This window comes from Nelusetta ayraudi, unplaced genomic scaffold (assembly GCF_046127955.1).
Source record: "Nelusetta ayraudi isolate G7.1 ecotype Tasmania unplaced genomic scaffold, CSIRO-AGI_Nayr_v1 ptg000090l, whole genome shotgun sequence".
Taxonomy (NCBI): domain Eukaryota; kingdom Metazoa; phylum Chordata; class Actinopteri; order Tetraodontiformes; family Monacanthidae; genus Nelusetta; species Nelusetta ayraudi.
In genome coordinates, this window is record NW_027466140.1 from 4,590,243 (window position 1) to 4,865,682 (window position 275,440).

The 275,440-nt window shown below is 46.2% G+C and overlaps 13 protein-coding genes and 1 non-coding gene across 28 annotated transcripts; 8 read left to right on the top strand and 6 right to left on the bottom strand.

The window, feature by feature from the left end:
• Window positions 1-753: 753 nt before the first annotated feature.
• tmem255a (transmembrane protein 255A) lies at window positions 754-10,491 on the top strand. 4 transcript variants are annotated; one of them, XM_076046634.1, is made up of 10 exons: window positions 754-1,198; window positions 3,915-4,057; window positions 5,118-5,180; window positions 6,316-6,405; window positions 7,383-7,448; window positions 7,524-7,612; window positions 7,818-7,889; window positions 8,168-8,330; window positions 8,416-8,556; window positions 9,129-10,491. In XM_076046634.1, exons 1-10 carry the CDS (start codon window positions 1,135-1,137, stop codon window positions 9,270-9,272), a joined length of 1,035 nt encoding a protein of 344 aa, XP_075902749.1. In that variant the 5' UTR covers window positions 754-1,134; the 3' UTR covers window positions 9,273-10,491. The 4 variants fall into 4 exon arrangements, with proteins under 4 accessions (XP_075902749.1, XP_075902751.1, XP_075902752.1 ...); XM_076046636.1 differs by lacking the exon at window positions 7,818-7,889 and having other exon boundaries at window positions 8,162-8,330; XM_076046637.1 differs by lacking the exon at window positions 7,818-7,889.
• Window positions 10,492-10,787: 296 nt separating this feature from the next.
• Window positions 10,788-15,704, bottom strand: zbtb33 (zinc finger and BTB domain containing 33). 2 transcript variants are annotated; one of them, XM_076046505.1, is made up of 2 exons: window positions 15,247-15,704; window positions 10,788-14,329 (listed from the first exon to the last, which is right to left on the bottom strand). In XM_076046505.1, exon 2 carries the CDS (start codon window positions 14,325-14,327, stop codon window positions 12,447-12,449), a length of 1,881 nt encoding a protein of 626 aa, XP_075902620.1. In that variant the 5' UTR covers window positions 14,328-14,329; window positions 15,247-15,704; the 3' UTR covers window positions 10,788-12,446. The 2 variants fall into 2 exon arrangements, with proteins under 2 accessions (XP_075902620.1, XP_075902621.1); XM_076046506.1 differs by lacking the exon at window positions 15,247-15,704 and adding an exon at window positions 14,899-15,237.
• A 746-nt stretch (window positions 15,705-16,450) lies between these two features.
• On the top strand, window positions 16,451-19,672 carry nkap (NFKB activating protein). The gene is made up of 8 exons (XM_076046788.1): window positions 16,451-17,174; window positions 17,526-17,606; window positions 17,715-17,779; window positions 17,874-17,963; window positions 18,246-18,288; window positions 18,383-18,589; window positions 18,885-19,034; window positions 19,196-19,672. The coding sequence occupies exons 1-8, from the start codon at window positions 16,762-16,764 to the stop codon at window positions 19,368-19,370; spliced, it is 1,224 nt and encodes a 407-aa protein (XP_075902903.1). The 5' UTR covers window positions 16,451-16,761; the 3' UTR covers window positions 19,371-19,672.
• Window positions 19,673-20,127: 455 nt separating this feature from the next.
• ndufa1 (NADH:ubiquinone oxidoreductase subunit A1) lies at window positions 20,128-20,742 on the bottom strand. The gene is made up of 3 exons (XM_076046792.1): window positions 20,608-20,742; window positions 20,401-20,490; window positions 20,128-20,274 (listed from the first exon to the last, which is right to left on the bottom strand). The coding sequence occupies exons 1-3, from the start codon at window positions 20,707-20,709 to the stop codon at window positions 20,254-20,256; spliced, it is 213 nt and encodes a 70-aa protein (XP_075902907.1). The 5' UTR covers window positions 20,710-20,742; the 3' UTR covers window positions 20,128-20,253.
• Window positions 20,722-25,435, top strand: upf3b (UPF3B regulator of nonsense mediated mRNA decay). 2 transcript variants are annotated; one of them, XM_076046784.1, is made up of 10 exons: window positions 20,722-20,861; window positions 22,136-22,242; window positions 22,342-22,448; window positions 22,559-22,657; window positions 22,832-22,942; window positions 23,054-23,097; window positions 23,191-23,379; window positions 23,472-23,629; window positions 23,718-24,033; window positions 24,457-25,435. In XM_076046784.1, the coding sequence occupies exons 1-10, from the start codon at window positions 20,799-20,801 to the stop codon at window positions 24,595-24,597; spliced, it is 1,335 nt and encodes a 444-aa protein (XP_075902899.1). In that variant the 5' UTR covers window positions 20,722-20,798; the 3' UTR covers window positions 24,598-25,435. The 2 variants fall into 2 exon arrangements, with proteins under 2 accessions (XP_075902899.1, XP_075902898.1); XM_076046783.1 differs by lacking the exon at window positions 20,722-20,861 and adding an exon at window positions 21,603-21,856.
• Window positions 25,436-25,933: 498 nt separating this feature from the next.
• Window positions 25,934-27,892, top strand: rpl39 (ribosomal protein L39). The gene is made up of 3 exons (XM_076046526.1): window positions 25,934-26,041; window positions 26,356-26,459; window positions 27,676-27,892. Exons 1-3 carry the CDS (start codon window positions 26,039-26,041, stop codon window positions 27,722-27,724), a joined length of 156 nt encoding a protein of 51 aa, XP_075902641.1. The 5' UTR covers window positions 25,934-26,038; the 3' UTR covers window positions 27,725-27,892.
• A 308-nt stretch (window positions 27,893-28,200) lies between these two features.
• sowahd (sosondowah ankyrin repeat domain family d) lies at window positions 28,201-30,210 on the bottom strand. Its single transcript, XM_076046522.1, has one exon. It carries the CDS (start codon window positions 29,755-29,757, stop codon window positions 28,723-28,725), a length of 1,035 nt encoding a protein of 344 aa, XP_075902637.1. The 5' UTR covers window positions 29,758-30,210; the 3' UTR covers window positions 28,201-28,722.
• A 530-nt stretch (window positions 30,211-30,740) lies between these two features.
• Window positions 30,741-33,792, bottom strand: pttg1 (PTTG1 regulator of sister chromatid separation, securin). Of its 2 annotated transcripts, none has more exons than XM_076046524.1 (6): window positions 33,634-33,792; window positions 32,836-32,931; window positions 32,602-32,741; window positions 32,244-32,325; window positions 31,821-31,982; window positions 30,741-31,128 (listed from the first exon to the last, which is right to left on the bottom strand). In XM_076046524.1, the coding sequence occupies exons 2-6, from the start codon at window positions 32,924-32,926 to the stop codon at window positions 31,052-31,054; spliced, it is 552 nt and encodes a 183-aa protein (XP_075902639.1). In that variant the 5' UTR covers window positions 32,927-32,931; window positions 33,634-33,792; the 3' UTR covers window positions 30,741-31,051. The 2 variants fall into 2 exon arrangements, with proteins under 2 accessions (XP_075902639.1, XP_075902638.1); XM_076046523.1 differs by having other exon boundaries at window positions 32,602-32,744.
• Window positions 33,793-34,304: 512 nt separating this feature from the next.
• septin6 (septin 6) lies at window positions 34,305-49,254 on the top strand. Of its 5 annotated transcripts, none has more exons than XM_076046521.1 (11): window positions 34,305-34,377; window positions 36,313-36,427; window positions 37,274-37,469; window positions 38,323-38,509; window positions 39,755-39,916; window positions 41,001-41,097; window positions 42,216-42,384; window positions 42,487-42,619; window positions 42,715-42,905; window positions 43,641-43,693; window positions 45,890-46,794. In XM_076046521.1, the coding sequence occupies exons 1-10, from the start codon at window positions 34,348-34,350 to the stop codon at window positions 43,642-43,644; spliced, it is 1,284 nt and encodes a 427-aa protein (XP_075902636.1). In that variant the 5' UTR covers window positions 34,305-34,347; the 3' UTR covers window positions 43,645-43,693; window positions 45,890-46,794. The 5 variants fall into 5 exon arrangements, with proteins under 5 accessions (XP_075902636.1, XP_075902635.1, XP_075902634.1 ...); XM_076046520.1 differs by lacking the exon at window positions 43,641-43,693 and adding an exon at window positions 44,356-44,402; XM_076046519.1 differs by lacking the exons at window positions 43,641-43,693; window positions 45,890-46,794 and adding an exon at window positions 47,931-49,254.
• A 449-nt stretch (window positions 49,255-49,703) lies between these two features.
• nkrf (NFKB repressing factor) lies at window positions 49,704-53,883 on the top strand. Of its 2 annotated transcripts, none has more exons than XM_076046516.1 (3): window positions 49,704-49,843; window positions 50,512-50,641; window positions 50,913-53,883. In XM_076046516.1, the coding sequence occupies exons 2-3, from the start codon at window positions 50,551-50,553 to the stop codon at window positions 53,180-53,182; spliced, it is 2,361 nt and encodes a 786-aa protein (XP_075902631.1). In that variant the 5' UTR covers window positions 49,704-49,843; window positions 50,512-50,550; the 3' UTR covers window positions 53,183-53,883. The 2 variants fall into 2 exon arrangements, with proteins under 2 accessions (XP_075902631.1, XP_075902630.1); XM_076046515.1 differs by having other exon boundaries at window positions 49,796-50,167.
• Window positions 53,884-54,186: 303 nt separating this feature from the next.
• On the bottom strand, window positions 54,187-57,521 carry ube2a (ubiquitin-conjugating enzyme E2A (RAD6 homolog)). The gene is made up of 6 exons (XM_076046525.1): window positions 57,296-57,521; window positions 56,026-56,106; window positions 55,906-55,931; window positions 55,613-55,702; window positions 55,435-55,523; window positions 54,187-55,203 (listed from the first exon to the last, which is right to left on the bottom strand). Exons 1-6 carry the CDS (start codon window positions 57,337-57,339, stop codon window positions 55,075-55,077), a joined length of 459 nt encoding a protein of 152 aa, XP_075902640.1. The 5' UTR covers window positions 57,340-57,521; the 3' UTR covers window positions 54,187-55,074.
• Window positions 57,522-58,154: 633 nt separating this feature from the next.
• On the top strand, window positions 58,155-58,226 carry trnae-uuc (transfer RNA glutamic acid (anticodon UUC)). Its single transcript has one exon. It is a non-coding gene; the product is annotated as a tRNA-Glu (tRNA).
• An 873-nt stretch (window positions 58,227-59,099) lies between these two features.
• elf1 (E74-like ETS transcription factor 1) lies at window positions 59,100-101,760 on the top strand. 4 transcript variants are annotated; one of them, XM_076046781.1, is made up of 10 exons: window positions 69,229-69,601; window positions 89,125-89,474; window positions 91,343-91,493; window positions 94,031-94,205; window positions 94,900-95,004; window positions 95,116-95,277; window positions 95,503-95,586; window positions 96,156-96,348; window positions 96,984-97,334; window positions 98,521-101,760. In XM_076046781.1, the coding sequence occupies exons 3-10, from the start codon at window positions 91,443-91,445 to the stop codon at window positions 99,344-99,346; spliced, it is 1,947 nt and encodes a 648-aa protein (XP_075902896.1). In that variant the 5' UTR covers window positions 69,229-69,601; window positions 89,125-89,474; window positions 91,343-91,442; the 3' UTR covers window positions 99,347-101,760. The 4 variants fall into 4 exon arrangements, with proteins under 4 accessions (XP_075902895.1, XP_075902896.1, XP_075902894.1 ...); XM_076046780.1 differs by lacking the exons at window positions 69,229-69,601; window positions 91,343-91,493 and adding an exon at window positions 59,100-59,251; XM_076046779.1 differs by lacking the exon at window positions 91,343-91,493 and having other exon boundaries at window positions 69,234-69,601.
• Window positions 101,761-106,037: 4,277 nt separating this feature from the next.
• tnmd (tenomodulin) lies at window positions 106,038-158,747 on the bottom strand. Its single transcript, XM_076046790.1, has 7 exons — window positions 158,585-158,747; window positions 155,255-155,389; window positions 126,664-126,804; window positions 122,781-122,888; window positions 116,393-116,552; window positions 115,117-115,211; window positions 106,038-107,185 (listed from the first exon to the last, which is right to left on the bottom strand). Exons 1-7 carry the CDS (start codon window positions 158,630-158,632, stop codon window positions 106,976-106,978), a joined length of 897 nt encoding a protein of 298 aa, XP_075902905.1. The 5' UTR covers window positions 158,633-158,747; the 3' UTR covers window positions 106,038-106,975.
• Between the last annotated feature and the right edge of the window lie 116,693 nt (window positions 158,748-275,440).

The window sequence follows — 275,440 nt, forward strand, 5'->3', positions numbered from 1 at the left end:
TTTGAGGTGATGATAGATAGATAGATAGACAGATAGATAGATAGATAGATAGATAGATAGATAGATAGATAGATAGATAGAAAATAACCTTCTGGTAATGAAACCGTAATTTAACGCGATAACAGTTTTTTTTTTAACATTAACATAAGACTTTCCGCCTTCAAATGACACATTACTTAACATTCTGCTCCGTTCTTCCAGAGACCCTGAATGCGATGTGCCGCCTCTGTCAGATGGTGGCGCTCGAAGCTCGACTTGACCATTTCACCAATTTCGCTCGAACGGATCGCAGGACGACCTGTGCCCGAGCATTTCGAATCTTACAACACCTCGGACGTTGAGTGAGACAGCTCAACGACGAATGGAGGAGGCCTGCGCCGTGATTCACAACAGACTTTTATTTTTCACAGACTATGAGTCACTCCGCAAAAAGCCATAGATCCTGTCTGTGTGCTGAAAGTTAATGGGTATAATTGAAGGCGTGCCCTCTTCAATGTACTTGCATTTCTTGTATTTCACCCGGTATTAAACACTGATTATATTTGCGGGGTGGGGGGGGCTTCTGTCACACCGCATGACACTCAAACGTAACAACCGTTCTTCTTGTGAGGTGGCGGCGAAACGTCGTCATACGGTCACGGCCAGGCGCACGTAACGTCACGTTACGGCTGCGGGAGCGCTTGTTTTCAGGGGGTAGGTGTGTGACATGCGCACACGCAGCCAACAGCACCAGCTTCGCCAACACCACCGACACCAACACCGCCACATCCAACATCCAACAGCAACCACCAACTGTGGTGGTGGTGGCGGAGAGCCGCCGAGCGACACCGACGTGCGGCTCTCGACGAAGCCCGGCAGACGTGCGAGCCGCGGCGGGGATGTGAGCGTCGGGGCGCCGCGGGGAATCTCTGGACCCAGGACGGGAGAAATGCTTCAGCGGGCCACCAGCGCACCGTCGGCGTTAGCTCACGACAGTCGCCACCAGCCCGTGGCCGCTCATCTAGACACGTCGCCTTCTGGACTTCACGTGATTTAGTTCCTCAATCCTCCTCAACCGAAGAAGAAGAAGAAGAAGAAGAAGAAGAAGAAGAAGAAGAGGAGCCGAGGATTGCAGTTGGTCAGACACCACAAGCCATGCCTCCCGGCCAGCAGAGCCTCCAGTCCAGCGGGCTGACGCTCTCTGAGACCAGCAGCATGGGTAGGTGTGTGTGTGTGTGTGTGTGTGTGTGTGTGTGTGTGTGTGTGTGTGTGCGTGCGTGCAAGGTCAACGGCGTGTCTGCTGCATGCACGACTGCTGCTTCTGCTCGACGTTTCTCTATTCAATCTTTAACGAGGATGCAGTCGCTCAGTCAGGAGCTCGTCCACTGGATGTTATTTTGGACGCGGGCGTTATTTTCAATCGGGCCGGTCGACCCGCTGTCCCGTCGAGCAGCCCGTGTTTTTCCTCCTCCTCCTCCTCCTCCTCCTCCTCCTCTTCCTCCTCCTCCGCTCAGGCCCGCAGCGCTGCTCCACTGCAGGTGAGGCCGCGTTGGATAACCACATCTTCCTCCCTGGGTGATTTTATTGATTATTTATTTATTTCTTATCCGCTTTGGAAGGAGGTTGGACACTTGGGTAGATTTTTCAGGTTATCTGTACTTTACTTGAGTATATCTGTACTGTCCTTTAAGTTGCAAAATCATGCTCGGTAATTATTTTGTATTTAAAAGTCTTGAAAAGATACACATTCTGTTCAAAGTAATTCACTTATTATCATTTACTGTAGTTGGTTGAAGTGGAGCCATTTGAACTCTGCTGTTGTGCAGTTAGATGTTAAGGTGGGTCATACGAATGTTTTTCCGTCCAGAGAAAAATAAACATATAGGAAATAACATTGGTTATTGTTATTAAACACACTGACATGTTATGCAACAACAAATGTCTTGTTACATCAGCTGAAAACAAAAATAATTTCTACATTTTACAGAAGTACATTTCAGAATCTGTACTTTCTTATTTCTTTGTGAAATACCAGAGTTTTTTTTTTTTTAATCCAAATATTCATACTTTTACTCAAGGACAGAATGTGAATACTTGTGACACCTCTGCCAGCAGGCAGTCGGGATGCTTTTGTAGGAAAAAAGTCTGTGTGCTTTTCTTTCTTTTTTTTCTCAGACTGAGCGCAGCCCCCGAATAGCTCCCCATCAGTAGACCAATTAGCTGCCGATTGTTTACAATTGTACTTTGATCATCAGCATCTGTGTGCAAGCAAGAAGGCAATGAAATCTGTCTGCCTTCCTCCCACATCCCAAGGAAAATGCACATTAGGCCAATTTGCAGCTCTTCAGTTGTCTCTCTGGGTGTAACACTGTCTTTGCCCCGAGACAGCTGGGATTGGACTCCAGCGCCACCGGGGCCCTACACTGCAGGACAGGAGGTGTCACTCAGGGATGAGTGATGGATTCTTGCATCTCAGTTTGCTTTCGGAAATCTTGTTCCAAAATGTTTTCCTTAGAGAAAGTGCACAGTGAGCACTTTTTTTTATTACTGATTGATTGATGACATGACAACGTGAGAAATGACTACAGTGGTTTATTCTGGTTTGAGGCAACGTTCCTCTGAGAATAATCTTTCGTGATACAGGACACTGTGAAACGGGATAACGTCGACCTGTCGTATTGGATGCTCGTGGAGAAGAAAGAGGAAGAAGAACTTTTAAGAAATACATTTTTCATTATTCGCCGTGATGCAAAGCAGCCTGAAAGAAAGTCATCATTAAAGTGGAGTCTAGAACAGGTGTGAGAAAACTAAGGCCCGGGGGCCATCTGCAGCCCTTTGAGCTTTTTAATCCGGCCCGCTGAACTTGAAGAAATTATATTAATAGTAATTAAGTTATAGAATAGCTGTATTTCATCAGTTATTTCAGTGTTATAAGAGTCATTTTAATAAATAAAAACCGTGAGTGTTGTTCGTTCTCAATTGACTTTAAAGTACATTTTTCTACATATACCATGATATGTTTTCTTCTCCTTTCTCCTGTTCTGGCTCCTCTGTTGATCGTTAGAACCCCTTTGTGGCCCACCAGTCAAAAAGTTTGCCCACCCCTGGTCTAGAAGCAGAGTTTTTTTGTGTGTGTGGTAAATGCAGAATTGAATTTCATTGGCAAGGTTTGGCCGTCTTATTGGACGTGAGTGTCTGCGGCTATGGCGTTTCCACTGGGTGATGTAATTGACTCAGACGATCTATAGTTTTTATATTTGACCTTTTTTTCTTCTGCAGCTCGCCTGAGCTGTTTGGACATCAATAGAACGGCGCCGACAAGGGAGAGAGCCCTCACATGTGTCAGAGGCAATTCCACAGCCTCATCAACAGATAGCAGTGACAAAAAATGTCACATTCAGTGGCGCTGTGTTCAGTTTTGGCCTTCATTGAAGAGAGAGCCGTTGCAAATTATTGTCACTAAACTGCCCTAGCTATGAAACGCAGAGGTGTAGATTGTAGGTTGAAGTGGAATTAAAAAAAATAAATAAATAAAAAAGTAAATTTCCACAACCATATGGTGCCATATTGTGTAAAATCACTTTATCCAGACAATTGTCCAGAAATGAGGAAAGTCCACATTTGGCACTCGCTTGATTTTTCAGAAAGCGCAATTTAAAACAGGCCGGCCTAAAAAAATTAGATAGATAGATAGGTAGATAGACTGAGATCGCCTTCATTTAATCCCCCTCCAAATGTGGACGTACAACAAAAAATCTTTTTTAGCCGGTCGCTGAAAGCAAGAGATGTTGGAAGAGGTTGCAACTGAGTGTCTGTCTTGAAGAGTCAATAGATAAATTGAAAGTTTTTTTTTTTCCCCATTTCGTTAAATTCTCTTCAACTAATAATAGGTGTAAACAATTCCGCTAACGTGTCCAAAACGTGTCCCCTCTCAGGCTCCTTCAAGAAGAGGAAGAGGAAATCCATCATCGTGACGGGGATGCTGCTGGTCGTGTCCGTGCTCATCCTCGTCTTCGGCCTGGCGGCGACGACCCGGACGCAGAACATCACGGTCGGCGGCTACTACCCCGGGGTCATCGTGAGTGCACGTCTGGTCACAGTTTCCACAGTCACGACACGGAATCTGAGGTTTTGAGCGAAGCCAGTGTTTTTTCCGGCCAGCTTTTCTTTTTCTTTTTCCCGTTTCCAGATACTGAGGGAAATAATTGCTGGAGTTCTCTGGTGGGTGTATTTTCCCTGCCATTCATTATTCAGCATCAATGTCATTAGAGGCTGAGTGGGGCGGATTTTCGCCCCGTAAGTGTGTTTTCTTTGCAGTACTGAGCTTTTAGTATTCCTCAGCTGCCACCGGCGTTTCCATCAACACAGATTTGTCACATTAATTATGGAATTCAGAGAGATCTGCAGGAAGGAATGGACACGGGACAAGGAGAAACTGGTGTCTCACAAATCCTTCTGAGTTGAGTCAGTGCATCCAGTGCGAACTAATGTGTACACTTTTCATTTATCCTGGGATCCAGCGCAGCAGCGATGACTAATTTTCTGCCAGATCACCAGAAGACGCATTTATATATTATGTTATATTATGTAATTTATACATAGGTATTTATCACTGATTTAACAACCTCCTAGAAAAACACTTGCTAGGTGTGGAATCAGTGGCATTTGGGACGTCACAACAGCTGGATTCCCAGGACTCTTTAATGGAAAACTGTGTATTTAGCTCTCTGTTTACAACGTCCCTCGCTGAAAATTCCAAATGTGGCCAAAAACACCTGGACAGGAGCCCCTTTGTGACATCACTGAGGGTCAATGTCTGGATCTTTGTGTCTAAGCAGACACTTTCTGAAGTAAAAGTGGACGTTTTCGAGCAGAGACACAGACTATTGTAGGAAATTGTCAGTAAAGTAACTGTGTTACGCAATTGGATCTGTAAGTACTGAAGAAGTCGTGACAAGAATACAATAGAATAAATTAGATGAACTTTATTGATCCCAAATTGCGACACTACATGTTTCAAACCCTCCTCTCCAAAAGCACTCTGGAAACACTTAACAGTGGGTTGACCTCCACTGCACTGTGTATGTGAGCTCCTTAATGTAAACGCCCTAACAACTATTTTCTGTGTCTCCCTTCAGCTGGGCTTTGGCTCCTTTCTGGGAATTATCGGCGCTCATTTAATAGAGAACAAGAGGCAGATGGTAAGAGAATTTATATTACCTCTGTGCGCTGCGATCGCTCCGGCGCCGTGCCGAGGCCTCGGCCAAGGCCTCGCCGCCTCCACACTCACGGGAAACTACGCACCCGTCAGACTGCGTCTGAGTCCCATTGACCGTTGAAAAGGCTCGATTGAGTTGTTAACTCGGTGACAGTGGACGCAGCAGACCCAGCGCAGCCCGAGTTCTTTTTCTTTTTTCTGTTTTTTTTTTTTTTTTTCTTACTCAAACATGTCTGAGGAAGCATCCTGAGGCAATGAGGGGAGATGCGGCCAGAAATAGAAAGAGGGTGTAAGCGGAGGAGGACAGATGTCCAATGTGGAATCTGGGGAAGGAAACTGTAGATGATTGGAGCAGGTGGGAGGGACTGTCACAGTCAGAATGAGGAATGAGTTTCCCCCTGCCATACTGTTTCCTTTCCTGCTGTAAAATCTCAGCCAGTGTGTCTGCAAAACTAAATCAACATGCAATATTACGACAGAGAATATCTCCATGAGGCTTATTTACGACTCTGGGCATCCTGACGTCTGTGTTTTTGGCTTTGCGTCATTTATTATTTGTTGTTGTTCACTTAATCAGCAGAGAATGAATCGGACTTCTGTAACTGCCGACTCATTTCTCACCCCCAAAGTGAAGCCTTTGTGGTTCTGTGGTCTTTCAACAGATTTATAGCAGATGACCTCAGCGCTCCACGTGATACAATGAACCTGTTGCACTTGCCTCCCTCCTCCTGCGGGCTGCTGGCGCTCCCTCGGGTCGCGATGACGCGTAGCTACATTCACGCTGCCAACTTTCACTGAGGACTTAAACAAGGCAGAGTTTGGCTGGGTGGGGGGAGTGCGGGTGGCAGGGGTGGCAGGGTAGGACAGGAAGGTGGTGTTGCTTGTAAAGAGCCGGGCTCCGTGCCAGCCACTAACACCGCTGGATCCGGGCCGGAACGTCTCTCCCTGTCATGTTAGCGGCGTGGTGGTGGGGGGGGTGCCAGCCCTCATTAAAAGACAGGCGGGACGAATAAAGGTGAATAAAACTCACACGCAGGTGTCTAGACGGATGACGCCAGGCAGACAGAATCCATCGCCGTCTCGCCTGCACACCAGGTGACGTTGTTTTCCCTCCCCAGCTGGTGGCGTCCATCGTCTTCATCAGTTTCGGAGTGGTCGCCGCCTTCTGCTGCGCCATCGTCGACGGGGTCTTCGCCTCCCGACACATCGTGAGTAACCCCCCCGCCCCCCACCCCCTGGGACTTCCTGCCTCATTTAACCCAGCTGATCCAATTGGGAGTATTAGACAACACTCACATCATCAGTCAAGGCGGCCCCTCATCAAAGTTTGATCCTCTCGGTTATCTCCTCTTATCTGACGCATATTAAAATGTTCACACTCCAACCCCCCCCCCCCCCCCCCCCCCCCCTCAGCGGCCTCCAGCAGCCCCCCCCCCCGGCCAGATAACCGTCATTTGTGGCAGAGGGAGATGGCCCTCCATTATGCAAAGTACATAAAACAATAAATAACCGCTAATGGACTCTTAAAACAATTATGCTGGAATAAATTACAGTCGGGTGAAAATGGAGCTGAGCACTATCAGGCGCTTCTTTTTCCCCTTTGCCCTTGTCTGATGCTGTCAGCAAAATGGAAAAGATCAAATCCATATATTGCACTTTTAAAGTGGCATAAATAAATGAGGAAGCATCCAATTAAATGCTGATGTGTATCTGCAGACGCTGGCCGTCGTCGCTGCCGCCGGTGACTTTGAAAACGTCTGCTTTTCAAAGTAAAGTCAAGCACAAATGTGTTTTCGTTATAAAAACACGTTTTACAAAACACAGTCAGGTGTCCTGATGTGTGTGGTCAAAGGTCAAAGGTCGGTTACCATTGCAATTGTCACATGCCTCATGAATCGGGGGGGGGGAATATTTTCAATCAAGAATCGAATTGAATCGAAATAATCGATTTATAATCGAGTCGTGACCCCAAGAATCGAGATTGAATCGAATAGTGGGACACCCAAAGATTCACAGCCCTAGTGTATATATGTGTGTGTGTGTATATATGTATATATATATATATATACACATATATATGTACACTGCACTTCACGTTTATCTGATTTTTAGAACTCCGTCCTTCAGGCGTCTCCGTCTTCACTTTGCACTCTGTGCACCTAAATGTGTGTTTGATGCTCCGCAGGACCTCCGACCCCTCTACGCCGGTCGCTGTGATTATCACTCCAGCGAGACGGCGGCTGACCGCGATGTAAGACGCACTCCTCTTCACTTCACTCTCGAGCTCTCCGAGGCCACGCTGTGAACTTCCTGTTCCAATCCTCAGGTCCCCTGCCAGACGTCGTCGCGCGCCTCCTGCAACCTGCGTGTGAAGAGCAACACCTGCTACTGCTGCGAGCTCTACAACTGCGGCAAGTGAGTGCGCCGGCCCGGCCGACTGAACCCGGCCCGATTCTCTCTCAGTGTGCTGCTTTTAACTGTGCCGGTTTCGGTGTGAACTACTGTGCCATTTCTGTGGGAAATCTCTCCTTCTTCTCTTTCTTGCTTTTCGTTTTTGCTCTGCAACTGCACCGACTGTGACACAACGGGAATATTTATTTTCGTTTGACCTTTGTTTCAGAGAACATCCTCTTATTGGACTTCAGAATAAAGATGTTTTGAAAAAGTTTAGGAAATCATCCATGATTTGGAAGTAGGTCCCTTTTTTTTCTAGAATATTGGCCGTTGATTGATTATCACCTCATCGTGTTTTTTTGTTTGTTCCTTATTTTCCTGTCGACACTGGGCTGTGTTTCAGGGCGCCGTGTCCTCGTCACTTCTTTGTCTGTCTCTTGCATGTCTTCTGTTGTGTCCCGAGTGCAAACGACCGAAGCCTGCCGCAAAAAAAACAAAACAAAAATAAATAAATAAAACTTTATTGTCAACTTCAGAGACTTATATGTCAGTCGTTTCCACTTTCCACTGGTCCAGCCGCGTGGAGGTGTTTGGAGGCTACCACGAGTACACTGATGTGAAGGGCTGCCAGGATGTGGTGCACCTCCATCACCTGTTGTGGTCGGCGACCATCCTCAACATTGTGGCACTCTTCCTGGGCATCATCACCGCTGCCGTGCTGGGGAGCTTCAAAGATATGGTGGGTCGACCTGAGGAAACCCCACTGAAAGCTATACACCTGTCTGAAATCATGCCACGATTGATGTTCTCCATGTTCTCGTCAGACTCCTGCTGTGGCCTCAGAGAGTTCGTCTGAGCCCGAGGCCCTCGGCGCCCCGGTGACCACGGAGCTTCCACCACCCACCACTTCTTTGCAGCATCACACTGCCCCCTGCCTGCCACCCTACACTGCCTACGACCTGCAGGTAGATGAGCGTCCTCAAAGCCGCCTCGTGTCTGTGGGGAAGGAACTTGGCCGCAGGTCATTGATTATCGGCAGCCAATGAGTCCCTGGAAGTTTTCTTTTGAGATTGATTTAGGTCCAGAGAAGGAAATGAACATTCAGTTAAATCGCAAAGGTTTAGCAGAGGTGCCAAGAGTATTCTGTATACCTTCTGTACTTACTGTAAGTAAAAGTAGAGATACTTGTGTAAAATAATACTCTGTTAAAAGTAAAATTCAGCTACCTAAGTACAGGTTCTGAAATGCACTTCAGTAAAAAGTAAAAAATAAAAAATTACAATGATTGATTGCATGTTTCCACTTTTAATAACAATAACTAATGTTATTTTCTACATGTTGATTTTTCTACATTAACGAGGAGTCGCTTCTCACCTCTGGAGTCGAGAGATGCCATACTTCTGCTTTAGATTATTTTTTAAGTAAATGCAATGACAAAATAATGCCCTTAAGGCCAATATATTAATGAGTATATTACATAGTAATTCCAGTTTGAACCCTACTACGATGTAACTCTCAATACTTTCCCCTCCCGCAGAACTCCTACATGTTCCCCGACTCCTCAGGCCTGTCGGACGACTCCCAGTCTGGAGCCAGTCACCTGTGGCCCACCATGGTGCCGCCCCGCTACTCCCCTCCTCACAGCCACCCCGACGACAAGCCCCCGCCCTACAGCCCGTGAGCCGGGGGTGGGGGTGGTTGAGCTGACAGCGCCCTCGCGGTGCTGCGTCACAGCCGTCACAGGAGGACTTTGAGGAAGAGGAGAGCCGGGGCGAGGAGGAAGAGGAGGAGCGGGGGAGGGGGAGAGGGAGGGGGAGGGGCCACCGTCGGAGCATGCACAGTCGGCCCGAAAACGGGAGAGAGCGAGCGTGTTTATCTTTCTGGGCACCCTTCACACTCGTGTCTGCACCTCGTGTGACGGTGTGAGTGTGTGCGAGTGTGTGTGAGTGTATACACATGAAGCGAGAGCGTAACTCGGCTCATAACCACGACTGTTTACTGATGGATCTGCTGCCTTAATGCAAACAGACTGGACACCCCAGCCGGAGCTCTTCCACCCTGTACTTTTCTTTTACCCCCCCCTTTCACCCCTAACCTAACCTGACCTGACCTGACCTGACCGGAGTGTGCGGCCCCGAACACTCCAGGCTCACTCCCTCCCATCCCGAGTGTTGCTGCATGTGAGAACAGAGCGCCCTCACCATCTGCACTGCGAGGGTCGCGGCACGGCTGCCACAAAGACTTCACCTCAACAACATGTAAAAGAAAGTTAGAAGCAAAGCTTCTGTGTCTTACACGAATGTGAACCAGCTATTAAAACAATGCACGCTCTGCCTGTAGTACTTTAACTATCCAAGCGAATGGCGCTTGGATAGTGTCACTGTCAAAGTACTACAGGCAGAGCGAGAGAGTGACGCCGCTCAGCAGCTAAGCCCGAGCTATGTGAGGGGGGGTTGCCCGGTCTATTTATCCACTCTGCAGTTTCAGCTCTATTTTCATAGATGCGCGGTCAACTTTGCAGAGCAGCGATCTAACTGAGCCCTATTTATTGTATTTTGACACAAAGCAGGATCATGCCGCCCGTCTGTCCGTTTGTCTGTACGAATGTAGTAACACACGGGGCGCACTGTGGTGTCTTAGCTAGGAGAACACTGAAACAAACACCAGGTGGGACCAGTCAGTGCTGGCTTCGCTGACCAGGGATGAGGGGGATCCCAGTAAAGTCACAAGAGAATAAAAAACAATCTGTCACCGAAGTCGACGGTGTGAACACGGCCCATGATGCACTCTGAAGATAGACTCTGGAAACCTGCTTGGAATACACACGACACACTTTCTGGGGGGGGGTGACTGTCAGACTCCCCCCGTTTGTCTCTTCATTAAAGGTGTTTTGTGTACTTGAGTGACGAGCACTCCTTCTCATTCAGCAGTCCACCACTGGAGGATTTACTTCTGATTCTGTCATCGCGTTATTTCTCTTTCAATGTCGGTCATCAGTATATTCTAGCAAACCCTTTGTCGGCCCAGCTCATTTGAAACATGCTGCAACTGGTGCAAACACTTGTTGGAAATGTACTAGTAGAAAACCTTTACGCCACTATCACAATCCTGTCTTCACTCTTGAAGAATCAGTATGCAAGGCGGGGCAATAAAAAAAAGAAAAGTAACTGAATGGAAGACCGGCAGTGCAGGACAATTAGGATGGAAATGTAAGAATAATTTATTCATCATCTGGCAGCCAGCAGTGCTACCTGTAAGAAACAAAACCAAACAGTTTATTCTGTACAATCCCAACAGGCTACGGTGACAAGTTTGTTTTTGTCTAATCTGGAATACAGCTAATCAATACATCACACACAAATGTTAATCTCTAGCCTGAATGGTTGAATTCCATGACACGATGTGGAACAGCTTCCGTGTTAGAATCTGGTTTATGTCGGACAGACAGAAAACATAAAACAATAAGTGCTGAGTCGAGTAAAATTTTCCTCTGTCATTCACGTCTCATTTCTACGCAAAATCTCTTGCCTATGCCGTGTAGCCAGCAGATTGACATTAGGATAAAAATATATAAAAACAAACAAACATGGATAATACATTAAAAAAAAATTAACATACACGTATTTTAATGGACAAAAGAAATAGTAATAATAATAAAAAATAACAATACTAAACCAGCCATTGACCCCAGGCAAGTACTAAGTTTTATCTTCCCTGCAAATTGAACCCACAGGTTGGATCACCAGCATTACAGGGGGGGGGGGAAATAATTTAACATTCTTTTAAACAAACTGACAACAAATTCAAAAGGAAAAAAAAACTAGGAATGACCATTTTGGAAATCTTAACTTTCAAAGATTCCATTAAAACACTGAAGAACAATCTATCTGAGCACAATCAACATCTTAATACAGGACTCCATTCTGATTACACACATCATCATGACCACAAGTCATTCCATCTCCATCTGTGGGCAGCTTTTTTTGACTTGAGTGGCAAGGTTGGCTTCGTTAATAGAACATGTTGTCAAGGGAGTAAGTGCTGAAGATTCACGATCAACGCTAATAGTTCTCCCACACAGTTTAAAATTCACTTCATTAAGTTTCAGCTCTGCAAGTCCGCTTGTTGTGACGTCGCTAACGACACGGATACACAACCAGGGAACCGTCCGACCGACTGAGTCGGGAGTTTTTTGTCCCCGTTCAAAGACGTGGAAGGGACAGCAAAGAATCAATTTCAGCAATTGTCATTTCTGGAAGGCAGTAGACGGGCTGAATGTATCATTTGGTGGAGCTCTTTAGTTTCTAGGATTATCAATCCTGCAAGTGCGCTCCAATAGATCTGGAATTATGTTCAAATAGTTAAAATCCAAATTACTTTCTTCATGGGTTTTCCGGGTCTCTGCAACTGTTGTTTTCATGATTGCCTTCAATGCCAACAGAAACAACGGCTTAACGTAAGGAGTGTGCAATTGAGACTCATTCAATGTCTGACTTTTCACCCACTGTCCCTTCCACTGAAATTGTGAAAACGGCAGACATGATTAACAAATACAGCATTTTATCACCGGTTTGGTGCAACTGCAAGCTGCTCTGCCGGCAACTGGAGGGGGGGACTTTGAATACCTACAACAGTTCTGATATCATTAAAGCACTTTTTTCCTTGGATCTGCACCCCCCCCGACCCCCCCACCCCTCTTCAACCCTCCTCCCAAAAAAAACAAACTGTTGTTAAACTAAAAGTCTAACAAGAAACTGTTATCAAAGGTTACATGAGAATACCGTCGACGGTGGTAAACGACGAGAGCAGAGCCGGAACACCTGGAAGGCACGTGTAATGGAGATGTGACCGTCGCTCAGTACGTCTCTGGTATCACAAAGTCAAACTCTGTGGCTGCCTTTGGTGGATTGTGCATCATAGACCTGGGCAGGGGAGGGGGAGGATGAGGAGGATGAGGAGGGTGAGGAGGGTGAGGAGGGTGAGGAGGCGCGGCGCCGGGCGGCATGTGAGCACCGGGCTCGATGAACATGTCGTCCCAGTTCAGCATCCTGCCCTGGGTGGTCGAGTGCACATTCTCCCCGGCGGGCGCTATGTGGCGCACGCTGCCGTCCTCCGCGATGATGGGCACGCCCTGCCCCTCGCTAGTCCACGAGTAGGGCTTCATCTGCACCGACTTGCACGGCAGCAGGCGGTACAGGTTGTTGTTGGTTTCGTCCTTCTCCTTCCTGCCGCTGGGGTCCTGGTTGTGCGCCTGCTTGCAGTGGGTGGACAGCACCTGGTAGTTGAGGAAGGTCTCCTCGCACAGCAGGCACTGGTAGCGCCGCTCGCCCGTGTGCGTGATCTCGTGCTTAGTTCTGTACTCGGCCAGGGCGAAGACCTTGCTGCAGTAGCGGCACGGGTACTTCTTCTCCCACGAGTGCGTGTTGAAGTGGCGGCGGAGGCTCGTCAGGCACACGTAGGGCCGCTTGCACACCACGCACACGTAGAAGGTCTTCCCGTCCATGATGAGCTCGTAGTGGTCCTCCAGCTCCGTCTTGGTCTTCTTCCTGCTCGGGCTCGACTTGGGTGACACGGACGCCTTGTCCAGGGACTTGAGCGGGGTCGCCATCAGCGAGCGCTTCCCTTTGCTGACCTTGGAGCCCCCCTCGCCCGGGTCCTCCTTCAGCGGGACGATGTCATAGGTGTTCTCGCCGATGTTGGCGTACACTTTGCAGCCCGACGAGATGGAGTCGATCTCGGAGGCCGCGTTCAGAGTCACCGTCTTTTTTTCCAATATAGCAGGATTTGGAAGGGCGGGCTGATCCGCCGGCCCTTTGGAAACATCCATCAACATTATTTTGAAGTCGCCCTGCTGAGACGACGTTGACACTTGCTTCTTCTGGACTCCCATCACGTCGCTGTTTTCAAAGGGGTGAGAGGCACTGGCGGGTGAACCGGCTGCCGCTGGGAGAGTTTTCTCCGAGGGGGGTCTGGTGGGGGAAGCGAAGCTGCTGGAGATGCTGTCTGGGCTGTGCAGAGGGCTGTTGTTGGACACAGTGGAGTCTGGACAGGCCGACACCGGCGGCTTTACGGGTTTAACAACCGCTGGTTCCGCCCCTTCGTTGGTCTTTGATGCTGCATTTGTGGAATCTGCGGAATCCAAATCAATGACCTCCTGAGTGCTCGCCTTTTGCCTGGTGGCGGTCTGAGCATCCATTTCAGAGACAAACTCAACGTCGCCGTCAGAGTCCTCATCGTTGCCTCCAGATTGGCTCGTCTGGTTGAACTCTTCGGCGGATATAGAAAACGACTCGGTGATGATCGGCATGATTTCTGTGCACGAGTCATTTTTGCTCTCCGAATCTTTCGACAGACCAGGGAGGCCTTTCACTTGCGAAAGCGCCTGCTTCAGATTCGCAATGAACTTGACCCCGAGGACCTGTCCGGCGTTGATGAGCTCTTCAAGCAGGTCGGAGCGGACACGGTGAAGCTTGGCAGTGTAAATATAATTGAGGATCTCCTCAAAGATTTCCGCCCTCGTAAAGTTCAACTCGATCACCTGTCCGGCCGCAGTGAAAAGCTGGTGGAAGTACGTACTGGAGGCAGACAGGATTGTCTTGTGAGCTCTGAATTTCTTGTCCTGGATGATGATGGTGACGTCGCAGAATATTCCATGGCTTCGCTGGTCATTCATTGACTTGAGAACAGCGGCTGAATACTGAGTGTCGGTCGCAGATATCAGCTTTAGACTCGGCATGACTGTTGACAAGGGGGAAAAAAATAAAAATAAATAAAAAATAGAAATTCAAGTAAAAGCAACAACTAATTGATAAGTTTGTCATACAATGTTTCTTAATACTGCCACAAAACTAAAACAAAAATTCAACAAACATATACATCAGCTGTGCTGTAGCCATATACCAGGATAGGCAATGGGCTTGGCAGATAGCTGTCAAGAGGACGCAAAATACCGTGTATAAACATATCACACTGACACACACACACACACTCTCGAACTCAGCTTAGTTTCTGAAACACTAAGAATTTTTTTGGGGGGGAAACAAGTTTTAACTATGGATTATATTAGCTATAAGGTAAAGGGACGTCTTTGGGAACAAACCCCGAAACGCTTCGAAAAGATATGGACAATATTTGCGTTCATTACATCTTGAATACAATGTCTGGTTTGTTAACAACTCAAAGACTTGTTTTACTAAAGCATCGAGAAGTAAGCAAAATTCAAAATGGAGAGCAGGAACAACGTGAAGAATGTGAACACCACATTAGCCAGCTAGCAAAAAAAAATTTGAAAAAAAATGTGACCCTACCTGTCTAGAAACGTCAAATCGCGCTGTTACCGCTGGGAATTGTAATAATGCATCCGCATGCACAAGTGCTAAATGAAGCAACTACACCAAGCGTCGTAACAAACAGTTTATTGTGTACAATCACTTTGCGATGTTAGGACATTTTTGGATGCTGTAGTAAAAAACAGCTAACAAAAGGTGCTGTCAACGCAACTGCCCTGCTCATCTTCAATTAAAAAAAGCGCACAGTGCGGCCTACTGTGTGGCAGCCTGTTAGCATGCTACTTTCGATCATGTCGCTACAAGTACAGGAAGCATATGTAAGATTCGTGCCGGATGAATTAATCAAAGGTCGAAAGAACCATTTACCTGCAGCTCTTGGGGTGAACCGAGACCGAGCGGAAGGGGGGGTCACCACCAAGCAGTATACAAGTGCCGCTAGCTGGATACAAACAATGGCTAACAGCTAGAGCAGCTTCCCCCTGCCAGCTGTGTTCGCTCGGCGCTCCTCTAACCTCTCAATCAAACAGCCACCAGGCGTCGCCGTCGTGTGACATTTTTGCAACTGTAAACACGCGTCTCCACTGGCAAAGACGCAGGTGAACTTCACGTTAAGTTTTTATTTGTTCCAGCTTATATTTGTTCGGCGTTTCGTTCGCCACGTGGACAAGAGCCAAATAAAGTTCCATTCCATCACTTTAAGCCTTCAAAATAAAGGTGTGTAATGATGCCAACATCGTTTCATACTCGCAGTCGCCGACAGTTGACGTTTGACACGGGTTCGAGCACTTAGTATGCTTTGGTCGAAAATCAGCAGTTGCTTCCCGTTTCACTATTAACACCTAATCAACACCTTCTGGTTGACAGAAGTTGTTGACTTGACAGATCAAGTCCCCTCTTCTAGTGTTCCGCATGTTTTACGTCGTAAACTTTAGAAAGATGACTTTCTCCCCAAGGATCAAACACGGCGCAGTCGTGCTCAAGTCAGTATAAAAAAAGAAATGAATAAATACAAAAATAATAATAAAAAAAAAAAAACAATTCCACGGCCGATGTCTGTACAAATTCTCTGTACACCAGAGACAACTATGTTATTGCCAGTGGTCTATTGCTACAAAGACATGCTTGTCATCTCAAGTAGTCCGTTAAAACTAATACACGTCGTGCTGCTGCTGCTGTAGTAGCAGTACTAGTACTACTACTACTAGTAGTAGTAGGACCTGCTACTACTACTACTAGTAGTAGTAGTAGTCCCTGTGCACTGATGACAACGAGACAGGGGCTGCCTCTCACTGTAGACAACTTCACGTTGTGTGCATGCATGATGCATGGCGTGTGCCACCAACCCGCCCGTTTCACTAGATTTGGGTGATCCGTCAATGTGGGTAGATGAACTTCCGGTGCGCCGCGGATTCTGGTGGTGACCCATCGGAAGCGCCAAAACCTGTATTCTATCGTTTGACCATGAGGGACTGTTAAAAGGTGGTTGCAAAAAAACTAAAACTTTCTTGCTGTCAATACGGACAGGAGCACTTAATCCACACCTTTACAAACTGGTTATTCGTTGTTCATAAATGGGTATATTTATACTTAAGAATGTAGAATGAGTTTGTTTTTGGAAGATCTAAAGGACCTTCCGTATCCAAAGTTTGATATGACTCTGTCTAATGGAAACAGTTTTTACAACGCCAATTCCTCGCAACAAAATCAGCGCTGACAAGCGGAACCAATGTTTCCTGGGTGTTTCCATCGGAGTGCATATGTGAGAGAACGCGTTTCCTGTTTTCGGACGCAATGATCGCGTACTAAAAAAAAAAAAAAAACTTGAAACGAGCATCACCGCGCCACTTGTTTCTCAATTACTTGGAATAAATCCAATCAGAAATGCCATCGTCTGATCGTTCGAGTTCTGGTGGCGACAGAGGTTCCCACAGTCCTCGTTTTCGGAGACCGCGTACTCGTTCCCGTAGCCGCAACCGTAGAGACAGCCGCGACCGTAGCCTGTCCCCGGACAGTTTTGGGCCACAACTTCCCAAACCACGAAACAGGGAGAGGGAACGCGAAGACCGAGAGCGTCGTTTCAGAGAGGCGAGAAACATTCGACGTTTTCGCATTGGAAGTCCCAACCAGAGCCGCTCCAGGTCCAGGTCTCGGTCCAGGTCCAGGGAGCGTCACAACAATCACTGGCCCGAGCAAAGGGACGGGGCTGGGAAGCACGGCGGCTTCAAAGACGATTACTACTACGAACAACAAAGGGACGATGCGCAAAGACAGAGACAAGAGGCCTTTATCGCCAGGTAATATTTAAAACAGAAATATGAACATGAGACCAAAACAGTAGGCTGTGGTTTTTCCAACTTATATCAATTTCTAGCTCGCATTTAATTGTTACCCCCAGTGCCTGCCCCGTCACCCTTCACTCCTCCGCAAAAAAAACAACAACAATATATCTAACATATTTAGCACCGTTCCACGTGTTTTGTTTTGTTTTGTTTTGTTTTGGTCGGGGCGGGGGGATATTGTATTGTTATTGTATTGGTAATTGTGAGGTGTGTGTCTAACACCTTAGAGTGCTATCACATGGTGGACTGATCTTCAGAACTGTAAATCCTCCTTTTGAGGCTTAATCATTTGTCTTTCTGTTCCAGGCGACTGCAAGAGAGGGAGAGGATTGGAGAGATGGGCTGTCCTGAAGTATGGGGATATTCACCTCGCGTGAAAGAACCAGAGTAAGTCTAGAATCTCAGCAACATCATCTTGTGACACTGACCTGCTCTGAACCTGTTGAAATTAAGTTTGTGTATACACATTAATGCTTTTTTTTGTGTGTCCCCCAGCTCAGATGAATTTACACCGGTGGAAGGAGATGAGAAAAACAATACTTCAGAATCAAGTTCAGAAGGTATTGTTTGTCGCTGTTGGACATAAATAAAATCAAACCACAGAAATGCTGCTATAAGTCGGACATCAACAATTATTATGTTTTTCATTTACAGAAGAGAAGAAGAAGAAAAAGAAGAAGAAATCCAAGAAAAGAAAAAACAAGAAGCACTCCGAGGACAGTGATTTGGAATCAGATTCAGATGGTGAGACAAAAACTTCAGCGGTTTTGGAAACGTAACTTCCCAGTGTGTTAGGATCATCTCGTGGTCACCCTCTTTGCACATGTATCACTTTGTAATGTCTTTCTTGTTGCCACAGTGATTTTAGAGTAAAAACCCAAAACAGCTTCCCATTCTCAAACCTATTTCTCTGAAATAAATATTTATTATTTAATCTCGTGATAATTTTTTTTTTTTTGCATTGTTTTGCTATAAACATTTTTGAAAAATGTCAAATTATCTTTTTTTCACTGTTTCAATTTTCAGAAGAAGAAATAAAGAAGAAGAAAAAGAAAAAGAAGAGTAAGAAGTAAGTAACTGTTCTGTGCTTGTTTGCAACAATAATAAACTAATTTGGTCAGAAAAGGAAGTTGTCATTAGTCACTCTTCACATGTCCTACCAGGTCTAAAAAGTCCAAGAAGAAGAAGGCAAAGGCAAAGAAGAGTCGCAAGGAGTCGAGTAGCTCCAGCAGTGAGGAGTCGGCAGAGGAAGAGGAGGAGGAGGAGGATCCCAGTGAGGTGATGTGGGTGGAGAAGACTTGCATAGACGAACACCTGGTTGGACCTGAGGCCCCACTCACACACGCATCCCAGGATGACCGACCTTTGGAGTAAGTCTTCATTAGCAGCTTCTGAAGTGTGAATATTTAGACATTTAGACTGACTTTTGGAGCAAATGTCAAAGTTAAGTCATGATGGTCACATCTGGAAAGGTGTCATTTGGTGTTTTGAATATAAACAAATGATGGATGATTAATTTAAAAGTTGTCAGCTGTTGAGTTTATGTTGTCCTGTACTGTAGTGCCGTTGTACTTTTTTTTAACATGTTATATATTTTTTTAAGTGTTTATCCTTTAGGTACTATTATTTAAATAATTAAATCAAAAAATGCTTTATCTCCCTCAGTTTTGGTCATGCACTGCTGCCGGGTGAAGGTGCTGCCATGGCAGAGTTTGTCAGAGCTGGCAAACGTATCCCAAGAAGAGGAGAAATTGGCCTTACCAGTGATGAGATTGCAGACTTTGAGAAATCTGGCTATGTGATGAGTGGTAGCAGGTACGTGTTATGTGACATTTAAAACTAATAAGACTGGAACTAGATCTTTGTTACATTAAATACCTTCCCTTTAAAATAATTAACCCATATATTTCTTCCCAAAAATATTTTTGCAAGAAGCCGTGACTAAAACTGGCTAATTTTTCTGATTCGCCATGCAGACATCGCCGTATGGAGGCTGTGCGTCTGAGAAAGGAAAACCAGATCTACAGTGCTGATGAAAAGAGAGCTCTTGCATCCTTCAACCAGGAGGAAAGAAGGAAGAGGGAGAGCAAGATCCTGTCCAGCTTCAGGGAGATGGTGTACAGGAAGACCAAAGGCAAGGATGAGAAGTGAACATCAGATCTTCAGTTCATATTCAGTTACTATTAAGAGGACACTTCTTTATTTCCTCTTGATGGGCCAGTGAAAGTAATGTCTTGTTTAAATTGGCCTAATCAGTGCTAATTGACTGGGTATCCACCCAACCCTCCCACACACACCTTGTAAAATGTCTGTAAACCAGTGTGTAGGCACTGTATTGTATTATATTTTACATCGTACTCAATGGAATTCATTTGTTTTTGTTAATTTTCAGTCTTGGCCTGTACATACTTAAAACAAAAAAATAAAAAATAAAACTTTAGAATGGTAAATCAGTGATAATTTGACTTGTCATGTTCTTGGGAGTTGAGGAATCTAAATTGGCCGTAGGTGTAAGTGTGAATGATTGTTTGTCTTTCTGTGTGGTGCTGCAACAAACTTAGCCATTGTATAACCCTGTCTTGGCCCAAAGACACCTGAGAGAGATTCCAGCAGGAGAAGCACAGCTATAAAATGAATATGGATCTTTATCTGTGCAAAAGTATATCTAACATAATCACTTTGAGTTTTAGAGACTTACATTAGGCTTTTTCATTTTTCCATTTATCAGAATGAAGTGATAAGGGCTGTAACAAAACATCTTATTGTCCTATAGTTTATATGGAACCTGACTGCTGTGTAACTATGCCTGATACACAACAGACAGGTATGCAGCAAAATTTGAGGAGAACATGCATATCTTGTCTGTTGCAAATTAATCTATTACATTAAGGAGTTTGGAACACAGATGTATAGCATACAACAGTTTAATTACATTGACAGAGGTAAGACTGAATAATCAAACTGCCGGATGTTCAATATAAACATTTAATTTACAACCAAGAATTTCTTAATCAGGTGTCTCGTATCCTTGCCATCAGTGGATGTTCTCCAGACCCTGTAACGTAAGAGAACCACACGATTGATATGACATGGATTGATTTACAAAGTGTAATTTTCACCCTACTGGAAACGGCTGCTTGCAGGTCCTGCTCAACCTGCAGAGGAACAGACAAGCGCTAACCTTGGAATCATGATACTGCCCTGTTCCTGACAGCCGCTTGTCTCTCTCCATGAGATACCACTGCCACGGAACTCGGGCGATTCTCTTTTCCTGTACGAGAGGGTGGGGAAAAAGAAATGAATGAATTTACACAAGAGATGTGCCGAACGAAGGCGCTGACATGTTGAAGGTTGCTCAGGTTAGCATTAGCGTTCGAGCCCTCCTCACCTTTCCCCCGTTTGTAAATCTGTGGATGCCTGCGGTGGCGACGCCGGGAATGATCAGACACGCGGTCATGATGGCGAAGCCAGGTAGAATTTCATACCACATGGTTTCGGCCTCGAACTGCCGGGCGACAAAGAGCAACTTTTAATGGCAACCAGGTTTCCAACAGTTTATTTTGCTAACAGGCTAACAAAATGTCGACTCTCCCGACGACCGAGCTGCCAGAAGCGGAAACGGAAGACAAGCCACCAGTCGAGGTAGTGTCTGTTTTTGACCACAGCGCCCCCTAGTGTAGCTCTTTTACCACTTCCTCGTCCTCCTCCTAAATGTGTTCGTACCATCCATGGTTCGTACACAGAAATTAATGTTTGTGTGGCTAATCTATGTATGTTATACGTTTGTTTAAAGCAGTGGCTCTCAAGCTTTCTCTGTCACGCCCCACCTTGGAGGAAGAAAATTTTTCATTGGGGCTAGAAGCCCCAAATTTGACGTGGCTGTGTCTTGAGGGATCCCAATGAACCTGCAAGTGGTTGACTTTTGACCGAATAGACTTGCACGGCATTAGGGCAGTGGTTCTCAAACTTTCTCTGTCACGCCCCACCTTGAAGGAAGAACCCCCCCCGCCCCCCACAAAAAAAAAAAAAAAAGCCAAAATGGTTCAAATTCACTGAAACAACAAATTTGCAAACAATGTTTTACCTTTGACACACCACTTTTTGTGAAACACTGGTTTAAAGTGACTGATTAACAAGAAGTACTATTCCAGTCGTCAAATAACTATTTATTCAGATAGCAGACACATAGTTTTAACCATCCTTTATTTCAACTCCAAAACGGGCTGTCTGTAATGCTGAAATGCGTAGATTAAAGGAAGTTAAAACGTTTTCTGTAGTGCGGGTACAAAAAAAAAAATAAAACAAAGCAATGGAAAATGAACTGCCATTACAAAAAAGTCAAACTGGTGACAGGTTGACGGTAATAGCGCCGCCCTCTGTCACAACGCTGAACAACAGGTCTTAGTTAGAGGAAGTTGATTAGCTTTCGCTTAGCTACCGCAACCGGGGGCTAAGTTGCTAATAAAAGTACTCAAGGCTTGGGGATGAGATGAAATTCAACTTCGGCCCAAAGTAGAATTTCAAGCATGAAGGAAGACAAAGAAAACACTCGACCGAAGGAGAGAAGAGTGGAGATTAAATGTGAAGATGCAGAAAAGTTGGAGAAGCCCAAGGAGAAGAAGGAGGCCTTGACAAAGGTAAACGCTGCTAGCAGTCAGTGATAGTTAGCCGGTGATGCGTTCAGCCGTCGTTTAAGCAATCGTCCGTTTCGGTAATTGATTTTTAAACCAGCCGTTTTTGTTCCAACAAGGTTTACAAGTCGGTTCATATAGTGGGACAAGGCCAGAACCACTCAGAGCGAAACGAGCCTATACGTAAACATTAGCCAGTTGCCTTTCTCCATGTCGTGTATTTCTAGGAACACATTTCAACGTCATAATACACATGTTGTTGTTTGTTTGTTTGTTTGGTTTTAGATCGTGATAAGACGGCTACCACCAAGTCTGACCAAAGAAGAGCTGGAAGAGCAGCTACAGCCTCTGCCAGATGTTGACTACCTGGAGTTTTTCTCTAACGACACTAGGTGCGTCAATATTGAGGGTTTTGACATATTGTAAAATAAAAAGCAAATCTCATCTCTCGTTAACATGTTTAACCTATCATTATTACTCTCGTCCTTTAGCCTCTTCCCTCACCTTTTTGCAAGGGCTTATATAAACTTCAAAAACCAAGAGGACATCGTTCTCTTCAGAGATCGATTTGATGGATATGTTTTCATTGACAACAGAGGTAAAGAAAGACAGAAAAGAAAATGTCAGACTTTAACACTTTATTCAATAAAAAAAAATTGCAGAGATACATTAAGGCATTGTCCCTTCCAATGTTATGTCTGACGACAGGACAAGAATATCCTGCTGTTGTGGAGTTTGCCCCGTTTCAAAAGACTTCCAAGAAAAGAACGAAGAAAAAAGATGCAAAATGTGGGACGATTGTGGAAGGTAATTTTTATAGGATGGGTTTTATATTCCTTTGACATAATGATGCCTTATCCTAATTGCTCCTAATTGTCAAATATGTAACACTTCAACTAATATTCAAAATAAAGGCTGATATGAAGCAGCCAGAAACAACCATGTATCTCATTTTTGTATGTTTCTTTTGTTTTTGTTTAGATCCAGAATACAAAAGGTTCCTTGAAATTTACAATGGGGATGAGGAGAAGCTGGCATCAACCCCTGAGACTTTACTGGAGGAACTTGAAGCAAGATCCAAGGAACTTGTTGGTTGGTGATGCACCTAATTTAATTAGCAAGGATTATTTAGACATCCCCGTTTCAAATTAGATTTCAAGGTTTTAAAGCTGCTTAATCATTCAGTTTTCTCTCTGTCCAAAGCGAAAAAAACCACTCCACTGCTGGACTTCCTGAAGAATAAACAGGTAAGTAAGTACAAATGTGTGCTACTTCATTTAGCAGGTGTCTTGTTCCAAGCCTAGCCTCATCTTCTTTATTTATTTTATTTTCCCTTTCAGAGAATCAGGGAGGAAAAGAAGGAAGAGAGGAGGAGGAGGGAGCTGGAACGCAAACGACTGCGAGATGAGGAGCGGCGTAAATGGAGAGAGGAAGAAAGGAGGAAGCGCAAAGACGCAGAGAAGATGAAGAGACTGGAGAAACCGCTGGAGAAAGACAAGGACCATGTTAAAGAGGAACCAAAAATCAAGGTTCGTGCTGCAACAGTGTAACTCACTCACAACGTCCTACGCCCCTCACCTTTTACTTATTGTCACATTGATTGTTGTTTCTATTCATGCAGCTCCTGAAAAAGCCAGACAGATGTGACGAGGGTGATTCGGAGAAACCCAAGGAGAGGGTGAAGAAACCAGAGAGGCCAAATAAAGAGGAGAGAGCCATGGGGAGTGGCGATCATCGGAAGCGGCAGCACATCGATAACAAGGAGGATCGCGGACGGAAGTTAGTCACTCAAGTTATTTTTCTTCAAAAACAAATTGTGAATTGGTTGAAATGAAATACTTTAATGGGGATTGTGCCCCGCACTCAGAACTGATGAGCACGGGCGCAAGGAGTTCCGGGAGCGCGACGTTGACCATGACCGAGAGCGGGAGAGGGAGCGGCGCCAGCGGGAGAAGGAGCGCCTCAGGCGGCAGGATGAAGACCGGCGCAAGAGGAGAGAGCGGCAGGATGGAGAGAACATGTTCAAGAAGCAGGAGGGGGAGGCCAAAGAGGAGAAGGAGCGTTCCTCGGAGAAGAAGAAGAGTGAGAGCGCTGGGGACTCATCTCACTCTGAGAGGCCGGCGAAGCCCTCCAGGGACAACAAGAGGGACGACGCTGGGAAACGAGAGCGGCTGCGAAATAAGGTGATGGAATCTTCACACACAGACACTCGCACTAATTAGTTTTTGTTCCATCCCACACCAGAGTGAAGTAGCATCACATAACACCTCCAGTAAACAGCATATTTAGCCCTCTGTTTACTGCCAATGTTGGATTTTATCTAAACACGGTTGGCTTATTGGACTTTCCACATGTTTGGAAAAGGAGAAAAACGAGACCAGGGGGTACAGTCACCATAAACTTGAGGTATCTAAGCCCTTTGTGACATCACAGAAGGCTAAATTCCAAAGCTGCGTGTTTTAGCTCTTACAAAGGCAGTAAAGAATGGGAAGATCCTGTTCTGGGAAGGTCTATATACCATATAGCAGCACATCAAATTTTAATGAAAAATCTTTTCTTTTTATTACCATCAGCCTCCAAGTAACACTGCTTTTCTTCCACATCAGGACCGGCCTGCTATTCAGCTGTACCAGCCAGGAGCCCGCAGCCGCAACCGGCCTACAGGAGGAGGAGGAGGGGATTCCAACTCCACCTCCAAAAAGCCAGAAACGGAGAGTGAGAAAGTGGCCGAGAAAGGAGACGACTGAGCAAATTCGTGACGTGATGTTTCAAGTTGGCCAAAGTGAGAGGAGTCGGCGCTGCGTGGCTTTCGCAGCGAGCCGCAGTTGAATCAAAGGGCTGCATCTGGCTCTCCCGGTCTCAGCGGTAGAAGGTTTTTGGAGTTTCTTGTGCCTGCAACCCTCTTTAGTGTCCTTTGTTTGAGAAGTTAGCAGTAACTGCGGAATGACTCGTGCCACATTCAGTGAAGCCAAAGTTTTGTTGGACCACGTGAACTCAAAGTGACCTTATTTCAGTATTTTCACTCAGTAATGTTGGAAACAGCAAATATTGGTTTTACACATATCAGCACTGGAGAGGTAGAAAATAAAGGATGCTCTTAATGTGTCAGCATTTCCAATATCTTGAAAAGGATTTCCAGTCTTTCACTATATTTTAAAGCACTGAAGCTACATTACATTACTTACTCTGCCTTCTGGGGTGGGACAACCCAAATCAGTGTCCAATCAGCTTGGCCTATTTCACAGCTTTCTAGCCTCTTAGTGCGGGCCTCCACACTAGTTGTAGTCAATTAGACACAACTAGTGCTGTAATAGCCTGGCTTGTTGTTGTTGTTGTTGTTGTTGTGTGTATCATTTATGTTATGTTAATTCACACAGCATATGGGAAGAAACAGCCATGTACGTAGGCTGCCATTTGACAGCCTTGTCTGCATGCAGCCTTCAGTCGGAGTGATGAACTTGTGGCCTTTGTCTTTTTCTACTCAGAAACTGTGTGATTGTGATCGTGTGATGCATGGGAAAACATTACTGCCGGTAATGCGAACATGCTCAAACACATTTGACTGGAAATAAAAATCGCTCTTTTTTGTCAAAGAACATGTGTTTTGTTTGTTTCTTGATTTCATAATAGTCATCTGGCTGGCAGTGCAGAGCTCAGTGAAAAACACAGTTTCCAAGCTTTACACGATTTGATTGATAAACAAGCTAATGAATGCACACCTCTGATGAAATGCTGCCAATAAGATTAATAGAGATTAAGTAACGTGTCAACATTTGGGTCCTTTCAGGGTAGTTCACATACACAGCAAATATAAAACGTTCTGAAGTCTAATGACATTACTGTTTAAAGTGTGTGTGTTTTAATATTCCTTAATAACTTGCAAGATAGCAGAATCGCTGAAATTGAAGTTAAGTTATTCATAACTTAACTAACTAACTATATACATATATATATATATATATATATATATATATATATATATATATATATATATATATATATATATATATATATATATATATATATATGAATTAGCAATGGACAACAATAATAGTACAGAAATTGATGTAATTCAAAATGAGTCCATTTGGTGTCGCTGTTCATGCCAGGCTTTTGCAATAAAGCAACGACGTTACTTCCTTCTCTCTCTTCGACCACCGCCATAGTCAGGGAAGGACTGTGGGGAAAATGGTAAATACAAAATCTTTAAACATCCACGTTTGTTGCGTCTCAAATACATTTTAGACTCACCATATAGTGACTATATAAGTTAATAAATGCTCACACTCGTGTATGTTATGTTAAGAAAAGCGATATTTGCTAGTAAATAAGCTAAACTAATGCTAGCCGGTAGCTTGTCTGTGGCGCTACGCATGTCAGCTTCTCGGTTCGTTGGTGTTTGCTGCCGGTCATGTATCGTATACTGTGGAATGGAGTTTTTTTCTTGGTGAAAGTTTTGCGAATTATTTACATAAGTGTTGAAATACTGTTTGTGCCGTTTCTAGTCGTCCTACAAGACGTTCAGGATCAAGCGCTTTCTTGCTAAGAAGCAGAAGCAGAACAGGCCGATTCCCCAGTGGATCAGAATGAAGACTGGAAACAAGATCAGGTGAGTTCACCGCACTAATAGAGGTTGTTTTGTGTTTACCTCACACTACTGGGAATGCAGCTTGCTGTGCTCTCAGCATATTGCTCTCTCGTTGATTTTTGCCTTTGCTTAGTTGCAGTACGTAAGCTTTTAAGGAACATGCACCTAAATTTGTCTTTAATGTTAAACATTTTTCATTGTCCGAAGTAGCCACCAAGCATTGAATCTGACCTTTCAAAGAATGAACATTAGCAAATTAATCTTCCTTTAGACATGTTTAAATGTTCATTCAAGGATCATGCTGAAACTCACGATTTGTTTTTTTCTGCATGTATCAAAGATTTTTATTAGCTGCACGTGTTTGAACTTTAAATCCTTTTTAAGGTTATTGAGACTGATGACTGCACTGTACAGTCCTGCTGTTGTCAAATGCTGAGTTGAGTCAGTCAAATTGGCGGTAGATGCTGGACGCGCGTCATTCAAAGCAGGTCTGCAATTGCAGCACTTTATGGCAGTTGAGTGCTGTCATTAACCCTGCTGAGAGTATGTTTTTGCTGCAGAGCTCAGACTCCTCACTGCTACTGGTGATGACGAAGCTCGACAGCCAAACATTGCAATGTTAAAGCAGATTGTGTGGTTAGTCCAGAGAGTCTAATAGGCAGAGGGTTTTTTGTTGTTGCAGCGACAATGTGGTGTCAGTAGACATGACGTACATCTTTTTGTGTGTGTGTGAAGATAAAACTTCATTAAGACTGGGGATTTATGAAGAAACAAGAAGGCAGAACCAATTTGTTTCCCCAGCTCCTGGAATTGAACTAGCAACATTAAACATCACTTTTGTAACTGCTTTAATCAATATCAATTTAATATATATCACTATATCAATTTTTTTTTACTTTTTTTTTTTACACTTGTTTAATAGTATTGATGGAACCAAATAACAGAAACTTTGTTGTAGCTACAGGATGGATAACCCGTCATGTTCATTATGGCCAAAGGAATTAGAGAATGGAGATGATGTGGAAACCCTCATGCTATTTTTCAGGGTGTCCCAAAGACAAATGTGTCCTTGTTTAAAACATTTAACTAATCGTTGCAAGAAGAATACACTGGGATTAAATTATGAAATGACTTGAAATTTTAACTACTTTTTAATATATTCTGAATGAAATGACAAAAAAAATTGAAATAAGTTGTTTTCAATATGTCCAACACATTCTATGCAATTCATTTTCAGGTACAACTCCAAGAGGAGACACTGGAGGAGGACAAAGCTCGGCCTGTAAACATGAGGGTCGCCGAAGACCCGCTTCCCTCCCCTTCAACATCTGCCGGGACCTCCAGCTGCGGGGCCTGGGCATGGGAAGGGAGCCGTGTTATCTGGAGCAGTTGTTTTGTACAGACACTCTCGTTATGCTCGTGTTTGACAATAAAAGATCTGTGATCAAACATAATATGACTCGCGTTTAGTGTTGTCAGGGTCAGTTTCTAAGTAATGTGTATGTTCAGCCTTTTCCAGAGGCTGTTCTTGGGGGGGGGGGGGGGTGATTTTCTTTCCCCCCCTGAGGAAATCCAAACATCTTGTGGTAAAGAGTGACGCTGACACGGCTCTGCAAGAGACAAACCAAAGAGTTTTTGATCTCTTCACATTCCGGAATACCTGGATCTTAGGACTGAAAGCACGTTCTGGTAGTTTGACAAGAATTTGATCTTGGTCTTAACTGTGTGTTTCTAAAGCAACATTGAAAGTCAAGCAGCCTCATTTTAAGACTGACAAAACACAGGTGTTTACCCAGCGTTTAATAATGGAACACACTCAAACGCAGCAACTCTTGACATTTGAACCGTCAAAGGAAACAACAGCATGAAGCGTTTGGGAGAAAAGGGCACCACTTTGCATTTTGTGTGCTGGCTTCACCCAAATAAACAACCTCACACTTAGCAGCAGCATTGAGTCTTGACGGAGAAAAGACTCATTGGTATAATAACCATAGCCCCTAAATTTTATTATTGGTGCTGCAGTGACTATCAGTCACTCTCCATTTGTAGCATGAGTTTGAATATGACAACTCATTCTGAGTTGCTCAAGTTAAAAATACAAAGTAGGGTGGACTATTTTTAAGTTTCTGTTGACGCCCAAACTCGGAAGATCATGGCTACTCCAACAACAAACACTGATTATATATGTGCTCCTTTATAATGAGTTGGCAAGGATGGTGTTAGTGAAAAAGGACGAATTGGACGGGTAGAATAACCATATTTTAAAGTTCACAACAAGAAAAACTCAGTTTCTGCTCCCAGGGAAGGAAAAAGTCGGCAGCAGCTTCCTCAAAGAGCCAAACGTCCAGTTGCTGGTCCTCTGAGGCCGGTCAAAGGAGTTCACTTGGGGGCTGTGTCCGTGATCAGGCTCATCACCTAAGCCCAGGTCCATCGAGGAACCAGAGCTGCCGCAACCACCACCACCACCACCACCCCTGCTGTTGTTGCTGTTACTGTTCAGCGCAGATCCTCCGCGGTGCTCCTCGTCCCACATCCCCAGCAGCTCCTTCATCTCCTGCGGCGCGTCCTCCGCCAGGTACTGCCACGCTCTCCTCCCGCTGTAGTCCATGGCGTCCACGTTGGCCCCGAACGCTCCCACCAGCATCTTGACCACCGCGTAGCGCCGGTGCATGCTGGCGACGTGCAGCGGGGTCAAGCCGCCGCTGCCCCGCACGTCCACGTCGGCGGGGACCCCCGCCCTCTCGGCGTAGCTCAAAAGTTTGAGCATGCTCTCGTCCTCGCCCCTCTTGGCCAGCCAGTGCCACACCGAGTAGCCGGTGATGAAATCCCGCTTGCTCAACAGATGAGGCTCGGCGGAGAGGAAGCCCAGCAGGCTCTCGTAGTTGCCCTCCGCGGCGGCCAGCATCCAGGCGTGCTCCATCGGATTCAAAGCCCAGTCCGAGACGCCCTGCTCGGAGGAGACGCTGATGCTGAAGGAGGACTGTGTGGACAGCACGCTGCTGAATCCGCTGTGTGACGGCTGGCTCAGAAGAAGCTCCTTCAGGTTTTTCCTGCGCATGGCGGGCGTGAGCGACGCTCTCTCCGTGTCCTCCCTCCGCAGTCCGCCCGGTGCTGGAGCCTCGGTGTCCTTACGCTGCCCACGCCGGAACGAGCTGGGCATGACCCGCATGCCATACTTGGAGAGTCGCTCGACAACGGAGCCCTGTCTGACGAGCCCGCCACGGCGGCGGTGGCGGTGGTGGTGGGAGTCGGCCTGGCGCACAGCTGGTGCGCATCCACTGGCGTCACGTTCAACATCTTCCGCCCCGCTCTCATACATGCCGCTTGACTGACTGCGTTACTGTACTACACCCGGAGATACCGCTGTCAGATTGCAAACTGACCGACCTGCTGGAGCCATGCCGCCTGTCATCGGAGGGGAAAGGTTTTAGAAACCGGTAACAAAAAAATAAGATTGAATTTATGTATACAATATTAATAGGAACTTGGAAGTGTCGTGAAACACAGTTCCCTGTTTGTGCGCACACTGCAATCATTGCAACCCCCCCCCCCCGAAGCAGCTTAAATAACAATGAATGTTTGCTTTACCTCGTCGCCTCCCACACCTGTTTTCGTCATCACCTGTTCCGCTCCGCGTGTGCAAAATCGACCAGCGCAGCACTGCGAGCTACTTTCTTCACGTTCTGACAACCATGGAGGTCGAGAAACTGCCTTGTGTGTCGTGGGACAAGCAAGAGGAAGTGAGCCAAAGTTCATTCTAATCGCAGTCAAAACCAATGGCGTGGATTCTGGACATGTGACTCATGGCTGTCCCGAGGAGGAAGTGAGATGCCTCCCTGCTTTTGCAGCCTGTCATCAGTGTTCATTAACCCATGGAGAGAATCATTGTACAAAGAGTTTAAATAAAGGTATGCTCCTGTGTGGCACTGTCTGGAGTCAACTGTCTTTTAAATTAACAGGAGTTGTAAATATTACAAATGAGTAAAAAATAAGTATATAAAGACTTTATTTCCTTTGTGCAGAAACTACTTGACTTGAAGACATCAGGATTGAGAAAACTACGTGATGAAGGTAAACCGGTCCACTGGCACACAGGCTCATATTTACATAAAAGTACAACTACATAAAAGTTGCTTTGATGTAACCGTTTTAATTTAAAAACCACACCTGGGCATTTAGAGAATGTGCATCATCATCAGTGATGTCTTCATATTTCCTGTACACTGACAAATAATGGTAAGTTTTGTTTTTCAATACAATTCTAACTATACCCAAGTTTAAGAAAACCAAAACCGATGTGTGTTTTGGTGTCATATTCCTTTAATCTCAATACAAAACGGCAAAAGCATGCATGACCAGCAACAACAGTGTAAAAATGTACAACTTTTAAATGAAGAAACGGTAACAAACAGCATGAACCAATATTGAGTCCGTTTATGGAGGAAGTTCAAACCGTCAAATCATTGAGCATTTTGAGGAAAGCCTCAAGCTTCACAACAATTGCAAAGCCACACATGAACAGCAACAACAGCCTAAAAGAGTAAAATTAAAACTTTTGAATGACAAAAAAAAACAAAAAACAAAAAACTGACATACACGGCGCAAATTAACATTCAGTCAGTTTCGGGAGGAAGTTCAACAGTCAGCTCATCGAGGGTCTTCAGGAAAGCCTCCAGCTCAGAACAGTGACCTGCAGGAGGTCAAACAGCAGAGTTAACAGTACGGTAATGACGCCCGACACTGGTGCATTCTAAACCTGACACTTAGTGGTTGAAGTGGCCAGACAAATCACTGCTTATCCCATTTTATAAAAGAACAAAATGGTCCATTACTCATAAGGTCCATTACTCATAATTGCCGTTTTAAGAAGCATTTTGGTCCTCGCGTCATGTCAAGTCATTTCACAACGACTGACAGGAGATGCCAAATTTTGGCAGGCGTTCACTGCAACAACTGCACGCCATCACTGAGCAGCCACTGCTCTATTCCACCTCTGTAAGAGCTTCATTATTTCAAGCACCATGTTTGCCACTGCTTTAACAGCCCCCCCCCCCCTTTGCTCATTTCTGCTGGAAGTTTTTGATATATAGCCAAATTGTCTTGCCATTTAGAATACATTTATAAATATCTTGTTTACTTCTTCCACTCAGTGTTCATGACTCTTTACATCATGTGATCTGTAAATGCAATGTTCAAATACAAGTACTTTCACTGCAATTTTGTGAAAAAGGTCTTTTTCAAATTCCTTGCAATATCAAATAACATAAGTGTGAACTTTATTTATTTATTTTATTTTTAAAGCAGCAGCACAAATGTTTCATTCATGATTGCAATAGAAACGTGCCCGTTTGACCTGTGACGTCAAAGAACTTCATGTGTTACCTGAAGGTTGTGGAATCGTCACAGGTGACAGGTTCGGGAGCAGCTCAATGTTTTCCATCTCATCCTCAAACAAGCATCGATTTTCTGTGACAGGGGCCAGGCCCGGTAGGGCAAAGCTGCTGACATGAATCCAATCTTCAGGTAGGCTGTACCTTTCAAACTCTGAAAAATGGCCCAGAACATTGCGTGAAGGACAAAACAGAACCATGAAAAATAATTCCCATTAATTGTGATTGCAATGCTGCTGTTGGTTTACAAGCCCGAGGTGCCAGCTCTTGATAAAAACAAAAGTCCTGAAGGCAAAAAATATTTAACAAGTGAAGCTCAGCTAAAGCTACATTGTGATTTAAAATAAATACGTCTGTTTTGAGTGCGCCATTACCTGAATGTTTGATCTGTGAACAGGGCTGATGTTCTGCTTACCTAGAGGGTCATAAGGAATAAACTTCTCGATCTCTGGGTATTCCTCAACTTTGGTCGGAAGTGCAGGTTTGACTTTGTTTTCCTACAGGAAATAATAACATGTTTTTGATGAATAATGACTGTGTCAAGAAATCCACCTCGTGGTAACAGTTTGTGTGTTTCGATCCATTTTGCTTGAACGTGCATCCATTTATTTGCCAATTATGATGCAGTACCAAAGTTTGCTGGCGACATGACTACAATGTAAACACCTACAGAAAATGAGGTTAATCTTAATATGTCTCCTGAGCGTATGGGATAAAAAAAAAAAAACAGTTGACAAAATAAACTTAAAATATATACTGAGATTTGTTCCAACCTGTGGCTTATGTAGTTTCCTCTCTTGAGGATGAACTGCAGGGGTCAACACATGGTTGCTGACTGTTCCAAAAACCTTACGACCATGTGCAAGAGGAGTGCCAAAGTTTTTAGGAACCATGGGTGATTTTAGAAGTTTCTCTGCTGGAGATAACGCAGACGGTTAATACAAATTTCTCCAAGTGTTTCTTCTATACAGTAATATGTATTAAAAATAAATAAATAATGGTTTCACCATTTGGGGCTGACTGAAGACGCTGTCTCATTTTCACAGAAGGTGGATGAAGGCCCGCATTTTCTTGCTCAGCGAAGATCATGTGAGACATGATGGCTGGAGACACAATGTGGCATTATTAGAATTGTAAAACAGTTGGTAGATTTGTAATATTCAGATAGCGCATGCATCTAAGACTCATCAACATACAATCACTGTAGGTGGAATTTAGATTATTTTTTATTTTTTACATCCAGCACATGTAAAGCAATCACGGTGTTCAAACCAGAAAGGTTGAACATCCGTCTCACAGAACTTCAATCCAAAGTCTTTACTCGGCTTCTATTAGGTCATGATTTGAAAGCACAGAGCCAAAACTGACAGTTGAAGTCGACCTTCAAATCTAAAGCAGTTTCCCCCAAATTTCTTTTTATATAACCTGAAATAAAGAGTCACCCACATAATTATTACATAAACATAGCAAACTCCAAAACTTTATTTTGTCACAGAGACGTCTTGTATTTTCCAACTTCTACCTGAATGTGAAAACAAACCGTCACGCCAATAAGAACGTCAGCTGACGCCGAGCTAACATGCATTTATCAAATGTCTAGAGTAGCCGAGCTAAATATTACCCGCATACGTGTCCTACGAACACAGCTAATCCCAAAGTTTTATGTCGTTCCAGGCTCATCTTTACGAGTGCCATTTCCACCGCAACGACTTACTGTAAAAACTATCTAGTTAGCTTGCTAGCTAAACTTGACGGTAGCAGCTTCGATGTGCCACGTCTTAGTCTGGGGGAGCTAAAACACTTACTGGTTAAAATAGGAAATCTGAGCAATCCAACAGCAAATTCAACAGTCAGTCGGTCAATCGCTCTCTGGTGATCAGTAACACCTCTTTGGATCAGCCAAGTTGTGTGGTCTCGAGCCCGATCGTCGCGGCTTCTTTTTTAAATTCACTGCCTTCCTCTGATTGGTCGCCTGGTCGCTTAGGGTTTTGTATGGGCGTTACCATTTAATTTGGGGGCCAAATTTAAGGGCATATTAGCAACAAAAATGCAGACGTACTCTTGACACGTACTTATAAGAAAACACATTAAACTCGATGTAAATGTGCTCACCGGTGTCAATCAATGACAAAAGGGCGCTTTTCTTTCTTTCTTTCTTTTTTTTTTTTTAAAATTACCTCCTTGTAGCTTGAAAATCAGCTCGTAACGACCATTGACGATACCATAAGGAAATCGGTCGTAGGGGTGAAACATGTAGTGTTAATTCATTAGCAAGTCTTTATTAAAGGTATCAATAAAAAAAAACACTAGTCTCGTCACGTAATTTTAACATTTAAATGTCAATACTATCCGGAGAAACAGGCAACAGGCTCCTTACAAAAAAAAAAAAGACTTTAGCATCTTGTGTGCTTTACCATTTGAATGGTACATTCCTACTAGGCCATCTGCCCACTGGCTCTTTCCTTTGCTTTGACAGAGAGGTTGTCAGAGGTTCTGGCCGGACGGCAGCACACTCAAACATGGCTTCGACAGAGATCGCAAGGCAAGCGGTGAGTGGCTCGTTCGGCTTAATAGAATCTTTAGAACTAAAAAAAAAAAAAAAAAACCCACAAAAACAACAAAAAACCTCTACAAATGTTAGTTGCTTCCTTGACGTTTTGTAAAAATATTAGCAACCCGGAAAGCGGATGCTATTTTTTTTTCTCCTATAGGGTTGTGTTTGAACGTCGACAATAGTTTCCTTTCCCCCCCCCAACCCCTTAGACACGGTATCAAAAATTAATGTAATTCCAAACAATGTAGACAATCGCGACGTCGATTTGTTACATGCAAATCTAAATTTGCATTCATAAAAGAAAAAAGAAAAGAAAAGAAAAATCAACGCACCGACATCAATGAAAGGCCCCGCTGGTATTTACTCTGCCGTAGATTTCCGTCCAAAAAAATTAAAATAAGCTAGCTTCGACTCGTTCAGATTTCCTGCTTTCATAACGCCCTGATGGGGTGCGTTATTGCGTTTTGTCAACCTGCGAGGTGTTCTGCCACACCGGTGCCTCGTTATAAAGCTGATAACAGGACATAAAGCCGTCGGTAGGCCATTCATTCTCAACGCCCCCCCCCCCCCTTTTTTTTAAGCACGACTACTATACGGATTTCCGTTATATTGATCGCCGTAGCGCCACAAGTCCCGTTAACTTTGAGTCTGGCGTTGTGGCCTTAATTTAGCCATTTATAACACGGGCAAATCCGATTTCGACCGGTTTGCAGGCTTTCAAGTCTGTAATTTGAAAAGGCGAGTCTAAAGAGAGCCCGTCTCTCTCTCTCTCTCTCTCTCTCTCTCTCTCTCTCTCTCTCCCCCCCCCCCCTGGTCTGGTGGGAAGAGGAAGCCACTACACCCTCTTCTAGAGAGACGGCTCAGAATAGCAAGGTTTTTTTGAAGTTTGAGTCCCTTTTGCGGCCAAATGAATGTAAAACGCCCCAGTGTTTAACTTGGCTTGTGATGGCTCTGGAAAAGCAGGAAACCCTCGCTGGAATGTTGCACTTGTGGCCGAAGAGGACAGGCTGTTTGTTCACCCACACCATCCACATTTTTGACAAACACGCCATCATCAGCTGTTTAAACCCCAATTCCAACCATTCAGAAAATCCTCATCCCGCTATAGCTCCCTTTGGCCCGACCAGTTATTTTTTTTTAATGTAAATGTTTTTCCTGTCAGAACTGAGCCACGCCGCATTGGAAAGCACCATTGTGTTATATTAAGCCACATAATGACCGGCTGGCTGGTGTGGAGTTCTTGGACTGCTGTATAATCTAGATTCTTTGCTTTCTTGCACCTCGTAATGGAGGCTGAAGCTGCAGGAGCGAGGCGCTCGACGGCGGACGGACGCTCGCCCACATGCGCGCGCGTGTAGCAGCGACTGTACATCTGTGCAACAAAGATGAGCTGTTTAAAACAAGTGGAGCAGAAGAGTAAATAGATGTGAAATCCACTCAATAAAATCAGATGGCAAAGTCTCAGGGCTCATCAGCCTCAAGAGAAACACAATGTGGGTCTGTTGCTCGTTGTTTTGTTTGCGTAATCATCTGCTTCCAGATCACATTGTTCGCCGACAACGTTGCTTACAATTCTCCAGTTGTATTACCTTCAACAATGGCAGTTTGCCATATATGTGCATTGTGGGTTTTTTCTGACTTTGTCTGTGGGAAGAAAGTCGCTGCGTATGAAACAGGAAATGAGCTACGGTGCACCTGAAAGTCTTGTACAAGCAAAAATGAAAGACAGCCTTACAGAGCTTCAGGCTCATTTGACAGTGATATTTGTCTTGAGGTGTGTGATTATTAAGAAAAATGTTTAAATACTATGAAAGCAACATCAGCATTTATGCATCCACATAAGCCTTTATTACAAAAAGAACAACTAACTGATAGCCAAGTGCCACATATTTTCCTTCTTTTTATGTTGAATTCTCTCTTTTATTTTTAGGGTGAGGGTGCTCGTTCTGTTCCCCTGGCTGGCCATGTCGGCTTTGACAGCATGCCTGACCAACTGGTCAACAAGTCTGTCAACCATGGATTCTGCTTTAACATCCTCTGTGTTGGTGAGTGTCTGATTATTGAATTCTTTCCCTCCCAAAAGTGAAATACATTTCTGTTTTGGTTAGCTAAACACAGCAATAAATGCTTAACAATGTGCTTCTTGTTTCAATGTGGACATTGTAATAGGTTGAGAATGAATAATTCATAGTGCTGCAGAAAAACAACAGGATTTGGTGTTTGCTTGAAATTGTATCTTGTGACCAATTACAGCATTTCGGAGTCGTACAAGTATCACTTTAGGCAAAAGCATATGATCCCAGATCTCTGTGATTTGATTATGGTCTTGTTTTGCAACGAGGCTCAATCAAATTTGAAGATGAATGTCTTGGCTGTGCTAAAAGATCTGACGCTACCACTGTAGCGTCAGGGATTTGTGTTGCGATAGCAGGATGTTTGATCGCAAGTTCTGCAGTTTGAGCCCGCTCCATAGTGAAATAACGTCGCTCGCGCACAAAAGCCAAGTCCAGACCACGAATTCTTGAGCTACATTTGCATCCTGTGGAGGACATTAGAAATATGATGACACCCTACATAAATGAGCAAACATGCGGGGAGTGTAGGTCAGGCAGCGATGAATAAAAATAGATTTGGTTACACAGGGAGCTTTGTATCTGAGTCATCTGACAGCCTCCTACAGTGAATTGATGTCAGAATAAATTAGGAGCAGTGCAGTTAATATGTCTGTCTTCCAATCTGCACCTAAGAAATAAAGAAAAACATTTTTTAATTCCTTGCATGGGAAGATAAAACCGTTTGCTTCTTGTCCAACAAAAGTTTTGCGAGCGAATAAAAGCAACTGCCGCGTTCCATATAGACTAATTATCTTGGTGCATTCCCTGTGTTTTCAGGTGAGACGGGTCTTGGTAAATCCACCCTGATGGACACGTTGTTTAACACCAAGTTCGAGGGTGAACCCACGCAGCACAGCCAGCCTGGAGTCACACTCAAGTCCAACACCTACGAACTGCAGGAGAGTAACGTGCGCCTCAAGCTGACTGTCGTCAACACCGTCGGCTTTGGAGACCAGATCAACAAGGAAGACAGGTGAGGCCGATAAAACAAACTGGAGAAGGCTGCGATCCAAATGAACATTTTCTTCCACCCAAAAAAAAATCCCGTTGAGCTTGGCCTTGGCCAATATGAGGGCATAAACTGATTTACACCGCCTGGGATTTGTGGCGCTAATTTGTCATTCGCCCGATAATCCGGAGTGTGAAGCTCAGAACGCAGAACCTGCTTTTTAAAAAGCAGAAGATTAGAACAGATACATCAAAGCAGCTGAGTGGAGTCTCGTATTCACGCCATTCTTTGCTGCGGTAGACTGCAACCAGGAAGGGTTTGACGTCACAAAACTGTCCTGTAGTAAAGCTGCCGCGTCCAATGAAAACCGTCTCAGTATCAAATTGGCAATTATAAAGGGAATTGCGCAGACTGTGAAAAGTGTCATGTGAGCTGCCACTGGCACAGCAAGTACACAAACTGTCTCTCTTTGTGCTTTGAGTGTGCTGGGAAGGGTGCATGCCTCCGCAACTTCCTGCAGTCCTCAATGCGGGGGGTCCGACCGCTTTGTGCAGTGGGTGTCCTTGTACTCCTGAATGAGTTCACTGATAGAACAGTGATAAAAGACACATCTGATACTGTATTTTACTCAGTGGTCCAACATCAGCTTGGAAGGATGGGCCTCTGAAGTTCACTCTGTCTGAAATGGCACAATTTGACCTTTCATGCACGTACAGTGTATCACATATCCTGAGACGCATCTGTGAGGAGCTTGGGAATTGTGATGGTCCGCCTCGGCAGAATGGATCGTTATGTTTTCTATTAGAATACTAAAAATAAATGCTTACCAATTACCTCTATGCTGCCCCCCCGCCCCCCTGCCCCCCACCCCTCGCAGCTACAAGTCCATTGTGGAGTTTATCGACGCCCAGTTTGAGGCATACCTACAGGAGGAGCTGAAGATCAAGCGCACCCTGCACAGCTACCATGACACCCGCATCCACGCTTGCCTGTACTTCATCGCTCCCACGGGACACTCGCTCAAATCCCTGGACCTCGTGACCATGAAAAAGCTCGACAGCAAGGTGAGTGGCGAGTTTTATAATTGATTGGTTCTCGTAGGCTGCTTATATATTACGTCTTATTTGTATTGTTGATGTATAAGTACTCAGTATTAAGTGACGATGAGTGTGAAAAAACGACCGTTACATAACGGACACAATAGCCTGGCTGTACAAGCTGTGCTGTTCCCATTGAATATGATTTTTTTCCCCCCATGGTGGCGTCTAAGTGGCCTTTGGTGTGGTCACTGTGTTGGTGTAAGTCAGCTGTAAAATGCGTTGGCCTCAGTGTTTTCCTGAGAGCTCCTCTGCATTTGCTTACACGCACGGACCTCCTCAGGCCTTTTGTGCTAAGACGTTGCTCCGTGTTTGCTGCGCAGCTGAGCCGAGCGTTGAGCTCTCACGACGACACGATCCAGAATAGAGCCTCGCGGCAAAACTAATTCTCACCAGACTTACCGGGGTGCTGGAACGCATTTTTGTTCACATGACCCTGGGCATGACTCTCTATTAGCTCTGGGGGCCTCGAGTCGGAGGAAAAATAATTCCGGACTGTTTAGATGACGAGGCGAAGACAAAGTGGTTGTGGAGCAGCAAAGGTCTCAGTTTTCCTCGGCCAGTTGTAGATGCATGTAACAGATTGCCCCCGCCTGTGTGCTTCGTCCAGGCAGGTCCTTTCCTGTTTGGTTAATATGGATCTCATGAACACTGATGAATTCCTTTGAATGTTAGTCTTCACACCATATTTGGAGAGCTTTCAAGTGATTGTGAGCGAGCGAAACGGAGGCCTGCTGCCCCCGCTGCCACATTGACTATTTATACCTCCGCACTTAAGAATGTGTAATTGTCTGGAAAACACAAAGGAAAGATTTGCGGAGTGAGAGGGGCTGGGGCTTAATGAATGAGTGTGTTGGCTTTATGGAATTCAGCTTCTATAAACCTGCTTCTTCATGCGCGGTTGAGACGATGACTAGAGAGCGTTATGTACTAGCGTTATGTACTAGCCGCATGTACTAGCCGCATGTACTAGCCGCATGTACTAGCCGCATGTACTAGCGTTATGAACTAGCTGCATGTACTAGCTGTATGTACTAGCCGCATGTACTAGCCGCATGTACTAGCGTTATGTACTAGCGTTATGTACTAGCGTTATGTACTAGCGTTATGAACTAGCTGCATGTACTAGCTGTATGTATTAGCTGCATGTATTAGCGTTATGCACGCAGCGTCACTGCTTTTACATTGAAACCTCTCATTCCTCCACTGCAGGTAAACATTATTCCAATCATCGCCAAGTCGGATGCCATCTCCAAGAGCGAGCTGGCCAAGTTCAAGCTCAAGATCACCAGCGAGCTGGTCAGCAACGGAGTTCAGATCTACCAGTTCCCCACCGATGACGAGTCCGTCGCTGAGATCAACTCCACCATGAACGTAAGTGGCTCCATTAGCCAAACTCAGCCCTGGATTTTGTTTCACTTAAAGCTGCCATAGTATACATATTTCATGCACATCGGTCTAAAAAGGTCACCTAATTGTGTCCACAAATCTTAACGCCTGCAGAAGACAGCATATTGAATGTCCTGTTTACTGTCTGCTGCGAAAACATGAGTTGAACTTCCTGCTATAACCGGCGCAAACGGAACGGATATAATGTGGCTGCGCGGCAGTCGCACAGGCTGCAACACACTTGGCAGCAGGTGTGTGCAGGGACGTGGACAATTCTATCCGCTGAGCTGTCATGGGGAGCCCCCAGAGGACAAACCAAACCAAGTTTCAGTCCTAGACGCCAGAAATTGCTCAGTGCGCCCCTGCGTGTGGGAGACATATTGGTTCCCAGAAGTACAGAATGTTTTAGCACTTCTTTCAACATGGTGCAATCAAAAATGTAAAGGATGGACTTTCTGCCATTTCTCTGGGGCTGAAGCATTGGGAAAAACAAAATTGCTCGACGTTCTCTGTTCTCTCCACATCATGAGCAGCATGTGATGTTGGATCAGGACAGACCTCGTCTCTGTCTGCTCTGGCTGCCAGGAAGCGGGCCCCCATGTAGGGGAGGGGTGTTTCAGAGGTTCACAATCAGCCCCGCTCACTCGGCAGGAAGCCCGCAGAGTGAGAAGGGCCCACGTTCACAGACGGATGGGCCAGGACTCACTTAACCGTTTAAGTGGTCTGCTGCTGCTGCAGAAATGCCACGGCGTCGTTCAAGCAGTTGCTTCCCTGCTATTGTTTCCCTGTTCCTCAACTCTTAAAACGGCCATTAACCCATTAGCAGCTCTGTCTTATGACAATGATTTCTCACCAGCCAATTTCCTTGCCTTTCTCGTATTCACAAAAAAAAAAAAAAAAAATCTTGCTCTGTAATGTGTCTATGTAACATTTCCTTGTTGAGCATGTCGCAGATGTCCTGTGGAAGAATTGTTTCCAGGAATCTGTGGCTCAGCTCAAAGTCATAAAGTCTGTGATCTATTTGCTACCGAGATTTTCTGAGGGAGACTTTTCCACGTCTTTTCCACAGAGCCATTTGCCATTTGCTGTGGTGGGGAGCACGGAGGAAGTTAAGATCGGGAACAAGATGGTGAGGGCCCGGCAGTACCCCTGGGGGACAGTGCAGGGTAAGCCTGGGTCACATCCTGCGCAGGAAATGAGAGCGCGCTCCCTCTCGTCAGAGCCGCCGCAGCAGCTGCCCCCCCGTTCCCTCTCGACTCGACACGCCTGCTGTAGATTAGCTGATACCTAGTTGCATAACCGCATCGAGGTGCAGCGCCCCGGTCGGCATCTCAACGTATGGTTGGAAAAGGTCACGTGACCGAAGTCTACACTCCAGTGTGTAAATCAAGAGATGGATGTCACATTGTCGACGCTAATATTTTTGCCCTGCAGTCTCATAGCTGTTGCATCATCTGAAAATCAATACCTGGTTTACCGCCAAAAAAAAGTGGGAAGCTTCCCACTGTCCTGACAGGATGGAACACTTCTCTTCTTCTTCTTTTTTTTTTATTTTTTTTTTTTTTTTTTGCCAGAGGACACTGTTGTTGGTTCTGTTTGGCAGATAACATCTCACATGACGGCACATGCTCTCTGCCAGACTAAGCAACACAATCAATAAACCAGCCACATGACATGACTGTAGCTGCGTTTCCATGACCCCTAGAATTGCGCAAAACTTAAATATCGCAATAAAAACCTGGCAATGGAAACACCTAAACTTGGAAAAACCTCTAAAATGTCGCCAAAATGTTTTTTAGGCCCTCATGAGGTGGTTTTTCAGAAGTATCGATAAGTGGAAGTCTAAGGTGTAATGGAAAGACTTTTTTTCCCCGCATTTACACATCACTGGACATGACGTACGGCAGTCACGTGAGCAGTTCACTTCAAGTGAAAACGGAGCCTTATGTTTGGACGGAGGAGGAGACGGAATTCTTTTCGCAAGTAATCAAAGAGAAAAATATAACGACCGTTCTCGACAGCAAACAAACGTAAACGAACAAAAGCAAACGTCATTCTTGTGTTGTGTTGTTGAGAAATATAGCTTTTGTTTTGGAAAAAAAAACTCGTGGAAACACTGCTAGTAATGCAGACTGCCGGTGCAAACTTGCACTGTGGGATGAACTCAAATCAAATACAATTAAATAATCTCAAATCTCAATTTTTTTAAGTAATGTTTAATCTCGATTCCTGCTCTTTTCCCCCGGCTTGCTTCGCTCCCTCTGCGTCACCCTGCGTCTCGCAGTGGAAAACGAGAATCACTGTGATTTCGTCAAGCTGCGGGAGATGCTCATCCGGGTGAACATGGAGGACCTGCGAGAGCAGACTCACACGCGCCACTACGAGCTCTACCGCCGCTGTAAACTGGAGGAGATGGGTTTCAAGGACACGGACCCCGACAGCAAGCCCTTCAGGTAGCGCGCGATCCAGTCGGCTGCGTGTGGATGTTGTGCGTGTGAACGAGTGGATTATGGAGACAGAGAACCGTAACGGCGGTCGTACCCTTTTCCTTCCAGTCTCCAAGAGACCTACGAAGCCAAGAGGAACGAGTTCATGGGGGAACTGCAGAAGAAAGAAGAAGAGATGAGGCAAATGTTTGTTCAGAGAGTCAAGGAGAAGGAGGCTGAACTCAAGGAGGCAGAGAAAGAGGTACCGGCCCCGCCCAGCCGCCACTGTCCTTGCGCCGGCAAGTCCCCGATCGCTCCCGACGCGACGTAATTCTGTCTTTCTTCTCGCCCCCGTAGCTGCATGAGAAATTTGACCGCTTGAAGAAGCTTCACCAGGATGAGAAAAAGAAGCTGGAGGAGAAGAGGAAGTCGCTCGACGACGAGCTCAACATGTTTAAACAGAAAAGGACTGCCGCAGAGCTCTTGCAGAACCAAGCACAGCAAGCAGGGGGCTCCACCACGCTCAAGAGGGACAAGGAGAGGAAAAAGTAAGTATTGTTCTCTTCCTACTGTGCCTCCCAACCATCTGTTTTACATCAAGGCTCAGAAGATCACTGGTTGTGTCTGGAGCAGAAAAAGTGTTGATTCAGCGACTCTGGCACGGACGGAGGAGCAAGGCAGCGTTTTACATTTCGCACAGTCTTCAACCTCCTCCAGGGAAGCAGAATTGATTTAAACTCTGCCCAATTCCATTAGATTTGCTTCAGGAAGATTGAGAATTTTTAATCTGTTTGGCTAATATCCTATACTGAGTATCTCTAACCCTCCCCGCTGTTCTGTTCACTGTCAAGCTGAAGTGGCAGAGGGGAGGAGTTTTGACCACAAGGGGTCATGTATCACCAAAATGGTATGCGGGGAAGAGACTCAAACATTGGCCCTTTTTACAATGAGCCTCTTTACAGCCAGCTGCAGACAACATGGTTAGAAAAATAACCCCAGAGATTAAAACTAGATTGATTTTTTGTGTAAATAACCTCTCTGCAGCACTAATCACCGCGTGGTGCCATCGACGCCGGCTTCCTAACCTGAAAGAACCTTTGTGAATTCCCCCCCCCCCGTCAGTTTAACCGTTCAGTCCTTTTTCATCCCACTGGTTTCTATCAGATATTTCCATCAGCAGGGCTTTCTGTTTCAGAACGCGAGGCAGCGTTTGCCATGTTTACTGTGTATCGCCATGTTGCTCCGACCATGTTGGTTAATCAAGTCTTGGTGTTGTGTTGAAGCTGATGTGACAACGTGCCTGTTAGAAAAGGAAGAAGACACTTGCACTGAGAAGGTTTCTGTCGCTTCATTTTTTTTTTTCCTTCTTTCAGCTAAATTTCCTTCACAGCCACTTCTCGTCGTCGAGTCGCGCCCAGGAATTCATTATTCCAGAAGGGGGCGACCTCGCCACCGTAGCGTTGTCTCTGGGTCACTGATTAAAACACACTTTAAAGGCCCAGTGGGTAGCATTTAAAGAATTCTGTTTGCCGAAAATGGAATAGAAGATACATTTGTATGTTAGTTAGATGATGCACTAAATGTAGAATAATAAATAAGGTGAGTTTTGAGTTGACAATTATAAGCGTTTACATTTAAGAGCAGGTCCATCATTTATCCACAGTAGCCCAGAATGTATATGAGCTCAGGGTTTCAAGAGATATGCATTTACCCTGATGCTACATGTACAAGAGATTGAGATTGAAGGAAAATCGGAAATGGCATGGAATGTCAGTCTGCTTTCTTGCCTGTAGATGGCACTAAACCTTGCTCACTGGGCCTTTAAGGGTTGTACGCTGCAAGTGTAAACAAGAGTAACAATGGAGTCTTCCTTTACTGAACTTTAACCGAGTTTTCTTCAGTTCCCAGAGGCCGTAGTCATGGTGTACTGCTTGTTGTGTAGATGTGACTCTGTTCCCTGAGTGCATTGGTCACCTGTATTGCATCCATGTTTTCCAGTTAACTCCTCCCACACTCGCTGCATGCTGCATGGGGCACCTTGTCTGGTAAGATTCCCCTCTGGCGCGACACCGCTAGCGCAAAAAGGAGAAAGGCTGAAAGGTCAACTGGACAATCCTTCATGAATTTCTGTTGAGGACATAAGTTAAAGGTTGAGAAACATGAGGAAATGCAATGCAGCCTCAAGGGGGCTCAAGCCAGAGTGCTCCATGTCGGGCAAAAAAGAAAAACACATTCTGCACTGTAGAATGTACAGCTGTTTTTATTTTTCTACTTAATTTTGTTTTTATGTCATTAAGTCCTGATTATTTTTTTTTGCCCCCCGAGCTTTTGCACCATGGCGTACATAATCAATGGCTGCAGGCAAGTAAGCCATGCACCACAATAATGAAAATACATAAATAAGACTATGAATTGCATGAATCATGATACTCTTCAGATCCATGCATGACTGTTTGTGGTAAACACAGCAACAATTTATCCTTCGGCTAAACCAGCAGTTATTTTTGGAGAGAACGCCTCCACATTAATTTATTGCTCTCCCCTCTCCATCACTCCGCAACAGTCGTTTTTATTGTGGCTCTGCTTTTCACTTGGCCAGCAGCAGCAGCGGCACAAAGAGCCTTTTAAGCCCGATGTGGAACAAACATGCAAAGTCAGAGCAGCGAAACAAGCCTCGGGGGCCGTCTCTGTTCAGAGGGATGGCGCATTATGTTGATCCCGCGAACATATGACGACCCGCTCGGTCGACACAAAGGCCCTGTCCACACAGAGAGCAGCGTTATTGAGGCTCAACCTCTGCGGAGGGTTCGAGCAAAAGCCAAGACATCTGTCTCGCAATCTGTGTCCTCGTCCTCGTCCTCGTCCTGCTCCTCCTCCTCCCCCTCAAGCAGCTCAGATGCCATTAAATCGATGAAAACAAGCTGCTTGCTTAAAGGTCCCATTATTCTATGTATTCTGCCACGTGTTTGAACCTCAGTGTCAGGGATGGAGAAGGCTTATTGGTTTTTAGCTCTCGTTCAGCTGCAAAAGAATAAAGGAACGTATCGCTAGAATCATTGCAAACGTGCATAATATGGGACCTTTAATCATACAGACGCTGCATCTTTTTTCATGTCTTGTCTCATGGGGTCACGTGATATGGGTAACAAGATGTAATCTGATTACTTTTTCAAACGATGTTTTTAATCGATATTGTTATTATCATTTGTTTACAAAAAAACCCCTACAAAAATATTAATTGACCATCTGTTTTATTAGGTAGATGAGATTAATCTTGCGCCATGCGTCACTTGACCCCACTGTTTTTTTTTTACATCAACCTGAATGGGACTTCCTGTGACGGGTGAATGACTGTGCTGGCACTCCTAATTTCTGTTCATTCATGGCTTTTCTTTTTTTTTTTTTTTCCCTTAAAGAGCATGACCGTCCGCCGCTTCACCACTTATGTCGCTGTGCGAAAGTGCCTGTATGTCATGATGACCTTTGACCTCACAACAAAAAGCAATAACAACCCCCTCTCTCTCGTTTCCAGCTTAGGGTTCCCGTAGAAAAAGTGCTCCCTTGTGGTCGTCCTGCTGTGAATGAGTTTCCGTCCCATCATTCTTTGCAGCATCCTCCCCCGTCCCTCCCAAACCTCACCCCATAATCCAACCCTCCACTCGCTACCTGTGCTCTCTGGAAGATGCTGGGCATTTTTTTTTATCATTTTTTTTTTCATCAGTTTGACATCACTTTGTGTATTTGCTGAATGATGCCCGTCTTCTGATTGGATTTGCACAGGCAATCATTCAGCGGCTCTTTGTGTATTTTTTCTTCAAGCATTCCATGTTTGTTTTTTATTCAGTAACTCTCTGCATGATTTGAGTGAGCTCTGTTTTTAATATTAACATACATGACCGCTGTTTATGATGGGTATGTGTGGAGGCAGCGGTGAAACATGCATCAAGACGGTGGAATCTGCTTCAATATGTTGACCACCAAATAGAGCAGTTCGGCTCCTGGTTATTGGGCCAAATAATTAATGCGGTTTTTGCCGACACAAACCCTTTGCAGATGCTTTTCACCGAAGCCTGATGCATGAGTAGTTTAGAGCCCTAATCTCTCTGCCGCTTCTCCCATACCCGTTCATTGTCATGTGTTAATGCGCATACTAGTTTTAGCTTTTTCACATTTGCACTTTTTTTTTTTTATACACAAACGTGATCTTTGTTTTTATAAGAATATAATAATGTTGTCAGTGCAATTGTAACTTTCTTTTTCCTTTTTTGCAATTTTCTGAGATATGAAGGCACATTTTTTTTTAAAGTCACTCGTCTTGATGTCCACTGTCCTGCCAGAGGACAGATGTTGTTTGTATCAGTGTTGTGCAGAAAAAAAATGCGCAATTTATAAAAAAAAAAAAAAAAAAAAAGGAAATAAAGGCAAGTTTTTCCACCACGTTCCAAGCATGGCCATAATCTTTGTCTATTGCAGGAATTACTTTAACCTCACGTGGAAGTCTATAAATTGTCCCTGCGTTTTCTCATAAAGAGGGCAGTCCGTCCGTCTGACTGTCATCTAGCGGCCCGTGTGAGCTCTCTTGGGTTAGTGTCCCATATTCAGATCTTAATTTTAATTCTGGCCTCCTGCAGAGTAGCCTTGCAAGACCCCAAAATCATGATCTCAATGTGGGTGTTGTCACTAGCAAAAAGTGAAAGGTATCCTTGGATTTCCAGAACTGCCTAAAGCAAAAGAAGGATGGACTTTTGTAATTTCTGGGATGTTCAATGTCATTGGACACAAAACATTTGTATCTAAAGAGAATATCTGACAGGAACCAGACGTGAGAAATATATTTGTTCTTTCATTGGAGAATTTTAGCTTGACTTAACCACTTTGACATCCTGGGTTGCTATCTATCCTCCCTGCATATAAATGTACATTATATGACTCGGGTCAAAATGCATTGACGGCAATTTCCTCTTTAACGCTCCGCTCATTGGTCTGTGTGGTGTCACTTTCCTTTGCAGTAATCCCTGGCTTTGCACCGAGTAGCTGCTAAGTCTTGCAGCTTTGCTCCGTCCTCTGTGGGTGCTCAGTACCTCAAACATGACTCCAGAGCTTTTTCTTTGGACCCTTTAGCCTGCGGTGTATCTAATTATTGCCTGCTTTGCTATAATATTATTGTCTCTATATCTTTGTGTCATTGTTACTCTAATCTTATTGTTTGACATGTTAAATTATTGCTGTATTACGACTACTTTTTGAACTTACTAACACCTTTTCCTCACTGAAACAGACTACACAAACACTTGGAGATTTAATTTGTGATCACATTCACAGAACAGTGGTATAGAATTGTAACTCTTAGTTTATTGTTTTAAACCACCAGATGGCACCATTTATTCTGGTAGTTTCACTCCTAATATTAGTGATTTGTTTGAGCCAACAGCTTTTACAGGGTTTTTTCTGATGCCACTCAGCCGTTAAGCAGCTTTCATACCTGAACTCAGGTTCAGGTTCCCGTATGCATCTCTTCCTTTTTTCTTTAACTTCCAGCTTTCTCTCTCTTTTTCTCTCTTTTTTCCCTTCAGCTTCTTTTAATCTGTCTCGAACCACCTGAAGAGGACATTGCAGCTTCAGCAAGAACTAAGCACCCTTTCACCTCTCCTGGTTTCTCTCGCAGTACCAACCTGTTTTGTTTTGTTTTTTTAAGAATTCTCCTCATTGCTTCTCCTTGTGTTGAACATGGCCTTTTGTGGACTCGCATGGTATTTCTGACTAATGAAGCTCTGAACCCAGTCACGTTGGAAAGGGCACAGTTTAGGTCTGTTGCGTCTTCGTGTAAATGAAAAGACTCTTGGCATTGTTTGACGTTTTTGGTTGGAATTCATGCGTTCACAGGAGGCTGGATTTGGGTAAAATCATAATTAGATCAATACTTGATTTACATTAGAAGTGTCAAAGACCTGCACTATGCACTCATTTATTTCATTATGATTTAAAATACAAAGTGGGAAAGAAATGAAACATTACAGAAACAACAAAAGCTTGCTGGTTTAAAATAACAAGAAAAAGTTATTAAGGACAGAAGCACTTAATGCACTGTGAGAAGTACAGTATAATGGGCAGTCCTGTTACTTTTTATATATATTTGTATCAGTCTAGTTCATCTGAGGATGAGAATCTGAATCTGCTGCTTCCAGTTTGTGCGTCAGTACAAGACGGCAAAATGAGATCAGTTAAAACTCCAACCACAATCATGTTAAAGCCAAAGCAATATTTTTTCTACTTGGCATTTCTTTTTGATGGTGCCCATGTTTACATGTCACTGTTAAGTACCATGGAGGTCAAGTTCAACGGCCTTTTAGTATTACACATTGTGCTTTAACGCTCACCAGCCTATTCTGTATTCTGCATGCATCCTTTTTAAAAAAAAAAAAACAACAACAAAATCATCCTTTGACCTTTGTGACCTGCTCGTTTTGCTCCCGCATTGCCTCTTATTGGGGTTTACTAACTTCAAAGGCTGTTTCCCTTCAAGTGGTGCATATTATTCATGTATATTTTGCTCTGCCCTTTGCGTTCGGCTCTTTTTGTTTGCCAAATATTAGTATCAAATTGAGTTGAACTGAATACAAATATTAAAAAAAAAAAAAAAAAAATACCCGTGCATTTATATAATTTATATGCATATATTTTGTGTATTAAAGTGGAGAAATGTTAATGAACTGATGTTTGGATGTGACCCTCAGTGCAAAGTGACATTTTGGTGTCAGAAAATGCCATACATTTTTCTAGTGTCAGTATTCACCCCTCGCTATGAAGACCTCTCTCCATGCCACAAATAATTCAGTATCTTACTTTAGTTTGATTCCATTGATGTACATTTTCAATAAAAAAAATATGATAAAACAAGTCTTTGTCTCTGTTTCTGCTCAAAGCACATACAGTACATTGCATATCCCAATAGACTCCAATTTTGAGGGCAGGCTATGACATCTTGCCATCCCACTGTCGCTGCCCCTCTGTGCACATGTGTGTCTCAGGGTTTTAGCCAGGCCCAGGCACAGACTGGCCAGAGCTGGAACCCTGGTTATACTTGATAATAAAGTCAAGACTTAACCCTAGCTCTTATATTTTTTTATTTTATTTTTATTTTTTGTCTTTCTTGATTTACTGGACTCAATCTGTGCCTTTAATCTCTCTGTGCTAAAATTACTCGATATTCCACAGTTTGAATCTAGGGATTGAACTTCAGGCAACATTTTCATTTGAACGATTTTTATTTTTAATGTATTAAAAAAATGAAAATTAAACCTTTTGAAATGGTAATTAGTGCAAACTTTGGCAAATTAAATCTGAAAATGCTACTTTTTTCCCTCCAACAAACGCATTAAACTGGAACCTGAACTCGTCACTGCTGCAAAGGATTATGGGTCAATGCGGAGTCGGAGACGCCATGATTTTATTTTAGCCGGAGCAGAAAATGGACGCTTCCTGCTAGGTACTTACACTTGTCGTTGGGATTGAGAAGTCTTCGCACTGCATGTCCCGTTATCGGCGACGTCCACACGGGCCACGGCATTAATATAACGTCGTGTTTTTTTTAATCTGATAAACTACATTTGACAGATAAAACTATTTGCCGAGGCAAGTGGAGTGAAACTGGATGCATTAGCCGGCTAATGCTAGCGAGCGCCAACGGTGTTTTTGGCTAGCTAGCTCCCAGAGGCTAGCGAGATAATAACAGGCGACCTTTCACTATACGTTCTATCTGATCCATACTCAAAACGACAAATATATAACGGAACAAAGACTACGCCTCAAGGTGAGAATATGATCCAGCTAACGTAGGAAGATTTACGTGTCACATTTTATCTTTAGTTCCATAAATGTTTGCTGGGAGAGGTGAACTCTCGTCACCATGCGTCACTCAGCCAAGGCCTTGGCTTTTAGACAACACGCACATTTATTTGAATGCTATACATTTCCCGTGTCGTATTAAAGTATTTTGGATAGTACTTTTTGACGCTATTCTGCGTTCTGTCTACAACACGCCGCAGGTTGCTCGTGCTAGTTTCCCGTTGGCCATGTTGAACCGATGAAGCCGACATTGAGTTTTCCCTTCAATGTGATGCGATGTGATGTCTAACTTGCACCTTTGGATCCTAGAACAGGCATGGCCTGGGTTTGAGCTGGACGCTGCTGGTGATGGCAGAAGGGACTCGCTCCGGCGAAATGCCCTCCTTTGAGCCAAGTCACAGTTTTGAAGCACAAAAGAGACGCATTTCTTCGGATGGCAGTGAGTTGAGAAATACAAACGCACCGCTCAATTCGTTTTCTAGCTTTTGTGAATGCTTGCGGGTGGGGGTGGTGGTGGTGGTATTGAACATATTGACACAGAGAATTCAAACTATGTGTTGCTCTGATCCAGTTTATTGGACTTTAGACTAAAGTTATGCTCTTACTTGAGTTCAGCCATTGTAAGCATTTATTTATTTGATATAACTGCTTTTTCTAAAAGTCTGACATTTTCTATTGTCTTTCCATTCTGCCTGTGTTTGTCGTTGCAGACGACGAGCCAATGAGGAAGATGCCCGTGTCAAAATTCAGTCCCAGACCCCGTTTTGAGCCTGTGCAGTTTGTCAGCGGTGGCTGCAGCGGAGGGAGCGGCGCCGATGAGAAGGAGAATGATAAGGACCGCCGGAGGAGTGAGTCCTTTAGCTCTAGACAGTGGAACTCTGACCACTTCTCCTACAACAGCGCTGGCAGAGCGCAGGGATCGTCCCACTCTCTGAAGCCTGCGTTTGACAGAGTGCCCTCATACGACTCCTGGGGTTCCCATAGAGACAGAGATGGAGAGGGATTTCCCAGTAGCACGAGCGGTTTGGGCTACGGAGGAGCTGGGCCCACATCAAATTACATGACTAAGACAGAGCAGGACTACAAAGTCAAGTATGAGGCCCACGGCTCTCGCAATCAAGATTCGTATTCTCAGCCCCACAGATACAATGGATACACAGGGAGCAGTAGATCGGGGGGGCGGGATTCTGGACGACAGGGATTTGGTTACGGTCATCAGGACCGGCCGTCCTCCAGCAGGCCCTTCTCCAGGGTCTACAGCAGCCCGGGGAAGAGCAGTCCCACCACTTCTCTGGCAGGTTCTGCATCGCAGCCTCAGCCAGTGTCTCAGGCAACACTGGACGAGAAGCAAAGACTAGTTATCAGTGTAGCATCCGCGTTGGCCGTCGCCTTCAGGGACCCCTTGTACATGACTGGCAGCGAATCGCCAAACTACAACTTCATGCTGAGCCGTAGCATTCAGGCCTGCAAGACCAACCCCGAGTACATCTACGTCAACCTGAAGGACATTCCGCCGGCCGACCTGCCCAAGAACCGCAAGATTCCCTCAGACGGCTACGCGTGCGAGCTGAGGTGTCAGGGCGTGTACCTGGCGACCGGATACTCGGGCAGTAAAAATGGAGCGAGGGACCGGGCCTCGGAGCAAGCTGTGAAGCTCTTCCTCAAACCGGTCGAGGTCCGCGTGGTGCAGCGCAAATACAGACACTCGTTAGTCAGCGACATAGTGGTATGCCAGATGCACAGCCCGACGCCGGCCTTCTTGCCGCCACTGCGCAACCCGGAGGACAAGCCCACCCCCAGCTCCAAGGGCCAGTACGAGCCCGACAAGCGGAAGCACTGGACGGAGTTTGTGGTGATGGACAACGCTCACGACGCCATCTGCATACTCAACAACTCCGCGGCCTTCAATCGCATGAAGATCGACTACAAGTTCGAGCTGCTTCCCAACAGCAGCGCCTGGCTGTGCAGCGTCTTCCTGCAGAACAAGCTGGTGGCGCAGGGCACAGGCACCAAGAAGAGCTCCAAGCACGCGGCGGCCGAAGAAGCCGTGAGGAAGCTTCGCATGAACCAGGCGCAACGGCAGCAGGAAGAGCAGCAGCAGCAGCAGCAGCAGCAGCAGCAACAGCAGCAGCAGTCCTACAGCTCCAGAGGAAACAATCAGCCAAACTGTGGCGGGCGATTTGGCCAAGTGAGAGAAGAGACCAGGAAGAAGCATCTGAGCGAGCTCGTTATCCTGGAAAACTCCGACAACGCCATCTGCATCATTAACGACACTGCGCAGTTCAACAAAGTGACAGCTGATTACAAGTTCATGGTTCTCCCTGACCACCGGTGGAGGTGCGAGGTTTACTTGGAAGGGCAGTACGTGGCCTCGGGCATCGGCCCCAAGAAAGTGGTGAAGCACATCGCGGCCGAGGAAGCTCTGGCCACTCTGAAGCAGACGCAGGCGGTGGTCAAGTCCAACCTGAGAAAGGAGGGTCACGCCGACGCCATATCGCGCTCCCAGATCCTGGCCCGCTCCGGGGAGGAGGCGGTGAAGCAGGAGATCAAGGAGGACAACATCGGGAATCAGCTCCTCCGCAAGATGGGCTGGAAAGGAGGCGGCCTGGGTAGAGATGGCGAGGGCATCTCCGAGCCAATCAGAGTCAAGGAGCAGTTCTCCAGGGAGGGGCTCGGCATGGACGCAGACAAGTCTGCAAACCAGCTCAGCAAGCGCGACATCGAGGACATCATACGCAACTACGCCGGCTCGGAGCGGCAGGACGACCTCCGCTTCGCCACGGACCTCACGAACGATGAGCGCAAGCAGATCCACCAAGTGGCTCAGAAATACGGCCTGCGCAGCAAATCGTACGGACAGGGGCGGCAAAGGTTCCTCGTCGTCAGCCGCAAAGTGCACAAAGAGCAGCTGATTGGCCAGCTTTTACAGGAAGGGCAAGTGGGACGATATGAGCTGGTGAAACCTCAGGTTTCTCATTAGTGTGCATGCAAAAAAAAAAGAAAGATAAAAAAAAAAATCACATTCATACAGAGCTTGTGGTTGTCCTTAAGTGGTCAAAAGTTAAACAGGCATTATTGAATCCATTGGATATGACCTGTTGTTTCTGCATTCCTTTCTCATGACAATGTAATTAACAAGTAATTTAATTTGTCTCATCATGTTTTCTTCTTGTTTGTTTTCACCATCTCTCCGGCTTTTTTTTTTTGTTCAAGTTCTGTAAGGTATGACATCCTCAAGACACTCCAGTTAATTCATAATATAAAATGGCTTCAGTCAATGGTGGTCAATTGACTTGTTTCATGGTCTTTTTCAAGACTTCAGGAATTTGGCAGAAAACCGTTTTTTCACTGTGTATATGAACATCGCGGACAGTTGACTGGCAACAATCGGAAAGGTATTCAAAGAAACACAAAGCAGTTTTTCTACCTTAAAATGACCTTAAAATTACTTAGGTTGATATCTCTTGGCACGCTGTAAGAAACTAGGAAGCTCACTTATGTCCAGGTGTTTGCAATGACAGATGCACCAAGACGGGAAGACATCACGGTGTAGGCAACAATGGGAGGAGGGGAGATGAGAGGAAGCTGACATTTAGTCCCATTTTTGGCCAGATGGGGCTCCCCCAGTCACGTGAAATTGTGAAAAGATTTTAAAAGTCATTTTAAGGTAAGAAAAACAACCAGTGTTACTTGTACATCAGACAAAGGTTAAAATTACCCGTCTCACTGTTGTTAGAAATCTATTCAGCAATAAGTGTTGGTCTTATACAAATAACAGCCAAGTTCATTTTACTGATACAAAACTGCGCCCAAAGTGACAAAATATTGCAGCTGTAATTTTTGTTTGATGTCAGTTGTGTTATTGTGAGTACAGTTAACTTGTCTGCTTGTTTTCACAGCTGTAACAACTTAATAAATTAAACCTGATAATCATCAACAAGGCTGAATGCAATGGCTGTTTTGCTTAGAGGCAATGCAGACAGATGATGTATATGTATTTTATTTACAAGAAAATGTACATTTTGTTACGTGGGTTACCAGTGCAAAGTTTTATAATCAGAAAACAGACACCATCCTGTTTTGAACAGTACAATCAGCCTCTTACAACAACTGATCTGCAAGATTGTAAAATAGCATTGGAACGTTGTCACAGCCTTTGAATGAAATACTTGGAAAAAAAAAAAAGGAAACCAAACAAACTTGTCTGCTGAAGAGGGACATAAATATTCACTGATTCTAAAAGAAAAGAAATATCATGGCTTCTAAAGCACATTAGTGAGGGGGTGGGGATCAGCAGGGCATCTGTTGAGTTTGCAACTTAAGAGTGTCCATGCCAGATGAGTTGTCTTCAACTCTCTGAGAAGCAGAAAACTAAACCAAAAGGAGAGAGGCCACTAAAACACGAGGGAAAGACACCCATGGACAACTTTTTGCTTCTTTGAAGTGATATGTGTCTGTATCTTAACACCTGGCACATGTAACTGCCACCAAATCCTCCAAACCAGTTTACGTCATAAATATGTGGGTAGAGAAGTGACAACTAATATACTTGCTATTGCGATTTGTTTTTTTGTTTTAAAAAAGAAAGAAAGAAAGAAAATAAAAGGTCGGGCCCAGGAGCAAGTAACCCAGATATAACAAGGTACATTAACTTTTAGCAAACACGCTATTGCCCAACAACAGCATTCAGGTTGTGTGAATGCCACAAACACAACAGCATACAAACTTAGCAACAGTTAAGGGACAAATATACTGAGTTAAAGAATTTTAAGATGTGTCATTTTTTTGTGTGAGATCAGCCGTTTTCTTGATCGTGGTAGGTGATTCGGACACTGTTCATAGTCGGAATAACAACAACAACAACAACAGGGGTCAACAGTCGCGCCAGCTCTGTTCCACAATGGCAGACACCCTCTTCTCGTACTCCCGCTTGTTTTCCTGGTACAGCTGGGCTGCTTGGCTGTTGGCTGGACTGTTGGGGTTTGGCTCATCCAGTAAAGACTGAGAGAACAAGAATGAATGGAGGTAGGTCACGTTCAGAAAATTCACAACTATTGATTAAGTACAAACAAACTGTAACAACTGTCAGTATTTGCATTTTTTTTGTTTTTTTTTTTGCTGCCAGCAACTTGATCTCTAGATTAATGAGAGAACACGATAAACTTGTAGGGAAATGATTGCAATACGTTTTCCATCCAGTGGGTGCTATCACACCTTGCACTTGGTTATTACCTGTATTGAAGTTAGAATTGAAGAGACATCATAGGTTGGACTCCAACGATTCTGAAGAATATCTAAGCATATGCTGCCATCTGCATACACTGCAAACAAGAATCCATCATATAGAGCTGTCAGTGGGTGGCCAACAATACTTTGCATCTCGTTTAGAGCAGCTTTGGTGAAGACCTACCATTTGGATGAAACATTTTGGAGACAAATCGCACCGTCGGAGGTTTATTTGGATATTCTTCTGTGAATTCAATAGTAAGTTTGAAGGTTCCTAAAGGCAAAAACATAAATAAAAAATAAAATAATCATGTTAGAAAATGTTATGTTAGTCTCGACAAAGGAAAAGTGTAAACATGCACAACTAATGTTATAATCAATGTGAAAGTATTTAAATCCCTCTGTCAATCGATTTTAGGGAGCACAATTAAATAATAAATCATGCGTTTTCAAAGTTGGAAATAAAAAGTGACTCACCATCTTCAAAAGGCGTTCCCTCTGGGCTGAAAGGCAAAATCACGCAGAAATTAAATAACACAAAAAAACGCTCCAAACATCTCAACATCTGCCCTCGTCGTGCTGAAAGACGTCACTCACCCAAAAATAACGGCGTTCCAAACCATGATATTGTTTTCTGATGGTGCTCCGCTAACTCCAGCTGGAGGATCCTCCTGCAGTCTGAAACATGCATCAACCAGCGTGTTGTAATGTGCCAAGCCAAGGTAAAGAGCATCAAAAATAGTTTGAACGCAAGAACCTATGTTTTCTCCTTCATAATCACTGCTTATGTTTTTGCCAAAAGTATGAAAACTTCCCTTCCAATTAAGTCGATGATTCTGGTTGTTTTAGGGGCCAAACCACTGTTAAAATGTAAAATTACACCTCAAAAGTTTGAATGCACGACACGACATATCAGTGTTATGTCACCATTAGTCACTTGAACAACAACTGACTGTCAAGCAACAGCCCTGGCCAGGAATTTCAGTATCCGTTTACTTAGTAAAACAGCCTGTACATTTGCTTTTAGTTTTCGCTTTTTTTTTTAATTTTAATTTTTTTTTATTTTTATTTTTTTATTTTTTAAACAACCCATAAGCTGTTGGTAGTTTTAGCAGGTAAATGTGACACAGTATGAGCCTCTCCCCTGAACCCCCAGGTAAAAGGAACCGCTGGATACTTTATATAGGTCAAACTGTTGGGAGTATAACTGAAGATGCCCTATTTCACTTCCTAAACGGACCTCAGCTTATGATATAACTGAAGATGACTAATTAGACCATAGAGGACAATAGTGCCAATAATCACTGTGTACTAAGACAACAGCCGGTCCGACAAGTTTTACCTGGACGTTAAAAAGCCACTTCAACAAAGGTTTGAACTGTACGCCGGCCGTTTACACTCGAAGCCCTCTCGAGTGGGTTAAACACAGGGCCGAGAACGTGGCTTGGAAAAATGGTAGATGACAAATTACTTTCAATCGCAAAAGACTCCGGCCACAGCTCCCCCAGAAATCGGCACGATGTACGAAAGCGACATTTAGTTTTTACAACAAGATACAACTCCACAAATGTGATCGGAGACTGCCCTGCTAATACCGAAGCCTGAGCTGCTAACTGTAAGTTAGCAAGTATCGTCCATCGTCAACTCATTTACAGTCATCAGTTGGCAAACACAGAAAACCGAAACTATGCCCCACCGAATATAAGAACACAACCGGGATTCTGGAATGTTTAAGTTGTAGTTTTCATAGTTCCCAGTTGGATACCTTAATGTATTACAAAGCCGCTCCGGCTAATAGCGACGAGCTAACCAGATCTCGCTAATGCTAGCTGGAGCTCGTTATGTTTGTGTATTTTATTTGGCTTACCGTTTAAAATCTCTCATTAAACGCCGTCTTGCTGGAGTAGACATCTTGTTTAAACTAAAAACCTAAATTCTTATCATAAACAAAACTCGACCCAAGTGTGGAGCGGAGTTTATTGAGTCGATGTATGAATTTAACTCTTAGCTGCCTAGCCAACGATTGCTAGTTTATCAAATATTTGGCTACCTTAGCTAGTCTAAGGGCGCTACCACTGAGACCACTAAAGGGACATCAACACACACCCGGATACAAGTAGTGCCACATACAACGTCACTTAAACCCTCCGGAGGTTGTGTAGTTTTCACACGTGCAGTTCTAGGTATTGATCTCGTCAGATGCCATTGGCCTTCTTAAATTGACCATTTAAACGTCTTAACACTGCCGCGTTCCCCCCTTTCGTGTTCTTGTAAGATTCCAGCGAAAATTACGTCATATGTTTAGCAACCATATTTTTGTTTTGGCGAAACTCGATGGGTTCCGATCATAAAATATGCAATTGATATTCTTGACATTACTTTTTGGAGTTAGTATCACTTATACATTTTACACATTTTAAAAAATCACCTTAGGTACTGCCTAATAACAAAAAGGTACACTTCTCGCCTTGAAAAGTGACAATGACACGAAACAACCACTCGATGGCGACATTGTCCGATAGTTTATTTGCCCCCCCCAGTGTAGTAAAAATCATGCCGAAATGCAATGCCTGACAGACTGTGGCAACTGCCTGAAAACAAATTTCCGAAACGAACAGTCAGTACATCTCTGTCATCCACTGTCGCCATATACATAATATAACATACGAAGTTATAGCAGGGTGTGTTGATTGAAATGGACTTGATGTGAGCTTCTGTTGCACCAGTCCCATATGGTCTAGCGGTTAGGATTCCTGGTTTTCACCCAGGCGGCCCGGGTTCGACTCCCGGTATGGGAACTAACTTTTGTTCCGTTATTATTACAGCTTATGATTCGCCTAAGAAGTTAAACCTTCATACTTTTTTTTTTTTTTTATCTCGATTAATTATCAATTTAACCACAAGCGTTCGTTCGCCTGACAACCACCCTCTCCAGTGCGCTGCGTTCACAAGAATCATTATTTCCCCAGATAACACTGTTGACCCCGCCCGCCGTCCCGGAATTCACGTATGCTCTTCACGAACTGTCATCCCACCACCGTGGCTCGTGTATTCCCGGAAGATGTCCATTCTTTTGCAATAGTCTGCCCGACCACTATCGTGACAGCAGAATCGCACTCCAGCCGGATTCCCCACCTGTGAACGAGGGAGCCTATCTCACCTTTTAAAAGCACCCAGAAACATGTAAGCTACATCTATCTGCAAGCTAACCTCCAAGTCTATCCTGAGTGATAGTCTCACCACTACTTACATCGATAAACACTAACGCATTCCTTCCTTGCTGACATAATATTCAGTAGAAAACGGGGTAAACACAACGTCTCCCCCCCCTTTCCCATTGACGTATTTAACTGAAGCAAAACTTCCCATAGTTGCTTCACGCTGTTTCTCAATAATTATTATATATTTTCATTTCTTTTACAGAAACTTGTCCCGACTGCTTTGGCTGCTGCCCCGTTTTGCCAGCCAAGCCAGCCAGCCAGCCAGCCTGAAACGGAGCTTTGGTGCTCGGCCAATATTTTCCCAGGAAAATGTGACTACTAGGAATTCCCCCGCATCTGCCCCAGCCCGAGAGAACGGCAGCCTTGTGTCAGGACGCGGCGGAACGCAAGCGGGAGGTTAAAAGTGACGGCTGGCTTGTGCGATCGCGATGGTGTTGATGGTGGCGGCAGCGGCGGCGGCGGCGATGAGGAGGATGATGTAGCCGGAGAACACCGTTTTTAATAATGAGCCTCTAACGTCGCCACGCTTCCTTGTTGGACACGCCGCGATCGCCTGAGTTGAACCCGAGAAATATGCTCCGCCGATGACAACTGCAACAAGAGTAAGTCCTTTCTATCTATCTATCACCCACAAGGTTTAATAGCTGCAATTGCTGTCTCAGTTTATTCCCCCCCTTATTTTTTTTATATATATATAATTTTTTTTTATAACTTTGTAAATTAATAGTGGATTCTAGTGAAACGATACTGGTTTTGTTGTAACATGTTTACTGTTTTTTTTTTTTTTGGTTTCTCCCACCATGCCATGAGAATGACTGCCCTCATATGACGTTATTAATAGCTTTGCATCTGCTTTCCCTGCTTCTCCATAGATGACTGTGATTCCTCTTTGTGTCCCCGAGGCAGCATGTGATTGCACTGATTTGTGTGTCTCTGCGTGTACTACAGCAGAGTAATTGTTAGTCCACATCAGACAGCGGCTGTAAATATTCCTGGTTAGTTTTTTTAAGTTGTATTCCACCGCACTGAGATTAGTTTCTCGTACTCTTTATGTATTGTTATTATTAGTCCTGATATTTTAGCAACTTCACCCTCTACATCTTTGCTTCTGGGTGCAGTCATTGCATAAGATGAGAAAAAATAATTTGGCCATAAAAAGTTTTGATTGTCCTGGTGTTTGAAAAATCGATTCCAGTCGCTGTAATTTCACAGACAACCCCAGCTGCTCTGTTTCAAATTAAGGGAACAAACAATTGTGTAAAGCGCGAGGAACCGTTAATATTCCTCCTCCGCATGCGCAGCAGTTGATCGGAACCCGTTCTCTGGTGAGCGTAGCCTAAATGTTTGCCAGATGTTTACATTTTTTGGGCTAAGACACTTGTGTTACGAGGCAAACAAACACCCTCCCATTGGGCGGCTGCATTTCTTTCCCGTCAGTGGGGAGATGCGGAGGGAAGGGGAGAGTTACAAGCTTTTTAACTTGTCAGTACCACTAAAGACGGGGCCAGCTGCACCAGCCCACCCTGACCCCTCCCCCCAGCAGTCCTCCCACGATGGGAACGCTGGCCCACGTTTTTTTTTCTTCTTCTTCTTCTTCTTCTTTGCAGATAATTGGAAACTTCAATCCACTGAAAGCAATTATCCCGAACAAGACTTTCCAAATATACTCTGGTGTCTGGAGTCGTCTTGTTTGTTTCGAGCATGTGCCCTCGTGCTCGAGGTCTGTCTCAAAGCACTCAGCCTTTTTGGCTCCCATTGCTGTAATGCAGTGCAGGCTTTGAGTGATATGGTTAGTCGTGTGGGTGTATGTGTGTGCACACAGAAGATAGAAGAAGAATGCACAGTTCAGGCCCAAAGCGGTGCCTGCTCGCTTTATTATCCTCCGACAGGGATGCCACTGTCAGCAGTCTGACCAGCTGAGGAGTGGGATGATTACTAAAGACAACAATGGCGAGCTGTCCTGTACTGCGCCCCCCTTAAAGGGACGGCGAGCTCCTCGGATATCAGGCGCTGCCTTCTCCTCCTTGCCCAAGACATGCCCGCCTGTCTTAATGGGCTGCTTGGTATCGATTTGGCATCGCAAAAAGAAGATCTGAGCTTTTATCCGATTTAGAAAGCAGCACTCCGGTTTCACAAGAAGCTTTCAGGGTGGCCTTGTGAGAGACAGGGATCCAGCGGCCCTCTTTCTCTGTGTACTTCTCTGACGATCTCCTTCGTGCTTTTTATACTCGCTTAAAAATAGAGATTGCTTCTCACCTTCCTACCTGTCTAAATCCGCTCGGTGCCTCAGAAATAACCACAAGATGGCAATGTTCATGTGCTTTGAAAAAAACAAAAACAAAACTCCACATAGCTGAAACCCCAACTGACTTGCCGAATTGCAGGAACCAACACGCGAAAACAGAAATAAAACTGCTTAGCTTCCTCTTTTTGTAATCTGAAAAGTACCCACACACTGGCCTGTTGTGTGCCGAGGGCCGTCAGAGGAACTGCACTATTCAAAGTTCCGTAATCGCGAGCTGCCGCTTCGCCGTCAGCTTTTGATGTCGAAGTTTCACATGAAACGGGGTAGAGCTCAGCAGAGTATCACCTGGCCTGACACCGTGGACTCCTTGGCAGAGCCACTCGTCTGCTACTGGACGTGACGTCAGGAGGAAATTAGAGACGGGGGGGAAATTCCACCTGTAACCTCATTCTGCTCCCTCGCTGCCGCGCGCTCGCAGAGCATGTGACTCGGTCTGCCGAGTCGTCGCGCCTTCGTGTTTTCTCCCTGAACCTGTGTTGTGCGATGATGTAATGCGGGATCGCTGATGGGCTATTTTTAGTTTGTATAGGACGGCGAGTGGACTTTGCGCCGAGTCTCCTCTCGAGCCGCGATCTTGAGTGAGTTAGGGTTGGATTTAAAAACTACGCAAACATGTGAAATGCGCCTTTGAGGTTTGTCCGATACCAAGCGAGGGCTATTTAAAGACATAAATGAAGGGATGAGCCCCCAAGAAAGTTTCAGTTTAGTTTTGTTTTTGTTTTTTGTTTTTTTTCAAATTTTGGAGGAAATTCCATGTTGTGATCTCATCACATCCACTCTTCCAGTAAAGACTGGGAGCAGATGGTGACCTCTGTATTGATTCTTGTGGGGTGCGGTGGAAAAAGTGATCCTTCTCGGGCCCGATTGGAATTAGGGGAAAGTTACGCCATGTGGCACCTGCTCTACGAGTCCGCCTGGCTATTGTGAAGTCAGTTTTTAATGACCTACCTGCCCGCCCATTCAGGCGGTACAAAGTTCCTGGATTGTATCATGGCATGACACTGGTGGCTGTGACGAAATGGGAACACCAACTCGACTCTCTTGTACAGGAAGAGCTGTTGTAGAATGCAGCTGTGAGTCACCGCTGCGTTGCCCTCTGTGTCAACGGACCGCTGACGTCGTGCGATTTATGGGACCACGTTACTCCGACTTCATGTGGAGTCGTGCCATCAGTGTGCATACAGTAACATCAAGGATGGATTTCTGGTTGTGGTGCGCCGTAGTTTGATCAGACAGCGTAGAGTATGAAGCATCCTTCCGTGCAGCTTCAGCCGATATTGATGTTGCGCCCTGCCATCAGTTATTCCACAGAACGTTTAAGTTAACGTTTAGTTGTCTCAGAAATGTTGCCATCACTGGTCAGTCATACACTGGATTCCACATTATCAATTCCCATTCAGCTGTTGACAAACTCAACTAAGAAACTTTCCATCATTAGTTGCGGTGCTGATTTCTTCTTCAGTATTAGATTGTTGGCGGGAGTTGGGGTTATTTCCCAGGCGGACAGGCCACATGCTTGTTGAATCACTTTACCTGCACGCCGCCAATCAATTCCATATTTGTGGTCATGAGTGACAGAGCAATGTGCTCTCGTGGCCTCGTGCCATTTGTATTAATAATGAGCTCGAGATAAACTGGTTCTGAAACTACTGGCGCACAGAGCAAGTCGCGCTCTTAGCACTAATTTGCTGGTGCAACGCAGATGGACCTGTCAACACCTCAGTGGTTTTGTGTGTTAAAGTGCCGTCGTGTGAAACAGCGGCTTTGCGTCGACTGACAGGATTGTGATATGCTGCGTGTTCGAACTGCGTGTGAGCGGAGATGCAGACGAGCTGCACTGAATTTGATATTAAAGGTCCCGCATTGCGTCGGTAAACTCCCCAGAAATAATAAAAGTCTGCCCTCTTTCTTTCCCCTCTTTCCTTCCTCCTGTTAATATCTGGTGTCCCGACTGATGTGCAGGTCCTACACAGGCATCTTTCGCTTATCAACATCCAAATGAGTCCCTTTAATGTCCTCATGACTGCGATTTGGCATGATTAGCGAGTGGTCATAACTTTTCCAGCTCATTTCACAGAAAGAGGGGACGCATGCTAAAGTCTGAATTGGGAATCTTGAATGGGCCAGCTGATGTTTCAGCTGTTAAGTACAACTGATTGCACAGAGCTAAAGTGCATATCAATTAATGTGTGGTACAACACACCGGACGGCAGTGTGTGGCCTGAAAGTTCCAACAGAAAGTTTGTTTCCCAGATGAGAAGTTTCCATCCAGTCTCCCCCCCCCTCGCTTCAGTTCTCAACTCATGAATATGTGGTTTATTTGTGCTCCTCTCAGCACCATTTATGTGTGTGTTTTTTTAAGAGGAAGCTTTGAAATAAGGGCAGACACTGTTCCTTCCCTCTTCTATTTTTGTTAAGTCAAAAGTAAATTTTTTGTTCACAGCCTCGTTAATGCTTCTCTCATTTTTCACTTCCTTTTCATTTTCATTCTCCTTGTGTCATGAAAATCCCATTCAGGCACATTCGCAGAGCAGCTATATGGACTGACGTGCACTCTTTAGTGCATTTCTAAAGAGTAGTGGTCATTCTATTTTTCTATCTCGCTCAAAGCAGCTATTTCCTGTATTGTCTGCTGAGCAGTGAAAAACCACATGGTGGGGCACCAGTTGCGCATCTTCAGCGTGTGGGTGTGTATTTGTGTGTGTGTGTGTGTGTGTGTGTGTGTGTGTGTGCACGCACTGCTCCTGTCAATTTCCATCGAGTGTGCGAGTGGCACCCCGTGGAGGAAGAAGAGGAGGAGGAGGCCCGGGGTGGCCCACCTGGTCAATAGTCCCCGGTCAATAATCCATCGCCTAGTGACCACGTGGCTCGTGTTGCATATCATTGTGAGTGCAGCTGAATAAACCCGCCACCGCAGCGGTTATTAGCCACCAAACAACCGTGTGGTCCGAGCATCAAGCGGCTGCCAGAGGTGCCTGTGTAGGTACAAAATCTGTCCGGGGTCTTACGGCAACTCTGTTAGGACAAACTGCATCACGGTCGAATAGATTGATAGATAGGTAGATAGATAGGTAGGTAGGTAGGTAGGTAGATAGATAGATAGATAGATAGGTAGGTAGATATAATATGATTATATAATGAATGAACGTTCATTAGTTTGTTTGTTCGACTGTGACGTAGTTTGTCCTCATAGAGTTGCCATATGTGATGTTGTCCGCAGTTGCTGCACCCCCCGGACAGATCTGGTAGCCTTACAGATAGCGCTTAGCCAGTGACAGTTTGCTACGTCATTGAAATCGTGGACCCCGGACAGATTTTGTACCTACACCGGCGAATCACTCGCATCAATTCAGACTCAGTCACCGCAGTGACTCAGCCGTCCCGCTTCCGCGCTGGCGACGTTTCACCGTCCGAGAATGAATGTTAGGCTGCGGCTAACTGGACAAATTGTATGATTAGAACAACAAAGACCAGGCAGGAAAAAAAAACATTGTGACTTCGACCGTGTAAAGACGGCGTCAACTGGTGCGTGAACATCGCTTTGACCTTTGACACCAGACGTAATATTTCCCAAATCTGCTTGACATGATTTTACACACTTATTTACCCGTCGAAAATTGGGGCCTTTTTTCGGTAACACATCGATCACATGATAAACTGAGACGTTGGTTTCCGTGAATCTTCAGTTTATCACAGTAGGATTTCTTTTATTGCCAGGTGACGGGTCCTATTCTTGGAAAGTGGCAATGACAATAAATGTGCGTCATCGACTCCTGCAGCTGCTGCTTATCTAAACTCTTTGACATGTGGAAACAGAACAAAAGCTTTCAGTGCTGTTCTACATCATCCTTTTAATGTGGGAGAGGTCACCCAGCTTGATAAAACTGCACTGAGGCGAATCTCGTGACTCGTGGCACCTTCGTCTTCCAGCTCTTCTTCTTCTGTGAGGCTCTCTGCCTCTTGATTTTGTGCTTTCCACCTCTTTATCTTTAAAAGGCAGCTAATTGCTCATATAGCGTGTTGTGAAATTTGGAAGCCGCCTGAAGTTGTCGTCTCGATTGGCGAGATTGTATGTAGGTTAAACTTAAGCTGGAGCAGGATTGTTTGCAGCCTGCGGTTTCTTCTTCTTGCTCTTCTTTGTCTTCTTTTTGTGGTTTTTCAGGGCAGCTTGCAGCAGCTCGTGTCCTGTTTTTTGTCACTGAAACCCTAAATGCAAGAATGTTAACACTCCCCTCAACACTGAGGTCGAGCTTAAAATTATTTAAAGGCCTTGAAAACGGTTGTGCAAGGTTTCGTGCCTGACGTCTCAGTGAACATTGCGCATCATCAACTTGCTCTTCTTCAAAACTTCAGCCCAAACCAGAGGCCAAATTTCATTCAGTGAGTTCACTATTCTCACTTTTCATTCTTCTCACTATTTCTCCATCCCTCTCTGTGGGGTCAATTATGCCGCCGTGCTGTTCTCTCCTGTTTACCTCCCTCTCGTCCGTTCACTCGGCTGGCCTTTTTGACTTTGCCGAGTTGAAAGCCTGCCGTTTCTTTCTTCGGGTTGGCCACGCCGCCACGCGGTGACCTCCGAGCCGCACAAATGATTCCCCGCGTCCTCCACAAGACTCTCGTATCTGACCCCGTCAAGGATTGTTTGCAAATGCTTTGTGCGCTTCGGCAGCATAACACTCCCTCTTTCCAAGCGTCGGCGCTCGGTCGAGTACTCTGTCTCATGCAACACTTTGTCATGCGTTCGCCAGTAAGCGGTGATCGTCGTCATAAAGTTTATATCAAGGGAACGAGGCCAGCCAGTTAAGAAAGAGATAACATCTTTAACACATTTGACGCCTGCTTTCTTGCTCTCTGCTCTGCAGGGTCACATGATTCAGCAGTGATCATCCCACACAGCGTATGTTTTTTTATTTATTTTTTTTTCACACGCCACCAAACAACTGCAGGCATCAGTGCAATAGCACGATGCATAGTCTGAGAGCTAAATCGAATTGTTTCACAGTAACACGCTGTGAATCACCAGCGATTTAAACATCCTCACTTTTATTGCCTCTCCCCAGAGCAGTGCAGGGTTTGTGTTCAGTATTACTGAGGGTGGATGGAATGATGGAGCATTATGAGCAAAAAGTGTTTTCGGAAGAATAAAATGCTCAGAAATCCCTTATGATGAGATTATTCTCATGCCACTCGTAAGACTTTATTGTCCAAGTCTGCATTCAGGGCCATAAATGTGCTTTTACTAGCTTTGCAAGCATAGACTGGAGTGTGTAACCGTTGCAAGTACAATAGGTTTCCTGCTGATTTTCCATCCAGTTGGATGGTAGGAACAACCAAGATGTACCGACAGTACAACACATTTGAGAAATGTCAGTCTTTGAACTCTCATGGAAACAATGTCACCTCAAACGCTTTCCGTTAATCGGCTCATCAGAACTCGGTGTTCCAACGAGACAAAGTGAAAGTTTGCGGTGTCTTAGAGCTTCTCCACTCAAAAGCGAGATGTTTACCTGCTTACAGATCCGCTCCAAGGTTCCGCAAGGTTCCGCAAGGTTCAGGCTCCATCGCCGCGTTCACCTCGGAGGCTCGTTGACTGGATCATTTGTGTAACGGCCCACGGTGGGTAACAAAGCTTAATAAGCGGTGCTGTGCCTTTAAAGTGGCTTTTAACGACGGGGGCAATAAATACCAAAAAGAAGGGAGCGCATGCTGTCACTCCCACACGGCGTCTCCAATGGAGACAAACGTGTTCTCACAAGTGTCCGTATCTGCCCAGCGTGTAGCGGATGGGCTCTGCCCCGAGCCCATCCGACCTCGCGTTGGAACAATACGGCCGCCACCTTGCGTGTGGACCTGCTTCACACATGTGAATTGAAATGCTAATCATGAGTGAGTTGTTTATCTCCGTGGGCTTCGTCTAAAGTGAAAACATGCATGTGTAATTTCTATTCCATTTCATGCCAGTCGCTGCTCGTCACTGGTCCCCACACTGGGCCTTGAAATATTTGAAAAATGCCCCATTGACAGTCAAAGCGTGTGTGACTCTGAAACATCCCCACTTACACAAGTTTTACTTGCATCGTTGCTTATGTATTAGGAATAAACTTCAAGCAGAAATATTCAGCCTAGGGTGGCGGATGGTGGAGCAAATGCAACAGCATATATTCCAACTGATGCATCTGCAAAATGTGAATTCATTCTGTTGACTCATGCAGTTTTCCTGCAGGATTATGCCACTCTTTGGTGTTTTTATTTATTTCTTAATCGTAAATTACATTTTTTTTATTTTTATCCGCTCACATGGTTTTTATGGATCTTTTGGTTGGTATCATGAGAAACAAGCGGTTTTCCTTGAGCTCTGGGGGCTGGGGACAGTGTTTGTGGCGCGGTTGATAAATGGAGCTTGTTTGGTGTAACTCTCTCCCACAGTCAGGCTATCAATTTGCTGCAAAGCAAACAGCAGCTTTCTTCCATGAGCCCTGACTGCTGTAAACAGAGGCCAGGGAGAATTAATGCGAGGATGAGAGCGCTCGGGGGACGGAGGGTGCACGAGCTCAGGATCTGGGACCAAATAAACTCACAGCTGTAGTTAAAATAGAGTTCAAGACCTTCAGTTATACATACATCAACCCAAACATATGTGTGATTTATCATTATACTATATACCCCCCACCCCCCTCCTCCCTTGACAACAGTCACCATGTTATCCACACAGCTTGGTATGAAATCATGCTGCCTTTTAAGTGAAAAAGCTAAATATGTACAAACTGAAGTGTGATGCGTGCTTGACGCCGACCTCAGGTTTCCTGTTTGCCGGTGTGTCATTTGTGATGCAGATTCGTATCAGCCAAGTTTGAAGAGACTCAACAGTTCACGGTAAATCCCGCCAAGTATCGAAGATGCTGAGATAAATCTCCATGACGGCGTCGAAAAGTGTGAGCTGAAAGCTTTCAAGCATTTTGCCAGTATTTTTTCTGTTATTGAGATTTACATACTTTTTGAATAAGAGGCCAATACGCTCTCTCTGAAACTCTCCACCACCGCCTGTTGTTACTGCTTTGATCTTGTTTTTAACTCGGTACATGTTTCAATCTTGATAAGGGCGTTGAAGGTACCTCCTCTTTGTGCCATTGCGCCATTTATCCATGTATGTAAAAAAACAAAACAACAAAACTGAACGACTCTCTCTTGAAGATGCAAGACAGAACGTACATTAGGTGTGCATATTATCAAGGGAGCAGAAGCCAAAAGAAACTGCAGTTAAGGATTTCACTGCAAAGTATTTTCGACTGCGAGTCACAAGTTAACGTGATGTTGAAACCGCGTGTCGGCAACAGGAGTTTGACAAGAGGGGTGGGGGGGGGGGGGGGCGAGAGATAGACAACCATTTTTCGGGGCCTGTTGCGGTGAAGCGCTCGCTTGCATCTCGCCGCAATCCACTCTGCAGTTTCCTTTGTTTGTAGGTTGTTTGATTCTGCTGCAGAAAGACCCCCAACCCTCCTAGCCCCACCTCCCGGTGGTTATCTGCCTCGCTGGCGTGGCTTAAAGCCCCAGTGTCTAAGAATGGGTTGTGTCAAATAAAAGTGTAATAAGAGAGAATGTCAACGTCCCTGTTTTCTGGTGCTCCGTCACAATGTTCTGGCGACTCTCCTTCAGGATGTCGAGTCTCTTGTGTGTTTTTTTTAATCACAAATTTAAATTTGCACTTGAGAGTACGTTAAAAAAAACAAAAAAAACAAAAAAAACGTTTTGCACTTATGCAGCATTTTTTAAAATCAGTTTTTCTTGAACGTTGAAGGTTGAGGCCAGTTTGTGTGGCAGAGGTGAAATCGAAACATGCAGTTGCACGCTGGCCTTTTAAAATCCCATAAACGCCCCACGGGCGCTCCTAATTGGGCGGGATCGATACGAACTTTATCTCCGAGGTGCCGTTCTCGCTTTTAGTGGCCCTGCCTGGAACCACACTGCATGGGTCAAAGTCTACGCAAGGTGCAAACCTGCCTGACTGTTTACCGCCGTCTCCTCCTGCACAGGAGAAACCCGTCTGTCGTCTTTGCTGCTGCTGCCTGCTGCTCCGAGGCGTGGCTCACTGGTCGGACCTCTTCTCGCTCTCCCTTCCTCCCCTCCCCCCGGCCGATGCCGTCCAACCCCCTGACACATGAGAAGCTCACCTGAAGGCATTTGCATACGCGGCGGCCGATACCGGCCCCTGATTGGCCAGGTACGAACGGGCCGGCCTCAGGGCTCCCCCACCAATGGCGACAGCGGCTGCGTGACTCACAGGGAGAGGACAAGTTGCTCCACGATACTTCTCCTTTTTTCTGCTCCAAACAGCAGCCATTGCATTGTCTTTTCTTTTTTTTTTTTAAACCCTCCTCCTCCTCTTCCACCTCCCTCTCCTCCTGCTCCGCCTCTCTAGTTTTGTTTTATCGCTGTGAGAAAGAGGTGTGGGTCCTGACTGGTGGTCCACACCTTTTCGGACAGCTTTGTCCCCTCTCTGAATGCAGTGTGGATTATACCCCGTTTCATCTCCTCTCCCCCTCCGCCCCGCCGCCCGTCTATTTTTCTCTTGATTTTCTTTTCCCCCGCCAGACGGCCGCTCGTTCGGTTACAATCATGGACGTTGTCAACCGAGTCCTGGGCGTTTAAGGTTAGTGATGAATTCTTCTCCTCCTCTTTGTACACGGCGGTTTCTCCTCGGCGGAGCAGTTGACAGGGAGGTTTTTTGTTTTCTACGTACGCCGAAGTGTTTCGTTTCTTTCTGCACGGTGTTTGTTTGGTGGCTTAGCCGCCACCGCCAGCGCACAGGCGGCGACTTTTAGCGCCGACGGCGAGCGCCTTCGCCTCTGAAGTCACTCCTGCCAGAGCGCTTATTAAGGTTTTTGCTGAAGAAACGAGTCACGCGGGTTCAGGTGTCAGTCAAGCAACATGTTTTTTCTTTCGGTCCCCATGTGTCTCGGCCAAGCCTACTTCTTCAATAAACACTTTCGCAGAAACAAAAGGTAAAGTGTCCACGTTAACATTTTTCCACTTTTTTTTTTTTTTTTAATGCGGCGGCGCGTCAAATCGATTTCAACTAAAAAAGTCACATTTTCTTTGATTTGTTACCACTCCGAGGATTTGAAAGAAAGTTGCGTTTGTCAGTTGCCCTCAATGCCCACTTGTTGCTCCTGCTTTTATTTTATCAGTTGCCTTATATGGTGAGTTGAAGCGAGGGCGGGAGCAGTATTTTGCAAGCCCCTGGGCCAAGCCCTCTGATCGTTCTCACTGTTAAGTAATGAGTTATTACACGTCATAATTGTTCCTGAGCCACAACTGCCTTCAGAATGCAGTGAGGTGGTATTTGAAAAGCTAAATGCAGCTCTTTTTGTTTCCTATCAACGATTGCTGTGCAATCCTGCAGTTGACTCTTATTACCGAAGCTGAATGTTTGTCATTCTTTAATGTCAAACTCTGCATGTACAGCTCTGCAAGGTCTTCCTTTGACTTTTAGATGTTTTTACTTTGTCATTTTTCCCTCGTGAGGTTGTTGGAGCCGAACTTTCCAGAGCTTCAAAATGGCCTTAACTGGTGAGGCCGCTCCGCTCAATGCTGATGCCGATGATCTCTCTCTGTAGCGTTGCAGCGACACAAGCGAACTTCCTGTTTCACCAGAAATCTACTTTCTGCTCTCGTCCACCACAAAAAGACATTTTGTGTGCGTTGCTGAAGAAGCGCCGTCTCGGCTCGGGCCGCACGCTGATTTCACACCCACTCCTGTCATCTTGCGTTTTCGCCATTGCGCCTGTGTGGACTCCCGCCAGTCCCGAACCAGCTTGAACAGTTCACATAATTGGCGCTGACTTTAGTGGTGCGATGTAAAGAACGCGGACCTCGGTTGATCTTCTCATGTAATGTCTGAGCTGAACTGAAATTGGACGCAATTGGGAGCAGATGCGCCAGGTGACAGTTGGCTCGGTTACTGTTAACAGGCGTCAATCAGATGGTGGAGCAAAGTTTTCTCTCTTTTTTTCATTCATGCATTTATAATCGTCACTTGCTGCAGCATCTAAACATGACCCAGTGAGTAAATAGTCGGATGAGCCAGGAGTTTGCATCATTTTCTTTCCCACCTTTCCCTAATTTGGGTTGTAAATGAGGCCCCTGGCATCTCAGAGGATGGCCCCTGCAGCGTAGCTGGCATTTACTAAAGCCTTGCGTGTCTTTCTCGGGGGGGGGACACACGACGCGGCCAAAGGGGTTGGACAGCAGTCTCGGGTTTGGCCGTTCCCGCAATACAAATTCAACAAGTCTTGGCGCGTAATTATATCGTTAGGCTTCAGTAAAGTGACGAGTTCACGCAAGGGAGGAGGGGAGAGGGGAGGAGAGGAGAGGAGAGGAGAGCAGTCAGGGTCGGGGTGGAGTTCATCATTAGAGCCCCAGCGTGCCCAGATATGCAAAAATGAAGGGGTTTAATGTTACAGGTACAAACTTTGAATAGAATGAACTCGGTAAACTTTTTTTTTTAATGATGTGAATGAGGTAAACTGTTATGCGACCGGGCACAAGCCATTTTCCATCACAGCAAAACTAAATTGTGCAGTTGCTTTTCTTCATACTTGCACACGATACAGTAGATTTACAAAACATTGCACTCTGCTGTGAAATCATGTTTTTAATGTGTTTTTTTTTAATTCAATGAAAGCTTTGATCATATTTGTCAACACTTAAAACTGTGTAACTCTTTGTGGCTTGAAATGGACCAGAAAATACTTGTTAACCGTACATCAACAATAAGCATATATATTTGTGTGAAGAACGGGTCGGCTTGTGACCAGTCAGACATATTTTGCCAACAGGTATCTGGTGGACCTGCTCTGGATTTTGCAATTTTTAACCATCTTGCGACACGACAGGCGAAGGCACTAGCATTTGCGAGATGTCTTTTTTCACCATTAGGTGGCGCTCAACCTGACACGTGGACCTTTACATTTGTCACATTCTGTTGGGAAAGAAACGTTACGAGGCCTTTGTCGGTTTCTCAGCGAGGTTAACTCATGCAGGGCCTCCTTAAATGTCAGCTTGTTCATCTCTTGACTACCACCTCTGCAAAACTCTCACCCAGTGTCTCGTCTGCGGAGGGAGGACGAAAGTGACGTCGTACGTTTTTCAAGGACTTGAGGGTTTACACCGTGCCCGTGGTTCTTCCGTAGTTACTTTGCTCCACTTGCTCTTTATGGGATGAGCGACGGCCTGACCGTTGAAGACGCGGCTTGTGACAGGAAGTGTGAACCCCTGTGACCAGATGGATAAAAAAAATGGGTGGGGTGGGTTAATGTGTAACCCACTAGCGGTTTGCTGTAAGCGGGCCATTGGGCAAGGCACGCGCTGTCCCCATGCCGGTGTGGGACTGCCTCAGCAGGTCGGTGAGCCTACCAACTACCCCCACAAGCCCCCCTAGAGCCCCCCCCCTCTCCCCATGTGTATCTGTCCCGGCGCGTCGAAGTTAGCCGCCGCGCCGAATTGGGTAAAAATCTGTTGAGCAACTGACTCCTCCATGTTGCAACCGTCTCATACTTTGGAGCGTGCCAGGACTGGCACGCCCGCCGTCGCGAGGAGAACATGTCCTACCAAAGAGCATCCACAGCGTGATACCCGCGTTTTGAAATCCAACTTGTCCCGCCTGTTGTGTGTGTGCGTTGCGCTCCCAGACCTGCTCGACACCCTTCCACCTCGTTATGTCATCAGGGGTCCTCGTGTTACTTCGCTGACGGGAATGAATGAGAGACAAGCGTGCACGATTCAGGGACAGAGAGATGGTACGTGTGTGTGTGTGTGTGTGTGTGTGTGTGTGTGTGTGTGTGTGTGTGTACGTGTGTGTGTGTGGGTAGGTGTGTGTCTGTGAAGGAGGAACAGACAGAGAGAGAGAGGGAGAGAGAAGCCTGGGGAAAGAGATGATATGTGGAATATCGTGTCACACCTCTTGATAACGCTGCCGGTTGGGCAACATAGCGCACACTCGGGTCAGAGCGAAGATCGGACGGCAAATGGACGGCGAAGCCGGCACGCCGACGGGTCAGCACTGCAACTTGGCGACACATCTGCAGGTCGTGTATTTAGTTCTGTACGTAGAGTGTAGATGGAAGGAAAATCTAAGCTGTGCAATGTTTGTTTTTGTCCTAAAAGACAAACAAGTCAATTAGGATCGTCAAACCGCATCAATTCACTTCTTATCTCTCTCTCTCTCTCTCTCTCCCTCTATCTATCTATCTATCTATCTATCTATCTATCTATCTACTCACTTTAACCGCTCTAAATCCTAAACCAAATGCGTCTGTGTGGTGCACAGACGAGGCGACGGAAAAGTAGAAAAACATAGTGAAACTTCTGCCGACCCAGAAACCAGCTGCAAGTTGGTTGCGTCTGCTAATTTGGCTCTTAGACTGTGACTTACCTCAGTCGTGCGTTGGTAGGAGAAACCAGGTTTAAACTTTGTTTTTGGGAAAACAACATAAATGTATCTTGATAAAAGTCATCCGTCATGCTGTGTGTGTGTGTGTGTGTGTGTGTGTGTGTGTGCGCGCGCATGTATGCATGTGGCATGTGTGCGTGTGTGTGGCTGTATGCACGCTGCTGAGGAAGTTTTATTTCGTGCACATTAAATCAGGTTGAATCTGGTGCAGGAAATAAAGATGCGCGGTGCTTTTGTTCACCGCGTGGTAATTTAGTCAGTCCGGTCGACGTGATCCGGACTCCCCGACAGCCGCCGGCTCCGAGCGGCGTGAACGACGCCTTCCTTTCCGAGTCATTTTCTCCTTCCTGTTGCGTCGGTTGCGCCCTGCGTGAGGTAAAGCTCAAAAATGGAGCTCCAGCCGAGAGACACACGCGAATACAATAACGACATCCGTCCTCAAATAATTTGTAGCTGTAGCCGCGTCCCGCCGCCTCCCTAGAAGCTCCCTAATTTAAACATCACGCTGGCTTTAATGCGCCGGGCACGGAGCAGCGTTCCGACCCGGGATCAGTGGGAGATTGATTTGCCTCATGCTCTCTCCCAGACTCCGCCGCCGTGGTGTCAGCGTCTGGAAAACTGGCTGTGCTCTGCCCCCCCCGAAACATTTGCAGTCTCGTGATCATCGACTGTGGAATGAAAGAAAAAAAAAAAAAAAAAAGTTGGTTTCTCCATTTTGCTCTGCACTGGGACCCCTGAAATTTGCCCTTCTTTTGCTAAATGCTTTGCTAGCAATCAATGTCGCCTTGGCCTCCCTCTATCACTTCCCCTCTGTGCGCTCATGAAATGATCAATGAGCAGAAATGAAAGGACTGTGGCGGACGCTCAGGCATTGAATGGAGCCCAGAGTCTGGAATGGCCCCATTTATAAAGCGTGACAGTGGCCTTTTTTTTTGGGAGAGTGGGGGGGGGAGATCTATCATGATGTGTGGCTGCTGAATGAGGAAAAAACACCCGGACTGACTGGGCGACTGAGTGATAAATGGTCAGAAACAACCCTGAATTCAACGTTACCACTTCAGCATCAGTTCATATTCAATTCATCATTCATTCAGAACCAGGCCGCTGTCAGTCTGTTAAACATTCACCGGCCGCTTTACCAGGCAAACTGCTGGCCATCAATTGGGCAATCGTGTGGCAGCAGCTCAATGCATTCAGGTCGTGGAAAAGGGCGTGTTGTTCAAGTTCAACCTGAGTATCGGGACAGAGAGGAAAGGCGGTTGGAGAAAATATCCGGTGAGCTGCAGTTGTGTGGAGGAAAATGCCTCGTTGATGTCAGGGGTCAGAGGTCAGACTGGTTAGAGGCCATACAATAACCACTGGTTACAACCAAAGGATGCTATCACATCCACCCTTGAGGCAGTGTATTTATATGCGTGTACATATACACACTTACCAGCCACTTTCTGTTGCACCCAGTACTGTAGTAAATAAAAAAAAAACTACGGTATTCCCAACACCACGTGTACACAGTAACAGGTGATCGTGCAATTACAATTTTTTTTTTATTGCATTTATGACCGCAGTGTGTGTGTTGCCTGTGTATTTATTGTTGCAGTTTGAATTCCTCTTAGTGTATTAGTGTATTTAGTGTTTAGTTCATTTTAGTGTGATGCACTGACTGTCTGGCACTTTTTTAATGTGTTTGTGCATGTCACAATGACAGTAAAAGTCTATTCTATTCTGCTAATAAGGTGTACCTACTGAGGGTGGGTGTATATTTTCCCCCTCAAAGCAAAGAATCAGAAGCAGCCATCGTCTCGATCCGGTTCGTCGTCGCAACAGCTCTACCTCAAATTGCTTCAGTGATGAGAATAAAACTGCCGTGGGTGGTGCTCAGCCGTCCAGCCACCAGCGGAAATCTAAAACAAGTTTGTTTAGCCTAGCGTACCGGCAGCTGTCTGCAGGTCTGAGGAAGAGGAAGCGAAATCCTCCTAACAGCACCTCTAAGATGGCTAAATGACACGCTGTGCCTCCGCTGTTTGTTCCCTGTTGCCGAGAGCGTCTGACATCACGTTGCTCAGACCCTGAGAGCGACGGCGTACGTGCGGCCGCAGTTTAGCGCCGGCGCTAAGCGGGCTGTAGTTCTGATTGAGCCACAAGCGATTTTACAAGCTTTTGAAAGTGCAGGGTTTGTTTCTTCTCTCCTATTTACCTTGACAGAAGTGTTTACAGTAGAGGCGGAGGCAGGTATTTAAAAAAAAAACAACAACAACAACAAAAAAAACCCTTTCAGCGTGTCTGTTTATGCACGTCATGGCCGGCCGTCGACGTGACGCGTCCTTGCAAACGGTGCAAAGCGAGCTGAGGGAGCCCTCCCCCCACCTCCCACTACCTCCTCCACCACCTCCTCCACCCCCGACCACTGTACTGCCGAGCTCGCCTCTTTACAAGCCCTCTCCCTCAGCTTGTTCCTTAGCAACAGCCACTCCTTGTTTACCTTTGCGTTTTTTGCATTGTGCATTTCCCGCCTGTGCAATATAGCCGCGGACCCTCGAGAGGGTGGGGCACTGATTGCCAGGCCTCTTTATTCAAAGTAGCCGCACCGAAGCAAGCGGCTGCAGCCGGAGCCGGCCGGCGGCACTACCTTCCAGGTAGTAATAGAATCAGAGGCGCTTTAATTAAATAGGCCTCCTTTTTACACTTCCAGAATCTGATTAATACACAACTGACTAACGTGTTGTTATGTAACAGTTTTTTTCTTCTGTCTTGTAGCAAAGCTGCCCTTTTAGCCGGGCAGGTTCATTGTCCCCGCCCCCTGCACCCGTGCTTCACCCTGCTCACTGCCTGACCGTCATAAACGGGTGCATTTCATAAAACCTTCTCAAATATTGACCAAGCTGCGTCGACCGTCTCCCTCGCTTCTCGTGCAAACTCAAACACATACAAAGTAATGCGGGGAAATTAAAGTTTGACTGATTAAATAATTGATTGAAGTGGCACCACCCCCACCCATGTAGCGTGACATGTGACACTGTCATCCTTTATCCGTAACTTTATGACTTCACTCACGGCACAAACTCATGAACTGTCCCTTTCTTGGCGACCTGTGTAAGCGCGCAGATGACATCATAAAAAGCAGTGACTCAGCACTTCAGGCACCCGGACGGCCAGGAATGGGAGATACACGCACACGCACACGCACACGCACACGCACACGCACACATACAGACAACACACACGCTTACTGTCTCGGAGATTAGATAGAAAACATTGGCCCCGGCGATGCCTAATTCCACACTGATCCAGTATCCAATTGTGTGAAATCAGATAAGCTCTTGAAGGGGGCTAAGCCGCCTGAGTGTGAGTGGTCCTATCTGAGAGGATTTGCGGGAGGGGATCAGATGAGAAGAGCTGATTTAGTTGTTATTAGCTGTTAAACCGAAGCTTGATCCGCAGGAATCCCTCCGCCGAGGCGGCAGACGCGCGCTTCTTTGACCTTATTGCCAATGATGGATGTAAATGAGGCGGCGGTATGCACGGCGCGGGTCGGAGACAAAGCTGTCCTATTAGCGGACGAGAGCGGCCTTGATGAGGAAGTGCAAAACTCCAATTTTGGCGCGAAGGTAAACAAACAAGATAGAAGTCTGTTTATTGAGCAGGCAGACACGAGATGGACCCGAGGAGAACCTCACCTGTCTCCTGCCGCCCTGGCTGAGGGCCGCGTTCAACTGAAGTGAGAGAGGTTTGAGTTTCCTCCTGCCTTTCATCCCCTACTATTAGTGTGAGAGCATTTATAAGTTTCCACGGGTTGGATTGGATTTGTCTCCCTTCTCGCTGGCACAGCCTGTGAGATGCCTCACCACAATAGGTGACAAAAGTATTCACATTGTGTCCTTGTGTGTGGATACTTAAAATCCATCTTATGAAAAAATATTCTGGTAAAAGTACAGATTCAACTCCTTTACGTAAGTGAAAATAAAAAAGCACATGTTCTGAAATGTACTTAAGTTAAAAAGTATAAAAGTGATAAATGTTGATAGTTTGGCAAAAATGAAAAAGTTGTGACGGAATAATCTGGACGGAACTGACCAGAGTGACGCCAAAGTCGAGGTTCTCTAAAATAATCTCCCTCTAAAATGTGTGAAATCCACTTTTATCTGTAAAAGTTCAAATAGCTCTAATTCACGTAAGAAAACAAGTGACTTTTAACAGAATTTGTATCTCTTAAGCACTTTTGAACACAGAACAAGCGCGTTTTTCCAATGCAAGTTGTAGAGAGTAAAGATAATTGTGTATAAATGTAGGAACTAAAGGTAAAAAGTTGTCAGAAAAAGAAATACTCAAGTACAAATACCTGCAAAATCTATTTATCTACGGTAACAAAGTATTTGTACTTTGTTACTTCCCACCTCTGCTCGCGACTGATGGACACGGCGGTGCGCTTGTGTCCAGACCTGTTTGGAATGCAGCCTCCTGCGTCGGTGGCCTGATTCCAACCCTGACTCAGTCTGGAAGCCCCGACATTTCTCAAAAAAAGCGGGAGGAAAAAAAAAAAAAAAAATCTATCTGTGTGCTGAACCTGGTCGGTGCCGCCACGGGGCCTCGGCGTTTGGAAAAAGTGCCCTGGCCTCAATCGGAATTCTTTCCTGAGAAAATGAGCTGTGGTGGGAGGTTACGGCGGTCGGATGGGTGTGCTGAGAGAAAGGGAAAAGAAAATGGAATCAGGAGTGAGTTTGTTCGCCGTGTTTACATTCAACCCGGTGGTTTTTATCCAGATATGATATCTTGTCTTTCTGCAGCCGCTAAACCTCGTGCGGTGAGTCAGGGTGCAATTAGGCTCCGACGGCCTGTTTCACAAGCTGAACTTGAACGTGGCACAATGTGTCTTTTTTTTTTTTCTCACATTTTTTTTTTATTTAGAGAGGACAGGCATTAGAATGAAGCGATGTTTTTTTTTTTTTTTTTTTTTTATCTTTTAACAAAAGTGAACAAAAAAAATACTCTGCTTATCCACTCCAGCATTGTTGGTGGGTCAGAGAGCAACCAATGCCTTGGAAGAGCTTTTCCCCCCAGCGGCTATCAAGACACCAAACAGATATTCATCAGTTCGTCTGACCTGTAAATCTGAAATTCCTTAAAAAAATAACGTGGAAAACTGCATAAGGTGGATTGGCGTTAAATATATCTCTTAATATCTTATGAAGTTCTGTCCGGGAGGACTCTACCGCTGGACACACTCAGAAAGTTCTGCCAGAACGAGGCGCCATTTCAACCAGGATTCACCTTAGTTTTTAGTTTTATTTTCCGTTCTCTAAAACTTCACTTTGCCGTGATGGGGATGTGACTCCCTTGCACCTCCGTGCCAGCCGTGTCCTCTGCGGTGAGAGTGGGGGGGGGGGGCTTTTACGCTCTCGTCAGGTGTCAGGTGGCTTCTGCGCGGCGTCCGAATCCACCGCTCTCGTTCACGGACCGAACACCTCGCGTATTCCGACGAGGGAGACGGAAGGAGGCGACGGAGACGCATGCACGGACCTGCGTGTTGTTTAATCTCGGGGATTTGGCGGAATCGTCCAGATTGTAGAGTTAAACGCACTGTACAAGCAGGCAGGTTCTGGCTCCTCCTGCAATCCGCGGGCTGAACTCTTGTCGCTGTTTTTTTTTTTCTTCGTTTCACGGACTCGCTCGGACTCGACGTACTCGGATTCGGAGGAGTCGCAAAACGTGACAAAATGTCGCTGCGAACTGCAGACCGTGGCCCGCACGCACTGCGTCATTTTCACCAACCTGTCACAGTTTAACTCGATGAGGTACACTGTATTGGCTGGTGATCCTCGGAAATACCACAGTACGTGATAGTAGATCCTAGATCAGGCATGGGCAAACTGCGGCCCAGGGGCCTTATGCGGACTGCTAAGGTTTTCAATCTGGCCTGCCGAACTCTGCCGGCCCCTCTGTCAAATCTTTAGAACCCATTGTGGCCCACCAGTTAAAAGGTTTGCCCACATCTGACCTAGATTGTTTTAGGACTGTTATAAGCCACTGACACACTTTCATTGTACACTGAGTTATAATGAAAGTTTTTTTTTATTCTAGTTTGTGTTGTGTTGTTGTTGTTGTTGTTGTTGTTGTCAAAAACATTAACTTGAGTTAATGCACAACGCTCATCGCACTGTGTATGATTGTGCACGTGCAAAATAGCCTGATCCTGGTGTTTTGGATCTTTTTTCAGAGAGCTGTGAGCTTTTGTCGTTGCTTTGTGTTGACAACGTATCTTTAAAAACCATCAAAATGACTGAGTTCATTTTCATATAATGCACTCAGTCAATACCTCAGCGTGGTACCTGTTAAGACGGCAGGCCTGAGTTCTCTCTTCCCTCTTGTTTTCGAGATATTCCGGATGGTTTCAACAGCACCGATGTTTCTGACGGGGGATTATTTTTTCCCGCCGCTGTTCTGTCGATGGCAAATGTTGAGGTCACCAAAAAGAAATTCTCCTTGTGTCACGCCAGTGACGCAACCCTAAGCCAGGGCCGAGTCCCTTCAGGAAACGGGAGAGCGATGAGCAGGAGGAACGGCGAGCTGGCTGCAACGTTTTTGGGGGGTTTGTAATTGTGATGTCTCTTCCAGAAACCTTTGCTGCAACTTCCTGTCCTGCTTTCACAACCGCGGCTCTTCCCACCCGAGGCATGCGGCCCGGTTGCTTCACAGCGCCAGCGCAGGGCCCTCGGGGGGCTATTTGTCGCAAACGGCTTGGGGTCGGTATGAGCACATCTCCCATCTTGTTTATTTGCGTTTATATATATATATATATATATATAAAAAAGGAAGAGGCTGTTTTATTCTTAGAGCAGGCATGAGCAAATTATGGCCCGGGGGCCATTTGGGGCCTGTTAAGCTTTTTAATCCGGCCTGCCAAACTGGAAGAAATGATCTTAATAGTAAGTAAGTTATAAAATAGCATTAGTATTTTAAGAGACATTTCAATAAAGAGCTAATACGGTGGGGCTTCAAAGACACATATTTAATGTTCATTTTCAATTGGCATTAAAGACGCTTTCTACATATCCCATCATATATATTTTTCCTCCTATGAGTCGGGTCACCAAAACACTCCATCCATCTGCTGCTGCTCCGGGCCCCTCGGTCACATTTTAGAACCCAGTGTGGCCCGCCAGTGAAAAAGTTTGCCCACCCCTGTCTTAGAGGCTCAGACAAAGTTCACTTTTTTTTTTTTTTTTTTTGCGGTACCGAAATACGTGTCACTTCCTGACCTAAATGAGGGCTGTTTGGCAGCGAGTCTCTTCTCAGAAGCGTCAAAACCATTAGATGAGGGATGTGCTTGTTGTGTGCGTGCGTGCGTGCGTGCGTGTGTGTGTGTGTGCATACTTGTGTGTACGAGTGTGCACGTGTGTGATTGGATGGTTGATAATGTCGTGTGTGTGTGTGTGTGTTTGCACGCCTTGTGTCAGCAGAGTGGGCGAGAGACGTCTGCAGATGCCAGGTGCGGCTGCGAGCGAACTCGGCCGCCATCCTTTAATTCGCCGGCCGCCGTCGTTAAACAAAACGAGCGGAGCCGGCTTTAAAATGTGTCAGCTCATATTTTAGCCAAAGTGCTTCTCCTCCTTCTTCTTCTTTTTTTTTTTGTCTTTGAAAAACACTTTGAATTTACACCCCTGAAAAAAAAAAAAGCCAAGAAAGACATTTGTGGACTTGTCATGATGCAGCGAAGTCAATTTTTTTTTTTTTTTAACTTCGCTGCAAAAGAAAATCTGCTGCAAAGTTTTCTTCTTCGTGTGATAGCTTGGCCCTGGCACAAAAATGGCTGCGTCCGCCGCCCCGTGTCTATGAAAGTCGCTGCTGCGCGCAGTCTGAAAAGGAAGATGGGGGAGTTTAGAACTTTCCGCTCTTGCACAGAGGAAGAGAATTTCTTCTGAATGTGGTCTAACAGACAGGAAGCAGCAGAAAGCCGCGGCCTGGTGACGCTGTTCCTGTCAGCGCGACATTCGCAGGTCAGTTTGTGGGTGTTTTTTTTTTCTTTCTTTCTTTCTTTCTTTCTTTTTTTTTTTACGTCTAAACAAGCGGGTCTTTTTTCCTAAACACACTTCGCTGGTATTTGGGGCTGACAGTGCTTCTCATGCGTGCCCTAAAAAAAAAAAAGAAAAAAAAAAGAAGACGAAGAAAGAAACCAGAAAGTCCAGTTGAGCGCTGTTCTTTGATAAAGGGCATGCTAAGGGAGACGATGCGTGGGGCAGAAAACATTCTTGCGCTCGTTTCTTTTTTTGTTGTTGTTGGTCTTCTTCCCAAAGACAAACTGACCGAAAAAGAAGAGGAATCTTTTTTTTCCTCTGGGTCTCTGGAGACGTTTCTTCTACTGGGGTCATTAGTCAGCCCTGGCTATCTTTCCAGAATTCTCCGGCCTCCCTTCTTTCAGCGTGGCTCTAATCTTTCACACCAACGGCACATTGGACTTCTTGGCACCTTAGTTGGCACCGCAAAACAAAACAGAAAAAAAAGCAAAGCAGTTGTGACAGGAAGCCCCCCCCCCTCCGCCGCCGCGAGTCCGGTGTGGAAAAGTACAAGGTTTGCAGGAGATGAGATAAAATTCCATCCTTCTACATCCTCCTTATAGGCCTGGTGTTGTGTTGCCCTGGCACAGCACATCCAACTGGCTCCAACCCTGAGCTGAGACACGGCAGGTGCCCACAGGGGGAAAACGTCCCCGTGCGTGCATGTGCGTGCACGTGCGCATTTCCGATGCCTCTTGTTGTGCAGCTGCATGCTACCAGGCTATGCCTGAGCCTGCCTGCCTGCCTGCCTGCCTGCCTGCCTGCCTCGCTGCTGATTCTTTTCCATGTTAGCGCTCAGCACGGTCCCAATCGCACACCTCCGCTAAACGCAAATTCGCGGCGCTTCACTGCGCTGTAGCACGTGGTGCACCGACGCCGACAGGGAAGTCGTCAGTCCCAAATTGTGCATTGCTACTTTCGGCACTTACAGGAAGTGACAACTTGTTTTTTTTTTTTTTGTCTTTTTGGTTTCTAGTGAAGAGGTACTAAAGTTAGCTAGCACGCCGCTTCCACAGCCACGGACAGTAACTGACGGCGGCTGTCTGAAAAACTGTACAGCAGGGGTGTCAAAGTCAAATCCACAGTGGGGGCCAACATTGATATTTACTGATCCTCTACACACAACAATGAACCTTTTCATATGGACCCAAACAAGTTTTGCTTCAGCCTGAACGTGGAACAAGCAAAGCTTAATACTGCATAATAAATAACTTTGGCCTGCGGGCCAGAGTTTGACACCTGCAATCTAGATATTGGAGATAAAACTATGTCATAGAGCTTATTTATTTTTGCAGAAATTATGGGAAACTCACACCTGTAGAATGCAGCGACATTAACAGCCACCTGTTTTGACTGTTTTCTCCCGTTGGCGCCGTCTCAACGGTGAGTAAATTGTTTTTTGAGGTGTGTGAGGCGTCCGTCACTCTGCACTTGAGCGTTTTTGGGACTCATTTAAGTCACTCAATTGCCGCTTCAAGTATGAATGCTCTGTTTGTTTTTAAGCACCTAAAACGTTAACCCTTTGTAGTCACTTGACTGCTTTGTAATGTCAAATGTCAATCAAAGTGAGTGTCATTATTGGCCCATCAGAAGATTTTCTTTTTCTTTTGGAAGATTTCCCCCCCCCCTTTTTAAGTTGCCTAATATGGTTTCTTTGGCCATAATAAAAAATAAAAGAATCCCCCCAAAATATGAATATATTAAAATATATGAGGTTTAAGGTACTTTCATTCAGACATTCATCATTATTTGGAACTTATGACACATTTAATACAGATTTTCAATCTTTTCGTGTCGCCAAGAACAAAAACAAACAAACAATTGTATTTGTATTCTATTATTGTAATATTGTAGTAATGATAAACGAGTTCGACATGGAGAGTTAAGTGTTGAGTGCAGATGATGATGAACTGGCTGACTGTGTTGTGCAGCTCTTTGAAGTCGAAAACCCGGCATTGTGTGCTGCGCTGTGGTGAGGCGATGAGTAAAATGGGGGAATGCCCACAAAATACTGAACACACAACAGTTTAAGTGGCACTGGTGCTGACACAGTGCTGTAGTAAACTCCACCGTAAGCATACATTTATGTTTTGGCTTGGAGATGATGCAACTTCTTGATCGCTGACTTTTTCTTTCCAGCCGTCTGCTCCAGGGCAGGGGGGAAAGATTAGCAGACGACCCCCTTTCCCGCTGAGCCCAGCCGTGTTTGCGCGCTAGCCACCGTAACGCCCGCGTTGCGCTTGGCAACGGCGGAAGGCTTTTCCACGCAGCGCACGTCGTCTGCGGCATCTCCACTAAAACACGCCTGGAGGGGAACTGCTGCTCAGAAGTGATGACCGCGATCCCCTGATGCTCGTACGGGCCTATCGCAGGGCTCCAGGAATGGGCCCGAGCCTCATATCACTGAGTCATTTCCTGCACAGGAACCCGGCGGATCCTGCAAAAACAAGCGCGTCTTCTGCTGACAACAATTCAATAATCCAGCAGGCGAGCATGTTTTTCCTGCCGTGTTGCACTTCAGCCGCGTGCCGCCGAGGCAGAGCTGGGACTTGTTTTTAAGGTTTGAGGTACGGAGACCTGATAGACGGCGAGAATCACTGCTCCTGTCAGGGCAGGAAGCGCTTTTAGACCGTTTAGCGAGTAGCCGAGAGTCCTTAGTCTGCGTCGGTGTGTGTGTGTGTGTGTGTGTGTGTGTGTGTGTGTGTGTGTGTGTGTGTGTGTAAAAAAAAAGATTGAAAATACCAGGAATGCCACGCGCCCCTCTAACACCTGCGCTTCTCGCAATCACACCCCTTCGCAGATGAAAGTCGTATGTCACCTGCTGTAATGGACATATTTGTAACCTGAGCCCAAAACGGCTGATAAACCAAGTTGCAACCTCCCCCCACCCCGCCCCTTTTTTCCCTTGCATCTCCCAATGTTTGCGCTCGCCACATGCAGCGGTGAGTCATTGCGTAGTCATTCAATTGGCTTAAATTACCTCCTTTCATGGTCAACAATGAGCTCAGCTGAAGGGACCAAAGCGGGGGAAGTGGGGCCTTCTGGGAATGCTCCATTTGTTCATGAATCCCGGCTCTAATTGGCTGTTATTGCGACTGGCAGTCACCATGCTGTAGGGGTGGAGCAGCCCGGCGTTTGGCTCCGTATACAGACGGTTGTAACGGGCCGACGGGGGGAAGAGAAGCGAGGAGACGGAATCACATCAGCGCCGCTCGCAGATGGAGCCCACTGCTGAGCCATCTGGTCGGCCTTCTAAATACCTTTTCGGACTCCTCCTCGTGACTCATCGTCCGTAATTAGCGGGCAGAAGTCGATTTGCCGCGACTTTGATTAGGGAGCGCTCGCTAAAGTTGCGACCTCGCCGCCGCGCTGCCGCGAACGTGACGGAAATTGGCAGCAACCGCTCGGTGGGATTCGGTGACAAATTTGCTGAGACGTGAGGCGATGAACCAAGGAGGCCGAGTTTTTCACCTTCTCAGCCAAAATGAAAAAAAAAAAGGGAAAGAAAAGCTAATTGTTTTCATCCAGGCCCTCGCAGCAGCTGGATCGTATGAAACCCTTGTATTTGTGAAACATTCCAGCTGGTAGGCATTCAGGCTCTCGCCGCGGAAAAGTCGTAGTTGTTTTGACGGTTTCTCCTAGCCGTTGTTGTTGTCGGTTCCCCTCAAGCGTCAGACCACAAGCTCTGCATCAGCCGTCGGTCAGCCTCTGTTAGGACGGCGCACTTCTTCCTGGAAGCTGTGAGGGTTTTCACTGTGCAGGGGATAGCAGACACTCCAGGCCCTCGGTGAGTCTGGGCAGACATCAGTTAAAAGCCCTAAAACACTTGAGAGGTTGAAAATCTTTGAGCACAAACTGGAGGAATTATTGAGCGGGGAGAACTCTGGCTCCTCCAAAGCGGCTCTGTGTGCGTTTCAAACCTACAAGAACTTTTGGTTCGCCCTCCTCCGCCTGGAAAACTCCAGCAGGCAGCTGTTTTTTTTTTTTTTTTTTGTTGAAGTGGCCTCTGAAAACTGGGTGTATACTGGGGGTTGAGGGGGTGGATGACATCCAGAGTTTGCACCTCGCTGAGGAGCCTCGAGCAGCTTCGGAGTCCAAGAGGTTGGCGGCTGGCGGGGAGCGAAAAGCAGAGCCGACATTTAAGAACTAGAAAGAACATTGCATCCACTTACTGGCCTTTGTTTATCAAGAACATTTATCAGAATGAGGAACAATCTTCTTTGGACGCATCCATGAAAAGTAGAGAGGCGCACTAAAATCAATCGGGCTTCACCAGGGGTCAGCTGGTTTTAGTTTGGTTTCTTTCAGTCATGTTTCTTTTATGTCAATGAAATCAAATAGCTCTGCAAATTGAAATCATCGAGAAAACCATAAAAAATGAATAACATGTTAAAAAAGGCAAAAGCAAAAACAAACAAAACAGAATGAATCTAAACTTGTGCGAAAAAGAGGGAGATGTAAAACTCTCACCCTCTTACATTTGTCGACTTCCATACTTTTTATTTCTTTAATTTATTTAACCTATTTAACAAAAAACATGTTTTATATCCTATATGGATATGTATGTTCATACATATACACACAAACACACATCATACCTCTACACACTCTTGATATCAAGACTCACCGTGTCTTGTGAACGTTGTACTTTTGCACTGTGATTTGACCTGATTAATGCTTGGACATTGCTTTGGTCCCTCAATCCGACACACAGTGTCGTCTCATCACAAGCGTCTCACTACACAAGGCTCGTGTGCATTGAAATCTCCTCATTGGACGACGTCGTCTGATGTGTTCGGCTGTAGAGCAGGGCTGTAGAGCAGGGCTGATTCCTGCACGTCATTTATTTCAATCATTTAAACACAACCCTGGTTTTTCCTGGCCGGGGATGGGTGGGCTCAGTAATGTGATGGGGGGGGTAGGGGGCTCAGTAATGTGGCGGGGTTGGGGAGGGCGGCGGTTCAGTAATGTGGCGGGGAATCCGAGGAGGGCGGCCGTGCAGCACATGCTCTGCTGGATTCAAACCCGAGACCGCCGCGGCCAGGCCACACTAAAAGGCCGAGGAGGCCACACCCAGAGCGAGTCATCAGCAGTCTATTTGCTCTGTGGGCTATTATCCCAGAAAACTCCCTCCTCCTCCTCCTCCTCCTCCTCCTCCTGGTCCTGGTCCTTCCTCCCTCCTCATGACGTACTGAGTGCGGTCACAAGCCTGCCCCTGTGCTGGGACAAGGCAGCTGTTGTCATGTGCTGCCTGGCTAATATGCACGCTGCGTCTGACCAGCGGCTCCGGCTCGCCTCGCTCTCGGCCCTGCTCCACCGCCAGCGCTACGCCAAGTGGGGCCGCCCACAGTGATGCTGCTGTGACAGCAGGGAGGCGGGAAATAAGAAAAACCATGACACAGTGTTGATAACGCAGGCACGACGCATTAACACGCTCAGAAAAAAAAAAAAATCAATTTCCTAGTTAAAGCCCTGATGCGTGTCAGGACCCTTTGAAATCAGTTTCATTTCTTTTTTTTCCACTAATTTCCATTTTTTTTTAACCTTTTGTGCTAATTTAACACTTTGAACATGTTCCACTCATCGACCAAAGTTTTTGTTTGTGACCTCATTTGTCACATGGACTTTAGACCACAAGCTGTGTTAGCGCATTGCTACACATTTCAATATTAAGTTGACAGACTTTGCAACACATGATATCACCTGATGGATGGAAGTCACTTGGAAACAACATGATTCTTAAGCAATGAGGTCCTTTCACCCCCCCCCCCCACCCCCCCTTTTTAATTCTTCTCTGGTGTCACCCGGGAAAACTGGACTTCATATTAAACAACAGAGTCATCTGATCTTCTCGCTGAATTCCCCCATTCGCAGTCCCTTGATGGAGCCAGTCAAAGAGGCCTGACTGATGTAGATTTGCATCCGATGTTGCCTCTTTACGACCGCATTCCGTCCCGACGGGCGCCTTGCCACCGACCGTCCCGTAAAACCGACACCCTGACGACGGCGAAAAGCAGGAACGCGAAGCCTCGCGCGACTCGGGATGATGTGGAATTCTCTGCAGCGGTCTGGAGCGTCAAACCCTCCTGACAAGGTGCGACTGGCTCGGGCCGGGGCCATTGGCTGTGAAGACGTGGGCGTGTGCGTTCCGTGCCTTTGCATGCGGGGAATCATCCCAGCAGGCAGACACACGTTGGCCCGCTCTTCCCTCGGCTGCCAAGCAGAACAACATCTCCCTGCCGCTGTTTGTCACACTGGAGGGCCGAGCGGCAGACGGAAGATGGCGGCGGCGGCGGCGACGGCGGCGACAACAACAACTCCATTACCCAACACCCGACCCTCCCCAAAGTCTCACCGGGAACTAGTCTCCCCGCCCCCAGGCGAGAAAGACACCAGAGCTAAATTTAAAACCGGATCCTCCCTCCTCCGCCACTGCTGCCGCCGCCACCCCCTTCCCCCGTTTGGCGCCGCCCCTCCCACCCAGCTTCCAAAACACAACCGGTGCCTGGTATGCAACTTTCTTCAGGCATTTCAAAGCAAATAGGCTCCACCCTGCCTGCAGCAGTGGAAAGAAAAGAAGGAAAGAAAAAGAGCGGGGCTGCGTGTGTTTGCACTGTAGGAGTGGTCGTGGTGGTCCAGGCTCAATGCTGCTGCTATCTCTTACAACTGCTGCCAGCCAAAGAAGAAGAGGAGGAGGAGTGGGAGGAGGGGGAGGAGGGGGAGGAGGAGGGGATGGGTGGGTGGTGTTTGTAGCCCTGGGGAATCCGTTTATTCTTCAAGCTGACTCCGGCCCCTCCCGTCCCCTCAGCTCTCCAAACCTGCCTCTGGGTATCAGGTTGTGGGGACACACCTCGACATACCCCCCTCCCCGCACCCCTGACCCCTCACCCCCACCCCACCCCCCACCCCCGTACCACTCCGCCATTGGCTCACGTGATCCCAAATACCAGCCCTCCGGCCGTGTGATCTCAGCTGGCTGACACGCCGAGAGACCGTCTTGGTTTTTGGTCGCAGTCGCTGGAGATTCTCCTGGATCCTCCCCAAATGTTTCTGGTGCTTAATTCACAGCGGCAACACGGTGGCGCGAATAAGTGGTTTTCCAGAATAATTGCCAAAATAGTCGACGGTTCTCCGCTCTTTGATGTGGCCTGTTTTTCATTTGAAGCTTCTTGATGGTGCATAAGACAAACAAAACCACACTGGCTGTGCTTTATATTAAAGTGTGGCTTTTTTTTTTCGTTTGCTTCTTGAGGAGTCCGTGCAGCGAAAGCAAGAGTCTCATAGCCGCCGAGTTAAAATTAAATTGGCGAATTAAAGCGTGTTTATTTTCACTTGAGGCTTTTTGACGCAGCCGTAAAGGAAACTGGGCTGCTGCTGTCTCGGCTTCTCGTCAGAGCTCGACGCAAGTTCAGAGAACTAGAGACGGAACAGGACAGAAGAGAGTAGGAAAGAGAAATAATCATAAAATCTGTGTGAAGCAAATAAAATTCACACTCCTCAAGTTCAATCCAGCTGTGTCATTTCAAGCCGTTTGGCATATCAACTCTTCTTCTTCTTAGTCTGTTAGTTGCTGCTTTCAGTGCCTCTGTAACACCTTTATGTGGGCAACAGCTCAAACACGGCAACGTCCAGGACGCGCCTCCTGACCCGAATCCTCTTCGTGTCTCCCTGCAGGTGTAGATGCTCCAGGCGCAGCGGGACTCGGCCTCCGCGTCACACAGGGGGCGAGGCTGCTCCCACCTGGGCTAAGTGCGCCTCCGGAACCCGTCGCCGCGACCTCCCTGTCGGGCCGCTGAGCATCCGGATCACAGGATCGGAGGGAGTCCCAGCCGGCGGGGGGGAGGAAAACAGCTCGTCGGCTTGTGTGCGAGCGGAGAGACGCAGCCGGAGGGGCGGACAGACGCAGCCAGGAATCTTCGGAGGCCGCTCCCTGACCTCTGAACTCTGCTGCGATGACGACCGCCGTGCAGCCCAGCGAGCTGGTGTTCGAGTACGCCAGCAACGGGATGGATGAAATCAACCAGGTCAGCTTTTGCAGTCTTGTCTATCGCGTCCGCGTCTGAATAAACCCTGAAGGTCCCATCTTATACACGTCCGTCCCGGTGAGCAACCTCCAAGAGTGTCAAACAACTTACGCCAGCCAGGCCTTAAGTGTATACGGTGTGGATAGACGACAAAGTTGAACTTCTGCTTGGAGTTACTTACTTACTCACTGTCTCTGCCATCTTTGCGTCGTATCCACAGAGGTCTTTTGTGCTAAAGATATGCAGAGGCGCAAAAACGGCCGGAAACGCAGCACCCGATGAGTCAGGTCTGGTAACCCTGCTGCATTTTACGAACTAGATTGTCAGATATTGTCACGTTGGTGCAAACGTCAATCACCAGACGTTTAATTTCCAATGAAAGTTTGCTTTCAAATAACTAAAGCTCATTGGCTTTCTCATGCTCAGAAAGTGACAGTTGCAGTATAAGGCCGCCCGGCTCCAGGTGAATGTGATTTAATGGCAGATGGGGCAAGATGGCTCTTTTGATAGTGAAGGTGGCCGACCCTTGGCCACAACAAAAACAACATTTTTAGCCCTGTGTTTACAGCCTCCCAGAAAAATATTTCTAACTTTTTACTTTTTGCTTTGTTGAATGGTTGGATTTAGAGAAGAGGTTGCAGGGGCGATAGCAGTAAAGTCTCATCAGAAAAAGTTGACGCCAGGAACTGCTGTTTAGTACATGCTTTCTGAAATGTAGGAACAAAAGGGGATGGGCTTCACTGGCTGGTTGTAAAACACTAGTAAAGGCAACACTGTGTAATATGGGACCTTCAAGCCTCAAGATCACTCCAGTTGAAAGACTTTCAGACCGGAGGGATGCCAACCTTGCGTCAACTCTTTGAAAAAAACAAAACACACGTTTTAGCAGGGGGCTGTAAAAGCGAACATCGACCCGGGCAGGTCTGGCTGATGCAGTCTCGAGCCTGTGATCTCTGACTCACGTCGAGGAGGAAGGGAGGAAGGAAGGGCAGGAGGGGAAGGATGAAACGGACAGTAGGAGGAGGAGGTGGAGGTCTGGGAAGAGCAGGGGGGGTTGCGCTGCCGCTGGAGGAGAGAGACGGAAAGATTGAGAAAGCTCTCAGCGAGGTTAGGGTGCGTGGGAGGGAGGGGGCGGGGCCTGGCCTCCAATCTGTTTATGGCGCTGTGGCTAGCGAGCGTGCACGCTCTGCGCAACCTCAGCCTGGAGAGTCCTCTTGCTGCCTGGTCAGGTGTGGCTGCAGCAGCCCCACCCCCCACTGAAGGCACACACACACACACACACACGCACGCACGCACGCACACACACACACACACACCTGAGTGTCCTGTGGAGCAGGCTCCCATTGTCAGCAGGGCTGGATGTGTGTTTACGTGCGTTGGTATCTGTGTGTTTGTTGTCACTGGAGCCTTGAATAGCACCGCTCTGGCCCAACCTGACGGACCAGTTCTAGAGGACCCGCTTGCTTGCTCGCTCGCTCGCTCGGGATCGAATAATTCCATTCAAAGGTCTCTCATTGTTCCAGCGCTACAGTTTTTGTTTCTTGCTGCACCCACTCAGCCTGTTATGCAAGCGGTACACCCCATATTTACCGAGTCTTTCGAAAAAATACCCCTAAAAGGAGCAACGCGAGTCTCTTCCGAGCGGCCCCGGCTGTTTTGGTTTTCGCGCCGCCTGATTCAACGATTTATTCTACCCACAATAAAAAAAAAAAAGCTGTTCAGGCAGACAGTGATATCATAGAATAGGCTGTGTAATGATTAGCCACGCTGTATTGGTTCTAAGTCAATAAGTAGCTCTGTTACTTGTAAAAAAATAAATAATACAGAACATAATCCAGGCTCTTTAATCATGTTCTGATCCCGCACAGAATGCGTCTTCAGGGATATAAAAGACACTACAGAAAACTACAGAACACAGGGGACTTCTGACTTCAATGTAATGACTCATGCAACGCGAGAGCCATCATTATGAGGATATTGCAGGTGCGAGGACGGTTGGACTGCACTGTGGGCCAACAGGTAATGCAGCAGAGGTTTTTTTTTAAAGAAAGGAGTGTGAGGGGAGACCAGGGGACGAGAGGACGTGGGGGAGGTTTAAGCACAGCTTCCACAGATGCTGTTGCATTCAAAGGCAGAATGGGGAACTCGGATATGCAAATCGAGCCAGATTCTTATCGCTGCCTGGTTACCGGGCTAGAAAACGTGGCGCAAAGTGAGCTAAAAAAGAGGAAGGTGCAGTGAAAAAAAACTCTGAACGCTCTCTTTTCCTCTCGCACGACTGCGCCGTGGTTTGGTGTGTCCAAATAGTCAAATCGCCTTTTTTTTTGTTTTGTTTTGTTCTGTTTTGTTTTTCACGACAAAAAGCAAAAACAAATGGAAGGTGTCTCTTGGGGGAGGGGGTAAAAAGAATGAAATAAATAGAAAAGAAAATCAGCCTCCACTTAACATCAAAACAATGGCAGAGACAAACAGCCGAGGCGTCTGACTGCTCCATCAGCAAACTGTGGGATCCAGACTCCCGACGTTTGATGGGAGGTGCTCAGCCGTTGCAGGCGCTCAGCAGACCGATAGACAAAATGCCTTTTGTCTACACACACACACACACACACACACACACACACACGCTTAACTCTCTCGCTCAAGGACAGCAAACATCACTTTCAAGCCCGGGCCGAGGGAGGGAGGAGTGGTAGCCTCGCTCGTCTCGTTATCCGATAGCGTGTCTCCCAGAGACTCCGATAATTGAGAAACATTCGGCGTATGTGACACGTTATTAGCATCGGTAGTCAAAGCACGACTCTGGGGTTTTTTTTTTGCCCCGGGATGCCTGGAGGTTGTTTCTCGCTCAGATGACATCAGCTCGCTGTTGTTGATCTACACAAGGCATCTTGCGCAGTAATCACGCCCCAGACTTTCGCAGACACTGACAGCACGTTGAGGGAATGTCAAACAATTCACGGATATCTATTGTTTTGTGTTTGTTTTTGGGGGATTTTTCCCCCCTTTTTCTTTTTCTTTTTTTTTGGGGGGGGAAGGCCTTAATCATCCAGTGACGTTTTCCGAGTAATGAGCCGCTCTGTTGGTTTCCTGGTTAAAGTGTAGCTGGGGAGGGGTTGGTATCCATGGACTCCTATCACCAGCCAATCCCACCCCCACAGCTCTAAGCCCAGACACCTGGTTTGCCCCCAGAGGTCTCGAGCAACAATGGACACTTGTGCAGAGAGACAGATAAGCCTTTATCCTCGTCCCTCCTCCTGCTCCACCTTTCCTCCATCCTGCTGCCCCTCTCCTCTTAATCAGGTAAAAGCAGCGAGGGCTCCTCGGCATTTTCAGTCAAATATTTTACTCCCGGACAGCTAATTCATCTCTGTCAAACCTCTTCAAGGCTGCCACATGACGGTGTTTGCAGCACTGTTAACATTTGCCTCCGTTTTTAGTTCTGCTAAATCGTCATTCCAGCCGAACGTGAATTCATCTCGCCCGCGTTTCTCTAGCAACCACACAGAGAGGCGATAGTAAACGTGTTGTTGTTGTTGTTCAGTTTTCAACATGCGTTGTGTTTTGAAGCCGCTGGCACAGCTAAATGACCCGAATGCGCGTTTCAAGTGTAGTCTGCTGCCATCTGCTGGTGGTCAGTCCACTCAGAAGTGGGACGCACCAAAACAATTGAAGTGACAATTTTAATATTCGTAAAAATAAGGCATTGTTAAAAAACAAAGCAAAAAAACATTAATAATTAATACAGAAATAAATAAATAAGTAAGATTAACGCTAATAAATGAGGATCACAACAGGAAAACAAAGCAGTGTTCAAGGGCCGTGTTGACTGGCTTATTCAAAAGCACTGACTCATCCCCGTGTTATTGCTGCCCGCCATGCACCGACCACTCGGCGAGCTCTTGACTGAATCTCTCATTTGCGCTGCTCTCGGGTGCGTTGGAGTACTCCTCTGTTTGTTCTTAACATTTCGGCCCTCCGACTCCGGTAATTCCCCGCCGTTCCCTCGCCGCTTTCCTGCGTCGGGCCTGAAATGGGGCCTTCAATCCCCAGTGCAGCGTGGAGGGGAAACATGAAGGAGGAGGAAGGTGGTGGTGGCGGCGGGGAGTACGTGCTCGCCTGGCAACCCATGATTGATCCATTAACATTCATTTGGGCTTATACAATTCCTTGAGCACAAGATTAACTCCTCACAGGGGAAGTAGGCCAAGCAGCTGGTTCCTGCCTCGTACCGCCGGCTCCCGGCGGACGGCCGCGTCCCCACAGAAGCCGGCTCCCCCTTCATGCTACGCGCCTCTACATTAGCTGCAAACGAGCGCGGATCCACAACATTTTACACGGACATAAAAATAAGAGAGCGTATCCCGATGTAACATTAATATGATGTCGGCTGCGCGCCCGCATACTTGCGATGCAGTATGCAGTGAAGGAATTAATGGTATTTTTATTGCCTATACACACTGGTACGTGCAGAGACTGCCAGCTCCCCTCTTCCATCTTCCATCTTCATCATCTCACAGTGTTTTTTCTCTCTTTTTTTTGTCTGTGTCTGCTTCCAGCTGGATGACCCGTCCGTCTTCCCGGCGGTGATTGTGGAGCAGGTGCCGGCGGCCGACCTGCTCCACGTGTACTCAGGCCTGGAGTCCGACGAGGTGACCAACGGCATCCTTGTGGACTCGACCATGCATGTCGTGGAGGAGCCGTCCATGTTGGTCGGTGGGGTCGACATCACAGGTGCTGACGATGTGTCTTTGGCTCTGGATTTTCATCCCTAAATACCTTTAACACAACATGAGCAATGCGATCTTGAGATACTCGTGCGCTTTAAAGATCCCATTTTCTGCAACAGTTTGTGTGTCTACGGCATGTGCGTGAATTCCTAGAAATCACTTTACTTGCCTGCTCCAATTTTTTAAATAAAACTCAAACGCTAAGACATGTAGCATCAGGCCTTTGTGACGTCTCCCTGGTTAGTGAGATGTCCATATGGCGGATCTGCTTTTTGATCCTTTATAATTTCCATGTATTAGCAAGATTAGCTGATATCCAACATATTGCAGGAGGCTTTAAACAGAGGGCTATACATTCTGCGTTCTGGAGATCAAAGACGGTTTTCATTGAATAATTCTGCGGCTCCATTGAAAGACAGAGATCTGAGAAGGTGCATTATACCGGACCTTTTAACTCGGGATATTGGCAGCCACCGATTCTGCAAGTTGTCACACTCGAAAAGATGAGGGAGTCTGTAATGTTCATCACAGGTACACTTCAACTGTGAGAGACAGAATGTAACGGAACACAGTTGAAGTGTGCCTGTGACAAACATTTTCTAAGTGGGTTTTAAGTGGGACAACTGGAGCAGCGTCCGCACGATGCAGTGAACCATTCCCTGCATGGCTGCTGACTGGATTTGCTCTCTGTTGGACAGAAACAACCGTCTCCGGCGCCGAGGACACCATGGAGACCAGCGAGGCTGCGGCCGCCCTCCTCAACATGGAGTCGCCCAATAACATCCTGGACGAGAAGCGCATGAGTATGTCGCATACGGCCGAGGCGGACAACTCAGTTGCTGCCAGCGTACATGTATATTTTGAGAGTGAAAAGCGACTCGTGTTTTTCCCGTCTCTCTTCCCGCCCGGTCAAGTTCCCACCTACGGCACTCTGCTGGAGGCCGACTTGACGTACGCGCCTCTGAGGCCCGACCAGATGGACAACGGCGGCCTTGACATGTCCATGGAGGAGGACACCTCATCCATGGACGAGATCGCCCAAAAGTGTCCCTTGAAACCACAGAAGAAAACCAAAGGTGTCGCGCTCACACACACACACAGACACACACACACACACACACACACACACACACACACCTGAGAATACACACTCGCAACGCTCTTGACGACAATGAGCGGCGCTAAATCCAGCGCTCGGTGTTGTGGCTAATTGGGCGACTTTCACTTGGAACTCTCACCCTCCCTGCCCCCCAACCCACTCCACCCCTCTCTAACACACTTCCCCTTCATTTTAATCACAGTGCGGAAGCCGCGGGTGGCGCGTCCCTGCTCCCCAATCACCACGCCGAACCTGCCGCTGAGGAAGAAGAGCAAGGAGGGCAAAGGTAAGCCCCGCTAACTAGTCCGCACTCTCTTGTTAATGAGCTGGTAAAACTCGAAGGTCTCCTCCCGTTGGAGTGCGCACACAGCGCGCACTCCTCAAACTCCACCTGCAGCCGGGGTTTGAAGGACGTTGTGTTTTTTTTTATTGAGTGTACCGCACCCGCCGCCGCCTTTCACCGTGAAACGCGCAAGTGATTGCAGGGCCGGAGGGCACGTGAGTGTGCGAACCACGAATGAGAAGCCGGGGTCGCTCGGAACAGCCGGTCTGGGCTGCGCGCACATGCATCACCCTGTCACGGCGTCGGGGGTTCAAGTGGCTGCCGGGAGCCGTTGCTGTTTTTAACCACCTCTCTGGCCGAAAACGCCGCGCAAATGAGAGTAATCTGCTGGCGGCCCCGCTATAATTAATTCCCTTCCGAGGCGCCGCGGTGACACGCAAGTGACATAACAATGGCTATGACAAAGGAGCACTTCCTGCAGCAGCCACAGAGGTGCACGCGCCCAAATTAATTCTAAGACGTCAATAGCGGCTGATTTATTTTTGTTTTCGCCCCCGCCCCCCACTCCGCAGGCAACACCATCTACCTGTGGGAATTCCTGCTGGCGCTGCTGCAGGATAAGAACACCTGTCCCAAATACATCAAGTGGACGCAGCGGGAGAAGGGCATCTTCAAGCTGGTGGACTCCAAGGCCGTGTCGAAGCTGTGGGGCAAACACAAGAACAAGCCCGACATGAACTACGAGACCATGGGCCGAGCTCTCAGGTAAACACAGTGCGGAAATGAGTCCGCTTTCATACTGGACCCATCGTCCATACTTTTCGTCTGGGACTCAAGGGGATCGTGGTGAATTATCAAAAAACAAAACAAAATGGAAAACCTTCAGCCCTCTGTTTGCACCCTCAAATTAAAACTCTCAGTTCTCTTTGTTGGACCTTCCACATGTTTGGAAGGTGACATTTCCTAGGTCTATGGAAGCCAGTCTCAGAGGGTGAAACAGGTGTTCGCTAACCTGCAAGAGGCATCAGGGCCATTTGTGACATCACTAGAGGCTGATTCCAAAAGACATTCTGTGAAAAGTGGAAGCAGACGAAACAAGCTGGTCCTGAGGTGGCCTTAGAGGGTGGTACCAACCACTGGCATCTCCACTAGCCCAGGAGAGGCATCATTGCCCTTTGTGACATCACTAAAAAAAAAAAAAAAATCGACTTTTCTCATTTTCAATGACAGATGTGAACGTTTTGCATATTATGTGAGCTTCAATCGTCTCAAAGTCAACACTAGCGCTACCGCATATTCACAAGCACAAAACATTGTCGTTTACTGGATATATTGAACTAATGCTCTCCTGTGTTGTTATAATGCCTGTGATGTAAAAAGCCTGTCTTCCTCCTGCACAGGTACTACTACCAAAGAGGCATCCTGGCCAAAGTGGAGGGCCAGCGGCTCGTCTATCAGTTCAAGGAGATGCCGTCCGACCTGGTGGTGATTGAGGACGAGGACGCGTCCGCCGACGCCAACGGCGCCTACGGCAACCAAAGATCCAGCAACGGCCGCTCGGTGGTGCGCGGGGGCTCCAAAGGCCACGGCAGGGCTCACGGTCACCAGCAGGGCTCGGTGAAACAGATGAAGAAGGAGCCCGAGGACGAGTGCTTCTACCAGGAAGTCAACGGCGAGCATCTCCTGCACTCGGCCAACATGCTGCAGGCTAGCCAAGCATCGATCGTCCACGACCCGGCGCAGGCTATGAGGTAGGCGTCCTTCAAAAATCTTCTGCTCGGAGAGTTTTTTCCATTCAAGATGTGAGGGATGGTTGTGGAGCGTTCATCATCTTTGAAGCTGTCTGCTAAATTAAAAATACATCCAGCTGCCAGCTGGCATCGCAAAATGGCTAAAAATGGAACTAAAAGTCTTGGTTGGCCGCAGCGTGATAATGTTATCGTCTGGAGTTTGATGGACAAGAGGTTCCTTCAATCACCTCTAAAGTTTTGCCCCGTCTTTCCAAAGACTTTCCAAGTTCTTTGCCCAACGCACATGTGAGATATATTATACATCCAGAGATGCTGGGAAGCGTTTCGTCGGGTGTGCGGCGTCGTTTACAGCGCCTTGATTGATGAAGCCTATTTGTTACGTTTGGGCGGTTTTATCTGCCGGGCTTATTTATGACGAGGGAAGACATTAGAGTCTTAATTCTCCCCCTCACTGTCACAAAGAAAGCAGAATCTGGTCTTGAGGTTAAATGGTTTCAAGGAACCTCAGCATGCCAGGTGAGTCGTCGAGCGGGACGGCCTCCATTCTGAATTGGCGAGTTGCTTTGTGGAGGCAATTTTATTTCTTTAGCACGACTCAGAGAGGCGTAAAGCTTATTTCTTCACACTGTTATGTCTCAACTAAGCCCAGGCAACCTTTAATCCATGAGCGAGTTTTGCAGAGTTCAGCCTTTTATTCAGAAAAAAAAACAAAAAACCCTGTTATTTCCAAAAGTCCAGATAAACTGACGAAACCTTTGATGTGGAGGAGCTGAACTCGCTCGCGTCTCTCGATGCTGACCCAACTCTTTGCTCCTCTTTTTTTTTATTATTGTCTCCCTTGCTTGTATAATTAATTTTTATCAGCCCTCTTATAAATATATATATATATAAAATATATATATATATATTTTTCCCCCTCATGCGGCTGCCATCTGCAGTTAAGACTTAAGCAGAACAAGCGCTCGGCGGCGCAGCTGACAACACTGTTTGTTGTATTTAATAAGGGATTTGGTGCCGCCGCTGTTTAGGCTCACAGCTGCACAGTCTCAATGGGGCTCCATTAAAAAATAATCCCTCTCTATATTTGCCGAGGTACAAACTGCATGTTGAATCACGACGGCTCCAGTCTGAGGAGAGCGACGCTCACTCCTCTGCTCTCCTGCGCTCTTTCTGTGCCTCCTCCCAGGGCGATGGCTGCCTCCGCGTCCATCCCCATGGTCCTGGCGTCCCCCGGCTCGCTGCAGACGCTCCCCCTCACCACCGTGCTGGCCAACGGGGACAGCCACTGTTCCCCGCCGCGGGTCATCCTCCACGCCGTGCCCTCGGCCGCGGGGGGCGGGAAGGACGTTCTCACCATCCAGGCGGCCTCGCTGGCCGGGGGAGGGGCCTGCGGGGTCGGCCTGCAGGACGGCCTCCCCCAGCAGCTGCTGGTCACCAGCCTGGGCTCCTCGGCCACCTCCTGCACCTCCTCCTCGGCGGTCATCAGCTCGGCCGCGTCCCATCTGAACGGCCTGCCGCGGCTGGTCACCATCAACTCCACCTGCGGCCAAGCCATGGTGGCGCAGCAGCCCGGCACCGTCATCGCCACCGTGCTCAAGGCGTCGGGTGACCCGGCCGGGCTGCAGGTGAAGGAGGAGCTGCTGGACCCCAACTACTTCCAGTCGGTGTGCAACGGCGACCCGTCGCTGGCGGCGGCGGTGGTGTGCGCCTTCGAGGCGGAGGACGAGGACGAGGACGAGCTGGAGTGCGGCGAGCGGGACGAGCTGCGGTACAGGACGATGATGGGCGACCCCGGCCAGAACCACGAGGCCCCGGGCGCAGCGCTGCTCAACGGACACTGCTCGCAGCGCGGCAGCCCCAGCGAGGGCCTCACCCCCGTGGAGGAGCTGGAGGTGCGCGGGGAGATGTCCCTCCAGCCCGAGCCGGGCATCAAGGCCCTGCAGGAGCTGCCGCTGTCCGTCCAGCTGCCCGTTAACTTTATCCAGATAAAGACAGAGCCGGCGGAGGCCTAGGCACCGCGGCCACCCAGCGACAGCAACCGTTAAATCCACCCTGAACCTTCTCGTCCTGGTCTGGTCTGATCAAAAACAAGGGAATCTTTCAGTGGAATTGGTCAGTTTGGTCAGCCTCAGGATTTTTATTTTTTATTTTTTTTAAAGAACAACAACAACAACAACAACAACAACAACAACAACAACGTGCCTAACTTTTAATCAAGGGAGTGTTTTATTTTTTAGTCAATTTCACCCAGATTCAGGAACAACCCACGGTTTTCGCAGAGAGGAGGGAGGGAGCCCTGACGGCTGGAAGATGAAGACGACGCTCTTCCTCTCGAGGAGAACAGCCATTAAAGGAGTAGAAAAAGCAAAGCGACCCACCCTGCCCTGCCTACCCGGCCTTACCAGATGTGCCAGTTAGTCATTTTTCTTATCTTCTGCTGCGTCTTGCTGGATCGCATTCTGAGAGGCGGCGACGGCAAAAAAGCGAAAGTGACTGAACGCCACGCCGAGCAGGAGGGATCAGACTTTGATCAGAAGACGCAGACTGCCACGTGCTTTGAACGGCAGACGCCTTTCTGTTGCCGCAGACGTGGGACGGCTGCTGTGACACGGTGTCCAGGTGCAAAAAAAACAAAACAAAAACGACGAAAAAAACAAAAACAAACCCACCCGAGACACATATCTCCGACTCTGATTGAAGAGTGCCTTACAGGATGTTCGACCCCAAAGACTTTTTCTTTGAAATGTCTGGCAGCAAGATGAAAAACAGACTAAAAGGGCCTTCTCAGTCTTTGAGACATTTTAGAGCTCATTACTCAATTATTTTCGTATAAACAACAACAACAACAAAAAAAAAGGAAGTTCTGCGTTCGCTCTCTCTGCACCTGTGGCCTTAAAATATTCAGTGACTTTGAAAAATGGGTATATTTCTTTAGAGTTGGCCAAGGACGGTTCGACACCAAAAACTCTGCGAGTAGCTACATGAAAAGAAAGGTATAAATATATATAAAAATATATAAAACGTGGCACAAAAGGAGTGAAAAGACTAAAAGTGAGATTTTATCGTCGGGGGGGGGAGGGTTTGGAAATATAAATATCCATGCAACTATAAACTCACACACACACGCTCACGAGACGAGAACATAACGACTTTATTTATTTTGTGGATTCTAAATTCTGTATAAAGCAAAAGCATATATTTACGTGTGTGTGTGGCGTAGAAACATGAGGGACGGATATGCAAAATGAGATTCAAAGAGCTGGGAAAAAAATGTTTTTTTTTTTTTTTTTTTTTTTTAAAGGACCCTCATTTTTTTTTTTTACATGTATAGCATTCCATATTATCAGCTTGAGTATTCTTAGAGTTTCTTTCTCAAGTGCTGAGTGCAGCATTATTATTCTCCTCCCACTGTTATTTGCTCCCACTGTACATACCCCCCCCCCTTCTTTTTTTTTGAGCGTCTGGTTTGAACATATACCAAATGTGCTTCTTGCAGACTAAACCTCCCCCCCTCCCCTTCCTCTTCCTCTTTCTCCTCTTCCTCCTCCCCAACACCCCCGTTTCTCAGAATCATCAATCCCTGTGTCTTAAAGTCTGTCTTCCTGTGCCGCCCCTCCCCCCCCACACTCCTTCCAATATTCCTTATTCCTCTCACCTCATCTCCTCTCCATTCACCTCCTTCCTCTTGTCTCATTCCATCTCCTCTCCCCTCCCATTTCCTCATCTTCCACCTCCTCCTCCTCTTCCTCCCACACTCCAGTCAGCTGAGTCTGGTCCTTTCTTTATTTTCTGCCCTGCTTCATTACGGACCTTTCATGCCAGCTGTGCGATTGGCCCCTTTGGTCCCGCCGTGGTGATGCGTGTGTGCGCGTACCTGTGTGTGTGTGTGTGTGTGTGGATGAAGCCATATTGATCTGTAGTGGTCTCACGGCCAAATTGGTTGTGTTTTCCACCTGGACTGTGGCTGCGGAGCGAGGACATTCAGACAGGTCGACCTGGACCGGAGTTCAATCGCTGCTTGTACAATCCCAACGTTGTGTCTGCGGAGACGCCCTGAATGTATGTGTGCCTGTCAAGTACACGCGTATGCAAATTTCTTCTTCGACAATCTTTAATTACACTGGGTCGCGTTTGCATCCGAATTTGCCAGTCTTTGTGAGCGGGGATTTAGTGTTTTTTTTTTTGTCCTTATTATCGTTGTATATATTCACACGTCTTCTCCCTGAAGCGCTGTTGTTTTTTTTTTTTGTTATGTTTTTTTCCCTCCCCTGTGAGATGTTGAGGCATGTTCGCTGCTTATGTTTTTGTTGCTCCTCTTTGTCATGGTTGGTTGTCATTTTGCCGCCTCCATCCTGAATATACAATAGATTTTTAAGAAGAAAAAAAAGTCAATCTACTAATTAAAAATGCAATCTCTTCCATGGAATGTCCTCTCTAATGTTTTTTTTGTTCCTTCCTCAAAGAGCTTTCGAAGAGGCGCAAATAAAATATAAGAATGTGCGCTTAAAATTAGACTTTGAAACAAATGGCCCGCAAGCAGTTGCATCAATTTTCTACCTTACAAAGTAGTTTTACGGCTGGACGCTCGGCCGCATTGGCATGTCGAAGAAAGAGAGACGGTGGCTGTGGGGAGAAACTGGACTGCAGCCATTAGCGGGCCGTAGACTGATTGGACTTAAGAGCACGACTTCTCCAGTTGCTGTGGGTGGATGAATACATTAGCGCGTGACATGGCCACTGCTGCAGACAGCCGAGTCTGTCGCCACAGCTTGCAGAGTGAAAGGTGTGTGTGTGTGTGTGTGTGTGTGTGTGTGTGTGTGTGTGTGTGTGTGTGTGTGTGTGTGTGTGTGTGTGTGTGTGTGTGCGTGCGTGTGTGGTGCATTGGCTTGGATTGACTGTGCATGAATGTTGAGGGTCGGGGTGGAAGTGCTGCTGCTGCTGCTGCTGCTGCTGCTGCTGAGGAAGCTGTCTGGCAGCAGGACTCGCCTGCTGTGCCGAGCTCTGTCTACACCCACATGCACAGCTGTGCACCACACAATCCAATCTTGCCATAGGGGTTAACACACACACAAACACACACACACACACACACACACACACACACACAGTGAGAGACACAGACTCTGAGCCGCAAACAAAAATCATCTCATGGGGGGTTTTTGTGCATGGTAGAATAGTTTAAAAAGGGAGTGTGGGATTCCTGGGAGTCGGGATCAAGACGCCCTCCGTCACACGCAGACAGACACTTTTACCTTCCTCCTCACTGGGGCTCATTGATTGCCTGCCAGACGGTAAACACAGAATGATATACTAGATTAGCAAAGTGATGGAAGGCTACGGGGCAGAACGTGATGCCTTTGCCGCTTCCTCGGACCCACAAGATGGAGCGGGTGCCCGGTCCTGGGAGAAGAGCGGAGGAAGAGGAGGAGGAGAACGGGGGAGAAGAGGAGGGCTATTTCTGTGTTGCCTGCGGCCACTGACACAGCGCAAGTGTTTACTGCTGTGCCATGCTTCCTCTCACAGTGGGAGCAAGTTGAAGGATGACGACTGACATGATGGTGCCGGTAGCAGCAGCAGCAGCAGCAGCAGCAGCAGCAGCAGCACGGGGAGAGCTTATTTAACCGTCAGGTCAGCGGACTGATTTCTCGCAGAGAGGAGAAAAAAATTAATAAAATAAAGGCTGGCGGTGGGATGTGGGGAGCGCCTGATGAGTGCTGCGTGCTGTCGCTGTTAGCAAGCTGCTCAACTCTGACAGGCCGCACGCCGGTTTAGATTCAAGGATGGTGGTAAAAGGAATCTTTTCTTTAAAATAAATAAATAAATAATAATATTAAAAAATCTACAAATGATCAAAGCATTCGGTAGAAGAAGAAGAAGAAGAAAAAGAAGAAGAAACCGTTGGGGAGCCGATGTTGTGTCAGTACATCCCTCCGACCACAAGATGGCACTGGTAATACACGTGTCCTCAGCGGACCTCTCGCCTCAGTCTGACTTGCCAGTCTGCCTCAGGGTTACTATTCCAAACGCAGACACTCGTTGCGTTCGCTCTCCATTCACCCACCCGGAATAACAACAAGTCCAGGATCAAAATGAGTCAATGATTTCTGAAATACCAACAGCAACAAATGAAATACTAATAAGATGCCCGGAGTAAAGTTTTTCGGCGTTTTTGATCAGTAACAAAAGGAATGAAGTCAGACGTGAAGCGCTGCTGATAGCGACCGGAACCTCCGGGTTCGTTCAGACTGCTGATCTCCTCTCTTCCCGTGTCTTAAGGTTTCATATTAATGGCCCCCCAACAGTCCATAAATGCATGGCAACAACAGTGCAAAGATTTGATTCACTGCTGGCGTGAAGACGTTCAAGCTTGATATAGCCGTTGGGTTGTTCAAGGGTAATTGATATTTACGTGGCTCTGTATTTCAGCTCATCACGTCTGTTCTGACATGTCCAAGCAAAGGCATATGATTAAAGATGAGTCAGCTAATGTTCTTTCTGACAATATGCATACGCAGACACGAGAAATGTCAGTACTTTCTTGCTTCCACTCACTTCACCTTTTCAAAATCAATGCGTTCTGAAACATGCTATTCTTGAAAGCCGCCCTTTATGATGTCACAAAAAGTATGGGTACCCCGCCCAGGGTTAGAGAGCTCGCGCCCAGCCAGATGTTTTTGCCCCATGTGGAATACAGTACATACAAATAGGGCTTAATGTGCTCTTTCCTTGAGATCTTCAGGGTTTTTTATTTTATTTTTGGATAATTAATTTGGATCTGCACTGAAGACTGGGATGAAAAACAAATAATCAGAAAGTCGGTATAAAATGGGACCTTTAAATGCAATTCTAAGATATCCACTTTAATAAGTTGCACAGGCTATCTTCATCATCAGTCATTGCATACTTGAAAGGGAAACCAACAACCCTGACAGCTTCAAGAGCTGCTGATTACATTCAGGCGGTTTCCACAAGGATGCATTCAAAGACCCCTCTGTAGATCTCAATGCCAAGACACAGGAGGGAGGGCCGTTATAGCACATCGCCACTGGGCCACACACTCACAAGCACTGTTAGAAATGCAGAGTCACCTCATCATCATCCTCACCTGGGTCTCTGTGGAGATCCCTCGTCTTTCTTCTTCTTTCTTTTTTGTAATCGTGAGACATTAAAGTGCATCAAAGCTTGACTTCCGTGCTCAATATTGGCCTTCAGTCCCAGCAGGCGAGGGGGACAGCCTCCAGGAGGCGGCTGTTTATATCTGTATCAGTCCTCTTCAGTGTGGGTGAGCCAACCCATTCACGACAACTCTCAGGGCTTCCATGGCAATTTGCTCTCGCCATTTCACAAAAGAGTCCTCGGAGTCCTCAGAGACCCCGCTAGATAGACAACTAACAGAATCGAGGAGAGAGGAGAAAAAAAACAGAAACAACACCACTGACACTATTTCCCCGACACCGACGACCGGCACCGACTGGCAACCAGCGGCACCCGAACGCATCGTTTCGAAAGAAGACTGGAACGTTTGATGTTGTGGAGGAAATGGCAGGAAATGAACTGCATAAAAGCCTTTGTTTTACGAACTTTTATCCCCCCCCCCTCTACCTCCCACCAAACAGAAACGCCTCGCAGGCTCTTCGGCACACTTGTCAGTTTAGTTGAAGTATGTTTGCAATTATTGCATCTGTTAACTCGCGCCACTATTTTTCACCCGGCGTGCCGCTCGGGGCTATTGACATTATTGATTTGAAAATAACAATATGGCTGCAATTCGAGCTCCGTTTTTTTTTTTTTTTTTTTTTTTTTACGAGCACATCCATAAAACATTTACATAAAGTGATACGTTTTGTTGTCTTTTTCCTCCCCTCTCCGCGAAATCCATTCTGCCGCAAAATATTATTGACATATTTGACATTATCGCCGCGTTGAGCGGGCGGCAGCGCCGCTAAGCAGGCGAGACGAAGCCTCATCGCGCCTCAGTCTCAGGTTGTAATCCAGAAAACCACAAAAGCGTCCTTGTCTACTCCTTTTTTTTTTCTTCTCCCCTTGTCACGGTGCTTTTAATTTGACACTAAACGCTGGTGCTAATGAGCGGTGGGACCGCCGGAGAAATGAGAAGGAGGCCCGTGTTTTTTTCCCGCGGCCCGAATGAATCACAGCTCAGCCCACGCCGCGTCGTCTTCTCCCACCGTGTTACATTCTGCTGCCTTTTTTTTTCTTTTTTTTTTTGTTACAGTAAAGTCATATTTTTTCATGTGAGGGGACGACTGACATCACTCACATGGTGGGATTTTAATTGGGGGAGGGAGGAGACATGAAGACGTAGACAGAGACGTAGACTTGAAAGGCGAAACACGACGGCGCGAGGACTCCTCGTTTTTTTTTTTTTCTTTCTCTCTTTGTTGAACTTTTTTGAACGTCTCGCGCAGCTCCGGCACTCTCGGGCATTCGCTCACTTTGTTATTCGCGCGGCGGAACATCAATTACCAATTCCTACCTGGCTCGCTTATCCGCCGGTTTGCCGACGAGTTATTTCTGCTCGACAGATTGAGACGCGCCGGCGAAAGATTTTGAATGAGGGAGCCGTTTGAAAGTGGCGCCGCTATTTTTAAAGCGCTCCGCAACAACAGCGGGGTGGTGTTGGGGAGAAAAAAAACAGTGAGGTATAACGCGGCAATAAACACTTCAAGAGGAGATGTTTGTATCTTTTGTATATATCTTTATATAGTGATGGCAAAAAAAAAAAAAAAAAAAAAAAAGTGAAGTGGGAAGTTTGGAAACAGTGTTCCTCCACGTCCAACGCTGAAATACAGGAGGTGCACGAGGCCCCACGGCCAAAATAGTCATCAATCTGTCACTGTGCTATACGCATATAATTAGTAAATATAAATCACTCCATGTCTCCCGAGGGACCCCTCGGGAAGCACAGCGTTTAATAAATCACGGCGTGGTTACAGAGCAGGTTTGTGTCTGCAGTTTAAACAATGGTGAGGAAAACGAGGCGAGACACAATTCAGATCAACAACATGATTGCTACACACTTCTCTGTACACTTTCATGCAATTCTAACATTATACAGTAAACATTTTCACCTACAGAACTTACATGCACCTCTTGAGAGGGGTACGTCACTCAAAATCAAAATCAAAAAAAAAAAAAAATACAATTAAAATGGAAATGTTACCTATTTGCTACTCACCGCTCTGCCGACGGAGGCTCTGTTGGACGCCGCCTAATCCAGGTGACCATTCTGGAGTTTCACAGCACGTTCTGACTGCATGCAAACTCACAAGCCACACTCTTTGGGTGGCTGTCACGTGGGTCGGAAGATGTCGCCAGAGCCTCCGCAGACACAAAGGGTGAGTGGCCAATAAAGCTTTAGATATGAGCAAACTGTCCCTTTTGACAGAGCACTATGAAGGGAACAATAATGAAGTTGGGCAGCTCAGACCACCAAATCCTTTTAAAGAAAGAATCCCAATGCTTCGGGAGCCATTTAAACTCGCCAAATCTCAGCGGGCACAACTCACAGATTGATTAGCAATTATCCGGGGCCGACCGCAGAGGCTGTCTGGAATATATACTTATATGTACTGTAAATGCCAAAAGGGCTCATTTGCAGCTCCACTGACAAGTGCGGCTGCTCAGATCCGGCCCAGCATGCGGGCGATCCACCAGTTGCATGGCATGATGACCTGACAGATGACCCGCCCGCCTTGGTAGTAGTACGGCCACGGGTTGTAGCCGCCCAGGGGCTCGTGGTAGCGGCGGCAGTGGCGCTTTCCGCTGCGACAGGCCTGGCAGCAGTAGCCCCGCTCGTCCAGACGGCTGTCCAGCTCGATGCCGACGTCTCTCTGCAGAGGAGACAGAGAGCGGGCCAGTCATGCCGAGCCGTCCAGAGGGGTGAAGGAAGGGAACGGTAAGAAGGAAAGAAGGAAGAGGAGGATAGCGTGGATTTAAGAGCTGGCTTTGTATTGTACTGAATTTTATTTTTTAAAAGGTTATGATATACACTTATTCCCTGCTTGATTTGCTTTTTGCTTGTCAGCAAAATATACTATATCTATCTATCTATCTATCTATCTATCTATCTATCTTCCTGCCCTCCACCTCCCAACCCCTTTTCCTCCCTCTGCAGGGCTCCTGTGTAATCAGAGCTCACCTGCTACACCTGGTCCTAAACTTCTGGAGCTTGATTAGCTGAGTAGCTCCACAGGTGTGTGTTTGCCCCTTTCCTTCCAGCTACACCCGCACACAGGAAACCTGACTTGGCCACCTCACCACCTGGATTACATGTAGCTGTTTTGCAGTCAAGATAGGAAGCCGCACGCGAGGTGGAACAAGGATCCGCTGTCAAGAGGTGAGAGCTGTTTTCTTTGTTCTTGTGTTTGTGGTTGAGGCAATTGTGTTGCGATCCACTTGGATTCAGGGCCAGTTGTTGTTAGACTTCTGTGTTGTGAAAGTTGCAGCTTGCTGATTTGTCTCAGTTTGGAAACATTTATGCTGCGCGCCACCAGAGTGTAAGATGGACTGACCCGAACCCAAACCACGGAGAGCCAACATAAATGCGTCTCCAGATATTTTGAAAACATGACGGTCGTGTCCGTCTAATTTGTTTCCAAACACCAATTTTTTTTTTTGTTGTTGTTGTTGTCAGAATATCCGCTGTGGCCTCCTCGATAGGAGATAAGTTCACGCTAGCGAATATACAGCAAGTTCACACGCTGCCCGAACTTGCTGCTCTGCGCCCTTGTGTGACACTGCATGAGCAGCACAGAGACGAGTTGCAGAGGGAAGAGACGGATGAGGTGAATTTCTGATTGTGTAGGCCAGCGGGAAATATATGTAAAAACCAACCAAGAGTGAAAAGATCAACAAGCGATGGCGGAGGAAAATGCGGAGCAGTGCTGTGCGCCTGTCAGCGTGACAAAGAGATCTAGTGGGGTTGGGGGGGGGGTGGACGGGCTTGATTTAGGCTTTGGGAGAATAAAACATGATATAATACCCTTGACCTTTCTATTATGCGGGAGACAGCGCCGGCTCCGCTTGGCTCCGCGCGCCGCTTCGTCATCGCATCCAGCACTCGCGAGTCCGCCTTCCGCCGACCGCTATTTCCAATCAAAGAGACTCCGACGTCGGTAGTTACCAGCGTAATTACACTCTTTCTTTCATCCCTAACCTCTCAACTCCCCCGGCCGAGGCGAGCGGCCAAAATGGCAGCCCCTCCTCCCGCGGAGCATTCAAATTAAAGCTCGCCGTGTCTTGGCGCCCTCCCCCTGACCTTGACTCTGAGTGCGCAGCACATTCCTAAAGCAATTAGCGGAGTAATGATCGCCTAACAAGGATTCTTTCATTCGCTCTCGCCTGCTGCCTCTGAATTTATAGACGGGCCAAATGAAACCCAAACGAAAGGTAAATTGTCTAGAATTAATGGCCCTTGGATTTTTCCATTGTGGCGGTTTGGTTCATGCCCTCAAAGACGCTGAGGGGTGAAGGGGTGGGGCGGTGGAGGCGGCTGAGTGCCATCCCTTTGATCAAGAGCAACTCCAAATGTGGGTTCGGGTGGGGGTTTGGGGGGAGGAGCGAGAGGAGGGCCACTTAAACCGGCCAGCGGAGCCAGTAACTGTCCTCCGAACGCATCTGACCACATTTCAATCTCCCTCTAATAAATGATTCCCCCGCAGACACTCCAGCGCCGCCGTCGGCTCAAATTGCTGCCGATCGGCAGCTGATGACGTTTGGGGAGAAAACTGGCAAAATTCTTCAAATGCGCCCCAGAGTGGCTCACTCTGCCGCCACACACACGCGCAAAAAACAAAAAACACACCCACTGCTGGATGTGTGGGAATAGTTTAATTCTTCATGTCGCCGGCTGCATTAGAAATAGGGCTGCAGTCCCCCCCCCTCCCCATTGACCAATAGTTGACTTGCAGCTAAGCCCCTCCTTTGAACTGTCATCGTCCAATCATACGTCAGCGAACCTTAACTTAACGAGGAAGGTCAGTCGCTCCAGTTCTTCCGGTTAGCTTAGCTAGCGGAGTTTGTTACCGCTAACACTGAGGCAAGATGAAGTTTGTTCTTCTTGAAGTTCTTCTCTTCTCTTCTTCGGAAAGCAAAAAAAAAATAAGGGGTCCATCCAATTTTGTGCTGGTCCATGATGACGCCACCAACGCATACATATATATTTGACATCAGCCTTACATCATGTACTGGCTTAACGTAGGGACTCCTGGTGTCAGACATCAAACACGCCCTGATGTTACTCATGCACCTCCGACTGAGCGGTGTGATAATGTTCCATCAGACCGGTTTCAACACCACAGTGACATCTCGGACCCGTGATACTGGAGAGTCCAAGTCACCAGCACACTGAGTGAAAAATACAGCTGGGGCGTCGAGTGAAGCTGTGCTGGGTATTTGATTTATTGGAATTATAAACTTAACAAGACAATCGCTGTGTTAAGTATATATGGTTTAACAGAGCCGTGTAAGTTGTCTAATTCAGAACAGCACAGAACCTGAGGAGGTTTGTGTTTGGCTTTGTGGACTGGAAACTATGAATTGTTCAGGTTTAGGTTGCTGATTGTCCTTCTAGTGGCCATGAGGAGAACTGGTGATCAACCCTGCCTTCGCCCCCAGTCAGTTGGGACTCACTCCAGCAAAGTGTGCAGGAGAAGAGGTGACTTTTGACCGTGGTCGTATCAGGACAGGCTGGTTAGACGTGTGGCAGCTGGACTGAGGAGCGGAGATGTTTGTCAGTATCGGCGCGGGACCGATTTGTGCTTTTACCTACTCGGTGCCTGACTGGTGCATAAACCTAAAGCATTTCTCTCAGCACAAGCGACGGACATGTTTTTCATTCCTGCGTTTTTTCTCCTTTGTTCTGTCGCAGTCCCTTTTTAAACTGTGATTTGTGGCGGTTTTCAGGTCTGCGTCAACAGAGGAAGCTTGTAATTTTCAGTCCGTTTTAGTCCAGCACTCCAACTCGTACTTGAGTTTGGAAAATACGAAAGAAAAGCCTGTGCCCTCTTCGAACCTCTGAATAAGTGCACTATAAACATGACTTATCGGGGAGTGCGCCTGATGCAAGGCGTGATAAAGCGAGTGAAGTTACACACTGGTGAGGCGGTCTTAAAAAACACAGCGCGCGGCTGCGGTGGATGATATCTGGCGCGGCCAGGCTTGATTTATTGATATGACAAGCCCAGGTAGGCTTTTTAATGATTTATTGTTCCACGCGAGTCTCAGGTCATCAGCTTCCAGGCGACAATCTGTTTGGGAAACAACACGAAGGCTGTCAGTGGGCCGGAGATAGTATTATCTGCCGCGCGCAGCCCCAAACTGGGACACGGCGGGGGGGAAAAAAAAAAATGAAGCAAACGTTTTATTCAAATGACGCGCCGTTCCTTTTCCCTCTTTTCTCCAAGTCCAAGCAAGCAGCCCGTGGGCAAACAAGCATGGCAGCTTCAACACGCTTGATCAGAGAGATCATTGAACACAGTGGTTCTCAACTGGTAGAGTTTTTTTTTCCTTATCAGGAAGTCGCGACCCATATTTATTCAATTCAATTCAATTTATCCAATTCACCTCACATGCGTGTTTTTGGACTGGGTGGGAGGAAGCTGGAGAACCCAGAGAGAACCCCACGCAGACGCAGGGAGAACACGCAAACTCCACACAGAAAGGCCCAAGACCAGGAAGTGAACTCGCGACCGCTTCGCCACCCGCGCCGCATTGGTTAGCAAACTGCCCCAATTAAAACAGCTCTGCGGCCCAAAAGTGGGTCGCGACCCACCAGTTGAGAAACACCGCTTTGAGAAACGACAACACAACAGCGAGAAGGGAGGCGACGTATTAATCACCCCCGGCTGCTGGTGAGTTGCCGCCGTGATAAGAACGGTTCACCTTGGGAAATCCGAGGCAGTCGCTCAAAAACGAGCCGCATTAATGAAGGGTAAAAAGCCATTACCCCTGCGCTGCGTCTGATTTCATCACACGCTCACACACACACACACACACACACATAAACACACACGCTGGTTATGAATGAGTCGGCCGTCTAGAAAAGCCCGTGTCAGTCACTCAGGAAAGATGCGATGAATCAAAGCTCCGCCCTTCCACAACTCCAAAACGCTCGTCAGCATCATTTCCACGCGCGGACGCATCATTAAATCGCGCCGCATTTATTCAAGGATGCGAAACGGCAGAGATGGCGTTTGTCGCGTGGACAGTTGCAACGTGATTAAAAAAAAAACAAAAAAAAAAAACCCGACCAGGTCAGGCGGAACGACGACGAGGCTTGCGAACGAAATTGAGCGAGGAGACATTGGCACATTCCGCTGAACTCTCCGTTGGGTTCAGGAGATTTGGCTTCTCCTCCAAAAGGAGTCGCTACAAGAAGAGGTGACCGTGGTGATTGGGTGTATTGTTTATTTATTTTAGTTTTTCAAAATAAAACCAAAGCCAAAAAAATGAAAGAAAACCACTTGTTTTTTCTGTTTAGTTTTTCCAATTCACGACATTATTTTTTTAATGCGTGAGAGAGATAGCAACAGGTGCTCATATCCTCCGGTCTCAGCGTCGCCCTCTTACCTTATCTCACATAGACATAGAAAACTTGTGGGTCACACGCCTTGCCTCAAATCAAAGTATCCAAATAGGACAATTGGCTGTTATCTGTTCTGTTTTTTTTTTTTTTTTTTATTTCATATGAGCGCAAAATTGTGAATCAGAAAAACAATTGATCTGTTTTTTTCATTTTGGTTATCGTAACAGATATTTAAAAAAAAAAAGCAAGTTGTTATTTCCTTTTTTCGCCTTTGGTTTTTATCTCAAAATGAATGATATGCAGATTTGAGTTTCTCCTTCGTCCGGCGACCTCACAGCTTGATCCTGAAATGATCAGCGGCCGCTTTTCAGAGGCTCAATCAAAAAAAATAAAGTATCGACGCACAATCGGAAGGTGGCGACGTTAGACAGAGTGGAGGAGGAGGAGGAAGAGGAGGAGGAGGAGGAGGAGGAGGAGGAACGACGACGACAACCCAACACATGGTGGATGTCTTTACCAGCGTGCACCCACTAGTTCAGAGCGCTGGAGACCCTCGGCTGCTCTCCAGGGGTCAAGGGCGGCGGCCGCACCTCTTCATCCTTGTCAGATGGTAGTTATTCAGTTTGAAATTCCCAGGGCCACCTCTGATGCGGGCGGCACTCCAGCATGGCAGCCCGCAGTCAAAGGTCAGCTTCATATATCTGCCAGCCTCTGTCACAAGGACTCGCGCAATTATTCTAGCAAGCTCACCGACGAGGGCTGAGCGGCGAGAGGTTCCGGCGAGTGAAATGCATGTTTTTTTCATGTGTCTGACACAGTGTGTGTCTGTGTGTGTGTGTGTGTGTAGAGCGAGAGAGAGACACGGATGAAAGGTCTAGGTAGAAAGAGAAGTAGCATCAGCAGCAGCAGACTGCCTGCGTGTGCGTGTGTGTATGTGCGTGCGTGTGGTTTGCTGCCTGCACGCGCATTTACATGACTTGGGATTGAAAAAGAAGAAGGTTGGGCAAACACATTTGGCATCCAACTGGAATGAGCCGGAGAGTTCAGACTCCCAATTACAGACTGCTGCCCGGCCTCAGCTCGGCCACAAAGGCCTTTGTTATCGCCGGACCCACAAACAGCGCCTGGATGTGCGCGTCAGAATGGATTGCAGCCGTATGCATAACTCGGCTGATAAAGGTTTCAAAAGGGGGAGCCGAGTTTTTCATCCCCCCCCCCCGGTATGTTTTAATTGCATTGCGGGCGCATCTCCTGCCGCAGACGATGAGGGAGAGACGGCGCAGGAGAAGCTGGGGGAAATTGAAGAGATGAGCAGGAGGTGTTTCTGGGACAGGCTTGATAAATGTCAAGCTAACAGGGTGCCTCGTCTACCCACCCCACACACACACACACACACACACTGCGCCTCTCCCCGCCGTCTCCCACAAAAGGAAGAGATGCAGCGCGCCTCATTATCCTCGGATTTAGCTTTAGCCGCTATTCCCCTGTATTGGTGCCACCGGTGTGCACGTGTGGTTGGTGTGCAACTTTGCGCCTGCCGCGAGTCTTTCCTGCAGATCTTCATTGTGTGTCCTCCATTTCATTAGCACTTGCTGATTATTCCTGATATAAATGTTTTGGTCGTTATGATCAAAGGGAATCGTGTTTGCTAGCTAGCTGGAGTTTTCTTCATCGTTTTGTCATTAAATGTTGCCATTTCAGCAGCTGAAACTAGCTTGACCTCGTTAGAAAATGGTAAAACTTTTTAGTCTCTCATAGCAAGAATTTGATAAATCAACCAGACGCTGTTTCCAGATACCACCAGATTAAGCTAGTGTGAGCTCAGCGTACACCGCTGAGGTGTAGGTCTGTATAGCCGACAGTCCTAAATCACATCAACATCCTCGTGGAGTTGCATGTTTTCTCCCCATTGCTGTCAGAACAAACTAGCGAGTCAACGCTCGCCAGCTAGACATGGATTCAAGAATTGTTTTTATCAGAATAATAAAAGTTGAGAGGCTAATTTTAGCATGTCAGATGAAGCATATGGCTCAGATGTGGCCATGCTGCCGTATTCTTATGGAATACGTCCAACCCTTGGTTGCTCCTGAAGGGCATCGTGTGTAAAATGTTACAGTTCTGTATGTGAAATATTACTCCCGGTGCTTTCAGTCCCTTTTCTTTCTCTTCTCAGGCCATGGCACTTTTACAGTGGAACACTCTCACAAAGCTGGATGGAAGCGCTTTGGTGCACTCTGCCAATCCCACAATTCTGTTGCATGGAAACCCCTATTATAGATCAGAAGTTGGATTTTCTGAGTTCACGGCCAACTGCTCCATCAGTGATGTTCCCCCTGTGAAGATGGAATTTTCTCATTGGAACGCCGCCGCCTGACTTCTCGAGTCAATATGACGGCCCAGTTTATCAACGCCGCCTATAAACAGCTGCCGTTTATTAGCTCCTCTTTGCTTTATTAAAAACACACACACACACACACACACATACACATTTTTGAGTCCACGTGCCAATCACTCACACTGCGGCTCAGGTCACGTGTGTCAGTATGCAGGCTTCGAGGCAAACGACGCTAACTGTGCTCCTGTCTTCTTCTTCCAAATTATATCTAAAAAAAAAAACAATTCACCCCGGATCTGGTGTCACTCCCGGCTCCAAACCTCGACTTCCGAGGGAACTTGCACGCAAATGCATCGTTATTTCTTCCTCTGAGTCCAGAAGAATAAAACAAAGGCATTGTGTTTAACTGTTTGCGAGCAGCGGAGCACCAAAATCACGCTGTGCGGCCTTTTCCCTTTATCTTATGTGCTTTGATAATTACAGCTTTTAATAAGTCTAACTTATCTGCACAGCATCGAGTGACCTTGAGAGCGCTCCTCCTCCTCCTCCTCCTCTTCCTGCAGCGCTCTCCTCTGCCACGGCAAAAATAAAAAAAAAAGAAGCGGGGGGAGCAGCGTCGGGCCTCTGTGACACACACAGCAGTTTCTGCCTTTGAAGGGCTGGATATTCCTCTCAATTAACTGAGCCACATTAAGGGAGTCTTCAATGGACTGTCCTTACTTAAACAGATATATAGAGCAATCGCCGTGCCCTCGGGTGCACGGAGTCAGTTTTAACATCAATTAGCGGCCGATTTATATGCAGAGAGAGAGATGGAGAGATGGAGAAATGGAGAGAGAGAGTGGAGGCTGACGGACGTGGCCACCGTCTCGGGTGGACGTGGCGCCCGCGGGGCCACTCACATAGTCGTTGACTGGGAGGTGATCGTGGACGTCACGGGCGACGCGTTGGGCGCCGACCTCGGCGTCGGGGGCGTCGTCATTCTCCATCTCTGCATCTGCAGGAGAAAAAAAAATTCTATTGTTTGTTTGTTTTTTTCCCGAGTGACCCCTCGGTCACACTCAATTTACCACCGACTGTTGGCATTTTAGCAGCTAAAACTAGCTTGACCTCGTTGGGAAATGGTGAAAAGCAAGTGAACCTTTTTGCTTTCCTTAAGAAAAAGGACTTCAAGTAGAACAAACTACATTTCGCCTCTTTGTTAGCAGTGACGAACTCCACTAGCTAAGCTAACTGGAGAACCAGAGCAACTGACTGTCTTCGTTTGCTGAAGGTTGGCTGACATATGATTGGACAATGACCGTTTTAGAGGAGGAGCTTAGCCTCATTACACGGCAAAGCGAAACACCGGATTACTGAAGCTGTCCTGAGTGTTTTGTGTTGCTCCCTTGTGTTGCGTATTCCGCTCAAAACACTTGATATTGATGGATTAATGCAAAGCGGTTAAACCAGCAGTGGGTTACAACCGATTGATCTGTGTGATGTGACCTTTCACTGCGGACCGAGACGGGTAGCGTGGCAAGTGGGGAGAGCGATGGACTGGTCCCCACTTGTTGCACACGACTGATTGAATGGAATGCGACAGAAGTGAACAGCACGATGGTGGAAACGCGTGAGAATTGAATCAGAATTGAAGCGCGAACTTTTCCAGAGGTGCAGTTGATGAGGAGCCGACCGGGGAAGGATTTGAGCGGAACACCAATCTCATGTGTGTGTGATGGTGAGATTCTCTCGGGCCTGAGCAGAGAAGAAGGAGATGAGCCACTGTGACGGGGAATCTCCCGGCAGCCCACAGTTGATGAAGGAGCTCTGATTCGGCTTTGAAACCACAAGTTGTTTTTTTTTTTTCTTCCTGCTACAGTTCTGATCTGTGCCACTTCAGCCATGTTGAGTAAATCCCCCCCAACCTAACCCCCCCCCCCCAAAAAAAAATCCCAACACACTCTGGACCATCAGAATGGAACAGCTCCGAGTGAATCTTGCATCGCTATCAGTCATCATCATCTGCTTTGGGACATGCAGACCAACACACAGGCTGAGAGCTCAGATGGTCTGGGACCTGAGTGGAATGGCCTCCAGTGAGAGTGTTAATGGTTCCCACTTAGAGACAGACCCCCAATGCCCCCCCCCCCCCCCCTCAATCCCCCCCACACCCCCCACCCCCAACCTCTCCCTCACCGGCCGGATGGGAGGGGTGAATCCAGTGGATGGGCAGCTCCTGGCAAATCTCCCAGATCTTGGAGTCAAAGAGGAAGGCCGAGTTAATGATGGGCTCCTCGGCAGGAACCCACACTTGGGAGTCGTCCACCTTCGTGTCGGCCGCCTCGGCCTCGTCCACCTGCCAAGAAGACGCACAAACACACACACACTTAGAACGCACCGCACGGCGGTAGCTGCGGACCGTCCTCAGCCGCGGCCTCATCAATCGCCGCCGCGTCCGCCGAGACGGAGGGCAGCGACTCCCAGCGACTCCCCCACCCCCTCCCGCTATCATGCCTCATCCCCCCCACCCCACCCCCCCACCGCCTCCCTCCTCTCTCCCGACAACCGCCTCCTCCTCTCCGTCCCCCCTCCAGCCTGAGGCGTTCTCTGCCTATTACGCATCATTGAAATTCACAGACAGTGATGATTTGACTTTTAAATGACTTTAGAAGTGGTCTTCATTACTCCAAGTGTGGCTGCAATATCGCTTAACGTGACAGACACAATAAAGCCTCGCCGCCCCCTCCCCCTCCCCAGGCCTCCCCTTCCATCAACCCCCTCACCACCCCCACCCCCACCGCCACCGCCACCGCCGCTGCCACAACAACAACACTTTGCTTGGCACCCTGCATTATCAGAGGGCTTAATTTGTTGATACTGTAGTTCATGAGCTGTAAAGTAAACTATTATTGCTTAATGATAGGGATTACATGTCAGTGTTGTCTAATGGAGACATATGAGGGGTGGAGGGAGGATTTGATAATGCACCCCCCCTCCCGCCTCCACCCCCCAACCAACTGTAGACATATTTATTTTATGCCTGTACATGCAAATACACACACACGTACACACACACACGTACACACAGAGGCCCTTCTTCTTCCCGTTCCCCTGTTAATTAGCGAGCTCCAACAGAAAAACAGTTGACTTGACAAATGTTTTTACAAGGTGATTTTCTCCCAGTATAAAGCTTAATTGCGCATTAGTTAAGCTTGACGTAGAATCCCGCGGCTGTAGCGGGAGCAAGAGCCATTTATATTGGGCCACGGCCCCCTCCCCCCTCAACCTCCAACCCACCCACCACCATCCGTGCCTGCCTCGCGTCCTATCTCCCCCACCTCACCTCCCCATCACTCTCGGGGGAATGAGGCCTTGGCCACACAGAAACAAAAACAACTTGTCGTCTGTTATGAAAAATAAAGGTTTTCCGCCATTGTATAAAGAAATGCATTTGTCCCAATAAAACCACCGGGATTGCTGCAGTACAACCTGTGCAATACTGTAATCTGCCCTTGTTGCTTTTGTGGTGGGGTAAGAATATGTGGTTTGCGGGAGAGGCGGAACTATGGTGTTGTCCCAGAAAATATTGGGTTGGAAACCTGGAAATGTCACAGTGGCGCTTCGAGATGTGATCATGCTGGGAATAGTTTTTTTTATTTTTTTTTTATCAGAGCGTATTTGGGCTAAAACGAAACGTCCGTACAAGTGTAGAAACTCAGAAACTCCTCATTGCCCGTTCTCCATTCTCTTCTCCGCTGCTGTTTTCCTGCATTCCTGGGGGACGTCGTTCGACACAGCACCCCCCACGGGTCGGGAGACCAATGGCGACTCTGACTTTGTTGCAGTACGGCTTCGGGGACGGTGGCGGCGCTCCGCCGTCACTGAGCTCGGGCGCTGCTCAAAGGTTCCTGCGGCTGCAGAAATTAAAAGTCAAAGTGGAGGAGGAACACAAACAGCGCTCTCTAATTGGACCTCTTAACCGCCGAAGCCCAGCGAGTCTTTCCCGGGAAAGTAAATGGAGGTCACGACAGGGGGCTCACAACACGACTCTGACTTCGCAGCTGAGAAACATCTCCGGCCCCTTGCAGCAGGAGGCCCGGGCGGTTTTAGTGGCAGTTTGTGGTGGTGTGTGGGTCAAAGGTCAACATTTTAACATGGGGCGCTGGGTGGGTTTTTCTAAGTGCCAGTTAACAAGCACAAAGACAACAATTACACAAGTGCGCCTCCGAAAAGACTTTGACTCCCAACAGATAACAGACTGCGTGAACTCAAGCGACTCCTCTCAAGTCGCGGTGCAGCCGCAGTCGATTCCCTCCATCTAAACAACGCCCAACCTAATTATCCACCAGTTAATGAATGAAGCCTCTCCTGCCCGTCGTGTCCCCGGGGGAGTGGAAACACTGTGACACATCCTGTAAACTCTTGCCTCAGATCAACACATATCTTCCCCTCGGGGGGGGGGGTGTCGGGGAGGAGTCGACACACTGCAGATAGCGCAGGCGAGGAGGTGGGAGTGTTAAAGTACATTGGACTGGGTTACGACTTTTCCTTGGCAACTATAACTCCAGCGACTTTGCTAAACCGCCCGTCTGGACCGCCGGTGTCGACTCTGGCGGATTTGCTCGGGTGCGCAAAAGTAAACAGCCGCAATTTTTAGCCTTGTGGACGGGGACTCGGTGGCGGCCGGGGGATTCAGTTCAGCCTTGGTGAACTTTGACATGCAAATTTGCACCAGTGACAAATGGCCATGATGGTGCTGACCCCTCGGGAGCTGCCTGGGAATCTGAAAAATCAATCTATCTATCCATCCATCTGTCTTTCTATCTGTCCTTCTATCCGTCTGTCTTTCTATCTGTCCATCTATCCGTCTGTCCATCTGTCTATCAGGTCAAATGTGCGGTGGGTATATTTTCATATGCGTTCAAGTGTGTGCATGTGTGCGTGCGTTGATAATGATTAAACAGTTGTACTTGGTTTTTCTATTGTGAAGAACTTTGTGTCGCACTTAAACGTCTGATAGGTGCTATACGACAAAAGTTTGACTTGACTTGAAATTTTTTTTACCCGCCTGCGCTGGCCAGCAGTGTTGGCCTGACGGCTGTTGTGCAAAATGCTCCTCGCTGGCTCGCGTGTTTGTCGCCACCTCATCGAGCTCATTATATTCCAAACAAGAGCGGGCGCTTTACAGCAGCCCACAGACGCACCCTGCTGCGCCGCATCGTCCGGATGTCTCCTCTTGACGCCCCCTTTATTCATTAAGCCGCTATCTTAACGCAGACAGACATGAAACCAAATAAAAGCGTCTCGCGCGGACACGGGACTTCAGTATCGTCATACATGCTGCTGCTGCTGCTCCTCGGGACGCACTTTTTATTTTTTTTTTTTTCCCCCCCTTTCTCCGTTTGCGGTTAATGTCTGAGTGGGAGGTTTTGGGTTGCTGGGTGAGCTTCGGTCATCCATATTAAGTAGCTGTTTATTGGAGCGAGCGGCCTCGGCTGACAGTGTTAAAGGGCTGAGAGGGAAGCGGCTGCTTGTGTCTGTGTCAGTTCTGGGGGAACCGCAATGAAGCGGCGGGATTACTCCTCAGACGTTTCATGGAGGAGGCAAATTGAAAAGGGAGGAGAAAAAAATCCTGGCAGACAATTCATGTTTGTCACCTGGTTCTCCCTTGCAGGGGGCTGCATTTCCTTATCAGCCCCTCGCAGTTTTTCCCTGCAATTTCTTTCCCCCCCCCCACCCTCCCGCCATTGTTTCTCCACTCGGCACTGAAGCCCGCCGCTGCTCCTCTGAGCCCTTTTTGCTACAAGCCCGAGGCCGGCGGAGTGAGGAGCCATTAGTGTCTGGCTTTAACCCCCGAGGCTTCGAGCCACAGGGGGGCGCAAGTCGTGCTGGTCTCCTTCTCTGGCGCCACGTAGGTATGTTTGCGCCGAGGATGGATGCCTAATCTCAGAAAATACCTTGTCGAGGTCGGGTGAAGTTCACCGCTTATTACTTGAGAATAGCCCCTCCCCCTCCCCGATATCTGCTGTTTCCATGTGATGTCCAGTGCTTTTTGGTGCTGGAATGAAACTAAGCGTTGAATGAAGGCCATGTATCAATAGCTGCGTTTTTATTACCCCCTAGAATTGCACAAAACCCAAGTATCACAATAAAAAACTGGTTGTGGAAATGACTAAACTTTGGAAAAACCTCTCAAATGTGGCTAAAAGGTCTCATGAGGTGATTTTTCAGACGTATCGATACAGCGGCGGATCGTAAAAGCGTCATGGAAACACTTTTGTTCGCATTTACGCGTCACCAGACGTGACGTACGGGGTCACGTGACCAGTTCACTTCAAGCGAAAATGGCGTGTTGTGTTTGGATGGAAGAGGAGACGGAATGTTTTTTTTTACAAGTTATGGAAGAGAAAAATGTAACAACCGTTCTTCACGGCAAACAAACGGGAACGAACCAAAGCGAACGTAATTCTCGGGAAAATCTCGCGGGGCTCACGCGCTTCACACAATTCAATGGAAACGCCCGCAAATCGCAGTTGTACCGATGATGTCTCTTCATACAGACCTCATACGAAACACCACACAGTTCAGGTTATTGCTCCCAGCCATACAGTGAGAAGAGCAAGGCCAAGAGCTGCTGAGTGGCCCCCGTGTTGGAGGAAGCACACCGAGTTCTTATTTTACTTTTAAGTATTGATTTCAAAATGAACAACGGTTTCCTCTGCTGCCTCGTGCCCCAGCTGATTGATGGACGTAGTGGAAGCACTGGGTGTTTTCAGCAGCCGGTTCTCTGGAGCCGTTAGCCGGTGCTAACCCACACACTGGCCTGAATCCTGCTCCACGCTCGACCACAGGTCTAGTATTAGTGGTGAGGGGGCGACATTGGCTGCCTGTCGCTGCCCTCGTGGCGAAACAGTGTGCAGTTTTTTCCCCCCAAAATACTTGACAAGGCAGGTCTGGAGTGAAATGAAATAGTACAGTTTGATGTTTTTTTTTAGTTTTTTTTTTTGAGTTTTCAGCGGTGGATTGCTTTTTTTTTTTTTTTTTAATGTGAAAATTCTGTTTTCTGACCGAACTGCCGTTACTGCAGTAACCAAGGTGTAGCTTCTTCTACGATGTCTTCCTCAGTGCATTTTAAGAGCGCCCGGTAGCCGTTGCATCCTCGTGTCGTCACGACGACGGCGACCACAGAAAAAAAAAAGGAAGCTGATTGATTAAGCCGCGGAGCGATCGATTGAAAACGCTCCCGCTCGGAGGCTTGCAGAATGGATGAGCGCCACCTCGGCCGATCGCTCGGGTATTCGCGGCGCCCTGGTGCAATCCCAGGCTTTTCTGATGAAAACGGCCGTCCGCCGCGAAGACACCGGAACGCTGTTGCAACATGTGTGTCATAATTAGCGTGGCCAAAATGCCCCCCCCCTCGCCACTTTACTGGCAATGGATGATTTACTTTTGGGGCTGTGAATTAAGCCAATTAGGCTTCAGGGGTGAAAAAAAAAGAGTGAAATGACATGGGCATATGGTGCTTTCTGGCCAATTAGTATGTGTAAACGTGGATCAGACATTTTAAAGATGAGAGGAGGGCAGAACAAAACAATGTTTGCTGGTTATTTTTTGGGGGGGAGCAACAGCTTTTTTTTTTTTTTTTTTTTTTGCCATTAAAGTTGAAACCGTCTGCGGCAGATAATTGGCTTCTCTTTTTTTTCTCTTCTTTTTTTCCTTTTTTGGAAACGTGAACCGACGGGCGGTGAGTGTCAGATATTTGCCAGCCACTGCTCTTCCTCTCCAGCTACAATGTGAAATGTAAATGAGCGCATGCAAGCAGAAGAGACGTTCGGAGGGGAGGGAGCGGAGAGATTTTCTCTTTGAACATGCGGCCCCGCTCGGTGAATCGCACTGTGACACTGAGAAATTGGGAATTTTGATTGATTGAATCTCCTCCGCTGCTCCCTCCTCCACTTTTTTTTTTTCTCCCCCTAGCTGAAGTTCATATACAAACTTAAAAAAAAAGAAGGAGAAAAAAGAAGGAGCGGCTACAAACCCGGAGACGGAGCCTGGTGAAATTTTTTTTTTCCCCAAAGAACTCAATCTCTTTAAAAATGCTTTTTTAATGGCTTACCTCTCGCTAAGACCTCCCTAGCACCCCGTTCTCCTTTAGGCTATTTGGATAGTGCCTTTGGAGGAGATGATTAAAAATTAATATTGGCTCAAGATTGACAGCAAACACCATTTGATGTGAGCCACAAAGAGCGGCTGCGGGTTTTTTGCGGGCAACTCTCCCGACGGTTTCACAGACACGCGTACCATACGCGCACGCACACACACATGCGCACGCACCCAGACACACACAGACATATACACACACACACACACACACACACACATCACAAACCCCAGTTAATTCTTCACTGAGCCGGCGTGATAAGATGGACAGGCTGAGGATCTGTGTTGTGCCGGCCTACAATATGCATGACTCTGCCTCTGTAGGCTGGTCTGACGAGCCGACAGCCATAAAGGCGGGAGGGGGGGGAAGAGGGAGGAGAGCTGTGAGGATGGGAGGGTTGGGGGGAGCAGGGGGGGCGCGTACCGGCAGCTCGGCGTCCTCGGCTTCCACCTCTGCCACAGCGGGCAGCTTCTTGGTTTGGGCCCGGATGTAGCACCTCTGATGTTCAGCAAAGCGGATGGCAGTGATTCCCTTTGAAAGAAGAGGAGAGGGAGAGAGAGAGAGAGAGAGAGAGAGGAAAACACTTATATCACTCATTTAAGTTGCCTGTGATGTGGATTTCTCCCAAGCACTGAGGCGATCGTCTTTCTTTTTTTTTTTTTTTTTTAAGGCCTCGCTTTCCGCTGATGAATCAAAGCTTTTTAAAAGTTGAAGGCACCTAATGAGTGAAGAAGAGGTGCGGTTTTGATCTCCACTCCTTCTTTTACGTGCGCTTATATCATTCATTACTGGCCGGCTGGCGCCCAAACACGAGCTGCTCGCTTTCAAGATGCGAAAGGAAGTGGAATTAGAAAAAAAAAAAAGGTAGAAGAAGAAAGAAGAAACTGATGGGTTGCGTCGATCGCTGTATCGGGTCTTGGCAGGATACGGCGGCAACAGACAGAGAATAAAAAACCCCCCCTGAGTGACACGGCTGTTGAGAATGAAGTGTTTTCTATAGAGGCTGCCCCCGCCCCCATTGAATTAGACAGTCATAGGTCCCTGTCACTCTCTTAATCTGTGCAGTGGAGTGCGGAGTCGCTCTCTTCAGCTCCTCTGATGATCCTCCAGCGCGTGGACTCCATTCAACTCTGACACGCGGAGCCTCAATGGGCAGGCAAGATCTGTTAATTTCCCGTCCGCCTCTCGCCGCCGCGCTGTGCCGTAATCTGAAACATTCAGCCGGAATAAAGTCTGAAAGGACGTTCTGCCAGATCAGATTGTATCCAATTTATTTCCCGCGGGGGCGGAGGTGGGGGAGGGGGTGGGGGACGGGGACCTGCTCATTCAGCATTAGAACGGGCGTCAGGATTTACATCTGCCTGCTTTCTTTCTTTTTTTTTTTCTCTCTCTTTAAAAGCCCGTGGGCTGCACTAGCGGGATTCAATCTAGATTTAATTACGACGACGCACCGAGCGCTGTGACATCTCCTTCTGAATGGGCTAACCTGGCCACGTGAGCGACGGCGCCCCCGCACGTTTCAGGCAGCAAGCGCCGTCGCTCCGAGGGAACCGCGCACGCTAGCAGCGCCTAGCAGCAGCACGAGCGGAACGAGCGGCCGTGATACAAAGTGACGGCTGTCATAATCTTGCCGCGCGCACTCGTCGTCTGAGCCGGCCCGGATGGGGACTGGGGCAATAATTGTCTCGGGCACAAAGGCATAGTATTTACATCGCTGCTTTATTGTGATGAGTCTCGGTTTAATTTGGCTCCTCTGAATGGTGGAGCCGAGGCGGCGGTGGCGGCGGCGGCACAGCGGAGCACACAGGGCAGCGGCGTGATGAGACACACTGATTGCCGTGGTTGGTCAATCAGAAAATGGAGAAAGCCACATTAACATATGGATGAGGAATCTTAAAAGTGATGTCGCTTTAATTAACAACGCTTAGGTATTCACGACGCGCAGGATGCTCATCTGCAGGCGTGCCACTCTGCTACTTGTTTTGTAGGAGGAGCTCGAGTGTTGTCAACATTTCAAACTCCCACAAAGCATTGTTTTTTTTAATTTTCTTTGACTGTATGTAAAAGATACCATAGAGACATCCAGCACATATTATAATTTGTGTTTGTGTTCTGGTTCTGTTCAGGCCCTCTGGTTTCTTGCCACAGGCCACACAAACATGCACATTAGCCTAATCGGCTAATCCACTAATAGGCGATTCTAAATTGGGTGTTGCTGGTTGTTTGCTTGTGTTTGGTTGTGATGAGCCGCGACCAGGATGTCACCCAGCTTTCACCCAAAGACAACTGGGTTGGAACCCAGCGCGACCCTGCTAGCTTGCAGGGTGCAGCTAGGGGGCTAATGCTGGTGTGTGCATGCATTGAAGGTGAGCGGAAGTGATAGAAAAGTCATGGAAAGCAATGTCTATGAATGTCTACAAGTGTCCGAGTGTGTCAAAGGAAAACACGGCATTCATATTGATGTACTTCAAGCCAATAGTGAGCTAAAGTGTGCTTGATAACCGAGTTGGCCAACACGGGTGAATGGGAATGAGTTGCTTGGGACCAGGATATAGACGCCACTGGATGTACTGATCTGGTCAGCTGACTGTGGATAAGGAGCTAATGCTAGTATGTGTATGCATTCCATTAAAGAGTTGAAACCACACATGCGGGCCTGGATGCTCGACTTCCTGCCCGTGCATGCGACAGGTGGAAACGCCAGTCAGGGTTGGGCTCTGCAGGTATTAACTTTAGATGGCGGGCGTGTTACGCACCGGACATCCGCACAAACTCACATTTAGCGGTAATTGGCATCCAGCCAGTTTGGCCGCTCTGCCGTCTTCTGTCTGGTTTTGTGGAAATATTTCATTGGCGCTGGGAAATGGACACGGCTGGTGGCCACATCTGAAGGAAGGAGAGGTCAATTTGATTTTGAATTCTTGCTCAGACGAGCGCGTCCGAAAAAGTATGAGACCTTTAAGTCGCTTGCTGGACGAGACGTTGGTCTGTGTGGCCTGAACTGTACGGCAGAGACGCACACGGAGACTTGGTGCCGGAGAATGAAATTCTAAAATTTGCGGCCAACAGTCACTGACCTGGACAAGATTTGATCCGCTTGTTTAAACTCTTCATCTATTTTATCTGGACACAAACAAGGTGTCTGCATGATAATTACTGGACTTACTTCTGTCATTAGTTGGAATGGCAAATGTGGACATTTAAAATGTCTGTTCATGTGTTTGAGCCTTAATAACTGGCTGGCCATTTACAGAATTACTATTTCAGAGCGCATCTGAGCCGGAATTTAGTTTCAGCTCTCTTGTCAGAGCCATTAATTATGAATTCATTTAATTCCAGGAACTACTCTGGTCATTCTCTCCCAAGACGTTCTTTCTCCGGCTTTTCCCACTACCCCTCCCCCCTCCCCCCACTCTATGGTAAAAACCTGTGTAATATCAGCTTGAAACAATAGAGAATTGATTTTGCCTCAGCTCGGCGGCCCTGCTGGCAAAAAAAAAAAAATCCCCTCATTTTCCATTCCTTACACAGCCCTGAGGCTTGATGGGGGCTGTTCTGGAGGTGGCTTTGGTAATAACATGCAATATCCTCCCTTTCCTCCTTCCCTCCCTTCCTTCTTTCTTTCTCTTTCTGTCTTTTTTTTGTATTAGCAAAATCTATTCTGCCATCGGTGCACAAGCTACCACTTAGTGGAACCTGTTCTACCTTTTGTGCGCTTTCCTCTGCCTTCACCTCCCCTTCACAATGAGGCTGGGATTACTCTGATCACTTGCTTGTTTCTTAGTCTTGCTGTGGAGCGCCGAATCAAACAAATCTCCTCGGGGGATGTACTTCGCTAAAAGGAAGTCGAACATGCGTGCGTGTGCGTGTGCGTGTGCGCGTGCGTGCGTGTGTGTGTGTGTGTGTGAGAAAGGGAGGGAAGAAAGAGAGAGGGAGAGATTGATTGCAGAGGTTCCGCTGCCGTGCTTGGTTTTCATCACGGCTATTTTCGATTCACAAAGGCCGTCGGAGAAACAATGAACACTCGATGCGCACTTTATGACCGGGCCGAGGCGTGCGCTTTGACTCTCAGCGTCTGACGGGCCGCAGGGTTTGAAGGCAGGCGGCCAAGCTTGCGAGTACACACCTGAGCGCCGGTCGTGATCGGCGCAGACTGTGTGTAAATCACAGGACCTCCAGGATGGAGTACGACCAGCCTTCACCCTACAGCTGCACAATCTGCAGCAACAGTCGTCCGAGTGTGAGGGTGAGTGCGAGTGCGACGCCTCCTCCTCAGAGGCAGCGCACGGCCGGTCGTGGCGCTCACATTTTTGAAGTCGTGCACCTCCAGAACCTCGTTGCTGCCGTTCCCCATCCTGAAGATCTCGATGCGGCGACCCGGGTCGATCTCCATCACACTGTCCGTCTCCACGCCGTCCACCACCGCTTTGTACTGATGGTCGTACACCTGCAGCCAACATGATGGAGCACATTGTTGTCATCACTCAATGAGTTTATGGTTGATGGACCAATAGAGGGTCGGAGAGAGAGAGAGAGATTGAGGGAGAGAGAGGGGGGGAGAAAAAAAACACAGTCAGCAGCTTTCTTCACCAGAGTCGGGAGTATTTGTCAGGATGAGAAACAATCCAGCTGCCTCGACTTGGAGTCGTTTCTCTGCTCCTGTGGCGTCTCTCTGCTTTTGCGCGGGTTGCTCCGAGTCAATGTACAAAAAAAATAAAATCTGCAGGCCTTTAACTAATTAACATCGGCAAACACTGCCGGGACACCGCAAAAAACAACAACTAATGACTGCATGTGTCACTTTATTAAAAAAAAAAGGAAAATAAGAGGAGCAACCAGAAGACGGGTGGCGCTGACTAACACCGCGAGTCAACGGGGAGGAAAACGACGGTGCAGCCGAATATCTTATCAACCGGTTGGTGTGCTGTCAGCTGAGCGTGTTGATTGGACGGGAGGTTTTCTTTCTTTCTTTCTTTCTTTCAGCCAAATCTATTCCACCGTCGGTGCACAAGCTACCACTTAATGGAACCTGTTCTACCTTTTGTGCACTTTCCTCTGTCTTCACCTCCCCTTCGCAAGGATTACTGTGACCACCCCCCAAAACGACAACTAATGGCTGCACGTGTCACTTTATTAAAATAGCAGAGCAAACACAGGACAGGTGGCGCCGACAAAAATGCCGCGCCTCAACGGGAGGAAAACGAGGCTGCAGCCGAGTATCGCATCGAACGCGTGTCATCCAAGCGCGTTGATTGGACGGGTGGTTTTCCCACGGCTGCTGATACGGCGTGTAAGCGTGGAGGGACTTTGCGGTTTGGTCGTCAGGTAGTCCGACGACGCTCCCAAGAACTGACAATTATCCCGGAATTCCAGGAGCTGCGTCCGTCTCGGAGGTGCGCGTTTAGATCACAGCGGAGCCACGAGCTAGCGCGGGGGAGCGCTTATCGTGCGACGGCAGCCTTTTGATAAAGTGACATCCTGGTCGCGCACATCCCTTTCATTTGCGGTTGCTGAGCTATCCGTGGTGCTGAAACACTCTGCTTTCTTTGAATCGCTCACCACCCCCCCCCCGCCCCTCCTTTCCCATTGGCCGCTCATCCCGCGGTGGCAGATAGGGGGAGCTCATCACTGCTGTTCTGGCTCTGCGTCAAGACCACCGGGCTCGTGTTATTGTGGGCGGAGGGGTGAGGGGGGGGGTCTTTTGTAATTAACACAGCGGAACCCACTGCGAGACGCCGGCTTGTTTACTCTGCTGTGTCTGATCTCGGCGAGAGGCGGCCACCAGCTGCAGCGCGTGACAGCCGAAAAGTTGAGGCGGACGCAACTTCTGCTGCAGTTTGCCGCCGCTGTGACAGCCGCCGCAGCCGCGCCGCGGGTGGTCTTAATGATGATTAATGGGGAACTCTGTGTTTTCAGGCCAGCGCCGCACTCCATCTGAACCCAGTGATATTATAAAAAGTAAAGGTCAGCGCGGTGCAGCTGCACAGCTTTAATGTACGTTAACAAATGATGCATGGAACAAGTAATAACCTCCTCTGTCTTATTAATGCCCACTAGTGGTAATGATCAGTAGCATCGATCTGATGACCGACCTGCCTTATGCGCCCTCAAGCCTCCCAGTGATGATACTCCAGCTTCAGTTGCTTAATCATCACGTGTGCAACGGATTCTAAAGTATTTTCAGTATAAAAACAGAACAATAATTCCTTCATTCATTCATTCTTAGTAATTGCTTTGTATCATATTGCTCAGTATAACCAGCCTCTTATTTTTTCTGCTTGCTTTAACTGCTTGGTGACGCAAATGGCTAATAAGCCAATCACATTGCAGCAACCTGGCGCACTCAGCCAGAGTATAAAGTGAGCGTCAGAAGGACGAAGAGACGGGAGTGAAGTGACTTTGAACCTGGCAGCGCGTTTCGTATCTAGGGTGTCCTCAAATAAGCCAAAGAAGAAGACGAGGTATCCAGGCTTGTGTTGCGCAGACCACTGTAGTTCACTGGCAAGCTCAGGAGGGAAAGAGAGAGTTGAAAGACACCGCAATCTGAAATGCAACCACTTGATGCTGCCGTTTCTTCTCAAAATCTCCAAATATTACTCACTTAACCTTTAAAAAGAGAAAATGTCCAGGGACCAAAATGCTGTGTTGATGTCAGGTCGCAGTGGACAGGCTGCTCGGGGGCGCAGAGAGGGCGAGAATGCAACAGCTTTTCATTCCAGAGGTTTGTCTCCTTTGTTGGTGCCTCTCACGACGGAGGTCCCCGGTGACACGTCTCCATTCATACATTTTGTATGTGGAGCGGACGGCTGCTTATTCACACACACACACACACCCTGAAAACACAATTTTATTTTTACGCGAGCTTGTGTGTGTGTGCGCGTGTGTGTGCGAGTGTGTAGCCACCTGTCAAATCCAATCCAGGTATTCATTATTTATGTCCAGCAGATATTTGTTGTTTTTGTCATGTTTTTTTTTTTTTAAGGAAGGGGAAGAGGGAGGATTTTCCTCTGTGATGTTGATGCATGGTAATTGAAGGCAGCTAGTAAAAAAAAAAATAAACTCAATAACCCGAACAACGCAGCGGTTCATCTTCGAGGCTGCGCAGTCAAATGATTGAATTACTCGTGGGTGTGGCTTCGCACTGCGCAGAAAAGTTTCTGGCTCGTGTGTTTTTACTCACAGATGTTGGCGCTCTGATTTTTAATTTGAGGGGAGTTTGAGAGCTGGGAATAAAAACTCTTATGGAGGTTTTAATCATGAGCAGAAAAAAAGCAAAACTCGCTGGCTAACTGCTAACAACTCCGAGGACCCTGTAAAGCAGGGGTGTCAAACTCAAATACACAGTGGGACAAAATGTAAAACTTGAACAAAGTAGTGAGCCAACACTAATATTTATTGAAAAAATCCTCTGAAAAAAAAAAACTGCGGTAGTGATTTTGTATTGCCTCGTGGGCCAAATATAATTACACGGTGAGCTGAATTTTGCCCGCGAACCAGAGTTTGAAACCGATTCAGCTTTGGCTCATTTTGCTATGGCAAAATACAAAGTAGATTTTTTTTTTTTTTTTTTTTTTTGTTTCCAAATGTCTGCAAATGGCCAGTATTCTGACAATGAGTCTCCTCCCCACAGAGAGGAGCAGCCTGAACCCATGAACTCCTCCATGGAGGAGAAATCAGCTCCAGCTGAGTCCAGTCAGGGCTGGTGAGAGCATCAGGATGGCAGCAGAGACGACCTGGTTCACCCCGCCTGAGTGACAGCTCTCCCTACGCACTGTGACGCTGCACCGGCTGCAGCACTGACGCCGCGTCCACACCTGTGAGTGTTTGTTTGTTTGTTTTTTAAACCGTGGCTTTTTCCCTCTGTTTTCATGTTTTTGCCTTTTTTCTTTTTTCTTCACGCGCAAACAGATTTTTATGTCAGTGAAACTGAGTTTTTTTGTTTTTACAAGTTTATACAGGAAACAAGAGGTTTTCTTTCAGAGGGGGTTTGTCTTTGTTTTGTTTGACAACGCTGTTTGTGTGCCGCGTTGCTTTCCGTCCGAGCATCTTTTTTTATCCTGCAGTCAGAGTGGCGTGATGCTGGAGTCGGTCCCAGCTGTATTACAACCTGGATGAGTCTCCAGTTCATCACAGGAGCAACACACACACACACAAAAAAATACAATAATTTTCAACGAGGACAAACTCCAACTCTGAGCTGTGAGTTTCAGCTTTCTGCACGGCGTTGTCTCTTGAGTCAATGAACACTGTTTGTTCACTCTGAGTGAGACACGAGCGTACAAATGCCACATTAATGGAGCCCCAATACTACGAGTCACCATGGCAACTGTCAACAGGTAGTCCCGGAACTAAAAAAAAAAAAAAAAAAAAATCTGTGAACGCATTCTCCTTGAGCACATCTTACTGCTGCAATAGCGAAAGGAAGAGAGCGAGAGATGCGGAGAAAGTTGCTGATCGAGCAAATGCACAAGATTAAATGTTGGTTGTTTAATATTTAATCAGGCGACTAAGGATTTGCTGAACAAAACCTGCTGCCGACCAGGTTAGATTCACAGTCTATCACCCAGCAAATGACTTGAGGTTACCTCTCTGGGTGAAACGGGTCAGTGTTACCCCTGAACCATCAGGTTTTCAATCTTTTCAGAAACCACATAAAAATAACAAGACAAACAAAGGCAAAGAATCTGGCCCCGGATAATCGTGGTTTTTGCATGTTAGTTCTACCTTTGGGCCCCACTGTCTAATTCAGCTAAACAATTACTAAAACATGAACCAAAACCTTAAATTACCTCACCGATTCACGAATAAATCACGGGGCATTGAGGCAGGATGGCTGGATAACGGACAATTGTGAACGAAATTATATTTCCCCAGAAAACAAGTTGCAGTTTCTTCAAAGCGCCGCAGTGATGTTGTTTGACTGAGGCTTCGGACCCCACAGACTCTAACTCGCGCTGACATGAAATATTAAACGAGCTCCTGTGTCGCGGCGGATTGATTGATCGGCGAGTGTGGTGTTCACTGGCCGACACCCACTGAGAGAGAGAGAGAGAGGGGGAGAGAGGGAGAGAGAGCGAGGGAGAGAGAAGAAAGAAGTTTGCATTCTGCTTGTTTGTTAAAAAAAAAGACAGTTCTCCCTCTCTATGTAAACTGCATGCACACATATATTTATATGTATACGTATATGAGTGTATATAGATATACTTATATATGTATATACTGCATACGTATACATATATATGTGTATATTTACATATATACTGTATGTATATGCTGTTTGAGCTGAACGTAGTTTAGTGGATAAGCTGGATTTCATTCAGACCAAGTTACTGAAATAAAGTGTTGAATGTTTTGTACAGTTAAACCTTATTTCCCCCCCCCCAGTGTTGCCTCTAGCGGCGTTGTTTACCACAACCGCCTGCTGTTCCGTTTGACGCGCAGGAGCCGCTTTTAAAAACGTCCCGTCGTTTTGAAAACAAAAAATAAATAAATAAATAAATAAATAAATGAGCAGAAATGAAAAGAAGAGAGAACGAGGGAGATTCACGCCCAGCTGCAAAGACGCAATTAATATTTATACGCGGCTTGTGTTATGATGAGAGATATATTGCCGAGTTCATCTTCATCCAATCAGAAGCTCGGCCAATGAGACGCATGATTAATGAACGCACTCGGACGGGAGTCCGTCAGGATTTATTTCCCTCATCAGAAGCATCTGAACCTCCTCAAAGGCTCCGCGGTGAAATTAGCTCCGGCTCGCTCGCTTGCTCGCTCACTCTCTCTCTCTCTCCCCCTCGCTCGCTCGACCCTCTCCTTGCCCCTCCCCCCCACCCCCCAGCCGCTCTTCGTTGTGTTCATTGTCTGCTTGCTTACTTCCGGCACGTTTAAACACACCGAGCCACAAATGGTGATGACTTCTCCCCCTTTCTTTTTTCCTTCCCCTCACCGTGCGAGCGGCAGAACAGAGCAATAATGAGCAAATAGGATATAACTCTTAATAGAAGATCACTGTTAGAACGGCGCCGGCCAATAAATCTCCATTAACTCGGGTCACAGCAGCCTCGGCGCCGGCGAGAAGGAGAACTCGGGAATCGTAAGGAGAAGGCAAATTAAGACAGACTGGAAGTTTAAGTGTCAAACGGGCAGTTATGGATAAAATTGGGGCCCATTAAGCGGTCTGAAAGTCTGCGTGGCAAATTAAAGTTCTATTTGAGCGTTTCTTTTCATATTAGCATAAAGGTGGAACGTAGGGGGAATGGATTCTGGAGCCTTATTGATTTATACTAAAATAGTGAATTACGCTTTCATCAGGCTATCACTGTTGATAAAAAAAAAAAAAAACCCTAGCGGCAAGATTCCCCCCCCCCCCCCCCCCCCCCCCCGCTGCCGGAACTGATAATAATGTCTTGCAACACTTTGACTTCACCTTGTTCTGGAAGCAGGCGGCGGTTGCAGAGGCAGCAGCTGTGCTCCGTAATTGGCATTCTAAAAAAAAAAAAACCCCAGCAAGGCAGCCGTGCAGTCTGCCTCTTTATACTTACAGATGATTCAGTGCGGAGGGGGTGCGACGTGGATGATTTGTGCCGCGCGACGGGTCGGATTTTAAAACGCGACACAATAATTCCCCCCCGCCGCAGCGGTGGCCATCGTTCTAATTTGCTTTCTCTCCCCCTCCGTCCCTCCCCGCGCGCTCATTCACATAATTTCTGCCTTCGCGCCGACGTCTGGGTGCGTTTTGGGAAGGAGATTTAAAGGAGGACGACTCGTTTCCCATAATTTACTGATCTTGCGCCGATTTCTTCACGGCGATTCGCAAACACGTCTTGCCTCGCCGTGGCAGTTAATTAGTGTCCCGTATGCCTGGAAAGAAGCGCATGAAAGGCCCGGCAGACGCTCTGCCGTATCTCACACTCTCGCTTCATGGCAACTTTAGGTCACGAGGGCTCCAAATGCATTTCACAAACCATCCGTCTATTTGTGTGTCTAGCTCAGGCATGGGCAAACTACAGCACGGTGGTTAAGCTTTTTAATCCGGCCCGCCAAACTTGAAGAAAAGATATTAATAGGAAGTAAGTCATAAAATAGCTGTTTTTCATCCATTTTCCCCCCAGTGTTTTAAGAGTCATTTCAATAAAGAGCAAACTACCGTGGGGCTTCAAAAACACTTTTGTTCATTCTTAATTGACTTTAGAAAACACCCCATCCATCTGCTCCTGCCCCTGCCCCCCTGGTCAAATTTTAGATCTCATTGTGGCCCCACCAGTCAAGAAGTTTACCCAGCAGTGAGGAACGCCGCCCTGCGGGGCCGAGATAAAGTCGCGTCCATCGATTGCAGCTCATCAGTTCATTCCGCAAAACCTGTCTCCGTCCAAATATTCACACATCGACCCTGTTTTCAAACTAATATTTGAAAGCGGAGCCGCCGTGCCTGAAAAGACCTGAAGCGAGAGCAAAACAACTGCTGGCAAAGTTGCTTGCAGCAGACGGTGCCGCTGTCCTCGTTATCCAAGTCATTTGGCTTTTTTTCCCCTCTGCCACGCCTCTGACTTTCAGCCCAGCGTTGAAGCCGCTGTCTCCGTCCTCTCTGCTGTCCTCCACTATCATTTCAGTCCTTGTTGTTGTCTTGCCTGCTCGTCAAGCTGCCGCCTCCTCACCTCTACTCGCCCTCCACGCAGTCCCGGCTCTGACCTCCTCCATTACCTTTCTTCCCCCTCCCGATAAAAACCCCCAAAAAATAAAAAATAAATCAGCACGCATGATTCCCCCTATTTCCCTGCCAAACCCCTGCAATAAATCCTTTGCCTTGTAGGCAATTTCCCTGTGTCTGGGTGCAGGGTCGCACTCACCGACCGGCAACAAAAAGGTTACTCGGCGACCTTGCGGCGCACCGAGCTGCCTCGCTTTCATTCTTCTTCCTTTTCTTTCCTTAAGGGGAGAAAAAAAAAGACGCAAACCTTCCGTGCGACCGATATCCCCTCCACAACAACAGCTGTTTTTTTCGAACATGACAAGGCGCCTCGTGACTGCGCAAGGTGAAGAAAGAATGAAGAATCTCCTGGCGAGGAAACCATTCAAACTCTGATGATGGCAGCGCCGACGACGACAATGCCTTGTTTATTTCCTCCGTGCAGGGCCTTCTGCCTGGAGTGCTTCTTGACAATCTCCACGCAAATGGCCGGGAAGAAGAAGAGGAAGACGAAGCGGACGTAGAAGAATAGGAAAGAAGAAGAAGTGGAAGAAGAAAAGGAAGAAGAGAAGAGGGGAGAAGGAGAGCATAGAAGAAGAAGAAGAAGAAGAAGAAAAGGCTAGAAGAAGATAGAAGAGGATAGGAGAGGATGGAAGAAGAAGAAAAGGCTTGAAGAAGAAGAAGAATAGCGGGGAAAAAAACAAGCCCTCAGAGCAGACAGTGAAGGGAGAGACGCGAAGCGGCAGACACGGCCGACCCTGCAGGCTGTTTGCAGGAGCTGCGCTGCGGCACCCAGAGGCATTAAGCAAAGGTCACGTACACGCTGTTACAGGTGAGTGGGTCGGAGTCGGCGCTGTGTGGGAAGAGGTGGCGTGCATGTGCAAATGCGCGTCTGCGGTGGAGAAGGTGGAGGAGGAGGATGGGAGGCGGGGGGGGGTTGCGCGCCCTGGGAATGAGAGCGATGAGTTGATGGCAATATGTCCTCATGCTTGTCCTTGAGGGTTAGAAGATAGAGGCTCCGCTCAGGCGGAACCGGATGCCTGTCACTCACGGCGGGGTCGGCGTTGGCGGTGGGGACGGGTGGGCGGGTGGGGTGCTGAACTGTGTGCCGGCGCCCCCTGGGAGCCCTAGGCAGACGGTGATGGATGGAGACGGGCAGGAGGCTCAGACGGACGCGGTGGCAAACGGCAGGTCCACTCACTTTTCTTTCTTTTTTTTTTTTGTCGGTGAAACAAAGAGAGGCCGGCGGTGGGCTCGAAAAGGTGTCGCTTATATAGATGAGAAGATTATGGAATCTCACCTCAAATGCACCCCAACGGCCGAAACGACACCAATTTCCATCACATCGCTTCTGATTTTGAGATGAATTTCGTGGAAAAGACGTGGGAAAGCAAAATGAACATAAAAACCAGTACAGAACATAACACTGTAAAACAGAGCGGGTCAGACGGTAAGTTTTTTTTTCTTTTGTTTTTACATCTTTTGTTTTATCGCACAATCGTCTGTGTGTTCTGTAATTGCAGCGGGTTTTAATCACTGCTCTGGTAACAACAAGCAGTCCGACATCAGGCCACAACCGCCGGTGACGGCCTGGCAGAGACCCGGAGGTTGTTGAAAGTGTGATGCAGCCAGTTGTGGATGTTTTCCGGGACGTCACTGGGACAGTTCGAGACTCTTTCACAGCAGCGAGCGCCACATCTGAATAGACGGCGCCGCAGCTTCCCTAACTAGCCCGACTGATCGGCCAGACTCGACCATATGCTGTTTTCAAGATTGTGTGTCTTTTTTTTTTTGATATAGTTTGCATTTGTCACAGGCGCTTGGCGCTGAGAGACTCAGATAATGAGCTTGCCAGCCCTCCCTATTGATGCTGCTGTTGTGGGACGGATGTGACGGTGTCTGGGCAGTGTGGCTGTGGGCTTTGCTTGCTGATGGTGTGAAAGTTTTTGGGAAAACCAACATTGGTATGAAATCCTTTTGTCGCATCAAGGTTTTTCGTGCAGTTTATTAGTCCGCTGACAGTCTATAGGATGTCGGTGATGTGAGGACCAATGGCAGCGAGCTCTGGTGTGCTGTAGTTGAAGGAAACGCGACTTTTTCCATCAGAAAACCCCAAAAAGACCCAAAAACTTGCATTCTGTAGTTTGGCCTGCAGGAACCGCCAAAGTTGGTTGCGAAAAGACTAAAAGTGACGGGCTGTCAAAATGGAGAGGAGCCCTAAATTCACACCTTGACAAACTTCAAATTCAAAACAAATTCAGCAGAAGTAGGTCCTAATGTCTGCTTTGTCCAATTTGTTCTAATTTGGGGGTAAAGATCAAAAATCCAGAGTCAGTCCAGTCCCAAACCAAGACAAGGCAGAGTAAAAATGCCTCCGAGTCTGAGACGAGACCGAGACACTAAAAAGTGGTGTTGAAACCAAGACCAACCTTGAGTGCTACAACACTGCCATAAACCCAAGAGGACTGTAAAACTAATGTCTGTTTGCATTTGCAAACGTACTGTAAGTGATGTCAAGCCCATCTTTATATGCAAGCCAATGAACTCCACAAAGAGGACTTCATAATTTCCCCTCCAGAAAAAAAGACCAGAAATAACCTAGCACACTTCTCTCCTGCGAGCACTCTTTTTGGAGTCGATAAATTAGAAAGTTAAAGTTTTTCTAAAAATAAATAATTAACCAACACACACCACAGTGTGAGCTCCTCACACAGGATTATGAAGAAACTTGAGGAAAAAGTGAATAATTAACACAATAAAAAGCCAGCATGACACCTTTTGGCCATGAATGTGGTTCGGGGTTTAAACTCTCGAGTCGCTCGTGTCAGAATCCTGTCGCCTGAACATGGCCAACATGTCTTGGCAAACTCTAATCAGCTAAAACTAATTAATTGTGTGAAAACGTAATTTCCTGAAGGCAAAGTTGCCCAAAATGCTCATATTTTTTTATTTTTATTTTTTTTAGAAATTCAAAAGTTCTAAGTCCCGACACACTATTCGGAATTTATTTGCATAGACTTGAGAGTCTCCTCATGAGGAAAATGTTAAAAGGGAGAAAAAAAATTGTGCTCTTATTACTTGAGGATACACTCATTGCGTCATCATCATCCGTTGATCTTCTCATGCAATTAATATTTAATAGAATTCAGATTTTTCAATATCTGGGTCAAATCACGCAGTCTTCACAGGAGTGAAGTGTGTGAGATTCAATGCTGTCTTTCGTTAAGGAAACCTAATGAAACCAAGGCAAAACCAGTTGCGACTGGCTGCCACAAACACTCATTCACAATCAAGCCTATTTCATGACAACAGATCCACTTCAAAATTGTCCCACGTTGGCTCCTTTAACAGCCGTTTCCTGCCTCTCCTTTTAAAAGATAATTTTGTCGTGACAGTAAAAGGGAATAATTGTCGCGCGTCCTGGCAAATTGTGACGAGCCGTTGTTGTGCTTTAATTGAACCGAGGAATTGTTGATGTTATTAGCAACATCTGTTCGTTTCTCACTTTGCCAAGTCAAGCCATCTGTTTGTAAACGGGACTCAGATTCTGTTTGACAACACGAATCATGAGTTCATTTGTATATGCCTTCCGATGGCGACTTTAATCCTCAAATCTTGTGCCGCCGCGCTGCTGAGCTGTCCCCAAAATAAAGTGATAAATCTCGGCGCGTGTGCAATATTTACGGCTCGGATTTAGTCTTTTTTTTTTGATTTTGATAGTTGCCATGTGTACCCGAAGAGCTGTCAGTCATTTTTTTGGGTGGGCGCTTGTTTTCAATATGTGTTCACTTGCTTGTGGGCCCATCAATTTGTTCACATTTCAATTACAAATTTTTATTTATTTATTTATTTTTGGGCCGTCAACTGTCTGAGAGTGACAGCGTTTAAGATGCTAGAAGCGCTCCGAGCAGACGCCTAACAAAACTTTTCACCAGCAGTGGATTGGCGAGTTTGTTTTATTTTCATTTTCTATTTTGAGGAGCTTGTTGAGATGCAGTGACAGCAAAACTACCGAGTGGACACAGAGTGCTGAGGCACACAGCGAGCCTCGAGACCGAAGCGACCAACGGACGCATCGCTCGCACGTTTGGTTGCACGGAGTCGGAGGGTGAAAAATCGAAATGCAGCCATCTGGAGCCTGCAGATGAACGTACGTCATGTTTGTCAAGTGTGGAGTCACATCCTAAACGGAAGTGAAAAGGTTTGGAGGCTGCGACGAGAGAGAGAAGAGTGTGAATTTTGTCGCGCGGCACCGGCAGCCGCCTCGGCCAAACGCCGGATCGAAGGGCGTCTTGCGTTTCCCAGCGAAAATGAAGCTGCTACACGAGTGCCAATCAATTTCCAAACTGCAAATCGAGTTTGGACAACACTGAAATCAGGTTTTCCTCACAGGTGCTAATAAAACGATCCGTTCCAAATTCAACAAACACGGCGCAGTTGAAAAAGCAGCAGTTATTACTTTGGATCTGGCTGCCTGGAGACACTCGTCCCCAGCCTGAGCTCATCAGCCGCCTGCGCCACGACTTGCATTAAGATTGTCTTCAGACAGTCTGCAACACACTTTATTTTTCAAAACTCTGGTCTTTCCACGCGGGCGGCCACTTATCTAATATCTACTAACGTCTCCCAGGTACTCTGGATGCACTCGGGCTGCTGATACCGCCGTTATTAGAATTTCTTGTAAAAATGGAAGCTCTGCCACGATTCTTCACTGAAAAACCGCTACTGCGGCGATGGTAACCTTTTTCAAAAAATACCAAAAAGCTCTGGCTTGGCCCTGCGATGAACTGACGACTTGTCCAGGGTGTCACCCTGCCTTCGCCTTAAGACAGCTGGGATAGGCTCCAGCAGACCCCCGTGACCCTGAATAGGAATAAGCGGGTACAGAAGATGAATGAACCAAAAAGTAATATAATTCATCTTCCCTTCATTTCCCTTTGAATATGGACAATTAAAATTCTGCTTCTGTGGGCGTATGTGCACATGCACTGTCAGACACTATGCTCATTTGTTGATGGGTTCTCTCTCTCTGTTTACATCCATTTACAATTATCTTTTCCCACATTTTGTGTTGAGTTGTTGCACCACCAGGGATGCAAAGGAGAAGCATAGAAATTAGCTTCACGCTTGCACCATTTAGCATTTTGCGTAGACGTTAAACACGTCCATTTCTGTTTGAACATCGAGACAATATGTGATGTAATTCCACCCCCCCTGCGCTTTGTTGATTTAGCTGCCATTAGTTTTGCACATTGGTGCCGTGGAGTTTGCGAGCTGTAAAAAACTGAACAGAATTAACAACACGCCAAACAATGTCAACACGGAACATGTGTTTAAGCTGAGAACTTAGATCCTACTGGAAAGCAATTTGGTCACATACGTCCGACAACGTGTTAATGTGACGGCTGTAGCTAACTGAAGCTAATCTTGTTAATGTCAATGCTAATTTTGATGAACTGTCACCAGAATGGACAAAATGTTTATTTCATAGCAATATATGTCCACTAGAGGGCGATGTGGTACATAATGGTGGTGTTGCCACCAAGCTACAAATTCCATATATTTTATTTTAATGTTGTCATACATACCTTAAAAAAAAAAAAAAAAAAAAAAAAAAAAATCAAAGTGACTGCTGTGATATTCTCAGTATGTGCGTTGTCTCCAGTCAGGGTTCCTTTTTTTTTTTTTTTTTTTTTTTTTTTTTTTACATTTGCAGCAGTGCTACGAGGCCTCCAAGTTGCATAACACTGAGCAGCTCCAATGATTTACAAGACGCCGAACAATGTAAACACGGCAAATGTGCTACGGCTCTTAATGTCAAATTTAATTTTTAATTAGGCTTTTTACGTTAAATTATGCATGAGTCAGCAAATTAGAAAAGCGTTGAGTATCCCGACGACCACTGTGAGCGTAAGCGCCCGCTCGCTGAGAGCCGGGGATGAATGAAGGACGCTTGCCGCTGTCAGTTTGCGCGCGGGCTGCTGTTTAGCGACGGGCGCTTGAATACAGGCGGCTGGTTCTGGGCGCTCGCCAGCACGGAAAATTCAATTTAGAAAATACTCGTCGGTCACTAATGTGTCATCAAGCGAGTTGGTACATGTTAAAATGAGCCCACTGGCGGTGCTTGACATCCGTCTCAGTGAGGACCAGCTGACAGCGGGCCCAATACAACACGGTGCCACGCGTTGCCAACTGTGGAAATGATGCTGTTGGCTCGCCGTCCCTGTTTTATCACAGCAACACGTCCGCCACCTAATGATTTTCCTATTGTAACGCCAACGGCAATCCTACATTTACCCTTTGTTGATGTATTAAAAACATCTAAAATCTAACACTGCGATACAGTGGTTTTCAAAGTGGAGGCCTCGGGCCCCCTGGAGGGCCGCCAGGAGGCACTAGGAGGACGTAGAAAATTTAATTTAAAAATATAGTTATTATCTAATTATTGTTTCGTCATTATTAAATATATCATAAGGTTAGATGATAAGTAATCTTATTTTAAACAAATGTAACAATTATTGAATAGCAAATAAAAGTAAGAAAAAAACATTTGAAAAGTTGACGTTTCTTTCCATATTTTGTAGCATTCAGTTGGTTTGCGAAGGGGGTCCTCGGCCAGAGGCTGATGCTGTTTGGGGGACCATGACGTGGAGACGTTTGGGAACCCCTGTCCTAATACATCTATATTAAACTGTCTTCGTGTTTAGTTAAGAAAACTGCATTTGCTCCTGGTTTACTGTATGTCCTTAAAAACCAATTGTGGGACCGTGTGCGTCTTGATCTATTGAAAGCTGCCACCCCAACGTGTAGGCATTTGTTGTGCTGAGGATGATGAACAGCTGTTCACACCAGCCAAAACCACCGCTATGATTTAACCCGCTTTAATTCCAGGATATTTCCGGTTCCTTCCGTGAACACCAGACAAGCGAGTGCGATAAAGCGTGGCTAAAGACGACCAGCGGCGTGGCAATTTCTCAGAGGGTGTCGTGCATCTTGGTAGCGGGAAAAGAAACGACGCTGTTCTCGCCCACAATTCAGGTGCAGAACAGGTGTTTTGAAATGTAACTCAGTGAAACAAGCCCAACACTAAGATATGCAGTCACACCAGGTGTTCCAGGAGGGAGAAAAATAATAATCTAGGTTTCCTCCAAAATACAAACTCCAAGCACGTCTCTGGACTTTTGTCTGGAAGCTGTATTCATGTGTGCACTAAGTGTATAATGACAGAACACTATCAGACTCCAGCGCTAAATATACACATTTGTAAGGCACCGAAACATTTTTGCATTGTAATTAGCTCCAGACTTCCCTGTGGTTTTGTTATGCGCCGAGGTAAATAGCTGCATGCAGGCAATTATTTACAAGGGCTCAATTTTGCATCCTTTTATATCCTCGGGAAGTTCAATTAATGGCTTCAACAAACTGCACTGCATCTCTCGAGCACTCGAAGGCTTCCTGCTTACACGACCGACGTGAAAAAGCAAGACAATTTGTTTTGATCTCGCTAAAAACATGCGCATGCCCGCGCTTGAACTCTGACATTTGCGTGGTACGTTAATGTGCATTTGGAAGCCTTACAGAAATCAAAATCCGACTACGCGGCGCATGAATCATTAGATGGAGGGCTGAGGCTCGGCTGGCACCGGGTTAAAGTTCTTTTGGGAATTCACCCAAGCAATTACTTTAAGCGTCAATTTGATGTTAAAATGTTTTACGGCTGCCAATGCCAAAGGCTGTAGTTAAGGAAAATGCTAAGGTCATTAGCCTTTCAACGATAAAGCTACAACGTGTCAAGATGCAATAGCGTAATGGAGCTATCTTCGTAAAGCACATTAACACTGTTAAAACAAACAGCTACTGGCGGGCGCCGCCCCTCCGTGCTGCCAGGATTGCTGCTGCTGCTGCTGCTGCTGCTTGATCCTGTTCGCGTCTCCTTTTGCTATCAAAGCAGAACCTTTTGGAGGCGAGTAAGTGCGATGCCACTCACATATTTCATCTGAGAACTGATTAATCACATATATATGTGGGGGGGGGAGGAAACCCAACCTAAAAATACCAGTGCGGTCAAGCTGGAATTTTACCGGAACAAAATAAAATGAATCTCCTGGTCTCCGACGTGCCGGAGATGATCCACGGTAGCAGGAAAGGTGTAAAGTTACCTGCTGTCAGACTGCCTGTGTAATGCACCCCGGCGCTGGGAAAGAAAAGTGCATTCACCAAAAAGTGAATTATGACATTTCATCACAAAAAAAAATACTCCTAAAGTGCATTTAACATGATAAATAGCTGATTGGCCAACGGCGTTGAGAGTATCCGAGGTCGGACTTTGCCTTTAATGTGCAGCTCACCGGAAAACAATATCGCTGCAAGTTTATCGACAACCTCCTTAAAAAGCCGTCTTTAAGAGCCGAGGCCCGTGAAAACTGCTCCAACCTCAGATGGTAATGGGCTTCAATCATTTACCTCTAACTGGATTGGTGTCGGATGGATGGATGGACGTGAAAATCCATTTATTCGTCCACAAACTCAACCCGGTTTCTTATGGGAAAAACAGTGTTTTTTTTTTTTTGTGCATGCGTTCTCGGTAGAAATAAAGTAGCGTTAATAAAAGTTCTTCTTCCTTCCAGCAAAGATGGAGGAAAGAGATTCCATCTAAAACAAACACCTCCGAACGCAGGTAGTTCTTTTTCGAAAGAACTTTTTCTGTTTTTTACGGTCAGAAATAATCGAGCGTGGAGATATCCTCGGGTTTTTGCTTCTGGACCTTGTTTGTGCACTTTTTTTTTTTTTTTTTTTCCCCCACACTCTTGGCAAGGATCCCGTGCGGCCACTGCAACGCTCCCTCGTCTCATTACCATCGCTGGAATTTTAAAATTCATAGCAGGGCCTGGAAGTCCTGAACGCGGCCCACCTTCTTGTTCCGTCGGCCCACTCCTACCTGAAAGCGGTGTAATGACCTACTTTCCTAGGCCGCTCGCCACGTCCGTCCACCTCGCTGCTGCTGCTGCTGCTGCTGCTCCTGTTCATCCGCCGGAGCCCCTTTTCCAGCTCGCTAGCACATGTGACTAATCACATCAGTCATTTTAAACAACTGGAGCTCTGCGTGGCTATAAATCAGCTTGGTGCATGCCGCCGTGGCCGCAACGGAACCGTGTTCAGGAGGGCAAGCGGAGCCTTAAAGGCGGCTCTGCAACTCTTTGTTCCACGCAGACGGCCGTGCATCCCCCCCCCGCCCTCTCCCCCTTCCCCACGGCTGGCCGTGCACGCCCGCTGGGCTGTTTGCTGCCGTGTTCTCGGCAGAAGTCAAAGGAGAAACAACAAAGGGTTACAGCGCAGCAGCCGAGGGAGCGGGATTTTTCTCCTGGTGAAAACTTAGACTTGTTCTTGTTAAGGATCCTTTTCTTTTCGTAGCTACAACTTGCAGAAAAAAACTGAAAGACAAAAGAAAATCCATAACAGCTACAGGTAGTGCACGATGAAAGCTACCCCCCCCCCCCCCCGAGTTGTGTGTTCAAACAAATGTGACTTCAAGTCAAAGCCACAGAAAATATAACACAGCTAACATGCATTTAACCGCCGTTTGATCAGCAGTTTTTTTTTATTTTATTTTATTTCATTTTTTTTCTTTGCTTCTTTCTATAATTTCACCAGCAACACCAGTTTCACTTCCTGCTCTTTGCTCCTTTTTTCTATCTACACCTGTCAAAAAGACATGAGTGAGCTTTGGGACCCCGCTAGACCTTTAAAGATGGTGTTAAATTGCTATTTTTTTTTTTTTTAAATGGGGGGTGGGGGAGACTTGACAAATGATGTGACCGTTTCCCAAACTTCATAAGCCGACGGGAGATCAACGCGTCTCGCACAGTAGAAAGCGAGGAAAAAAGGCAGCGTGATGTTGTTGACGGACGCGGCCGCTTCCCATATCAAGGCTTTGTATTTCCTGGTCCACAGAACCTTTGCCAGGTGAGCGCTGGGAAGTGGTTCCAGGCTCAATGACTCAGGGAGGATGTGAAGATGTTTAGAAAAAAAAAAAACGGGGGATCAATACCAACGGGAGCAAAGTCCCGGCAAGCCACGGGGGAAATTACCAACTGGTAGATGCAAAAAGATTGCAGCATGTTCACCGGGACGTGAAGCGCTTTGAACGCTTTTTCTTTTCCCTTTCCAGGCCAACGAACGTGTCTCAAAAAGATAATGTGACGCCTCTGTTGAATCTGAGATGATAATTGGCCACAATACCCGACAGTCGTCATTGCCCCCCCCCCCCCCCCCCCCCCGACCCGACTGCACACCGACTGGGATACAGAACAATCGGCCCGGAAACAGTCCGCTTGCTGGTTGTTTGAGTGAACGCCTCTGAAAATGACCGTCGCCTGTAATAACGGGCCGCTTTGCAGTCTATGAAAAATTCATTAAAGATTCCCCACAGGGACGCCAGTAGAGCGGTTTGTGCGTCTCGAAAATCGGAAAACGGCGTCCTGCGGAACGGAAAAAAAAGAAAAAGGGGAGCGGCGGCCGTGGGAGCTGCCAGGCTGTCAGTCACTCGGCGTTTGACCTCCGGAACGGACGGCTCTCCTTGTCGCTCCGCCGGGTTCTCAGCCGTTCCACTTTTTCCTAAATCAGCACGAGCCCACTTGAGGCTCCAGTGGCTAAGTGGCATTTAAGAAACAGCTTGTGAGAGTTATAAGAGGCCGCAATCTCCGTCATTAAGACATAAGGCAGTTATTTGAGCAGAAGAATGACGTTAATGGCTGTAAAAGTGGTGCAAAAAAAAAAAAGTCCAAGGTACACTTTGCCACAAAGTCTTTTTGGAGTTTGGTTGGGTTCTTGTGGGTCTATGGAGAGGTAGAACATCTTGTGGATTTCAAGGTTTGGAATATTTACTCTGGGTTGGATTAAACTTGCCAACAGATGACAAAGGAGAGACAACCTGTTTTTCTTTTATCGCCGGTGCCAAATTACGCTGAACGAATGAAACCGCCGTGGCCCATAAAAGCCCGTCTGCCTCTCGCAGAAACAGCCGAGACGCGGCGGAGTTGGGAAGACTAAAGTATGGATGGCAAAGAAAACAAAACGAGCGTGCGCCCTCTCCTCGTATTCACCGGAGGATGGTTTCATTTGCATGGATGGATATTTTATTGTATTTATGAGAGGGCAGTTAGAGCCACAAGGAGGAGAAACACTGCGAGGAGGAGGAGGAGGGGATGCTGGGAGTAGAATATCAGCCGTCGGACTAAACTGCTCACAGTCACCTGTTGACTGTGACATGGCGAGTCATCACATGGTGAGTGATGCACAACGTCCCTCTTCGTCTTACGTATCCTTCTTAGAATGTTTTCAACATATGTACCTGAGCACTACCATTAACTCAGCACCATCTGTGCTCAGGGGTGTTAGCCTGGCTAGCTATCTAGCTAGTTTTTTTTTTTTTTGACACTTCTGGCCCTTTTTCTTCTTTTTATTGTCTTGTACTGCCCAATCCAAAGCTTTCCCCTAACCTGCACTACAAAGCTCTGAATCCGAACCGTAATGTAACCCCACCTCATACTGATTAATGAGAACATTGTGAAGCAAAGGCCTGCTTCAGATGTCCTGAATGTAGGCTTGAAAACGCACAATGTTCCTCACATTGTCATTAATGTGAGAACACACACACACACACACACACACACACACACACACTCAAGCAGAATCCACTGGGACAGAATTTGCCCACTTTGCACAGAGCTGCTAGATTACACACAAACTCACACTTGCTCAAACGGTGTTTACAAGATGCCTCTGCTCAAGACACAAGGAAGTCCTGGGAACGCCGCGCTATCAGACTGGAACCGTGGGCATCAACGATGATGATGATGTTGCTGATGAGACGCTCCCGGTCCGTCTCGCTGCCGCCTGTGTGGGTTGTATGTCAGCGCTGCTCTGCTCTTCTTCTTCTTTTTAATAACACTAAAAAATAATTTAAAGACCCAGTGGGGAAACACTAAACATCCTCTCAGTCGTTTGGCTCAGTGATTTGTCAGCTTAACATTGTTTAACGTTATTAAAACAAATCCGGAGCACTGTCGTAATTTACCATAAAACCCGTGTTGCTTTGCTTATTAAAGTCACACACTGATGAAAGCAGCGCTGATGAAGCACTTGCAGGCCAGTGTGATGATTCATCTTGTTTATGCAGTGGGGTTCAGAGAAAACTCAATACAGAACCTAAACCCTGCTTTTTGTTATGCTTTCTTCACCTACCAACCCCCCCCCCCACCTCCCCACAAAAAAAAACAAAAACAAAAAAAAAACAACCCTGTTTCTTACCCCTGTGCAGTTGAAATGTTTGAAAATGCATGTGCTGGAATCCCAGAAATGCCTTTGACTGTCTCAGTTTGAATTCACACACTATCCCCAGCTGGTGCACTGAGCTTAATATTCCAGAGAGGAAGACAAGAGAGGAGAGGGAGAAATCCAGTGCGTGGAAACAGTGGATTTAAGCCTTGGCTGCGGCAAATATTTTATCAGCCTGTGCAGAAAGCTGACATCTGTGAATGTTCAAACTGCTGGGTACAAAAAAAAACCCCCAAAAAAACAATTTCAGGGAAAGAATGCCATCGGTGTGACCTCCCCACTGTCTCCAAGTTCTACATGAAGCTCGGGCCCTCCAGCTGCCCAGAAGCAAATAGAGCAAGTGAAATCCCAGCAACGGCAACGACATCAGACCTGTTTAATTGCTTTGCACGGGTCAAGACAAATAAAGCAACGTTTTGAATGTTTGCTCATCGTCGCCGTGCTCCCACTGTAGCACATCCACCCACTGCCAAACCGGCTGCTCAAAGCCACATGAGGTGTTTTTGCAAAGCACAACTGTCACCTTCAGCTGCGAGCCTCCATTACAAATATGTAACGGGAAAAAAAAAAGTGTCACGCATGGACCAATTTATTGATTGTTGTCTTCAGTCGAACGCTAACACGGCAACCGTCACGCTAACTTGGCGGGCTGCGTGCACTCGGAGCCGCAGTCGTGATGGATGGCACTCAAAATCTGCATCCCTGCAGGAATAAATTTTCATGTTAATACGCGGCGTATGGCAGAATTGTCGTTAATTAAAAGCCGCGGCACTTTACCCAATCTATTTGTTTGTTGCTGCCAGACGACTAATGAGCTCCGCATTATCTCAGCCGGAGAGAAACACCCAGAGGACACGGTTCACCTAAATGAATCCGGAACTGAGGTGCGATTGTAAGGAGGGGGCGACGTTTACAAAAACACAGCAGACACCCTGTTGGACTTTAAACACAACTGTGGACCTTGCACTTTGCAGTGGCCAGGCGATCGTGCGGGGTCGCCGAGGTCATTGGTGCCGCCGCCGCCGCCAATTTCACAGCGAAATGATCTGGATTGTCCCCCCCCCCCCCTGCTGCCGACTAACCAAGTTGCATCCGGTGAGGAAACAAGTGGCAGTGGAGCTGATGGCTGATGGCTGTGGACACCGAGGTCTGCAACTGTTGCTGGTCTCAAGTAACCGGGGCTTACAGACGTGGGCAACATCGTTGGAACCCTTCTGGTGAAGAAACAAACACGTCTGTGTACGGAGAGAATCTGATCATCTGATGAGCATTTTGGACCTTATTCATCATATTCAGCCATTCATCATCTTTCTCCTGCACTTGGAGTTGAGCCTCTCCCAGCTGTCGTGGGGCGAAGGCAGGGTCGCACCCAGGGCAGGTCGCCAGTTCATCGCCGGACCACAACAAGACGAGCAATGACAGACAACCATTCACACTCACATCTACGGGCAATGTACAGGTAGTTCTCAAATTTGCCTCACATGCATGTTTTTGGACTGTGGGAGGAACCCATGGAGAACCCAGACACATGCAGGAAGACCCCAGACCCGGGATCGAATTTGATATTCCTAACATTCTTTTTTTTCAAATAACCACCTGCCTTTTTTTTTTATGTAGCTCTTTTATTTGATCCAGTTACAAATGAATTAGCAGCAAGCCTTTACCCAAGTGGCCGGCGTTTTCAATACTCAAAACACAAGTCTCAACTCTAATACTGACAATTAACTTTGAGAGCAAGGCAGGCTTCCCCACGGCACGCTTGATTAATGAGCATTACTATTTCTTTTTTTTTTTTTTTGTCTGTTAACTTTTAAATGATGTCCCTGCTGCGCTCTAATGCCATTTCACTGCGTGGAAAATCTATATTTAATGACGTTGGACCTCTCTAACCGGAACTGGCAGGCGGGAGGCCTGGAGGAAGGACCAAAGAGGAGATCTGTGGATGTAGAGAAAGAGGACATGAAGCTGGCTGGTGTGAGGGAGGAGGTGGTGGAGGATTAGAGGGTCAGATAGAGACAATTGATTGGCTGCAACCACCCCTGAAGGGAACATCTGAAAGGAGAGGAAGAACCTTGCCAAGTCAACACCGAGGACGTGATTCTTGTGATTCTTGTGCTTCCACCTCGTTTTATATTTCTTCAGCTTCCTCCACCATAATATTGGCACCCAAACCCAATCACCCTTTCAAAAGCTTGAATACGTTCACAGCTGCTGTGAACGGGGCTTTTAGTTTCAATGTAGTGCACAGACTGGACTGGTCGTGCTCATTTCACCAAACAAACATATGTCGGTGTCTTTAAATAACACCAGAGGGGGTGGGGGGGGTCACACACTATCGGGCCCATTTTATATTTTATTGGCATTCTAAGCATAATGTCAAGAAGCGCTGCATTGTAAGTAGATGTCACTTGAGGTTATTTTGCTGTTTATTTGCATGCAGTTTTGCCTCTCGGTGGGTGAAGGCATCATTTGAGGCCGACTGGGGTCACGCTGGCAAGAACTGGTTTCAGTTTTATCGGAATCCCGGGGTTTTAAATTGTTTCAATAAATCAGGAATAATGTTATTATCTCGCTCGGCGCTGCGCGATATAATAAGCCTTTAATCAGTTATGCTTCCTTTTAATTGGTCTGCTGCAGAAAGGCCTCAACCACTCGACTTCTTCAACTCCAAAACTTTAGCCGCCTGCTCTCCTCGGTTTCAAGCTCCACCAGAGGGGCGATTGCCCATGGCAAAAAAAAAAAAAAAAAAAAAAAAAAAATTGTGCCGCTTCAGATTTGTTTCCGACGCAGAGCAAAGAGCTGACAGCATTTCTGGAAGCACGTCATTAAAATCAGAAGAAACTTTTCACCGTCAAGTTATCATTACAAGTTATAATTATCCAAAAATAGAAAGTGCTACTCTTGGCAGGTCATCAATAATGAATCTGAAAGTGCCAGGGTATCGACCTGCAGGAGAATTGTAGATGCATCGTCATTACAGTCTCTTCCTATTAACTAATCAGTGAGACTTAGCCAGGAAAAAAAGTTGCACTAGAGGGTTGGATTGATTTTTAACAGTTGGGCACTGAACCCCTTTTTGGTGGGGGGGGAGGCGGGTTGCAGTCAATCAGATTTGTACTTTCCAGACAGATAATAAATAAATATTTAAAATGTGGAGGGAGAATCGTTATGTTTTTCACTTTGCCGCTCCCTCCTCTGCCTCGGCGTTGCGGGACTGACGAGTGCGCGGCGAGGATCGGAGCGCCGCAGACCTGGTGGGGGAGCGAAAGTGGATGTGAAAGCTCAATCACATTCTAAATTGTACAACAGAGCAGAGGAGTCTACTTGGCAGTCACGCTGATGAGAGAGGAAGGGAGGAGAGAGGAAGGAGGGAGGGAGGGGAGGAGGAGGAGGAGGAGGGGAGCGAAGCCTTGAAATAAATAAATAAATAAAAAGACAGAAAAGGGGAGGCAGGTGTTTGTCTGTGTGTGTGTGTGTGCGTGTGTGCGTGCGTGTGTGTTTACCCGCCGCTGCCGCTCTTGTACATGCAACATGCAGCTCGTCGGCTTCCAGCCCGCTGCCAAATATGAAGAACTGGCAATTAAGACGGTGATTTTTATTCCCCTCCTACGCGGCGTCTATAAAGAGACGCACTAAAACTCTGCATGGCACAATAAATAACCTCCAGTGGGCTCCGCAGTGCTGTCACGCTCTCGCTAGAGCTCGCCGTCCCAGAGGAAGGCGGCGTGCCACAAACCGCCCTCCTACCTCCGGCGCTCGGCTGGCAACACTCTGCAACAACCCTCTGGTTTGGTGTTTTTTTTTTTTTTCCCTTCTCTCCCTCCCATCCTCGTCTGCAACTCCCTCCCCTCACCCTCCCCCCCCTGTCCTCACCCACCCCGACTGCTCCTCCAGTCAGAGGCGTAATGCATCATCCGAGCAGAAAGTCTGTAGTGGCCTCATTTAACAGCCAGGGAGGAACACCGGTGTGCGCCGGCCCGCTAATGAATGAATGAGCTGTACGTCTGAAATATAAAATAAAGTAAAATACAACACTCGGAAGGCAGCGCTGGAGCGCTTCGCGGAACCCACGATCGGCTCTCGGTGCGTGTTGTTGTTGTTTTTAAAGCCAGGGAAATACCGCACCAGCTCATACACAGAAGCCAATGATTCACAGTTTTCAGTACCAAAAAGCAGTCCTGTGGTCAAAGTGTTGGGAGACATTGTTAGTTTGAGACATGCTGTCCATTTATGTCTCTAACAAATGGTGAGAACAAATCTCTCACTGCAATGCGGTGGAATCCTTCGTGCTTACTGAACTGACTATATATAACTAACCCATAACCGTACAACGTCAATTTGTAAATACGAGTTCCACCCCCCAATGCTTACTGTTGCTATGCCTGGTTGTTGTTACTATGCCTGGCAAGCTTTCACTTCCACTTCATTCATGCTGTCAACATGGATTTTTTTTTTTTTGGGGTGATTTTGATGCATTGTTCGATATGGAATAGAGCGGTGGAGTAACTTGAATGAAGAGGACATTCAGTTCCAGGCGAAGACGGACTACTAAATGTGTGTGCTCCCGTGTAAACTGGTGCTAATATTAGCCGGTGAGCACCGGTGCTAATAGCTGTGTTTCAGACACGTGGTTATGATGACGCACGAAGATAGCACGATTTCAGATGGAGGGCAGGAAGTAGGAGTAGAGAGAGTCTGTGGAGGAACTGTTGAGGAGAGTCTGTACAGATTTAGAGCCCATTTCAAGATGTCAAAAACCGAGTTTGCCCGCTAACATACCTCTGACTAAGTGGTCGCTGCAGACGGGGTTACAGGGTTGAAATCCACTTTTTGCAGCGTTGTTCTGAGAGCTTTTTATACTTCTCGCCTTTATCAACAACCACCTTTGGAACTCTGAAGAAACAACACTTTTTCTCGGTTAGAGCGATTGGAGCAAACGTAAACTATGCAAAGCATTCACCTTTTCACTTCCTGCTTTCCATCTGAGCATGTGTGAGCATCGCATGGAAAAAAAAACCTATATGTTGAAAAGCGGAATGATATTCCTGCTTGTGGAACAGCAGAATTGTCCACAAACCGTTCCATCACCGACAGAAAAAATATCACTAGTTGAGGATTGAGTCCCCCCCCACCCCTTAAAAAAAATTAAATAAACCCCCCCCACCAAACCAACTGGCAGGCATGAATAATTCCTCGGCTGGAGAGCGAGTCAACAGCCGGAGGTGTGAGGAGGAGGAGCGGACGGAACAAAGAGGTCCGGCCGACGCGAGATTGCATCACATCGCGGTCGTATCCGTCCCTCGTCCCCTGTTGCATGTTGACATGTAGTCGCTGGGGTGAAAGGGGGAGGGGTGGGCGAACAGAGCCTCGGAACAATAAACAAACAAGGAAGTGGCGGCGACGGTGCTGCTGGTCGGCCTTGAAGAGCCGCGCACCTGTGACCGGTGGAGGAGCGGCGGGAGCACCAGTGTTCATTAAGGAGGCCGAGGCCTGACAGTGAGGCATTTAGGTAGGAGGCCATCAGGAGCGACAACTCTGCCGCTACCTTGGGAGAGGCGGAGGGAGAGGCGTCAAGGTGAGCGATGCAATTTCGACCCTGAATCATTGAGCACTTTCCGCCAGGTCTGACATTCATGTATTTCTTAAGGAAGTTTCTTTTTTTTTTTTTTTGGCACACAAGCCAACAGCACCTGCAAAGTCGCTCAGCGTTCCACAGGAAAAAAATAAAATAAAAAATGAAATAAAAAACAGTTTACAATGTCTGCAGGTTCACAATTACTCGGTGCCGAGTTGCTGGTGCAGATAATCTCGCTCAAAGTGGGTTATGAATTAAAAATAGAGGCAAATACGTCGCATCAAAACCAGATTCCGAGAAACAAATTGCACAAAGTGTGTCAGTGTGTGTGTGTGTCAGTGTCAGTGTGTGTGTTTGTGTGTGTTTTGTTTTCAAACACGGCTGTTGAAATTTTCATTTCGCTCGCACCCTTCCCTCTTAGATTCGCCAGCCAGACTCCATTTTTTTTCTCTCGCAGAGTTGCTGATGTAAACTGATAATAACGGAGGATTAATTTACAAGGAGGCAAAATCCCCCTGTGAGCATCGTGGCCCAGAACAATAAGGAGCACACAAGCAAACAGACATTTGCCTTAAGCCAAACGAGAGCGAATTGCAGAGGCAACTTGTCAGCGCTGTGTGTGCATGCATGCGCGCGCGAGAGGCAGCCCCGCCCACGTGCGCGAACGCACGTGCAGGCTCCTGCGGCAACACATGTTTTTAGGTAATTAAAAGACGGTCCCAAGTGGCCACTATGTCAGGTTGATGTACGGTGCGTAAAGCAAATTGCCAGTTTGTGGTTATTCACACAAAGTTGTGCGCACGAGGCGGTGGAATCCTCCCCCCCCCCCCCCTCCCGCCCGATGAACCTAAAGGGCAGAACAGGAAGTGCTTGTTGTCGCGGTCGTCCTGACTTCTAATTGGGACGCTGAGGTCGAAGCGAAATGTTGAGCCCTTGGTTGTAGCAAGCCACAGCGTCCTGGGTGCAACACTTCCATCGCACTGAAACCTGAACTGAGGACGCATGAAATTCCCAGCGAGCTAGTTGCTAGCAAGAACAGTTCGTTAGCATCTTAGAAAGCAGCTGGAGCAACAAAAAGTTTTTCCAGAAAAGCAGCCGTCTCAGGAATTCATCAGGAAGCCCAAATTCAAACTTTCATCCGTTGATTAATTGAGACAACTTTTGTACCCTTAAATAAATGGAGAGTAAAATGCAGTTCGATTTGAAAAAAACAAAGAAACAAAAAGTAACAGGAGCACCAGCAACTAGCCGTCTTAAGATAAGAAATGGTGGCGTCAGTGAATAACGACAGGTGGCAGGCATTGACTTTTCCCATGTGATTTATTAACAGCGCTGTGCTCCACCTATAAACAATGCTAATGAGAGTTAACTAAGAAAAAAACAAAAACAAACAAACTCTAATAAAGGTTGAAATTTGCAAAACCTCTAACTGAGGGCCTGTCGCTGTTGATGGATATACGGGCAGTTAAAGGAAATTTGTTATTGGCTCATTTGTTAAGCTGAAGTCGAGTTGAAGTCGTACATTAGCAGCGTCAGCTAGCCTCGAATGGCAGCGTAAAACAAAACTTCGTTGTGTGTTTTGTGTGTCGGTCTGGGTGGTGAATTTAAGCAGGTCAAGTAATTTAAAATCCCAAATTATTCAACCCCCCTGCAGATAATTTGAATGCGCTCTTTATTTTTCCCAGTTCCAGGTTACAATTTGCTAGGGTATGCCAGTGTTAGCTAGCACTTAGCAGTGCCCATATGTGGGATGGGGCTGAAGGTAGGGCTGAGACTTGCCGCTGGATTTTTTTTTTCCCATGGAGAACGACACAGGTAGGGGGCGCTGTGACGTCACCATCCACTGTAGATGTGGTGAGTAGAAGGAGAAGGAAAAGGCGTCCCTCCTCTGGCCAGATTGGATACGTTCAGGTGGCAGATGTTGCTCAGGATTAGCGGGTGAGTTGGAAGGTCCTGCTGTGCTGCATCTAACGCCAATACTTCACTCATCCGAGCAGGTTTCTCTTTATCATTTTTGCTGAGGGAATACAAGTTTTTGGCCCCCCCACCCTCCCGCCCCACACACCACCACCACCACAGCCTCGTGTCTCATGGCGCTTCCTCCCCATCTGACAGACAGGTGATCATTCTTTGAAGTGGCTCCATCACACTTGCTGACGCAGAGGCCGCGGAATGAGTCCCCCCCCCCCCCATCAAGACCCCATTAAAGCAGGAAGCTGGTCTTCGCAGGGTTTGATATTCATCGCCTTGGCAACCTCTGCCATCAACACATTTGGTGCCACGTGAGAATGATCACAGCTTATTAAAGTGGAAATAATGACTGCTCTACCTCTGGCGTGAAATATTTAACAAGGACAAAGGAGACGGCTCAAAGGTAATTCATATCGGGCTTGAAAGGAGGGAACACGGACAATGTGTTCTACACAGGAAGTGAAGGAGAGCCATGGTCACCCCGCCTCCATCCAATTTTTTTTTTCTTCTTCCGGATGCGGATAATGAGGAAGCTGTACGGCGAAAGACGTGTTGTGTGGCGTTCAGGTTGACAAACACAAGTCGCTCATTTTTAACCACAATTTCATTGAAGTCGTTTCTCCCTCATTTGCAGGTGCGCTCACGACGTATCGCGCTCCCAGTTATAGGATGTGAAATTATTGATGTATCCAGCCACCTCCCACTCCCCCCAAGACTCCCCCCTCCTCCTCCTCCAGCACAGGCAAATTAGCTTTTTGGGCCTCCTGGGAAAATCACGGCAACGACGCCGAGTGAAAATGTTCTCCATCAAGTGTGATTGAATTGGATTTTACAAGATGAATTGCCCGGACAGGGGTTTATCCCAATTACATTGCCGAGAGGTTCCAGTCCCGCCGCAGCCACTGCGGTCAGCAGCAATTAGGGTCGACTTTGAGTTATTAGGGTCGGTCATTGTCAGTCCAGCTCACTGTGTGAGCGCAGAGTAGATAAATGGAGCGTTTGTGGTTTTGGCGGTGGGATTGGTAGAATTACACATCTGACAGCCAAAGCCCAGCACAACAAAACACAGGCTGTCCCTCTTTTCCCTGCAACCCGCACTCCTTTTAATTTCCTGGAACACAATGCAGACGGCAGACAACCGCCCCTGGCTCCTTGTGTGGTCCCCTCCATTTCCCTTACTGGAGAATTATTTTCTTGCCTTTGATGTGATCTGGACGGTTCTGCTGCTGCGTGTCTTTCATCCAACCGTCCCCAAACCTGCACTCGACGGCGGGCAGCGGCAAATTAGGCCGGCAACTTGACCAACAGCGAGTTGATGTTTGTTCTTACCTTGCCCAGACTGGGGCTCCACAGGTATCTCAGGCTGAAAAAACACAGAGCCAAAACCAGGAGGACCAGCGTCAGGACCAGAGCCAAACACCAGGGATTGTAGAACCTGGACTTCTTTTCTTTCCCTCCTTCAACCTGCGAACAACATATTTTTCAGGTTAGGTAGAAAGAAGTTAGCTTTCCCTTGCCTCACGGCTTCGTGTGAGGACCATAAATGACAATGTAGGATCTCAAAAAACTCGCAGATGAACAGTGTCTTATCTTTTAAGATGTTTATCATCAAGATTCAATATTGCTGTAATTAAATTGTCTTTATGTAGAGCTAGGCTAGTCAAAAACCCATTTTGCTTTTGTCAGTTTTATTAATTAAAAAATCCCACGTCGTACTAATTCTTGAAAACTTTTTTTTATCTCTCAGCGCAGGCTGTAAGATTTAGAAAGAAGTTGAGGTCAGAGAGCACATGGCAAAAATGTTAACCTTTGATTTCTGTTCCCCCACATTATCCCAGATTGTGACCTGAATCAATGAATTGTTCAAAATTCTGCCGAATTTATCATCTCAGCCCGCTAACCTAGCCAGCTAACCTAGCTAGTAATTCTGAAGACTTCAACATTTCATCCATCCATCCATTTTCCATACCCGCTTAGTCCCGAGCTCAGGGTCACGGGGGTCTGCTGGAGCCTATCCCAGCTGTCTTAGGGCGAAGGCTGGGGACACCCTGGACAAGTGGCCAGTTCATCACAGGGCCACATAGAAACAAACAACCATTCACACTCACATGCACACCTACGGACACTTTAGAGTGTTCAATTGACCTCACATGCATGTTTTTGGAGTGTGGGAGGAAGCCGGAGAACCCGGAGAGAACCCATGCAGACACAGGGAGAACATGCAAACTCCACAAAGAAAGGTCTCAGGCCCGGGCCCCGGAATCGAACCCACGACCTTCTTGCTGTGAGGCGGCAGCGCTAACCACTGCGCCACAAACTCTTCAATGGATCCTTTGAAATGCTGCACTCTGGGCCTTTTAGCGTTTAGCGTTAAACATCGTTCTCCCTAAATGCAGACATGCAAAAAACCCCTCCAACATCATCTGTCACTCAGGGTGTGGGGCGCCTGTCTCCCAGTACTCGTTTCAACGGCACTCCTGAAAAATCGTGCCACGGACATCTCGCCGCAGTCATTACCGCGGCCGCTCGATGAGATGAAAGTCTGTCAGATGTGTAAATAAGAGCCGCGCCAAATACAAAACACTTCATTATGGAATTTTTGAACAAAATGCGGTGCCAAAGTGTAGTTGGCCAAAAGGTGATCCAGAAATTAATCGGCAATTGATTTGAGCTGTGGGCTGTTTTTCTTTTTTTTTTAACCCCTTTTTTTCCTCAGTCTTCTCGCCACTGTTTTTTTTCCTTTCATGAATTTGAAAGCATCAAGTATCTATCTATCGTTCTATCTATCTATCTATCTGCATAATTCAATTCGACACTTCCTTTGTTTCACTGTTCAATGTGTTCCGGTGGCTCTGCTCACTGTGCAGAATGCCACCACTGCTGAGGCTACAGGAGACAAAAATAAAACCATCTCGAAGCAGAGCGTCGGTGGAGAGCCGTCTGCGGCAGGAAAGGTTATGTTCATTAATTTTTTCCCCTACCCCCTCAATTGGAAACTCCTCCTGTTGGAGCCAATTCCACTGAGCTTAAGGCCACAAATTAATAAAGACGGGGCTTTTGTTCCAGCGGCGCTCCGGCAGGGAGCGACTGAAAGTTTCTGGGCCACGTTTTGTGATCTCGGAGGACAACAGGAATGCAGATAGGCGAGGAGAAGGAAGCAACTTTAATTAGCGAAATTGGTGTCTCTTATCTCAGTGTCTCCTAAAATGACAATGAGGCAGGTTGGGTTTTTCTATTGTGGCCGAAGCCACTACAGTAGGTAATCTGCTGTCGCACTTTAACACGCTGACATTGTCGTAATTATTGTCGAATAATTACGACTTCTGTGACTTGTGTCGCCGCCAATTTTCCCGCCGCTGTTTCTAAAGGTGGCCTGCAGGTGGAGAGATGCACCGGGGGAAATGTGCACTTTTGATTTCTGCGAAATGCATTACCGGTGTGACTTTTTGGGAAGGACAGAGGAAACATTATTCCACAGAGGACACTTTGAACTTTGCATTATTGAATTCTGCTATGTTATTCCTCTTCAACTGACATATGAGAGACACTAACAGCGAAAAATACGAAGCGGGTCAAGGTATTGAACTTCCCTCAAACGGGGAGAAAAGTCGAGCCAATAAATTCCTTAAATTGAACATTTCTTTGAGCTATGGAAAAAAAAAAAAAAAACAGTGGCTGAAATCTCTCTGCTCTCCAGAGGGAGGTTGCGTAAGCAGCAGTGGAAAGAGAGCAAAAAAAAAAAAAAAGATGAATCTTTTTCTATGTGCGCGTTGAGTGTCTCGGTGGGAGAAGGTTGGATTCAGAAAGACGCAGAAAGACGGAAATAAAGGCAGCGGCGGAGAAAGTCTATTGTTTCTTTTAAAGGTTGAAGAGTTTTGATCCAGACGGCAGATTTAAGAGCGTCTGCGTCAGCCCCCTGCTGTTATCTTTAAATGTGGGAGAACTTCTTTACAAAGCCAATAGGAGCAAGAGGAAAAAATAACAAAACAGAAAAAATAAGCAGGCCACATCGTCAACAAGCAGAGGGAATTTGGTGGGATACTGGGCTGTGAGTGTTTAATTCCCGAAAGAATGATGTGAAACTGTGTTTTTTTTTTTCATTGTGAGTTTCCTTTTTTTTTTTTTTCTAGAACTATACATAGAAATATAACAGAGACACAATGCAGCAAAGAGTTAAATTAAAAGCCCCTAAATTCCCTCCGCTGAATAATGTAAAAATCTGACGGGAAGCGTCTGAGTGCTGTGCAGATGTGGGCTGCGAGGCTGCTTGTGCAATAAAGAGGCGAGAGCAGAGTTGCAGGTGAAACTCGGAGGCACCAGAGTGGAAAGGAAGAATGAAAGCCAAGGTGAAAGGAAAAGTTATTATTTGGGAGGGGGGAGGGGGGGGGGGGGGATTCAGATCAGGGCACGAACGGCCTGAATTTATTTTTCCCTTTCACGACTGTACAAGTGTACAAAAAGCACAGCGGCCGGCACAAAAGGTTTTTTCTCTCGGATGCTCCTCGTCCAGATCCAAGTGTTAAAGTTTCAAGCTTTCCATTTTGCTGCATGCGCGCACGCAAAACTCAGCACAGTCTCTGCATTCACAAAAACTCTCAGCAAGCTCGGGCTAAATTGCAAAATTACAGCCGGGGTGAGATATTTTAAAGGAGAACTCACGTCCTTCCACAGGGTCTGCTGACTGCTGGCTTGGCTGCGAGCCTCCATGATGCGAGCGAGGAATCTTCTCGGTGGCCTTCAGCCGCAGGGAGGAACACCAGGGCACTGCGCAGAGGAGAGGAGAGGAGCCCCGGCTTCATCCCGCCGCTGTAATTTGGGGAGTGTACCAAAGGGGGAGGGAAGTGGAGACGGAGTGGAATTACTGAAACGTTTGCGATAGCCATTACCAAAAAAAAAAAAAAAAAGCGAGGCGGCAGATGTCTCCTCCCGCTGCCGCCGCATTCAAAGGTGGAAAAACCACAAAGGCGGCCGGGGCTGAGAGAAGAGTCTGTCTTTTTGATGGCGCACGTAAACACGGCAAGATGCCGCGCACACACAGACTCTGTGTGCATTCTTGGATAGGAAAAAAAATAATGGGAAGAAGAGAAGAAAAACCTGTATTTTTAGAGCTATTTGGTGATAAAAGGGGATGTGGGACAGGGCAGAGTGAGGCTGGAACTGAGGGCGTGATTGCATTTTGCTTCCCCGCGTCTTTGCATTTCTCACTCCGGCTTCCGTCGCCTCTCGTCAACCGCTTCTCAGCGGCTGTGCAGCCGACCTGCTGCCCTGCGTGACCTTCCTCTTCCTCTTCCTCTTCTTCTTCTTCTGCAGCTCCGATTCCAAACTCTGGCACGGCTGCCTTTTCTCTTTTCTTTCGCTTCCTGAGTTGCAGCAGGCAGACAGTAAATGAACAAACTTGTTTTTTTGCCTTCTCCTGCAAGTGTGCGAGTGCAAGTTTTTCTCTTTTTTTTTTTTTTTTTTTTCACTCCCCAGCTTTTACTATGGCGTCCCATTCATTTCAGTGGAGTTGCTCACCTAGCGCGTAAGCTGAAAAGGTTTTCGGTGCCAATCTGGGATCCACTTCTCATAATGTGGTGTTTGTCTGTGTGGTCCTGCAGTGCAGTGGCGACCGGTCCAGCGTGTAGCCCCGCCCCCTTCCTGAGGCATTGGGGACAGACTGATGAGTGGTGGCAGGAGGATCGATAGTTGGGAGATTTTGCCCCGGTATTGTTTGTATTTATGAGAGGAGGTGTTCCACTTGATTTGTTTGATTCTACTTCGACATGTCGACCGATCATCCCGGACCGCTCGCACGCACACCGCACGACTTCCTGTCTGTCTGATCGCTTGAGGGGCCTTAAGAGAAACACGGCACGTCCAAAATGAAGAAACAGACGGAGGAGAGAAAATGAAATATCTTGGAGCAAAATCAACAAATAGTGCGACCGAATCTCCCCCCACACACACCTCTGTCTGCCTCTTTGGAAATGAACTTTTTATTTATTCACCCCCCACCACACCGTCCTTTTTATTTTTCCTCCCAGGAATGCATCGGCAGTAACTTTAAAAAAGAAAGGCACGTCTTGAGGAATGTTTAAAAAAAAAAAAAAAGTAGAAACGCCAGCCCTCCAGCTTCAGAACTGCGCACGCGGATCATTCGACAACGCCGGAAGAATAAACATCCGAGTGCAGCAACAACAAGGCAGAACACACTTCGGAGTTGCGATAGAATTTATGAACACCTGAGGAGCCGTTGCCTCCACAAATCACAGTGAAACTGTGCAAGGAGGCCGTTATGTTTGCAATAAAAGCCGCTTCGAGCGACGGCGGCAGGAAATATTAGCCGCCGCGTTTCTGTTTTTCCGCTTTCAGGTTTGACTGCTCTCGATTCTGAGTTTGAGAAAACTCCCCTGGTTTCGGCACCCGAGCCCGGCAGCAGTCACCTGCCCGGGTTCCCACACCGAACAGCGACACCCGCCAATTATTTAGCTCTGCTAAATCATCACGTCCAAGCTGCCACTGTTTGGTTGGCACACAGTCGCAGCCGCTTGTTTGAGGGGCTCCGGCCTGCAGCGGTGTGTCATTTAACCCCCCTCCCCCACCCGTGGGCCCCCCGACAGCAGTGCGGTTTTCCCAGTCGGTCTGGCAATGCCGGGGAAGGTGAGAATGTGCTCCAGCTGTTTTAGATTTCCATCGTGCCGGGCGCGCTAACGTGGTGTCAGTCAAAGGGAATCTCGAGAAGCGGAGCAATTGCTGCAGAGGAGGTGGGACGTCTCGCGCTGCGAAGGGGCGCTGGGAAGAAGGACAAAGGCTCAGGGGAGACTCCATTTTGCAGGACTTTGATCTATACCCGAGACGCACGACGGGAGGATGTCCTCGGGACCAGACGGGACTGAGGACCGTCTCCAGATCCGGGACCCGGTGGCGCCGTCTCGGCCCTGAAAACGACCTCCTCCGTCAGCGTGTGATCACCTCAAATAGTGGGTTTAAAACGGTGGAGATGCTTCAATTTCAGTTATTATGTCTCCCGTCTCCTGATTATCGTTGCTTCTTTGTTCCCAAATAAAGACCTGCGAGTCTGTCATTCTTATCTCACTGATGGAGCCGCAGCAGAGAGGCTCTGGTTTAGGGCCCTGCGCGCTTTCAAAGTGACAGACAAAAAAAGTTAAAGTTTTAGGACACACAATTCCAATGGGGAATCATTCCCTTCTTCAACCCAACACATTCAACCTTTCCAGCACCGGACTGACCGAACCCGCTGCTGTTTCCTGAGCCGCACCCGTGGTCATCAAAGGACGAGGTCAGAGGTCGTCCTGATGCCGAGCCACATTGCAGACGACACTCGCAGTTTTTGTGCTTGGAAAATGAGTGAGAAATGGAAACATTTCCTTGCTTCCACTTAAGCACTTCCACCTCTCAAGCGCACGTTGCTTAAAATTCTTCTCAGTCGCTCATTTTGAGACACTTTAGATGATATTTCACGGCGGGCTTTGACAGGAAAACGCTCCGCTTATTTACCTTTTCAATTGACTTATCCTCCATCAGCGGGTTGAAAGGAACAAACAAACAAAGGGACAAATAAATCACAAAAGAACTCAAACAGCATCCGGCCTGTTTGTGTGAGCCGCGGCAGTTATTTTTGCTTTGGTCTCATTGGAAAGCGCACAAAGCAAAAGCTTAAACCGTCGGGGTTAAATGTTACCCAGTGATTGCGGCTTAAACACTATTTCACAAGCCTCGAGTTCCACTTCACGGCCGATTTACAGGAGCAAACGGGGCGGGGGGGAGGAAAATAAATAAATAAAAAAAGGAAGGTTCAGTCAATGCCAGCTGAGGTGGAACATTCCAGCCAAACCCGGTCAACCTGCAAGCGGTTCAGCGTGGCAGCCGACAGTCGAGGACGCATTAAGTCTGTCCGATCTGATAGCCGCGCGACCTCGTCAGCTCTTTCCCATTGATAGAAATCTTCACAATTACGGGGGGACCTTTTTTTTTTTTTTTTTTTCAAGTGGTGGGTCTTTTGGTGAAAGTGTCGCATCAGCAGCAGATTTGGGGCTTCGGTCACCCCCCAGCAGACCTCCTGCCACCTCCACCCCCCCCCCCCAGCCCTGGAGCATTCAGTGGCAGGCTGGGGTTTTGACACCCACAGAATAGAATAAACAGCAGTTTAGTCCCTGGTGCAGGCAGATGGCCGCAGATTAGAGCAGAGGTTGATGAGAGGAGCAGAGGCAAAGCAGGAGGTGTGACAAAGTAAACATTTGCTTGCTGCTCATCTTCCTCCTCATCTTCCTCCTCGTCATGCTGGCGGGTCTGACAGTTTTGATGGAATTTCACTCTTTGGTATACGTTGCCCCTGTGCAAACACAGATTACGCGCTGTGACCAAAAGCAAGGCTCGTTACAAATCCAGCAGACCAAGTTGCCGTTTCTTTCTGTCTTCGTTCCCTTTTTTCCCCCCTAAATGAACTGTTTACAATCCGACAGCAGAGCTGCAGAACAGCTTGTCGTACAACTTCGGGCGACTACTACCTACAAACTTCCAGAGTATTTTTGGCTTGGCCATCTGGGGAGAAAGCTGTTCCTCCTTCTTTTCATTTCACAGGGTTTTCTCCATTCTTCAAAAAGAAATAAAAATAAAATAAGACATTCAATGCAACAACAAATAATAATTTTGCTCATCTTTTCTCCACTTTAACTTTAAAGTTTGAAGGCCACGGCTGCTTCTCCCACTTACTCACTCCCCCCCACCCCTTTCACTGCTATTTAGCCAAACATTCCAATCAATCCCAAGCAGTGTAGGGAGAGCAGACATGCGCGGCGAGACCAAGGTGGAACACTTTTGTTTCCTGACTTTAATAATGTTGCAGCATCAGCCCAAAGGTATTTCTTGGAAGCTGTCGGCAGCTGTGTTTAAGGGCGTCAGTGCAAAATTCATAGGAAGTATTCAAAGCATTATATCAGAGCGTGACTGGTAAACTTCTCAAGGTGGAAAATTTCAAGGAAAAATATTGAGCAAAAAGAACAAAAAACATGAAGTATTTACCGCTAACTTTATGACTCTGACGATGTGATGGAGTTGAAGAAAGATTTTATAACATATTTTGTGCTTTCCACATCAAAAAAGACTACATCTTTGACTTTGGCTTTAAAGCTTTGCCGCTGGATTCACAGGTGGATGATGAAATCATCATGTGACCCTGCAATAAAATTCTGACAGCGTCAGAAATTTGGCACCACCACCACCTGGCAGAAAGGTTACTGACGACAAGTTTACTGTGGTGCAATGACTTCACTTTGCAACAGTCAACATTCAGTTTCTGTAGTGGAGTAAAAAGTGGAAGAGTCTGGAGTGAAAATGAAAAAAAGGAGGAAGCCTGCTCCTGGGGAAGTCCTCTGGAGCAGACGGGACCGAGGACCGTCTCCCGGTCCGGCACCTGACCCTGTGGTGGCGCCGCCTCGGCTCTGAAAACAACCTCCTCTGTCAGCGTGTCATCATTTCAAATGGTCGGTTCAAGCAGCGGAGATGCTGCGATTTCAGTCATTATGTCTTCCGTCTCCTGTTTATTATTGTTGCTCTTTGTTCCATTATGAAGAGCTGCGAGTCTGTTATCTCGCGTTTGAATCTCATTGATGGAGCCGCAGCCGAGAACGTTGCGGGTGATGTGACTTGACCCCCCCACCTTTTTTTTTTTTTTTTTGTCAGATTCTTGATGACCTGCCGCTCTTTGCTGCGCTTCAGACGTGAATGAGAACGGTGACGCTGTGAATGAGACGCATGGTTTTCTGCACTTGAAAAAAAAAAAAAAGAGTGAAAAGAGGAAACCTTTTGGTCTTGTCTCTTTACCACTGCCACCTACTGAGAGGCGTCAGCAACACAAAGTCGGAATTCTTTCAATGGCTCGTTTTCTGACACTTCACATGATAGTGGTGACGTGTTTTATCTTTTCCATTACCTGTCCTGCTCATGTGAACTCTGTCAGCGTCAGCGTCTTAAAAGAAAATAGCTGAAAATAAGTTGAATAATAAAGCAGATCATCTCATCTGAGATCGACGTGTGGCTGTCTGTCGCCGGTCTGACTCGAGTCTTGCTGTGGAAGGTTGAGACCGAGTTGTTTCCTGTGTGAAAGCTCGCCTTGAGAGCAGCTGTCTCGGATTTAACCTCAAGCTGGCTCGCACCAAAAAAATCAGCCTGAAGGGGGCGACCTTGAGTGTCCTCCTTTTCCTGGTTCCCCTGTGTGAGAGTTGAGTCAGGAAGATCGTCTGGAATGAGAACCTTCCCGACTGAACGCTAAAAACAATTTGCTGCGGCGCCCCCTGAAGGCAACGCCTCAAAGGATTTGGTACCTTCACCAGAAATGACGTTTTATACTGATGTGTGTTCACGCGCGATGTAGGCCGCCATTAAGTTTCATTGTCCAATCTGCTCGCCCTGTTTATTAGCCCTGCGCCGCAGCCTGCCATGAAATTATAAGGCTGTTAAAACCGGCACGCAGTGTGCAGCCGGCAATGAGCTGCTCACTGCTGCTCTTTTGGGATGATAATATGATAGCGACTTGCATTGTTTAGACGTGATGGGGGGGGGGACACTTTCATCTGGACACGACGCGCTTTTATTGAGTGCGTGTTTTATTCTGAAAGAGTTTCCTGGGACCGCGTGCGGCCCTGTGCAGGCAGCGAAAAGAACGGCTCTTGGATTTATGAGCTCCTTCAGATGGGATGGTCTCTGGCCATTAAGAGCTTTGGGACAGAAGGATTTCACATTCCTTCCTGGGGTTTACAGGCAGCCGGCGCAGAGAGGCCAGTTCAGCAGAAATATGCAGTTTTTTTTTTTCTCTCTCTTTTTCTTCTGCTGGCACAAGTGGCGCAGCAGCAGCAGTTCTGAATCAGCTGCAGTCTTTGGTGACTTTGCACAGCAGCGTCATTATAGAGAGCTACAATAGGTTGCAAGTGGAATGTGTAGTATTTGTGTGAGTAGTATATCTTTGAGTTTTTGTCAAAGATCGGCCTGGTTATAGTGGAAAGGAGGTGTTCTTTTGAAATGGGACTCCTGGGAGGTGCTGGTCGGGACGCAGTGGGGTTCAGGCTAACACTGTCCAGGGTGGCTTTGTGTCTTTCTTCTTGTGTTGTACAGCTACACAAGTGGAAACAAAACTGAGTGAAAGACATTTGTGAAGTTTACATTGTCCCCATTTGCTGAAACAAACGTTTCTTGTTCTGTTTTTTTCAGCAAAAATAATTCTGCCACTAGGTGGCACCACTCAGGTCAAACAGGGCACACACTCCTGTGTGATTTGATTGGCAGACTGGCTCCAACCTGATGGTCTTGAGCTTGCAGGTGGAGCTCATCATGAACCGGCAGTCACAAATCCTCCCTCACCGCCTCTGTCTAGACCAGTGGTTCTCAAACGTTCTCTGTCACGCCCCACCTTGGAGGAAGAAAGTCTTTCATGCCCACCCCAAGAAAAAGTTTTGGGCTCGAAGCCCAAACTTTGACGTGGCTGTGTCTTGAGGGATCCCGATGAACCTGCAAGTGGCCCCATGTCTCTAGGACAAAGTTGACTTTTGACCCCATAGACTTGCATGGCATTAGGCCTAGACAAAAAAAACGTGGTCGTCTCCAACTGTCTCTTTGGGCTTCAGTGATGGTAGGAGAGACAGTGCTGCACACACACACACACACACACACACACACACACACACACACACAAATGCCATATGCACTAACACAGCCGGCACAACAAAGAGATAAAAGCCACACTAATGGCCAAAAATGTCATGAGTGGCACTAATTTATGAAAATCTTTGCTACTGTGTGAAGGGTCGACGACCTGTAAATGTTAAAAATAAAAATACGAATACCCTCTTGAATTCCTGCCGCACCAATACTGATGATTAGCTTTACGCTAATAAAATCCCACCTATTAGAGTCCAAATTCAACCCCCTGCCTCCACCCTGACCGCCCCAGTTGGCACCAGTTTATCTGCACTCAACTGAATTTGTTCTGTGCTAATCGTAATTACTGCGCTTCATTAGAGTACTTGCAAGACACGATTAAGAATGAGACGATTCTTGATTTAATTTTTTTGATTAACAAAAACAGCAGTGCACTCGTAAATCGTGTGTTTTTTTTTTTTTTTAATTTCCAGCGCATTGTGGCAAAATAAGATTTCAAAATTTTGCTTTGAGACAAATTTAAGATGAGGCTTAAATTTTGAGCTTTTTGTTGATATGTTTCTTTAAACCACGGTTTTTCTTTTCCTCCACCGCTCGCTCTGACACGTCGATGGCACCGCCGCAGAGCGCAGGGGCCAGCAGGTTCACTTCCCCGCGACAGCAGAGAAAGCCAAACAGAATGAAAGGTCAAGTCATAGCGGCAGCACGCCGAGGCGCCGCTTGGTGCCAGTCTTTGGTGCCAGGCGTGCTGAGGTCCGCTCCGCACACACAGAAACAAGTCCAAGTAACCAAATGCGCATCAGCCTCCGTGGCGAGACCTTTGATGGAGGAACGCTTTGGCCGTTTGAAAGAACCAAGGAGCTTCAGAGGACGGACGGACGGCGGGGAAGGGAATGCGTGTGTTTGGTCTTTAGTGCGACTCGCGGGATGAAACGCGTTACGAAAACGTTGTTGTGTCCATGTGGGAAACAGCCCCTATGTTGTTGTTGTTTTTTTTAACAGGGATGGGCCTTCAAAAACACTTGCTGTGATTGGCCAGAGCTTCTGGGTCAAAATCAAAGCATGTTGCTTCAGCGCCAATGCTAACAGTGCTAGCGCAGCACTTGCTGTTGGTTGCTAGTGTAAATATTTCAAGAACTGGTATTGGAGCAATGCATTTGCAAAATTACCACTATTAGTTTTTGTTTGTATTGTATTGATAAATGTATTAATTCCAAATCTGGGTGATGTAATGCATTTTAACCTGAACATATTTTACTTTCAATGTATTTTCTAAGAACTCAACACTATCGCGGGACAGTCCAGTGCCGGAGAAAAAGATTCTGCAGCTCAAAGAGCAGATGCGTCGCCGGGAAAGGGCTGGAAAGCTCATTAATTGGAGAACATGAGAAGTAAATAAGAAATCAATGTATTCAATTGCCGAAACAAGCCCCTCCCTTAAATGGTCACTGTCCAATCCGACGGCAGCAGCGGTCACCATAGGATAAGTCAATGGTTTTGGAAAACAAACAATTTGATTCATTTTCCTTAAATCTTTGCATCTTTTCGCATTTGTGATCATCCAGAGCTAATGATGGGACAATAATCACTTGTTTTATGCACAATGTGTGGGGAATATTTTGACACAGTAAGAAAGCAGGTAAATAAGAGCGTGGATTACGGCTCCTCGAATCTTTTCCATATTTATGCATTCATCCCCCACCTCGTGAGGGAAGCTATTCGCCGGTGGATTTTTTCAATTTCTTGCCTGATGGGACAGGTGTATTTACCTACGTAATTGTATTCCTCATGCAATTCATAAAGCGATCAAACATTAATGCAATTCCGGGGGTTTGAAGAGAGGCCGATGCGTGAAAATGATCTCCGCGGCAACATTGCGAAATTGTTCCTCTCGCTTTGCAACTTTTGCCGCCACCCGCAAGTGGAGCAAGTCTTTAGTCGGGAGAAAAATGTTTTCTGCCTTTAAGGACGTGTCGGAAACCTCTTTCATTTCTGCAGCGGCAGCAGTGCTGTGAGAGGAAGAAGATGGAACTCCCAAAAAAAAAAAAAAAAAAAAAAAAGAGCAGGTAAAGCAGATATTATTTCTCCCCTCGCCGTGATGATCTTGACTCGTCTTGGCACAGGTGCGTTTGGTTTGTGTCGGGGGGCTCAGCGGGTGGGTGGGTGGGTGGGGGGGGGATGCGCTGGGTGGCTGCCTGAATGATTTTTAAGCTCCCTCCCGCCGTCCCGGCGTGGCTGCCGCCGTGTCAAACAATGGAGGCGAATGCGAGTCGCAGCCAAATGGTAATTACCTCTGCACCCGGCAGGAGCAGGCCAATTGACTCGCAGATGAATGACAACAGGTAAAGGCCAGCGATTAGCCGCGGGGCCCCGGCAAGCTTTGTTTGGCACACGTGGAGAGGAATTTTTCAATATAGGCCAGCGGATACGCTTCGCTTATTACGCTCTTTATGATTATTATTGCGCAGACTTATCGCCTTCGTGACGAGCAAAACTTTGTCCGGTGCCAAAAACTTTGCTTATTGCAACCGACCAAGCCGGTGGAGCGTGTCGCGCTTCGTATTGGTTTAATTTTGCATAGTGCCGCCCCGCTCAGGTTCCAGCCTGACCCGAGCGGGTCGACGGTGACCTTTAAAGGCCACTAGAGGGCTCACTCTGTGCTTACAGAACCAGGGTTACAATAAGACAAACTGCCATTACAGCCGCGGTGATTTCAGCAGGGATGACACTAAATTAGTGGCTGCGTGCTGGTTTTATTTTCCGGCCGCCTCTCACTTTGTCGCCTATAGTCCAATAATTAATGTACACTAATTGTGTTTTCATCTATCTGTCCCAAACAATTGGCGGGCGTAAAATATGCAGACGGTGACTTTAATAGCAACCAGACAAAGATGTTATTGCCTCATAAATCATAATAAGTCACTGCAGCGGCATCGTGGACATTAAAGGTCCCACACTGCAGCAATGAAACTTGTCACTGTATTGTTTTGGATTGTGTGGAACGTCAAATCCTCTTTTTCTGCCCAATACCTTCACAAAGTCTCACTTCTGGTCATCAAAACCACTCCCTGGCTACTTTCTAGCAGACAGTGCTTTCATTCAGCTCCATTTTTTTTTTTAAATATCCAAATGTAGCGAGGACAACCTTATGAGTGTTGTAATGAACTAAAAAACTTGTTTAGGTTTCAACAAACTTATGACACACAGGGGCCGAAGGACAAGAACCCAGGTCAGATAAAATAGTCAAAGTGATTCAATGTTGCATAAATGAGCTTACTTAAATTATGGAACACAATTCTAAATGAATTAAATTTCAAAACAGCAATTTTTAAATAGTCCCGAATGATGAGAATAAATCTCTGGAAATTGTCATCGGAGAACACAAAGCAGCAATTAGTCTGAAGTTTTACAAAACGGTTCATTTACCTAAAATGGTGGTTTTCAATTTCTTCCTCCGTCCTCAAGGAATGAATGGAATTTTTTGTCACCCATTAAACGCTGATTAAATGAATCACTATCAGTCAAAGTCAAATGATTCATTTAGCACACAGACGCATTAATTATGCACGATGCTGATTTAGCTGCAACCATGTGATGAGAACTGAATAAATCCCGTCAGACACACAATCACTTGTAATCTATAGTGACTCGTGTGACATCTGTTCCACTAACAGCAGGTTTGAATATTAGCGCTTTAAAAAAATATTGCGGCATCATATATTGTTTTTGCGTTCACATTATATTCGTGCACGGAAATGAACTTCCACAGGTCTTAAATTAAAGTTTGTGGGCAGGAAGCAGGAAGTGACATCACTAGGCATGTGACAGGGGAAACTAATGGAGGCCTGATCCCTGAAAGTCTTCATGCTGCCGGCTGAGACTTGGCACGCAGGTAAACAGCATTTTTATACATTTGTGTTGAAATTGCACAAACTCACGACAACATTCAGGCTACCTGCAGTTGATTCTACTGCGAGGAGATGCTGACAAGAGATAAAATCCCCCGTTGCGACTGTCAATTGAGTGTAACGAGTACGTGACATGCTGTGCTTTTTAACACTCAACTGAAAGAAATGAAAATGATCTGAGCCCAAAGTGCAGTCAGTTGTTCTTTTTTCAGCAATCAGTTTTTTTCATGCACTCTGTTTTTTTAAGCTTTGAATGATGCGCGTGTGATTGTCAGACAACATGAAATTGTTGCCTTTGAAAGGTTGAGTTTCATTTTCACCACGGCTTTTCCTCCAAGCTGTGGTTTATGGTTCTGTGTTGTTTTTAATTTATTTTTTTATCTATCCAGGCACAAAGTGAAGGTATTTTCTGTACATGTTCATACGTTTTACGCACAAATGTACTCGCTGTGCTGCTTCGCTGTCAAAGTTGTATTTAAAGCTAAAATGAGTTGTTCACCTTGAAAGAGAAATGATACATTTAACACATTTTACATTGACTTCATGCACGAGAGTCCTTAAGAATTTGCTCTGCTTCTTTCACAATAGCTGCCTTTCGCTTACAGTTTTTTGTAAAAATAAAAGCAATATTTCTAAAATATCGACAAAGTGCTTTGATTTGCAGGCGCTTTCATTGAATCATTTTTGTAAGATCTCGTCCCTCGAGACCCCACTTTGAGGAGGATGGAGGTACAACTTTTCTTGTCTAAATCTGCATTTCGTTGTTGTTTGCTGTCAAGAATGGTTGTTAAATTTTTCTCCTTGATTACTTGTAAAAAAATATTCTCCTAAATGGTCTCCTCCTCCGTCCAAACACAACGCACCATTTTCACTTGAAGTGAATTGGTCACGTGACCCCCCCCCCGTACGTCACATCCGGTGACGTGTAAATACAAAAGAGGTGTTTCCATGACACTTTTGCGATACGCCTCTATATCGATACGTCTGAAAAACCTCCTCATTGGAGCGTAAAAACCTTTTTAAGCCGTACTTGAGAGGCTTTTCCATCAGCAGTTCTTTATTGCGATACTTAGGTTTTGCGCAATTCTGGGGGTAGTGGAAACACAGCTATTGTTTATCTCGTCCTGAGAGCCTCCGGCCGGAAGCTCCACGTGACCGTTCTCGCTTCGCAAGCCGGCTCCTCCCAGCTTGCCGACGGCTCAGTCATCGCGGCCCTCTGATCCCTCCGAAGCAACGAGCCGGTGTCACACAGCTGCTGCAACGCTCGCGGAACGCACGACCCCCCCCCGCCCCCCGAGCCGTCGCCGCCGCCGCCGTGAGCGAGGATTAAATGACGCGTGAAAACATCTTCTGCCGCGATATCGCCATTACACCTGTTGTCCTGTGGCAGCTGGCGCCACGCGTCGCTCAAATATGATCTCGCATCCAGCGTTCAGGCAGGGCTGCAGTAATTGGATAATGTGATTTATCTGAGATGCCTGACGCGATAATGCGGGCATTGTGGTGGATGCTGGTAATCTGCCGCCGATCTGCTATCATTCGCTCCGAACAAAAAGCCAGCCGAGATCATGGCGCGTGCGTGCGCGAGCGGGCCGTCCTGCAACATGCGTTAATTGGATTATCACATGCGCGCTATCGCCAGCTGTAATCTCCATTGCAGACAAGAAGAAACAAAAACAGAAAAAAAGAAAACAGAAAAGCCAACCGCGTCTCGTGTGATGGAAGTAAACAAAGTCTTTGGGTAGATCCGTCGGAGAGCGTTTGAAGCAGGTGAAGCCGGCGGGAGGAGGGAGGAGGGTGGAGGGTGGAGGGTGGAGGGTCAGTGCGGCGGAGCACTAACAGCTCTCAGAAGCTGAACCCAAACAACACGTCTCGCTGTGGCAGCTGCTCCGAAACGTTCACACCTGGTGTGTTCCGCTGGGTTTTTTTTTTTTGTTGCTTTGTTTCACTTTCACCGCATGCTGTACGGAGGGGTGCAATGCTGCCTGCAGGTGAAAGAATTAGCAGGTTGACCGTGACCTGGTTTAAAGATGGAAGTGAGTGACTTCGTAAATGTTTTATTTCAGAGCGGAGAATAAAACCAGTTATGAGTTAAAGATGCAAAAACTAAATTGGACTTCACACAGCAGATGTAACATCACAGTGTGTGCATTAGGGGCCTGCTGTATCGCTTATCCGTGTGTGTTCCCTCGCACACTGTACATCACTTTGGCCCGCAGTGGCTCCAGGGTTGCGTCTCTTCCGCACAATCCGAAGGGTTTGTGGCAGTCTGGACTTTCCTGCAGCATTCAGAGATTTAAAGAAGGCTTTCAGCCATTAGAGGTGCCTTTGTGCAGAGCTCATTGAGTCCTCAGTGTTTGTGGTAAGCAGTGGTGAAAGGGGATTACGACACCCATTAAAAATGTGCGATGATTCAGCCCGAGACGTGAATTAGTCTCGTGCGGAAAGCAATTCGACACCTCGAGCTCCTTCTCCTCGGGAGTCGGCGCGAGTCTCTGCGTGTATCACATCCGTTAGCCGCCTTTTGATAAATAAAAAAACAAGCCTTTCGTGTGAAATTTGCGGGGTCAGATGGTGATCCAGGCAGGAGTGACGTAAGAAAAAGAGAGCAGAGGAGTAGACGGCGGCGGTGTTGGTGGAGATGGATTAACGAGGCTGGCTGCGGCGCTGCAGGAATCAGCGGTAAACACAACAAGGATGAACAAACAAGTTCACATATTTGACCTTCGGTGTGCGCCGCGCAGGGAGAAGCTGCAAGGCTGGCTGCTGTCATAAAGTAAATATCATGTACTTTATCACTGTGTATTGATCCTGGCTGCGTTTTCAGCCTTTTCTTTGTTGCCGCTGCTGCTGCAGAGAGTTTCAGAGCAAAGACGGGTCAAAGCGGCAGGAGAGCGAAGGGTTGGCTGATCGGTGATTGACAGCTTGTGAGATGAGCTTCTAACTGGTGCAATTCAAATTTCAGAATATGTAAATAAGAACCAGGTGAACTGTAAGTCCAGTTGAGAAAGACAAAAAAACTAAACTTAGTTAGACTTGAAATTATCTCAATGTTTTTTGTTGTTGTTGTTGATGCTGTTATGAAGCCAAGTGTAAATTTAGTAAAAAAAAGAAAAAAAAAATGTAGGGATAAACAATGAACTTTTTCCACTGCAACCGCTGTTGTTTTTACATCCATCTTTATAGAAAACAAGCCGGCATCCACTGCAAGAAAAGGGCTGCTAAACCGCAGTGCACAGAGGCTGAAGGCAGCACATGAAAAAATAGACGACAACCAGTTATTATCTTTGAATTTATGAGTGTTCAGGGACTAACGTTAATTGTCCTGATTTTCCTCAGACAACCCAGGATGTTTCAATTGAACCATTATCGTCTCGCCCTAATTCAAAAAAGGGCTGTTAATTATTTGAACGTGGCCTTTTTTCCCCCGACCTCTCTAATACAAGAAACCAGCCACTAGATAGAACCGTCTGTACATCTAATCTTCCAGATGGTGATAATTCACCTTAAAAACAATTGCAGAATATTAATTAGATCTTTGTATTTACCTCCAGTCTTAGGTTGGGGAGGGCGCCAGTGAGAATAAAGTCCAGATTAAAAATTAACACAATCATTTAGATTTTTGTAAACTTAACATGTTAATTCTTTTTTTTACCATAGGTATAGTGTAATCCAACACATCTAATATGTTGTAATTGGCAAATACAAGACAGACAATTGCTTAAGAGTAGAAGAGCTGACGTGAAAAAATGATGAGACATCGGGAAAACCTCAACGTCCATTTGAGAATAAATCAAGCTTGAAAAGTACGATACCATTTTTCCAGAAACATCCCTTCATTCCTTCTGGGTCTTGGCAGTTTTTTTTTTTTTTTTTTAGTGTAGAATACACTTGGACCGTGCTCCAAAACCGCCAAGCAAATGTGCACATTATTTACTTATTATTTACTTATTTTTGCGATTTATACAAAATTTAGAAACCCGGTATCCATCAAAAAGCGGACTGACCGTCTGAAAGCTCTAATTTCAGACTTTTTGCCCTGAGGCAGCTAGTATGTTAGTCTTGCCCTCTGCCTCCTCCTCTGTTGGTCAAGTTCCCAACTGAAACTCGGTCTAATGAGGGAGTGGGCTCGATGCCGCGGCCCCCTGCAGCCATAATGCTCCAGAACACACTCGCGCCGATGGATAATGCGCTTTTTCAACAAAGTCTGATGCATGACACCCCCCCCCCCACCACAACAATTTTCGACGAGAGCCACAAACAAACTTGCAGGCTTGAGCTCATCTTGCAGGTGCCAGCATGTTGCTGTTAAAGCAGGTCATTTTTGGCAGCTCAACATGCAAAGTGGGAGACGGAATATGTTACCAATTTATCACCGAATTTAATCAAGCGGAACTGAACTCGTTAAAACTATATTTCGACCCCAAAAAAAGTCATTTACTTCCTCACGTTTCCCGGTTGAACCGCCTAATGTATAATTTTAATCAACTCATGTGCATTCTCTCCTTTTAAATGTGCTCGTTTGGAAATAAAAGGAGCCATAATTGCGGCATAATGCGATATAATTAGAGCATGATTACCAAGACGCCGGCAATATTTATTGGAGCCCTTTATTTTCCAACGGTTCTCCGTCGACGTCTCCGCCGCTCTGTTGGGCCAATGTGGCGTTCTCATCCGCTCAGAAGCACGCAGCTGCTTTGCCGGGTTTTGTGTGTCGGCCGCCAAACGGCAATTAAAAGAGTAAATAGTTGTTTCTTCTTTGCATAACGTGTGAGTGAAATCGTCGGGAACGTCTTCATCCAGGGGGCCAACCTCAGTTTGCTGCACCTTCTGCTAACAGGTGCACAGTGCACGAGACCTTTTAAAGGCATAGGGGTTTCCCATTATAGTACATTGTGTTTTTGCGTTGTTGCTTTTTTGTTTTTTTTGGGAGACTTGTGAGTGTGAACACGGAGCAAAAACTTCACAAGAAGCTTGAAGCTGCACGTTCATGAAGAAATTCATGATACAGTCGATGTCGTGTTTTGAGAGTGGGCTCAGTCACTCCCTCGACAGAAACTCTTATTGACTTCTTCCACTGATCTCCAATTATCAAACTGAATGTCAAAATACCTCCTGAGACCTTATTTACCACCTGCTCCAACCCAAGCGTTTTCCTCTGTGACAAAAAAAAATAATCCTTCAAGCAAGACAGAGGAGACTTAAGAAAGAGCGCTAACAACCAGTCATAAATCCCCAAGGTAGCTTTTTATTTATTTTAATTTAAATTAAGTGTTTTGATATAAACAGGAAGTTTTATTGCCTGAGACTGGGGGTCAACAAGATGCTTTTTTTTTTTTTGAAAAACCACAACGTGAATAATAATCAAACGTTTAATATTCACCTCAACTCATTTTAAAACCGGGTGTGAATTTAGCCCACTTTTGAGAAATGTATTAAAGATGCAGGCAGCAGGAGCAGAAAGAAGTGATGACCTGTCATTTCAACCGGCTACATCCATCAGGACATTATTTCATGCAAAAAAACAAAAAAAACAACTTTTTTTCACAGTAAACTTTCTCTTGGGGAAAAAGAAATGAGGACCACCCTTTGTGATGTCACCAAGGGTGTTTCCCTTCCACTGGTGAGACCCTCCAGTTTTGCAACATTTTTGCAGAGAACAATTTTTGCATGAGGTCTCCTGGAGATCTCGATAGTTTTGTCCTTTTCTGTTGCTGGAGTCCAAGGTTTAAAGATGAACCTCTGAAACCGGGTTGAACGTGGGACCTTTTGAGGAAACCCAGGCGGAGGTGGATGAAACATTTCACTCTGTCCACCTGTCCGATCGATCTCCCTCACCCCCCACCCTCCTCACCTCCGTCTCGCCTGGCCGCCGGCGGCCTGTCCTGCTGCACGCGCGGCCGTTGTCTGGAGGTCGGCGTGGACGTCCGAGTCACGCCGAGGCGGGAGCCTCATCACGCGGCGCGGCGCGCCGCACGCTTCGGGGACTAATCACGAGCCTTCAGCTTGGACCAACCGACATCCCTTCGCTGCCCTCAGGCCAGTGAACCAGATTTTTCATGTCAGCTGGCACGCACCTTCAACTCATAAGTAGCTGTTTGACTTTCACAAGTCTCGCGTCATCCAAGTGCACACACACTCCCAGGCAAGGTTGCCATATCCTTGGTCCATAATTATATGCCAGTTATAAGCGTCCACTTGCGCATGCAGATGGGCCGGGCTTTAAAAAAAAAAAAAAAGAAAAAAATCCAGGTACCAGGCTGAGCCTATCTGGGCGGACTTTTTATTTATTTATTTTTATCATTCCCTGAGGAGGGAGCCCTCACATTTAATAATTTCCAATATTTCTCATTACTTTGGTTCCCACCTCCACTCCCTCCTTCAGCCACATGCACACGGGCAGCAGCCAGCACGCCTCCGTAAACAGCGCGCTCGACCTTCTAATTAGTTTGCCACGACTTCCACTGCTTGATTTCGATTTTTGTTTTTTCAACATCCAATAACCTCCCCTCAGGGCGGGACGATGACCTCACACGAGAGAAGGAAGTGGATGTGGACGGCATTTATACCTCCCAGCCACTAGGTGTCGCACTCTGTTCTATCCTAGGGTTGTCGGAGGTGGAATGGTGTGAGTCGGGAAGACGGCGTAGGAACTTAAGAATCTTTGGGGATGGCGTTTTAATTCATGGTGTGAATTTAGAAACATCCTGCGATGTGATTGGCTCAGATCATTGGATTGGTTTGCCGTGCAGATCTTCTTTCACCATGACTTTTCCTTTGACAGACAATATGGATGCATCTCGTGAAGCCACTGTAATTTTTTTTTGCCATTTTCTTCACCGTGGAAGAAAATACTCATTGGAGCGATCTGATATTCGCTGCTATATGCTGAATATGCAGATTGCTGCCGCACACGAGCGGGCTTCCCTTCTCCTCGGCCTTAAAATGCAAATTGTTTCGGTCTGGAGCCGATCAGAATTTGCGACGGACGTAGAGTCGCACAACCCGAGTGTGTTGAACTTCATCCCGTCACGACAGTAGACGGGATCCTTACAGCTCGCACTGCCCTCGGCTAATATTCCACTCACGTCCATCGCCTTCGATTGCCATTGTGTTTTTCTTTCTTTCTTTCCTTATTTGCTGTTTTTGGCATGCGGCTTATCTCCTCGAGTCTTGATTCCTTCCCTCAGAATCAAGACCCTTCCTCCGCCACGGGGAACGCAGCTGGAGGACGCAGAGGGAGAGCGAGAGTTGTCTTAGCTCATTACGACCGAGGTGTCACAGCTGCAGAGCCACCTGCCAGAGCCGGGGAACACACATATCACACGGCAAACTCTCTGCTGATAACTTACAAGTGTCACGGCAGTCGGAGTAAATATCAAACGGTCCAGATCGATGTGGAGCCTGCCACTCGTTCGGCAGAGCACGTTGTGAGGACAGGACGGCTTGTGAGGAAGTCTGGTGTGGAGCGTCGGTGTGCGAGGGGTTCAGACGGGAGGAGGTGTTTTTCGGCAGCTCGGGGCGTCTGTTGCTGACGTGTTCAGAACATGAAGATGTGATAAGTTGTGACGTCTGCGGTGACAACTGTGAAGTAGTTGATCCCACACATCCTATCGATTTGCCCAGTGTGAGAGTGTCTGATGTTGGATATCGTCTGTAGAAGAAATGCGTTGGCACAAGTGTCAAGCTCAGTCCTGGCCTGCCAGATGTGAAAAGATGCACGATTGTCTTGCGATTCAGGTCCGTGCTGTTTTAAAGTATCACCAACTGCAGCAGCAAGTCATTAGGAATGACCTAGATGAGGAGAGTTGATCCTGGTGGCGTTGATCAAATATACAATCATATCTTTTGTTCGAATTACCAACATGGATGTTATAATAAGGCAGAACTATGAGCTTAAATATTTTTTTGCAAACCCATTTGCAATATTGGTTACAAAATAATCCAATACAGAGAAAGGAAATGTTTTTTTTTTTTTTTAAATGTTTTTACTCTTCCTGTTAAAACTGGCCCTGTGAGGTCGACCAAAACTATGATGTGCATTCCTCAGTTAACATGAGTCGTCTGCCAAGAATGTAGAAAAATCATTAGGCTGGATATTTTTCTAATGTCATTTGAATGGCATTTTTAGTGACAATTTTAAGATATTCTCAATAATATGAATTAATGCATCTTATTTCGGGAGATGTTAATGATACATGTTGGAATCCATTTGAGTATTGGACAGGTTTAGGTCAAACTCAATCAGCCCCTTATAAAAGAATCAATCGGAATTTGCTTGATTTCATTTATTTGTAGATGACTTTGGGCGTCAGCAAGGCGGGAGAGAATGTTTTCCTCGCAGTACAGCTGTGTTTTTATTCGTGGATGTCTCTCCATAAAATAAAGCGGCGCAAACCCGGGCCGGGCTGCTCCTTCGCACAGGACACACATCATCCTCACTGAATCATTGCTATGATCCTTCATGATTTATTTGCCTTCTGGAGGCCAGTTTAAAGCTGAGGACTTGTTATTCCGAGGAGTTTCTTTCTCGTTTCATCATTCCTGATCCCCCCTCTGAGCATGACCACGGGATACTGTTAGAAATAAATATATATACATACATATATATATATATATATATATATATATATATACAGCATGTGTGTATGTTTGCACGTGTAGCCGATTTACACACACATATAGAAATACAGCTGCACTCTACTTCTGCAATAAACATCTATATACCTGCTAATTAATATGCAAAACATATTGTGGGTGTTTTGGTTTTACTTTGCAAAAAAAAAGGATAGATATATTATCTATTTGTTTATATTTTTCTTCATAAATTTTAATATTAATAATTTAAAGCCGATATTGGCACAGCGCTGATCACCATAGAAACCTTGTGTCTGGAAAACTCCCCAGGGAGCCGCACTTTAATAATACACTGGTCAAACAGGGAGGACAAATATAATATCGCTCCATAGAAATGCCAGTCAATGACTATTATATGAGTCTGACTGCTTCGCTTCCAGGCTCCGTCTGTTCTGTGGGAAATGAGCTGACAATTGGCGCTGTTAACAGGAAATAGATGGAGGGAAAAAAAGAGGAAGCAAAAAACAAAAGTTCTATTACCTGCAGGACTTAACGCCGTTAGAAGCAGAGCGGCCCGGCTGCGTTGTCCACCTGCCCTGTTGAAAAATTCATAAATTAAAATTAGAGTTGGGAATTGTGTAAATTCTCATCATTGCACCTAAAAAAAACAAAACAAAAACACATAACGCAATTTCACCGCGCACCGTTATAGCTGCAGGATATTGCGATCGCTTGGCAACAAGCTGCACGTACTGTATAAAGTGCTTTTTTTCTTAGGCTGCATGGCTAATCATGCGCAGACTATTTCAAATTCGACTTAATTATGGAACACATTTAATGCTTGTACAGTAGGATGAAGGGAAACAGGTTCTCTGGCCCTCCAGCGAAAAGGCAAACTTGTGAAGCCGAGGCGTCGCTACTGCAGGAATCACGTGCGAGCGCCTCCCTTTACCTCGGAGATGCTTTCAGGCAAACTCCAGCTTCTCCAGATTTGAGAGGTTGCAGAAGTGTTTGTTAGCCACGTTTAGAAGCGCAAAAAAAAACTGGACTTTGTCAATCGCTGCGGAATGGGCTGAAATAAAACTCCAAGCCTCCGTAACGCGTCTCTGTCATTTGCATTTGAAGGCCTGCTTGGTGTACCCCCCCCCCCCCCCCCCCCACACACACACACCCCCGCCCCGACCGCTTCAAAGATCCTGACGCAGCCGGAGAAGAGGAGCCGCTTGATGACTCTCCTGCATGGCTTGCAGGTATGTAAATGAGATTAAAAACAAGCAGCCGGCGCGTGCAGAAACAATTATTGTCACCGCAGACAGCTGCCCCAGAGATTCACGCCTTCCCGTCGCGTTGCCGAGCCCTCCTCAATTCTCTGGGCTCTGCTCCTCCACGTCGAGGCGACAAAAGTGGGGGTGAAGTTTAAAGGCAAAGTGTTGTTTTAACCGGTGACACCAGTTTAGACGTGCAAATTACGCTCATCGAGACGCCGCTTACAGTAATTAGACGGGGCGAAGCAAACGCAGAGGCAAGAACAAAGATGCTGAGTGACTGGTTTTCTTTTGAATGTTTGACGAATTGTTCAGATATCCGACAGCTTACAAAATTTTGTCGCAGACTCATTGAAACAAACGGTAGGTGGTGCAATTTTTTCCCAGCTGGTTTTAGTGATCCCAGTGTGGAATAAGATGCAGCTTCATGGTGTTTGTTTCCTGGTTCATCACCATCAAATAGCTCCATCTATTTCCTTTAGCATTGATGTTTCTTTGGTGTTGGTGATTTTCATTGGCAGTTCTTGTACTAATTTTATCAATCAGTGTACTTAATTTTAATCTTGGAGGGAGTTTCCACTGATCATTTTTATTTACAAGTTATTTCAAATTCTTTGTCATTAATTTGTAAAAGAAAAGAGCAATTTAATGAAAAAATTAAAGACGCGGAAAAAAGACGAATCTTATTTAATCTTTATCCCAAGAAATTATTCTACAAAAATAAATCAAATAAAAAAAACAGCAAAAATAAATAGAAGCTGCCAAACCAAGACAGTCATATTCTTTTTTTTTTAGTTTCCAAGTACAATTTATTTCTTAGCATTACTACAACAAAAACTGATTATACCTTTCATGACAACCGGGATGGCAATCAAACATCTTTCATCATATTTCATTAAAACTGGCTTTAATAGTTCTTTTAAATATAACGTTTGATTAGAATTATTTGGTTTCTTTGTTCAGATTGTTAAATGAACTGATGCCTTTTACACAACTTAAAAAGAAAGACAAGATTTTGGTGCGGTTTGCAGGCAAAAAGTCTGAGCGGTGAAGCCGCTGTTGCCGGAGGTCGATCTCAGTCGGACGAGCTCAGGACAAGCAGTTCGAGGCGGAGCGCTGACGACTTGGCAGGCCTGAGCAATCTGACCACCAGAGCGCAGTAATTACCAGGCGGCGCGGCAGAGTCAACGCAGAAGAATAAACCTGGAGTAGGGCGGCCGAGAGAGAGGAGAGACGGCCGCTGACTGACGGGAGAAGGCGGCGGGCTTTAAGCAGCGGGAAGTGAGGATGATTGGTAGCAGATAAGGTGATTGCTCCAGGTGCACCGAGGTGGGACGCCACTTCCTTCTAACTAGCGCACGCCGCAGCCATGCTGGGCGCATACAGAGAAGTACCTGCAGTATGAATGCAGCGGGGGATTTTCCACAACACAATCACTGTCGTCATTAATATCTCAATCCGTCTGTGCCTTGGACTTTGGCTCAGCCGTCCTGTACGGTCTGAGCGTGATATGACTTTTTTTTAATTTTTTTTAAACAAATATTAACGCCGCCGACATCACGGCCTCGCTTTCCTCTGCGGAACATAGTCCCACAAGCTCGCAGGCGGCAGTACAATGAGTAACGTTGGAAATGATTATTTCAACGTGTCTCTTTGCTGTAAAGTGCCGCAGCCAAGTGTAGCATTTCTCAAATTTTTTTGGATTTATCTTTCACCATCGAAAGTGGCCTGAAAGGAGAACTCTGTCTGTCACACACGCGCGTGGACCAATCAGATTTGTCGTTGCTCCTCGTGCCAGGTAGCTCCAGCGGAAGGCTTCCGACCCGCGCCTGCGGCGACACAGACTGTCTGTGGCGTTCAGCCGGGATGGAGGGTGGCAGGCGACTGAACTCTCGTCACAGCCCGTCGGGAGTAAAAATGAAACCTTGTTGTCCACCCAGAAGTTCCCTCTGTGCTGCTGCTTCCTGTTCTTGCTTTTATGTGAAGGCGTCACCCAGTTCTTATGAAACTGTCACCGCCGCTGTTATTTAGCTGCTCTGTAATTCTGCAACCCTTTGGGTCTCCTGTAGTTTTGCGAAACGGTTTCCAACAGCTTGAAGCCGTCAACGGCTTCTCACAGTCTCATACATTACAAACAATTCATCTGATAAAAGGGAACCTATAAATATATATACTTATGGTTCATGAATATGGACTCGTAATGCTTTCTATTCAATAACTCTCAAGAGGGATGTGATTCCGTGTTGCCAGGTTGATTTTTGAGCGACGCAGCGTCTGTGCAAGATTGACTTCAGTCTTAAGATCAGTACTTGGAAAATCGGAAATTGGAATTGGAAATCAATGCTGTTCCGTGCCCTCTCTTTTCCGGATCTGTTCTGACGGCTAAGTGATGTGTGATTTCCAAGCGGTTGGGCAAATTTCACAAAGAATAGATCTTGATGAGGGTTTTCCATTTTGCTAATGTAGTTTTGTAATAAAAGCCGGTTAAGGGGGCTCGTGTGAGTGACCTGAGCTTGGCTTTCTTCAAGTGCTCACTTTAATTTGAATTTGAAAGCGGCTCCGTTTTTAATTTCTTGCTCTGGGATTGATTGCCATTATTCGTCTTTTGCCCGCAATACTTTCCGTCTCCCTACATAACTCGCGGGTGCAGGCACTTTAAACTTACTCCGCAATTAGCCCTGAAGTAGTTTAATTTTAGCCTGACAATAAGGAGCACTGAGCCGGTTGAAAGTGTTCTGCAATTTGTCCAATTCCACACTTTTTAGGGATTCAACTTGTAATCCTGCTCTACGTACTTCACGATGGGCTGTGAAGTGGTGCTGGCGCCCAACGGGTCTCTGCATCGATCTGCTGTTAATGTCCTGACAGCAACATTATCAGCCAGTGTCCTCAGGAACACCTGCATAGCAAAAAGTCCAGAATGTTTAAAAAGAAAGTCAAGATTCAAACGTTAAGCTCCAAAATTGATTGTTTTCAGATGTTTATGTTCCAACCAAAACTCTGGTGGAGCAACATTGCAAGGCTAAAAACAAATAGAAAAATTCATAATCCTTTGTTTCAACTTACTGTTAAAACCTTGCCTTGCTGGAGCTTCCCCGCAGACGGGAGTCATAAAAGGGGTTGGGGGGAGGGGTACCAGCCCTTCGTGACATCACAAAGTACTGATTTCCAAAGCTGTGAACCAGCTGTGAGGCAGGTAACACAAATAAAGATGAGTTTTCTCATTTCTGGGGAATTCATTGATAAGATTGTGGACTTTTTACATTTTTGGAAAATATTGTGACTGCTACGCAGGAGAGACCTTTAAAAATGAGAGCTGATGTTTTCTGGCTTGGCGCAGCCACCATGGTAACCATGTTCTCTTATCGTGAAATCTTTTGAAAAGACCTCCCACTTGTTTTTGTCTTGAATATAATAATGACAACAGGGAGGCAGGCACGTGCTTGAGCGCTAAAGTGTTGACCTGCAAGATTCTCTGCGTTTTTCCATGTAAGCAAGTGCAATTCCTGTTTCGGGGTAAATCAGTTCAAATGGAATCTTTTTTTTTTTTTTTTTTTTTTTGAGATGAGAGCATCGACTATAAACCACGGCAAAACATCCACTGAATGAGCCAAGTCTTGAACAGTAACATTAGTCCTCCTCAAAGCTCTGCAGGTCGTGCCAAGATGTTGGAGCATCGAGTCATTCTTTTTAAAGGTCGCTGAAGCTCGACGCGTTTAGTTTGGCTGCTTCCCGGGCTGCAGATATAAAGACGCCTCCAGAAGTGATGAACGCTGGCCGCTGCCAGTGTTTACACCAGGTTTAAGCCTTGACATATGTTTGGGAAATGAACATCTGCTGAGGCAAGCCCTAATCCTATAGGCAGCCCATTAAACAGCCCAGGTCCACCGACACCACAGAAACCCTCCCCTAGATTCCCCTCGCAGCCACTATCGCCTTCACACTGATTTCAGACAACACGCTCGGCGGTGAACTCTTAAGCCGTCCCGGGCTGCTAATGCTACTTATCTGGCCTGAAACGTTAAGCGAGGGTCTTTTTTTTTTTTTTTTCCTGAGGGTTTTAATTCACAAAGCTTTAATCTTTCACTTAACGACACTTAACGACAGTTTTTGTCTTTTATCGCCAAAATCCAGTAGATGGATTTTAGGGAGGACAGCGGCGCACGACGTGGGTGGGGCTTGGTGAGCATTGCGTATTTCCTCTCGAGATCACACAGAATAGCACACATACACACACACACACACACACACACACACACACACACTGGTGATTAATGTTGACAGCGTCGCGGCGATGCATCATACTTTTTGACTGACTGCACATCATTTATAAGACGACACAAAGTTTCAACCGGGTCGGGTTTTAAAAACCGAGCACGGGTCGTTGCAAGATGAGTTTCAGATTTGTTGTTCAAGGCAACAAATAAGATCTCCCCCCCGGCATGAATTGTCAGCAAGTGTTGTCTGGTGATTGGCCATTAGGATAAGTGAGATTAGAGAAAGTTTCAGGTTTGATTTTTGTTTTTTTTAACATGGCTCAGGGTGAGATCGGAGCCTCAATAAACAGAAGTTTAAAACCCTCCAAGGTCCCATATTATGCAAATTCATCTCACCGCCGTTGTCTCACAACAATGCGTCTCCGGCCTTTTGTAATTGATTGACTCTCAGAAACACGGGCCGAGCTTGTTTTACATGGAAAATGATTAGCGGGAGGCCGGGAGTCTTTAAAGACACAGAAAACAGGAAAACAATCCTCCAGGTGTTTTCTTTTTTTGGTTGAAAGTCGAAGCAACTCACACATGAGCCTCTTTTGTCGCTCGCAGCTGATCAAACGTGCCTCCCGTCTTCTTCTGCCAGGACGACAATAAGTGGAGAGATTTTTAGTGGAAAAAAAGAGTCATTTCTTTTGAACTTGTGTCAAACCAGTGGTTCTCAAACTTTCTCTGTCACGCCCCACCTTGGAAGTGGCCGTGTCTTGAGGGATCCCGACTTGCATGGCATTAGGGTTAGCAATAAGGCTGGAATTAGGGTTAGGGTTAGGGTTAGGGTTACTGCTGGAATTAGGGTTAGGGTTTCGGGGTTCCTCATGGGCTAGAAGCCCCAAATTTGACGTGGCTGTGTCTTGAGGGATCCCGATGAACCTGCAAGTGGTCCCATGTCTCACACAAAGTTGACTTTTGACCCCATAGACTTGCACGGCATTAGGGCAGTGGTTCTCAAACTTTCTCTGTCACGCCCCACCTTGGAGGAAGACAATTTTTCACGCCCCCCTCCCCCAAAGCCAAAATGGTGACAAAATAGGTTGCATCAGTACGTGATCGGTGTAGATCACGTACTGATGGGAAATATTTAGCGGAGTCACTGCAGTGGCTGCCGTAGGTGTGCCTTGACATTTCCATCCGGCCTTGTCAGAGTGGAGCCCAAACGTGAGAACACGAAAGCGTACATGAGCGACATTAATAACCGGCACTCGTGTGTGTGTGTGTGTGTGTGTGTGTGTGTGTGTGTGTGTGTGTGTGTGCGCGCGTGTGTGTGCGTGTGTGTTGACAGGAGAGAGGCTTGACAGGGCTGACGAGGACGCTCCCCATTTGCATGACAACTAAAATATTGTCGCAGCTGTGCTTAAGCTACTTAAATAGCACGGACAAAAAAAAAAAATAGTTAAATAAAAAAGATAAAAAAAACAATCCTAAACAAAACACTGGCAAATGGCAACATGTTTACATGAAGCATCCACTCCATTATGAAGCTTTAAATGCAATTAAATGCAGCGCGGTGGGGGAGGGGCGAGGGAGGGATTACACTGACCGGCTCTGGGGGGGCACCGACGAGTTAGCGGCGGAACGCAATTAAGAGCCGTAATACACACACGCACACCCTCCACAAACCTCCCCACCCTCCCGCCACCACTCGCCGGCTCACCGAAAAGAAGCGAAATGAGGCTGAATGCGAGCAATTCACCGAGCCTCTCCAATTATCATCTCTCCGCTGAACAAACACCGGCAAAGTTTCCGGTGACGCGGAGGGAAACGAGGGGGGGGGGGGCGACTCCCTCCTTCTCCTTCCCTCGCCGACGACACGCACACGCCTCTGCATGGGCGACAACAATTATGACAATTAGTGTTTGCCAGCAGATAAATAAATGGAGGCAGGTGATGAGTTGCAACGTGGCAAGTCACCATCTGATAAACTCCTGCTGGGTGGAAAGAAAAAGGTAAACGTTTCAATCCGAGATGACTGTACAGTGGTGGGGGGTGGTGGTGGTGGTGGGGGAGTTCCTGGACGCTCCGTGAATTTGTGATGTAGTGCATTAAGAGAGAAGTGTGTGGGTTTTTTTTCTTCTATTTTTTTCCCCATGCAGTCACTCACAGCCCACGTGGTCCCTTCTGAGCGTGCACTGTGAAGAGTGGATGTCTCAGCAAGATAAGCCTCCTTGCTGCACATCCACTGCAAGCACAAGGAAATCTAAAGTTTATTTTTTTATTGACAAATTAAGGGGGGGGGGGGGCGGCTTTTGCCACCCTCTTGAAATAATGGCCGGTTTTCAAAGTTTGATTTTTTTTCGAAAGATAATTTTCTTGGGGAAAAAAAAAAAAAAAAAAATCTATTTCATTAAAAAAGACAGACAATTATTTTAGGAATGTTTCAATTAGCATTCCTTTGTGTCTGTCAGGTGCAGCTGCATCTTCTGAAGCACTAAAAAGATTATTCCACAACAATCTTGCCGTCATGTAAATCACGGTGTTGTGGGGTTTCTGGAAACTTCTTTATTCCCACCACTGTATATCTTTTGTGTAAACTGTGTTTTTCAATTTATGATTAGCATCCTTTATCCCATAAATGCCAGAGAGTGGCGGCGGATAACTAGGGAAACGCACGCATTATGCTGCACAAAAAAATGATAATTTATTTGAAATTTGTAGATATCATCACTCACTTGATCTATTTTTATTACATCAAAGACCTGCTCGTATAATAACATTTTCATGTCTCACAGCCCCCCTCTTCGAATTACAATCTCGGTAATATATTCATACCTCGCGCCTTTCTGTAGTTTTCTTTTTTTCTATTTTACGATTTCTACAGAGTTGAATCAAGTTGAAAGTTTCTATATTCATGAGACAAAAAAAACACACCCACACACATCCTCCCACCCATCCTCCCACCCTGTCTGTTGCACTGTGCGGCCTGTGGGGGGGAAAATGGAAAAGAATAACATAACATAATTCAGACAGTGAGAGCCGCACATCTTTTTCCAGCAGCACTTCCAATCTAGAGCCGCAGATGAGTATCGGTGTGGTCAAAGAGGCTTCCTGTGTGCCGGGGCTGTCCTTGGAACTATTTAATCACAACATGGAACTCTGTGGCAAATTGTTGCTTTCTGATTGGCCGGCGCTATACAGCCGTGACCATATGGTGGGAAGAGATATACCTACCTGCTATCTTCCGCTGAGTGATGTCTCCAGTAAAAATGATTACTTCATTTAACCACGCATTATTCGCTTGGATAGAGGAGCCGCTGCAAAAAAAAAAAAAAAATTTACTGGGCCACCGGCTGGCGGAGCCCAACGTGACAGCTGAGCCTTCGGAGAGCTTCTGTGATTGACTCAAAAGTGACAGTTTTTTTTTTTTCTCCTTTGAGTAAATTGGCTAATTAAGTGACGGAGAAACCATTTACGTGAGCTCATCAATCCTTTCAACATGTGACATGCAGCTAATTGTAAAGTCTGTAACCTTTTAGAAATTTCACCGCTTTTCTTGGTCAGGCTGCCGATGACGTGAGGCCGGATTTCACATGGAGCTGAATCACTCTAGTGTTTTATTTTTTCTTTGTTTAGCCTGGATGCCAATAACAAGGCTGCTCTAAAGGTTGAGGGAACATGAAATATTTGAGTTCCAATGTAATATTAGGAATAATAACGATAATGAATCAAGTAATTTGCTGTTTTGAACAGAGTGATGACATGTCGGCTCCTTGTTTTTCAGCATCAGTCTCATCCACGCTGAATTTGGAAACGGGTTCATAAATAACCAACGGATAAAAACACAATTCCGACAATATGAAGAGGTCCTAATTAGCAGCTTGACAAAACACAATATTAACCACTTCAGTCAGTGCCGGGTTTGATGGTATGTAGAACTGCATTTATTTGTGGAGGTATTTGTGCTAGGCAAGGCAGATACACGACTGGAGAGCACAACAAAACATCCCCTAGTTTCCTTTTATCATTGTCAAATGGGCCAAATTGATTTGGTTCGAAGAGCTGTTGCGTTAAAGCAACGGGGAGCCACAGCCCTCACAGCACCATCAACCCGACACTCCGCCCTCCAGCTTGAGACAACCGGTCACAAACTTGAACACGCTGAAAGAAAGTGATAAATGTTTTGTGAAATCCACCCATGAGCACGTGGGATGTTTGTGCTGTTACCTACGCTTCCTGTTTAGTGATATTTGCCAAAATTGCAAAATTGGAAAAGCGAAAGGAGGGGAAATTATGTTTTCAAACCAACGCGCCTCACAGGAGAAGCAGCACGGATACGTGGCATTTTGTTAAATGTCACCCAAAGCCATAAATAACCGTCGAGTTTCATTTCCGACCAACAGACTGTGACTCATTAGTGCTGACTGACATACGCTGCAATCGGATCAAATCATATGTTTTAGCTTAAGAAAGTGCGCACGTAAATGCCAGTGCCTGATCTTTGGCACTCAAAATTCAATTTCAAACAATAACATTTGACCGTTTGCGTATTGCCGTGAAACAAATGTGAGTTTTGGAAGATTCAGGTCGCCGCAACGTTGAGCCATTAGGGCAAACATTGTCACAACGCTGCCATTATGCCTGAGTTCTCCGGTGCTTTTATTGTGAAAAGTGTTTTTTCCTCTGATTCCCCCCCGTTTTTGGACGGGAACCTACAGGCGGCATTAAGTCACAAAATGAAGTTATCCCCTGGTCTAAGTGAATCCTGGGGAGCCCTTATCTCATTACCCAATGACATGCAAATACGTTAGCAGAATATTAAGAAGATCATGTGTTTATTGCCTCCGTCTGGATAGTGAGTGGAAAATAATTCCACTCATTAAATACTCACTCAATAATTCCTGCATTTGCTATAATTGTAGCTACGTAATGACGGAAAATGGCAATATTGTTTTCCTTTAGAACAGTGAGCGGGAGGGAGGGGCCGCAGCAGCAAAAACCGTCCAATAAACTGTGCCAGCAGCGATTTTTCATTTCTCCCAACCCCCCCCCCCCCACAGACTCCCATGCCGAACACGTTGACCTTGCTAGGAAGTGACAGCGCGCTGTAGAAATTGCAAACTTGCGTGCTGTAGGAATTAGAAACTTGCTACGGGTTGAGGCCACCTCGCCAGAAGTGTCTAATTCACCAGCAAGGCAACTCGCGATAACCGCCGAGGACAACTGACACGTTATTATTATTATTATTATTATCATTATTATTATTATTTTTATTACTTTTTTTTCCCCCTGTAGAGAGGAGAAACATGAAGAAGGCAGTAAGTGGAATATTGCGGCGCACCACTCGATTCCTCTTATCGCTTGAGTATAAATCAGTCATAAACAACTGCTAAGCTGCCGCAGACGACCGTGTTCCTGGCGCGTTAATTTGTTTACCTGCCTTTGTTCGCTCTTGACATCCGCGATTACCGTTTCATTTCAGCTCAGCCCCGTGCATCACTCAAAGGTTTTAATGAGGCTTTCTGCCCGGAATAATCAGGGCTCTCTCTCTTTTGCATCGCAGTAATGGATTCTGTTTTTATTCTGTTTTTTTTCTTCCCATATGGTATTTTGAGCATATTCTACCTGCTTAAAATAAAAGTCATATGCACAGAGATTTTAAGGCAAAATTTAAGAATAAAAGAGCTGTCGCAGCTGTCCAATCAGCGCCGATTCATGTCGCCCAGTGGTGCCCTTCGCCGTAGAGGTTGATGTTGTTTTGTCTCGTGATTTGCTGTTGTGTTCTGCGCTCCGGGGCCACCGGAGACCGTCAAGGAGTAGTGTGAAGTTGGCGCGGCGATGCTTGAAAATAGACCCCGGCGCCGATCTGGTGCCTGGCGGAGCAGCTGGGATGTGTGGCCGCATGATATGAAAACACAGTGACCTTCTTGAACAGTGGTTCTGGAAATGGTGGGCTCTCAGGACCCACATTTTTTTTTCCTTATCATGAAGTCGCGACCCGAATTTATTCAGTAGCAATCAATATTACTCTCCAAAACTAAAAAACGTATATAAATGTATATATATATGTGCATGTATGTATATATATATATATATATGTGCATATATATATATATATATATATATATATATATACATATATATAGATATATATGTATATATATATATATATATATATATATATATATATGACCTGTTCTGTCTTTCTCAGTGTGCGCATTCGACCTTTCGTTCGTCACTGATTTTGGGGGGGCGGGGGGGAGGAGCATTTGTCGCTCTCCGCACAGGTGGTTGATCATCAACCTGTTGCCAGAATGACTCGGCCGATGCGACCCTGTTACGACCCATTAGGAACGATGATGACCCCCCCCACCTTCGTCGGCTACAGATCCACCACTTCCCCTGTCAAAAGCTATCAGCCAAGCTGTCCTCTGTGACAAACAGATTAAATTCACCGCATGACAGCCGCCGCCAATGAAGTGACAAAATGGAGGAATTAGGCACATTTCCTTTCTGCTTGAAATTCAACGAGACACGTCTTCATGATGTGATAATTGCGAGGCGGCTTCCGCCGCCCGCCGTCGCCTGGAGCCTGTTGAAATGGACTCCTGATTCGGAAGGTTATTGGTGTAGAACTCTCAACCTTTTCAGAACCTAATGTTAAGGCGCCGCGAGCGAGGCAATTATTCACTGTACGCTCCAGTGAAATGACTCTGTAGGTGTTACGCTCCGCTCGGAAGTTTCAGGTCAAAATGTTACCGACGTGATATGGCTGTTTTTTTTTTTTTTTAATTTCTTATCTTTTCTGAGACATAATCTGCCAGCGACAAAAGATTTCTTTACCTTGAGAATCGATAATGGAGTGTTCCATTGCTGTCCAGAGTCGGATCTTGAAATTTTTCTGGATGCCATAAATAATGGGTCTGAGGAGTCGTAACAGCCCAGAGTTCAGGTCAGTACGGCTGCCCAGTCTGTCGATGTCTAGTAAAAGCTGTGAATTGCTGTGTTTACCTGCAACTTGGTCTTTTATTGTCATGGAAAAGTCTCAAGAGGCACAATTGTACAGGTTTTGCCTGCCTTTATTTATTCTTTGTACTTTCAAACTGTTGCACCTTGTACTGGTCTTTGCTAACAATGCTGACTGCAACAATAGCTGGGTACATCACAACAACTGGAACACGATCAAGTCTGCAACATGCCGACTTTTGCCAGTGCTTCATTTGTTAATTCCAGTTGGATTATACAAGTTGCAGCATTTGTCCTGAGAATGGCCCGTTGATTACAGTTCTAGTGATCAGACCCATTATTTGTACAAAGGCAAGATTCATTAAACGAGACGGACAATTCTGGAAGAGTGCCCTTCTTTGTTTCACTGCACTGTGTCAGATTCTGTCTGATGGGTTTGTGGACCATCCACCAGTTTAGTGACCTGCCGGACAAGCAAAGTGTGGCACAATCTTCATGGTCGAGGAGTAGCATCTTGCTCATTTTGTTAGAGGCCTATTAATATCACCCCTGCTATCATCATGTCTAAATCCCAAGAAGAAAATGTGGCGCAGATAATTACACAAATCAATACAACAAATCTAGTTCGAATGAAGCAGTTGTTTGAGTTCCCGCATTGCCTCATTTATTGTTAGATATTTCTGGATAGCTTTCTGGGAAGCAAGACAGTCACTGAAATAAACTCTGACAACCTCATTCGTGTTTCTTTGTACTTGGTGAAACAAAGGGCAAGATGCAACTATTTGTTTCCAACATTAAAATATATATTTTGTTCAGCAAATTGCGTCCTGCTGTCTGTGCTGGCAGCGTGCGCAGTAGAAGAAACCTAAGGCCCTAAGCACAGGATGTCTAATTGCTCTGACATTGTTGAGGCCAGTGGGCCTCATTTGTATGTTGAGGTGAAGGAGCAATCTGCTCTAATGCTTTGACACAGATCATTTCCCTTCGCCTCCTTCGCCGCTCCTCACCTCACTTCATCAGCCGAAAGGTGGACGGGCAGCGGGAGTAATAAACCGAACCCATCTGTTCATCTGTCAGACCTTTTCTTCTCGCAATTTATGGCACGTCGACTTGTCGAAGCGCTATCCTTCCTTCGGAGGACCTGGCGAAGGAAAGGGGATGGAAAAAAAAAAAGAAAAAGTGAAAAAGACTGCTTGCAGAAGTGAGCGATTCTGGGCGCCGGTTCCACAACCCGAGAAGGTGATTTGATGAGTCGAGTGGGATCATTTGTGATGGAGGCCTCAGACACGTTTTAGGACTAACGGCAGTCAAGGCTACAAATTCTGCTCAGCCCGGCAGCCGCGCTTCAGACCGCTTTGGATCCCAAAGGGAGTCTGCTTGACGCCACCTGGCAGCTTCCTCTGGAACGTCAGACGGCCCCTTTTTGAGGCGTTTTGCTGTCCCGTCCTGACGGCGGCTGGAGGGACCGGAGGTGGGCGGGCGACGGTGCTTCTCCTGCGCCAGCTGCTCCCTTTGATCTGCTCCGCGGGTTCACTTGCTTTGGATTATGAAGCCATCTTTATATGCACACTTACATATTTTATCCAGCAGGAAGCTACAATCTGTGCCTCCTGACATAACCTCTAAAACACTGCTGATTAACAACAGAGCCCCTCTGTGAGAAGGCCCAGGATTCGCTGCTCTTAAGGCAGGCATATGGTTTTATTTTTTTTCAACACTTGGCATAAATTACAGTCGATTAGGTTTTTTTCCCCTCTGTGCTTTGAAGGTGTCCTGTGGGTGTTGTTGCTCTCGACTTAGGGCCGGATGAAGAATGGACCACGGCCGCAAATTGCAGCATTTCTTTTTTTTTTTTTTCTTATTTGCCTCACTTCAGAGTCGTATCCATAAAGGTTGTTTTTTTTTTTTTTGTCCTAATTATATGCCGGTGCAAAAACACCCACGAATTAACAACCTGATTCAGGGGTGCAAACTGTGATCGGGTATCCTGAACCGCAATGTCACGTGTTAGGTCCACTTCAGCGAATATGCACATTGTTGGCTGTATGCCACGAGCTGTCTAATTTGAAAAAAAGAAAAGAAAACCAAAAAAAAAAGGAGCTGACTGCCCTTGCTGCCAAAGGTCCGAGGCATTAAGCCAAGTTACAATTAAAAAAAGCTCTTCATAGTGAGAGGAAAACAACAACAACATGGGACGTCACCCAAAATCAGAAGTGCCAGTGATGCTACTGCCGGGATCGTCTGCGTGAACTGGCACAGCCGTAAAGCTACCTGCACCGCATCGCATCATTTTTCTGCTGCAAGCGCTGCGGCGGCTGCGGGCTGAGTGCAGGAGTGTGACAGTTTAATACCACAGTTCCACAAACTGAGGCCTCGTTGACACTAATAAAAAGGAAAGTATGATTTGTTTGTTTGTTTCCTCATTTATTTGCCGCCTCGTCCTCCTCTTCCTCCTCCCGAATGGTTTGCAGCTGCACCAGATTGGCCATTATAAAAGCGGTCAAACATTAAATCAGACGTGTGGCGGAAATGCGACCTTTTTCAATTTACTTTCAGTGAGACTCCCCCCCCCGCCCCCACTTGGGTGCGCCACCTGCAGACTTGTTCTTCATTTCGTTTCTATTAGAGACTTCAGTCTGAAGTTAAGACCGTGCGCCTCAATCTCGCGGCAGCCGGCGTCCAGCTGCAGCCGTCAATCTTGTCTCCCAGTTGATTCAGCTCCCGTGCGAGCCGCACAACTAGGCGCCAGCCAACGACTCTCACTGTGCTCACGATCACGATGTTGGGGGAAAGAGTGATTAGAACCCACTAGATAATGTTGGAAGCCCCCCCCCCGTGCTGTTATACTGTATGTCAGCACTCCTGTGATGCCCGGGGATCCGATAGGAATGCCTTACTGGAACCAGCTGTTGGAGGGAAAAAAGCCATTTGACACCCTCAGTGATGTGTTTTCTTCTTGCGGCAGTAGAGTCACGACTCTATTGACTTGAGCATTTAAATGTGGAGGACTGCAGCGTCTGTGCTGTCAGACGCGGTGAGAAAAGGTTTCCCGATGAAGGAAAAGTCGACTCTCAAACCTCCTGCTGCAGCTTCTGTCGTCCTGCCGTCCAGCAATCCACTGGCTAATTGTGCGAAGTGGAACACACACACACATACCTCCAGCATCCTTTCCCCGACATCCTTTTCCCGAGCTGGTTGCCAGTCCACTGTCATCTCTGATTTCTGAGCTATTGTTTTATCATCTTGCCTCAAGGTGATCCCTCTGCTGAAGGTCAGGTGCTTTATTGGAAGGTGCCTGCCTAGTCAAAAGATGTTGTCCCTAAAAAACAAGCTTTAAACAAGGAATCGAATTAACTGCATTGAAACACAATTTTCAGACTGCATAAGGAAACTTGTCGCTTTCGCAGGGTAAAAAAAAGAGAATGTTTTCCTCATCGCCTTGTAAAAACAGACATTTGTGTGTGTGTGTGTGTGTGTGTGTGTGTGTGTGTGTGTGTGTGTGTGTGTGTGTGTGTGTGTGTGTGTGTGTGTGTGTGTGTGTGCGCGCGCAATCTCAAAACAGTTTTCCTGACAAACATGTTGGGGCAAAATGGGGAAAGCATCCTCAATGATGAGTTGTTTCTGAGATACAGGAGCTGCTAAACAGCCACTAAACGGAACTTAATGCTTAAATTGTGCAGCTTTTGATGTCCTACTCCCCACTAAACTAAATCTTGCCGCAAATTAAATTTCAGCAGCATCTAAATCTTGCTTTGAATCTTAGTTTAGATTAAGAGGACTCCTGTCTAGTGATGGTGTCTCTCCCTCTGGAATCCCTCAGGGCTGCGTTCCGTCTCCTCTTCCATTCGTTATACTAATGAATGTCGGAATAATCAAACGTCTCATTTCGTCCTCGAGTACACAAGTGGCTCTGTCACTGTTGCTCTTCTGCAGGGTTCCGGACATGGTGGTGGCCCAGCACCAGATGGATATGTTAATTGGTGTGACCGATCTTTTCTTCATATAAATGTGGCTAAAAGCACAGAGACATTTCTCGCTCTGCCCTCCTGTACCCTCTGTGATTAAAAGGGAGCCGATGACGACATTGCAGCCGTACGAATATCAGGGAAAATATCCCGGCTGACAAATTTTGGTGGAAACACAGATGGCATATGTGAGGAGGAGGAGGGGGGAAAAAAGTCAAATTAGCATCTGTTCTTTTTTGAGGACGCTGTGAAATTTTAATCTTGATTGATGAAAATGTTTTTGATTTGAAAATAAAAAAAAATCCTGCTGGTGAACAGAAAATGATGAGGTGCTGTAAGACTACTGGTGTTAGCCTCAGTGCTTCTCAACAGGGAACACCTGACCATCCTCACCTTCTGTCTGCTCACTTCCAGCTGCTCCTTCTCAAGTCTTCCCAAATGTACAGTAACAACAGCAGGTGGCGATCATCCCTACTTCTGTCTGCCAGTGTTGCTTCTAAAAAAATGTCTGTTTTTGTAAATCATATCAGTTTTTGGAGCCTTGTGCTATGTGCTTTAAGTGTGTGTGCTGTATGTAGGGTGGTACTGTGGTGCGCTGTTCTCACAGCCCACAGAAGCTTTGATTCCAGTTTAAAGCCTTTCTGCATGTTCTTCCTGTGACTCTGGTGCTCCTGCTTCCTCCCACAGTCCAAAGTCATGCACCTCAGGCTAATTGAGAATTCGTAATCATGCTTGTGAATGGGGATCATGGCATTGGTCCGACCTAACCCTTCACCTAACTGAAACCCTAACACTAACCCTAATGGGAGGTCGGACTAATGGGCAGTTCCCTGTGAATGTGGGTGCAGACGGTCATTTGTCCCTCTTTGTGGCCCTGTAATGAGCTGACAGCAAATGGATGGATGGACGGGTGTTGGATCTGACTGCTGTCTGTTAACCAAATGGTCAAATGCCAAGTGCAGATATTTCCTATTAAACGTTTAAAAGGAGACTGTTAAAATTATTGGTAAACAAATGCTAATGGAATCAGCAGTGAGCCCATCAGACACATAATTAATTGGGAGGTGGCGTTGGGGGGGGGGGAACTGACGTCCTCAGTCTTGTCTACATTCATCCAGACTTGCCTGCCAGTCGCTCCTGCAGCTGTACTTTATGGGAACTTTGTTTTGGTAGCGAAAAGCAGAAAAACTGCATCACACAAAAGAAAAGTTCAGCCACTTTAAATGTTCCGTCCCTCAAACTACCAATGCTCGCCTTGTGCCTCTGCCAGCCTCGATTCCTGGGACTTGTGGGAGTCCTGTGGGAATTCTGCTTTAGATTCTAAATCACATTACTGTCACTTGTAACTAATTAACCAAGAAACATGCTCTGTGTACTTGAATCCAGGTGCTCCTACAGTTCCCTTCAGCTTCTCAGCTGTCGGCCAAATCTGCGACTTTTCCACCAACCTAGCATTAACGAAAAAATACGAAACCATCTGTGGGAAAAAAATATAAATAAGACTAAGCGCCCGCTGCCCCCATGGTTGGGGCCTATGATCGACGACGCGGCATCATTCCAAAGACCAGTTCATTGTTTAGCTGACACACGTCAACATATGGTGCGTGAAGAGCGAGCCGTCGTTCCATCAACCCCTCCGTGCGAACGCATCCATTCAGCTCAACCCGCCGCGCCCTCGCCGTAGCTTTACTCCGAGATTTTGTTTCCAAAACAAATGGCCTGGGTCGCTCTGCGTAGCGCTAATGATCTCCGCCTCAATGCTCCCCCTCGCTCCCGGTAAACGAGCAGCGTCGCAGATGCACGGCGCAGCCTCAGCCGTCCGTGGCACATCGCTTTGGAGTGACGGGGCCCCCGCCGCTCTGATGCAAGCTGATAAAAAATAAGCCTCACTCCCTCTGCCATTCCAGCGCTTGAGATATTGCATATGCGGACGCGGGAGGAGCAGCAATTTATTTCCTCACAAGGGGTCACTTGTATTTTTAATAATTCATCCGGCATATGTTGAGATGTCAGCCGCCGCGCTTTGATCACCAGCTAGCCTGTCTCTTGCTGAGCCATCAGTTTCCCAATGAAAGTATTTGGACTTCCAACACGCACACACACACACACACACACACACACACACCTGCTGTGTATGTGGCGCCGATCTCTTCCCTATCGTTCTCTCGCATTCTGTTGCGAGCACGCAACCGGGACGGCGCTCTCTTCAAAAGCGTCTTCCTCTGCAGTCGCTGGGATTAAAAGGGATGGAAAGAAAAAAAAGTTAACTCGGCGTTCGCAGCGTTGTCGTAATTAGACTGTGAAATAGTAAGTAGAGCAGCGTGGACGACATCGGCTCCGAGAGAAAACGTGTCAGCAGATGTTGAGTTTGGGAAATATTGCTTCCTGTCGCCCTCTCGGGACGCTGCCGTGCACCTCTGGCTTCTCTTGCCTCGTCTCGCTGCCTGCCTGCCTGCCGCCGCCGCCGCCGCCGCCGAGCTTTATATTAAAACATTGGCTGCTCTGGGTTGAATTACGTCCATCACTCTACCCTCCCTTTCCCGTTTCAGATTTTTTTTCTGCAGCGGCTCTTGTTTGCGCTTCGGGTATTTACGGTATGTCTGCCGCTTGGTCCTTGGAGACGACGGCACTCTGAGCGTGCGGCCCGACAGCTGTTGATTTTTTTAAGAAGTCTTATAATGAGTCATGAGAAGGTAATTAAGATTTTCACCAGTTGGTTTGCATCTTTTTGTGTTGTTGTTTGTCAACTTCTTGCTTGTGGGTTGCCGTGGGTTGAAAAATGTTTGCTATGTTAGGAGAGCGTCTCGCAGAAACTCAGAGTCCCGCCCAACAAAGTCCGATACAGTTTAAGTACGCCGACATGCCGACATTCGCGGGGACGCAGTCAGTATGTCTCTCAGATGGTCTCCTGTGGTGATTCTGCAGCTCAGGCAAATATAATTATAAAGGGAATGGACTGATCTTGGCACCGGGTAGTAAAAGAGTAGTTGGATAATAAAGCTTAGTTTCCATGGCAACCATCCTCACGGCATCTCATTCCAATAAGAATGAGGAGCTGGGGAGAAGATATTCAGATTCATCCAATGTTAAGCCTTCCCCATGTTTTTCTTTGAGTCAAAATGGGAAAATATTTGTAACTAGCTTCGAGTACCTTGATGTCCGGTGACTTATTCGGTGGATATGCAAGCAAATATTTTCAATATTATTTTTTGGTTCCAGTAATACAGAAAATACCAAACATATAATTTGCCAACTTTTTAGTTTTTGGAATCCAAAAACAAAATCAAATATCTATTTTATTTTTGAAGCTTTTCAAGCTCAATTTTGGTTCCTGTGTGTCGCGAATCTTTCTCGAAACCCCGGCACCGCTTCACCATATTCCTTCCTGTGCTGTGGCCAATATTCTGCCTGTGTATAAGCTAGGTAATATAATTAGAAAACACTCCCATTAATTTTCATTGCTGTGCAGATGACACCCAATTACATTAAAACCTGGGTGACCTTCAAGTCTCTGCTGTTAAACTCAAAAAGAAAACTGGAGGCGTTGTTGCCGGAATCTCATTCACATCTCAGAAAAACATCATCCAGTTATGACACCTGTCCAAATCTGGACTTATTCAGCCTGGAGGTCTTGGACGTTACTGCAGGAATCAGAAACATGTTTTCCCCCAAGAAAAGACCAATCAAAGATCAAAGCGAGATCCAAGGTCAGGCAACAGGCGACCTCTTCAAGTGATTGTTGAAGTTCCTCTGAAAAACCAGCATATTTGGCCCTCTGTTTACAGTGTCCTGCCCTAACAAACCATTTAAAAAGGAATCTAAAACTGATGTGCCATTGGACTTTCTGCGTGTTTAGAGTGGAATGAACACAGGCGGCCAAGGGCTGGTGCCCCAGAGGAGGGAACCACCACCGTGGTTGCAAGAGCTGTGTATTCTAGCGGACAGTCTCTGAGAAGTGGAGCAAGCCACTTTTCTAATTTCATGACGGCAGTAAAATATTTTTTGCGTGTCAAACATGGGGACCTTTTAAATAAGGCTGGTTTGGACCTCTGAAGGACTTCTTCCTGTGTATATATATATATATGTATATATGTATATGTATATATATATATGTATGTATGTATGTATATGTATGTATATGTATGTATGTATATGTATGTATATGTATGTATACATGTATGTATATATGTATATATACATATATGTATATGTATATATACATATATATATATGTATATATATGTATATATATATATATACATATATATATATGTATATATATACATATATATATATGTATATATATATATATATATATATACATATGTACATATATACATATATGTATATATACATATATGTATATATATATGTACATATACATATATATACATATACATATATATATATACATATATACATATATACATATATGTATATATACATATATGTATATATGTATATGTATATATGTATATATATGTATATGTACATATATATATACATATATGTATATATACATATATGTATATATATATATATATATATATACATATATATATATGTATATATACATATACATATATATATATATATATATATATATAGTCCCTGGCTGTCAAGCAGTCAGTCTCAGCCGATTGCTGCCCGTTCACGCCTGTTGTCCTTGATGTTTGCCTTTCAAAGAGTGGTTTCACTTTTTACTTTTTCCTTAATAGAGGGATATAAGGCATGTGCAGATATAAAAATTAGCAGATTGATGATAAAATAGCATGAAGACGTGTGTACTCCCACTGCCGCCATGATTTAACACTCTATAATCACTGCAAAGCAGCTTGCTGGTTTCATGTTTGGCAGTCTGCCCTTTCCTACAGCATAATTAGGACATTAAGAGAAAACCTCCCACTGTTCAAAGTGTGACAGCTCTCATTTCCTTTTATTTGTCCAAGCTTGACCTAGAATATTCTGCTAATGGCAAAATTTCCCAGTGCTGCTGAGAAAAGCTGCCCGCCGACAGCTGGGACGCCATCACCTCACTGATATCTTCACTGCTCCTGCTGCAGACATTCAAACAAAGCACATTGATTTCAGGCAGGAAATTTGGTGAAACCTTGAGTAGGAAGAAAACGCAAGCCCTGAGTTGTTGGTGGAATGTTTGTGCTCACCAAACTGGTATTTTGTTCTTTTCAAATCAAACAAACTTTGCTGTCCTTGATCATTTTTGAGTGTTTTTATTTCATTCTGTCAATATGTCGTGAGATCTTACAGTTTGTCGAAGCCATGAGGCTAAAATTAATATCAAATGTGATGCAATTTTTCAAATGACATATAAATATGGTAAAAATGAAATGGAAAAATAAAGCGGAAACCTTTCAGAACTGTGGTTGCAATGTTTGTTGAAACATGATTAGTTAGAAAACAAGTGCTGTTGGTGTGTGCTGCTACTGCTGCTGGAAGTCTTAATTTCCCTGAGGGAGTCATCTATCTATCTATCCATCTATCTATCTATCAATCTATCTATCTATCTAGTTTAATTTAACTTTTGATAGGTGTATTGAACATTTAAAAAATATGAATACAGTTCGACCTTCATGTCTTTTTTCTTTGTATAAATTCATTTCTTTGAATGGTATTGTCCAACTTAAGTTGAACTTTTTTTTTTTCTTTTCTTCAAAATTAACATTAAAATCACTGTTGATTCTAGAAAAGAAACGATGTGATCAACTCAAACCGCAGGGTAGTGACCCATAATGGCTATAAACGTTAATAAAGAAAAACAAACCGCTCCCAGTGGACAGTCGGTTCAGCTTAGTGCGACACATCCAATAAATGCTGCCATATGCAATCGGCGGTATTAATAAGATACTATTACTGATGGACAGGAAATAATTAGCGGCGGCGACGATGATGCCGGATCGGCTGAAAGGGATGAGTGCGCCCCGCAGAGCATCCGTGCGTTATCATCGGCCCTCTGCTACGGATTAAGGCAGCGTTAATGTATGCGCTTACCGAGGGAGGTGATGCTAAGCCAGCGCTCGGCTAAAAGCGCCGAATTATGAGAACAGGAAAAGAGCCCAGGGTCCCGTGATCGGATTATGGTTTTTACCCAGCAAGTGTTTTTTTTTTTTTTGTTTTTCTTTTTGAAAACTCAGGCGCCACAGCCACTTGAAGCGTGAGATGGCGAAGCTTGTGTTTGTCTGAGTCATTGTTCGTTCGGGAGACGACGACTTTCTCCGTCAAAAAAAGCCCAACTTTTTCTCACTCCAAAAAATGCGGCCAGATTAACGAATTTCCGCCAAGATGACACGAGCGTTGTTCCAGGCGGCGCTCGCCAAAATCCAACCCGCCACCCTCCGTTTCCCGTAAACTCCCCCACCCCATTTCAGAAAATTTATTAGGGGATTTGTATTTCTAATGACACCTGCGCCCTGCCACGAGAGCAATGTAAATAATCCCATCATAGAACCCCCGACTCATCAGCGACAGGCTAATCCCTTGTTTAAGGCAGTTACACCAACCCCACCCATTAATACTGCCTTCATAAAGACGCAGCTTAGCATAACATTATGGGCTTCTAATGTGGCGAACGCTCGCAGCCGGGCTCCAGAAGCCCGTCGCCGCTCCGGGAGGAACGTGTCACCTCGGCTGGTTTCACATAAAGACTTTCTGCCACGCTTCATCACAGCTCTCTATTTCAAACTTGGGCAAAAGTGAGGGTGAAAAAAAAAAAATTAAAAAAATAAAATACCATTCCCCTCTCTGTGGTGTGTTGGGACAGAGTTAGCTCAGTAATAAATTAGACCGAGCCAAAAAGGATTTAGCCTTTAGAGGGGAATATTAAGAGAAGTGGAGGAGTCAGGCACGGGAACTAATATCTTGTGACGACCCCCTAACTCTGAGAAGCTGCACTAGTTTTGAAAGTTGCTTCGTGACTGAGTAAGTCAACTGGAGGAGATTCTGCCAATGAGCTCCTTTTATTCTGACCTGCTTACGCTTCACGGGAACCACTGACGTATTTTGACGTATTTTACAATTTACACCTCATTCACTCTCAGGCATGTTTTGAGAGAACCTCGTACCTAATAAAGTGGCCAGTGAGAGTGCTAGACGTTTGTTTTTTTGTTTGTTTTCTCTGGGTTGGGGGCTTTTGTCTCATCCAGTGAACCGTCCTTGGGTTACACAAATACAGTGGAAGCCTGGCAGCCAATAGCAGCCGTGCACTCACACAAGAAAACTCTGTTTTTCTTAAGACGTTGCCATGCTGCTGCTGCTGCTGCTGCTGCTGCTGCCGCTGCCGCTTTCATCCAGCTGCTTCCTTATGCTTATCAGCATGTATGTAAATATGCACTGCAGCCTCTTTTGGAAAAACTACTCTTCACATTCATACAAACCAGCTTTGGCATGTGCGGTAAGTTTGGGTAGCGAGGAAACTGTCCGGCTATCTTCTTCTACACAAACACGGCTCGGAGCAGTTCGGTGAATATTTGGCTGCCAGGAGTGCAGGGGATTCGGGCATCATTGGGGGTTTTTGAACCAGGAAGTGCCGAGGCTCAGTTCATTTAATGTAGTCGAAGGTCTCATTTACGTTTGCACAAATAACGAATCAGAGAGCTTGTTTCAACGCCGTGGCTAATTTGCCTTGTTTTGCCTCATTTTGCCGGCTCAAGTCCCCAAAGTGTGACTGAAAGTCTGAGTGGAGACTTAATGACTCTGAAAATTGATTGGCCAATTAAGACGAGAACGGCCGCAAAGTAATGGAAACGGAAATGAGAATAGGAACTGCCCTTTTAAATTGCCCAATTAAAAGCTGCATTCTTAATTTGGCTTGGATTCCTAATTCAGTTTCCATTTGTTATTTAAAATGCCATTTTCAAGCTGATTTTCAAATCAAAGTATTCATTAAGGAATTCATCAAGAATGTTGTAATAGGGTTCTTTTTTCATTTTAAATTCTTTACATTTTTTGACGTTAAAGTTTCACTTGTCAAGTTGTTTCAGAACCGGGTTAGGGTTAGAGGGAATTTCTTTTGTGAAACACTTTAATTATGGTTAAGCGCAAATGTGTCTGTGAAGGTACTCTGTCATCCAGTTCATCTTAATGTTAAAGAGTTAAGTTGAGGCAACTGGACTTGTTCTTGCGACCTTGAAGATGTTTTGCCCTCTCACCCGAAAGGCTTCCTCAGTTCACTGAAGAAGAAGAAGAAGAAGAAGAAGAAGAAGAAGAAGAAGAAGAAGAAGAAGAAGAAGAAGAAGAAGAAGAAGAAGAAGAAGAAGAAGAAGAAGAAGAAGCCTTTTGGAGGTGAAACGTCTTCAAGATCACAAGAACAAGTCCAGTTGCCTCAACTGAACCCTCCTACACAAAGAGGAGATGTCAGTTGGTGTGAGAGGACGGGGGAGATGCAGGCAGGTGATTGGCTGTGGCCGCCCCTGTGTGGAGCAACCAAAAGGAGGAGAAAGGTATCGGAGTTGTTAAAAGAAAACGTGAAGATACTCTGAAATTGTGCACTGCCATTCCAGAAAAACAAGCGACTCTTTGGAGTTTGTTCATCATTCTTATTATTTTTTTCTGTTTTCTTTAAAGGGCTCAGGAGTCGGTCTTCTATTCAGTGAGATGTTGTTTTACCGCCACGGCGGCATGTTGGAGATCCCGTTCCACGGTAGTTTTCCTGCTGCAGTCTTCCATTCAATACGACTTTCAGGCTTGTTTTGTGTTTGTGCCTCCACTCGCCGAGCAGCAGGCGTCTGTTGTAGTAACTGGCACTTCGCAAACTCCGCTGTTTACGTCGCTCTCATTGGCAGTTGCCTCTCTCCCCCTGCTCCGGCGACGCTTCCAACTCCGTCGAGTGTGGAGCCTCCTTTTCTTCCTCTTTGTTTTGTTTTGTGTTGGTGACATTGTGAGACGCTTTCGAATTTTCCCGACAACATCCACCGCCATCGACACAAAGCGTCCTTCCCACCTGGCTACTGACAAGCGAGGAGAGAGAGTCGATCCGGGCGGGGGAGGCGGCCTGCGAGTTTAAACAACTTTTGAGTTGAGCCCCCCCCCCCGACCCCCACCCCTTCCTCTCCCTCCTTCCAAACTATTTTTTAAAGGGACAGCTTATGGTTTTTGAAGTGAGGTTACGCCAGGCACTTGTACGAGGGAGTCAGTCTGTCACCTATAGTGGGCGGTGAGTGACAGGCTGGAGGAGCAGCGGGAGCACTGGCGCGGCAAACTGAACACTTGGAAAAAAAAAAACATTCTAAACATTTTACTTTCTGAAGCGTTGAGTTCACGCCTGAATATTTTCACCTTGTCGATGCCCGTAGACCCAGCCGTGCCTTTTTATTGCCTTATATTACGCTTCCTGGTTGGGGAGGAGAGAGAGAGAGAGAGAGAGAGAGAGAGAGAAAAAAAAAACGAGTTGCTGCACAATTTTAACCGTATACCTGCATAGACAAATAAAGTGTCTGATGTCTTGGGCTGTCAGACACCACTCCTCAGCTGTGAAATGAAGTTGTTCTCTCACTAAAGCAAGTCTGGACGGGCGGCGTTCTTCCTGTTTTTTTTTTTTATATATTCATCAAAGGAGTCTGTCTGCACTGAAAAACTGGATAAAATCCTCCAGTTTAGAAAGAAGAAGAATATCCTGTTTCAGATGCAGATGTTTGTTTTCTCCTTCTTCTTCTTAGATGGGCTTTTTTGGCAAATGGCCTCTCTGGAGCAGTCAATCTTATCTCAAACTTTTAATTACAGTCGAGACACTTAGCGCGAAGTCGTGATCCTCGTGCATGATTTAGCCTCGGTGACAGACAGAGCCTTCCATCACCGCGCTGTGCAGTTGTGTGACGACGGAGGCTCGGTGTGTGTGTGAGATGACAACGGCGGCATTGTGCTTGATGCCGACAGTGACGTTCCAAATGTGTTGGTAATTGGAAGCTATCGCAGCGGCGCTAAATGTGAAAAGAAGCAGCATACTGTTGGTGTCAGAAACGACAAACAGGACGTGGCGGTGCAGCTGTGCAGTGCGTTTAAAGAAACTTTGACTTGCTGCTTTTTTTTGTTTTGTTTTGTTTTGTTGTTGTTGTTTTTTTTTTGCAATGTAAGATGGGTGGAGTTTGGTTGATGGAGTCTGGTTTCCATTCTGTTTCCGGAGACAAAGATGCTAATTATTGCTGCGCTCTTGGTGCTGCCATGTTTGTAACGGTCCAGTGGTTTTGCCCTCCGTTGCACCTGATAATCACCTGGTGTGTGTGCGTGTGTGTCTGCGCGTTCGTGCATGTGTGTGTGTATAGGTGTTGGTGTGGGTGGGTGTTTCATTACATACATTTCCACCGTGATTCGTCACAGCTCCGGAGATGCAAAGTGTCAGCAGCAAATATATGCAAGGCTGTTATTTCTGCAAGATGCCGGGAAGCACGATGCAGCAATGATAACTCTGGGCCCAACAAACCAAATAAAATATCACATATCTTTTCAAAGTAAAACAAAAACTCTGTTTTAGGGCATTTAAATGCCATGCCAATAGCAACAACTGCGGCACACCAAACATTCAGAGGTGATCACACGCTACTGTAGAAAGCCTTTGAATTGATATTTCAACATTTTGGCAAATCTGCCTTTTGCCATAATCCCTATGATCATATTAGTAGGTTAATTTCCTGTAAGTTTGAGAACTGTCTGCTGCACAGCAAACAAATTAGTGTTGAATGATGAGGTCTTCCTCACACCCTTGTGGACAAGTTGTTACCATCACATTGACCACGCAATAAAATAATAATGTTGGTAGCATTCCAAAACAAATACTGCTTTCTTGAGTAAACTAACCCTGCCCAGCAGGTATGTCTGGATTATAGCTCCGACTTTGCCTTGGTAGAGGTACAAAGTTCTCAAAAACTTTGGCGTATCTGCTGCTCGGTCCTCCTTCAACCTCTCTGCTTTGAAGCAATCTTCGTGCGACTGTGGTTGTGTCTGAATTAAGTATATAGTAATCTTGCAGTCTTGAGTGGATTCCTTAATTACCGTCGGCTGTTCTCCATCAGCTCCGGGTGGAAATTAGGGGTTGTGCAGTCAAACCGGCCTGGAGTTGTATGGTTTTGGTTCATATCACTCATGGCGTGCACGGACCTTAGTTTGGGTATTTGAGAGCAGCACCCGCAGGGCCGTGTGAGTCTTCGTACAGCGAAGTGAAAGTAATCACGCCCAGTAATCACACGAAGGTAGCCAAGACGGTGGGAGAAGTTAACGGGAGTCGCTTATATTAAACCGAGAGTGAGGAAGCGGCAAAGTGAAAGTGTGCTTTCTCTGCATTCTGCTTGATCCATTATTTCTCGGCGTTGCTACGCACCGCTGCACTGCCTCAAGGCTCACTCGTATACCTTTATACTCAGGCACTTACAATCATTTCCATTACAATATTCACTATTACTATTTAATAGTGTAGTATTCCTTTACATTATTGCAAACCCTCCCCCCTCCATTTCTGGTGCACAGTCCCGTGCACTGGAAATAGCCGCGCATGCTGCATTATGCTGGCATGCATTTCTAATCTTTGTGGCACACGTTCGGCTGATATTCACAGTGCAATGTTTTTTAATTCATGGCCTCCACTAACCCCTGGACTCGCAGTCTTGTGTTGTCCCACTGACCTGCTGATGTTATACTAATTCATTTGCTGTGGGTTACACAGTAACATCTTTTTCTATTTGAAAATATGTTGGACCTTATGCAAAGGCTATTAATTACAAGGTCTTTTTCGCATTTTGGAACGTTGACTTTGGTCATGCTCCAAACTTTACAGAGCTTTCTGTTAGTTAGCTCTTAATTTTAATCTGCTTTGTGCCAACACAGAGGCGATTTAAGGGCAGCAACTCCAGAAGTTGCATCTTTGACATTAGGACAATGGAGGAAAACAACAATAATAATGGTAGTCTATGAAATTGCAGCTTAGAGACGTATCATTTAAACATAATCCAGGGAACCTTGTCAGTGAAGTAGATTGTCAGATAATAAAGTCGCATGCTGCTCTGCTTATGGGTTGGGACATATTTTTCATCTTTACAGCCACATTATTCTTATTCTACTTAGGTGCGGTATACATTTAATACAGATGGGTGAGCTCAATTGGCCTTGTTGATGTCCCGAATGTAATTCAGCTCACCATGAACTCAGCGCACAAGTGATGATTAAGACCTGATTCTAAATGAATTCCACACTATGGGCTGTTTTATTTACAGACACACTCTGGCCCTGACATTCCTGCAGATAGCTTTGACTTTAGTTCTTGTTTGTGCGCACTCCCTTTTATGATGGTCCTTCTTCCTTCTTAAAAGTGTCGGCTCATAAAGTTTAATTCATCAGGACCACCATTAGCTACCCTTGAAACAGAGACTACCCGTGCTTTTAAGCAGAACATAAGCAGAGAATTTACAAAGTACGAGCCCCACATTTGTCTCCACCGGTGTGAATGAAGTAAGGACTCGCCAAACGGAGCAATTAGCCAACGACAACATAAGTTTGTGCCAAAGTGTTATTTGAAGAAGGCATTTAAGGCCTGCAAGCATCAAAATGCTGGCACAGAGCTGTCTTCTCTTAAAGCTTTTTTATTAACTTTGAATGTAATGTTAAATAAATGAATACATGCATTTATAATCATAATTAATTGTTAGATTGGGAACCATAATTACTTCATCAACTTCCGATTTTATTTTCAAATGGACTGTATGTATGCTATAACCCAAGTATGTCATCAAAGACTTTGTAACAAGTCATCACATTTGTGCATTTCCATCAATGTAAAAATAATTAGCACAAAACTCGCATCCCTCTAGAAGTTCAAACTTTCCAAGTGAACAATAAGGATAAACATTATCGAAAACAAGGTGCTTAGTTTCGTGACTATGTTTTTGCACCCTCACGCCAGGTCAAGAAGCCAACCAGAAGCCAACCAGTTTCCTCCGCTGGTTATGAGTCATGTTTTGCAACAACACTGAAGGCAGAATCTATTTTCACTCTTGAGCATTCCCACAGCTGAGACTCTTCCTTCCCCACACCACTGTTGCGCATTTGGAATGAGAACAACTGTAGTGCACTCATGTAGTAAATGTCGGACCTGACGACAAACGACATCAGCAGAAATGCATTACGTTTTATAGGAATGGCAAAGTTTGCAGTATTGCCAATTGAATAACTCACTCTTTCATAGCAAGATGGCTGTGTCCCTTGTTCAGAGGGTGAGTGCCTCCTGCCTTTTAGCTAACTGGCCCATTTACTTTTGGTGTTCCTGGTATTATTCTCAAAGGCAAAACAACTGACACCATATAACTTCCTCGTAGCCTTTACACATGAAATGCCGCAAGTGGGCTGACTGAATGAGCCAATGTCTGACTGATGTTGTCCTTCTTCTTGTGATGTGGGTGTTTTTCCCTGCACAGAAGGTTGCTTTTTATGTTGTGCCGATTTTTGTTTATTTGTTTATTTATTTATTTAGGGATTTCTTTGGACCTCCAACGTTTTGAACTTTGTGCCGGATCGTGAGCGATCGGCCTCTCCCTGAAGGGTACATCTGGCCAACACCAGGGCCAACTTGGTAGAAACCAAACTATAGGGCCTCATAGACTTCCCATCTGCTTTCCACGGGGGAACTTTGTGGTTGAAGCATTATGTCTTCTGAGGGATTTGTTCTGAAGCCAAGTTCTGAGTGCTAGAAGCACTCTGCCGGCTCCCTTTTGAACCTAAGGAGAAGCGTCAGTCAAAGGGGCCGTCTGCTATAAAGCCTTTCTTCTTGCTTAAGCCTCAGCAAAGAATGTGGGTAAGCTCCACACCTTGCTCGCCAGCCAAGTGTGCATGTGTGGGAACCCCTCGCTCCCTCCCAGAAGACCGTCTGCCTTCCATGCCAATCAGGCCAGCGAGCTGGCAGCAAATGACCTTGCTCGCCAACAATGTGAGGGGGATGAGATGTCTCAACAGCTTCGGCGAGCCTTGCCTGGCTTCAGACGCAAAGGCAAAATTACTAGCTTCTGCCAGTCTGAGAATCTGTTTGTTTGGCTCATGGATGGTGCCCAGCGCAAACAGAGGCTCTGCAAAATTGACTGAGCAGACGAGTCAAAGGCAGCGTGGAGGCGCAGTCCACGTCCGACACGGCGCCATTGCTCTCCATCATCACTTGTCGCGCCCATCAGAGAGGATGCATATTATCCCCAGGCAAAGGCGGATTAGAACTTCGGGAGGAAGCGTAGCCTTTAGATGGCAGTAAAGTGCTCCACCCAAAGCAAAACTTGGGTTGATGTATCAGCTGTTTTGGCTATTCTGACTCTTATGTCAGAATATTTGAAACCTTTCAGTTTGACCTGCGTGTCCATTCGAAAAGTCTTTTGGGAGGGGAGGTGCAGCTGGGATCTTCTGTAGATCCCATTCACTTGCACCAGTAGGATTCGTTATTGCTGTTTCTCCAGTGTGCAATTAGTGCACAGGGGTGATATTGCCCAATTAACATGGATGATAAGCGACAATAATAATACAGATATGAACGATTTTTAACCCGGTCATCGTCGCTGTGGCATCAACAACTTTGTGTTGAGTGATAATCTTATTTATTTTATTAAATGATAAATGAATCAAATGTATGTTGATGATTTGTGATGAAGACTCTAGTCTCTTTGGGCACAATTGAACATTTTATCAGCTGTATATTACTAATTATAACTAAAACATTTATTTAGTCAAATAGATTTGTCTAATATACTGAGCCAATAATTTTTTTATGAGCGGTAACTTTGCCAACCAACTGAGCCACTAAAATCTAAAAGAGGAATGAGGATAAAAATAAAAATGTATGCCTTTTCTCTCTAACAAAGTACCTTTCCTTTATTTGTTTGCAGTAGTTTTTCTTCTGTGTTTGAGTGAGAAAATCTAAATGGAAGTTCAAACATGTTCTATGCAGCCTGCCTGTCAAACCTTGTTGGCCACCCTCTGTTCACGTTATTCTTTTGATGAAAATATGTTTAAAGTTTAATACGAGGCCAAGTAATTCGAATGGGAGCATAGGTTGGAAGTTTGTGATTTTGTGAGATGCATACAAATTCTTTGACAAAACTGTGTCTGTGAGAAAGAGGAATTTTATTGTTCAATAGGCCTTAGTATAAATTTAAATAAGAATTTGTCAAAATTTCACTTTATTGTAGCAACAGGAAGAATCTGAGAATTTTGGGGTTTTCCTGTTTGGTGCACGAGGCTGGTGGTGACTGTTCCATAATTTAGTTTTATTTGGTAACGGATTTCATTACTGTATCTGGAGGCCTGAAGATTGCTGCTGGTTTCAATTCTGCCTTTCAATTATTTCTGTTCCCGTCAGTTGTTGAAATCAAGAAGCTGGTGGTACTTCTTGCAGTGAGTCACATCAAAGTTTGGCAATATTGCTGCGGAGCGACGGCTTTGATGCCCAATGCAGTGAATGCGACTCATCGCCGACGTCTGATTGTGTCGGAGGACGTGGCGATTGGATGCATCGAATAACAAAACGGAACAAAAAAACGGACTTGCGTTTTTGATCATGAATGATTCAGTGGCAGCGTCGGGGCATATCAGAGAATCATTTGGGAGACAGAAAACCCCAATTTTATTATAGCAACGTTTTGAAGTCATTTAACTGTGACAAAAATCCAAAGCTGGAAGCGAGAATTGACCCAGAATCTTCCACCGACTGAATCCTTGTTGATAAGAAAAAAAAAAAAAAAAAAATCACTTGAGGAACTCGCATGAAACATTTAGTGGACTCAAGTGACTCAAGGATGGCTTTACATTTTAAAATTTATGAGTCCCTCATTCGAATTGCCTCTTCGCTATGTTGCTTGTTGCCAGTGGCGCCATGTTTGGCCCTCTGAAGTAATTCATTTACGGCTCTGTCAGTTTGTTGGTTCATTTATTACGAAACATTTCATCTGTGTGTGAACCCTGCAGAGCCAGGACAGCACGTTTCCCAGGTGCTTGCTCAGTTTAAATTGGAATTCTTGAAGGGACGAGACCACAGATCGCGATGCTGTCGCCATCGGTAGGACGATCGCTGAGTTGACAGGCAGGTGGGTACGTCGGTCAGGTTGCTGGATGGGGGAATAGGGAGTTCGAGCAGGTCTAAATTACCAGTGAGTTTGATCATAAAACAAGCAAGGCGACAGAATTCCCCCAGCGACGTTTGCATTCTAATGAGCCATTTTGCTGTAAAGATGATAAATATTGCATATATTGCGCAAACATTACTGCTTTGCATCAGCTAGTCGGGTAAAAGCTTACATAAATTTCGCCCAATTGAAACCTCACTGAAGAGTAATTTCATTCTACAATCGTTCACAGTTACTTATGCAGTGAATTACATGGTTTGCTTTGGTTGGAGCTATAGTGTTATAGTTAAACAGCAGTTCATCTCAATTTGTCATTTGCCAGTTTAATTAGAATTCATTTAATTACTTTCAGTGCTTCCTGTTCCTCCCCCTTCGTCATAACAAATAAGGTCTTAATTGCAATTACAGGACACTGGCTTGATGGCCAATTCCCCTCGCTGTCTTTATATTTATTTTGTTTTTTATAGAAGTTATTAATAATATTATCAATTTGTATTTACTGCCTTTTAATTCAAGCTCTTACCAACGTTGCTGGTATAGCATTCTTTTCACAAATACACAAGTCTGTTTCCATCTGATGTTGAAATGTCACAAGGAGCCAAAATCATTATTTGCAAACTTTTGAAAGTAATGGCACTAAATTTGTTTTGCAGGCATAAACATTTTACGACGGTACTTTGGGAAAAACTCAACACAAGGCTAAAATGCACTCACTCAATTCAATAAAGACTTAATTTCTTGTGTTATGAAGTAAAACAAAGTAAAAAATGTAATCGTGTCAAATATTTCCCATGCCGGTTTGAAAAAAAAGAAAAAAACAACACAAAAATGACAAACATGGTAAAGATAATAATAATGATAATAATTTTCTTATTGTCAAACAAGCCCATGCAACGAAATTGAACTTGTGGCTCACCAAGCATAGAAGAGCTTAATATATCAGTGTGTCACTCTGAGGCCTTTCTAATGAGACACATCAAGAGAAAAATTATTTGACTTGCATAAGCTTATTCTTTTTAATAACAAATGTGCATTTCTCCTCGTTTTTACCATAATTTTTTATGAGCTAGATATAAAACTGATTTTTCAACTGAACATTGGAGAGTTCCTTCTGAAGGACAAACATGAATATTTTAGTTTATCACGAAATTGTCAAAATATTTGTTGCCTTAAACACTTATCTGGGCCCCAGATCTGCAGCTGAAAATATTCCCTGACGACAGTGCAGAGGTAAAAGCACACAGTGACTTCCTCCTGTGTTTGAAGACGTGTTTTTAGGAATTAAGTATCATCAGATGGATCCTAAACAAGATCCGGCACCTTGACACACATAGGATTTGCAACAGATAATAATAACCTCTCAGTCAAGGTAAAAGCCTACAGAAATTGGGCCCAATTGAATCCTCACTGATTGAGGATCCGTTTGAAAAGCAACATGAGGATCCTGAGCTTCCCAGTCAGCAAACAGGAATTAAAACCAAAGTGTTTTTTTTTTTTTAAATGTCAGATTTAAACAACCCTACAAAGTACATTTATGAGTTGCTGCACTAAATACATTTAGCTCAGGGACCATGTAGTTGCTGCAGTTTTTTTTTTCTACCAAAGCACACACCTCCATACAGTTGCATCAGTCTATTGGCAAGTCGTAACAAAACTTTAAACCAATTTTCGTTAATCACATTTGGTTGGATTAAATACTTATATGGCCATAGGCTGAAAAACTGTCTAATTTTTATTTTTTATTTTTAATGGAGAGAGATCTTGATTAACTAATACTCAAAAAGCTGGAGTTTTGGCAAATTTAGATCAAATCGATGTCTGCTTTTGTGTGTGGCAGTGGCAGAAATGTTTGTAGCTTTCACTTAACACAACTCTGTTGGCGTGTCCTCCGTAGTAGCAGAGAGATGGGGGGACACCCCAGCGATCTGTGTAGCTCGGTAGCTCGCTTGTTGGATGGCGAGATAAGAGGCAGGTCAGAATCGTGGTCGGCCAAACAGGTGTGAAAGTAAGAGAAGGTCACTAGGGAGGAAAATAGTCCGAGAGGCCGGTCGGCAAGGAGATGATCAGCTGGTCTGGTAATATGTGATATAGGTGATGTTAGAGGTGGTCATAGAAGAAGGTCATTGGGTAGGTAGGCAGGTTTTTTCCCCTGGAACTGCAACAATAGTGAAACATAATTAATTAGCGGTCTTTCTTTCTTCCTTCCTTTCTTTATTTCTTTCTTTCTTTCTCTGTGAATGTCAGAAACACAATTTCTATGCCCGCTCATCCCCTGAAAAATAAATAGCTCCAAGTATTTAAGTGCCTCTGTGCTCGAGTTCCGCAATGGCGCTCTGCCGCACAATATTAACCGGCATTCATTTAGCTCCTTTTATTTTTATTTTTTTTCATAGAATTAAAGTAAATAGACAGCTAGAGGCCACGTTGATTGTGCGGCTTTTGAATGGCTGTTGCATGCGTAATGAAATCATGGTCGCTCGTAAATCTCTTTTGACAAAGCACTATCTCCTCAACTAGTGAATCATTTGATGGAAAATTCTTGCAATTTTCAAAATTAATTTGCGCCTCTTTGGCATTGTAGAGCGTTGCAGAAAGAGAACACAGCAAAATCTCTTTCAGACAGCCATGGCCTCCGCTTGATTATTCAAACAGAGAAAATGGTTTAGGTAGAGCTTCTCTCGTGAAATATTTACTATTTGTCAGAACTCATTTGATGTGATTGGCTACTTGGAATTAGCAAACAGAAGGTAGACATGGTGGACAAGGTATAGAAAGCACTTGTTCTTAAACAAGTACCTTCGCGGAGGCACATGGACTATCCATAACAACTTTAAGTCCTCCTCAGTCATGATTTTCTCTACCTGAAAAGCCATTTATATTAAATCTATTTACCATGCCCCATTTTTTAATCAGTTGTATACTAATACACACAGTTCTACAAAGAATCCCTTTTTGACATCACAAAGAGCGCAGGCTACATTCCCAAGCTCGTGACAACACCCTCAACCAGCCGCCTTGTTTTGTTCAGTTGAAGGTGCTCAGTTATTAAGTTAAGGTGATCAGTTTTAGCTTGACGCTGAAGCTGTCTTTTTAACTGAAGGCTGTAAACATATGGCTAAAACGTTTGATCTTCTGGAGATTTATTGACTTTTTTTCTACTACGTAATTAACGGTGCTGAAAATGTATGTCATATGGGAAGCTACATTGTGAAGCGTTGATGCAGCAGATAAACCAATGGCGCGTATTCAGGAGCCTCTGGCAGAAAAGCGGCGGCTCCTCTTGGAGGAATCAATCACGCTCGTTTGTTGTTTTTCTTTAGTCCAGGGTCTGTTGTGGAACCGAATCCATTGTGAACAAAAAAAGCATTAGAAAAAAACCTCGGCGAGGCGATCAGAGATGTGTGCAATAATGATTAAAAGCCTGGGACATTATTCCTCTGCATGCAAAGATCTGAGAGGCTATCACACAGCAGAAATCAATTCGACAACAGCCCGGCCAGTGCCGCCTCTCTTGCCTCCGCTCTCTGCACAGCCCCTTTTTACACAGGCTGTTCAAAGCCGGGCTGTTGCACCCCGACTGGACCTCGCTGTTCTGGATGAAGTTACAAAGGACGGATGATGAAGGGGGAGGTTGGCTGTTGTTGTGCCCCCGAATCAGCGGCAGAATTAATAGCAGTGCGGAGAGCAGAGTGTGAATGCAGGGATTGAGAGGGCGAGACAGGAGTGGCGACGGAACCAGGCTAGCGCATGTTTTGACTTTGTGTTGTGTGACCCACATCTGTAAGCCCGGTTTTGGCTTTCTAACCTCTGCAGTTACTCACACTAATCTGTATGCCTTTCAGGACTGTCTTTTTGGTGTGGTTCCACTTTTCAGTGGCCTGAGTCGATTTAGAAAAACAACAACAAAGCAACAACAGCGAGCAACCTGCTCAGATACACAGATGACTTACTGAGATTGAAGTAACACTGTGTCATTTTTCTATGCAGCATCCCTCCCGTTGTCACAGCGCCCCCAACTGGAAGGATGCAAGCACTTGCCCACGCTGGATAGACATGTTCTTTCAAAAGGGTGCTGGACAGGCAATCCAACGCTTATAGTTATGTATCTACCAGACCAGCTGGGGGTGCTGCGTCAACGGCAGCGTTTCCATTTAGATTGTAACAAGTCAATGAATCATAAAAAGATCTTGCAGAACAATTATTATATAAAAAAAAAACTGCCTTTTGGTACTATAAAATATGTTAATCCCAAATAAAGTGTCTCTCCGGGGACAAAAGTAGCCTGGTTTTCATTCCAGTATGGACCAAATCTCATTAAAGTTCGTCAAAATAAAAAAGAATAATTCACACCAAAGAGGTGCATCAGCAGGTTGTAGTGCTGGAGCTGGTCAAGTTGTGTCACAGGGTGGCACTACACACAATGTATCATAATAGGCTTCAGTAATATTTGTTACAAGTAGTACTTGCTACAAAATGAAACAAACTGCGTCGTCGCCATGGCAACAAAATTCTAGATATGGGAACACGAAGAGGAGTTCCAATTGTAGTCGAATTCAGTCGAATGCAGAAGATCGAGAAACAATTTGCCAGGATCAAATTCCTTCAGCTTAAACAGCCAACTGTGATTTTGCAGCGTATCTGCCGACTGTGTTCCCATCTCCCAATTTGAGCGTTAGCCTTTTTTCTGTACAAGTGGAAAACCACCTCAAGCGAGTGTACAAACTTTTTCGGCAGATACAATAATTTTGCGATTTCCATCGGCCTTTCCCGATGTGATAGCTTTTATGTGAATAAAAGCAGGCAATGAAAAATTGTCTATTTTGTTGTGCTTTTCTACATGCCCACAAAAATATTTCGCATAAACTTTATGCCCTGTGCTCCCGTATTTGTAAAACTTCAGCCTGAAAAGCATGTTTTTAGAGCCATGCAGCAATGTGAAGGTAGTTTGGACATCTCACCAATGACTAATCACTGCAGTGCGTTGACTCTCTCTCACATGCTCATAACAAATGCAGTTTGTTTGAGCAACATTGGTATTTTTTTGTGTTCATTTTTGTTTTTTACCAAATTTGATATAACATGTATTTTTAAATCTCATACTTTCTGCTTCTCTTTATTTTAATTGGTATTCTATCTTAGAAAAGACCAGTGAGTCTTTTCTATTTAAATGCTTCCGATATTGGCCCATGTTGGATCACTGAAAACACTTCAAATGACACAGAGTACTTAGTGAGTATTAATATTCCCCCACGTTTTACTGTGGATATTCTTTGCCACATTGCTGGACTTCAAAACAAAGTTAATTCGTTTGGCCGCTGTTTCCTGTACCGTTGGGCTGTTAGATCTCCATGCACAGAGTGCTTGACTAAGTTTAAACACATTAAAGAGTTTCTCTCGGCATTATAAGCTGGCTCAAGCACTCCAATTAAAACTTGGTCTTACAGTCTGCCCCGACTGTCAGCGGGATCACGCTGAAACTGCAAAGGCAGACATTTCACTTTGAAAGGATTATTAATGAAATCTCGCTCCTAACACAGTGTTTCACATTAGGGGAAGTTTGCTCCACTCCCAGAGACCAAGTCGCTGAGTGGACTCTCGCGGGGGTAGAGTGGTCGTGGTCGTCACCGGAGCCGGCGACCTCCGCAGTTACCTGTGAGAGCTGGAATCAGACTCCAAACCCCCCATTTGACTCGTTTCCTTGTTGTGCTGGTTGTGAGGTCATAAAAAATCCTGGGTTTCCATCTCAATATTATTATTTTTTTAGTCTGGAGAGCAAAATCCCCCCCCCCAGTGTTCAGTCATAAACCTACTCTCTAACCCTCACAATAACCCTTCACTAACCCTTGATTATACGTTTACCCTAACAGCCCCTGACTCCATAAGCTGTAACCACTGGCTTTTACGCTATGATTCTAGCCACACTGTGTATGACCATCTGGAAATACAACCATCTCAAATAAATATGGTGGGCAATTTGTTTAACCCCCTTTCCCCCCCCCAAAAAGAACCATATCAAAGGTTGGAGCAAGAGAGCACCTGGCAGTGAGCCGTACAGATGTTATGTCGGTGGTGGGGGTCACTCCCCTTTTAACAAGTCAATGAATCGTTTAAAAACAAAAACAAAAAAACATTTAAATTGGAAATTGGAAAAAAAGACCATAATGTTACTATCTATTTCCAAAGAATTCTTACATTCAGTTTGGTTTCAACCTTAATGTCATGTCAAGTCTTTTGAAAAACTGCAAAGAAAAAAGAGTAAATCCAAACACGTAGCTTCTCTAACAAGTGGTTGGAGCAGATGAATGATGTATTTTCTCAGAAGGTAGTAGAAGGTCGTAGACATTGTATTGTAGCCTGGCTATATAACAAAACTCGGATGGAGGTTACAAGCCTGAAATAAAACCTCTAGCTGCCCTGACAGCGTAAAGTTGTGATATTTTTTTTGTGAACAGGGCATTTGAGGAATATTTTTGTTTTGGTATTTTTATTAGAACACATTTTCTGTTGCTACTCACTCTGTTGCAGCGCTCAATGAAGAACCTGCCAAGACACAACAAGCTGTGACCTCGGTGTTGCCTGTGTCCCACCAAGTTGCAACATTTATTCTTTTATTTTTTGCTTTGCAATTAGATGATTTCTTTTTTTTTTAATGGTGCTTTCACCCTCTCCCAAATTTTGCCAGTTTCGTCACCCTTAAAGATTAAAAACAAAGATGGAAACGCAGCATAGGGCTGGCTGACAACCAACAACAAGTAAACTGTCGGATGTGCACTGTGCCCTCGGAGAGTCGTGCGTTTCGGTGGTAAACCCTGGACAGATTCATCACAGGGAAGGGAAAATGTTGGTCCAACACGCATCTCTAGAGCCATTATATATTCACACTCAAGCGTTTGTTCACACATGCATGCGTAAACAATCATTAAAATCTGCTTCCATAAGCATCTTTTCCACTGCATATGCCCCTCCAACCCCACCCACCCAGCCAGCCAGCCAGCCAGCCACCCACCCACCCACCACCTCATTTGCATGCTCACAGGCAGATTCCATGTAAGACCTTATTACACTACAACTGTGTGTTTTTCCCCTGCCTCTCACATACCCTGTGGTACACAGAACATTAGCTGTGGTTGCAAAGGGAGAGTCTCCGGCAAAGCGAAGACATGCACACACACACACACACACACACACACACACACACACACACTGTACACACATGCACACACTCCTCGAAACCACATGGGTCAAACCGCATACTCCTGCCTCTTAATGTGGTGACACTGCAGAAGAGGGGTGAGAGGGATGACCCATAATTCATCACTCGGCACCTTGGACATCTGGTGGTGAGTACAACCTGAGCAGGGGGACGGCTTTGCATAACCATCACAGTATACGGCTGTCTCGGAGGCTCTCTAAGCAATTGACTCATTAGCTCGATGCCGACTGTCTGATGATGCATTATTCATGGAACAGAGGAGTGGGGTAGAGAGAGCTGATGTGTGCGTGTATGTGTGTGGGTTGGTGGGTGGAGGTGTCACAGGTGGCCACGGGTTTCCAGAGAGTTTGATGAAGCATGGACTGGGTAGATGACGGTCTGTTCAGCAAGACATCAGGCAGATGTTGGATGCGGATTCAGTGCCTCCACCGCTATAAATGCTCGTGTGTAAAGTGGCTGGGCAGACCGAAGACACATCTTCACCACTTGGCCAAGCAGCCAGAGGTTGTTTTACGTCCAAACTGAATCGGCTCTTGTTTGATTCTAATTTATGAAAGCCTTTAATGGGAAATAAAAATGTTGTTGTGGCAAATGTTCCTAATGCTAAGGTAATTAGCATGTTTTTGATGTGTTCAAAGGAGTTGGAGTGTGGATTTTAAAGGCAAATTATCATGAAAATTATCAATGTGGCTTCAAAAGCTGCAAACAAATTATGTGTAATGCATATACATGAGAAAGTTGAGTTTGTGGACTTGAGACGTGCAAGACTCATAAGGTCTACATCCTTAAAAAAAATAAAATAAAAAATATAAATGTGCCAGTAATTTATTCAAAAAATTTAACACACAAAATATAAAATCCAATACTGATTTTATGGTAGGCGAGCTTAAATATAGAAATATACATACATTGTTCAAAGAAAAAAAAATGAAATGAATTGTGTGGGTGAAGTAATTAAAAGTGAAACCCTGCAAGTATAAAAAAAATAGGAACTTTAGTTTTGTTCTCATTTAACAGGAAGCTGTCACGGAGATCCACAAAATGAATTAAAGTTAAATGATGTGTCGGACTCGATCCGTCTTGCAGCCGCTTTGTCGATTGTTCTACAGGTCATCAAAAGCCGACACTGCAAGAAAGAAGAGAGGCACTTGAGAACATAACAGGCTTGAGAAATGCTTTGCATGACTATGGATGCAAATTCTCTGTTTGCAGCGGCTCCTCGTCTTTGGCCTCTGGAATTGAGTCACAAGAGGTTGAGGGAGAAGTCTACCTCGCTAAAGGGGGACGCCACATCATGACAAGTGTGTTGTTTTTACGTAATACATCTTTTTGCCATGTGTGGCTATTTTGGGTAGGAAGACAACATTGAAATATTCTGAAAAATATGGGAATTGTCTGCACAAATCACTGAAAATATAATCTTAACATTAGCTGACAGGTACTCACATTCACATTAACGTACTTTCAGCGATATAGCTGTTGAGATGTCACCACATGAGAAGGGAAAACTTAAATGTAGGTCGTGCAGTCCCGAACCTGAAGCTCAGAGTCAACAGGTCAATGTGTCAATGTTTTACACTTTTCAAGAATAGATTATTTTAAAAAGATGTAATTAGAGGTGACACGACGCATGAGGGTAACAACCTTGCAGAGCAGCTTTGCAGACAGGATGGCTTCCAGCAGGAAAAGTGCTCATTAGGACAATAAGGGCGCGCTGACACTTGGTTACCTTGCTGTGTGCTCCCCGCGTGAGCGCGATTCCCCCTCCCCCTCGATCGCAAGAGATGTTTACCTTTGCCTGAGTCCAAACGAACCGTGCCAAGGCACAGATGGAGAACTCACAATCCTTAAACGACCCAGACAACAAATCTTGTGGTGCAAGTGCCCCTGAGAGACTGGAGACTTTAATTAGGCGTGTCACACACACACAAAACAGAGTCATCCAAGACTTGGAACCAAAAATTTAAGACTTGACGTGGTTTGCCCGGAAAAAAAGTAAAATTGAAATGAAATTATTTGTGTCAGTGTTATTGGCAATTATGTGTCAGACTCCCTTCTTTGGCAGGGAAGAGCCAGTTCTGCTAAGATTGGATCAATAAGATCTTGAAGCTCTCGGATGGGTCTGGATTTTGGATGGATTTCAGCTTGTGGGCGATATGTTTAATGCCTCTGACAGTGCCCGGCTGGAGGACGCGGTAATCAGCCGGCTGAAATCTAGAATTAGCAATGAGAGACGATAATGGCGCTGGCTGCCCGGAGAGGCTGTTTCCAAGTGCACACTGCTGCACAACACTGGAAGATGAAACATGTACACTTTAAAAGGTATTTGTTCTGGGACAACATGTGCTCGGCGTCTTGCCAGTGGGCTTTTGGTAAGAGTTGAATTTATCACCCATGGGCCCTCCAGTACAGGAGGAGATGGATCGCAGGGGACCGACTGTTTCTCTCCTCGCCGCTGAGTGTCGGCCTGGAAGAGAATAGATGCTGTTTCTGTGAGTTTGGCATTCTGAGGCCCATTGGCTGAGCATCCGATTGAAAGCATTAAAAGACTGCTGGAACATATTGTACTGTGAATAAACAGAATGACAAGAGTAACCCAGTACGACAAAAAAAAAAAAAAAAAAATGAACAAAAAGAATTGTTTCAATTGAATGTATTTTGACTCTTTGATGATTTGTAATATGAAACTCAGCCCTAACGACGCTCGACTTTTAAATTGCTTTCATTGTCTATTAGTAGGACTATTGATTTTCATTGTGCCTTTTTCAAACATCAACACTTCACACTCTTTAGAATGGCCGACTACTGGACTGCAAAACTATGATCTGTTTCATTGTGTGATGTCATTTCTTTGGGCGACCTTGAAATCTGGCATTCTGCAATTGTAGAACGACCATGACTTGAGCAAACTCACAAAAAACAACAACTGGTATATCTAAAACTTTTTGTCCTCAAGTTTCTCTTTGCCCTCTCAGCAAGTCATTGGACCAAAGATGAAAAAAAGAAGTATAGTCTTTTCTTGGTCAGATGGTCATCTTCTATGTCAGTGATATCCTCATTTTTGGGGGTTTTCTTCGGACATGAAACATTTCGCACAGTCCTGACGTTTTTTATTTGCTGATCAATGTATTGATTGATGAAATTTATTTAACCCCCATTATAATCTGGAGACCGCTGCCATTTTTATTTGCTGTGCCAAAGACAGTGTACCTTGACCCGTCCACTTTTATGGCCAGTGATAAAATCGGCCATCATGCATCGCAGACTACGTCACGACAGTCAAGGCTAAAGGGGGTTCACTCGGGGTCTCCGACACATGACGCACTGTGAAATTACAAGCCTCCGGAGGGACGAAGGCCAATTAAGGTAGCGTACCCATGTGCGGGTGTGCATCTCTGGAAGTATTTCACCGCTCATCTGTGCGATAATGATCCCCTTGGGCAGACCAGGGTGGGATTGGGGGTGTTTTAATTACATAGCGCTGCGATCTCGACCTGCCGATGCACTTTCCATTACCACCCTTTTGTCTCTTATGTGCGCTTTCGGCAGACGTCGGCGCCGATAAAACCTCGAAAGATTGAGCGAAAGTGACCGAAATGAAGGCAAACATTTGGCCCCTTATCGTGGCGGCCCGGCGGTCGGGTGGGTGGGCGGCCCGCCCGACCAGGCGGCTAACACGGAGAGATGGTCCTGATTAACACCTCCTAGATTAGCTCCCCCATCGCCGGCAGTCGATGCAGAGAGCCTGTTTAAGATAACGGCTCTGCCGCCGCAGATGTTTGGCTCTCACCCCGAGGCCGGCCGTCAGCCGTCAGAGTCTCCGTCCGCCAGATAACAACACACGCTCGGAGCCGCACTTGCAGCTCATGCTACTGTAGCTGTTTTTTGAAATTTGCAGCATCGATTGCACTCGCAAAGGAACCGTGTTGTCCAGGTAGAGTGTAAAGCAAAAGCCTGCACCAAACATCCAGTCTCTGTCTTTCTTTTTTTACTCGTCGCCCATCCCCTCGGTTAAACCATAGCCCTGATATATGCCGGCTGGCTCAACTTAGCTCAGGGGTTTTATTAGCTCCTAATAGGTATGTCATTTGAAAGTGACAAATCTGACAGCTGTTTTACCCAGGGTGCACGGCGCCGCCGCCTTAATAGAGCCATCAGTCTGCTTCCTGCAGGAAAAAAAAGACTTTGGTGGTCTTCCCGCCTGACTTTCTGCGCTCTGTGCCGCAAAGAATCCCAGCTTCCACCTCAGAAGCCGGAATCCCGCTGCAGAGCGCTGCAGGAGAAGTCCCGTCCCGGGTTGATATTCCGGTTGTGATTCCAAAAGACAGAGCGCGCTCATTCCGCATTATCTTCACGTTGACCGTGGTGAGTTGCATTATGCCAAAAGTTGTGCAGATGATATAAATTTCCTCTGATGTGCTTTACATAACAAGATGTACTGATAACCAGAAAAATAAAAAAATAAATCTGACAGCTGGAAACATTGGGTGCAAACTTTGTAGATGGAAGATGTCTTATCATACTCGCTCTTTACAACTCGATCTTAAGCAAGATTGCAGGCAGCTCGAGGAATATTTGCATATGCATATTTGTTCTCTTGGACTTTTTCGCCCCCGTCTCCGTGCGTTCCCTGTCAGCGGTGAGATGGAACGCAGTTGTCTTCAACCTGCAAAGCTTTCACTTCACAAATGTACGGTATCTATATATATATATATATATACACATATTCTTTTTTATTTTTTTTTACTCTTGAACTAAATTATATTCAGAAATTACAGCCTCAGGCAACTCGTTGAAATATTTAGGTGCTTCCTGCTGAATCTTTATTATCATAAGCTTTACCTTCTCTCTGGCTGAAATGGTCGTTTTGGACGGAATGTGACAGTTTTTGCCTTCAAAGAAACACTTGAAAATCTATCATTTGAAATGATGTCTGCTGTATTGCACTGGAAATACAGCAGGACCTGCAGAAGTGGGGTTTTGTGGGTGGTTGTTTGCCTAAAAATGTGTTGTTTTTTTTAATGACCCTCAGGACTGCACTTTCAATTTTGCAGCACTTGTACAGCGGCAATAAAGACATTCTTTTCTAATCTAAACAGCAACAACCCTGTTGTCGACTTTGGGAAATGCACATTTTGCACGCTCGTCCGTGGTTACAGTCGGATCAATGTAAATATAGCAATCTATCTTCCATTTTCCTTTATTTCCATGACTGCATTTCGCCCAAAGGGGAAAGTTTCAGAGTTTGGCTCCCCAAACTTTATTTACAGGGTCACATAAAACTCCCCGCTCCCATTCTCCCCCTCCTCACTCTGACTTGTTCAGTCTTGTCTGTCCACTATGGCGCAGTGGAGTATCTGCAATGCAGGGGGCTCGACAGTCTGCCCTCTATTTCACATGTCATTGCCTAACACCTTCCCTTTCACTCTTGCTCTAAGCATCTGTCACTGAGGTTTACCACATGGAGTCGACCATGTGTCACGATGATGGAGTAGATTATCCTGCAGCCTCCTCGCCCTCTCCTATTTTACACCTTTTTACGGCTTATTACAAGAAACACCGTTGCCTCACTTTTTCTTTTTTCTCGCAGCGCCGCGCATGCAGGTGCATTTATCTGAGTTTGCGTGCGCGTCCCGGCGGTTGCATCGCTGTTTGCACGGTCGTGCTTTACTCCCAGATCCCCCCTCCCCGGCCCCTCCGAGTACTCCAGCTCCCATTCCGGGCCGTCTCATCCTCCCCCCTCCCCCACCGACCGCCTCAGATCCCTATCGGTGATGGATCCGCATTAGAATTCATCCCTCATCATCCCGCCGAGTTATGACCCAGTAATAGTCAGCCCCTGTGGCCTCGGCAAATGAACAATAAAACCAGAGCCTTGCGACTGATCTCTGGGAAAAAGAGGGAGGAAAAAAAAATATGCAGGCAGCTCAGTGCCAGACTTTAATCAGAGCACCTGTTCCTGTCCAGCGAGGTAAAAGACCTCAGAAACGTTTTCTTTTCTTTTTTTGCTGTGGAAGCTCCAGCCGCACATCAGGCTAACTGGCAACCCTTAATTGTCAATTGGTGTGAGTGCTGTTTGTTTGTCTCTCTCTCTCTCTCTCTCTCTCTCTCTCTCTCTCTCTGTGCGGACCTGCAGTAAACTGGGGGCTCGTCCAGGTTCTAGCCCACCTTTGCTCCAGAAACAGCTGGGATTGGCTCCAGCAGTGCAGAATGGGCATGGATGGATGGATGGATGGATGGATGGGTGGGTGGATGGATGGATGGACGGTCAACATTCCGGGGCATGTTGGGCTCCATTTCAGGAGCCACATAGCGATGCTTGACTGCTGAAAATCAGAACTACAGACCTGTGGATTTCTCTCTCTCTCGGTCTCTCTCTCTCTTTCACACACACACACACACAAACACACACACACACACCACTAGACCTTCATGGTATCGGGTCACAAAGCAAGGAGCCGTTTTGTGGCCGAGTACAAAAAAAAATGCAGACGCTGCAGCCGCGTCTGATCTTGTTTTCTCGCGGCCGCTGTTTCTTGTGGCAGCGGCGGATTATGATTAATTTAGCCCGAGATTCGGCCGTATGGGGATTTGGTTTTTTTCTTTTCTTTTCTTTTTTTCAAAGGTGAGAGGAAAGTTGTTGTGGTGCAGAGAGCGGTCGAACGGCCGGGCTACCAGGGGACTTTACAGGGATCAATACGGGCGAAGTGACAGCCGTGCACTTGATTAAAAGTGACTGCTACATCTGGCGGGCCCGGCCATTCCTTTCCCACTAAAAGTCCCCGAGGTGAGAGTGCATGAAGTGACAGGCCTCAGTCAGTCCTCCATTACCACCTTTCAACTGGCCCTCAGGTAGCAGCAGCCCGGGGCGAAAAACAGGCTGACGGATGACCCGCGGAGGGAGATGAAACAGCCGGGGAGAAAATGAAGGTGCCTGCTTGTGTGTTTGCCTCTGCAGCTGTGTTGGTGGTGGAGGGTGGAGTCGGGTGGGGGTTGGGGTGTGTGTGCGTGTGTGTGTGTAACATGTCGGCGTGTGCCAGCCATGCCCGATGCTATCTTCCTGTACGAGCAAATGCAATGCAGGCAGAGAACTCTTTTTTTTTTCTTTTTTCCTTCTGTTTCTCCCCTCGCTTTGTGTTCGCAACGCAAAGGTCATCAGGGTCAACTCGTGGGATTGAATCCAGGATGAAGAGATTTCAACATCTGAATATGCACCAAGAGCAAATTAAGGGAAAAAGTGGAAGAAATAATATTAAAAAATAACCTTGTTGTAGTCAAATGGGCCCCTTCGGCCGTCAGGGACATCGCGCTCTTCATTCCCTCTTTTGACTTTGTGTGAAATACAATGTCGGGGAAGGTACATGAAAGTGGTAAAGCACAAAAGGTCGACCGTTAAAAGGAGTCGTCACACTTAATGTTACTTAATGGCACTTATTAACGAATATGGACACACACACACACACACATACACACCATATGTCACCATCCAAGTCTTTGAGTACCGATGGTGGCTCATGCGATTCCCAGCAAATAAAACGTGTGTGTGTGTGTGTGTGTGTGTGTGTGTGTGTGTGTGTGTGTGTGTGTGTGTGTGTGTGTGTGTGTGTGTGTGGCACTGGGCAACCTGTACCGTGCCAAAACACATTTCACTCCTACAAATCCAGTTTGCTTGACCAGTGGGAGCGCGACGGTGCTCTCGCCTGGCCCCCAGTGTGGCTGGAAGGGGACATTGTGCATGAGCACGAGCGCGGTGATGCAATGCGCACAGCACCTGGTCGCCAACTCACCTCTGCAATCATTCAACAACAGCGGCCTGTGAGCAAAGTGACTCAGTCTTCGGACTTCATCGGGTGGGAACCTCCTGACGTCTCGCTGGTCCCGGGAACACCCCCCGTGGGAAGTGTTGTGCTTCCCGATGTATTTTGCAGAGGGAGGAAGAGATGGGGGGGCAGAGCTGAAGCTAGCGGAGATTAAAATGTCAAGGTCCTCTTTTGGGGGCGACTAAGATGGAGGATCAGGAAGGAGGACGTCGGAGACACTGGTGCACGAGAGCAGAATGAGAGTGTGTTGAACATGCGGAGTGGAGATGCAGTGATACGTGCAGGCTCCCCTGAAGTCTATCTGTAAATTGAAATGCTCATCACTGGCAAATTAAAATTCAGGGGTTACTCCATTTTCGCGACTCTCAACAACTACACGTGTGCGTATGTATTTTTTCAAGTCTTGTAAAGCCAATAGATCCCTCTAAATGTTACTCACCCGGTCATTAACTGGCGTCCTTGCTGAGCCGTCCTGCCCTTGATGCCACGATTGAAGCACGTCGCCTGGAGACGCTGGAAAAATGTGTTTTGTGCAAGAACATTAAATGCATCAAGTCTCGACCTCGCATTCATTTCTTATAAAAGAGACATTTTTTTTTTTATTGCACACTTATGTCTGCAGGGCCGAGATGCAGTGTACGTTAGGGTGTGTTTGTGTGTTTGTGTGTGTGTGTGTGTGTGTGTGTGTGATAAGTCCCGACTCCCGCTCAATCTCGGGCCACATAATACGCTTCAAAGCAGGCGGGACATACTTGCCGACTCAGCGGCAGTGGGTCATCAAAACGATTCAAAGGGAGCAATCCCATTTAACCTGAACCCTCTGAGCCGCTGCTCCAGAGACCCACTTTCAAAATAACCCACTTCTACTCCGACAATCTGTTACCATCGAGAGCGTCGGCGACGCCGCGCATTCTTTCGGGGGAGGTGGGATCCCCGAGTCTGAGCGACAGTGAAGTGATGCCGTTTCCCCCCCCCGCCCTCCCACCTCCTACTTCTAATGACTGTCAAAAAAAATGGCTCTAAATTATACGACGCATGTGACTGGGGGGAGGTGGGGAGGTAATTTCCAGACTTTGGAAGGACAAGAATAAATTAATCAACCCCCCTCTCTGAGTCTCCGAGGGGCGGCAGAGTTGCACCTGTAGGGGTGCGTCTATCTCTCACCCCTCGCTGCATTTAGCGGCGCAGGCCTTAATTAACGGTGTTCTGATGAATTGCCACTATCGATGCCGCCGACAGTCTGCGGCTGCGAATGAAGCCCCTCCCCCCCACCCCCCTCCGATACGGCACCTTTGCTCCCTCCTTTGACGCGCCAATGGGGTTATTGAGCCGATCGGGGCGAGCTAGCGACGAGGCTGACAATGCACTTCTCATTAGCTTGCTCGTGCGTGTGTATTTTTTTTTATTTATTTTTTTTTAATTGCATCATCGCCGCAATGACGGTGTGTTCAGAGGCAGCCGGTGAGCGCGGGTCTGCACGGCTCGCGCGCTGTGTGGGTGTGCTTTTGTTCTTCCTCCCTGCGGTGTCGCACTAAACTGAAAGAACATCTCGGTTTAGGCAGGAGTGTGATATTTTCAATTAGCTAATTAGGATTATTTCTATTCATGCTAAAACGCAGTTGATGTACTGTACGTGGAAGTGTCACGTTCGCCAGCGTTCAGTTTAATCGGGCGTGGGCAAAAAAAAAAAAAAAAAAAAAAAATGCGGGCGGCAAAGGCACCGGAACGACTGATGGAAAATTTAAAAGGAAAAGAGAGATATCCGAGAGTCTGATAGCGTCACTGTTGCATCATAAAATCGCAAGGCAGAGTTTTATCCGGTCTCTCTGCTCCTGGTCCAGGCATTTTTCTCTTCCACTTGGGGTTTTGCTGTTTGAATGCGAGATGAAGTAGCTGTCACACAAAACTTTACACTCTCTAGGCCCGCCCGTGACTATTACAACTTAGGCGTATTCAGTTTTCGACAGAGGACACTAGGAACAGCTGAACAAGCGACCTTCCTCAGGTTGAAGGATTTGGCTAGCTTAGCTAAACCGTACAGCGTCGCGTGTACCGGGCACGTGTCGAAACTTTTGAATCACAACTTTACGTCTGCAATCAAGTGTTCTCACAGCGGGACTTTGAGGTCCTTAAAATGGGCATTTATCTGCCTTTCAGAACGGCCACCGTGGAGCCTCGCCAAATGTAGCACAAAGGGAGAAACGGAGCCAAACACTTCTCAGCTAGAAACGAACAAAATGGAAGCTACTTCACACGGTCAGTGGCCAGTGATTAACTGGCAGGAGCTCTGCGTTCACCAGTCGCGCTGAGCTGGACTCAAAGAACACATTTTCCTCTCATGCGTCAAAAAGCTCATTTTTCATTAATTAATTTCATTAATTTTTATAAACATTTCTCACTGCGGAGCCTCGCGTGATTGACAACAGAGATTGCAGGCTTTTGACTCGCTCCTAAGCTTAACGGCATTCACCTCTGACTTGGCCATTTAAGTTCTTTTTTTCAAAATTACAGGAATTATATCAGTGTAAAGTGGTGGCGGTGCCATGGTTGGTGCCACAGCAGGAAGGCCGCGTGTTTTCTCCTTTGGGTGTTTGTGTGTTTGAAGTTGAAGGTTCCGGGACCGAGTCCAAGGAAACTTTATTGTCAATACTACAATATATGTGACTGATACAGAGCATTGAAATTTCAACACTCAGCGGCCCACGGTGTGAGGATAACATGCAGAGTACAAAAGAGTAAAAAGGCCTCTACACTGAGAACATGAGTTTTATGCTTCCCTTAGCGAAGTGACAGATGCTGGTGTAATTCTTCAATCTAATGCAGGGGTCGACCAAAAGTCACCCATTGATCCGTCGCTTCTCCATTCGGACCTGAGACATTGTCGGGGAGACGAGAGGGCGTCTGCATTCCTACAAGGTCTGGCAGTGTCGCCCCACGTTAAACTGAATATTCCCCCCTTTAATTTAAAAGGACTGATCAATATACCCCCCTCCCCCCCAACCCCTCCCGGCAGCAAAGATACTAAGACATCAAACGCCCCCTCCACCCCGACCCCCCTCTCAACCCCCTCCCCTCCTGGCCTGGGGGACTCGAGTGAAGTGCTGCTGCCCGCTGCCTCTCAAGTGAGAAGCCAGCAGCAGCAGCAGCAGCAGCAGCAGCAGCAGCAGCAGCGTTTCCAGGCCACCGGCGCCACGAGTGCAAACAGATGGGCGATCCTTGTCGTGAGGGGTCCAGTTCTTTTTTAATTTATTTCTTTGACGTGTGTGTGTGTGTGTGTGTGCCGCGCTGACGGCATTAACATTTTTTAATAAACACCTCGAGGAGTGACGGCGATGGCAGAAGGCCTCCTACTCGACACGCGCCGCTCCTCTCTCCAGGCTCCGCCAACACAGATGTCGTAGGCGCCCAGACATGGGACTCAGAACCCCCCCCCCAAACCCTGCTGGCACGTCTGGCCTGCGACACAGGCACCCGGCTGAGCACGCATGACTTGATGAAGGCAGAGTCTCCTGTCGCTGTGTAATACCTTTAAACACGTGTGATGAAACTGGGGTGGGGGGGTGGGCGGGCTGAGCTGTCGTTCATTCTCTAGTGTCGTCGAATGAGATGCAGAGTAATTCATCAAAAACCCTTGTGACATGTCACACTGTGTGTAAATGATGGCTGTGCAGCGTATGGACCCCCCCAGGCATCGCGTGCTATCGTTGAGTAATTTGAAAAAGTAACAAAAAGAAAAGACAATGGAAATGTATTTATTAGATGTATTGATTAGTGGCTCCGCACGATGTGGAAATTCCCTTTAAAGGTCCACTGTGTAACTAGTACTTGATTTAGCATTTTATCTCGGTAAGAACTTGATAAACTGTCCATAAATACATATAATTTATATATACAATAAACATAGCAAATTGCTCCCAGTTAGCTGCCATCTTATATATTTAAGGAAGCCTGGTGTGGACAATCCAGCTGCCTGACAGAGAGTTTCGTAATTAGGGCGAACGCTAGAAGAAGGTGGACGATTAATACAAGATTGGGTGTGCAGGCCACCATAGTTCACAGGCAAGGTCAGGAGGGGGCGAGAGAATGAATGTCGCTGCAATCTAAAATGTAACCACTAGATGTTGCTGTTTCTTCGTCAGAATCTGTAAATATTACACACTTAACCTGCAACTGTTTCCTAACAGGCCTGCAGTCCGTCAGTGAGTCCATCCTTTGCTTCTTTTGCCTGTTGTACTTTTCAGAAGGTGCACTGCTCTGGAAATTAGCCCTTTGTGATGTCACAAGGAGCACTGGTAGCTCACAGGTCAGTGACAACGACCCCCCCCGCAGCTCTGACACACCTCCTCACAGCAACTTCGTTTTGACTATCTTTCCATGCTCATCACGGCTACGGCTAGCTTGTGGCTCGTAGTGCCGATCGGCTTACAGGGAAGAAGTCATTCAAATGATAATCGGGCAAACTGACACTAACTGAAGGCGCTGTGCGACAGATGTTTTAGTGTTTTTAGAATCTTTGCAGTCTGTAGCAGGGTGAGGTGGAATTAGCATTACAAACGTCACTTTTGTTTTTCTGATCCCTCACTTCAGTCAAACATATATCCGCTAAATAAACACAAGCTGTTTCGTTTATTTGTAATTTGACTGGCGGTCCCAAATTATATCAAGGTCACTGTTTTCTGGTAATATTCATTTGTTTGCAGTGTGACGTAAAAAAAAAAAATGCATCTGCTACTTGTCTCGGAAGCTCCCAAATAAAACCATGGGAGGTTAAATCAAAGCGTCAGTTTGAGCAAAAAGTTAATATACAAGTGATTTTTTTTCTCTCAACGGTTGTAAACATAGGGCTCAGTGTGTGTTCAGGAGATTTATCGATTTTTTTTAATACATCATTAATTATGTAAGTTTGCATCACTTGTGTCTGGTTTGAAAAACAATGATGTTATAACACGGGGACTTTGAACCATAGCAGCAATTTGTCATTTAATGAGGATAAATCTGTTTTTTTGGATAATCAGCTTTGCACTATAGGCTTCTCCTCTGGGCTTAAAAAAAATGGATATAATATGGGAGTTTAGGTTCTTCTTTGTTCCAAATATTGTCTGACTAGATTGAAAAGAACATGGAGATTTACAATCCAATAGGTGTAATCCTTGTAATGGATAAACCTGAAGAGGCTGCTCTGCTTGTCGGCTGAACAGAGGACGCTCGGTGCCAGCGGTGGTCCTGCTGCAGCAGCGGCGGAATGAATTAATGAATGAACGAACCGACGGGCTCGGATACGCGCACGCATACGAATCGGGACGCTGTTTTCTTTTTTTTTTTCTTCAGCTTGCTGGGCCAGAATTAGTGCTTTTCATTACCGATGGCTTATGGGGGGCCGACTGTTTGGCCGCCGGCTGGGGTCACAATAAAATGATGTGTTTGCCAAAGGCAGCAGAGGCTGGGTCACCGGGGACTAAATGGCCCAGTTATGAGGAGCGGAGGCTTATCGGCCGCTTGGAATCAGCCGCCACCTCCAGCTGAAGCTGGCGATGCACCGAGAGCGTCTCCTGGAAAAACTGCTGCCTGTTGCCCTTTTTAAATATCTCGCATCTAAACGCTCGTGTGGGGGCATCCTGCCGCTGCGTAGAGTCGCCCTTAACATTGCTTCATCGCGGAGTGGAACACAATGATTAGACGCTAGTTTCTCCTTGATTTGGCCGCAGCATGGGTGGCTCTTACAGCGAGAAAGGCCTTTGTCTTCTTTTGGGCGGGGAAAAAAATGATTAAAAACATAATTGGAGGCATCCGAAGATGCAGCGCTTCATTGATTAGGCCTCCCGTTGAGCTCGCAAAGTATGATATAAAGCCCGCACCATATGCCTGTGTTTAAAGTCCGCTCTTGGAACATAAGCTCGGAATGAGCTCGGATTATGAGTGCCGGGGAGCGGGCTAGCCCGCCTCTTAGCTGCCGCTCGTCAGACAATGACAAACCCGCTGAATTATATCACAGATTTAAGGCTGAAGAGTTGAAATAAACTGTGCGCCGGTATTAAAAGATTGGCTTCATGCGGCAGACAGACAGACATTAAGCCGTATGGTCCCCATTATTCTCGTCTTTCTTTCTGACTAGATTAGCAGGTTAGCGCTATGTTCTAGCGTGACCGCCATTTGCTAACGCGATTTCGACTCAATTTTCCTCCTGTTGTTTTCAACTTCAAGATGTGCCTCCTCAACCCAGAAGTTGCTGGTCATAAATTGTTACTAGCATTACCATCAAAACAAAAGCATGTTTAATATCCTTGTTTAATATGTTGAGGTCTGTTGTCTTGTTGAATGGCAGAAAAGAATGTCCAAATCTAAGATGCAAAATATTGCACGTTGAATTAATAATAATGATTATAAAATGTTAATTTTGCATGTGTGAATGTGCGTAAAAATGTATAATTTATACAGAATATCTGCATATTTTTTTTTCAGACTTGGGTTGTAATCCCATTAATATGCTACGTATGCAGCGTATGGGTGTTTGTGCAGAATGAATGGCTTTATAATTGCAAATTAAATTAAATTACAGCAAATGGAACGCTTCACTCGGCAACTTTAATATAAACACGGCCCAGCGACACCAGCAGTCTTTTCAATCGCATCAGCGGATCCGTAGCTGTGCCGCTGCCTACCGAGAGCCGACGTGCATTGGATTGTTCTTAAAAACCGGAAGTGGAAGCATTTGAATTCTCCCTCCCATGTGGGCAGATTGGCAGCGAGTGTTTGGTGGCAGGCTGTGGCTGGAGCCACGGAGTTCCTGCTTGTCGCAGGCATCAACATGTTGCTGGTCCCGCATGGTGCTGGTTGGAAATATAGCGCTAACGTCCCGGCATTTTTTTTTTTCGTTGACGGGGGGGCTGGTTGGCAATAGCGCTAATGTCTTTGTTGCATGCTAGCGCTACGCTAACGTGTCGGCAAAGTTACGTGGCGTGGGGGGGGGGTTATGACTGCCTTCACGCGGGCCGGACAGAGACACGCAGCGGGCCAGATGTGGCCCGCGGGCCGTAGTTTGGGGACCCCTGGTGTAAAGGATCAGTACAGATTGGGTAGAGCCAGAAGGCGGAGCCTACATAAAGGTAACTGGGAACTGTCAGGCAAACGGCAAACGCCTTGTCTGCTTGTTGTCAAGGTTGCACTAAGTTGCTGAACCCCCCCCGACAACCCCCACCCCTTTTTTTTTGGGGGGGGGGGGGGGGGGGGTTGGGACTGTGATTTCAATTTTAAAATGCAACCAAACATGTTTTCTTGACACAAAAACATTTTTTGCTTCTGACTGAGAAAAATCAGCTGGCCCCCTTGCACAACCATAATGCTCAAGGCCAGAGAACAATTAAGGATATTTTTTAAAAGAGTGAACATGTGTTGGCAGGTGGACACTGACAGCAAACAGTAGTTTTTGAAGCTCCACACCGTAATACAAAAACTTTACTGTTGTTCGCTCTTTGAATCCAGACAAAACAAAAAAAACTCTTTATATTATGTACATAATTACTGTCAGAGCCACTGTATTAATGTCAAAAAGCCCAGGAGTGTTTACCTAGCATAGATTCTCGGCGTTGACAAGCCGAGAAAAATTCCACTCCTCCTCTGATGTGTTTGACAACATATCAAGAGCAAACTGAGGGAAAACAGCCCCGAGCTGTCCCCGACTTTTCTCCCCCCAGAAGATTTATTAGACATGGTTTAACTAACAGGAAGCGCTCAGGGAACTCCTCCTCCTCCTCTGAATTAGAGAAATCATTTCCCATTAAGCATTTTAATAGTGCGAGGAAGCTCAAGGACACCCTCAATGTGAAGATTATCACTTCAAAGACAAGCTGTTGACACTTTGGAAACTGTTAACGATGTAATGAATGAATTCATGAGCGCCGCTTTTGGTCAAAGGGCTGTTCCTCCTCCCCAACAGCGCGGTCTGGCCCTCGTCCGTGTCGTGTTCGTGACACCCTGCAAGTAAGGAGTCCTTACCTGACTTTCACTCTGTGTCACGCTGACGGCTGGTGGGCGGCAGCGGGGGAGGGCGGGGGCGCGGGCAGGGGCGGGGGGGCAACAGGCGCCACCGCCGAGGTTGTGAAGTACAAACACACTCTCTGTGCGGTCACCTCTGTTTCTTGATCTCCTTCTCACATGGCAGGATAACAAGACAATTAAGTGGGGGACAAGAGGCCTATTAATCTGTCTTTGTATCAGCGGAGCAGAGGGCTCTTTGTAATCTCCAAGGAGTGCATGAACATGGCGGACAAAACAAAACAAAACAAAGCAAAAAAAAACAAACAACAAAAACAAAACGCACACCTGGAGAAGACTCGGTACTCTTCATCAGTGGAAATAACGAGAACGCTGCCATGTCACAGAATACTAGGCTGTCCTTCAGAACTTAAATTCCAAAGAATTCATGCTGTGCTGAAAACTGTTACAATGTGAAACATGCTAACAGGTTCGAAGCTAATCCTGCTTGAACATGGAGGAGTAGGTTGCTCCTCGGTTTCCTGATTTTTAGGTTCAATGTTCTTCAGATCGCCCTGCAATGAATTGGCCACTTGTCCAGGGTGTCACCCTGCCTTCGCCCTAAGACAGCTGGGATAGGCTCCAGCAGACCCCTGTGACCCTGAATAGGAATAAGCAGGTATAGAAGATGAATGAATGAATGAATGTTCTTCAGATCCTTCTATAATTTCTGACTCCAGGCTCTTCGAGGCTTCTTACAAGTTTTTTTTTATTTTTTTTAGTGAAATTACAAAAAAAGAAAACTCATTCTTGTGTTTGTTTTGCTGCTGAGAAGTACCGGTATTTGTAATATTAAAAATCAGATGGCAGTGTTTTTTTGCTGTCATCATTTATTTCATTCTGACTGTTCTGTTACCACCACCACACGACTTCTCCACTGCAAGACGACCAGAGCTACACACACGCTAAGCTAGCTGCATCCCCATCGGCTTGCGTTAATGCTAGTAGTAGATAAACAATTGAGAGTGGAACACAATAGGCCATAAGGGTTTGGGTCTTTCTCCCCCACCCCTCTTCTCGTTTTTTGCTGCGGGGTGTCCATATTTGTATTTTATCTTTTTCTTCTTCAGTGTAGCCAACACAAGCAGCAGACTGAAACCACCCACGGGACGCATCGCTAATGACTAGGTTGCTTGATCGCCTTCTGAGCTCTTGGCTCTGAGCGTGAGCAGCTGTCCAGTCAACAGAGAGATAAGCAGCGCACACCAATAGACTTTAAAGTAGACTTCATAATGCCGGCGAAAACGCACTCGCAGTGTTCGCGCACCAGAGTTGTCTGGACGCAACGCTGCTGTGATTAGAAGGAGATGAACATGTGATCAAATCGTTCATTGCTCCCAGCCTGGGGTTTGAAATCCTTAAGGTAATTAAACTGCAGTGATTACTGATAATTGGTTTGGAGGAAATACACACAAAATGTAACGTGCCGTCTTATCTTTTTTTCTGCTTCTGTAAATGTGAGAGGTGATGAAGTCGTAGGTCGAGAGAGAAAAGCAAGCAGGTCGTGTGTGTGCATGTGTGTGCGCTCACCTGGGAATTTGTACGTACAGCTGCCGCTGTGTTGTACAATTACACACATAGTGATTATTCATGCGTTTGGCGAGGAAATAGAGCTGCTCGGTGTATTCTCTAGCCGGCTAACCTGTTTAATCCCATGCAGCGAGAGGCTGCTGTATTTTATATTTGGACTTCATGTCAAATTTTTCACTGCATTTCCATTATGCAACTTGCACAGTGTCGGCACACAACAAGTGATTCTCTGTGGGGAAACACTGCAAGTAGAGGCTGCCAAACATTTGTTTTTATTTTTATTTTTTTTAAATATAATAACAGGACAAGATGAAAGTGTGAGGGCAATTGTTTTCTGCAGTTTAAAATCTGGGTCATGACTTTGACAATTAACTATTTCAAATACAATCCTTTGTTTTTTCTGTTGATAAAACTTCAAAGTTAGGCCCTTAATATGAAGACGTGTATATGTGCAACTTCTTATAGTTGCATATGATAATTAATGTTCTCCAGTGTTTAATCGTTTACATGCATGCCCTCTTGTTTTTACGCTTTCCATCAAGAAGGTCAAAAAGACCAAACAGAAAACATTTATGTGCATCTTTAAACGCAGCAAGACTAATGAGTACAAAAGTTGTACGTAGGAGTGAAAATGTCGCCGTAGTAGTATATAAACAAAACGCTAGCGCGCCGCAAAGCTACACGGCTCCATTGGACGCAAACCAAACAATGTTTTTTTTTAAAACGTTTCTGGGAACATACAAACATATTTCACCACAAACGGCGTTGGCGCAGCCGTCCAGATTCCACCGCCGGCGGCAGCGGGACGGCGAGAGGAGGCGGTGGGGCAACGCCGGTATTACGCGGACCATGGCGGCTCCACGACGTCCTGTTTCTAAGGAGCGCCCCGGCGTTTCGGTGACTGCGGCTCTGAGCCGAAGGTCAACACCCAGCCCCCTCCCACCTCCTCCTCTGCAGCCCCTCCCCCTGTTCCGTGTGGGCTCCGCCAGCGCCGTCCCCGCTGACCGCTGTGATCTGCGGCCAAGCAGCGTCGCCCTCCATCCCTCCGTCTCTCCCTCTCTCCCTCCCTCCCTCCGCCCGATCAGACCCAGCACCTCTTGTTCGCCGGCCAACTGGCCTTCTTCCCCGCCAGCCGTGGCCAGGGCTCCTCCTGGTCCCGTATGTTCAGTTTTTTTTTTTTTTCCTTTTTTTTTTTTTTTTCCCAGCCCAGTGATGGATGCCAACCGTCCCTGGACGCCCTCCGAGGCCGCACCAGAGAGAGGGATTAAACAGATTTCACTTTTTTTTTTTTTTTTTTAGCAGGAAAAGGGGATGGATGAGTGTAATCACCTATAATCTCAAATTCTAGGTCTCTTGATAATAAACCAGGGGGGCTGTCGCAGCCATTTGGATCAGCTCCCTCCAGCCACTGACTTGAACCGCCACCAGGACGGGTGACGCTGGGGCCCATAAAAACTTGAAATGGAGTTGAGGCGGATAATACGCTAAGCACGATTTTCTTTTTCCCCTCCTGTGCTGTCAAACGAAGGCTCGCTCCTGCAGCCCGGCCAGTCACCTCAGCCAACAAGCACTCGGCTATTGATCCTGCCAAAAAAAAAATAAATAAAAAAAAGCGGGAACCCTTAGGAGGTTAAGCTCTCGTCCTACATGTAATGGGAAGGATAAAACGGCAGAGCAGGACACGCAGTCAGCCCTGGTAATCTTGTAAAAACTAAGAAGTGGAGCAGCATTTTAATTTGGTCGCCCTAAGAAGCAGTTCCTCCCACGCTCATTCAAGAAGCGGCGAGAGGACGTCAGCATTCACCAGACACGGAATGTAAATAAAAACCTCAATAAAAAAAAAGAAGCTGTTGACGGCATGCTGGAAGTCAAACTGAGCGCAAGGATCTGGGAAGAACTTGACTGACGTCGATGATTGTTGCTGCAGATCAGCTGGGATTTCTCACCACACCCGAGGTCTTAACCGAGTAGTAAATATTAAAAGCTGCATAGACATTAATTTCAAGACAATCACACAGCTTTCAATCTGTAATGTGTATCCTGGCGGCACTTTGATCTATAGAATCATATCTCTGGGTTTTTTTTTTTTTTACCTCGGCGACGCACGTCTGATTGCGAGACTCTTGATTTATCGGCCTGTTACTTTTATTGAGGAAGACTGTATTTTACGCTCAGGCCTCCTGAAAGGCTGCCAGCTCGCACTAAACCAAAAGCAAAAGAGGGGATTACTGCGCAACGGCGCAATTCAACGTGATATACTAAGAGAAACCAGAAAAGACGGCCGCAATTATGCAAATCAAGAGACAAATTACACCCCACATGTAGGCAGTTGCAGATGTGACGCTTACAAAAGATATCATGATCGCAACGCACGTCCACAGGGGAGAGAGAGGTACTGCATTCTGTCGTCTCCCAGACCTCCATGCCGTCGAGATAGCGACGCTGCCCGGGCACGCCCTGGAGTGGGGGGGGAGGAGCGCAAATTGAACGACACCTGTGACAGGTGTATCTGAGAATTAAGGTGGCAGTGAAGTGCGAGACAGTTGCTCTGAGACAAGTCGTCAGAAGACCACTGTCAACACTTTACAAGCGCTGGCGGCCAGGAAGTGAGTGCAAAGCCCTCGGAGCGGGAGGCAGAGAACGTGTGCAACCTGTGCGGGCTTGTCTGTGAGGTAAATCAATGCGGTTTGAGAACTAGGTGTTGCTTGCGCTTCTTCTCACAGCCTCGCAGTTTCATCACAGTTTCATCAACATCTTAATCAAATCCATCTTGAGAATGTGACCTTTGACAGTTCTATTTTAGCCTTTAGCTTTGCTCATGGTTGTTCTATAAAGCACAGCGTCAAGCTAAAGTCTTCCAGTCTAGATTTGCTAACACTGGGGCTACAGTGAGATTTCCACTCATCCCATCAGCAGCAGTTGCTCTGTTCTTGCCAGATTTCTTCTTCTTTAACCTCATCAATAATACATACACTTAAAATATACACTACACTACTCGCACGCACACACACACACACACACACACACACACACACACACACACACTCCAGAGGAAGCTGATTGGTTGGGGAACCCATAAAGAAACTGAGGCTGGCTTGAAAAAGCTTTCTGCTGGATGTTTGCCAGGCGGATGAAGATTTCAATACTGAAACCTGAGCGATCCAGCCGCCAAGCAGGCTAGAAATATATAATCAGATGTAAATAAATTGGGTTCACATTACCCACTATTATGCCAAAGGTTGCTTTTTTACGACAAAACAATTTCATTTGTACGGAAAAAAAAAAAAGTTCTCTTTTGGCTTTGGCAATGTTTACAAAGGCCGGAGGACACTTTTCTGAAGTGACATTGACAAGGACGTTTTACACACAGGGCCACTTCAGGGCAGCTTCCCTTCAGCTATCGCTTTCAATAAAGTTGCGCCAATTATAAAGCTGTTATTTTCAAATTATGAGCTCCAAAATAGAAAAAAAAAATGAAAAACATTGTCTCGGCGGGTGAAAGGGGCAGGGCCAGATGTCTTTTCATTGACAAACCCGAGCAGCTCCTCGCATATTTTGTTTTCGCATTGCTTTATGACCTTGGTACTGGCAGTAAACGTGCAACAGCGGCCTTTTCAAAGACATGCTAATGTGGCGCTCAGTCCAAGAGCTCGGCGCCCGTCGGTGTCGTGGCTCCACATCTGATGGCTCTGGCGGTCGTATAACCGAGTCCCTCTTTGATCAAAGTCTCCCGGTAAGCAGCGAGTTTCGCCGTAATGGCCTCATTCGATTACGACGTGTAAAGTACTCCATTAGTTTCTCTGTTCATGAATCATTAAACGCTGGTTATGATCAGCCGGCCTAGTGATGAACTGGAGATTGAGGAAATGGAAACTGCAGGAGCCGCCGGAGGTCACAGGTGGATACGATATTCTTAAGGCTAAATGAACAGCTGCGTATGAAACCTCTGTGTGACTGTGTGTGTATGTGCGCGTGTGTGTGTGTGTGAGAGAGAGAGAGAGAGAGGGAGAGAGCAAGATCGAGAGTTGCTCGGCTGTGCAGAGAAATTAACCATCAAAGCAAAACCATTTAGTTAGGCCGCTTTCTTTTTTTTCCAAATTAGATTCACAAGATGTCTTGAGTGGAGGACTGCAGAATAACAAATAAACCCCGTCCAACCACTTCCCCTCCATTATCATCCCTGCACTGCTCCTGCCGCACCTAAAAGCAGGAGAGCAGCGCTAAGTTGTAAAGCTTTTAATTAGGTAAAAAAAAAAATATATATATATATATATATATCGACGGCAATAAAAATGTATTTATTGACACACATTTGCGTCCTTCCTCTCCCTTCCGCTTCCTCGTTAAGCGTAATAAACGAAGCGGCGCCGTGCAAATGAGTTCTGACGTGACTTGCACGCAGCACGGATGGGAAAAAAAAAAGTAAAAAGGAAGAATGAAAGCTTTGGTGCCGGCTTGGCTGAGGTTGCGTCCATTTGTTTATCCGGCAGAGGGAGAGGAGCGGATTACCGTGGAATGGAGAGATGGAAAACAAAGTGGCCGAGGCGTTTGACTTCTGGAGAAAATCAGACGAGGAAGGTGACGGGTGCGGTGGTGGTGGTGGTGGTGGTGTTGGGTGGGGGGAGTCGCTGGACGAAGGCTGAGAGGAGGCAGCTGCGAGCGAGCCGGGCGGCAGGCGGGGAAGTCAGGAGGCCGCCGTTGTTCGGCAGAGTGAGAATTGATGAGTTCATCTCGGTCTCATTATTGCCGTGATGGATCGGATCGCCGGCTTCCCTCAAAGGCGGCTTAATGACTAGTTGACACAAATCCGAGCGACCGGCTTCACCGGTGGCGCCCATTAGCGCCGCCGCCGCCGCCGCGCAGAAGCATCCCGCACGTGCTTAAGCAAAATTGATAATTGCCGAGCGCCTCCGTCACGGTGATGGACGGCCGAGACGTGGAAGGGACGGTTCGTGTTGCGTCTGATGAATCTGGGCCGTCCGTCACCTGCGGGAGGAGGACCCCCCGTTGTTTTGCTTCCTTGTGGTTCGGATGCGACGACCACAACCCAAACACACGCACACACACACACACACACACACACACACACACACACACACACACACACACAGACGCACACAGTGAGCAGAAGCACCTGTCAGCCTGCAGCTGTGTGTCTCTCTTTATGTTGTTTTTGTCGCCGTCATCGTCGCGTTTGATGGAGCGACTTCCTCCGCCAGTCCGCCTGCAACACAGGCGGTAATAACAAGGTGGCATTATTACCATAATTACAGCCTTTGTGCCTGGTCCAGCTTATACAGCCCCTTTCCCCTCCCCCACCACCACCACCACCACCACCCTCCCTCCTCCTGCTGCTGTTAATGCTCGGCTCCTCTAATGGCCGTGGCGTCTTCTCCGGCGAGCCTTAAAAACATTTTGTCTGCCTCCTCCATCCCCCGTACTTATTTAATCATGAGACGGCACCAGGCTGTGTCTCTATTCATAATGGCACCGCCACCGCCGAGCCATCCAGTTGGCATACAAATCACGCAGGCGAGCAGGAGGAGGGGGGGTGGGGGTGCGGGGGGTGCTGCAGCAGGAAAGATCTAATTGAGAGATAAATTAGACCTCTGCGACGGATTGACTCAAAAATCAGCCGTGCACTCCCCGTCAATATGGGAGTCCAAGCTCTGCTGCTGCTGCTGCTTCTTCTGTTGCTGCTGCTGCTGCTTCTTCTGTTGCTGCTGCTGCTCCAGCATCTCCCGAAAGTCGCTGCCTCGTAAAGCGACTGCTTTGTGTCTAAAAATGGAGATCTGAGGGAAACCGGCGTGTTGTTTTGACATCCCGACGAGCGTGCCTCCGTGTTTATTTCCGTCTGTTTGACTTTGGGCTCCCCGTGTCAACTTGTGTCTTCCTAATAAAGAGCAAAAAGTCGCATCTGCCGGCACAAAATCGCAGGCCTGCATGGAGGGTGTCGGGGAGGGGTTGGGGGTGGGGGTGTTTGTGTCGAGCGTGATTTCAAGGTGGACTACCGACATTGCATGGCTACTTGGTTCGATTTCTCTCCAAGAATGAGGTTCATTTTCCTTTGACTCAACTCATCTGAGTAGCACGACCTGAAAATCTGCACGCACACGTTTGTTTCTGTTTACTTGTGTGTTGTAAACAAACGTTGCTGGTCCGGCGATTTGTGCAAGTTGCACAGCAAGTTAACGTGAGAATAAAAGGCCAAGGGGCCTGTCAAAGCCTTCTGATAGCGCTTAGCTGCTCAGTGCGGCCGCTGTTTAAACGTGGCGTTCTGCAGCTGTTAGCCGTCCAAACTGGAAGCTGTGTTCCGTACTGTGATTATTTCTGGAGATATTTTCCCTCTACGGTGTTTCCCCTTCGTAGAAGGGAGTAGAAAAGCTGTGAATTGGACTCTCACACTCCAGCACTAGCTGGACTGACAGCTGGTAAATGTTTTGCTGCATAAATTTATCCGGTGCACCTGTTCACATTTCCTATTGCAAACATTAGCTTTGCCTTCGAAGGAAGAAAAAGCCTGTCAATATTTTTTTTGCGGAATTCCTCCAGAAGATTTGGGCCTTTTCCGTGATGCGTTTTGTTTTTCATGTGTAGATTTGGAATGGGCAGAAAAAGGGTGCCTTGGAATTTGACGGTGAATCCATCCACCCGAGACATTTTCCACCAGTGATCTGCAGTCGAGTGGCTGTGGCAGTGCGCTCGGCAGGTTGTGGTTCCAGGTTTCCTCCTCACCAGAAACACTTTCCGGCGGATCCCAAGGCGCTCCAAGGCCGGCTGGGATATGTAATCCTTCCAATGAGTCTTGAGCCTAATTCGCTTTGGCCCAATGGACGTGGCCGAGACATCTCTCAGGGGAGATGCTGAATCAGATCCCTGAACCTCCTCGACTGGCTCCTTTGGATGCCAAAGAGCAGTTCCCTCGTCAGGAAACTCTCTTGGAGGAAGCTCAGTTTTGCCTCTCATGTCAAGGACTGTGTCTTTCCGGTCACTAGTCACCTCTCATGACCAGAGGTGAAGGTGAACGTGCGGGTCTGGAGTGAATCTTCAGCCGCTACAAAGGTCAGTTGCCGTGGCTGTGTTGCCACAGACAAGTCGGGCGGCATTTAAAAGCATGAAACTGCTGGGCACTCAACACACACTGGTAGCAGCAATCTGGGACACAGAGTAGCTCTTATTTTCTTCTCCTCCTGTGGACTGTTTCGTTCAGCCAGTGGTGACTCAATCAAACTATCTAAACCTCTATCTAAAAACTATCTACATCCATAAATCTCCTCTTTTGGTCTTCCTCTCCTGCTTGCCAGTTCCATCCAGTTCCAAACTGCGCCATTCCTCTGATTGATGATCTCATTGCTGATCCATCCTCAGCGGTCACTCCCAAAGTATATCGTGTACAACTACGACTGCCTTTGAGGGGAATAATTTCACAGTGTGGCTGACGCGGTAGTGCAGTGGTAAGCACTGTCGTCTGGTTCTGACCCAGGATCTTTCGGTGTGGAGTTCGGATGTTCTCGCTGTGTCTGTGGTATTCTGACCAAAGACGTGGACGTCGGTAGGTGTGATAGCGAGTGTTTCTGTGCTGGTGTCTTCACCACAAGGCTGCTGCAATAGAGCGCAGCATGAAAACAGTGACGGGAAAATAATGGACCATTTGTAATTGTGTCACATCGTTGACCTCTGCAACATTCTCCGTGGATGTATTCATAGAGAGAGAGAGAGATATTCATAGTGTTTTTGCCACTCTATTAGATCTTCCCAGTTGGAGAGCGGCAGCGGTGAGCCGGCGAGCAGCGACAACACTCGGCGCTTGTAGCAAAAAGTCAAGGAAGGCCAGCGACTGTCTTTGGGGATTTCACCACGTTATAGCTTTGATGCATTTTAAATTGACCTCGAGCATGCTTTGGAGAGGAGGAGCGAGGGCAGAAACACACAAAGCAGCCGATCAATTACCACTCTATAATTGGACAGGGCTTTAATGAGGCTGGCGGATGCAGCCTTGTGCACCTTTGTCAGCTGGAGTCACTGACGTGGGTGGCCCAATCAAAGCGTGTCCTCATTAGCATATCTTCACACATGCAGCATGAGCCCTCAGTTCAAGCCGGCACATTAGACGACGAGCGGCTCGGCGGGTCCAGTTTAGCCAAAGATATCTGACCTCCACCTTTTTTTGTGTAAGCAAAGAGGTGCACGACGCCGTTATTTAATATTCCCGAGGGCTCTCGGCCACGTCCCAATCTGTCATTAGAATGGCAATCAATTGCACACAACTGTAGCTTTTCAGTTATGCTGATGATAACACCATGCATTTGAAACAATGAAAAAATAACCTTTTTATTTTAGTGGGTTGTGAGGCTGAAATAAGTGGCAGATGAGCAGCCAGAGGTGAAAAACGCTGTCCTGCAAAAGTCAAAACAAGCCTTGGGCTTAATGTCCAACAGCTGGCGTGGAACCTGCGGCAGCGCACCAGTCCGCCGTTTGTTGCTCCTGTCTCAAAACACCATCACTATGCATGAATCTATCCCTGTGATTCATATGTTGAGCCCACCTCGCTGCTTCATCTGATGCAAGCGGGGTTGGATTTGCACAGATGTTTCCGTGTGCGTGTGTGTGTGTGTGTGTGTGTGTGTGTGTGTGTGTGTGTGTGTGTGTGTGTGTGTGTGTGTGTGTGTGTGTGTGTGTGTGTGGACAAACACAGAGGGCGATAATGAAGATGCATCATCTCAGTTATTCAGTTTTCTTGCGCGCTGTTATTGTTGTATTTTCTTTTTGTTATTTTGCCGCTGCCGCAGTTGTACATTTTGATGAAGTGAGTTTCCTCAGAGGGTTTGACCTTGATCTAGCGTGATCGTATGCATCTGTAATCATGGTGTACATTAGCAGTTGCATCATTGCTGTGATAACTGATGAAATACAGCAATAAACAGACATAGTTTTAGTCGGTGTTTCTTTTTGCAGTTTGTGACATGGAAGGTTATTAATTGCAGATTTGAACGCCCAACTATCATGAAACGTCAACACGCACCAAACCTTCATAAATGTTGCACAGCTGCGCGTGATAGACAACACGTGCCATCTGCTGTATGTTGCTCCACAGTTTGACTGTATTTACGCTGTCAGATGTGATGATAGATATACAAATTGGGTTCACGATTATGCGCCCTAACCTAGTAAACCAAGTCTATTCTCCGACATCAACCGTGCACGATTCGGAGTAATTAGTCTGTGGCTCAGACAGGAAGCGCAGTCGACTGGAACCGCTGTTTTTGGATTTATTCAATTATTGGAGCTTCTTGCTGACAGAAGTGGTCCAGCGTCTGCCGCTTCAGAAGAGTCGTGACGTCGCCGAGCAGGAGCAAACGTTTAATTTCGAGAGCAGACGTCGGCGTGCTCTGTTCTGGAAAGACGGAGGCATTAAAACATCTGTCTCCTAAGACGCATCAGCTCTGACGGCACCCAGACAGATGGTTATCACTCACTGTAAAACGAGAGCGAGAAACTTTTTTTTCTTTTTTTTTTTCTGGACGTTAAAGTCACGCAAGTCCATCGAGGCAATTACAGTCTGGTTGCATCACAGGAGCTCTGCACCTCCACAAGGAAACACTGGTGCACTTATTTTATTGTTGTTTGTTGTTGTTTTTTGTTTTTTTTTTTACTATTCCCCAATGTCTCACTGTGATGGCTTTACCCTCTCAGTCCTCCAAATGAGTTTCCTTGTTTTGCCAATCTCATTCTCATTATGTGACAAAATGTATGTTTTAGCAAAGAGTTGGCCTCGTCGTGCGCCCGTGATGTTATAATCACCCCCCCCCGCCGACCGCCCACTCCACTCTCTCACTTCCTGCCCTGCAATTAGAGCAAATACAGCAGACGAGTAGAGACACTCAACTGTTCTCAAAGTACCTGCACTGTGGCTTTTATGGACAGACTCGGAGACTCGGTCCCAGTCGTTTGAGCGAGGGCTGGTGAACCCCGGAGCACTCCGCATCAATACCGCGCAAACGGCAAACGTCTGCTCCACTGTTTTTACCATCAAAGTCAACATCCTGTGTTTTGTCTGTGCAGCTGACGCCTCATTATGGGGAGATCACTTAATGTTGTCTCCAGGAGGAAAGCCGAGTATTCGAGTTTATAGAGCCTGGAGCATCAAAATTGACATTTCAAACTTTGCTGTCTGAGACGCCGGCAGACAGGACGCGGCAGTGAGCGGAACATACGGCTCCCCGAAAAGATGCTCATTAGAGGCGTCCCTTTGCTTTTAAGAGTTAATTCTCTGAAATGGATTTTTTTTCTTCTTTCTTTAAGATGTTCTGTAATCAGCGTCGACCTGTAGCCGCTCCTCGTGCATAAAAGACAAACCGAAGGGTGCAGAGAAGACTGACGGGAACAGGAAGTCGTGGTTTAATCCTCTTATCAAACACTTCAGCGATGGCGCTTCATCCTTCTGTGCTCCGCTGTCAGACGTGATCGTATAAGACCAGACAAGTACACGGGGCGTAGTCGTGTTTGACAATGTGCGGGAATTATGCATTGACAATAAGGTTTTTTTTTTTTTTCCGTCCAATTAGGCAAAGAAATTTGGCAAAATATCACACAGCGTTGACAAAAAAAAAAAGTATTCTTCGTTTCGCTAAGTGGAAAGAGGAGAAATTGAAAAAGTGGTTTGGTTAAATTATGCAATGTTTTCCAGTTTCTGCACAAAAATGACGAATCATTCCCATGCCTCATGTTGATGTGCGCTTGTTTTTGGAAAGGTCGATTTCTACAATTTAGACCGTCAAAACCAGCAAAAAGTAACGGCACGCGTTTAAGCAAGAAGAATTTCACTGGAGGAACTCTTGCACTTTGTCATAGTGAAAAATAGACATAGACATGCAAATAAATACTTGCCATAAACACAAGTTGAGTGGCAACAATCCTAAGAAGACATTAATTATGACAGATGGATGCCAAAGTTATTTCATGTACCTGTAGATCTCTCTAACGAGACCTGTTGTTTCCTTCCTGTTGCCACACTGTCGCCACGTGTGGCAAATCATACTTGTTGAAGCCACTTCAAGCTATGTTTGTCTCCGTTCAGTAGCTGAATGTGCAACAGTGTGAGAGGACAAGTAAACATACCAGTTCCTGTTGATGGTCCTGTTCTAGTCAGCCTGTTTCTATGTCTCCTTTTGAATAGTGGAAAAATGTCATAAAGAATCAGAGTATAATCTGAGGCTGACCAGGTAAATTAACAGATCATGAATTCAAGCAATAATATGAAAAAAAAAGAAACCTGGAGTGAAACTGACAAAACTTAAATTGCTTGTTTGTTTTTTTTGTTATTGTTTTTTCTTGTTTCCGAATTCTTGAAACTTGGCAATGCGACCAAACATTGCATTCTAAAATTATGTTTGCTTAATTTGCTCAGCTTGATGCAAATCCTTTTTTTTATCGTGTCAAAAATAACGGCTGCCAACATTTTCAACTTTTTGTGCAATAACTTTTTCTCTCTTTGCGCCGGGGCCAAACTCCCGCTGCCTTAACCAGCTCAAGGCGGGCTTGCGCTTCCCATTACAAAGCAATTTGGCAATCAAGTCTGAGTGTGCGCTGCAGAGAAACGTTTGGTTAGTGTCGCTACGCGCGGTCCTCCCTGCAGAATTAAGGCTACACATATTTCACAGCTTGAGGAACGCTGGGGATACGCATCGCGAACCAAAAACTAAGCAAGCGTGCCCGTTTGGAATCGGCCGGTGTCACTTTCCATTGAACTAAATGGTCTGTGCGCGCATAAAAGCTCCAACTTTTGCCTGTGTCAGCATTAACGCAGTGAGACAAGGTTACTCCTGAATGTTTGACAGGGGAATTTAAGTCTACAGTGTGCAGAATTAAGAACAGGACGAGAATGAAGAAATGCAAATTCCTCCCTCATGGTCGGCCCCGCCAAGCGGAAGCCGAGCCCTTTGACGGTCTGATCCCAATCTCCCATTGAGCCGGGGTGGTAATCCTTTATTTATTAATAAAATCAAACGGGGAAAGTGAGACGGCGGCGGCCTTGTCTTGTCTATTACTGTGCGACTCCAAAGTTGAAACCGTGGAATGGACAGATTGGGCCCCGCGTCTCACTGCGCCTTGATATTTTATGGTAGGTTTAAGCGGGGAAATCTCAAAGGCTCATTAGGCGTCTCTTGACTCTGCTTGGCAGCAAACCCCCCCCCCCACATCTGCATTTCTTATCTAGCAAGTGAACGCTTCTCTCAAATATGATGAGAACATTTTTTTTTAATTTTAGCTATTTTTTTGAGTGGACGGGGAGGGGGTCTTTAAAAATGAGGCCAAATAAAAAATAAACCTTCAGAGACGCTGCAGCCCTGATGAAGAGGAATTCCTGACAGCCAGGCCGTGCTCGGGGACAGAGATCCTCCAGCCACGGAGCGCCGTCGCCCTTCCTCCCCAGTCGAACTGATCATTACCAGGCTCCGGCACCACTGCGGATACAGCTACAGACAGGTATCAACTCGGGGGAGGAGGGAGGGAGAAAAAAAAAGAGAGGAAGAGAGCAGCGGCTGGGATCAGCAGCGTGTCAGTGCCGGGGTCTCAGCCGTCCCCCATATGCAATTCAAATGCAGTCGCTTGTGCTGCCCCAACAGGGCTGCGCCGGACCCGACTACATCTGTATCTCCTCCGGCTCGGGGTGAGTGACAGCAGGTGGGGATGCGGCCCAATTAGACGGAGGCTGCTGGAAGATGATGAATGGGGCCGGCTTAGGGGAGCCCGAGAGGAGTGGAGACGCAGGCAGACTGGAGATGCCCACAGCTGTCTGGGTGAATGAGTATAAACATGCCGAGGGTCTCCTCCGCGCAGACCAAATGCAGCTGGCTGCTGTGTGTGTGTGTGTGTGTGTGTGTGTGTGTGTGTGTGTGTGTGTGTGTGTGTGTGTGTGTGTGTGTGTGTGTGTGTGTGAGCGCGCTGCTGCTCCACTGTCGCCATCCACCGCTCTCTCGCTCCCTCTCACACACAGTCTTCGACACTCATGAGCTCAGGACTGATCTAAATTTAGCGGCTAGCGCACTTTTCCCCGACACGCATCCGTCACCGTGTTCACAAAGTGGCTAGTGAGCGCGCTCGCTGCAACTCACACCAGCTTCCTGCCATGGTAATTGCAATCATCGAGTTTGGGGGCTGAGGGGAGAGGGGCTATTGTGTGTTTTTTTTTTTTTTTTTTTTTACCTGGGGATGCAATCAAGCTGCACCCCGCGATGCCGAGCGCCGCTCAAAGATGTCGCTTAAGGGTCTTTTTATTATAACGCGGAAACGAGGCCAACCACCGTGCGAGGCACGTAAAAAACTTTTAAATGCTGCTACAAGTAAGTTTTCAAGAGGCAACTTCAAATCACATCAGGGCCTCCGAGGCCAGAGTGACCTTTCAACTTGTTGAACTTCTGTTCAATTAGAGCTACAAGGGATGTCATCCTGCCAGGAAACTTCCGCAAACACTCTGCTTCCTTTACATTTGAAGATGAAGCCCGTAAAACACAGAAGACCAGCAGGAAGGATCTCTTCTGATGGCTGCTGCCATAAAGAGCAGCGTGGGTGCTGAAGAATTGGATTGTTTTGTTTCTTACTTTGGTAGAAAAACATCAAAATGTCGCTGAAGGTTTTTCTTTTTCTCCCCTCGGCGAACATTGTTAACGTCACCCCCAGCGGCAATAAATAGTGTCAGATCTAATTGGTCCGTTTGAATGTCAAAGACAGAAGGTTTGACCAATCACCTTCTGAGTTTTACCTGCCATTTCACAATCTGTTCTCTGCTGAAAAAAAAACAATATCCAAATGTTGCGCCCCTGAAAGCAGGGAGAAGTTATCACACAGGGTGATGACAGTGCTTCCTCATCAGAGTGTTTAATGCAATTAGATTTATCATATCAACAATGTACAAACTCGCAACAATGTTCATTCATTCACGGGCGACAGTTGCCGGCCAAACTCTGCACAGACACATCGAAATCGCACACGCACACGCAGCAAAATTACTTTTTTATATTCCCACACTCCCTTTACTGCTTTCCTGCTCACTACACACCTGAAAGCAGGGAGAATTTATCACACAGGGTGATGACAGTGCTTCCTCATCAGAGTGTTTAATGCAATGAGGAAGACACTGCGACTCCCGTGGGGTACGGTGTGGAGGCAAACACAATCGATCACAGACTCCTGGATTCAGATCGCCGTGCGGATCACTGTTAACATTACTTTTTAACACCAACAACAAAAATATATAAAAGATAAAATACTAAATGAATGAATTAAATCTTATTCAATTTAACCGTTTCTAACATTTCTTTTTAACATCTTTTTTAACATTAACACAGTATTGTGATCAATTACATGAATCTTCAATTATAACCCTTTACACAAACGTTTCTCGCACTTTCCATCCAGAGATAGATGAGGCAAAAATTTCTTGAGGGGGCAGTCATAACCAAAGTGTGTAATGAGTTATCTAGGATTGCGTGGGTGTTATGCTGGAGTAAAAAAAAAAAAAAAACAGTAAAGGGCAAACCACAGAGAGAACACAACAGGAGGGAAGCGCTCTGGGAACATTGTTGGTTTTATGGTTCAGAAATCAGCCCGAGCTCTGGCGTGACAACAGCAAGGAGCCTTCACTGCACTCGCAACATTCAGAATGTATCAGAGACGGGGGAAAAAAGGAACAATTACCTTTATCGTATATTGTCAGAGCCACAATCGCATTTACGTCCGTGGCATCAGAAATAAGTTCCCGGCCCACGAATGTAAATCAGACAGCCAAGGCTGGCGGGAGCGATGTGACGGGCTGCCTATGTTAAAGAGATTAGCCAAGGTTTAGAATTCAGCTCCATCCGTGTGTGAAACAGGGGGGGGGGGCTTCTCCACCTGACGCCTTTTCTTTCTGTGTCATCACTTTAAATCCTAATGCGAGGCCGCGTGTGAGTCGTCTCTTAAAGTTGATAATGCCGCGTTGTTTGTGCGCTAACGGGGGAGACAAGCGGAGGGGCGGGGCGCTGCTGCGCCGGAGATGAAGACCACACATTCCACCTGTGAATCCCCCTCAGGAGTTGCCGGGCCTTGCATCAGTTATAGTGGGCAGGGTTGGATGAGCGGGGCGATCGAAGAACGGATACAGTAGATTAAGAAAGATAAACAGCAATAAATGACGGAGGGAGGGCAGGGTGAGGCGAGAGTGCACATAAATTAAAAACACGACGACGGCAACAGGGGAGCAAGGTGTTTTGTGCTGTGTTGGTTTTGGTCTTATTGCCACGGATTCTTCCATGGAATACCGGCCCTTGATGTAATAAATTGTAATCCGCAGCCCTTCGAGTGCAGGAATATTATTACCGTACTGTATTCACACGGCTCCTCTCTGCACTGTCGCCTCCAGAAGAGAAAGCTCAGAGAGTTGGGAGGGTGTGAAGTTAACACTGCCCACATTCACCAAATGGCAAAAGTGACACCAGGAGGACGCTGAAACTCGGCGCTCCTTTGCTATTTTTTTTTTTTATTTTTTTTTTCTTTTTACTGAAGTGCGTGTCTCACCAGGCTTGCCAATTTAACACTAATGCCCTACAATAGATTCATAAGAATATCATGTGTAGAGATATGGGCATGTGCGCCAAAACTACTGAAGATAACGGCAATAAATAGTGATGGGAGCGAACGGGATTCTGCAGGGAGCCGACATATGTTCAAATATAACAAATAGCCGAGAGACCGACGCGTCTTGTGGCGGCGTCACTATTTTTAACTTGCATAAACACTCATATCAGTGTATTGACTTTGTAAATAATATATAGTGTCATATTTTTAGGCAGACACAGAGCTGCGTTCGAGGACCGCTCACAGTCTGATCCTAACTCGTCCACCTCGTTAGCCCGCACAAACAATTTCGATTTTGAAATTAAAGCCTGCTTTTGAAAATTCCCTTTGACAATAGATGAATGACAAGAAGGCGCAACTGTTAGGTTTCCACTGAGGGATTTCATGCAAATGTGAAGGTCAAAAAGTTTAAGCTCAAGCAAGTGGAAAATTATAGGAAATTGTTTTAAATTTAGCCCCCCCCACCCCCTTTTTTTTACACCAGGGTTTGACTGGTCAGCCTGCTAAAGGGATGAGGAGGTACCATAAGTACGACGAGGGGGAATTGGTCAAGAAGAGAATTTATCTATGAAAACAATGTTGAAGAAACCATAAACACGGCAACTGCTCCCACTAAAACCTTCTGATGACAACACATCAAAAGGTCAGAAGGACAAGTGTGCCATTCGGAAGAAACTGTACAATCTCATTATCCCTGTTAATCTGCAGAAACTGCCACAGTCTTCATTCTTCACACAGAAAAAGTGCAGTACTTGCCACCCAAAAGTCATTTCCTTGAGTCAGGGACGAGCTAAAGTGCACCGCCAGACGTAGATTGCGCGTAAACTTCCTTCCAATTGTGCCGCCGGTAAGATGGAATGGACTCATTCACCCCACACTGTCTATACCCAGCCAGAACGGACTCGTGTGACTCTGACTCGTGATTGGGATCTTTTTTTTTTAAAAAAACAAATGTGACTACGAATTGCTTTCTATTTGAGCACATTTTCCTTTTTTTCTTTAAAACCCATCTGCTAGCAGCGTTCAATATTCACTCTGAATATCTGAGTGTTTACAGCAGCACAGAAATGGTTGCTTTTCTGTTTAATAAATTATTTGACAGGCTTAACGATCATTATGTGAATATATATTCTTTATATATATATACATATATATATTTTTATTTTTATTTTTTTTGGCAGGGGGACATTCATTTGGAGAAGGAAAAAAAAATACTTTCAGCAAGGACATTAATTGATTTTGATTAATTTCTCTACTATTAAATGTTCAGATGCTCTGGGCCAAACCACTTGAATGAGCTAGCTGATTATGTAACCTTGCCACATTCAATAACAGAAAAGTACATGTTTTTTTTTCAGTTTCCCACCCCCACTCTCCTTCCTTCCTTCCTTTAACAATTTAAATGCGGAGGGAGTGTTTGCGAGCAGCCTCCAACTCCAATCAAGATTTTCACCTTGTGGAGGTGAAGGTTGGGGTCTCCGGGCTTTGACAAGGATAATCCCCTCCTCCAAAACGTTTGTGTTCAAACACTAATCACCGCCCCCGGCATAATTGACTGATCCAAGTTTAGCTTGGCATAATTTATGCGCGCAACACCGGTGAAGCTTAAAGACAATCCCAGCGTGTCATCTCGGTTACACATCTCCCCGCTCGTGCCCTTGTCGCTGTGTGTAGTCTCACGTGTTTACACATCGAGATCCGACAGTAGCGGTATTAATGCAGGCTTCTTCCCTCCGCCAAGAAAATCTCATCCGTGCGTCAAACCCGTCTGAGCATAAACGACTTCAAAAATCTCAGCAAACAAAAATGATGGCGGTAAAAAAAAATATTGTACTGACCATAATTCAACTGATTACAAGGTTATTTATATCAACTGAAAGGAAATGTTTTTTCTTTGGAGAGCTCGTCTGAAACAGAAATAATTTCCTGTTGAAAAATGGCGGTAAATTAATCAGCTCGAACCCTAATGTTTGGTCCGGGGGTCTCGGCAAGACGCAACCAGCGATTCAGGAATTTTTTTAAGATGAAAGAAGAACAAGACTGAATTATGTATCCGACGCATTAATGCAGCGAATCCCCTCATTTATACACTCACACTTTATCCAGAACCCTCATTCCTTCAGCTCCATATGGGATAGACAAAAGGGCCGTGATCAGGAATTAAACTTATGGCGGCGGTGTTGAGTGGAAATATTATTAATATCCTCCATTATGGATTCAATCATAGCCTCCTGCCCCCAGCCACCGACTCCGTTATGAGTCATGCTGCTTCCGCCGAGCCGCTGGGAATAATGAACACGTACAAGTCTCTCCTCTCTCGATAATAAGCGTCTCATATTGTTTTTTTGGGGGTGTGGGTTTTGTTTAGGCAATGCCGTGACACACACAAACAGCGGCCGAGAGTCGCCGGAGCAAATGTCAGCCGTTGCAATGGTGTCCATGCCTTACCGGTGTCACATCTGTTTGACCATTTAAAATAACATTTATTTCCCCCCAGAGTGCCTGTATGTGTCTCCTGTGTAGCGCCGAGACGTAGTTTACCACTTATACCCAGTCACAGCAGAATGTGTAGTGGCTGCGGGCGGCAAATCAAACTGGAGGGGGGGGGGGCGGGAAAAGGTTAAAGACACACTAGAGTTAGCAGGAGAAGTGGTGTGAACACTTTTTTCAACACTGAGTCCATGCAAACACATTTTGAAAGAAAAATGAACACCAAATTTTATTCTGAGATATTCATTTTCAACATAGAGAGATTTTTTTTTTTTTTTAGAAGCAGGAAAGGAAAGCAGCAAAGGTTCACTAACCAGCATACCCAAACTCACTAACTTGGTACCTTCATACAGATTCAATTGTAATGGCTGCCGAAATATAACTCTGTTTTGCAGTGAGCTAGCTAGCAGTAGGGGCCGTGCAATGAATGAGGAATCATGACTCATTAACCAGCAAAATGACTTGTTCAGGACTCGCACAGTTCTGTCCAAGTCCTTCGCGTTTAACACAGATGTTTGTGTTAAATACTTTGAATTTGTTTGGAAAAAGTTTGGTGAGTGTATTCAGAAGCGTTTGCCATATTAAATATTTTTGAAATATTGTTTAGATCCATTTTGGACCGTCCTTGCCGGCCTCTGTCCTCAGCGAGTGCCAGCATGCTGCAAAAAAATAGAACAATTCGACAAATTGTACCAAATTCTTCTCTATTTGCGGCACATTTGCAGCACATCCACTGGCCGGTTATGTTGTACATTTGAAAAGATTGAAACAAATATGAGTCAGCATAATGTTATTTTGATTGTTATCTTGCAGCTGCAAAGCAGGCGTAGCATCGGTTCCTAACGGCGCTAGCAATGCATTCGGTTGAGTAAAAGCAGCTAATTTATTGCTTTTTATATTCGAGTGAGCATAATGTTGGCAAATGGCCACATTTAGACGCGCGCGCCGGTGTAAACAAGCAAATGCGTTCACTCGTTTGCCTCTGATACACGAGAGCAGGCACCTGGGTGTAGTGAATATTCCTGATCTGCATATGACAATAGATCAGAATTGGGTCATTAGCTGCTTGAGTGCCGGCGTTCCTCAGCTTTTGTTGCTGCGAAGTGCTGAAATACGACACAACCCCGGATTGTGTCGGGTTGCACAAAAACACACCGTGGCGGCAAAACAGGGTGGCGTTCAAGGAAAACAGGAATTGTCTGCGTCGTCGACCACATCTATCAACCCCGGATCACAATGCTGACCTGCCCCGGGGGGGAGAGAGAGAGAAAAAAAGTGATGTTTTTAGTGGATTAAATGAATTATGATGGCGCAGAAAACAATTAACTCCCGCTCATCCCGCCTCCGTTGCAATAAATCACTGCCGCACAATCGGAACTCGTTTGTGTTGTTGTACTGTGATCAAGATTGATGGGCGCGCTCCGGGTTTTTCGGCTCGGGCCCGGCTGCGCCCCAACTATGCAGAAAGTTGGAGGAAGCCGAGATGAGCTCGTCTTCGCCGTCTTTATGGAGCCATCCATTATTTATGCTGCCGCACTACTACCCCCCCGCCCCCCTTCTCCTCGCACGCGGGAGGAATTTCACGATTTCTTGCGGGTGCTTTTTTGCGGAAACCTTGCAGACGCAAACATGCTTCACCTTGATGCTTCGCGCGAAGCTGCTTGTCACTCACTGTGACTATTCTGCCTGGATTTGTATATCGTAACCTTGTTCATTCTGTTGCCCACAATGAGTGTTTGCGTACCTGGTAGTCTGCCTGAACACAATGCCTGCCAATGAAGAGGGTCCAGCTGAGATCCTGTAGGGCTGTGCAAGGCGTCGCACCACCAAAAGAATAAGAGATTTTATTATATGTACATCAAATAAATGATCTCAAATTGCTTTGCCAGTGGATAAGAGCATTAAAAAGCCTTGAATATAAATACAGCTTGGTCTAAGGCACAATGAGACAACATCGGCTATAAAATTATATTAAGAACAGCGTCTAAGGCATAATTGAGACTTGACCATCAGATATAAAATCATGCTAAGGACTAAAAAATCTTACTCGGGCAGAAATGTGACTATATAGGTAGCAATACAGTGGTGTTGTTGGTGTCTGATACCTTACAATTCAGTTCACTCTTTTTTCTGTGTCCAAAAGACAGATTAACAAGACACTTGGGTTTTAATTAATTGATCCTTCAAAAGATGTTAAAAAAATGTAAAAAAAAAAGAAAAAAAAAAAGAGGCCATCGCCGCGGCCATTGAGCGAAGGAAGACGCACGCGGCAGCGCCGCCGACGCCACCACCACCGACGCCACCACCACCGACATCAAATTGATATTAATCTCCGCGAGAAGCCTTTAACTTTTTGAGTTATCGCTCCAGCGGTCAAATGCCTTCCAGGGGCGAGGCATAGCCGAGAACATGAATGTTTAACAAGACTGCCGCATAGTTCACCTCAATGAAAGCCTCCAGCAGCCGAGCTGAATTATTAAGCACTGCGAGCGTGGCCTAAATTCCTGCTGAGATTACTTTACCACAGGTCCGCACTCAGCAAAGTGTGTGTGTGGGGGGGGGGGGGGCGACAACAGAAGTTTAAATTCAAATCCCCAAATGTAATTAAACCCCCTGCGCAGGGAGAGAGAGTGAGAGAGAGAGACACTGGTGTCGGTTTGATCTGCATGGGGAGCGGAAAAAAAAACAAAAAGCCTGCAGAGTATAATTTAGCCGCTGTTTATTGTGCCGCTGATTAGCATATCAGTGTTTCGGCTGCGGAGATAAAAAGATGAATAAACCAGGAGGCAAACAGACGGCGCCTCATGTTTTTAGATCCAGTTTGTCTCTTTGTGTTGGCAAGCAGGACGGAAAGTGCTACCTATCCATTTTAAATGACTGCTGGAAGACAGGGGGGCGCCGGAGAGCACGGCGACAGACGGCCGGCCGGGGGGGTTGGAGGTGGAGGGTGGCTGGTTGGTTGGTTGGTTGGGGGCGGGGGGGACCCCTCGCCGACAATGAGCGACGCGCTTAGATTTTTTTGGTGTAAGTCCGGCGACGGCCGGTCTGAAGGCCAGAGAGCCTCACCTCTTGTTCTCCTCTCTGCAAAATTTACTTTGGCATCGCCGCAGTGCTCCAGTCAATTTCTTGTTCAGGGAAAAATGGAGATCAGCGCAGTTGGAACGTGCTTTTCAGATGGGGAGAAAAAAATGTTTAGTTTTTTTTCTCAGCAGAAAGAATAACTTTTAGGTGCTGGACTCAAAAGGACGTGTACAGTTTGCTCATATTGCAACGTGCACCCACGGGCTGCTTCACTCAGCACACTGGTACGTGAGTGGCTGTTGAGTGAATGGATGGATTGATGGATATGATCTCTTTTGATGGTCATTCTCTGTAAAGCCTGCAGTTTGTCAGACACTCTGACCTGCGTGATTGGCTGATTGGACGGTTGCGCCCGCAAGCGATTGATCGTTTTGCCGGCCGGTGGCTGTAAACATGCTAAGGAGCTAATAAGGTGGCTTCATGCGGACGGTGCGCAGACGTTCCCGAGGCCCTCGTCACCACAACATATTAGGTGCACTTGCATTTACCCAGAAAGAACACACAATCACCTAATGGGAACACGTCTCTCCAATACGTCAATAAATGCTATCAGTCCTGCCTGAGGAGATGTTGGAGGCGATTCGAAAAGCGGATACGCGTCTTCTTGTAATTACAACTGAGTCCCGAGCGTTCAGTCTCCGTTCAGTCTGAGGTTTGAATTCAAAGTTCTTGCGCGGCACCTCGGACTGTCAGCGGATATGGCTGCTCTGAGGCCGCTCCCCGGTGTTACGACGTCTCCTCCCACCAGTGAAGATTTCCCTTCCCCTCACTCGCTCTCACATCAAGCCTTCCATTGGCTGTGATGGCAGCAAGCACAGCTGGTGCAACTGAAATAAACGCACCAAATTATAGAACATCCGCAGTTCTGCTCTTTGGAAGGCGAAGGGAGAGAATGCTCACTTTACTCAGCTTCTTCTCCTGTGGACTGTTCCCTTCAGGAATCACCACATCCAATCATCCAATCATCCATTCCAGGGTGAACCATATTCAAGATGATGTTGTCTAAACACAAACATTCTTAGTAAAGAGTGAAAAAAAAGGAAAGGCTCACTTGTTTTGAACAACATCACATCACCTCATTGTTACAGCTTCAAAAAACCTCCTCATCCTTCTGACCGAAGTGCAGCGAGCATGACTTCTGGAAAGACCTGCACGAGTCTCCTCGATTCCTCCGAAGATTTTTCAAAAATAGTTGAACCCAACAGGGCAGAAGTTGAAAAACGGTGTTAGTCCAATCTATTGAAGAAATAAACAAAAAACAAATTCTATTGTTTTATTTGAATCACAGCTGGCGAGACCTCGGCGCTGCCATGCGCTATCACAGGGATAAGCAACAAGACGGAACACTGTGAGAACTCTGGCACCTCAAGGAAACCGAGTCAGGCATGAAATGCGTTGCTGTGGGTGAGTTGAAAACACTTCACAGCAGAAAACCTTGTCTTTTCTTGAAGAAGCAAAGATTTATTTGAAAGAGCAGAGTGTCAAATTTGGAATTTAAAATTAGCGTCTTGGCTCACAGAGATTATGTGCTCCGAAAAAAAAAAGAATGTTTTTGGAATGAACAAACGACTGGAGTTATGCAGCACTGTTGATTGGATGAGATGTTTTGACATTGTTTTACACTTAAACATTCCATTCAACAGCTCTGCTTCTAATTTCTGTCTGGTCTTTGACGCTCTATTAGTATATTTACTGTGCGCTCTGCACAGTTTTCACTTGCCTACATATACATGTATATGTATATAGATGTTTGCATATTTGTATGTATATGTGTACTGTATATATATGTATATATGTATATATACTGTATACATACATACATAAATGCATACATATATACATACATATATGTGCGTGTGTATATGTATATATACGTGTACACATTCACATATATATGTATATATGTGAATGTGTACGTGGGAGGCCTGTCTCCCCTCTTTGCAGCCACCACACACAGGAGCAGAGACGCGACAAGCTCGTATCTGCCGCACGCCGATGAGCAGGAACTTGCATCACGCGCACTCCCAAATAGAACTGGGAGCCGTGAGCGGGTAGTCGTCCTGATTGGCAGCTGCATTGATAAACAGCAACCCTAATAGGCTGTGGAGAGGAACATCCCATCCCTGGCTGATTGCTGCAGTTATCCTGCTCCGCTTCAAAGCCACACACGCACGCACGCACGCACGCACGCACACACACAACACCCACCCACACACACACACACACACACCTACCTACCTACACACACACACCATCCCATTTCCAGCAACACCGGGCCTTATTTCACATGGCAGTCATCTGAACCTCTGAGCCAAGCCACAACACACAAACACGAACACACACACACACACACACACACACACACACACACACACACACACACACACACACGCACACACACACAGTGGCCCTGTGTTGCCTCAGCTCCCACCGTGCAGGGACTTAACCTCGCATCCTAATTGCTGGACGTTTGTGAGGAGCGGCGGTGGTAACGAACGAGGCTCGCATCCGCTTGGCGCGCACTGGATAAGCCCCCGTGCGCAGCGCCGCTCCTTTGTGCGGGATGCCGGTGCGGGGGTGGGGACTGGTGGGGGGGGGAGGCTAGCGGCGGCGCTTGGTCGGCGAGGTGGCGCGGCGCGGCGAGAAATCAAATACATATACATATAAACATGTTGTTTGGCAGGCTGTGTGGCTGGAGGCACCTCGCAGCGGAGGCTGAACTAGCGTCAGCCTCTCGCGGCTGAGACACGGAGGGGGCCGGCCTTCTCCCTCAAACGCCGGCGACGTAAAACGTGCTATTCACTGAGACGAGAGGGAAAAAAAAAAAAAAAAAAACGTAACTGCGATTCTCACTCCTTTTGCGAATAAGGCGGAAGGTGTCCGGAAGGCGTGTCGTCGCTTCCGCCACTCGCGCATCGGCCATATGTGCGGCCGTCTGCCCACGTTGGCTTTCTAAATGTACCTCATACTGACGGCGGTGACGTCGTCTGTCATGGCCAGTAAAAATACATTTACATTCACGATACAAAAGGAAAATGTGTCACCACATGGTCACACTTGAGACCTTGGGGGAACATTATCACCGCCTGCGCTTGTACCGCTAATGCGGACGCTGCGCACGAGTGGAGCCAGAAGTATCAGGAAGGGATAAAGGAGCGTTTCTCTCCTTCATTTCCTGCTTCCTGCTCCTATTTATTCAAATAACGCAGGCCAACGACAGGGGCTTCCATTCGAGGCAGGCCCGGATTGTCGTCATCGTGTCACAGGGTTCGCTACTCACGTTATCCAGTAGCAACAGATGATTGTTTCTGTCTTTCCCCCCCCCTCCGTTCTGAGCTGCATGCAGGCCGAACCTGTCGGTGCAGGGCGGTGGACGCTTCTCAACGCGTCAGATTTCATCGCCGCACCGTCGGCGGGCTTGGTTGGGCCTCAGCACTCCTGTGGAGGCGCTTGGTATTTTCTTGCAGGAAGGAGGAGCAAACAGCCACGCTGTGTTTTCTTGTCAGGGGGTGGGGTTGGGGGGGAAAAGGTATAATAAATAAATAAACTCGACCGGCTCTGTGCAATGAAGACGTAGAGACGTGTCAACGGTGAAACACAATTCCCTAGAAAGTTTAACACCGTCGTTTTGTTTGCTCGCCCGGTCCGGGTAATTGAACGTGACGAATTTAGAAAAGGTCTGACCGTCTTGTCAAGTAGCAGCAAAATACGCTGCACTCAGGAAAAAAGGCGGGAACTCAGGAAGGTCCAGGTCCGTGGTTCTTTTAATTGTGCGCAAGTGTGAACTTGAGTGTCTATGGTGTTTGCTTGTTTCTCTGTGTGTTTGGCCCTATGATAAACTGCTGGCTTGTCCAGGGAGGCACCTGGCCTTCACCCTGAGGCAGCTGGGACAGGCTGCAGAGGATGGATGGATGGATGGATGGAAGGATGGATGGATGGATGGATAACTCATAGACACTTTTCTGGACATACTGTAATATTCAGAGTTAATTTATAGTTTAGCAACCGCTGGCAGTAGTTTATCTTTTTATATTGATTTTTTTTACCAGGCGATTGTTGTACCCAGAGAGTTGAATCCTTAGTGCTGGGTTGAGAAATTCTTGGAGGCGTTGAAACACCAGAGCCTTTTTTTTTTTTTTTTTTTGAAAAAAAAAAATCTTGCTATTTATTTTCCCTCTGAGACATGCAGGTCTCTGCTTTTTGTTGTTGTCTAGTTTTGTTTTGTTTGCTCTGCTCTCTCTCCTCGCACAGTTCGTCGGGAGCACCGTGTTAAATGAGTGAACCCTCGTTCCAACTCTCAGGTCACCGACCAACTGGAAGCCCTTCAGTGAGTTCGACCTCTTTCTGCTGGAAGAGCTACGGCCGCAATAACCAAAAGAGGACTAAAGCACTTTTTGTGAGCTCTGAATTATGCCAACCACGAAACGCGTGGAGACCATTTGAGTTTACCGTTTGCGCTCCCGGCTACAGAAATTTGTTTTTCTGCACTTTTTCATCTTTCTCCCCTTTTAAGCGGTGTAGTTTGTATTTTTCGTTGCATTGTGTGGAGCCACGTCAAAGACGATTCTTTGTCACAGCAGTAAATAGTTCTTCTGATTCTGACTCCTGTGACCCTTTTCCCACCAAGAAAATCCTAAAACGTGACAGTGAGGGAAGATTTTACGGCAAAAGCGACCCAATTTTCTCAGAACTTCATTTATTAAACATGGACTTTTTGCCTGTAATTATGATCATTGTTCTAGTGCTGCGAGTTTAATTGAGTTTCAAATACATTTAGAGCCACGAGGATGTTGCGAGCAACACTGGGGAAAGCTCGAGTCTAAGCAGCGCAGCGTGATTATGTTTTGTAATTAAATTTAACCACCTTCTAAAGTTAAGTGGTGAGGAATAAATCCACGCTCCATTCTGACCTTAGCATACGACAAAACTGGAAAGTGCTATTGTGCAGCCATTAAAATGGCTTTAAATGGGGGAAAATTCAATTTAAGACGTAGTGAGCGGCTTGATGAATTTTAAGACGGCCTAATCACAATGAATCCGAAAACTGTTGGCTTCAATTTTGAACATTTGATCTCTCGGCAGGCTAAAGCTCCTGTTAGCGGCTAACGACTTGAGTGAAAGCGTTTGAAATTCAAGCCTCAGCTCATTTTGTTTGGAGTATTATGCGTCCGGTTCTCTTGCATACATTTTTGTCGCATCATTACCTTCAGTCACTGCCTTTCCCTCTAAAATTCCTTTTTTACAGCTAAGTCTTTTGTGCCTTTTTTTTTAATAGAATTTATTTATGTCTGCAATTTTTCCTTTTTTATGATGCTTGAATTGTGTGCTGTCACTCGTGGACAGTTAAATCCTTTGGTTTAATCCTTGTTCACTCTGTTTGAAGAGCAGTCCGGCTTATTTATTTGGACATTTTAAGGATTTGATAGACATTGCTGGCAAATCAAATGTTGCCTTGTTGTACAATAACGTGCTGTCTTCTCAAAATGTTAGCATACAACTGTATAATCAAACTGTATAATCAGTAAACCAACAGAGACCAAACTTGATTTCTCAATATCAAGCAATGCCAATCAGGGCTCGTCGTCTTATTTAGTTCTCCACGTGGGAACTGAGACCCAGTCATATCGAACCCAAACACATACATGCCTTTAACTTATTTAAAAAAAAGCGCTTCCATTCCTCCACAGTGTCTTGTGACACTTTGATCAACGCTCAATCTTGGCTCGCCCGTTGCTTCCTTCCGCTCAAACTCGTCCGACTTGTGAGGAACCTCCGACCTTCTCCTTTTCCTCCTTTGCCACCCTTATTTGGAACGTTGACTCGTTGGTGAGAAGCGACAATGACACAGTTGGAGGTTTGACGCCATCACACCGAGGGCTGTCTGTCGTGCTTGGCTCTGTAATCCGTTGCCACTTTGAGCTCCTGCCGTCCTCGCCGTCTGGAGAGCGGGGCTATCGACCTGATAATCAGGGGTGGCCGACTACTTATCGAGTCGAGACCCAATCAATGGCAGCGGAGCAGGTTTGGACACAGTTTGAAGCGGTGGATGTGGATTGGAATGAGTAACACACAGACGGTCTGTGTTCTGCTCTCACTACCTGGTGAGCGTTGTTGTGCATGCTTTGTCGTGCGGTGAGCGCTCTGATGGAACTCTGCGCTGTCGTACTTTTTACAATATCAAATGACAAATTCAATGATGATTTGACTGCTTGTAATTTTCGCCTCGTCGTCGTCATTGCATCATCACCTGGCACTCGCTTCTTGCTTCCGGAATGTGTCGACTCAACTGGAGTCTACAGCAACTCGACCTTTTGATCTCATAGGATTGAGATCATTTTGCCTGTGGCGGGCCGTGCATTTCAAGCCCAGGCCATCAGTGACGTCACATTTAGTCCACCCAAAATGAATCCACTTCATAAATTCCCTCAATATGAAACATATAACATCACCTTCATGGCTCTCATAGTCCCATAGTCTCATAGACCCAAACCAAATCTCCTTTTGCTTGTCTGTCTGACTTTAAATTGCCGAGGCAGCAAGGACTCAAATCGTCTCTCGCTCTCATTTTCAATTTCAACCCAAAAACTCGACATCAGTAAAGACACATGATTAGGAGTTGTTGGCATATTCCCCACAGCAAGTGTCATCACGTATGGGGGGGAGAAAGGAGATTTATTTCTGTCTTGCCATCAAAGAAGGTGGTGCAGATCAAAGAGATTGTCGTTTGTCAGTTACCTCTCGCTATAAAAACCTCCATCACTGCCAAGGCAGACAGATTTAAACTTTTTTTTATAAAAAAAAAATTTTTTTTCAAGGCGCTATGTTTAGATGTAGTCCATCAGCTCCTCCTCCTCCTCTTCTTACAAATGTCTCATATGCATATATCGGTGTGACAAGAGGAAACAGAAGCCCCCACCCCCCCGTGAGTGGGAGACGGCACGTTTTCAAATTCTGGGTGTCTGTAAATTATTCCACTTGTGCATATTTAAGGCTAAACAGTAAAAAAAAAAAAAAAAACAGTTCCGGCAGAAGACAAGATGGAGAAAAAGCGAACAGCGGCCCGGATACCTTGGTGCTGCGGACCCCGAGGCCGGCGATCCACTGCCTTCCAGTGGGAGACAGATAAAGTCATCATTAGAAAAGGTTTGAGAGAGAGAGAGAGAGAGAGAGAGAGAGAGAGAGAGAGAGAGAGAGAGAGAGAGAGAGAGAGAGAGAGAGAGAGAGAGAGAGAGAGAGAGAGAGAGTTTTCAACTCGACTCCCCGCTCTCACCGATTCTCTTTGAACTCGCAGCCAATTTTGCATGCTTGCACAGACCGACGCCTCTGAGCCAGAAGAGCCCGGCGCTGCCGACATCTAACCCCGCACTAAACCTGCCGAGCCGACTTGCGCTCGCCGCCTCGGCCGCTCCGCCGCGTTCGGAACAAGGGGGCCCGCAGTTGAGAGAGCGAGCTGACACACCTCTTAGCTCCAGTAACCACTTGTGGCAACTCGCCTCTGCGGCAGGGCTGCTCTCGCCCGGAGAAAAAAAAAAACCAACAAAAAAAGCTAAATAAGCAAACAAAAAAGTATCTAAAGTGGTGAACATGATGCACATTCCTTCAGCTCAGTCGGGCTTCGCTTCCCTTCATCCTCCCTGCTTATTTTCATGCCGCTATCTTCTCTCTGTTAGTTCCCTTTTCAGTTTGTGGCCAGTGATAAAAAAAAAAACATGATGCAAAAAGTCTCAGAAAGTTTTAAGCATTTTTACATTGTAATATTATTGTTTGTGTCATTTAATACTCTTTCTAAGTATCATCACTGTACAATGGGCACTACATATGGTGCATTTGGCCTCACCATTTGTCTTTCTTTCCCTTTCTGACCTTCATTATTTATAACCTGTTTTATCTTGTGATTAATGATCACTTTCATCTCTTTCGTTGTTTGCAATTATGTTCTCGTTTTTGCTTCCACTGCTGTTTTTTTTTTTTTTTTTTTTTTTGCGTGTTTGAGACCTGTGTGGCGTAGACTGCAGAGTACTGCTGCAGCACTTCGCAGAAAAATCTCTCTGTTTTCTGACCTCTGAACTGTATTATTTCAGCGCTAGGTGTGTTTTTTTCTAAACACTGCTTGTGCAGCAAAACAAACCGGGTCCCTGTATGACTTCAGCCGCCTCTGATGCTGCGAGCACTGGACCCCAAACCCATTAGCATTAAGTGCTGTCTGCTGTCCGTGTGCCTGGCCAGTGACAAGGAGCAGGAGAATAGCACAGACAAATGGCGCTGTGGAGTCATTTTTCGCTGTAGGTGAAGTCCTGGCACTTCCACTTCTGCGCACAACTTTGTTGTTGTTCCTAAAATTGAATAAGATGCATTCTGTAGTTAGCTTCCTGAGTCCTGAAATGTTTTGGGTATACTACACCCATTACTACTGATTTTATTGTGTTACTGCCACTACTCCCTCTACTGCTCCCACCACGACTACTTCTACTCCACCGTCTACTACTACTATTGCTACTACTGCTGCTTCCTCTAAACTACCCCTTCAACTACTATTACCACCACACTCACTGCTACGTCTACTTCTACTACTCCAAATGATACTAATAGCAGCAGTCATACCGCTATTGCTTCCAAAAGACAGCCACTGCGGTTTCAGGTATTTTTGTTTTCCCACCAGAGGTTTACGGCTAAAAAAATGTTTCAAATTCTGCAGCAGATTTTTTTCTAAAGATTTTCAAAGAATAGTGGCAAGAGAAAAACAGAGACAGTTTTAATCTGCAGCAACGTGTCCCATGTAAACTGGTCAAGGCTTTTTCTTCCTTTATTCAACTTCTAATTTGAATGTATCGTTAAGTGTCATTACATGCCAAGGCCAGCGTGAGCGACAGAAAATAGCCTCTTAAAAAGGGCAGTCTGGAACCTCTTCTTTTCAAAAAAGTGCAAAGTGCAGCTGCCTGCCACTGGACTTCCAACTTTGTTAAGGCACGGCGTGCTGTGCCATCTATTCACTCACACTTTTCGCTTTTTTGTGCACTTTGTCCTTTCAAAAAATAGATATGTGTGTCATTATATTGAGATTTTAGGAAGTTTCTGGAAATGTTTTAATACGAATCCAGTCGACTGCATAAATACTGGATTTTCTTGTCCCTTTGGCTTGATGTCACCTTGAGTTGCAACCTTGGCCAGGTTTAAACACAGTGCTAGTACCTGCAAGTAGTCGTAAGGTGTACTGTAAATACGTTCCACATTCCGTTTGAAATCCCCTCTGTGTGTGCACGAAGGCCTCTTCCTTTTAAAACTGAAGAGACTTTTGAAAAGACATTAGCGACAAGGCCGGAGGAGTGAAATGAGATTGAACGTATTGATCTCAAAGGTTAAGCCTCGGCTGTCGCCTCCTGATGGTGGTCAGCAGAGGGATTAATCGCTTGCTGTCAAAAGTCAACAGTACATTCGACGTGTTTTCCTTTTTTAAAAGATTTCTATCCTGATAGATTTTCTAATGCATTTTTTCAAGCCGTTAGATGCTATTCAGTCGTGTGAATTCATTCAAGCTGTGCGCAGCTTGCAGGCTGCCACGCCGGCTCGACGACAGACTCCCCTTGTCGATGCACAACACAGGAGGTGCGTCTTGATGGCTTCCGCCACAGGAAAGAGTGCCAGGGGCTCCTTCCCCCTTCCTCGCAGGTGCCGTTAGATGTCTGAGCAGCGCGGGCGGCCAGATTGTAGGCGAAAACAAAGAGCGCTAATTAACATTCTTTGGAAAAATGTTGCGCGGCTTTATCCTGGCTTTCCCTTTCAGCGGAGGCAACCACCTGAGGACGCAGCATCTCCTCCGTCCTTTGTGTAAACACGTGCGTCCGCCCACCACCGCAGTGTCTCCTTCTTTACTTTTGCTGTTGATGTTGTGCGCCGTGAAAGAACCCCGCACCCCCTTGCTTTTAATTAAGCGCCCTCAGCAGAGGGCTTTCAAGCAGCCTTGTCGCTCTGACGGCTCTCACCTTCATTTTTAAATTCTTTCGTCGCTTTTTTTTCTCAACTATTTTCTTACCTCTGACTGACCCTGAGAGCACTAAAACACTTATCTCCTCACTCCTGTTGAGCGATAAAGAAGAAAGGAAAAAAAAAAAGAATTTGCTTTCTCATTCAATGCCCCCTTTACTTCCTTTCACTTTTTAAAGGGGCCCTGCATAATTTTGCATTCAGCCAGGCCGGCGTGCCGGCGCGGAGACGTTTGATGCGTCCAAGAGAATCCTTCACCGAATTAATTACAGATTCCGGAAGAATCTCAGGGTCTTGTTTGAACAGGCCGAGACGTCGCTGCGGGGAAGAACAGAGGAGATGAGCCGTCACTGTCAAGGCCTGACAAGATTAAGCCGGGCTCAAAAAACTGATCAAACTGGGGCCGGATTCTGCGTGGCGAAGCAAAAAAAAAAAAAGAAAGACACAAAACAAAACAAACAACGAAAAAAAAGGGTGGTGTAAACACAGTGCTGACAGTTGACTGATGGGCGTCGTCCCTGCGAGGACCAAACACCCCCCCACCCCACCAGAGCTCCACCTGTCCGTCCTCACCTGGCGCTGGCCGCCTGAAAAGAGATGACCCCGCTGATTCTGCTTCCCTCCGCCGCCAATAAACACACCGCCGTGTTGACGGTCGTTACCCAGCCGGCGCTGCGCCGGCGTCTCGGGAGAAATTTCCTCCCCTTCACCTCCGTGGCGGCGCTTCCATTCTCCCCTCCGTTAATAACCGTCTTCTGGTAATGAATGTGGTTATTAAAAGGAACAGCTGCACGACGCGGCCCAAAACATAAATCGGAATTTGCTCACCAGCGGGGGGTGGGGGTGTGAGGTGGGAGGCGGGGCCGACCGATTCCCGCAGAAAGACGGCGGACGGATGACGTCTCATTTCAAGGCGTCGTCCGTCTCGTGCGTGTTTTCATTTCATGCGCAGCCCCTCACGGCCGGCCCGGCCGGGCTCGCGCTGCTTGATAACGACATTAAGGGGAGCTGCCGACTCAGCAGTCCGCCGCGCTGCAGCCGGGACGCGTCTCCATTTTAACGTTTTCATCTCCTATGCAAATACGGACCCAGCGGAGCCGGTAATCATTCACCGGGAGCCGTCCCCGAACGGTAACGACTCTGTCCTGCGCGTTTATTATTCATGGCCACAGACGGGTCAGGCGGCGAGAGGCTTCCGGCAAAACCTTGTCCGCGGTCGGCGTCTTGCTGCTGTTTATCTCTCCCCCCCCCGCCCCTTCATCCTGCTTCTCCGAGGAGCCAAATAAGTGAAAAAGTCCAGCGTCTTGCTTAAGTCCTCGTCGGGCGATTGATAAAACACCTTGCCGCCGCTGATGCCCCTGTTCATTACCGTGCTTAATGAAGGACTTTCGCTGAGCGTACGCTGAGGGCACAAATGAGAAAAAATGTATTCGGGACGAGCCGAAAGCAGAGTTTCATCTCGGTTCTGACAGCAGCGAGGAGGCTCGCAGGAAAACAACCCGGCAGGCCAACAGACAAAAACAGCAGCGAGGGGTTTCCGCAAAGATCATCCACCGACACGAGAGCGGAAATCTCAGAGGTTTGACTTCTGAAATCTTGCCCATCCATCTTGAGTCCCTCACAACCTGAGAGCGTTTTCAAGACCGTCTTCAGATTTTGCGAACTGTTCCCTTCCTTTTAGCTGCGACGGAACCAGGAAGTTGGATTTAAAAGGCTTCAGTAGCCTAGCGCTGCCCTGGGTGATGCCATCTTGTTTAGCAGAACCCCGAGGGCATTTTTACCTGGAAAGAAGGGCCAAGATTGGCATTATAGGGCTTTTTTGGCAGGAAAAAAGGCTTTGCTTTTCCTCCTGCTTGGTTTTGGCAAGAGTCAGGGAGGCTCATCGCAGCTCACCGTGGGGCGAAGACCGCCGATCAGGTCAGACTGCCACCCCGGTGCTGCCTCGCCCTCCATTGAAGATCATCCTGAAGGAATAAAAGAATATATAAAAAAGCAGTCATGGCATTAACAAATTGGCTTTGTCTAATATTACACACCCCAAAGACTTCTGATTTAATTGGCCTTTGAGTGAACCTGTCAAACAAACGTGTCAGCAGAACGCCAACCAAATTAGCCTTGTGGCTGCGTGCACGACGCGCACACAGTTCTAGCGGTGGCCTGCCGTGCACACTTGTAATTAGGCGCCGTTGTCGCCGAGGAAACCATCATTAACCCGGAATGCCACAAAAATATCCACCACAGTCTCGTCGACCAGGCTGATTATGACCGTTATTATTAGGAGTCGTGTAATTCTAATTATTAGCCAAGGAATCGCTTTTGTTGTTTTGTTTCTGTGCCCTTTGTGCAACATTGGAAACTTCACGCTTTTGCTGTCTGACTCAACAAGGCCGTAAAAAAAAAAAGAGCAAAAAATATCTGAGTTGTCCGCTGTCCGCTTTAAATGACATGATGTTCTTCAAGTCAACTTTGTATTGGCTGAGTGGGATGGCACCATAAGATCGAATGTGTCATCCAAAAAATGTTCTACCTAAAGAGAGGGGAAAAAAAACATCCACCCCAAAGAACATCGTCTCACCTGAATTTGCAGGACCTTAGTTGATAGTTGTTGGCTGCATGACCAGCTGCCCTTCAAATCAACCTGTCTGGGTCTTTAGCTTGACCTCAATTCATTGGGTTGGTGTTTATCATAGATGTTTTCCACGTGCAGCGTTCGTCGCGGCTGTCGTGCCGACTGTTCTGCCAGTCAAAGCAACACGAGGGAGGGCGAAAATGAAACCGTACTTCTGTTCAAGTTTACTTCACAAAAGAGACGCTCGTGCGCGTCTTTTATCGTTCACTTTTGCTTTGTTTTGCGCGTCTTCGCGATGAGGGATGAGCTAAATTTACAACAGCCGACTTCCAGCCCGCGGCGACGCGTCGGGGAGGCTCGTCAGGAATTTCAGTGTTGTCGGCTTGTGCTGGTTTTTGTGTCGTTTATAAAATAAAGGGTCGAGGTACATCCCCCCTAGTCTGTCATCATATTTAAGTGGGGTATTGTCTAGGCCCCGCAGCTCCCCCAGACGAAACCACCGGTGGCACAATTTCAACAAGACCCCCTCAGGGCCCATAATTTTCTTTGTAGGTTGCCTGACAATTTGCTAAGCGGTTGAGTCACGCAGCGCGTCTGACTGACTGCGATGCTGCTGAGAGTTTTCGCCAAACAAGAGGTCCTCCAAGGTGCATCTCGCACTTTAACTTTTCCGGTCCAGTGGATGACGGCAACGGAGCAGCAGAGGTGATTTCTGTAGATCAATGTGACGATGTGTTACATGTGTTGTAATCTGAGGGGCCACCGGGCTCCAGACGCAGGAGGAGATTCGGCCCCGTGTGTGTTCTGGGCACCTTGGATTCGGCCCAATAACCGGCCTGTCAAGTGGGAGATTTAGTCCCATTGATCGGCCACTGATCATTATGGAGTGACATTTAGCAATCGGCCACCAGCTGGTAGTCCGATCAGACGCCACAAGGCTCGTTTCTAATCTACTCATTTTATCTGCTGTCTTGTTTTCCTTTTTCATGGTTTCAAATTTTGCCACGTTTTCTTTTCTTTTCTTTTTTTTTCTTTTTTTTATTTGTAAACCTGACACTGAGTCGTCAATAATAACCGCAACCCAAGTCACGCATTAGCAGCAACCGCAGAATTTAAATCATGCCGCAAACGGTTGCAAACGACCCTCAGCGCCATTCATTTAGAACACAAGCATGCATGAAAAAAAAATCCACTGGGTTGCATCAACAGAACTTCCTGATCGGTATCAGTTCTCCTGATCCTCTCTACGTCAGTACTAGGACCTGCACTGGAGGAGTTCAGCTTCCCTCTGGCTCGGCCCTGTAACCTCAGCTGGGAGTCTGATTGCTGCAGCATCCCATCAATTGTTCTGCAGCAGTCAGAGGGAGGAGACTTGTAATTCGGTTGTGAGGTGTTTGTGCAACCAGTTTCTATTGTTACAAACACTTTAAGAATCCTTTGGATCTGATTAAGAGCATTGTAGAAAAAAGTTCATTGATTGATTGAGTGATTGATTGATATTATTAGAAAAACTGGGCCCGTTTTTTTTTTAATTTCAATACCATTCATCCAATACAATCCATCGTTTTCACTATTCAGCCTTCCTCTGTTGTCTAGTTGACTTAATGTTCCCTTGATGTGCCGGCAGCCGTTTAGCTCTTCTGGCTGTGCTGGACTCAAACTAATAACTTTACTTCTTTTCTTTTTTTTTTTTGACCATTTCCCACTTCCCTTCCTCTTAACGAGCCGGGTCGAAACAAGGGCCGGGAGCTGAAATTAAATGTAGCAGGTGAGATATAATCGGAGCGATGAAGCGCAGGAGGTCAGTGGAGTGGAGCCCTGCGCTGGTGCCCAGCGCTCTCCACCATTTGTTGCCCTGCAGACACACTTATGTTTTTTTTTTTTTTCCTTTCATAATTCAATAAATATTCATCAGTTCCTAGCTATGCAAAACCATCACTGGGCTGTTGAAAAGTTGCACCGTTATGGTAAATCTATGCAAAAATCTGTTGTGTTGCCAGTGCAGGAACTTCCTGCGCTGTTGTGAGAACAGCGCCGAATCTTTTCATCTCGGCCAGGAAAAAAAAAGAAGTTCTCGCGCAAAAAAGCGAAACTACATTTCCATTTTTGCCTTTTGAAAAGCTTTTTTGCACCCGGCGGTTGACCTCTAGGATGGAGTCCGTAATTGAATGTGAGAGTGAAAATGGCCTGCAGTGACTCTTGGCATGAAGGATGTGGAGACGGTGTTGGCTGTTAGCACATGACAAATGAGAAGACGTGATTGAAGACGCCTCTTTAATTCACCACGACTGATTTAATCGCGATTCACGCGCGGGACAATTTCACAGTCGAAGAAAAAAAAAAAAAATGACATCTGCTATCATATCCAGCAGGTTTCATGCCTCGTGGTCAAATCAGGCGGCCCCGTTTCAAAAGCCGCTGATTAATGCGCCTCCCGAGTATCTTGGCGCGCAGCAATGTTAATTCCCTCTCGTAACCGAGAGACAAAAAAAAAGTTCCGAAACGACACCGCAACTTGTCAGAACGCTCCGAAGTGTCACCCCCCCCCGCCACCACCGCCGCCGCTCTGAAGTCTGCTCCCGCCACTAATTTCACATTACTTAAAACTCTGACGAGGTCCCCCCCCCAAGGTGACACCGGGGAGCCAGTCTATTCTTCACATGGCGGAGAAGTAATTAATTAGGATGTCAAATGTGGAGAACATCCTCGCCTCCATTTTGCCTCTTAATTGAGGAATAATTTTGAATTTGGAGAAGTGGCACATCGCGCCATAATGAAGATTGACACCTGTTTTTCTCCTCCTCTTTTTTTTTTTTTCCAATACCACTCGCTGCTGCTAGCGCGCTACGTTTAATTAACAGCCCGCTTTTCTGCTCTGTGCCGGGTCTTCCTGTCTGCTCCCCCACGTTGCCCCGAGCAGGACTTCCTCCCAGCGGACACTGACGGCTGGTGGTGGGAAGCCGGGCGCCGCCCACCACAGGCCCGACCTGGATGACAGAGCGAGTCTGCATTCTCGAGCTTGACTGCTCCCAACCCACCACCACCACCCCCACCCCACCTCCGGAACAGCTGTCTCCTCCAGAGTGATGGCTTCATATCGACTGCTGCAACGCCCCCATCTCACCCCACCCCACCCCACCCTGCCCTGCCCTTCCTCCTTGCCTCCCTCCCTCCCTCCGCAGGGCTTGTCGGCTGAATCGCCCCTCTGAAAACTAATATCGGCCTTATCCCTCGTCAAAAAGGTCAAGCGGGCAGCGCTCTCACCTTTCCGTGCGGCGAGGCCGCCACCCTGATCAGCCCGCCCATGAAATTTAAGCTGCCGCCCCGATGCGGAGGGAAGATTAATTGCCCTCCGCCGCCTAATTTGTATTTAATCTCACACCCTCGAAAAATGCGTCGGCGTGAGATCCAGCCACGCTATAAGCCCGTAATTGCTTGGTATACATGCAGACAGCGGCGTCGTGTCGCTCATGCATATATTAAATATGAAACGCACAAGCAATCGGCGTGGCAGCGGGGGTCACCGGCCCACACGCGCCTGTGCGGCGAGCCGTTTAGCTATTTGCTGCAAATCCTTGATATCAGGACCTGGAACCATGATGGCAAGTTGAGTAATTTCACTTATTTATGTCACAAGTCAAATAGTAACCTCAGCAAAAAGCAGAAGAAAAAAAAAATCTGTTTTTTCAACCTTACAAGTTATGAGACATTTATTATGGATTTATTTATGGACTACAGGGTTTTATTGACTAGTTGACAAATTGGATTGAAAAAAATTCTGCCTTTTTTTTAACCTGATGAGTCGGCCATTTGTTCTGAACTAGTCATTGACTAGTCATTGACATATATATATACAGTTGTGTTCATAATAATAGCAGTATGTTTAAAAAGGTGTTTAAAGAGGTTTAAAAAGGTGAGTAAACTTCAAAATTCCACAAACAAATTGTATTTAATGAAAACAAATGCATTGAGGACACTGCACATTCTATTTCAAAGCAAGAAAATTGGAAAAAGTCATTGAATTTGATAATATTTTACAGAAAGTCAAGAAATATAATGTTCAAAAAAATAGCAGTGCCGAGTTAAATTAGTGAGGTCATTGATTGTGTGAATAAAACAGGTGTTAAACATGTGGCCCTTATTTAAGGATCAAGATAACTGACTTTGCATATGCTGGCTGTGCATTTGTCCTTGAAAAACAGAGAAAATGGGTCATTCAAGACACTGTTCTGAAGAAGAGCGTTTTTTGATTAAGGAATTAATAAAAGAGGGGAAAACCTATAAAGACGTGCAGAAAATCATAGGCAGTTAAGCTAAAATGATATCAAACACTTCAAAATGGCAGCCAAAACCAGAAAGACCAGGAAGAAAAAGAAAAACGACTGTTTCGAATGGATCGGAGAATAACCAAAATGGCAAAGGCTCAGCCAATGATCAGCTCCAGGAGGATCAAAGAAGATCTAAGATTGCCTGTGAGTACTGTGACAATCAGACAACGTCTATGTGAAGCCAAGCTACTAGCAAGAAGCCCTGGCAAAGTCCCATTGTTAAAAAAAAAAAAAAGACATGTGCTGAAGCGGTTCCAAATCGCCAAAGAACGCATTGACTGGCCCAAAAAGAAATGACGTAATATTTTGTGGACTGATGAGAGTAAGATGGTTCTTTTTGGATCCAAGGGCCACAGACTGTTTGTCAGACGCCCTGCAAACACTGAATTCAAGCCACAGTACACAGTGAAGACAGTGAAGCATGGTGGTGCGAGCATCATGGTATGGGGATGTTTCTCATACTATGGCGTTGGTCCTATTCATTGCATACCAGGGATCATGGATCAGTTTGAGTACATCAGAATACTGCAAGAAGTCATGTTGCAGTATGCTGAAGAGGAAATGTCCTTGAAATGGGTGTTTCAACAAGACAACGACCCCAAACACATCAGCAAGCGAGCAAAATCCTGGTTCCCGACAAAGAGAATTGAAGTAATGGAGTGGCCAGCACAATCCCCGGACCTTAATCCCATCGCAAACTTGTGGGCTGACATAAAAAATGCTGTTCATGAGGCAAAACCAAGAAATGCAGAAGAAATGTGGAACATGGTACAATTGTCCTGGGCTGCAATACCTGTTGACCGGTGCCAGAAGTTGGTCAACTCCATGTACCACAGATGTCACCAGAAACCGTGGTTATGCAACTAAATATTAGTTTGTTATTCTTAGGAAAGTTGAATCTTCAAGCATTTCTTAGTTTATACAGTACTTCTTTGAGTTTGTAAAGAAAGATGTCAACACTGCTATTTTTTTGAACATTATATTTCTTGACTTTCTGTAAAATATCATCAAATTCAACGACTTTTTCCAATTTTCTTGCTTTGAAATAGAATGTGCAGTGTCCTCAATGCATTTGTGTTCATTAAATACAATTTATTAGAGGAATTTTAAATTTTACTTACCTTTTTAGACCTCTTTAAACACCTTTTTAAACATACTGCTATTATTATGAACGCAACTATACATATATATATATATATATATATATATATATATATATATATATATATATGTTATTCATTTAATACTGGGAACCAAAAGTCGAACTGGCTAGTCAGAATAGAATAGAATTCTGCTCTGTTCGAATCAGTTCTGGCTTTTGAAATCAGCGATTGACGAGTTCACACGTAACTGATTCTGCAGCCAAAAGCCCAACTAGCGTGGACACAAAGCCAGCTTGCTAGCTAGCAGAGTGGAAAGAGGTCTGACAACAAGGATTTGCAATAAATATTCAAACTCAAACACACAACGAGGTGTTTAAACCAGCCACTAAATGTCAACAGCCAATCCGGAGCAATTCACCAGAGAGACACACAGCGGAGCGGCGCCGTCACAGGAAGGAGCATCTTAATCACACGTGAGCTCACAGTCGCTGTGCCGCTCGCCTTTCCCCCGCTCCCCACAGAATCAAATTAAACCAGGGCGGGTGTGATATGTGTGTGTGTGTGTGTGTGTGTGGTGTGTGTCTGTGGGTTAGTGTTCTGAAAGGAGCCTCAATTTAAAAACAAAAACCCCACGACAGTAGAATAATCAATGTTTTTTTTTTTGCTGGGCAGCTCTAAAAGGGTGAAGCATGAGTGGATTAAAAACGCCGGCACACATCCGTTTCCATTCTCTAATCTTCTTAGTGTCCACTCCTAATATGTTTTTTATATCTTTCCCATGTCACACCGAGTGATATATCAGATTAGGTGCCAGGCTTTGACTATATCTTATTATAACCTTATCTAAAACTGAGGGGCTGTGAGCCCTCAGTGAGGTGGTCTGTGCTGGGAACTGGATTGCTCCCTTTTTTTAGGGTATTAAAGAATTATGTTCATTTTTGATGTTGTGGTCGTGCAGATTAAAAAAAAAAAGGATGATTCATCCAAAATAATATTTGCTGCTCTTTGACATTTGTGCCCTTTTTGTTTACATCTGGAAAGCATGTTTAGCCCTCTGTTTGCAAAAAAAAACAAAAAAACAAAACCTTCACTGTACGCTTTGTTGGACCTTCCACAACCAATAAT

Coding starts and splice junctions, on each gene's coding strand:
- nkrf (XM_076046516.1), top strand. CDS start 50,551: ATGGCAGAAGGGACTCGCTCCGGCGAAATGCCCTCCTTTGAGCCAAGT. Junction 50,642..50,912: donor ACGCATTTCTTCGGATGGCA/GTGAGTTGAGAA, acceptor TTGTCGTTGCAG/ACGACGAGCCAATGAGGAAG.
- ndufa1 (XM_076046792.1), bottom strand. CDS start 20,709: ATGTGGTATGAAATTCTACCTGGCTTCGCCATCATGACCGCGTGTCTG. Junction 20,491..20,607: donor GATTTACAAACGGGGGAAAG/GTGAGGAGGGCT, acceptor CCTCTCGTACAG/GAAAAGAGAATCGCCCGAGT. Junction 20,275..20,400: donor GGCAGTATCATGATTCCAAG/GTTAGCGCTTGT, acceptor CTTACGTTACAG/GGTCTGGAGAACATCCACTG.
- upf3b (XM_076046783.1), top strand. CDS start 21,746: ATGAAGGAAGACAAAGAAAACACTCGACCGAAGGAGAGAAGAGTGGAG. Junction 23,098..23,190: donor ACTTCCTGAAGAATAAACAG/GTAAGTAAGTAC, acceptor TTTCCCTTTCAG/AGAATCAGGGAGGAAAAGAA. Junction 24,034..24,456: donor GAGAGCGGCTGCGAAATAAG/GTGATGGAATCT, acceptor CTTCCACATCAG/GACCGGCCTGCTATTCAGCT.
- zbtb33 (XM_076046505.1), bottom strand. CDS start 14,327: ATGCCGAGTCTAAAGCTGATATCTGCGACCGACACTCAGTATTCAGCC.
- nkap (XM_076046788.1), top strand. CDS start 16,762: ATGCCATCGTCTGATCGTTCGAGTTCTGGTGGCGACAGAGGTTCCCAC. Junction 17,964..18,245: donor TTTGGAATCAGATTCAGATG/GTGAGACAAAAA, acceptor TTCAATTTTCAG/AAGAAGAAATAAAGAAGAAG. Junction 18,590..18,884: donor CAGGATGACCGACCTTTGGA/GTAAGTCTTCAT, acceptor TATCTCCCTCAG/TTTTGGTCATGCACTGCTGC.
- tmem255a (XM_076046634.1), top strand. CDS start 1,135: ATGCCTCCCGGCCAGCAGAGCCTCCAGTCCAGCGGGCTGACGCTCTCT. Junction 1,199..3,914: donor CTCTGAGACCAGCAGCATGG/GTAGGTGTGTGT, acceptor GTCCCCTCTCAG/GCTCCTTCAAGAAGAGGAAG. Junction 5,181..6,315: donor TAGAGAACAAGAGGCAGATG/GTAAGAGAATTT, acceptor TTCCCTCCCCAG/CTGGTGGCGTCCATCGTCTT.
- rpl39 (XM_076046526.1), top strand. Junction 26,460..27,675: donor AAGACTGGAAACAAGATCAG/GTGAGTTCACCG, acceptor ATTCATTTTCAG/GTACAACTCCAAGAGGAGAC.
- tnmd (XM_076046790.1), bottom strand. CDS start 158,632: ATGGAGGCTCGCAGCCAAGCCAGCAGTCAGCAGACCCTGTGGAAGGAC. Junction 122,889..126,663: donor AGGTGCACGACTTCAAAAAT/GTGAGCGCCACG, acceptor CTTCTTTCAAAG/GGAATCACTGCCATCCGCTT. Junction 107,186..115,116: donor ACCTCCCAGTCAACGACTAT/GTGAGTGGCCCC, acceptor TCTCCTCTGCAG/AGAGACGTCGGCATCGAGCT.
- sowahd (XM_076046522.1), bottom strand. CDS start 29,757: ATGTATGAGAGCGGGGCGGAAGATGTTGAACGTGACGCCAGTGGATGC.
- septin6 (XM_076046517.1), top strand. CDS start 34,348: ATGGCTTCGACAGAGATCGCAAGGCAAGCG. Junction 38,510..39,754: donor TGAAAAAGCTCGACAGCAAG/GTGAGTGGCGAG, acceptor CCTCCACTGCAG/GTAAACATTATTCCAATCAT. Junction 41,098..42,215: donor CCCCTGGGGGACAGTGCAGG/GTAAGCCTGGGT, acceptor TGCGTCTCGCAG/TGGAAAACGAGAATCACTGT.
- elf1 (XM_076046778.1), top strand. CDS start 92,679: ATGGACACTTGTGCAGAGAGACAGATAAGCCTTTATCCTCGTCCCTCC. Junction 92,775..94,030: donor GCCCCTCTCCTCTTAATCAG/GTAAAAGCAGCG, acceptor GTCTGCTTCCAG/CTGGATGACCCGTCCGTCTT. Junction 95,587..96,155: donor GAAGAGCAAGGAGGGCAAAG/GTAAGCCCCGCT, acceptor CCCACTCCGCAG/GCAACACCATCTACCTGTGG.
- pttg1 (XM_076046523.1), bottom strand. CDS start 32,926: ATGTCTCACATGATCTTCGCTGAGCAAGAAAATGCGGGCCTTCATCCA. Junction 32,326..32,601: donor GGAAACTACATAAGCCACAG/GTTGGAACAAAT, acceptor TATTTCCTGTAG/GAAAACAAAGTCAAACCTGC. Junction 31,129..31,820: donor GACGATTCCACAACCTTCAG/GTAACACATGAA, acceptor GACCTCCTGCAG/GTCACTGTTCTGAGCTGGAG.
- ube2a (XM_076046525.1), bottom strand. CDS start 57,339: ATGTCTACTCCAGCAAGACGGCGTTTAATGAGAGATTTTAAACG. Junction 55,932..56,025: donor TGGAACGCCGTTATTTTTGG/GTGAGTGACGTC, acceptor TTTGCCTTTCAG/CCCAGAGGGAACGCCTTTTG. Junction 55,703..55,905: donor GGGAACGCCTTTTGAAGATG/GTGAGTCACTTT, acceptor TTTTGCCTTTAG/GAACCTTCAAACTTACTATT.